The sequence below is a fragment of the Pinus tabuliformis genome, chromosome 2_1, assembly GCF_031772625.1.
Source record: "Pinus tabuliformis cultivar Carrire ecotype Pingquan chromosome 2_1, CPIR1, whole genome shotgun sequence".
Classification (NCBI taxonomy): Eukaryota; Viridiplantae; Streptophyta; class Pinopsida; order Pinales; family Pinaceae; genus Pinus; species Pinus tabuliformis.
In genome coordinates this window covers 47,658,449-47,946,806 of record NC_142299.1, presented here as the reverse complement: position 1 = coordinate 47,946,806, position 288,358 = coordinate 47,658,449, and the positions used below count along the sequence as shown (strand labels likewise).

Genomic DNA, 288,358 nt, shown 5'->3' with positions numbered 1-288,358 from the left:
ATAAAGATATAATGTTTAAATTGATTAACGGGTCTATTATTAATATAAATGATGTAGAATTTATAGAAATTCTTTTTTTTCAAGATAGTTAATTTTAATTAAAATTTGGCAAAGATTTTTAAAAACTTGAGTTTAAGTTGTTTAATCTATAGAATTTTAGTGCCCCAAAAGTTTTCCAATGTGTTGAATCCATTTATGCATTCAAAAATGTATTTAAACATCAAAAATGACATTCTTGCTTGAAATTGTATTGCAAGGTTTGGATGAAAAATAAATGTTATCTCGCCATCCCATGGTGGTAACACAATTGGCAAAAAGCATTTTGGAAAGCCCTTGTGAATCCAAGTGATTGGAAATTCAATCACCAACCAAACCTAAAAATAAAGTTATTGAATATATAAATTAGATTTCACCAATATAAATTAAAAATATATTCAATAAATAACAAGCCAATAAAATTATTAGAGACAATGAATCATTTATATATATAAAGAATGATGATAAACTCTTAATTCTCAAACAATAAAAATGAGACAAATTTAATTTTTATTAAATATTTAATTTATTAAAAAGCATATATAATACATTCAATAGCGACATCAAATTAAAAATTTGGCCAAGGACAGCGGAGCTCTGGAGATCTGGTAATCGGGGTTTCCAATACTATTATAGGGTTCTGCCCCCAAGGATGCCGGAGGGGGCCCTCCCCCTCCTTTACCTCCTGAGATCGACACCTTCAAGCGGTTGGTTGCCTTCTGCAGCAAGAGGAAAGCTAATCCAAACCTGCAAAAGTTTGTAAAGAGAGTCGAATCCATCCCCTCTATTGAACTGCCTGCGGAACGCACGTGCCGAACTACACTGAACCTAGCAGAACGCAGGCTCATTGGACAATTTACGGGCCTCTGGCCCTCTCCCAAAGCTAGTGATGGTTGGGTCCAGCGAAATTGGAGGCCCCTCGTCTCTGAAGGAATCAGAAAGCATCTGGTAGGCAAAGGCTATTATGTTTTTGTTTTCGACTCAGCTGAAGATTGAGATCTCATTTTCTGAAGCGGTCCATATTATATGGGCCCTCTATCTGAATAAATGGACGCCAGACTTTGATCCCTCGCCAGATATTCCTTCAGTAGTTCCTGTCTGGGTAATGTTACCCCACCTCCCTCTTTATTGTTGGAACCTAGAATCTATGGAAACCATCGGGAACAAACTAGGCAAATACATCAATAGGGCTGAAAGGAGAGAACAATATTTGTGTGCCAGAATTTGCGTTGAAGTCGAATTGGAGATAGGGTTGCCCGAGGCGATCAAGCTAACTGTAGCTGGTTGGTCTCACATACAGGAACTCGACTATGAACAGCTCCCCTTGAAGTGCCAACATTGCCACGTCTATGACCATTTTGCTTGAAACTATAAGAAGAAATCTGAGGAAGAATCTAAAAAAAAAAAAAAAAAAAAAACAAAACAAAAAACAAAAAAACAAAAAAAAAAACAAACAAAAACAAAAAACAAAAAAAAAAAAAAAACAAACAAAAAAAAAAAAAAACAAACAACAAAACAAAAAAAACAAAAAAGAAAACAAAAAAACAAAACAACAAAACAAAACAAAACAACAAAACAAAAAAACAAAACAAAACAAAAAACAAACCAAAACAAAACAAAACAAAAAAAACAAAAAACAAAGCAAAACAAAAAAGAAGAAGAAGAAGAAGAAGGGTGAACAGTGGACACAAGCCCAAAAAACAGGCACATCCAAGCAGGCCAACAGAGCGAAAGGGAAAGTAGGGAATACAAGGATCAGAGGACCAACTGCTAGGAAGAGACTACCTAAAGCTCATGCCACAGCAAATGCCATTGCTTCAACAAATCCTTTTGTTGTTCTAAACCCTCTAGAAGATCAGACCCCACCTGTTCATGAAGAGGGCGAGGTGTAGTAGCATATTGAGCAGATTGCAGATGCTAAAATAAACTCAGGATCACAGGAACAAACTGGAACAACCACTTCATAATCCCTTGTGTAGATGCAACCCCGCAAGAAATCTATGGCTCTCCAACAGGCGCCATATCTCCACCCTCTTATGCAGAAATGATCAAAAATAAAAATCCGATAGACAACTCTGGTTCTTCTGAAGAAGACACTTTTGAGCAATTCACCAAAAAGGCAGGAAGGAAGTCTCGTAAGGAGATCAAAGAAGAAGAGGCGGAGAGATTAAAGATGCAGGGCAGTCAGTCTACAATCGAATGTCATTAGGCAGGAACACGAGGGCTAGACCCCCAAATGGAGGCCATACTCCTTCTTACTCCAGTAAATAATGCAGATTGTCTCTTGGAATTGCAAGGGTTTGGGGAACCCATTGAAAGCAGAAGCAATTAAAGATCTATCAAGAATGGAACTCTCAGATATCCTCCTACTCCAAGAGACAGAGATAGAAGAGGATGATCTTCTATCCGTAAGTTGAATCAAGTGGAAGAAGAACGTAGGAAAAGTGGTCAGCGCTCAAGTTACTTTAGGGGGTCCTGCAACCTTATGGTTAGAGGATACGTTTTAGCTGAAAATCTCTTTCGCAACCCAACACTAGATATACACAGAACTTCAACATCTTTCAAGTAAGATTTATTTGGCTCTTTTCAATATTTATGTCCCAGTTAATTTCTTGGAAAAGAAGGACTGCTGGAATTCTCTCTCTTAGATTTGCTAGAAATCTACACTCCCCCAAACATCATACTGGCAGGGGATCTTAACATCACTTTATATCCGAAAGAGAAAAAGGGTGGATTTAGAGGTAAAGATCCCTTTCATGATTCAGTGGAGTCTCTGATTCTTGCTTGGGACCTCCTTGACTTCAAACCTAAGAAAGGTCATTATACCTGGACCAACAATAGAGTAGGTAATGCCAACATTGCTGCTCGTCTAGACCGGTTTCTAGTTCAAAGTTCATTGATGGAGGGGAAGCATTTAATCTCTTCAAAAATATTGCCCAAGGTAACATCAAACCATAACCCCATCTCTTTACTCCTAGAAAAAGAGGAAGATTTAGGCCCTATTCCATTTAGATTTCGTCCTCTTTGGGTAGTGAGAGAGGGCTTTATGGACATAGTGGCTCAAGCTTGGTTGCAACCAGTTGAAGGATCCCCCAGCTTTGTGTGGGAGCAGAAACTTAAGTACACTAAGTATGCCTTAAAAAGTTAGGCAAAAAAACCCCTCACCACTCCAACGAGCAATAGACAAAAGACTGTGTAGACTTTAGCCGAGATCCAGTTAGGCATGGAAGAAGCTGAAACCACCAAAGCTTAGTTGGTCATCAAACAGAATGCCCAGTTCAACTCTTTTCTCTCCTTTCGTCAGGAAGAGGAGTACTGGTGCCTCAAGTCTCGCAGACTCTAGCTGCAAGTTGGAGATAGAAACACTTCATTCTTTCACAGACAATGCATAGCTTGTCTCTCTCAGAATCACATCTTGTAAATATCCACCAGGGAGGGGGAAGTCATCAAAGCTCACCCTCTTTTAAAACAGGCTACCACATCTCATTTTCAGCAATTGTTTCAAGAGGATGGTACTTCTGATGATGTTTTGGCTGCTAATTTTTTGTCAAACATCCCTTCACTTGTCACTGCAGATTTAAATGTTGGTGTATTGAAGCCTTTTACTGAAAAAGAGATAGTGGAAGTCACTGGTCAATGGAGCCGGATAAAGCCCTTGGGTCGGATGGCTTCTCCATCAATTTTTATAGAGTTTGCTGGAATGTAATAAAAATTGATCTTCTCTGAATGATAAAAGCCTTCCAAAAGAAAGCCAAAGTGGGAGGGTGTACCAACTCCACCTTCCTCGCTTTAATCCCGAAAGAAGTTAACCCATAGACTTTTGATGGGTTCCAACCTATCTCATCTGCAATGCCTCATACAAGATTCTCGCCAAATTCATAGCCAATAGACTCAAGCCTCTGTTAGGGAAGTTGATTTCCCCTCTCCAGGGCAGGTTTGTCAAAGGAAGGCACCTCATAGACAATTTGATCCAAGTGCAAGAAGCCCTCCACTCTGGTCACATTCGAAGGAAAAAGGCATGTTCATCAAGTTGGATATGTCCAATGCTTTCGACTGGGTTAAACTCTCATTCCTCTACAAAATCCTTCTCTCCTTTGGTTTTAGTGTTGAGTTTGTCAACTTGATAAAAGCCTACACATGTAGGCCTTGGATAGCGCCCCTGGTCAATGGCAAACCTGTTGATTTTTTCCAAGCTACAAAGAGGGCTCTGACAAGGGTGCCCTTTGTCACCCTTTCTTTATATCATGTTGGCAGAATCCCTAAGCAGAAAGCTAACAATTGAAAATGAAGCAGGCTCTATCCCAGGAATTAAGGCAGCAAGAGGTGTGGATCCTATAAATCATGCCCTCTTTTCGGATGACTCTCTCCTCCTGGGAGGGGCCTCAATTAAGATAGCAAGGGCTTTCAATGAAATTCTTCAACATTTCTGCTTAATTTTAGGGGCCTTGATCAACAAAAGAAAAAGTGTTGTCTACAATTGGAATGTAGATCATCCGTCTATCCTTCGAATAGCTTGCTCCTTGGGATTCTCTGGGTATGACAAATGGAAAAATATCAAATATCTAGGCATTCCCTTAACATTGGGACCAAGCCCTCCTTCCCTTTAGCTCGAAGTAATAAGCAAGATAAAAGCAAAAATAGTATCTTGGGGAGGCCATTGGCTAACAAAGATTGGGAAGATGGTTTTAATAAAGGTAGTCCTTTCCACCCTTCCCATCTTCCAGTCTTCCCTCCTACTAGAACCCAAGTCTATCACAGAACAGATCTCCAAGCTCCTACAGGACTTTCTATGGAACGGGGGTAAGGGCAAACAGAGCAAGTTACATCTGGTAAGATGGGATATCCTTAAAAGACCATTTCAGGAAGGTGGGTTATAGATTCGGGATCCAGGCCTGGAAAATTTGGCTTTAGGTGGAAAAATCATTTGGCAGTTGTATGCAGACAAAAAGCATCCTATCAGCAAGCTTCTTTGGATGAAATACCTAAAGGGAGGCTCCTTGAGAAACCTCACAACAAAATATACTCCTTCAGGAATAGAAATTTGGAACATAAGCAGAAGAGGCATTGATCACTTACAACAACATTTATACACATCCCCGGGCAATGGCCTGAGAATCTTATTGTGGGAGGATACTATTCAAGGGAATGCCTGTTTTGCCTCCTTAAATTCCTTAAACGAGATAAAGATTTGGTTAGTGAACAAAGGTCTCCTTCGGCTTGCAAACATCTGCTCTTGGGATAGCAAAGGGAATTGGGCAGGATGGACTTTTCCGAAGGTCCCAAAACCTCTTCTCGCTCAAAAAAACTTGTTGCTTACAACTCTCTCCGGCCTCACCCCAATACACCGCTCATCCAAGGACAAATGGGGGTGGGGAAGAATAGGAAATTACATAGCAGCTCAAGGATTCTCCTCTTTACAATCTCCTCATGCCCCTTCTCTGACATCGACGCTCTGGAAATCAGTTTGGTCCCCCTTTAGCCTACCAAAGGTGAATTTCTTCACTTGGTTACTCCTGCATAAAAATGCATTAACAGGTGAAAATCTGAATAAAATAGGGTTCAACAGCCCTTTTAGATGCTGCTTGTGCAACTCTGCTGCTGAAACTTCCGATAACTTATTAGTTGACTGTGATTTCACTCAAGCAATATGGAATTTGGTCCTTCATGGCCTCCGTGCTTCTTCCCCCTCTCAAACATTTGTTATTTCTCTATACATCTCCTGGAGAGACCGAAATCCTGAGGAAAAAGCCAAAAATGCAGCCTGGAACAACATCTGGCAAGCTATTCCAAAATGCCTTTGGTGGAAAGTGTGGTTGGCTAGAAATGACTGCGTCTTCAACAACATGCTTGCGAATCCAGTGGTGGTGGTGGTCAAAGTGAAAGCCCTCTTGCTAGAATCTGCAGGTAAATCTGCTTTCGCCTCCTCTTTACCTCCTGAAGCTTCTGCATGGTTGGGAACTTGCTCGACCAGTGAGAGGAAAGAATCAGTCAGCAAATCGTTGAACGCTCCTACTTGGCGCTTGCGACTCACAGAAGGTGGCTTTCACACGTGGTGGAAGGGGACCTCAAAAGCCACGATTTTTTTTGATGGAGTGTCCTAGGGGAATCCAGGGATTGCAGGTGCAGGGGGCTTGATTCTTTCCCCTGAACAGATCGAGTGAAACCGGTTTTAGTTGGGGCCTAGGCACTAGCTCGAACAACCAAGCAGAGAGTTACAGTATTTTAAAACTTTCCCAGATTGCGAAGGAGCTCGGATATAAAATAATACAAATTTTCGGAGACTTGGAGCTTTTGATTAAACTTTTAAACTTCGAAGACCATTTTTATAATCCGTCATTAAACAAAACTCTGCAGCAAATCCGAAACACTTTGAAAGATTTTGACAGAGTTGACTCTTACCACATTCTGTGGGATTTAAACAAGCAAGCTGACTCTTTGGCAAACAAAGGTTGTCCACTGCCTCAAGGAAACTTTAGTCTCAATGGAGGACCCTGCTCACTTCATCATCTGCTTAACCAAGTTACAACAGGCAGATCTGCGTTCATTGGCCTCACCACTTTGTATGAAATTTGGTTCTCTTACAGAATATACTCAGCTCATCACGTAATTGGTTGCACTTTTCTAAATGAAAAATCTACCAATTTGAGTAAAAATATATATATAATAATAAATTATCTATAAAAACTAATATTTTAGTCATTTAATTTAATTTAATAAATTTTAATTAATTAATAAAAAAATAAATCTAAATTATTTAATTGTTCTATTATATATATATTATATATATATTATAAATGTTCATATATATAATTTGAGTTCAAATTTTATATAGATGTGGTTCTATTTATGAGTTGCCAACGCATTATTTAAATATTTAAATAAAATATTAGTTAACTTTTCTGTTGGTTTTTTTTAATACTTGAATAAAATATTAGTTAATTCCTATGTTCAAATTACTGTGATTCATAATGAATTAAATAGAGTTTTTTGATAGAAATCATATACTAGAATTTTTTTTTAAACCAATAAGTGTGGTTCATCATCAAAACTATGACAAAAATTTAAATAAAAAATAAGTTACTCATAATTTAAACCATACTTGCATAGAATATTTAAATAAGATTTATCCTGAGCAATGGCTGAGGCGGGGTCTGATCGATGAAACTGATTGATTGATGTATTTAGCAATACCATATACGAATCGTAAAACAGCCATTTGACAGACGAAAGCGACCCGTTGATACGCATTTAATGAGTCATCTAAAGAATCAATATCGATAGCTATAGGAGTGATAAGTGAATTATTATCGCTGTCGATTGCCAAAGGAGTGATAATCACATGAACCAATGCCATGGATGAGGTGAATGGAGAAAGGGGTGATTTATTGAGGTGGAGGAATTGTTCGAAGTTAAAAGTGGTGGAAAATTGTGTAAAAATATTTCAAAAATTTTTATACAGTAAAAGTTTGAATTATGTTTTTGATATTAAAAATGGATCTAGTATCATAAAAATGGGATTGTTTTTAGTGTGATTTTTTGAAAGTTTTTATGGTGGATTTTTTCGGTCAAATTAGTGCCCTAGGGATTTTCTAGGGTGTTGAATCCATATATACAGTCAAAAAACTGGTTTAAATAACACAAATCAAGATTTCACCTCAAATTTTTCCACCGAAGGCACCAGAAAGTCCAAAAAATCTCACTAAAAACAATTCCATAAAAAACTTCAAAGCACTTAAAATTATAAAATTTGACAACTTTTATTTGGATTTACAAAAATCCTAAATTTTTTTCAAACTATGACCAAAATTTTTATAATTTCGAGAAAAAAACAATCTTATTAAACTACGACCATAGAGAAATACCAAACCATAACAAACCAGCTAGGTTGTGTAAAATTTGGCATACTGCAAACGATCCGCTTAGCAGCAGCTACATTATTGCTGAATAAGATCAAATTCCTTTAACGGAGTACATTTAACCCCAAAAAAATATTTAATATAATTTAAAAAATAATTTAATTTTTTTTTAAAGTTAAAATTACAATTTTACGTTTGAATTTTTGGTCAAAACACTATTGTTTCAAATTCAACACATTATCGTAATACCTATCTTGCTACAGGGATAATACTAATTCACTTTGGCCCTTTAATATTAGAATTATATATTCTTTTCTCTTTAAAATACATAAATTTAGATTTTATTTGTAAATAATTAATTTAAATTTTATTTATAAATAATTAATTTAATATATAAATTTAGATTTTATTTATAAATAATTAATTTAATTTATAAAATAAAGAAAAATTAATAATATGATAATTATGTTTAATTTTTTTTATTAATAACATAATAAAAATTGTTTAAATAAATTAAAATAATTTATTCAAAATTCATTTTAATTAAATAAAAATCTTTAAAAACTATTTCCCTCGAAAAGTCACACAACTTTATTAAGGTGAAATATACAAATACAAGAAAAGAATATCAGTGCATCAAACCTCATTTAAAGAAATTTACGAGATTGACTTTAAAGTTACAAACACATTAAAAGAAGATATATAAATATAAGAAAAGAATAAATATAATTATTTAAATTTTGGTAATAAATATAGCAAAAATTTGGTGTATAAAAAAAAAAGAATTATTATTATTTTTTTGTGTTTTTTTTTTCAGTTTAATCAGATTGTCTAGTCAATTTTAATTGTTTTTTAGTCAAATTACCCAGTTCAATATAGTCGTTTCCTAGTCAAATTCAGTGTTGGAAGATTTGTTCTCTTTATTTAACATACATCCATGATCTGATTCTTCAACTTGTCCTGATGATAAACCACACTCTTGGTTCGAAAAGCGTCCACAAAAGTATTATAATGTGATCTCCGGGGAAAAAATCTTCTAAAAAAGTAAGAAAAGAATATTACTATAATGAGCCTTTCATTTAAAGAAGTTTATTAAATTTCTACATACATAAAGTAGAATTATTATATTATTTATATTTTAATGAAGAGATATAATTTTTAAAAATATATGTGTGAATTTATATTTATATTAAATTAAGTAATTAACTGTATTGGGAGTAATACCAATACAATTAATTACTGTAAGGTCCGATAGACCAAAGTTTGGTCTCAGTGGACGTTAACCACCACCATCATCATCAATAAGATGCTTTATATGTAAATATAAGAAATATCGTCATAAATAAATATATATTAAAAATATATATATATATATATATATATATATATATATATATATATGATGATGATGATGATGGTGGTGGTGGTTAACGTCTGAGACTAAACATTGGTCTATCGGACCTAAAGAAACAAATTATTTATTTTGATTTAAGATTTTATTCCTATCCTCAAAAAGCTTGGAGAGAAGCCTCCCGAGCTCACTATAATTTTGACATTTTGACATTGTAAAAGGCTAGGAAGGTCAGTATTGCAACAAATATTGTGAAACTGAGATCTAATGTGGTTGTACTTGGGGCATTCTAAGAGGAATTGGTTTTCATCCTCGATGTTCCTATTCTCACATATATGGCAGATCCTTTCCATCCATGGCATTTTAAGAACTGCCCAACGACCTGTTTCACTATGGAGCTCATGAGAATTCGTTCTAATCTTTGCTATATTAATTTTCTTCTTTGAGCTAGTTAAAATAGAGAGATACTTTTGATATTCTAGGGTGGGGTTGATGACCTTCTTATAATAACTTAATTTTCTTTTAGCACCTAAATCTTTCTCACACCACATTTTTTCTTTGAACTTAGAAGTAACAATATCTTTAATGTTATTTATGTTTTGCAATGCATCATTCTCGTTGATCTCCCAATAGTTTAACCAGGCCCTTATGTCTTTATGCCACCCCCGATTGAGTCTTAGGTGGTTTTGGCTGGAATTTAAAGCTAGCTTAGGAAGTCTATGATCATCTATGTTATTGAGTTTGTGGAATTTAAATTTAATTTAGATTTAAAAATAAATAAATAAATTAATAAAAATTAATAAATTAATAAATAAATCATCACTTTTTAAGTAATTAACTAGAAAAAATTAAAAAATAGCATAGAATTAAACGATAAATTAACACAGAATGAAATGATAAATTTAAAAAGGAAAAAAATTAGGCATTAATTTTCCTTCATCTATGATATAAATTAGTTTTTATAATTATAATTAATTATTTAAATTTAATTAAAATAATTAAATTTTAAATTTTAAAATATTATAAATTTTATATTAAATTAATTTATTTTATATATATATATATATATATATATATATATTTATTGAATTTTATCTTTTAATTTATATAATTTTATATACAAATAAATAAAAGAGATTTTTTATTTCACAAATAATAGAATTTAATATATTAATTAAATATAAATATGTATTTCTCATCATTTATGAAAGGAAAAATTGGGTGTTGCGTGCCCATGGCTTCTTGTTGAGGGCCTTTTCCCCCTTCCTCCAATTCTTGTTCCCCCTCTTGCTCCTCTCCCCTCCCATGCTTGGAGTTTTCGTTACCTTGGCCAGACAACCCCGATGGTTGCACCAGCCTAGGATGTCTCTTTGGCTGAAGAAATCGCGGCCTTCAACTCCCTGGTTACTGTTGCGCCCAAGTTCTAGAAACAAGGCCCTTCTCGCTTTGTGAAAATAACGAAGGAGATTCCAAAGATTGAGATTCAGCCCCTCAAGCTCGTTGACTACGACCTTATTGGCTCGTTCATGGGCCTTTGGCCCTCTCCGCGCTCAATTTGATCTTGGTCAAAGAAGAACTAGAAGTCGCTCATCAAGGGAGAGGTCATCTCATCTTTTTGTGGTAAAGGATTCTACACTTTCTACTTTGAGAACAAGAAGCATCATGACTTGGTCTTCAGGAGTGGTCCTTATTTCATGGGAACCCAAGGTCTCTATTTAGATAGGTGGAGCCCCAACTTCAATGATCTAAAAATGGGGCACTTAGGGTTCTCATCCAACTTACAAGAACCTCTCCCACTTCCAAAGCTTTAAATATTCCCAAGTCTTATTGATTAACCAATGTGGAATTAAAAATATGCTTGAATTAAGAATTGTTTACTGTCTATGGACTCCTTCTCTTGTCTTCAACTCAAACAACACCAGTGACAGCTCGATTATTCAGTCTCTTTGTTGTCTGATACTTCACTGAAGCATTTATGCGCTGCCTCCAACCTCTAGTGGCTTTGCTCTATTAAGCGCTCTGACTCTGCCTTTCCAACCTCTGGTGGCTATCTCCTATCAAGCGCTCTGGCACACCAAGCTTCCCAATGGGTTCCTCAACGCTCCAACTCTGCCCACGCATTCACTTCACGCTGTGGACTGCCCTCTTGGCAAATTCTCAGCGTCCAAGCCTCTCTGAGCTTCTAGAGCTTCCTCTGCACCTTCCTCTGTCTCGGCCTTCGAGAATCCACTTCTCTCTGTGCTTTCTGTGTATAATAATGATAATAATAATAATAATAAAATTAAAAATTAAAATTAAAAAAATTAAAAATTAAAATTAAAATTAAAAAAAAAAAACCCTGTCAATTTTGTTCTCTGTGAAGAGTGGAATCGACTGTTTCATGTCAAGAATCAGTTCACAAATGAAAATGAACCAATGGGCACAGGAAACTCGGTCGTTTGGCCTCCCTCTGCATAAAATCCGAAAATAGCCATATAACGGCAATACACAGGCAAACGCGTGAAAACACATCGTGAGCCATTCAGCTAGACTTCAAAATACATATAATCGCATCTATAAACTTATCGGGTCCGCCTTTGATCGCATATCGCAATAACTCCTTCATCCGTAGTCCGTTTTGGTCCATTCAAATTGCGTCAAATTCAGAATGAATAGATCTATCCAATGGGACTATTTCCAAGAGCAGCCCTGGGACTTTCATTTTCCTCTGTGAGGAACACTTAGACTTAGAAGTATATCCAAAATCCATTTTGAATCATGCCTTCCCACTAGAAGAAATTTTGGTCTCCAAAATATTGATATACTGATCTGAACAATAAATGAGAGTAACGGCACCCTCTTCTTTCAGCCTCCCTACACTTGCTTTGCATAGTGCCTTCAAACCAAAGCCTTTGACCACTCTCCTTTCTGGATGTGTTGGTCCTCCTAGGAAGAGCTGTCTTCCTCCTTGCCTTCCTGCAAAACTCCTGCTGAGATGGTCACAGAAGGTAGTTTTAACTTATCTGCCTTGATCATTGATCCAAGGTGGCTCAAACAAATGTGAAGTACATCTACTCCACAAAATTTTCATTTGTACCTGTTTGAAAAGCTGTCAACAAGAACTGTTAACACCAACAGAAATACAGACAACAACTGGATGGCCTACACTCCTGCTTCAACAAAGAAACGGAATTCACATCTTGTGAACACCTACCTCCATGTCTTACATCTGCATACAAATGATGGACTAGACAACAAGCCCACAAAACATGCCTTTTAAAACAAATGACTCTTCAGTCAAGCATGTAGAAAAAGACCATCAGGACTCTTTTTCAAAAGATGAAACACTTCATCATTATCTCCATCTTGGAGACCAAGTTAACTTCTCCCAAGTCAACATCACATGCATGTCAAAGCAATCAACCCTGCAAGTTAATTACACATACATGTTCAACTACAAGGAAATCATCAACATCCCTGTGTTCATGCATATCATGCTCATGCATGCATTTCATCCTTCAACTTTTGCTTAAGCACACTGTACTTTCGAAGCTGAAATGAAATATAATGTTGCAGCAACAAAGTGAGTCTCCTACTTAACTTTTTCCATTCACCTTCTTGGTAAAAACCTGCAACTTGCATCTCATTAACAAAGAAATGCAAACAGATGCATTAATAGACATGCAATCTTTAATTGGATAAGAATTCTAACCATTTCTTACCAATCCATTTCAAAGGTCTTTCCTTTGTCTGCACATCAGCATCAACATGTGAATCATCCTGAGACACATCATTCATGGAATCTTCCCTTCCCTTTCTGCCATCTTCTCTTTCCACCTTCTTCTTCAGCTTTTGTGGAAGCATTGCTGGATTCAGAGTCCAACACCTTTCAGCAAGATGACCTTGCTTATGGCAGTAAGTGCAACATCTATGCATCCTCATGACAGCATGATTTTCCTTGTCCAATGGACCTTTGGCTGCGTACTTCTTTTCCTTCAAAATTTTCCTGTATGTTTCCATTCTCTTCCAACATCTAGAAACATTATGGTTATCCAAACCATAAAAGGAACAAGCAATTCTTTTCCCATATCTATGTGGAAATTTACCATGCTTTGCAAAATCAAAAGGAATATGATTGGAACCAGATTTATACCTACCTCTTTTACCTTTATTGCAGTCATGAGGAGGTGAAGTAAATGAAGGAGTGGCTCCCTTTGGAACGCCATCAATATCTTCAAGGCTGCTAGAGTTGCCACAACTCCCTGGTTCAAGTGTGTACTTTTGTACACCTGCATCCTGCAAATGATGTTTCAAGCAATTGCATTCTCCACGAATACAATCCTCACACTTCTAAGGTAAAGGACCTGTAATGAAACTCCTTCTTGGGACTGTTTCAATGGCCTTCATGGCAGCTTTGGAACTCTCTCCACATGACTGTCCATAGCCAAGACCAAATACTTAGGCCTTTCCTCAACCATTATTGGTTCAACAATACCTTGTGCATGCTTGCCCAAGCCTTTTCCTTCATAGCCCATCTTAGACATTAGCTTGGAGCCTATGCCTTTGGTATGTTTTTCAAAAGAACCAATATAAGCATTCTTAGAAGAATTTGAAGACAGACTGGAATGGTTTACCTCTTATTCAAGTTGATACTTGACCAATGCTTCTTTGACAACAAAGAGATGTGACTCCAACTCAGGCATCCTTTTCAGGTTCATATTTGCAATATGAAGTTGCCTCTCCATTTCCTGCAATTTGTTAGAAAGCAACTACTTCTCTTCCTCCACGGAATTCAACTACTCTCTAAGTATGATGTTCTTCCTTCCATCCTCATACATTTCCCTCACCATATCTATCATGGTGAACAAGTCTTGCTTCATGTCTTCATCAAAGGATCTTGTGATGAAGGGGGAATTTGAGGACTCACTTGTAGAAGTTGTAAATGAACAAAGAACTTCAAACAAGATTAATAAAGAGCTTATTCAGCAACCTTTTGCAACAAACCTCTTGTGCTCCAAGGATTTCTTTGAGGTCCTTTGGGATAGAAGAATCCCTTCATCCCTTCTTCCTTCTTTCTCTTCCTGGACTGAGCTATCAATAGCTTTCCCTTCACCTCTGCAAACTCAAATAATAGTCAGTCTGCAAATAAGCATACAATCAATCAGACAATCAATCCTTCACTGCCCAAACACCTTTCAGACAAGCAATCTTTGCTCTGTCAATCAAGCATTCTGAGCTAATAGCACTTGCTCCGGCATAACCAGCTTTGATGTCACTTTCTTGAAGGTGGGGTTAACCAATCTTAAGCTCTGATGCCACCTGATCTAAAAAAGGGGCACTTTGGCTTCTCATCCAACTTACAAGAACCTCTCCCTCTTCCAAAGCTTTAAATATTCCCAAGTCTTATTGATTAACCAATGCGGAATTAAAAATATGCTTGAAAATATAGGTGTATGCTTATGTTTGTTTTAAAATTGTTTAGTGTTGTAAATTTTGTTGTTTATGTTGAGACGTAAATACATGTAACAGTAAAACAGTAGCAATAAGACACACACACATAACAACAATGTAATATGGAGTTCACCCAAAACTCTTGGGCTACATCTCCTTGAGCTCTAATCAACTCGATTAGGCTCTTTGGGATTATGGTTGAATTCTTTTACAAGTCCTTGACTCAACCCCATATGATTTACAAATGAACCAATGGGCTCAGAATACCATATTACCCCTGGCTTTCCTTTAGCTGCAAACAAATCTAGTCTTCTCTGGACTAATTCTTTCAATCAGTGCTCTATGCTCCTTTGAGCTTCTGGCTTCTCTGACTCCCTTAGAATTGTTTACTGTCTCTGGACTCCTTCTTCTGTCTTCAACTCAAACAACACCAGCAACAGCTTGATCATTCGGTCTCTTTGTTGTTTGATACTTCACTGAAGCATTTATGTGCTACCTCCAACCTCTGGTGGCTTCACTCTATTAAGCGCTCTAACTCTGCCTTTCCAACCTCTGGTGGCTATCTCCTATCAAGCGCTCTAGCACACCAAGCTTCCCAATGGGTTCCTTAGCGCTCCAACTCTGCCCATGCATTCACTTCACGCTATGGACTGCCCTCTTGGCAAATTCTCAGCGTCCAAGCCTCTCTGAGCTTCTGGAGCTTCCTCTGCGCCTTCCTCTGTCTCGACCTTCGAGAATCCACTGCTCTCTGTGCTTTTTGTGTTTTTCTCGATCTCTGCGCTCATCTGTGTTTCGCTCGACCTCGGAGCGAGAAAATAATAATAATAATAATAATAATAAATAAATAATAATAATAATAATAAAATAAAATAAAAATTAAAAAAAAAAAAAATCCCCTGTCAATTATGTTCTCTGTGTATTTAATACACAACAGTTATAGTTCCTCTGAAGCATGGAATCGACTGTTTCATGTCAAGAATCAGTTCACAAATGAAAATGAACCAGCGGGCACAAGAAACCCGGTCGTTTGGCCTCCCTCTGCATAAAATCCGAAAATAGCCATATAACGGCAATACACAGGCAAACACGCGAAAAACACATCGTGAGCCATTCAGCCGGACTTCAAAATACATACAATCGCATCTATAAACTTATCGGGTCCGCCTTTGATCGCATATCGCAATCGCAATAGGCAGGAGCCCCAGTCCATGGTCTTAACACAAATAGCGATGCGATATTCCCCGTTAAATCTCCACCGTCCGATCAGACTCGTGATCCAACGGTCCAGATGCGATCGCATTATCGCTCATCACAACATCGGCAAGTCGCTTTATCAGTAGGTCGCGAGTTGCTTGTGCATATGGCTCTTTGTATCGGGGGTTCTCCGATCGCCAATCACCGATCACCCCGATCGAATCCTGACCGTTGATCTGCGCACCCGATCCAATGGTCCATGCGCAATCGCACATCGGCCCATCACTTTATCGCATATCGCAATATCGCTGTGCTACGGCCCGGGGGTCTTCCCTTATGGCATACGCCGACGCCGATCCGCCGATGATTGCATGTCGCATTGGCCTCGACCTTTTGTTAAGTCCTCCCTTTGGCTTTTTGCGATGCGATAAAGCGGTAATCGCATATCGCAATGCTTTAAGGCCTATGGTTAAGTCCTTCCCTTTGGCACATTTGCGATGCGATATTTCCTCTTTGACCAATCAAACAGGGCCACGTGGCCCAATCCCGGCCTGCCATGTGTCAGCTGTGGATTGGCCCGTGAGCCTATACTAAAAATCAAAATTTTCAATATAGTTCAAAATTTAATGAAATTGCCTCCTTTTCTAAGGACATTGGGAAATTTTCATTTTACAATAACTCCTTCATCCAGAGTCTGTTTTGGTCCATTAAAATTGTGTTAGATTCAAAATGAACAGATCTATGCAATGGGACTATTTCCACGAGCAGCCCTGGGACTTTCATTTTCATCTATGAGGAACACTTAGACTTTGAAGTATATCCAAAATCCATTTTGGATCATTCAACCTGAACAGTGATGTTACTTCTTTCGTCCATGTCTGGGTGAACCTCCCATATCTCACCCTTCATTGCTGGAAGGATGCAACCTTTCATCTAATCAAGAACTCTCTGGGGAAGTATATCAATTGTGCGGAGCCTAAGGATGGTCTCTTTGCTTGTGCAAGTATTTTTGTGGAATACAACCTGGAAAAAGGGCTCCCTGTCACGGTTAATATCTATATGGATAGATGTGCACATGTCCAGGAAGTGGACTATGACCAACTGCCATTTAAATGCAAACTTTTCCATGAATATGGGAATTTTCCAAATTTTTCCCAAAGCACCAAGACACAACGGAGAATCAACAAGGAGAAATGAATGAGAAATGGTAGCAAGTTAAAAGGAAAAAGGGAAACTCAAAGCAACACAATGTACCCTCTACAAATTCTAAGGCTTCCCCCCAAAATGTGGGCTTGAGCCAAAGCATGCCTATCCCTCCCCTCGGCGCCTCCAATCTGGATGGAGGAGTTGGTGAGGATACCAAATATTTTGTGGCCCTAGCATTTGCCCAAGATGATGGCGGTCCTTCTCTTTCCCCATGAGATGTTGGCCTCGGTGGTCTCGAGGCTAATAATCTATCTTTGACCCCGGCAAAGCAGAAATAAATCCCCCCAAGCCAAGCAACATCCAACAACTCAGAAGATACCACGGAGGAAGAGGAAGATGAAGAAGATTTCTTATCTTCCAAGGAACTAATGGGACTAGCAATACGAGAGAGCACAATTGACAAGAAATCAAAAGGCACAAGCATTAGAGATAGGGATAGAAAGGTAAGAAGATCAAGACGAAAATCAAATAAAGAGATAAGGTTGGAAAAAACAGAAAAAGATAAAGAGTTTGGGTTTCATCACACCATCCCTCAACAGATAGCAGACTTGGGGGTCAAAGGAGGAAAAAAAGAAAGCATAGTAGGCCCAGCGAAAGGGACACCCTCTTCAAAGATCAAATAATGAATATCCTCTCCTAGAATTGTAGAGAGGTATGGGTTCTGGAAAAAGAATAATGGAAGTGAAATCACTTATCCAAAAGGAAGGACCAATAGTCACCCTCCTCCAAGAGACGAAGTTAAGCGAAGCATAAATCTCCTCCATCCACTCCAAAATTTGGGGGAAAAATAGTATCGTAGCGGAAAGCTCGAGAGGCGCTATAGGAGGCCTATGCATAATGTGGAATCATGCACAAATGCATCTGGTAATCTCTATAAAAACAACCCACTGGACTGCAACTACCTTCAAAATTTTAGAGTTTAAACATAACTATACTATAGTCAATGTATATATGCTTGCTCACTTTCGAGAGAAACCGGATTGTTGGAAGTCCTTAACAAAGTTGCAAAACTCTGATTATAGTCGTAATTTTATCCTGGGAGGTGACTTCAATACTTCTATGGGCCAAAATGAGAAACGAGGAGGATCCATAGTTCGGGATGCCTCATGGGAAAACATGAAGGATTTAATGCTCAATCTCAATCTTTTCAATGTCAAACTGTCCAAATTCCTCTATACATGGAATAATAGTAAGTGCTCTAGTCTGGGCCATATAGTTGTTAGGCTTGACCGTTTCCTTGCTTCTGATAATATCCTTACTTTGAATCTGTGTCTGAAATCCTTTATCCTCCCTTGGTGTGGCTTGGACCATCACCTTATTTGCCTCCTCCTCTCACCCTTCCATAATCTTGGGTCTATCCCCTTTTGGTTCTCCCCCCTCTGGCTGGACTCCATGGGGTTCTCTAAGATGGTCTCTCTTTCTTGGTCGGTTTGGGTAGAGGGAAACCTAATCTCTATCTGGGAATCCAAAATCAAACAGCTAAAAGGTGATATTAGAAGTTGGCTCAAGGAGAATAAAACTGAAGGAAATATGCAATAAAGGATACGAAAAAAAATATAGCATCCGTTTAGGGGAAAATTGAGGTTGCCCTGGTCACTCAGATTGAATTTCATAAAGAAGTGGAAACATTCAAGTCCCTACACACCCTTCTCAGACGAGAAGAAGAATATTGGAGGATAAAATATAGAAACACTTGGCTTTTTGCTAGGGATAGGAACACAAAGTTTTTCCATAAACAAGCAAATTCTAGGGAAAGAAAAAACAACATATCCTAGATCCAGCATGGGAGGAAAACAATCACCGATTTCGAGGACATTAAGAAAGTCGTTGTGGAACATTTCCAGAATCTTTATCAAGAAGATGTTCACATTGATTAAGAAAGTGACTATTTCCTCTTGGAGAAAGTGCCCACCCTGGTTTCTGCATAAATGAAAAATGCCTTGACCACCCCTCCGACAGCTGAAGCAATTAGATTGGTCGTGTTCTCCTTTCATCCTGACAAATCCCCTAGTTCAGATGGTTTCTTAGCTAGCTTCTATCAACACTTCCGAGATTTGATAAATAAAGACTTGTGTCGTATGATTAGATATTATTTCAAGAGATTCATAATGAGGGGTGGAATCAACACTTCCTTCTTAGTCCTAATCCCAAAGGAGTCTAACCCCTCCTCCTTTTCAAGATTCTACCCTATTTCTCTCTGCAATGTCTCCTACAAGGTCATTTCGAAGTTGCTTACCTCTAGGCTCAGAAATTCCTACCTCATTTGATCTTGGTCAACCAAGGGGGATTTGTGTCAGGTAGGCATATTTTTGACAACATAATTCTACTTCAGGAAGCTATAAAATTAAGTTGGAAAAGAGGGGATCAAGGCATGGTAATTAAACTGGATATGGAAAATGCCTTTGATAGGGTCAGGCATAACTTCTTATTGAAGGTTCTGAAGAAAATGGGGTTCGATGCAACATTTACAAAGTGGATTGCTCTTTTCATCTCTTCTCCTTGGATTGCATTGTCGGTTAATGGTCGAGTGGCAGGTTTTTTCAAATATTCTAGGGGGTTGAGACAAGGTTGCCCCCTCTCCCCATTTCTCTGCATATTAATGGCGGATTTGCTGAGTAGAAGACTAGAACATGAACGTGAAAATTGTAAACTTCCAAGCATCATATTCAAAGAGGGGATTTGAAGTATCAACCACGACAAGCTTGTGAATGACACTATACTGTTAGGTGGAGCCTCTATGGTGATTTCCAAACGATTTAAAGTAAATTTGGATAAGTTTCTTAGCGCCTCTGGAGCAGCCACAAATGACAACAAAATTCACATTTACACTTGGAACATCTCTCCTCGGAAAGCTATAAAAATCGAATAAATTCTGGGATTCAGGACTGATCGGGGTTGGAAGGACTTCAATTACCTAGGAATTCCAATCTTCCTAAGGCAAGTGGCTCCCTATGCTTGGCAGCGAGTCCTTGATAAAATAAAAAAACAAAACTATGAATTGGGGAGGTATCTAGTTAAATAATGTGGGCAAGACTATCTTAGTGAAATCGGTGCTATCAATTGGCATATATATCAAGAAATTTCTATGGGAGGGAGGGAAGCAGGATAATACAAAATTCCATATGGTAAACTGGAGGATTGTCAAAGCACCTAAACATCATGGGGGCTCCGTATCTGCAATCCCTCTCTAACCAATTTGCTTATGGGGGCCAAGCTATTTTGGCTAATGAAAACGAGACCTGAACATTGGTGGGCATAGTTAATGAGAGAAAAATACTTCCATCAGAACAATAACAGGGAAGATAACACTTCAACAAAACAATTTTCTCCTTTCTGGGAACTTCTCCAATCATCTTCAACTCTAATTTTGAGTAATATCTGCAAAATTCTAGGGCAAGTTTGTTCGATCAACATCTAGTTGGAATCGATCCTAGGACACCCTCCTTGGGTTTGGATCCATCCATCTCCCCTCTCACGGATTATTTTCTGCAGGTCAAGGTCGTCCACTTAGACCAAATATCTAATTAGGACAGGCAGGGCCTTTGGGATGGTTGGAAATTAGATAATATCTTGACTCGTTTGATCACTATTCAGGATACTTTGATTGAGAAACTGATTGGATATGCCCCTTGTGCGTAATAATTGGAGGATAGGTGGGAGTGGAATAGATCCTCATACATAATTAGGGAAGGCTACTCCCATTTGATTTTCAACGACCAAATTCCCTCAAAGTCCTCAATTTGGAGCAAAATATGGAAGACAAATGAAATTCCCAAAGTAAACTTATTTTCTTGGCTACTCTCCCATAAAAGAATTTTCACTGCTGAGAATATCCAGAAAAGGGGTTTTATTGGCCCCTCTCATTTCCCCCTTTGTGAGAACTCGGAGGAAAGCATCCCCCATCTATTCCTCTGGTGTCCATTCTCCAAATCGATTTGGTTTGTGGCCCTTGGCCTGCTTTTCATCAGAATTAGTTGGCCATCAAATATCCTCCTCTTTTTTGCCTCTTGGCCCAAATTCTATGCAGGCTCCCTTCAAGCCATAGTGGGAGGGTGTACCAACGCCACCTTCCTCGCTTTAATCCTAAAAGAAGTTAACCCAAAGACTTTTGATAGGTTCCGGCCTATCTCGATATGCAATGCCTCATACAAGATTCTCACCAAACTCTTAGCCAATAGACTCAAGCCTCTGTTAGGGAAGCTGATTTCCCCTCTCCAGGGCGGGTTTGTGAAAGGAAGGCACCTCACAGACAATGTGATCCAAGTGCAAGAAGCCCTCCACTCTAGTCACAATCGGAAGGAAAAAGGCATACTCATCAAGCTAGATATGTCAAATGCTTTCGACCGGGTTAAACTCTCGTTCCCCTACAAAATCCTTCTCTCTTTTGGTTTTAGTGTTGAGTTTGTCAACTAGATAAAAGCTTGCACATATAGGCCTTGGATAGTGCATGGCAGACCTGTTGATTTTTTCGAAGCTACAAGAGGGCTCCGGCAAGGGTGCCCTCTGTCACCCTTTCTTTATATCTTGTTGGAAGAATCCCTAAGCAGAAAGCTAACAGTTGAAAAGGAAGCGGACTCTATCCCAGGCATTAAGGTAGCAAGAGGTGTGGATCCTATAAATCATGCCCTCTTTGCGGATGACTCTCTCCTCCTGGGAGGGACCTTGATTAAGATAGCAAGGGATTTCAATGAAATTATTAAACATTTCTGCTTAATTTCAAGAGCCTTGATCGACAAAAGAAAAAGTGTTGTCTACGGTTGGAATGTAGATCATCTGTCTATCCTTCGAATAACTTACTCCTTGGGATTCTCTGGGTATGACAAATGGGAAAAGATCAAATATCTAGGCCTTCCCTTAACCTTGGGACCAAGCCCTCCTTCCCTCTAGCTCGAAGTAATAAGCAAGATAAAAGCAAAAATAGTATCTTGGGAAGGCCATTGGCTAACAAAGGTTGGGAAGCTAGTTTTGATAAAGGCAGTGCTCTTCGCCCTTCCCATCTTCCAGTCTTCCCTCCTGCTAGCGCCCAAGTCTATCACGAAACAGATCTCCAAGCTCCTCTGGGACTTTCTATGGAATGAGGGTAAGGGAAATCAAAGCAAGTTACATCTGGTAAGATGGGATATCCTTAAAAGACCATTTCAGGAAGGTGGGTTACAGATTCGGGATCCGGGCCTGGAAAATTTGGCTTTAGATGGAAAAATCATTTGGTAGCTGTATGCAGACAAAAAGCATCCTATTAGCAAGCTTCTTTGGATGAAATACCTAAAGGGAGGCTCCTTGAGAAACCTCACAACAACATCTACTCCTTTAGGAACATAAATTTGGAACTTAAGCAAAAGAGGCATTGATCACTTACAATAGCATTTATACAGAAACTCGGGCAATGGCCTGAGAACCTTACTGTGAGAGGATACTATTCAAGGGAATGCCCCTTTGGCCTCCTTAAATTCCTTAAACGAGATAAAGATTTGGTTAGTGAACAAAGGTATCCTTCGGCTTGCAGACATTTGCTCTTGGGATAGCAAAGGGAATTGGGCAGGATGGACTTTTCCGGAGGTCCCAGAACCTCTTCTCACTCAAAAAACCTTGTTTCTTACAGCTCTCTTCAGCCTCACCCAAGTACACCGCTCATCCAAGGACAAATGGGGGTGGGGAAGAATAGGAAATTACACAGCAACTCAAGGATTCTCCTCTTTACAATCTCCTCATGCCCCTTATTTGACACCAACGCTCTGGAAATCAGTTTGGTCCCCCTTTAGCCTACCAAGGGTGAATTTCTTCACTTGGTTACTCATGCATAAAAAGGCATTAACAGGTGAAAATCTAAATAAAAGAGGGTTCCACAGCCCCTTTAGATGTTGCTTATGCAACTCTGCTGTTGAAACTTCCGATCACTTATTGGTTAACTGTGATTTCACTCAAGCAATATGGAATTTGGTCCTTCATGGTCTCTGTGCTCCTCCCCCCTCTCATACATCTGTTGTTTCTATGTACATCTCCTGGACAGAACGAAATCTTGAGAAAAAAACAAAAAATGCAGCCTAGAACAACATCTAGCAAGCTATTCCAAAATGCCTTTGGTGGAAAGTGTGGTTGGCTAGAAATGATTGTGTCTTCAACAACATGCTTTTGAATCCAGTCGTAGTGGCGGCCAAAGTGAAAGCTCTCTTGCTGGAATCTGCAGGTAAATCTTCTTCCACCTCGTCTTTACCTCCGGAAGCTTCTACGTGGTTGGGATCCTGCTCGATCGGTGAGAGGAAAGAATCAGTCAGCGAACCATTGAATGCTCCAACTTGGCGTTTGCGATTCACAGAAGGTGACTTTCACACGTGGTGGCAGGGGACCTCAAAAGCCACGATTTTCTTCGATGTAGCGTCCTAGCGGAATCCAGGAATTGCAGGTGCAGGGGGCTTGATTCTTTCCTTGGACAGATCGAGTGAAACCGGTTTCAGTTGGGGCCTAGGCACTAGCTCGAACAACCACGCAGAGAGTTACAGTCTTTTAAAAGCTTGCCAAATTGCGAAGGAGCTCGGATATAAAATAATACAAATTTTCGAAGGCTCGGAGCTTTTGATTAAACTTTTAAACTCCGAAGACCATTTTTGTGATCCTTCATTAAACAAAACTCTGCAGCGAATCCGAAACACTTTGAAAGATTTTGACAGAGTTGACTCTTACCACATTCTGCGGGATTTAAACAAGTTGACTCTTTGGCAACAAAAGTTGTCTACTGCCTCAAGGAAACTTTAGTCTCAATGGAAGACCCTGCTCGCCTCATCCTCTGCTTTAACCAAGCTACAACAGGAAAATCTACATTCATTGACCTCACCACTCTATATGAAGTTTGGTTCTCTCACAAAATATGCTCAGCTCATCATGTAATTGATTACACTTTTCTAAATAAAAATCTATCAATTTGAATTTATATATATATATATATATAAAATAAATTATCTATAAAAACTAATATTTCAGTAATTTAATTTAACAAATTTTAATTAATTAATAAAAGAATAAATCTAAATTATTTAATTGTTATATTATATATCCGGTTTTTTTTTTATAAATGTTCATATATATATTTTGAGTTCAAATTTTATACAGATGTAGTTCTATTTATAAGTTGCCAACACATTATTTAAATATTTAAATAAAATGTTAGTTAACTTCTTTGTTCGCCTTTTTTTGAATACTTGAATAAAATATTAGTTAATCTCTTTATTTATTTTTTTGAATTGAATAACTTGCTCATGATTTAGACCATGCTTGCATGGAATATTTAAACAAGAATTGTCCTGAGCAATGGCCGAGGTGGGGTTCGATCGATGAAATTAATTGATCGATGTGTTTAGCAATAATATACGAATCGTACAACAGCGATTGGACAGACGATAGCGACCCGTCGATACTGAGTTATCCAAACGGTCAATATCGATAGCTATAGGGTATTAAACTAGTGCCAAACCAACCAACTAATTACGAGTCGCCTAAAGTGAATTATTGCCAAACGAGTGATAAATACATGAACCAATCACATGGATGAATCATGTTTTTAATAATAAAAATAAATTTAGCACTATCAAAAATGTCTAAAACACTTAAAATTGTTTAGATAATCTTCGGCAAAATCACATGTGATTTTGTCGAAGATTATCTAAACAATGTTATAGATCACAGAAATCTAAACTCAACACTTAAAATTATAAAATTTGACAATTTTTATTTGGATTTACAAAAATCCTTACGACATATAAAATATCAAATCATAAATTGTGTAAGATTTAACATACTGCAAACGATCCGCTAACAACAACAACATTATTGCTAAATAAAATCAAATTCCTTTAACAAGTACATTTAACAAAAAAAAATATTTAATATAATTTAAAAAATAAATTTTTTTATTACAATTTAACGTTTGATTTTTTGGTCAAACAACTATTGTTTAAAATCAACACATTATCCTAATACCTATCTTGCTACAGGGATAATAATAAGCCATTTTGGCCCTTTAATATTGAATTATATTTTTTTTCCTTTTTAAGATATATAAATTTAGATTTTATTTATAATTAATTAATTTAAAATATATAAATTTAAATTAATAATATTTTTTGCGCTAAAAAATATTTTAATATAATTTATATCCAAAAAAATTTAAAAAAAATTAATAATATAACAATTACGTTTAAAATTTTAATTGATGTTTATTAATACTATAGTAAAAATTATTTAAATAAAATAAAATAATTTATTCAAAATTCATTTTAATTAAATAAAAATCTTTAAAAACTATTTACCTGGAAAACTCACACAACTTTTTTAAATTGAAATATACAAATACAAGAAAAGAATATTGCTGCATCGAACCTCATTTAAAGAAATTTACGAGATTGACTCTAAAGTTACAACCTCATTAAAAAATAATATACAAACATAAGAAAAGAATATTACTATAATGAGCTTTCATCTAAAAGGAGTTTACTAATTTTTACATATGTAAAGTAGAATTATTATATTATTTATATTTAGGAGATATGATATTTAAAAATATATATGTAAAAATATTTATATTAAATTAAATAATTAATTGTATGGGAGTAATAAGGTGTTTTATAATGAAGAATAAGAAATATCATCATAAATAAATATATATTAAAAAAATTAAAATAAATAAATAAGTATATAAATATGTAAATTAATTTAGATTTATTGATAATGATAATGGTGGTGGTTAATGTTCACTGAGACCAAAGTTTGGTTTATCTGACTTAAAGAAACCAATTATTTAGTTTGATTTAAGATTTTATTCCTATACTCAAAAAGCTTGGAGAGAAGCCTTTTGAGCTCACTATAATTTTGACATGGTAAAAGGCTAGGAAGGTCAGTATTGCAATAGAGATTTTGAAACTAAGATCTAATGTGGTTGTGCCTGGGGCACTCTAAGAGAAAGTGATTTTCATCCTCGATAGGATTCTCTTAATCTATTATATTTTAAGTATTTAACCTGAAGAAATTAAATGATAAATTAAAAGGGAAAAAATTACACATTAATTTTCCTTCCTCTATCATATAAATTAGTATTTATAATTATAATTAATTATTTAAATTTAATTAAAATAATTAAATTTTAAATTTTAAAATATTATAAATTTAATATTAAATTAATCTATTTTTTTAATTTAATTTAAAGAATATATATATATATATATATATATATATATATATAAAATGAATTTTGATCTTTAATTTATATAACTTTGTATACAAATAAAGGAAATTTTAAATATGTACTTCTCATAATTTATGAAAGGAAAATTTGGAGGTTGTGCGTCCATGGCTTTTTGCTGAGGGCCTCTTTCCCTTCCTCCCCTTCTCATTCCCCTCTTGCTCCTCTCCCTTCCTGGGCTTGGAGTTTTCATTATTTTTGATCGAACAACCCTGATGGTTGTACTAGCCCAGGATGTCTCTTTGGCTGAAGAAATCATAGCCTTCAACTCCCTTGTTGTTGTTGCGCCAAAATTCTTGAAGCAAGGCCCTTCTCGCTTTGTGAAAAAAGCGGAGGAGATTCCAAAGTTTGAAATTTGGGCCACTCAAGCTCACTCTCGTGCCCTGTAGCTCATTGACTACGGCCTTATTGGCCAGTTCATGGGTCTCTGGCCCTCTCCGCGCTCGGTTCGGTCTTGGTTAGAGAAGAACTAGAAACCTCTCATTAAGGGAGAGCTCATCTCATCTTTTTGTGGTAAAGGTTTCTACACTTTCTACTTTGAGAACAGGCAGGATCATGACTTGGTCTTCAGGAGTGGTCCTTATTTCATGGGAGCCCAAGGTCTCTATCTAGATAGCTGGAGCCCCAACTTCAACCCGGAAAGTGATGTTCCTTCTTCCGTCCCTGTTTGGGTGAAGCTCCCATATCTCCCCCTTCATTACTGGAAGGATGCAACCTTTCATCTAATCGAGAACTCTCTCGGGAAGTATATCAATTGTGTGGAGCCTAAGGATGGTCTCTTTGCTTGTGCAAGGATTTGCGTGGAATACAACCTGGAAAAAGGGGTCCTTGACATGGTTAATCTCTATATGGATAGTTGGGCACATGTCCAGGAAGTGGACTATGACCAACTACCCTTTAAATGCAAACTTTGCCATGAATATGGGAATTTTGCCAAAAGTTTCCCAAAGCACCAAGACAAAACGGAGAATCAACAAGGAGAAGCGAATGACAAATGGCAGCTAGTTAAAAGGGAAAAGGGAAACTCAAAGCAACAGAATGTGCGCTCTGCAAATTCTAAGTCTTACCCCCAAAATGTGGGCTCGAGCCAAAGCATGCCTATCCCTCCCCTGGGGGCCTCTGGTCTAGAGGGAGGAGTTGGATAGGATGCCAAACATTTTGTGGTCCTGACATCTGCCCAAGATGATGGCAGTCCGTCTCTTTCCCCAAGAGATGTTGGCCTCGACGGTCTCGAGGTTGATAATCTCTCGTTGACCCCTGCAAAGCAAAAATAAAGCCCCCCAAGCCAAGCAACATCCAGTAACTCAGAAGATACCACGGAGGAAGAGGAAGACGAAGAAGAGTTCTTATCTTCCAAGGAAATGATGGGACTAGAAATACCAGCGAGCTCAATCGATGAGAAATCATAAGGTGCAAGGGTTAGAGATAGGGATAGAAAGGTAAGAAGATTAAGAAGGAAATCAAATAAAGAGATAAGGCTGGAAAAAATAGAAAAAGATAAAGAATTGGGGTTTCAGCACACCATCCCTCGACAGCTAGCAGAGATGGGGGTCAAAGGAGGAAAAAAAGGAGGCATAGTAGGCCCAACAAAAAGGACACCCTCTTCAAGGGTAAATAATGAATATCATCTCCTGGAATTGTAGAGCTATGGGTTCTGGAAAAAGAATAATGGCAGCGAAATCACTTATCCAAAAGGAAATACCAGTAGTCACCCTTCTCCAGGAGACTAAGTTAAGCGAAGCATAAATCTCCTCCGTCCACTCCAAAATTTGGGTGAAAAGTAGTATGGTAGCGAAGAGCTCAAGGGGCGCTTCGGAAGGCCTCTGCACGATGTGGAATCCCGCATAAATGCATCTGGTAAGCTCTATAAAAAAAACCCACTGGATTGTAAATACCTTTAAAATTTTAGAGTTGCAACAGAACTGCACTATAGTCAATGTATATATGCTTGTTCACTTTCGAGAGAAATAGGATTTTTGGGAGTCCTTAACAAAGTTGCAAAACTTCGATTATGGTCATAATTGTATCCTGGGAAGTGACTTCAATATCTCTATGGGCGAAAATGATAAACGAGGAGGATCCATAGTGCGATATGCCTCATAGGAAAACATGGAGGATTGAATGCTCAATCTCAATCTTTTCAATGTCAAACCGTCTAAATTCCTCTATACATGGAATAATAAGCGCTCTGGTCTGGGCCATATAGTTATTAGGCTTGACCATTTCCTTTCTTGTGATAATATCCTTACTTTGGATCTGCGTCTGAAATATTGTATCCTCCCTTGGTGTGGCTCGGACCATCACCTTATTTTCCTCCTCCTCTAGCACTCCCATAATCTTGGGCCTATCCCTTTGTAGTTCTCCCCCCTCCGGTTGGACTCCATGGGGCTCTCTAAGGTAGTCTCTCTTTCTTGGTTATTTTGGGTAGAGGGCAACCCAATCTCTATCTGGGAATCGAAAATCAAATGGTTAAAAGGTGATATTAGAAGTTGGCTCAAGGAGAATGAAACTAAAAGGAAATATCCAATAAAGGATACAAAACAAAATATAGTATCCATTGAAGGGAAAATTGAGGTTTCCCCAATCACTTAGAATGAATTTCAAAAAGAAGTGGAAACATTCAAGGCCTTGCATGCCCTTCTCAGACGAGAAGAAGAATATTGGAGGATAAAATCTAGAAACGCTTGGCTTTTTGCTAGGGATAGGGACACAAAGTTTTTCCATAAACATGCAAATTCCAAGGAAAGAAAAAACAACATATCCTAGATCTAGCATGGGGGGCAAACAATCACCAATTTCAAGGACATTAAGATAGTCGTTGTGGAAAATTTCCAAAATCTTTGTCAAGAAGACTTTCAGATTGATTAAGAAAGTGAGAATTTCCTCTTGGAGAAAGTCCCCACCCTAGTTTCTGCCTAAATGAATAATGACTTGACCACCCTTTTGATAGATGAAGAGATTAGATTGGTCATGTTCTCTTTTCAGCCTAACAAATCCCCTAGTTTGGATGGTTTCTCAGCTAAATTCTATCAGCACTTCTGGGATTTGATAAGTAAAGACTTGTCTCGTATGATTAGATATTATTTCAAGAGATTCATAATGGGGGGTGGAATCAACACTTCCTTCTTAGCCCTAATCCCAAAGGAGTCTAAGCCCTCCTCCTTTTCAGGATTATGTGATACTTCTCTCTGCAATGTCTCCTTCAAGGTCATTTCGAAGTTGTTTACCTCTAGGCTCAAAAATTTCCTACCTCACTTGATCTTGGTCAATCAAGGGGGATTTGTGTCGGGTAGGCAGATTTTTTACAACATCATTCTACTTCAGGAATCTATAGAATCAAGTTGGAAAATAGTGGATCAAGGAATGGTAATTAAACTAGATATGGAAAATGCCTTTCGTAGGGTTAGGCATAACTTCTTGTTGAAGGTTCTGAAGAAAATGGGGTTCGATGCAACATTTACAAAGTGGATTACTCTTTGCATCTCTTCTACTTGGATTTCTCTGCTATTTAATGGTCGAGTGGCGGGTTTTTTCAAATCTTCTAGGGGCCTGAAGCAAGGTTTCCCCCTCTCCCCATTTCTTTGCATATTAATGGCGGATTTGCTGAGTAGAAGAGTAGAACATGAACGTGAAAATTGTAAAATTCTAGAAATCATATTCAAAGAGGGGATTAGAAGTACTAACCACGAAAAGTTTGTGAACGACACTATATTTTTAGGTGGAGCCTCTGTGGTTATTGCCAAATGATTTAAAGTAAATTTGGATAAGTTTCTCAACGCCTTTGGAGGAGCCAGAAATGAAAACAAAAATCACATTTACACTTGGAACATCTCTCCTCAGAAAGCTAAAAAAATTGAATAAATTATGGGATTCAAGACTGATCGGGATCAGAAGGACTTCAATTACCTAGGAATTCCAATCTTCCTAAGGCAAGCGGCTCCCTATGCTTGGTAGCGAGTCCTTGATAAAATCAAAACCAAAATTGTGAATTGGGGAGGTGTCTGGTTAAATAATGTGGGCAATACTATCTTAGTGAAATCAATGCTATCAACCATTCCTCTGTACTAATTCTCAGCTCTTCCGAAACCTAAGTATGTTTTGCACCAAATTGGCATATATATTAGGAAATTTCTATGGGAGGGAGGGAAGAAAGATAATAAAAAATTCTACCTGGTAAATTGGAGAACTATTAGAGCGCCTAAACAACATGGGGGGTTTCGTATCCGCGATCCATCTCTAACCAATCTGGTTATGGGGGCAAGCTATTTTGGCTAATGAAAACGAGGCCCAACAATTGGTGGGCATAGGTAATGAGAGAAAAATACTTCCTTTGACACAACAACAGGGAAGAGCAAACGGCAACAACCCAAGGCTCTCCTACTTGGGAACTTCTCCAGTCATCTTCAACCTAATTTTTAGTAATCTCTGCAAAATTCCAGGGCATGATTGTTCGATCAACACCTGTTTGGACTCGGTCCTGGTACACCCTCCCTTGGGTTTGGATCCCTCTATCTCCCCTCTCATGGATCATTTTCTGCAAGTCGGGGTTGTCCACTTAGACCAAATATCTAATTAGGATAGGCAGGGCCTTTGGGATGGTTGGAAATTAGATAATAACCTGACTCATTTGATCCCTATTCGGGATACTCTAATTGAGAAACTGATTGGATGTGCCCCTTGTTAGAGTCGGTCTAGTAGCCCTCTACCAGAGATCAAAGCTCTTTGCATTTCATGATTAGGTGTCCCATCAGTGTGATCATGTTGCATTCCGTTAGGCATGCCATAATCCTGGTGGAGGGAGTTTGTGTCTTTTATTCCCCTCTTGTTTGGCACTGCTGGTTCAGGTTTGTTTAAGTAAATAAAATCCTCAAAGGGTCATTCATCTTGCTTTAAGTTTTGAGGTCTTAGGTCTAGGGTTGAGTCCATTTTTGTCTTGAGATGTCATAAAGGACCAGCAGGCCAGAGGGATGTCCTTCATTAAACATCATTTCAATAATTCTCACTATTGTACAGCTAAACTTTCACCTTGTTTTCAAAAACTCTGTTTTTGAAAAACAAGGGTCATTATCTCATTTTTTGTAAAAATTCTCAAAATTTCAAATTCTTCAAATGTCGAAGTGCAGCCTTGGTCTCCTTTGCCAAAGCACCTTAGAATCTATCCCTGCAAATATTTTCAGAAGAAATCATCATTTCAACCAATTTTTCAAAGAAAAGAAACCAAAAGTCAGAGCCAATTAATTCAGAAAGTGTCAACACTCAAAACATTATAAAGTGGGTTTTGGGCAAATGAAAATCTAAAGGAAGCCTATAAAAGCACATCACTCTTCATTAGCAACTCATTTGCCTCTCAAAGCTAAGTGAATCCTTGCAAAGGCGATTTTAGGAGTTCTTGAGCAAATTGGGCAGTTTCAGGGGCGCGCTACGCGTCAGGGAGGGCGCGCTACGCGTCAGGGAGCCTTTCTCAGTGTTATTTTTCACGTGCGCTACGCGTCAGAGGGGCGCTACGCTTTGGGCAAGGCGCGCTACGCGTTGGGTTTTCTACTCAACAAACTGCCAGCAAGCCATCAAATCGATTTTTCTCTCAAGCACATTGTAGGTAGGCCTCTCCTTCATGGTTAGATTTGGTTTTGCAAGATGAAAGAGAAAATTAATATGTTCAAATGCTATGAAAATGTTAAATCAAAACCCTACATTGTTGTGGAAGATTTAAAGTCTCAATGGTGCTAGGGTTTCAAGTTTTTTTTTGCTGTCCAAGGCTGCCCATTTGTAATCCCTCTTTTCCCTCATTTTCATCACCATTCTCCTTCAAATTTACCCATGAAATTTCATAATTCTCTTCTCTAAAATTCCTAAAACCTACTTAATTCCCAAACCTTTCTTCACTTTAAAATCCCACAATTTTGTGATTTCCCATGTTGCCTTCCCTAAATTCCTTCTTTATGTTTATTGTCCCTAATTCCCTCATGTTCCCCTATCCCTAACAATTCCCTTGTATTTATGTCCCCTTGGTGACAGCATTTGAAAGGGTCAAACAACAGTTAATTGAGTGCAAAGTCAGCATTTCATTTCAGCCATCTTGCCTTCAAAACCATGTCAGAAACCGAATCAAATTATCAGCAGAGTTATGACAGTGAATCAACAACGGAGGTAGAAGTGCCAAGGAGGCATCACAAGGGTGGTAAGGGTGGTCGGCATGTCAGGGAGGAGCCCACTTCTCTGGCTCATTTGCAAGCTTGTCCACTTGCAATGACATGTTTTCAGTATCAATCATGCTTTGGATATTGTGAGAGGATCTCACAAATTCAACACCATAGAGAACTAGTCTGCTTGTTTGTCCTACATTTGCACAATGGCCATGTGAACCTTGCAGGAGTGGATTTCACCCTATCACCTGAAATTGTTGCTCAAGCCACCGGGATACCAAATGTTGGGGAAGAGTGGACCAAGCGCAAGCAGCTAGACAAATTTCATTATCAACCATACATCAAACCCGGATGCATGAGGCACCTTACTGCTGTTTTTCCTTTCAGATTCCTAAGGGATGAGTATGCACCCTTGATGAGGTTCATTATGCGCTATTTCACTTGTGAGGGCAGATTTTCACGTTTATATTCGTACCATATCCGTTTGTTGATGCATTTTACCTGGGTACGAATGATGAACATTCCATTTTTCATGTGCCGAAATATAGAGAAGATGGTGCCCGTAGTGCAAAGGAAGAACCCCGCACAACAACTCAAAAGTATATAGCATTATGCACTGATCAAGATCATAGTGATGCATCAGTTGGCACAACAGGGTATTGCTTGGGAGGATTTCATTTCTCGCGACTTCTTCATGGTGCCACAGCCACCTCCTGAGATTTTCCATGATGAGGGGGGGCCTTCACAGCAGTATCACATTCCAGAGCCCGAGCATGTCAGCACTCCAGCATGTGTTACATATCAGAGAGGCCATAGGGTCTTATTTGCATCTGCACGGCGAGTATTATCTCCACACCAGGTGGAAGGGGTCTCGCCTTCTTTGCCAGCACAGCGAGTGTTATCTCCACATCAGGTGGAAGGGGCCTCGCTTTCGACAGCAGCACAGGTACAGGAGAGAGACAAACAGCCCATGATTGATGAGGGGCCATCAGGAGATCCGGACATAGATATTGTTGACCTTGATATCAGCTCTCCTAGCTTAGAGCCAAAGGAGATCATTCAGCAACTAAAGGCTGAAAATGACTTGTTGCAACAAAAGTTGGAAATGGCAAATTGGACAATCACATACTTAGAGCAGCGCAACAAGGAATTAGAGGATGAACACACTCTTGATGAGTTGCGGAGGATCCGAGAAGACAGGAACTTGGCTCGCAAGAGACCCGGTGATTTGACACCTATTGAGCAAGGGTCTATGCTCATTCAGGTGAACACTCATTTAGAGAAGTTGATAGCCAAGGAAAACAGGGACAAAGATATGCTCCGCCACATGAAGAATCATTATTGGGCCCGCATGCATGTGTGCAAAGCAAAAATGAAGGTACTTAAAGCACGCTTGGCCAAGGCACTAAAACGGAGGAAAAGGCCCGATCCACTCCAAATTTTGGCTGAAGCCACCTTGAAGGAGCATGGTGCTCAATGACATACCCCCAGCTCAAAATTCAGAAAATTTGGAGCAATTTTGGTCAATTTTGAATTTTTTGTGTTAAAAACAGGTTTTTGCCCTCAACGCGTAGCGCGCCGCGCGCTACCCTTAAGTTGGGGAGGTCCATTTCACAAAAACTCAGCATTTTTGGATTTTTCATGACAAATTACACTTGCTCAGCCACTGCCAAGACATTTCATGGAGATTTGAGCCCCCAAAAGGTCAAAAAACAAGCAAAAAATGACCTTCTGCCCCTTTTTGGACACACAGGAAGCAGTCTTGGGAGATTGCATTTTTGGAGGGGCAAATGGCCACCAAATTGAGAAATTCCACTTGGGCTGGAGAGTAGACATCTAGACCTTTCCAACAAGCCCACTTGTGCCCCATTTGGATGCCGGGAAGTGCCCCAAAAGTGGGCTGAAAGGCGCGCTACGTGTTGAGAAATGGCGCGCTACGCATTAGGGAAATTTGCCAGTTTTGCACCTTCAGCTCAGGAAAACGCAGCATTTTACTAGTTTTGACTTTTTGGTGGGATTTTTCATCCTCCTTGATGTAGTTGATGTAATTTCATGTTGACATGACACTTTTTTACCTATTCTAGAAGATTCATTCATAAAATGGCAAAAAATTAATGAATGAATTGGTTTCCTAGCTTATAGAGGCAAGTTGTTTTGATTGCCTAGTTTGTAGTGCTCAGTTTAGAATTGGTTGAAACAGCTCCTAGGATGATGAGCTCGACCCCTAGAAGCAAGGGAATGTGTTGGCTTGCCTATATTATGTATTTTCTTAGTCATTTTCATGGTTGGACTCTTGAGGGATAAGCTTAGACTGTATTACTCTTTGTATCTCTGCAATTTTGGCAAAGGAAAGACCAGGTTTTTGCAGCACTATTTGGGATTCCTGTGGTGATTTGTGTTGATGGTGTGTTTCTCTCATGTACTTGTAAGTTTGTTATGTGTATCATTTTCCTACTCTTCTCTTCTGCAAATTAAGTAAATGAAGTGTTAAGGTAGAATTCATGGTTTCTATGCTTTGCCTTTAAGTTTGCTTAATATCTATGTTTTCATCTGTTTAAGGAGAACTATCGATGGTTTCTTGCTCTCCTTAGCTCCTCACCGGTCATTTCTATCCATTCACTTATTTCAAAGGCATCAAGACAATCTCCTACCTTGCCCCAAAAAGACCTTTGCAAAAACTGTGTCTCATCCCCGCACCCAAAATTGTTGTGCTCAGTTTTTCCAACAAAACTCTAAAAATTTAAAATCAAACTTTCCCTATCAGTTTACTAGCCTAAAATCAGTGTTGTTTATTGGTCACCTCAGCCCTTTGAAAACCTTTTGCCGAGATAGGCCCGGAGAGAGCCCTCTCCTGTCCCCGTAGGGCTAGCTACGAGGCTAAGTGGTTTGATGTTGCCTTGGATTTTGTCTTTTTCAGCCTGAGGCCAAATTCAAGCGCTAACACCCCTCTTGCACAATCATTGGAAGATAGGTGGGGGTGGAACAAATCCTCATACATAGTTAGGGAAGGCTACTCCCATTTGCTTTTCAATGACCAAATTCCCTCAAAGTCCTCAATGTGGAGTAAAATATGAAGACACATGAAATTCCCAAAGTAAAATTCTTTTGTTGTATGCTCTCCCATAAAATAATTATCACTTCTGAGAATCTCCAAAAAGGGGTTTTATTGGCCCCTCTCATTGCCCCCTTTGTGAGAACTCAGAGGAAAGCATTCCCCATCTATTCCTCTGGTGTCCATTTTCCAGATCGGTTTGCTTTGTGGCCCTTTGATCCGATTGAGAAATTTAGTTTTCTTGTGCTAAAATTCCTTTTCAAATTATATTAAATATGCTCGAGGATTTATGAAATTATTTGCAAGTTTAAACACAGGTTTTTGAGTGATTTTATGTAATTTTTATGTGCAAATTAACACAAACAAATGAATAAACAACAGGATATAATAGAGATAACATCACCATAAAAAATATCACAACAGAACATGATGAGGGAGTTCACCCTTCATGGGCTACATCTCCTTGGTCCAGCTTCCAATGGCTTGGCCCTCTCTATTATGCTAAAAAATGTGAATACATCAGTTTACAATGCTCAAAAAGTTTTGAAACATGTTCCAATGGCTCCAAAATGCCCAAAAATGCCCGTGTAGCATATATCTACTCCTGATTTGTTAAAAAACTGAATAAGTTATGGCCTTTCCCAATCTTCTACTAATCACATTGCAAACTCCACAAAATCTAGCACCATCCTACAATTTTGCCCCAAAACGCCCTAACAGAGTGACAATTTCACCGAAAATTGGGTGAAATTGTCGGACACTTTAAATGTCCGCTAACGCCTGAATTCTAGAAATCGTGGCCACGTGGGGGACCACGTGCCTGGGGCTAAGGCCAACGGTCCACCCCTGACGGTCAGGCCCCCGCACTGTTCTCTGTCGGTGGTCATATGTAGGTAGTGCGACTAAGGGCCAACCCCCATGGGTTGGCCCTACCCCCAAATGACGCACAAGTGTAATTCAAATGAAACCCGCGACAATAATGGTTAAGAAACACCTACGATTGTGTATTAGCAGAGACTTTGGACTGGTGCTGGGAGGTCGCAGGTTCGACCCTCGATTCCTCTGCTCAGTCTTTGAACAATAATTTTGGTGGCCCCCGGGCTACCATGTGGTAGCCTCCAACTGGGCCACGTGTCAACCCATGGTTGGACACCATTTCGACTAATAAAAAATGCAGAATTTCGTCCAATAAAAAAATGCCAATTTTCACAATACCATTCGCCGGAAGAACCCATTGACCAATCAACTACCACATACCCTGGCCAGTCAACGCCATGTCAGCAGTACGGACTGTTGACTGGGCTATCATTTTTTTTTAAAATTCGCTTGTTTGAGAAAGTGAGCAGAACATGATTTTGGGTGCATACGGTGTCTGTTTCATGTGAAACAAGTTGTGTTGGATCCAGGATGACAAGTACTCCGTGGTCGTCTAGGTTCCACACCGATCCAACAACTTTGAATTATGAGCTATTTTTTTAGCACCTGATCATTCCCCCCCACTGGAAGCCTTTTGGACCCCAAAAGATCACTTTCAGTTGTCCAGCAGGTGAGGGTACAATTCCCTCACCTTTCCAATTTTGATCCATTCATCATTGACTTGGAACTTGTGATCTACACAATGCTTTTCGTGCCTTGCTTTGTACTTGCCTTTGCTCTTTTCAAGCTGATCTTGCACTGTTTGATGTACCATTTGGAGTCGTTCAATGAAATCTTTGGCTTTGTCCATGTTACTATTAATAGAAACATCCTTCTTACCAAAATGATACAACACATTATGATGCAAATGGTAAACAAATTCCTCTACTTCATTTCTTTGACTCAAGCTTGAATATATATCTTGAAAGTATGCATTTTGTTGATCATAACTTTCATGCAAAACAAAATGATGCTTGAGGAAAGTATTTACATAAAAAATAGGTCTATAAAGTACATCAACAAACTTGTCGCTTATAAATTTCTTATTCCTTTTGACCAAGTGGAATCGTAGAAGAAAACCCATCCAATGAAGGTGCCTTTGTCGTTGCAATTTAATTACTGCACCATTGAAAATTTCTGAATGAAATGAAATGGGCTTACCATGATGCATAAAGACTTCGCCCATGACATAGTTGCATACATCAACCTGAAAGTCAAATGAATTTTTCAAGTATAGAAGAGCAAGTATAAAGGTTGAATTGATCTTTTGTTTCAAAGCATCAAATGCCTCTTGTTGTTTGCCTCCCCACTAGAAGACCTTTTGCACAACTGCCAAAGAATGAAAATGAGCTACAATAGAATAAAAATTAACAAAATATTTCCTGCAACATTGGGTTTCTCCAAAAAAACCTCTTATCTAGATGACTATCTTGGGCTTCGACCAATCCAAAATGGCATCAATCTTGGCGACGTCTAACTTCAGTTCACCTTCTCCAATATTATGGCCCAAGTACATCAAAGAAGTTTTACTCAACACATACTTTGACATATTCAATAACAAATGTTCTTGACATAAGACATCAAGTATTTTTTTCTCACACATGACATGTTCATAATGAAATTTTCTGAAAATGAAAATGTCATCTAAGTAGACTATCATGTCTAGAAATGGCTTCAATACATCTTTGCATCTTAATGGCACTCACATATGCCTGGTATCCTAGGTTTTCTCACGTGTACATGCGGTGTCACTGGTATGGAAGGTATCTTTTCTTCTTTAATAATTACATTGAAGTCATTTTTGTTATTTGTCTTCATATGCATGAAAGTAGTAGGAGCATGGAAAAGACCAAAAAACATAACAAGCCATTCAAACAAACATTGCTTGGTTTTTAATGTCATCTTCCATATGTTTCCTTCAACAACTCTACGTTGATGATAGTCTTGAGTCCCATTTAATGAAATGCTCTCCATTCTCCTTGGGCACCAAAACAATAGGTGCACCACATGGTGAAATAGATGGTCAAATGATACTTTTGTTCAACAACCATGGATTTTCTTTGTTATTTCTGCACTTTCCCTTCTTGACATCTAGTGCATGTCAATGTTAGGAAGAAGACATTTTTCTGCAAGGGTATTTCATGTTGGATTATCCTTTTAGAAGGAAATCCCTTTTCTTTCTGAAACATCTCATCATCATGGTTAACTACATCAACCAAATCAGTTTTCAATTTTGAATTACAACCATCAAACACTTCATAATCAACATTAATAATGGGTTTGATCATAAGTAGCACTAAATTCTTGCTAGAATTCACGAATCTTTTCATTTTCCCTGCATTAACTAATGAAATATTTAGTTTCTTGCGATGAGCTCTCACAATATACTCCACACCATCTTTGAACAAGTGGTACTTGTTTTCATGACGATAGAAGATTGCTTTTATATCATAAAGGTAAGGACTGCCCAAAACAATTCTTGAAATATCAAGTTGTACAACATCTAATTCAACTTCGTCAATGAAGTTTGTTATGATTGCAAACCGAATAATACATTTTCTTGTAACCTGTAAGTTTGTGTCCTTGCATATCCAACCCAATGGATATGGTTTGGGATGTAAAATGGTTTAGAGATTATGTTTCTTGACTAAATCATCAGATATGAAGTTAGTTGAGACCCACTATCAAATAGTGTCGATTTTTGTATGTTTTGAGATTGCCCTCACAAGAAATAATTCAATCCTTATTTCTTCATTTGGAGTGGTAGTGTGACAATTTGATATACTAGTGCTAGCAATGGATTCTTTTCCTTTTATACCCATGGTTGTAGTTTTAGTTTCATCACTCGAATTGGATCCCAAATCCTCTTGAATAATGGCACTTGTCTTTTCTTTCCCTTTATTGTTGAATTTATTATGCCTCATCTCAGGATGAAGCTTCTAAAAATTAGCTTCATAGTGACCCTCTTTGGAACAATGTTTACATATTGTTTTCTTTCCTTCCTTCTTAATGGATGAATTTTTCTTTCCTTTGAAACCCTTTTCTTTTTCTTTACCCTTAAATGGATTTTTACTACCCTCTTCTAGAGTGTTTTTCCCTCTTGCCTCAAGATGAGTGGCTTGAACACACACCTCATCTAGATTATTGGGATTAAACATAAGGATAGTATGCCTAAGGTAATTGTGTAAACCCGTTATTTACTTCAGCAACGTGTCTTGTGAATGAAAATCTACACTTAACATTAGAGACCTTTTTCTAAATTCTTGGGTGTAATCTTGCAGATTTAGACCTTTAAGTTGTCTAAATTTATACCAATTCATGATGGCTTTCTGCATATAAGCTAGAGGGTAGAATTGTCTTTTAATTGTATCAATGAAACCAGACCAAGAAATTGAGATCTTACTATGTTTTTTATCTCTTCTTGTGTCTTTTATTCCCACCATACTAATGTTGCACCCTCCATTCTCAAAGAAACTAATTGGATCTTTATTTCATCCTCTTGAAGGTTTTGAATTCTGCAATAGACCTCCAACTAACGAACCCAATTATCAAGCTTCTCTGCATTCACTTCACCATTATACACGAGCAGTTCAAATTTAACATCAAGTTTTAATAAGGGTGATTTACCAGTTCCTTTTGAGGTATGTTGATGAGTATGAGTAAGGGTTTTGTTAGTGGAAGAGGGTGAATATGCTTGTGAATAATAAGATCAAGAAGAGGGTGGAGATGGTGGAGGTTTACCTCCATTTACATTACCTCCTCCTGAAGAACCTTCTCCTTTGGGAGGTTTGGAGCTTTCACCCTGCAGTTTGGTATTCCTCTCTTCATAGAGGACCTTCACCATCTTTGTCATATTGAAGAAAGCCTTACTGAAGACCTTCTCATCCTCTGTCATGTTTGTAGACTCTCCTTCATGAGACATGCTCACTGGAGTCTCAACTGAAACTTAAGGAAGAACTGGTGATGGAGATTGTGGCAACCTTTCCATCCTTTACTTTGACCCAACTTCAGGGCTTTCAACCAACTTCCCTTCTCCTCTCTTGAGTTTTAACCTCGTGAGCATGAAATTCACTTGCAAACAGTTAAATCCTTGTTGCATAAATAAAACCAAGAGCTCTGATACCAAACTTGTTATTATTGAGAAAATTAGTTTTGTTGTGCTAAAATTCCTTTTCAGATTATATTGAATATGCTTGAGGATTTATGAAATTATTTGCAAGTTTAAATACGGATTTTTGAGTTTTTTTTTAATGTAATTTTTATGTGCAAAATAATATAAACAAATGACTGAAAAACAACATATAACATACATAAACATCACCATAAATAGTATCACAAAAAAACATGATGAAGGAGTTCACCCCTCCTGGGCTACATCTCCATGGTCCAGCTTCCAACGACTTGGATCTCTCTATTATGCTAAAAAAATGTGAATACATAAGTTTACAATGCTCATAAAGCTCTGAAACCTGTTCCAATGGCTCCAAAATGCCCAAAAATGCCTGTGTAGCCTCTTTCTGCTCCTGATTTGGTCAAAAATTGAAGTTATGGCCTTTCCTAATATCTATTAATCGCACTAAAAATTCCCCAAAATCTGGCACCATCCTACAATTTTCCCCAAAACATGCTAACAAAGTGACAATTTAGCCAAAAATTGGGCAAAATTGTCAGACACTTTAAATGTTCGCTAACGCCTGAATTCCAAAAATCTTGACCACGTGCACGGGGCTAAGGCCAATGACTCGCCCCCGCCAGTTGGGCCCCCGCATTTCTCTCCATCGGTGGTCATGTGTTGGTAGTGGCCCTACCCCCAAATGGCGCGCAAGTGTAATTCAAATGAAACCCGCGACTGTAATGGTTAAGCAACACCTATGATGGCGTATTGGTGGAGACTTTGGACTTGTATTGGGAAGTCGCGGTTTGACCCCTGCTGCCTTTAACCAGACTTTGAACAATAATTTTGGTGGCCCCCACGATACCACGTGGTGGCCTCTAGCTGGGCCACATGTTATCCTGTGGTTGGCCAGCATTATAACCAATCAAAAACACAGAATTTAATCCAATAACAAAATGCCACTTGTCATAATACCATTCACCAGAGGAACCTGTTGACCAGTCAACTTCCACATATCCTACCCAGTCAGTGCCACGCCAACAATACGGACTATTGACAGGGCTGTCAATTTTTTTGAAAAACTCGCCTGTTTGGGATAGTGAATAGAACATGATTATGGAAGCATAAGGTGTTCGTTTCCTGTGAAATGAGTTGCACCAAACTCAGGATGACGATAACTACGTTGTCATCCAAGTTCCACACTGATCCGACAACTTTGAATTTTGAGCTATTTTTTGAGCACTTGATCACCCTTGGCCCGCATTTCCTCAGAACTAGTTGGTCATCCGATCTCCTCCTCATTTATGCATCTTGGCCCAAATTTTACTTAGGATCCCTTCAGGCCAAAAGGTCCTTTAAAGACCTCTAGATCGCCCTCCCCAATTATGTTTGTTGGCACACATAGTTATCTCAAAACAAGGCAATATTTAGTTCTTCTTACCCTACTGTCAGGTCCACCACCCTCAAAGTTCTTTCATCTTGTTTCGAATTCCACTAGCCTAAAGTGGAACCTTCACTCAACTATGAAGAATTGGTTTGGCTTTCTCCTTGGGCTAGGCCCTCTTCCTCCCAGTCTCCATTGAAATTCTCTTCCCTTCGCCCTTCTTGGATCCTTCGTTTGTCCCGCGATGAGCTTGATGAATGGAAGAAAACCTCTAATTCATGGATTCTCCAATTTGATGGTACCTCAAAAAGAAATCATAGGGTGGAAGTAGGAGGAGGGATTATCATCAATCCCAAAGGAGTAATTGTTTATCGATATGCCTAGGGCTTGGCAAGGAAGACCAACAACCAAGCAAAAGCTTATGGTTTATATCTTGGCCTCATTTTAGCATATAAAAAGGGAATTAAGGAAATGAAAATTCTAGGAGATTCATTCTTGGTAATAATGAGCATGAGCTCCAACTCTCCAACCCGGAATAAAAAGCTCAATCAGATCCTCAAAATATCCCTTGGCGTGCTCCCTCCCTTTGAGAAACTATACTTTTTTCACGTTCTAAGAGGCATTAATAAGGAAGCAGATACACAAGCCAATATGGCATGCCAAATGAAATAAGGTCATAACATGGTCAACAAAATTGAAGGTTATTTACCCATCCCTTAAGTCTTTGAATGAATGTCTCAAATTTGATGTTAAAATTCCACTCCTCCTCCAAGAATCTTTTCCTAAAGTCTCAAAGCATGGTAACAAGGGAATTTATAATTTCAATAGTCTCACCCTCCCTCCCCGTTTGCTCTTCACCCTCCCCCCCAACCTCCACATCATCCTCCACTTCACCCCCCTCCGACCTCCCTCTCTAGGCCTCCCTCGGGCCTCCTCGTCATCCTCCCCCCCCGCCCCTCCTGACCTCTTCACCTCCATCTCATCCTTCCACCCCACCCCCTTGTGTGTCCCCTCTCTCCCCTCCCATCTGACATCATTTGATTTATACCCTCCCTCACCCCTCAACACGAGGTTGTAATCCATCCATCATATCTAGGTCCATTGGTTGAAGAATCAAGAAAGCTCCATGCGAAACCGCTAAGAGAGTGAGCCTCATTTACTTGGCCTAGTTTAGATCAGATAGTTCGCTTGCTTGAAGGTTCAAATGCATGAGGTGAAAGTTTTTTTAGCTAACAAGGTAATCATGGAAGGTTAGTGGGATCCCGGAGGTAAGCAGGTCACCTCTCAATGCCACATGAAGCTCTTGTCAAGATCCCTCTATAAATTGCTGTATAACTATTTGAAACTCTACATTCTGAATATGTTCGACTCACTCTAGTGGGTCATGGGAGATAGGTTTCTTTGGAAGGGTTCAAGTTGACCATGGATGGTCTCCGTGGTTGGGGGAAGCCCAACCCCCGAGTTTGGTGAGAGTCACTCACATGTAATTTTGGTTGGGTCAGGAGAGAAAAAATGGAATGGGAATATTGTTTCGTTGTGTCTACTGTCCCACTACATCAAGTGTCTCACTATGAAAGGTTCCACACTCTCACTATGTCAATTGTATCTCTGCATCATCTTACTCTCTACATGAAAGGTCTCACTATGTCAATTGTCATGGATGTTGGCTCCTAGGGGTGTTGCCACCCTCACTCGGGCAGGGTGGTTGGCTGCATTGAACTTAATTGGGCAATTTTCCCTCCTCTAGCCTCTTTCTCCCCTCCCGCTTGTGGAATATGTGAAAGGGAACACATTGAATTGCGAGCAGGTATGTCCAAATTGTAGGAACTTCTCCAACATCAGAGGATCGAGGCATGTGAAATGCAGGTGATGAATGTTGAGAAAAGCAAGAAAAATCGACAGCTGGAGGACGAAGTCGATGCACTTAGAAACAAGATTAAACATCTCCAAATTCAGTTGGGTATGTAGTACTCTCATCTAGCAGAAGAAAGTATTGGCTTCGATCTCAACCATCCAGTTAACCCAAAGGATTAGTCTGCCTCAACATGTCTGTTAAAAACATCTAGTTTTAAATGAATTTTGCTACTATTGCAATATTGTAAAGTCTACACTAGTACATTAGTAGTCACTCAGTCATTTTTTATAATTTTGAAGGAAAATCAGGCTTAGATAGTTAGTCTGCAGCTTATGAAGCCTATCAATGGCAATGTACTGAAATTGTGAATCTCCCATTTTTAGCTGTGACCAGACATTGATTAATATATATACAACACTCTTTCCTATTAAAATATATATATGTGTGTGTGTGTGTGTGTGCGTATGTACTTTAAATTTAATTCATATTTTATTTCATTATTAGTATTTAATTAATATGTTCCCCGAATCCAGGTGTTTCCATTAATGACGCCACCTACCCAAAGACAGAATGATGACACCCTCCATTTGGTATCCTCAACTTTGATGTGTCATACAATGCCAACCTTGACCTTTATTAATTTACTTCTACAGAGCCTCCACATGCTCGATTTCAATGAATGTCCAATTCTCCCTCTCGGCATATTAACTCCTCTCACCATGGCCTCGATTTGGTATCTTCCTTCCACTACCCCTCTCAAAGTTTGGCTTCTCTCGCCTACTTTCTCTGCTTCTACAACTATTGTCACTCTCTTGCTTCCTGCACATTCCACACATCCACCATTGACCAATCCTTGATCTCGCGGTAAAGGAATCTCTAGGTGTCACTTGTCTGTGAATGGAGGGAAGATTCCAGAAAGCTAAGGTACATGTAACCTCGGCCAATTTAATGTTCTCTCACGTTGGACATTAAACCATTCCATTAAGCATGCATATATTTACATTTCGAATATGAATCTATGCCCATATTAAACTGTGATAATTGGGGAAATGATTTTACAATGTCACACATTATGTCTAATTTAATTTAAATAAAATAAATTGATTTATTAAAAAAAATTACCTTTAATTTCCTATAATACCTTTATAAAAGTATTAAAACTTCGTTTGGAGCTTTGAGAAGCATAAAACCTTAATAAGTAGACCAACATTACCAAAAAAAAAAGAAGACTATGACAAACAATAGTAACTAATTCATAGAGTCAGTTATAAAAATTTAGAATAGAAACGTATTAGCATAAAATTGACAAACTACAGACAAACAAAAAAAGTGTAGTTCTGAGCAGTGACTGTGCATTAAACAAAAGAACAGGAACAATCACTCTCCTTTAATGCCATCTTACCATTAATCTAAGAAGAGTAAAGAATAGATAGTATTTATTAAGCTAAGCCAATATTTGATGAAACCCTCGAAAGGGGTAAACCTATCTGTGGCAATCTTAAGTGATAAAGCCCATCTTTCTATAGCTAATTTATAGGTGGAAAATAAAGGAAATTGAAAACTCGTAGCATCTGTAATCAAAGAGAAATTACCATGCACTGTAATTAAAAAATACCAAATGCTTTATAAACTATCAAACAAAAAGGAACAACAGTAAAAAGTCCATACGCTTTTGGGGAAACTAGAAACGACATTACAATCTACATCATATGAAGAACATCATAAAGTTGGATTGTGGAAACCCTATTTCTTGTGACTACTTAAACATCTGATAGTAAATTTAATACAATGTTCCAAACACATTGAATGATTACAACTGCAAGAAGGATTCACATTAAGGTAGGTCGTAGCCATTGCCTCTTTGCGAATAACTATTGTAATACTAAAACCCTAGCGTACCCGGAAATAGAAGTTCGATTAATGCCTAACTAAGATAGAAACCCTCTTAAGAGTTGATGATTCTCCACCAGGATTGAAAAAGCAGGTGCACTTCAAAACAAGTGACGTTCTCAACTAGTTTAGAATCCAACCTAGAGGAAAAGGAGTTGGCATGCTGACATATTCTCCTATATTTATCATAAGGCCTGCCGCTAAGCAATTCGCTCAACTTGCAAGGAAAAGAAACAAAAATTGTGAGGAACATTTCAATGTAATCCATTTAATCATAAATAAACTGGCTAAAATTGCATATACAAGGAAGTTAACTTATTGACTATGTTGAACCTGGGAGTTCTAATCAGAATCGAACCACACCCTCGTCTAGGAACATGGCAGGAACCCCAAACTACTCCAGAAAATGGTGGGTTTCTCATAATAGATGTTGAACTAAAGATGACGAGGGATTAAAGCCACACTTGGAAAATGTAAACCAAGTAAGGAATACAACTCTGGAAAATATAACAATAAAAAGTCCATATGTTTCTGGGGAAACTAGAAAGGACATTACAATCTACAACATATGAAGAACATCAGAAAGTTGGATTTTGGAAACCATGTTTCTTGTGACTACTTAAACATCCGATAGTAAATTTAATACAATGTTCCAAACACATTGAATGATTACAACTGTAAGAATGACTCAGATTCAGGTAGGTCGTAGCTATTGCCTCTATGGGCATAACTATTGTAAGACTAAAACCCTAGCGTACCTAGAACTAGAAGTTCGATTAATGCTTAACTAAGATAGAAACCCTCTTAAGAGTTGATGATTCTCTAGTAGGCCCGAAAGGGCAGGTGCATCCCAAAAAAAGTGAGGTTCTCAACCAGTTTAGAATCCAACCTAGAGAAAAAGGAGGAGGTATTCTGGCATATTCTCCTATATTGCTAGTAAGGCTTGTCGCTAAGCAATTTGCTCAGCTTGCAAGGAAAAAAATAGAAATTATGAGGAACATTTCGATGTAATCCATTTAATCATAAATAAGCAAGCTAAAATTTCATATACAAGGAAGGTAACTTACCGGCTATGTTGAACCTGAGAGTTCTGAGCAGATTCGAACCATGCCCTCGTCGAGGAAGATGGTAGGAACCCCAAACTACTCTAGAAACTAGCGGGTTTCTCACCATAGATGTTGAACTGAAGACGACGAGGGATAAAAACCATACTTTGAAAATGTAAACCAAATAAGGAATACAACTCTAGAAAATATAAGGTGGTTCCTTTGTTTGAAGAATGATACCCAAAACTTAGTTGCAAAGTAACCTCCTTCATTCTTCAGCGGACGCAAATGACCTTTTTCGACAACCCTCCAAGCAAAATGTTTACCCTAGGCAGTGGTGGAAGGGAATCAATCATTGGATCAAGCCCATGCATGATGACCGTAGGATATTTTCCAGGTGTTTAGAGGAGGGCGACCGCACCTGGAGAGTCTCGAGATTGAGAGCCATCCAAATCAAAATTAAAACAATTCCAAAATTATATGTATAAATGACAGTTAGAGTAATTAAAATGCCTGTCAACCACATTAATGAGCATTAGTATTGCAACAAGAATGCTGCAACTCCTGGGGCTACCAACTTTACTTCATCAACCCAGGGTTCGTACAAACTTAGAAGTGACAGTGTTGTATACACAAATAGATGCAATGGGTCCGCTCTTTTGCACTGCTGAGCTGAGTGATATACCACTAGGGTTTCTCAAACTGACATTTTATTGATTTAGAAGAAGTTTGATTACCAACTAAGAAAGGAAAATTTTACCCTAATTGAAAGGATTGAAATGCTACCCACTGCAGTAATGAAACACTGAAATAGATGCCTAAAACACCCAACTCATCTAGCTATTTGTTAAGATACCTTGCTTAAGAGGAATTCTAATCTAACACCTGTGAATTCCTAACTAACCTAAGCATGAAATTTGATCTAATCAAACACTTAACTGATGTGTAAATGAATAAGCATAACAACTTTTTCTTTTTGTCTTTTTGTGAAAACATGAATGCTAAACCCTCTTGATTGCATGGCAGGTGGGACAGGTGTAAAGAGATGGTTGTGATGGGTCAAATGGCTTAGGAGGCAAGCAGGGGTCTTCTCCTATCTTTCATGATGCATTTCTCACAAATCGGGCTCAAAACAGGCCACTACAAGTTGTCCTACAGGATGTCCTAATTCACCTACAAGATCCCCTGTTTTCCTACAGGAATAAGCCGAAAGCATAAGGAGTGATTTGGACAGTGGTATGGAGCTTAGGGAAGGTGAGTGATGGAATAAATAAGGAAAGGAAGTGGTTAGGACTCACTCAGAACTCAAACTGAAGTTGTATGATGGTTGGATTTACTCAACAAGCATGGCAAGTTGTCCTTGTGAATGAAACTCAGATTGTGAACTTAGTGGCCTTTGGCGATCATGGGTAGGTATGGTTTGGCCAAGACTGATGACATGAGGTCTTCCTGCAATATTGAAACTCCTGCAACATACACATCGTTGTTGACATTTATCCATAAATCATTTCTGAACAAGAAAGGTTTACAACAACATAGGAAAACCAAATTTCATCATTTATTTGCCTAGTTCATGCATGGAAATGCTTGAAGCCTATTATGGAAGCACCATGAAATCTAATACAAAGCTTAAGAGATCAAAAATGAAAACTGCAACCTACCTTCTAAACTGAAAAATGCTGACCTAATTAGCAAAAAAACCCTAAATTCCATAAGAAACCAGAATTCTATCTTTTTGGGTTGAATGGGAATTTTTCCTCAAACCATGGTCCCTAAAGGGAAGAAAGAGGTAAGATCCACCTATTATTAGCCTTTTTTGATATTTCCTTATCTCTCTAAAGCTATTTTGAAAGCTATGCACAAATGGAAGCAAACTAATCAAATTCACCAATACTTGCAATGTAATAATGCTAAAATCAATTCAACAAGTAATCTATGAAATAACCTAAGCATACAAGTACAGTAAGAGGAACCTATGTTGTTAGGGTTGGGCCCTAACCCTAGAGCTTCAACCCTCTGAGTCAAATCAATGTTGGATCAAGCGAATGCTCATTTTCATCAACATATCAAAAAATACATAACAGTGTTTTGTCACAATCCTTCAACTTGAAAGTGCTTAGCTATCTTGCATAAAAAATCTGAATCCTAATGAGGCTCTAGGCCTCCTTATTTATACAACTAAATTTTCCAACAAGTTCCTTAAATCTAGGGAGGCTTGGCTTCCAATATCAATATTAAATGGTTCTTAACTATCACTGGCTTGGCTGCCAATGATCCTAATGATTCGGTTGCCTGAAACTACAAGCTAGTGTGATTTGATTGAGGGATCTTTGAATGAGTGAGGATTTAATGAGGGAGATCCATCTCCTATAATCTCTCCAAATTTTCTTCATTCGAGTTCCTGCACCTTAATTAGCCATAATTTTCTCCCAAAAACCTTCAATCAATGCACATTAGACCACTAGACATAACATCTTACTTTTACTTATCTCATTAAGAAAAATATAATAAAAACATGTAAATAATTATGAGAAGAGTTGATTTTAGTAAGTTTGGAGGTGTATTAAGGTCCATATATTTTACCCAATGATGAGCCTCATCATCACCCCCTACTGAAAGTGTTTCTTATCCTCTGAGAAACTCAATCTATGTCCATGTCCTTCATTACTCTTGTGGCTTCCTTGACATCCCATGCTTCTGTTGTAGTCTCTTCCTCCTGTGAATAAAACCCTGCCTTCTTCTCTATCTCTTCCCACTACTTTCTTTCTTCTTCTTATTTTCTTCCTTCCAACACTCCCAAAAGCAATGGTGGATTGAGCCTCAAGCCAATCTAATTGACTTTGAATCTTTGTAGTGCCTGCTTATACATTGGGGTTAAGTTTAGTGCTTCTATCATTCTGTCAGGAGAATGATATTCTCTGATTTTTAGGTTGTAAGGCAAGGTGTTCCATCTCCTTTGGCAGGCTTGCTAGCTGTCATTTCCTAGCAATTTGAGCATGTCTTCAAGTGTGTGATTTCATGTTCTTGTACAACAAGGTAATTTGGTGCAAGTTTGTGATCATTTGCAATGAGGTTGTGGATGCTGATGACAACCATTGGGTTAGATTGTTCTGCTCTGATCATAAGGGGTTCTCCTTCTTCTTTTGCCATTACCTTTTTCATCTCTAGAGCTCTTGCCTCCTCATGATTCGTCCATGATGCTAAGGCCATCAACTGCAAGTCCCCTAGATTTCTACACCAAATGGTCTGAGGTCTAATTGGGACTTCTTACTGAGGAGATCCCCTAACATGTTGGCAGGTCCAACATCGTCAACAGGGCACTAAACAAAATCACTGTTAGGAACAAGTATCCAATCTCACTGATTGATGACCTTCTGAGCAAACTCAAGGGGACAAGTATTTTAGCAAGATCGATCTGATATCTAACCGTCACCGGGTTCCAATAGAGCCCATAGATGTATGGAAGACCACATTCAAATCCAAGGAAGGCATTTTTGAAAGGTTGGTTATGTTGTTTGGGTTGACAAATGCCCCTCCTACTTTTATGAGGCTAATGGATGACATATTGCGGCCCTTCACCAACTCATTCATGGTTGTTTATTTGGATGACATCCTCATCTTCAACAAGAATTGGGAAGAACACTTCGAACGCATTTGACAGGTCCTTGAAACCCTTTGGCAGAACAAACTATGTGCCAACTTGGAGAAATGAACCTTTGGCATGAGCCAGGTCCAATATTTCGGTTACATCATAGATGAGTGTGGCGTGCATGTGGATCCGACTAAGATCCAAGTCATTCGGGATTGGCCAGCCCTGGCCACTCTAACGGAGCTTCATAACTTTTTGGTCCTTGCAATTTTTTAACAACGGTTCGTGTTGGGATTCTCCAATATCATTTGGCCTTTAAGTCAAATTACAAAGGGTGGGGAAAAAGCAAAGTTTTCCTAGTCTGAGTCCCAATAAAAGGCATTCGTTTATTTGAAGCATCGACTTTGATTTGCACCAATACTCACATTGCCAAACCTACAACAACCATTTGAAATCGAGACAGACACCTTAGACTATGTTATTGGTGCATTCCTCACACAGTACAGGCATCCAGTGGCCTATCATAGTGAGACACTTTCTAATACAATTCGGAAGTACCCCACCTATGATAAAGAAATGTATTCCATCATGTAGGTTTGTCGATAATGGAAGCATTACATTCTAGGGAAAGAGACGATCATCCACATCGATCATCAACCTCTTTAGTTTATACAGACACAAGGGAAGTTGCAGAACGATCACCATTAGAAGTGGTCTACATACCTACAACAATTCCCCTTTAACATTAATTACAAAAAGGGAAACACCAATAATGTTGTAGACTGCCTCATTCATCCTCATTTAGCCCCCAGTTTCACCTCTTACTATTGTTCTCAACTTTTATGGCCAATGATACCTCTGAATGGCCGCAACGGTACAAAAATTATCCAGAGTTCACCTCCACATACCAGATGCTAGTAGATGGAAAGCAAGTTCTTGATTTCCACCTCTAGGACACATTATTATGTTACCTGGGCCACATTTGTGTTCCTTCAAGCGAACGTGCCAAGCTGATTTATGAGGCACACTACAGTCAGGTTGCAGGACACTTTGGTGTGGAGAAAATTGTGGTTGTACTACATAAGTACTTTTATTGGCCCAAACTCTGATTGGATGTTGGGAAATATATCATATCCTGTACTACCTGCACCATCGCCAAGCCAACCATCAAGAAGCAAGGCCTGTACACTCCTCTTCCTAATCCAAACCAACCGTGGGAATCCATCTCCATGGACTATATGCATGGTCTCCCTTCTACCAAGCATGGTAATGACTGTGTATTTGTGGTCATGGATAGATTTTGTAAGATGGCTATATTGGCGGCCTACAAGAAGAGTATCACAACAGAGCACACTACCAAACTCTTCTATGAACAAGTGTGGGTGCATTTTGGGATCCCGTAGACCATTATATCATATTGGGATAGCAGGTTCTTGAGCACATTCTGGTCAAGCCTCTGGACATGATTGGACACCAAGTCGACTGCCTTCCATCCCCAAACCGATGGCTAGACGGAGGTCTTCAATAGGATGCTAATGCACATACTCTGCATGTACAACTCTAAGTATCCACGAACCTAGGATGAGAGTCTTCCCTATGTGCAACAAAGCTCTCCATAGCTCGACTTATCGCAATCCCTTTCAAGTGGGTGTAGGATTTAAACCATTGTGTCTTATTGATGTTGGCATGCCTCATGCGACTACAAAGACATAATCCACATATGTATTGTCCGCGGTTGATAAAGAAACCATATTTATTGAACGAATCTAACACATCTTCCAACAGGTTCACGACATCTTGGAGAAGTCAAATGCCAAGTACAAGCAACGACATGATCAACATTGGGTGCCACACAAGTTTCAGGTGGGCAATAATGTTTGGTTGCATTTGCAGAAAGAACGCCTTACCGGATCCCATTGGAAGCTTAGACCACTCTGATATGGTCCTTACACAATTACCAAGGTTGTGGGAGACAATGATTTAGATCTCAACATTCCCTTGTTCCTTGGCCTACACCGAGTGTTCAATGTGGACCACCTTCGACCATACTTCCCACCAATATTGGATACATCAGACATTGCAAAACAACTCACACCAACAAATTTAAACCCAAACTACATGGAATAGGCCACAATTTATTGGATTATGGACACACAAGTCCAGAACAATCTCCAGTAGAAGATCCAACTATATCGGGTTGTCAAAGCTGGCCAACCCTTGCACCAAGGCAAGTGGTTCACTAGGGGCCAAGTTTAGTAGAAGTTTCCCCATCTCATGGAGGAATTCAACGCAATGGGGACCATTGCTTATTAAGGGGGAAGGACTGATCTAGGTGGGTGTTGGTGGACACCCACCTATTCGAATGGGACCCCCACCACTATCTCTTTTAGTTTTTCAGTTTCCTTAATTTTAGCAAAGTTTACTATTTCTTGTAGTTTTTCGGGTCCTGAACTTCTAGAGTCGTTTTGAGGTCCTAAATGACGCTTTTTTTTCTTCAAAAACTAGGGCCAACAAGAATTTCTTAGTAGTGTTGGTCAATCGGAATTTGTATTCCTCGGATAGATCTTTCTAACGAGGTATTGTGCACGTCAAATGAAGATTGTATGCCAAAGTTACGACCCCGAGAAGTTGATGTACCAATTTACCCAAACAGGGCCCAAAGTTTTGGCGCTTCATCTACTAGGGTTAGGGTTTTGGATTTTTAGGGTTTTCCATTTTTTCTCAATAATAAACAGCCCTTCGAACCTCATTGTAACACAGTTCAGAGGCATGTAAGTGTCACATCTCTTCTCAGAGATAAGCTACCATCACCCAAGCTAGTCTTATTTCCATTCTGTTTGTAGGCATGTTTCAGTATTTGATATTAATGAAATGAAGTGTTATTTCTGTTGCATATCTGTATTTATGGTTATATCTATAATTTGTTGCGTTATTGTTTAAGTTCAGATCACGTTTCTTGGTAGCAACTATATTGTTAATATAGCTACCCCTCCTGAATTTGTATGTAATGTGTTTGTTGGAACAATGTAGGGAGTTCATTTTTTTTTTCTTTTGCATTTTCGTTTCTTCTACATCTAAACTTTTTACTGTTCTTTTTTTCCTCGTATTGTTTTTTCAGAACAATGTCAAAATCAATAGTAACTTACAAATAGATTCAGAAGCAATCAAACATTTATTTCTTCCTGAATGCAAGGGTCGACGACTAACTTGTCAAACTTCAAGAAATGATGAAATGTACAATAACACTAAGTGCAAGTTTAGAAACTTTCATCTATACGTAGGAGAACATTTTGTTTTCATTTTTGTTTGGTTTGTTGTTGATTCTATAAAAATTTTGGTCTTCTTCCATAAATCTTCTCAGATGTTTTATGTTTTCAAATATTATGTTTACATAGGCACCCTTGATATAGATGAGAACCTTGGGGGCTGTGGAAATGGTGCAACATATGTTCTAATGGAAGATATGGAATCTGATTCCAGGGAAGAAGTTGTCGTGTGTGATGTTTTTGGTGATAGTAATATGCTTGCTAGAATGGTTGATGATTTGGGTCAGTCTGTGGGAAATGTTGGAACCAATATTTGTCAACGTAGCTCTACAGAGAATATTGTTGAAGCCAAAGAATGTGAGAATAATTTTCCTCTTGGTGGAGCACAGGTGCTTAATGCATATTTATTTTGAAAGGTTTAGTGGTTGTCAATGTTAAATTTATATTTTTTTACGAATGTCTTTGTTGATGTTTTTTCGCAGAATTCTGTTGAGGTGAATAGTGGTCGACAAACAAATTTGCAAGCAATATCAGTTCGACCACTTGCACATGGACAATGCAACAATGAAGAAAATGTAAATTGTTTTTTGTTTCATTAACAAATTTGATTTTTTTTGTAGATATTTCGTTCTTATAAACGTTATTTTCTTTCTTCCAAGTAGAATTTGGCGAGGTGTAATGAATATAGAAGAATGATTTCCCATTCTGTTATAGAAAGAAATGATATAACCATTACTCCAGTTCCATGAGTTATTTCGCATGATCACCAAGATAGAATGGTGTTTCGTAGAGAAAATGAAAGTGTTTGCTATCATTTTAACGAAAAAATGGTTGATGTGCGTAAAACGTTTCAGTCGAGGATTGATAGTTTGGCTTATGTGCATATGTGCCATGTATGTAATGAATGTTATCCTGGTATACAAGTTGTCAGATTGCACGAGGGGCCAATTTGTAAAAGATGTAAGTCTGAGAAAGGTGCTCATCACTTTTCTCACTTTAACAACATGGATCCAGGTGAGAAGCCTGAGGTTCTAAGAGTTTTGACACAAGTTGAGGAGATGCTAATAGCAAGTATAAATCCAATGTTGCAAGTAACACATGCTCGTGGTGGTTAATATAAATATAGCAACCACACGATATGTTTTCCACAAGATATTTCTTCAATTGCAAAGAAGCTTCCATGACGTGTTGAAGAACTAGATTTTTTTTATTGTAAGAAGGCAAGGTGTTCAATCTAAATACTATGAATGCTATGTGAAGAGACAACGTGTGATGGATGCATTGTGTTATAAAATTGAAATGGAAAAGTACTACAAGGATGTGGAAATTGACATGGATTCAATTGCTTCTCTCCTGGAAAGACCTACTGATGTTTCTAACAGGTTACAATATGTTGATAGTCATGTTGATGATATACCTAGGATGGATGTAGACATTGAAACATATGGGGCTATTTGTTTGCAATATCGCCAATCCTCCTTTATTTCTCGCTTGCCTAATGAATCCCGGGAAGTTGATTGAATCAAAAGATTTACTAAAAATTGAAATAACACATCCGTTGAACCAATATATAGGCCAAATATTGGTACATCTCCCATTAATGGATATAATACTGAAGGACTGCTAGATATGGTGTTCCCCACTTTATTCCCTACAAGTGACGCTGATTGGTTGCATCCTTGAATTTGCAATGTTCATATGCATGAATATGGTTTGCATCTATTGAGATTTTATGATCAAAGATTTGGAAGCCATCCTCGCTTTCGATATTTCTTGTTGAATATGATTATGCGACATTGTAGTCAGGGAACAACTTCATTTTTTTGAAGAAAAATATTCATGAAAATTTTCCTGCATTTGTTTAGGAGTTGCGTCAACAACTTTCTGATTTTCCAAATAATATATTGGTTGAGAAATTAATGTATTTTGGATCTTTTCTTAGGGGTACAAGAGCTTATTGGACAAAGTGTCATTCTGAATTAACTGATATGATCAACCAGTTGGATTGCCCTACTTTGTTTTTTACATTGAGTGAGGCTGACATAAAGTGGCCTGATTTGCATAGTGTTATGCCTTCAAGAAGATATTGTGATTGACAAAGTGAGCATGCCAGAGAGATTCAAAATGTTATTCGATACCTACATATAGTTTCTATGTACATGCACCAAATATTCAATTTCTGCCGTGACATAGTCTTACAGAGATATCTTGGTGCTAGAGACTTTTGGTATAGGTTTGTTGTTCTTCCTTTTCAACAATTTTATAATGATTTGAAGGAAAATGTATGTTGTTATGATTGCTTATTATATTTTAACTACATGTTTTCAATCTTTTCAGGTACGAGTGGTAGCATAGAGGTTCCACCCTTATCCATGGTTTTTTGTGGTTTCTTGAAGTACCATATATGGAAACATTGGATTGGTCCAATGAGATTATTGTTGGTGTAGCAAAGTGGTACTTTGACAAATATGTTACAACATGGAATTCGCGTGACATACATTGTCGAAATGTCATGATCCCTCGAACTTTAAATCATGATCCATGTCTTTTGAATACTGAATAATTCTTTTCTTGCAATGCCGAAGAAGATTATGAGGATTTAGTTAATCATGTGAAAAGGCATACAAAATGCAATGTCGATTCTTGTTTATGTAAGCCAGGGTTTGTTCTTTCATGTCGTTATCATGCTCCATGGGATGTTTGTGCAGAGTCAACATTGTTGATAGATGAAAAAGGGAGAAAGAAGTATGAATCAATAAGAAGTGATGATCGTTTAAATGTTCACAATGTTGACGTTTTAACAATGTGGTAAGAAAATGTTGATTGACAGCCAATTCTTTCTCGACATCAGGTTTTAAAGTGTATTGCAAAATATGATTCAAAGGTAGAGAGAATATTTGAAAGTTATCATGAAATGTTGACTAGATTTGCAGGTCAAAGTGGGTCTGAGGCTCTTGTATTATTGGTGTATAGAAGGTTCCTTGCTCAGACGCTTGTTGAGCATGACGTTGGAGCTCAAGAGACGTGCTGTTTGTTGCTAAAGCTACCTCTTATTGTATGTAGTCAGAATTTATTCTCCTTGAATGTTGGCAATAAAGTGTACTAAAGGGTTTTGCTCCATTCTGATGAAGTTTTGTGCGAAAACAATTTCTTTCAGGTTTATCAAAGCCGACCTGTTTTTTGGAACATGTATGCTTGATAGAAATAACAAGATCACAAAGTTTTGAGGAGAAGCGTAGGCAGGGAAAATGGAGGCCACGTGATAAGCAGGCTATCATTTGTGTTTGGCCACGATTTTATGTTTTTCCTAATGAGGGGTCATAAGAGTTTGAAACGTTTTGTTGGAGTGAGTTGCTTTTATACAAGCCATTTCGTGACATTGGTTCAGATATTGGATTGTCTACTGAAAATATTGTTTAGAGTTGGAGAAATTGGAGATATCGTGTGTGGCATGTTGATCGAGGCCCTTTGCCAAATTAAGGTGATGAAGAGGATGTAGAGCTGCTTCTACATGAAGAAAATGTTGATCAAGATTTTGAAGAGTGGCAAGTTTTTTCATGGTTAGTTCCTCCAAGTTGTGTAAAAATTTCAGACCTTGATAATCTTGGTAGAAGGGACATTGATGCTGATTATAATTGGAAGGAAATCATAGTGTCAAATGATTTTTTAGAAGAAGGGGTCAATTTGTAAAACATGTGCAGTCTACAGGTGTTTTGAATTCTGGGTTCGTTAGGGACACATATTTGTCGCCTTCTTCTCTATCAGAAAACCAACTAGTTTCTTTTGAAATGATTTTTGACACTTTACTAATGGTGAAAATGATGGTGCTTTGAAAATGATTATTCCAGGTATTGTTGGAACAAGGAAGTCTTCTCTCATTAGGTGTATTTCTCATGCTCTTTCTAGTGCAACAACGAATGGAAAAAGTCCATTGTTATTGCTTGCTCCAACTAGTATTGTTGCTTTTAACATACGTGGGAAAATAATACATTTTGCTTTAAAAATTCCTATAAAATATATGAAGCCACTATGTGGGCAAGCTTTGGTAGTGTTCCAAGAGGAAATGAGACATGTTCGATATATATTGATTGATGAGATGAGCTTTATAGGTCCAAGGCTATTCATACAAATAGATTCTCGTTTGCGAGAAGCCTTTCCTAAAAATAAGGACTGTCCTTTTGGTGGTAGGTCCATCATTCTTGTGGGTGACCTTGCCCAGCTACCTCTTGTTAAGGATAAACCCTTGTATGCAGGTAGAACAACTGGGAAAGTTTTGTGGGAAATCTTCAACATTGTAGTGGATCTGGACAAAATTTATAGGCAACAAGGAGATGATCTGAGACAAGCATCTTTTCACAATATTTTAACCAATATTAGAAATGCAGAGCCTTCTCTTGCTGATTGGGATTTTCTTATGACCCATGTTGATAATTGCTTAGATTGACAACAAATGATTTTGTTTGATTCTTTTATTCACTTATTTGCGACGAATAATCTCGTCAATTTGCACAATCAAAAAATGCTTAAAGCGTTAAATTCTCCTATTGCGAGATGTGTTGCAAAAAGTAGTAGAAGAACATAAATAAGTGATAGTGATGATGATATATTGGAGCGTGAAGTACTACTATGTCATGGAGAGCGTGTGCTGTTAACGTGCAATTTTTTGGTTGGAGCTGGTCTCGTTAATGGTGAACTTGGATATATTAAAAAAATTTATTTGCACCTGGTTGAAAGCCACCACAACTTCCATAATTTATTACAATTATGTTTGAAAAGTATTGTGGTGTTCCATTTGATAAGGATTTTCCAATTCTTGTACCCATTCCACCTGTTCTTAGGGGGAATATAAGGTAAATTCCTTTGAAAATGGCATTGGCGTTGACAATACACAAATCACATGGGATGACTTTGCAACGAGCCACTGTAGATATTGGAGACAAAGAAAGATAGGGTCTAACATTTATAGCTATATCGAGAGTGAAATCAATAGATGGTTTACAAATTTCACCGCCCTTTTCTTTTCAACGCTATGCAAAAATGAAAGATAGTGCATATGTTACACTTAGAAAGAAAGAGGAGGAGCGATTAAAGTCAATATCATTTTTGGGGTATTTATCTTCAATATAGTTTACTGTTTATGAATTGTTTTTAAAGTAAATTGGCTATTTCAGAGCAATTTTTGTTTGACTTATTGAATTGTAGTTGCTTGCGTTTTTTCTCTCCTTCTTTTGAATCTTTTTATATTTATGTTTGAATATGAAATAAGAAAAATAAAAAATGAAAAGGTTTTGTTTTCGTTAATTTGTTTTCTTTCAATGTACTGATTTTAATTGTATGTTATGCCAATGATTCACAGATATGGATAACAATGATGGTAAATATTACATCAGAGCAATTAATTCTATTATGAAAACCATTAGTTTTGTTACTTTTATTCATGCAAAGTTTTGATAGAAGACATGACTTCCATCCTGATTTTGTCGATGAGCACATCCATGTTTTGAGTGGAATGAAATCATATGTTCAAACTTTATATCATTTGCACCAAAGAGAATAAGGGAGGAAGACGATAAGGGACTAGTTTGAAAGTGTGAAGTATCGTGATCATTATCCTATTGATTTGAATTGGTGTTTCTTTTGACACCGCTTTGGGTGTGTTTTGGAAGAGGCTGCTATGAAATAATTGTGTTGTGGTCGAGTGCTGAGAGTTGAATTTTGTTGTCGAATGTGTTGTTATTGTTATTATTATTTCTTTCAATGTTAGTAAAATTTGCATTGTTGTCATTGGTCCTATAATGTTTAAAATTTCATCTCATTTCTTTGTTGCATTGCGACCAAGATTGTCAGAATCGTCATTTCTTAACTATCGTCAATGCTTGTTAGTGATTGCCAACAATAGTTGTTGATGTCAAAATATATGTTCTCTTCAATGTATTTAGTTTTTCCTATGCTTATACTTACTCTTCAGTAATTATATTTATATTATTTTTTAAAAAAAATTCAGAGATCATTTTCGTGTAATTATATTAAATTTTCACTTCTTTAATTTATATTGTTTTATCTTTTATTATATTAACTTTATTTATATCGTTTTATCTTCTATTATATTAATGGTATTCTGAATAATAATATTAATATAAACGTTGTCAATTAGGAACATTACTTTAGATTTTTAATTAGCGACATTATTTTAAGTTTTTAATTAGCAACATTTCACATTCGTTAATGTTATGGTTTTGTATTTCTATTTCGGTTGTTAATTTTTATTATTAATATTTCATTGTTTGTTTTATCATATTTTTCTATCATATATATATATATATATATATATATATATATATATGTGTGTGTGGTTCACAGACACCCTGGTCATTGGGTGGCTACTACGTCCATAGAAATATCTGGGCTGATCAACCCTGAAGGGAATCAAGCCCCGCAGCCAATAACTAGGCCTAATCCCAAGGGCTTCAGGGAGAATTGACACTGTAACCTCTCGATAGGCGAGGCATTGATTTTACCGGTTGAGCTAACCTTGGGGCTATCATAAATAATGTTATATATTTAGGTTATTAATTTTTATTAATATTTTTTATTTAATTTCAAGCTTTGTTTTATTAAATTGTGTTCAATTATTTTTTATAATATTTGCTTATATGTGCTATTATTAATTTCTAAAATTATTTTAACTTCTTATTATTATTATTAATATTAATATTGTATCATATGCCTATGGGCGTTTATCAACAACATTTATATTAATATAAATGTGGTTGTGCTAGTTGTTATGAGATTTCAAAATTGAATCAATAATTGTAAAATATTTTTAATTTTGGAAGGATTTCTTAATGAAATGAAATTATTTTTAATTTTCAAAAGATTCTTTGATATAATGAGATGAAATTCAATATTATATAGATATTTAGAGTACATAATAAGTTTTAACTTCCTCTTTTTTGTTTTTGTTTTTAATGTTTAAAAATTTAAATTTATGTTAAATTTGAAAATATATATATATAATGCAATAAAATAAGAATCTATTTTATATTTGAAAATTTTAAAGAAGGAGAAGGAATGCTAACCCATGGTTTTGCACATGGGACTCTCATAATGTAGCATATTTAAAAGCATGATGAATTCATTGTAATTTGCTTTTGACCAAGGAATAATTAGGAGCTACAAGGTTGTTAAGGTAATTATGATATATTTGACCTAGTTATAGAGTTAAATTACTTGGTTGGGTTCTAGGTTTTTGTAACCCATGATTGCACATGAGATTCTCATAATGTAGCATATTTAAAAGCATGATGAATCCATTGTAAATTGCCTTTGAACATGGAATAATTAGGAGCTCAAGGGTTTTAGGATATTTTATGATGTCCATGTATTATTGTTGTAATGTGTTTTATCATGTACTTATTTCTCTCTCCTTTTTATTAATAACTAATATTAGAGCTATGCCAAGAAAATTGTGTAGATTTGTTTAACCTTGTGGTAGCACAACCTGTGGTAGGTTAAAGTGAACTCTTTCTTGAGAACTTGAAATGTGCCATCAGAGCGGCGTAGCAAAAATATGGTGTACCTTTAACCTAATGAGAATAAGAGTGGTTTTCAAAGATTTATGGTTATATTTTCTATAAGTGAAAGAGAGCCCTTCATGTCTTTAGGATGTTCCTGCTAAGAATTTGAGAGTTGGTTGCTGCGATAGATCTGTGTAAGATCAAATTTAAGAGTTGGGTCGATGAGCGATCACATGGATTTGGGAAGTGCGAATGATGTTGGAAGGGTAGGTCAAGGTGAGATGAGCACAATAGATGATTGTTGAGTGGAGGTCAAGGAATAGATGAAAATTATGGGTTGGCATGGGCTAGATATATAGTGAGAGAAAATTTTTGTAGCTACTTGGGCGAAAGAATATAGATGGAGTCAATGTTTCTTGAGGCTTGGTGAAGGAGTTGGCATGTTATGGAGAGCTAGAGTAATGTGCGAACACCCTAGAGTGTTTCTTCCAAGTTATAAAGATTAGTTATAAGCAAGATGTATTTCCCAAGGTTGTTATAAGACCTATTATTCATACATACATGTTGTAGCATGGTAGCACATAAAGTCATAAAGGATCAAGTTGTGGAATGAACCACTTGAATAGGTACACGAGTGACAAGTGTACTCATATGCTAGCTTAAGGTTAGTTTGTTGTAGGACCTATTATTTGGTTATACATGGTGTAGTGCAGTTACACATGGATTTATGTATGATCAAGCTTAACATGGACCACTTGAATAGTTATGAGCGTGGTGGGTGTACTCACATGCTAGCTTGAGGGGGGAATGTGAGATGTCAAGATGCGAGATGGTTGATGAACCATGCATGAGAAAGAGTGTCTTAGAAAACTGGTAGATACAAGGGCTAGTTACCCATGTATTGTGGTGGACGACAACATTTTAAAGGACTTCAACAAATAGATTGGGATCCAATTGATCTCCCCAAATCAAATTTAAGGGAGGGATTGTTAGGGTAGTTAGGGAAAATCTAACTTAATCATAAAGTCAATTTATTGTTCTTCGTTTATGGGCTTGAGGTTTTTGTAGCCCATAATTTTGCCCATGGTACTCTCATAATGTAGCCTATCTAAAGACACATTCAATCCTTTGTAATGTGCCTTTGGGCCAAGGAATAATAGATCTATTATTCAGAGTTGGTTATCCCACAAGAGTTTCCAGGATATTTTATGTTGTCCATGTATTATTATTGTGATGCATTTATCATGTATTTATTTCTATCTCCTTTTTATCAACAAGGTAATGTTAACTAGCCATTGAATTGATGTAAACTTGTCTATCTTCCTTACAATCTATCTATATATATTCCAATGGGCTAGCTCAATTACTTTGAATTAACTAGTTTCAAGGTAGGCTCAATTAGTTTGAATTAGCTAGTTTCAAGGTAGAGATCACTAAGAGATCGTGGTTTTAAGTTAGTTAAAATTCATTCATATTAGGAGTACATATTAAACTCCAACAACATTTAATTTAGATGGTAATCACGAAATGTTAAAAAGTGTTATAAAACTTCCCAAAAATCATTTTCACACAAAATAAATATTTTAAAGTATATTGTTCTTGGTAAAACCAACCAGTAACCCTATTCTTTTTTTTTGACAAATTCGGTTGCTTTTATAAATTTGAAAAAAAGAGGGAGACTGAGCTCCTGAGATACATGTTGAGGTGTCAAGAAGAGCTAGGGAAGAAGGAGTTACAGCTTAAACAAAATTCCTCCTTAATCCTGCCTTTTGGGCTTCTAAAAACCAAAGACCAAAGGTAAGTCCTAACAAATTGCAGTAATAAATAATAGCATTTACAAAGCATATCAATCTATATTACTGTGGTTGATGTGTCGAGCAATGGACTCTTCAGGTTTGTCGTCAGCGCCGAATTGCTTCAAGCTTGACGAACTTGTTGGAGCTACGTTTTTCTTTTCTGCTGTTCCTTTTCTGTTGTTCCGTTTTTTCTGCTATATTTTTTGTTGTTCATTTTCTGCTGTTCCTTTGGGAAAAAGGAACAGTAGGAACCAAATGTGTTGTTCCTTTAGATCTTTGCGGATCTTAGTCACAAGCGGAATGAGGACAATCTTTGACCAGGCTATCATATCGGATGAGCTGAGATGTTGTTCAGATCCAGGAGGTCTCTTGATTATGGTATATGCTTAAATGATTCCACGCCATTGCAGATAAGGCAGCCCAGTGATCTGGCACAAGATTTGTTGGCTTGACTGTCAGTAACTTTATTGAGCGATCGCAAAACATGATAGTAGCGCACATCTTTCATGTCGTGTCCTAAGGTTTGGCACCGTCTGATAATCTGCTGAAGGAGAGCATTGGGAAGATCCCTGTTCTGAACCATTGCACTGACGACTATTGTCGAGTCTCCCAATATCGTGATTGTGTCTATACCAAGCGTCCCAAGTTGGATAAGACCTTGGTAAAGGGCCAGGGCTTCTGCTCTGTTATTGGAAGTGTGGCCAAGACCCCACTCGTATGAGAGTATGTTATCCCCATTAGCATTAAAAATAACTCCTCCCACCCCTGCTGCCCCGGGATTCGACTTTGAGGCCCCATCGAAACAGAGATAATGCCTATTGTTGTTTTTAAGCCAACCTGCAAATTCTTCCTCTTTTAGCCTGATCTTCTAGTTAGGGGAAACATTGTTGTTTCTGTTGCTAGCAGCGTTTCCCTTCTGATTGCTGGTGTTTTGGTCTAACAGGTGTCCAATGAAAATGCGTTCTTCTATGCTGAGTTCACTGACATTTATACTTCTTGGATTCTTAATTGAGATGATCTCAAGGGCAAGACTCCTTGCCTTGGTGCAAAGGCTTCTAACAGTCGAGTCCTTATCCTTAAAAACCTTTTGATTTCATGCCAGCCAAATATTCCATAGCATATTGTGGGGAAGAATATCCCAGACTCTCTTCACTGTGTTATTTTTCCTGTGCTACCAGGGGTAGTTTTTTTTCCATTTGTAAAGAATTTCTCCTATGGTGTTTTGGGTGTTCCATGGGATTTGATTGTTATGAGACAAGTTCCTCCAGCAGTTGATGGCAAAAGGGCATTCAATAAAGAGGTGATGCATTGATTCTTCAGCAGCTAAGCAGTTAGGACAACGAGAGGGGCCATTAATTTCCCTCTTTTGCAAATTTTCAGCTGTGAGGACTTTCCCTTTGAGGAGGGTCCAGAGAAAAAACTTGATTTTTGGAATTGCCTCGGATTTCCAAACCACATTACAGTGGTGCCAACTTGGCATGGGGTAGCTGATGTTGCAAATATAATGGTGAGTAGCTTGGATGGTGTAAGAGGATCCAGATGGGTCCCAACGAAACCCATCAAGATCGTTCTTTTTGACAGGGGCTATACTGTGCAAATGGGATTGAAGGACATAAAGACTTGTGTTAAGACTATTGGGTATGGCTGGGAAGGCCCAACCTGGCCAAAGAAGGGTGTGAGGATCCCATTGGGAGATCTGGTCCAGGTAATGAATGTATGTTCTTTCAAAAAAGGAAAGGATAGGGTGGACTCCCCCATGTCTATTTATTGGTTGCTGACCCATGATTCTGTCTACTCCAATATTGATGCTTGCACCTCCCTTGGGGATTTTTGAAGTATTTTGAGCGATTAGTGGAATTGCTCTCTTGCATAATCGCCAAATTTTGGAGGATTCTCTATTGGGAATATCTCGATCAAGAAGCTGTTGTCTAGGAAAATTGAGGTATTTAATTTCCAGAACTTTTTTCCACCATGCTGGGAGTCCAGTAATGAGTCTCTAAACAATTTTGCCTCCAAAGGTTAAATTGAGAAATTTAGGAGATCTAATTCCAAGACCTCCTCGGTCTTGGGGCTGGATCACCTGCTTCCAATTAATCAAGTTGAATTTCTTTTTATCATTTCCCCCCCCCCTGCCATAGGAATTGGCGAAGGACAATTTCCATTTTGTTGTGGAAGGAGGCCGGAGCTTGAAGAAGAGAAAAAAGATATAGGGGGAGAGAAGATATACCTGACTTAAGAAGAGTGAGGCGACCAGCTGGGTTGAGCCAAATAGATCCCCACTATTGCACTTTTCTTTTCATTTTGTTGATCACTGTGTCCCAGACTTCTGCTCTCAAAGGTCCAGCACTTACAGGCATGCCCAAGTAAGAGAAGTGAGTCCAATCATACTTGCATGTGACTCCAAAGATGTTGGCGATATTGTGAAGCACTTGTACTATTGTGTTCTAGCCATATATGCACCTTTTCAAATTATTTACCATTCCGCCAGAGTAGCTCATGTATTTGTCAAGGAGAGATTTGAAGCACTTGGCTATTGTGGTGGAGGCCCCTCCAATCAGCAGGGTGTCATCAACAAACTGTGAATGATTTATGTTCTTGACCCCGTCCCCAAATTTTATTCCTGTGATTAAGCCAACCCTCCAGCTGAAGTCCAACGCCCTGCTAAAGGATTCAGCCATTAGAATGAAGAGATAAGGTGAGAGGGGGCAACCTTGTTGGAGGCCTCTGGAGGATTGGAAAGATTCTCTAGGTCTACCATTTACAAGAGGGGAGATCCATGGCCCCGAAATGTAGGCTCAAATGAGGTTGAGAAAGCGGTCATCAAATCCCATCTTCTTCAAAGCTGCCAAGAGGAAGGAGTGTCTCACTCTGTCAAATGCATTGGCCAGATCAAGCTTGAGGATAAACCCTTTCTCATTTCTGGTTTGACTCGAATGGATGGCTTCTTGCACAAGTAAAATGGAATCAGTTATTTGTCTGTTGGCTAAGAATCCCCCTTGATTTTCGGAAATGAGAGAAGGGAGCAAAGGCTTTAGGCGAGTAGCAATGATTTTTGTCAAGATTTTATAGGAGGAGTTACAGAGTGATATGGGCCTGAAACGAGCAAAGGAAGATGGCCTGTTTTCTTTGGGGATGAGTGCTAGATGAGTAGCATTGGTATATCCTCCTATTTTTCCTTTTCGTTGGATCCAATTGAGCATTTTTGTCAAGTCCTTTTTAATAATTCCCCATAATGCTCGATAAAAGTAGATGGGAAAGCCATCCGGTCCCGGGGCTTTATTAGGTTGAAGAGTCCAAATTGATCTCCTGATTTCCTCCTCATCTATCTCCTTGCTTAAAATGTCATTTCCCTGCTTATCCCTGTTGGGAGATGCTGCAATAAATCTGTATAATCCTCTGCTTCCTTTGTTTCAGTTAGTAGGTCCCGATAGTGATCTGTAGCATCTCTTTGAATAGCTTCCTGAGTGCTTTGTCTATCACCTTCTGCATCTAGGATGGAGCTAACATTATTCCTTATCTTTCTGGCTATCGTTTGCTTGTGAAAAAAAGCTGAGTTCTTGTCACCCCCTTGTAACCATAATTGTCTCGACTTGAGCCTCCATTTTGTTTCCTCTTCTCTGTTAACTCGGTATAGCTGTAAGTAGAGTTCATTTTCCTGCTGTTTGTTCTCTTGGGAAAGGCCATTTTCCTCTATTGCTCTTTGGATACTCTCCAGATTGTTCTTAATTTCTTTTTTTACCTTCTCTGGTTCTTGATACTTTGTTTTAGCCCATTCTTTGATGGCTTGTTTTGTTTTCCGTAGTTTTGTTTCCCAAATGAAACCGGGAGAGCCTTCCACGTGTTGGATCCAAGAGCTATAAACAATTCCTGCAACTGTTGGTATATCATTCCAGAGAGAACTGTATCTGAATCGGATGGGACCAAGTGGCCTATGATTTTCCAGCGTAGAGTTATTGGGAAGTGGTCGGAGTTAGAGCACGTTAGAATGTTAGCATATCCGACAGAGAAAGTAGAGAGAAGTGTAATATTGATGAGAATTCTATCCAACTGCTCCATGATGTTACCAGCACCCATCCTTCGATTGTTCCAGGTGTATCTACGGTTTTTTGGAGGGACATCCATAAGATCATGCTCTTGCATGATATTTTCCAACTGTATTCTATATGGATCAGGTGTAAAACTGCCTCCCCTTTTCTCATTGGCGTGGAGGATTAAATTAAAGTCACCTCCTAGAATAATGTTAGTGTTCTCTTCTGCATCCAGACTGTCTTTTAGATCATGCCAACAACTATCCTTATCTCTGCAGTGATTTGGCACATAGATGTTGTAGATGATAATGGCTTGCTGATCTGCTTTATTTTCCAGAGTTGTTTTGATCCAGTGTTGATTTATTGTTTCCGAAATACAGTTCCATATACCTTGATTCCAAATTGTTGCTATTCCTCCTGAGGCTCCTCTTGCCTCACTAATGCTTCCTCTATACTGTCTCTGCTGCTCAATGACTTTACTCATTTCCTTGTGGTTTTGTTTTGTTTCTTGTAACATAATAATTCCTGGCTTCTCAGAGATGATAAGATCCCTTAGGGCTGCTACCTTAGAGGGGTGCCCAAGTCCCCTGATGTTCCAAGATAATATTTTCATCATTGGATATGCAGTGTGCGGGGAGGTGCTCGCCCCCCTTGGTCCTTGTTGATTGCTTCTTTGTCATGTTGTCCCAGGATATAAGTTTCTATGGGTGTCTGCGTTCCCATTGCTATGTCCTTTTGCGCATTCTCATCCCTGTGCTGCTTAGCAGATTTCTTGCCTGGGCCAGGTTTCTTGGAGGGTTCACTAGAACCCCCGTGATCTTTAGATGAGCTTCTGGTAATTCTGTTGAGGGGAGGATCAAGAAGAGGCTGAGAGGAAATAGTAAGAGGCAATGAGGATTCGATAGTGTCTTGGCGTTGGCTTTCAGGGAGAGGGGGCTCCTGGGGATCAGGGGTGGAGAGGACAGAGAAGGGGTTGGATGAGGGAAGGGTCTGAGGACGGGAGAGGGGAGGTGGTTTGGAGGGAGCAGGGGAGGAAGGGGTGGGATGGGCTGCAGAAGAGGTCGAAGGGCCTAAATCAAGGGGAGATTTTACTGAAGAGACCGTTTTCTTTTTTTTTTTAACCATTTCCCATTGTTCTTCTTGTGATCCATTTTCTACATCAATAAGCTTAGTGCATCTATTGGCAAAGTGGCCATATTCGTGACATACCTTACACTTAAAGGGGATCTGCTCATAATCCAGTTGCTGTATGTGGCTCCAGTCGTCCACTTTAAGCTTGATGGCTTTCGAGAGGCCTTTGCCGAGGTCCACTTCAACACAGATCCATGCACAGGCTTGCATATTTTCTTTTGGTTCACTGCGATCAATATATTTGCCGACTGCATTCCTGATGGCGCGAACCGATTCATCTCCCCAGCAATGAAGAGGGAGGTGAGGGAGCCGGACCCAAACCGGGACTGCACTAGGAACATCCAGCTCTGGATCGAAATCTGGGGTCCATTTGTTGAGATACAGGCCCCTTGAGTCCATGAAATAGGGCCCATTTCTGAAGATTAAATCCTTATCTTCTTTAGTTTCAAAGTGGAAGGTGAAGTACCCTTTCCCGCAGAATCTGATGGAGATTTTCCCTTGTATTTTGTCGGACCAGTTCCTTTCAACCCATCTTTGAACAGTTTTTGGAGATGGCCAGAGGCCTGTGAATTGACCTATAAGTCCTCTTTCTGCCAGGGACAGGGCAGCCATGCGTGGGAGAACTGGGGGCAGGCTGACCTCCTGAAGAACATCCAGCTTTTTGATAAATTTCGAGACTGCTGGTCGGGGGCACTGTGGGGGCAACGATTTAATCAGTGTTGAAAAAGCCAGCTGAGGATCGATCCCCTCCGGTGGAGCTTCCGGAGGGGCCATGATGGAGGGCCGAAGCTCAGTTCTTGCGCTGTGATTGCCTAGGTCAGTCGTGCGGCTGCAGCTCGGGCGCTCTGCAACAAAATAAACTTGATGTGTGGAGGAAAAGGTAGTGTGCTTGGCCCAGTTTGGTTACTACTCGCACGACGAGCTACGACCTTGCTCGGGATCGAACACAAGGGTGGTCCGTCATGACGAAGTCGACTTTACCACTACGCCGCCTCCATGACCTTACCAATAACCCTATTCTTAATGGTACTAAATGTACGCTAAAAATTATCATTGTGTATATAAAATTAAGACAAATTTATCTTAAGTTTAAATTTATTGAGTACAACCTATTAACTAGTACAACCACATTAAAAATATTAATGTGGTTGATATAGTCGAAGACTTCATTTGTATCTACCATTGATAAATATGTAACAAAAAAAACTATTGCAACAAAAATATTATTATTAACTATTGCAACAAAAATATTATTATTACCTTTGATTTTACTTAACCATCACAAAAGTGTTGAAGAGTTTCTATCCTTCACAACGAATATATAAGACAATTTTTATAAAATTAGGTATGCTTTGAAAATCCCTAAGAAATTGGTGGGCATTCACATCAAATTTTTTAAATTTATTAAAATTCAATGCAACCAAACAAACTCTCTAACACACTACAACCATTGATAAGCATTTAGATGAAGCATACGCTGAACATATTCCCTTGAGAACCAATCTAGGTCGTCAATAGAAAAAAGTCAATAAATCCTCATCCACCTTAAATTGAAATAGGAAGCCTTATGCTAAAAATGAACATTTCATAATATTTTAGAATAACATGGCTCTATGAAGTAAATAAACAAAATTATGCTTACGTAAACTCTCTCTCATAAACACCTTGTCAAAAGTTTCTCTCAACATTTTTTTCATTATTAGGATGTGCTTACATTGAGGCCAAATTACAGGTTGAATGAAAAAATTGTTGGCCTAAACAATGAGATGTCCACATGTTAGATGGAAAAACAATTTGCTCAAATAAGATGATGTTGTCATCAAAATTATGCAAAACTTCCACAAATTTAAACACCCTTAAAAACTATATAACCCAGAATTCACTCCTACCCTCCATGTCACGCCCCCAAGCCGGCGGTAGTCTTTCAACCGCTCTTAGCGAGGTGCGGCACCACCGAACACTTTCTTTTCACCAATACTTATGTTCGTGGACTACGCCTAACCACTTACTCCTACTTAGTTTGTGTTTCGCAACCAAGTATTATTATGTTATCCTTTATACCAATGAACACCCATACACATTCATTATCAACAACAATTATAAATGAGAACACAATTGCACAGTATAAAGGGAGGGGCAACTCCCTGAACAATGAGTCTACCCGAATAATATATTATACAACAGTTACAAAGTTTTACAAGTATACTTGGAAACCCCAAGTTTCATACTTAGCCAAATTTACAATCCAAGGCAAAACTCGGTTGCCTAGCTCGTCGGCACCTCGGCACGGTCGCCGCACAACTTGCCAATCCTTCGTTCACCTTGTCTCCGTGCACACTTGCACGATGGGCGGGCGCTCACCCGAGTCACCAAGACACCAACGCCAAGTCATTGCACAAACGGGCGCTCCTTCGTTTCACCATCGGGCACCTTTGTATAAACCGGGTGCCACACCCGTGCACGCCCCAACCTTTCGTCAGGCGCCACACGCCACCGTGCACGCCTTCCACCCAACCACTGGGCGCACCTTCACCCACAACTGCGCTTCACCATGCACACTTGCCCAAGAATGGGCGCATGTATAAACTGCGCCTTTCCTCCTTGAATCTGCGCACAAGACTGCGCCTTCTCCTCCTTAGAGCGAAGATGTTTGAGCGTTGGATGATGCTCCAAATGAGCTCAACGCATCTGCAATTTATACACATGGCAGGGCGTAGTCTAGCTACCCAGCCGACTCGCCCGAAGTCCCTTTCTCCATCGCAAATGCTTCATTTTACATGTCGGCTTCCTCCTAAACGTAGGTCGGCCTCCACAAGTCTTAACGCATGCCATCATGCGTATAAACACTCGCCCTCTCCTCCATACATGCGCATTATACCATCACACTTCCAAGAGAACTTGCATATCATCGAACCGCAGCTTCGCACTTCGCCAAACGCTCGCCCATTTAGCTCTACCCGCGCGCTCACCCACGGTCGCACTTCGGGCGGACGTGCCTAGGACAGCAGGTCCTTACATCCTCCTCCACCTGAAGTCGTTGTCGTCCTCGACAACATACCATCCTGGTAGCCATCCACCAAGATCATCATCAATGTTTGTCTCATCCTCGGTCCATGATGTCAACTCCTCCACATACTACAAACATCCCTGCAACATATGTAGAACTCCATCTCCACCATGTGTCGTCCTCATCCTGTGAACTGTCCTCCTCTTCTGCCTGATTCCAACATCTCTTTGTGCACTTCCGGACCCCATGTCTGAACTAGTTGGGTAGCTAATCCAACTATCACGCTCAAGCCATGAGAGTGAACATCCTTATGCCTTCACCAACCTATCTCGAATTTCTGCCACATCCTGGACTCACCAAGAATCCCTCTACCATGCTCAGGTCCATCGAAACTCCATCCCATCTGCAACATGTCATGATGCTTGATGCCAAGCCATCCCTGCACCATCTGTCATACCTGCTCAACCTGTTTTTAAGGACTCACTGCCATGAGCAGCTAACAATGAGCCCCATCTTCTTGTCCATCTAAGAAGATGTAGAGGGAGTAGAGCCTGAAGGCTCACCCTCACTAATCATCTCAATCCATTTGTTAGGATCTTCTATCTCCATTCTCTGTAGATAAGTGACCCGATCCTTCCCCCGGACATTCGGCCTCACATATGCCTCATCATCATCATCATCATCCTCGACCACTTCTAGCCTTCTTGACAAATCCAAGATACTATCTGAAAGTGTCCTGATGACCAATGACTGTTCGGTAAGCTTTGTCTCAACCGTAGACAACCGCTTACTCATGTCTTCCATCCGCTTCTCATCCTCCATTTGCATCACTGCCAACTTACAATCAGGTCTTGTCACTCCAATGGTTGGTACACCAATGGGTACATCCTCCCTTCCATCGTAAATGTACAACTTCCTCAAATGTGGAACAATCATGGCATCGAATTGTTTCATGAATTCCATCCCCAGCACAGCTTCGTAGTCATCTATCTGCACTATAGTGAAGTCGACCTTCCCTGTCTACTCACCAAGTGTTGTGTCCACTTTCTCAGCTACACCAAGAACATTATCAGGAGGAGAATTGACTGTCTTCATCTGTGCCTTCACCGGTACAAATTTCAGCCCAATTCTTCTCGCAGTATCTTCACCCATGAAGTTGTGAGAGGCCCCACTATCCACCATAGTGAGTATATCAGCACCTCCAACCTTCATCTGAACATACTCCAACCTGTTCCTCTCAGGATCCCTCCGAGAGATCACCTCTGTAGCAGCACCACCACCAAGTATCTGCATCATCCCCACAGAAGCTTCTTCATTCTTCATATTAGACTGTGTAATCGCAGCCACTTTCGGTCTAGAAGGACAATTCTTCACCGTATGTGGTCCAGCACATATCCAACACTTCAAGGCCTTCTTCGTCTTCGAATTATCATCCGATTTCGAAGCATCATCCTTCTTCTTCTCTTTCGGCTTATCGGACTTCTTCTTCCTATCATCAGAAGTCTCATCATAATGCTCCACCAACCTGTCAACAGCAGCAAAAGCTTCCTCAAGTGTTCTAATCCTCTGCCTCTTCACTTCATTGTGTGCCCAAGGCTTCAACCCAATAATGAAATTGAACACCTTGTCCCTCTCTGCCATGTCAGGAAGTTCCAGAACCGCACTTGCAAACTCCCGCTGATATGTTTGAAGGTTCCCGGTCTGCTTTATGAACTTAATTTTCATCCTTGCTTCCCACGTTTCATCCTGAGGACTGAAATGGGTCTGCAAAGCTTTCTTCATCTCGTCCCACGAAGTAATGTCACCAGCACTGCCATTGGCAATCTGATCCATCCTCCTTCGCCACCACATCTTAGCATCCTTTGTCAAGAACTGAGCAACTACCTTGACCTTCGTCTCATCATCAGATAGACCCAATCATTCCAAGTACTGCTCCATGTCCCATAGAAAGTTGCCAAGAGTCTTTGCACTCCTTGTACCATTGTAAGATTCCGGTTCCTTGACTTTCACATGAGGCACTCCTCCACCTGAGTTATGCCTCACGGCCTTCTTCAACACCGCGATCTCATCTCTGGCTTCGTCAAGAGATTTTCGCAAGCCCACGATCTCTGCAAGACCTTGGTCTCTTGCCTCTTCAACCTCCTTGACCCTTACTTCAAGTTGTGTACACATAAGATCAGTGTACTCATGTTGAGTCCGAAGTTCATCGAGCTCTTCCTTCATCTTCGAATTGGCCTCTTGCTCCTTATCGAACAAGTCCATCTTCTTATTCCAGAAAGTCTCTAAGTCCTCCATCCTTTCCAACACTTTTTCCATAAGTGTTATAGTAGCATCTTGCACACCGTGACTAGACCCAGCCTGAGATTCAGCTGCCATTGCTAACAACTTCCTTCTTCTTTGTGATCTAGTTTCGACCATCCAACAACTTCACCAAGTTGCCTGCAACCTGAACCAGCTCTTGTTCCACTTGTATGTGAAACAACTTCCTTCACCTGCAAGTACCTGCTTCACTGTCACCAATTGTCAAGCTTCTTCAACCCTGAATCAGCTTCAATCACCAGCTCCAACCGAGCTCTGATACCAATTGTCACGATAGTGCAGTGGGATCAGCACTTCATCGTCAACCCGGTCATCAGCCTGCTCTGATACCAACTGTCACGCCCCCAAGCTGGCGGTAGTCTTTCAACCGCTCTTAGCGAGGTGCGGCACCACCGAACACTTTCTTTTCACCAATACTTATGTTCGTGGACTACGCCTAACCACTTACTCCTACTTAGTTTGTGTTTCACAACCAAGTATTATTATGTTATCCTTTATACCAATGAACACCCATACACATTCATTATCAACAGCAATTATAAACGAGAACACAATTGCACAGTATAAAGGGAGGGGCAACTCCCTGAACAATATATTATACAACAGTTACAAAGTTTTACAAGTATACTTGGAAACCCCAAGTTTCATACTTAGCCAAATTTACAATCCAAGGCAAAACTCGGTTGCCTAGCTTGTCGGCACCTCGGCACGGTCGCCGCACGACTTGCCAATCCTCCGTTCACCTTGTCTCCGTGCACACTTGCACGATGGGCGGGCACTCACCCGAGTCGCCAAGACACCCATGCCAAGTCGTTGCACAAACGGGCGCTCCTTCGTTTCACCGTCGGGCACCTTTGTATAAACCGGGCGCCACACCCGTGCATGCCTCAACCTTCCGTCGGGCGCCACACGCCACCGTGCACGCCTTCCACCCAACCATCGGGCACACCTTCACCCACAACCGCGCTTCACCGTGCACACTTGCCCAAGAATGGGCGCATGTATAAATTGCGCCTTTCCTCCTTGAATCTGCGCACAAGATTGCGCCTTCTCCTCCTTAGAGCGAAGATGTTTGAGCGTTGGATGATGCTCCAAATGAACTCAACGCATCTGCAATTTATACACATGGCAGGGCGTAGTCTAGCTGCCCAGCCGACTCGCCCGAAGCCCCTTTCTCCATCGCAAATGCTTCATTTTACATGTCGGCTTCCTCCTAAACATAGGTCCGCCTCCACAAGTCTTAACGCATGCCATCACGTGTATAAACACTCGCCCTCTCCTCCATACATGCGCATTATACCATCGCACTTCCAAGAGAGCTCGCATATCATCGACCCGCAGCTTCGCACTTCGCCAAACGCTCGCCCGTTTAGCTCTACCCCACGCTCACCCACGGTCGCACTTCGGGCGGACGTGCCTAGGACAGCGGGTCCTTACACTCCAACTCCTTTCTTTAAAAATTATGCTCAAGTTAATTAAACTCAAAGTCCACACAAACTACCCTCATGGATAAAAGTTTTTATCGACCATATTTACCATAAACATCTAATCATACTTTTGTAAATGGCACCTTCTAATCAAACACCCTTGAAATACACGTTGCCATACGTAAATAAATAAGCATATATTCGTACTTTTGTGAGACCCTCCAATGGGAAAAAACAATACGGAAAGCAGATTTGTGGCATCCACCCACATTGAATAGTAGTCAGTGGCATAATCAAGACATAATCAAGGGAATTGGCTTTACACTTTCAATGTCACGGCCTTCGCCTGACTGATCGGCCTGGCTTTATATTCTAAGTTCACAGTAAAAAAATATGGGATTTGTGTACAGAAACTGGAGACCAAATCCATATTTCGTGATTAGCCTTCCTTTTATCTCTAGTTCTCTGAAAAATGCTAGAAATTTATGGTCAGTTTATCTGAATTCAGGCCAACTCATTTACAAAGAGTGAAATCTCATGAAACTGTATGCGAAATCTGTAACTTAATGAATGAGATGGAGAAGAATTTCAATTTGGTGGCCGTTGTGTTGTTGGGTTTCTGCATACTCATCAGTTCCAACTCTTGTAATTGTGCACATGATAATGAAAATGGGTCGAGAAGCAGCATTCCCATGAGTCGTCCTGCTCCTCCTGCTACTGTGAATGTGGGTGTTCTTGTGGCATTCAATACCACAATAGGAAGAGTAGCTAGAAAGGCCATTCAGTTGGCATTGGACGACGTTAATAACAACACTTCTGTGCTCAATGGAACTCGGCTGGTGCTTAACATAATGGACACCAATTGCAGTGCCTTCATCGGCACTTCAGCAGGTACTGTGCTGTGCTCAAAGAATTTGGTTTGATGTTGTTCACATGGACTTTCTAACCACCAAACTGGAAACATAAAGTTACAGGTGTTTGTGAAATTGTGTAGGCCATCCAGAGCTGAAAATTTTATAAAATTGAGTAGTTGCTGATCATCTTTCTGGAACTCAAGCTTGATTTTCACAATGATTAACTATTTTGTCGAGTTTTTTTGGTTTGTGCAAACATGAATAGTGAAGTGTTTCCTTGAATTTGAAGAGAAGCACTACAAATGGCCCAAAAATGTTGGGTACTATAAGTTGCCTCAGCCGGCTTGTGCAGTTAACAGTACTCAACGGGTGAGCCACTAAACATAAGTGTTTTCATGGTTCTCAAGGGCTAAACCATTAGACATAAGCACGTTCTTACTAAGTTGCAGGAGTACTCTTTAATAGCAGTCACCCAAGGGCCAAAACTTCACCGAATGCTAATGCCAGTCACTTGTTTGCGACTCTACACAAATTGAACCTTTATGAGTGGCGGACATGCCAACTCTTTCATTGCTTGACCATAAGTTAATCATCTGGATTCCAAAAAATGGCCAAAAAAAATCGAGAAAAGCCCGCAAACCATGTTACTTGATTTTATTCAGATGAAGATGGAAGTTAGTACTAATGTAATGATAGACTAGAAAGTTCTCGGAAATTTGGCCAAAGCTTAACATGTTTTTTGTTATTGTCTTTTTGTTTTTTTTGTTTTCTCGCAGGAAAAAAACCAGTAATTTTCATTCATAGAAATAAGTGAAAATTACATTCCTTAGATAAACATGGTGTATATTCATATATCAAAGAAGATCAAAAAGGAAATGCAACTGTGAGAGCTCATACATGGGCTGAGCTCCTGTTACTAAGTGTCAATTTATTAAAAAAAAAAAGAACAATAATCAGAAATTTTTGAAGCCACTTTAAGGGCTTCCCAAAGACTAACTGTCCTAGAAGTGAAATATTATAAGAGGTGCCATCCATAGAAACGGTAGAGTAGGGAGAGAAAATATGAGATGATGCTCAGATTATGCTGCTGCTGGTCCCTGTAAAAAAATCCCTGTAAGGCTGGTGATGAAACACATAGACCTGCCCATTTCTGTGCTCTATAATACTCCACAGACCCTGTTGCATATTGAAAAAGCTGAACATGGACATGGATGTGGATTTAAATATTCCAGTCACACACTGAGCCCTTCTTCTCTTTTAACCTAAAGAGAAAAAACCTTAGGTCAAACTGCACCTCAAACTCACAGCCTCTCACATCTCTCTGAAGGAGAGTCCCTTTCACATGAAATTGTATAGCTAACTTATCAAAGAGACGTTCTTTAAAGCCAAAGATGGATAACAGAGAGTCGATAAAAATAGCCTCAAATTGGAGTTTCGCCAAAGTAAATAATGTGACAACACTCATACGATGCAATACACCTTGAAGGTATAAAGAACCAATGGAGTCGGCATTGCTTCGTAGGGCAACTTGCCAGAAAAGCCTGCTGTAGATGAGATGATGCCAAATCTTCCATACAAGGTCCTCACACTCCCGAGCCCATTTTCATCCCCCCCAAAAAATGTGGTGTATGGGTTCAAATCCCCCAAAATGTGGGAAGAATAATCCAGCGTGGTCAATCCTATGTGAGATAAGTACAACCACTTCTTGAAGTGCAATGTCTAGTCGATCAACAACCATGAAAACACCCTCAATCTTAAAAGCGAGTCTGAAAGCCCACACAATTCATAGTCGATTCACCCACTTAGCCTTAGAGTGAGAATGTTCAACTTGTATAGCTCACTGTCTGCAATGCATTGTTGAAAGAGACTATGCCAAGTCTTCCACGTTCTTGTTCCCTCATCCCTTTGGTCTCTCCAATAACAAAGTCCTTTCCAAGAGAGTCTCGTGGAAAGGTATCCTTCTAGACGAGATAGTATTGAATTTTGAGTTTCCAAAACCATGTCGAGTGGCAAGCAATGCCAAAGCCTCTGCTGTAGCCATCCCTTTGCAATGAGAAAGGCGGTGCAATTCTCTTTCAAGCTTCCTAAATCCTATGCAGCTACATTTGAACCACCGAGTTTGAAATCATTATGCGTACCAATCACACCACTAACTAGAAAGGGTCCCTTAATCCTAAGTTTATGTGTTCCATTAAGAATTATGTGCCTAAGCAGCAATTTCCATAGCTCTTCATTGAATAAACGTCTCACAATCCATGTAGTAGATAAGATGGCTCACCGTATGCAAATATCAATCAAACTCAAACCAGCCAAATATTTTGGCAAATTACATATATGCCAAGAGACGATAGGAAGAGATTTGTCACCTCTAAATTTGAATCACAAGCAGCCCCTCAGCAACTTCTTGAGATGCCTATACTATGTCACTAGTGGAAGGGAATTGAGATGAGACAAAGTACGTATGACTTGCCTAGAGGAATTTTCCAAGAACTGTCATCTTACCAGCCCAGGGAGGATCTTTGTACATTCAACACTGTATTTTACACTAAAGATTTTGGAGCCATTGGTACGTCATCGAGCTAAGGGAAACATTAACCCCAAATGGCACCCAAGATGGTGAACAATATTACTATTTTGCATTCGCTGCTAAGGGTGATTTGACCATTCTGGTTTGTCTTCAATGCCAATCAGGTTAGACTTATGATCACTCAATACCACCCTAGTTGCAATACAGAAACAGCCAAACGCTCATGTTTGCCATCCATCGACTGCTGAGACAACTAATTGGAGAGGAGAGACTCAGCAAAATGGTTATTTAACACCATCTCCTCTACCCAGAATGACAATGCTCCTCCTTCATCCTTGTGCTCTAGCAACTTCCAAGAAGTAGCCTAGAGCATCAGTGACTAAAATATAAAGGAATGGTGCAAGAGGACAACTCTGTTAGATAGAATTATGTAGAACGATCTTATCCAATAATATAACATCGACTAAGATAGACGTTGAAGCACTGGAAAACATGGTCTCAACCATTGACACAAACCTTCTACCAAACCATGAAAGTATATTTTTGATGAAAGGCCAATCAACTTTGTCATAGACCTAATCAAAGTCGATTTTCAGCAACATAACCTATTGTGTAGTCTTCTTTGTTAGCATTGCCTAGTTGCTTAGAAGGTATCTCTCCACGGCTTGATGCACTCAGGAAGACTCACATCAATTTTTGTGGACAGGTTGATGGTGCAGCAGAAGAAATCTCTTTTGGCAATAATGTGACAATGGTAGAGGGCACTTGGCTATTTTCTATGTTGCACTGGTGTTGGGGATGGGGGAACAGTGGGGATGGGGGGACGAGTCCTCGGAATAGCTAGAGTGCACCCCCAAATTTCTAGGGGATGGTGGGTTGGGGACGACAATTATATATATATATATATATATATATATATCTATAAACATTTGTGGTTGTTTCAAGCTTGCAAGCATAACAAGCTATATTTTATAATATTATGCACAACCCTTAAACTCGCCAATTAAAATCTCAAACAATTTAAAAAAGGGTTGAATGACATTCCATTATTGGCCACTAGACATGATATTTAGCTTTAGGAAACTTAAGTGTAACTACATTAAATTTGAAATAAAGTCCATGAAATATCTATCACATAGAACTGCCTTTATAGCTGTTCTTTTTCCTCATATCTCTTGTTAATGATGACTATATTAAACATAAAAGGCATTCCCTTTTCAATAGGTTTTGCAAACTTTACAGCTGTATTGAAAACCACTATAAAATATTTTGGTTTTCTAAAGATATTAAATCCATATTTTAGATTAAGGGATTGAATACGAATTTATTTAAACATTTAGTACCCAATCCAATTCACTACTATCTGATTGTTTTCACAATGTTTGGCATTGGGATGATGGAAGCACTGAACTTGAATGAGTCCTCAAAGCCCACATACAATATATAAAAGTTGAGATGATCCAAAAAGTGAAAAGACAAGAAAAATAACCACAAGGATCAACCTTTTAAAACATTGTATTTTCTGTTTTCTTGACATGGAGGCTGCTTTTTGTACTTTTACCATTGAAAATACAATATCTAAATCACTAGAATCCAAAATGAAACCCATCATATTACCCATGTTTTGAGCTGCAACTTGTACAAAAAATTTAGATTCAATGCATTAAAAAAATGGATGGGAAAAATGATCATATTGTTCAACAATCAATGTCCACGATTGTCAAAACTGAAGCTATATGCTTGGATTATCCCTAAAACCTTCCCAAAACATCCCTGAAATCTTCCTAAAAAACCCTTGAAATCTGCGAAAGACAGTCCTGAAATTTGTCCGGAACATTCCTAAAATTTCTTTGGAACACCTTGGGGATGACCAGCAAGTCCATAAGTCCCCGATGGAGTCCCTAACAGTTTGGGGACGTTTCCTGAGTGCCCAAAAGTCCTTGGAACGCGGGGACGTAGGGTACGTGAGTATTCTTGGGGGGGGATCCCCGTGCAATGGGGGGATTTCCTATTCTTGCTGTGAGGTTTTATCAGTGGTGTGGAAAAAGTCGGGAAAAAATAGGGGTTAAATCCCCAAAACACGATTTTTTTGGCTGGCCGATTAAATCGGCCGATTTTTTGCCGATTTTTTCTTAGTTGAAAAAGTCGAGATTAAATCGAAAAAGTTGGGATTAAATCGAGACTTTTTCCAAAAAATCATGAATGAGGTAGTTTCTTTAACGATTTTTTAATTTTTTTTGAAAAAATCGGGATTTTATTGAAAAAGTCGAGATTTTATTGAAAAAATTGGGATTTTTTAAAAAATGAATATATATATATATATATATATATATATTGTTGACTTTTTGCCAATTTTTTCAAAAAACTCCCGACTTTAACGACTTTTTCAATTTCTGGACCCTTGCCGATTTAATCCCGACTTCGACTTTTTCCACATTGGTTTTATGACACACACATGCTTGGACAGTGTTAATTTTGTAGCCTCGAATGGTGTTCTTGTCTCAACAGTTGTCAAAGAGGTTAAGCAACACTAGGACTTCAGAACCCATAAAAAATTTCGGGAAAATCAACCTAGAGATGCCTTAATTAAGTTAGTTAATTGATAATTAAATTTTTCCTACTAACTTAGGGAAAATATTAATTAACAACAATTAATTGAGGAAGGTGAGATTTCTCTGGAAACTCACACGAATCGATTAGGAAATGATTTCAGCCATTGATTAAGTTTTAATCTTGGCCGTTGGAGTCCCAACTGAGGATTATAAGAAGAGGTCGATGGGTAGATGGACAAACACTTGAGGTCGAGTTTTCTTGGGCAGTTTGATTTTCCAGAGAGCAACATTCCACGAGAAGAGTTCGATCCAGAGAGGGGACGCAGAGACAGAGAGGGGCAAAGATAGTGAGTTTGGAGGAAGTCTTCCAGTTTCGGAGAGTAGCTTGCAGAGAGGCAGGGATAGCCATAGAGGGGTTGTGCTATGGTTGCGCAGTAGCCTCTAGAGGGCAATTCGATTAAGCTGGAGGAAGGTTTGTTTCAGGTGCTAGTGGCGGGAAGAAATTCCAGAGGGTCAAGCCAGAGGCTTCCAGACCAACGACCGTCAGTTAGAAGTTGATTCTAGGCAGTTCTGAGCTAGCGAGTTTCAGGTCTGCGCTGAAGTGACGCAAGGCCTGCGCAGAGGCAGTTGGAGAGCCAGTTTGATTGGGTTTCAGGATTGCTTATGGGGGTGAGGAAAAGTCACAAAATTTTTGCCAATATTTTCTCCATAGGATTGCCAGTTTTCGACATTCAGCTGTACTCGAAATTTTCTCACTGCTGCTTAATAATAAAAACCCTCAGCTATTGCAACCAATTTTCCCAAATTCGGTTTTTTCGGGGACTTTTGTCCAAAAACAACAGTGTTATATTTGTGTGTGTGTGCCACTATTTTCTCAGTTTCCAGTTTATCTTAAGTAGTATTTTATTTTGGTGAAAATTGCAGTTGTGAATTATTCGTTGTTTGTCTTAGCAAATAAATTGTAAAATTAATTTACAATTACAAGAATAATTTCTAGTTGCTGCAATAGTTAAAAATTTCACATGGTATTAGAGAAAATTTGATCAAATAGGAAGCTCAGAAGCGGAAGAAAGAAATCTTCCCAATTTGAACTGTTGGGCAGAGGGTTCAACGTTTCTAGTGTAGGTGTCAAGAAAAAATCGCAGAGCCCAGTAGCAGTTCCAGATGGCAGTAGTGAAGCTGGGAAGTAATTTTGGTGAAACAAATCAATATTTTCACTGAGTAGATTTTCTTGTCTGGGCACAAAGGTTCTTTGCAGCAGTTTGCTAGAGCAAGATCCATGCCGGGTGGAAGAGAAAGCAGTGTTCCACGGGGACTCGCCCCCCCCCCCCCCCCAAGGGGTCTATTTTCCTAGCTCCCCCACGCTCCGGGGACTTGGGGACGAGAAGGGGTCATTTCCCCAAGCTCCCAAAAACAGGGTACGCAAGGGGACGTGCCAAGGGGTCGTTTCCTTGTGCTGAGGGGTCGTTTTTGAAAAGGGGTCGTGAGGGGTCGTGGGGGTTCGAGGGGGGATGTGGTGGGTTGAGGGGGGTCAAGGGGGGACGGGGGGGTCAAGGGGCACGATTTTTTTAAATAAACTTTTGTTTATAATTAAAATTTAACATTAGTTTTAATACTTTAGGGTTTCAATTCGTTTTTTTATAAATTTAATTCATTATTTGCCCTGGCCCCTCACTCCATTCGCAAGACGTCAAACCTGCCGAGCAACACTCCTTCAACACACGTGGTGCTCGGGCAGATTGCATAGATCTAGCCCAAGATGACCCGATTGGTTGGTGGAGGATGCATGGGGATGGTGCTCCAGAGTTCAAATATCTAGCTATGCGTTTGTTGTCTCAGATTGCTAGTTCCTCTGCAGCAGAGAGGAATTGGTCCACATATAGCTTCATCCACTCTTTCAAGAGGAACAAGCTTACCTCTAAAAGAGCGGAGAAGTTAGTTTCTGTGCACAGTGCCCTACGTCTTGAGCATAGGAAGACACCTGAGTATTTGAAGGCAACACGATGGGATGTTGATCCAGAGGATGATGCACAAGTAGATATGGAGGAGAGATTTGATTCAGATTCAGATGGTGATATGGTTGATCCTGATTTATTCATGCAGTAGCTGGATGCAGAGACTAGCGGGGCATTACCTTGAGGCTTGAGCAAAATTATGCTCATTTATCTTTTGATATGTTGATGTTCTTATGTTATTCTGACTCTATAAAATTTTGACTCTTGATGTATCAGACTTGACTTTAGTCTTTTATAATTCTATAAAATTTTGACTCTTGATGTATGATGTATCAGACTTGACTTTTATAATTTTATGTCAATATTCACTGTTCAATATTCAATGTTCATAGTAGGAAGTGGAACATCAATATGGTTTAAACTTTAATCATAATGTATGATGTATGATTATAAATTAGAATTTTAAATTTATATGATATTCATATCAATGATCATGCTTTGCAGCTTTTCAATTCAAACCCAATTGTCATAGTGGACTCAATTTATAAATTATATTTTATATTTATAAGTTTTTAAGACCCTGACGTCCCCTCACGTTTCCTAAAAATTTATGGGGAGCTTTTGCATAGGCCGCTCCCACATATCCTCGCTCCCTCGCCCCCTCATCCTGGAACCTTGGTGGAACATTGAGAGAAAGTGAACACACAGAGGGAGGAATTTCCAGATTTTCCTAGAGGGTTTCTAGTTCCAGTTTTCTAGAAAAGATCCATATTTTTCCAGTTGCGGAAGGTCGTGCGAGTTTGCCTGACTAGCCAGTTCGAGTTGTTGGGGTCACTATTTGAGTGCCAGTTTTCGGAAAAGGACATTCGAAAAGGCTGTGTGAATAGTTTCAAGAAGTAGCTGAAGGTAGAGCAAGGTAGACAGAGTAGTTCTACGCATTCTAGAAGGGAGTGTGAGTTTCAAAATAGACATCCAAGCAGGGAAACAGGGGGAGATTCTAGTTTTTGAGTTTTTGTAGAAATGGCCATAATCAGGCTGAGAGAACAAGACAGATTGGACGGTGCCTCCAACTATGTCATTTGGAAGGCCATGATGTCCTTTCTCCTTGATGAGCATGGTTTGAAGACCGATGCAGAGAACATTGTGGTAGAACCTACTGATGCAGATCAACTGAAGGAATTCAAGAAGAAGATGGCCAAGGCGAAGCGGATGATCCTAGATGGATTTTGGGACCATATAGTCTCACATATATCGGCCAAGAATATAGCCAAGGAGATGTTGGATGCTCTTACACAGCTATACTAGAATCCTTCCTAGCAATGGAAGATGTTCTTGAAAGAAAAAGTGAGAAACATTAGAATCCATAAGGGTGAAGGCATTGATCCCTTTCTCACCAGAATCCAGGAAATTCGGGATCAACTTGCAATCGTTGGGGAAATGCCTCAAGATATAGAGCTTGTGCGTTTAGCCCTGAACATTGTATCAGAGAATTGGGAAATCTTCGTCCAAGGCATTTTGGGATGAGATACTCTACCTAGGTGGGACTGGATGTGGTCATACCTGTAGCAGGAGGAGATGAGGCAAGCATTAGTAAAGACCTCCATCAGTGGCAACAGTAGCAAGGGTTCGAAAGTTGTGAAGGAGTAAAATAATGTGACACTTGCATCAAAGGGTCCCAATTAGGGACAAGGTTTGCAGGGGGAGAAGAAGAAAAAGAAGGATCTATATAAGGTCAAGTGCTTCAGGTGTGGAGAGTTTGTCCACTATAGTACTTAGTGTCCTCAAAGGAAGAAGGAAAAGCAAGAGAAGCAGGACCAGGAGGCAACATCCATAGAGGTAGACAAGTAGTACTCCAGGTTGGAGGAAGATTTTGCCATGTTTGCAGCTATACCCCTAGGAGTAAGGTGGGGCGACATGGAGCTATAGTCCTAGAGTTGCAGAGATTTGGGTAGGGTCCCTTGAGGAATGCGTCAGATTGTGTTTCCTCATGAATAATTACCTCGATACAGGGGCCCACAATATTCAATAGTAGGAGGATCAATGTTAGTTGATGCAGTCAGTTCTAGAGTGACAGTTGCAGACTAGTAGCAGTCAGATACTGAGGAGCATAGAGCAGTGTTGAAAACAAAGCAGGAGGTTCAGTGCAGAGTCAGCAACAACACAGATTTCTCAATGGATAGTGTAGAGGCTAGTAGCAGTCAGATGGTCAGGAGACAGATGCAACACAAAGACACAATTGATTTAGTATTTTGGATGCTTCTTAGTTGCAGTAGTTGCAGTAGCAACAACAACAGTTGAGAGGGAGTTGCAGTGCAGATGCAGAGTTGGCGGCAGTATAGATTGTACAACAATGTCAACAACAACATTGATGTAGTGTTAGAGTTGCGCAGTGGTTGGTGGGCAGTGGCAGGTAGTCATAGTGGCTAGATATCAACAGCGTGTATGGAGGATGATGCAGAGATAGGGTGTTGTAGCAGTTCAACACTAGAACACCTTCCTCACGAAGAGGGAGTGTTAGTTTTTGTAGCATCAGATGGTGTTCTAGTCTCGACAATTGTCAGAGAGGCTAAGCAATACTAGGACTCTTGAACCCAAAAAAAGATTAAGGAAAATCCACCTAGAGATGCCTTAATTAAGTTAATTAATCAATAATTAAATTTTTCCTAGGTCTAACTTAGGGAAAATGATTAATTAATAACAATTAATTGAGGAAGGTGATATTTCTCTAGAAACACACATGGATCGACTAGGAAATGATCTCAGCCATTGATTAAGTTTTAATCTTGGTTGTTGGAGTCCCAAGTGGAGAGTATAAGAAGTGGAAAAACCTAATGTGGGAAAACCAACAACAACATCATCTAGTGCTCCATCTCATTAGCTTTGTCTTACCTAACACCTCTCTTGCCTAGGCATTATGCCAAAGTTTTCAATAAAATTACAACCATTTTTTGGCTGTGTTGCCTCAAAATCTAGCGGTCTTGTGAGGGGTCTCACAAGACAAGGACTAGACCAAGCGACAACACTATGAGGTGAAGGCCCACCGTCACCACAACTCACCACCACTTGCTCTTTAGTGGACTTTCACCACAAGTGAGGCTTCCCTATGTAGGTCACCTAATAGATATTCAAAGTCTATGGCTTAGAGGTGACAAGGATAGGTTAAGGAATCAACTTAAGGATGGGGCTCAATCCAGGAAAAACAAGGCAAAGCATGCCCTCCGAAATGCCTATCAAGTGCAATTGTGACCTAGGGTTGAATGAATAGGCAAGGATAAAGGATTACCAAGGTGCACAAGGCTAAGAAAGGCTTGCTAAAGATAGGTATGATCAAATATTGGAGCAACAAGTCTTCAATAAGCCCCCAGGTAAAGCCTAGGATTAGGTTAAGGTTTTCCATAGGGTAGAATTACCTAGGGCTTGTGAGGTTAACCCTAAAATGGAAGCATTTACCATGGGAAAGAGTTGATTTTGAGGCATTGAGGCACAAACCACGTGTAGAACCCTTACACAAGCCAATGCGCTCCTAGTTGAATTCGACCCTAGCCTTAACCTAACTGTTTGCCTTGAAGGGTCAAAAATATGAGAAAGAGAAAGAAAGATAAGTTTTAAGAGATTTTTTATGGTTTCTAAGGGATACCTACTCATGGAAAATCAAACCCTAATATGGAGTAAGGGCAAGGAAAACCCTAGTTATCATTTTATGAGGGGATAAAGTCATTGAATAGAGATTAACATGAAGATTCGTTCAAGGGATTGTCCTGCATTCTTAAGGATAATGCAAAAAATATTTTTCCAAGATTTCATAGAAAAATATTCAATAAGACTAGCACATAGAAACCATATCAACAACCATTCGATGCAATAACCATAAAAAGATATTCAACATATAGAAAACTTACAAGAAATGCATGAACCAATCCTTTATTATCCCAAAATGATGTCTCCACAACAAGATAAAGCCTCCAAAAGCAAAATCTCCACAGTAGATTACATCTCCACAAGTATGCATGACCATTTCAACTAGGCCGAAACCTTCTAAGGAGGCCAAATTCTCCACAAGTGATGATGAAAAATGAAAGTGAGTTGACCTCTATTTATATGAGGTCTACCTCAATAAATTTTAACTAATGAAAGTCCCTAAGACAAGTTTGGCATGGATTAGACCTTGGGTTACAAACCAACCCACTAGCTTAATGATAAAACAAGCCATAAATGCCCACATGCGTGATTTGTAGCCTCAAAATTCTGATGTCATGCCCTTTTAGGGCTCCAAATGACATGCCATGGTGAAGTGAGGCTTGAAAAAGTGTTATAGTTCCATGATCATCCAAGATTTGAAGACTGTCCCTCAAATCCACCTCAAATCTTCCTTTGGGGTCCCAAATCTAGCTAGGGTGTCTCCATGTCATCTCCATGGGTCTCCAATAGTCAAAATAGGGCCTCCTCTCTCCAGCGTTAGGGCTTCTCCAATTGCAACAAGCCCTCCTTAGTCTCTCAATGGAAGACCATCCTCATCTGGGCTTTGAATCATGGCCTACTCATCTGGTAGTGTCAAGGCTAACTTGGGGGCAAGCTGGGTACAATGGTACCATCATGAAGAATCCTCTATACTGGGTAAAAGTAGACCAATGTGTAGGGTCTTGAGGGTGCTCTAGGACATGTAACATCTGCTCAAGTCATTAGGAGGCCCAACTCTCTCAATGCTGCTTCTGCTAAGCCATCTATGTCTTTGAATAGGCTTGGGTACTTATGGAGTGGGTGCCTTCAACGCTTGGAATGCTGTTGACCACTTGACAAAACCAAAATTAACTCAAGTGCAAGCAACCATCCATTAGAGACTAAGATCATATGGGCATCTAAGTGGACCAAACTTAAATGTTAAGGGTGTTGAAAATATAGGGCATCCTCTATACATATAATTACTTCGTATGATATTTATTTGTTGAATCTTCTTGTTATCTTTTCCATCATAAAGAAATTACACAGGGAGCTCAACAATAAAAAAATATCATAAGGATCATAAAGAGACAACCACAGAAGAGCACAACATTTTACCTTGGGAAAACCCACACAGGGAAAAAACCCAACAATCCTTTCCTTTTAGAATCAATTCAACAAAAGAGACATCAAAGTCATACATAGAATGACCAGAAAAATGACAAGACCAACAAGTCGTCAAGGTGCCAAGTCAACCCTCCACAAAACTTTGTCAAATGTCCGCTATAAGGTCTACAACAAGGTTATGAAATTCGGCCTAACTTCCATAGAAGTTCTGACTTGATCACAAGGAGAAACCACAGAAAATTTGGCCGACCTCAGAAATTTCACCCTTATCACAAAGAAAAATACTTCAAAAATTTTGGCCTTTTTACTCACATAATTATTTTTCTCCTTGGACACTTCGTTTTGCTCCTTTTTCTCTCCAACTTTCTCCTTGGATCTCTTTGTATGGCTAGGCAGATGATATTCTTTCTTGCTAATCCGAATTGCCCTTTGGATGGAGGTCGAATGACCTATTTATATTCATTTGAATGGGTCTAAATAGGTGTCTCTTGGGGCAGAGCCGACTTGAACATATGAGGGTCGACTTGGTCATCTTGTGGAGCCAAAAATAGAATTCCAAAATTCAAATTTTTCTTTTTGACGAAATACAACAATATGAATATATCAATGATGAAAATATACATTATGAAGACCGACCATAGTTACAAAATTCAACAAAGGGCATACTAATACTTCAAACAAGGATCACTTTATGATATCTAACTAGACCAAGTCCCGTAAACGTGTTCCTTACCTTGATAGAGGTGGCTAATGGTCAACCCTATTAGGTGCTTGCAACTCTCAAGAGGAAGTGGCATTGCCAAGGTCAACCCCTCAATCAATAGGTGTTAGTGTGAGTGTATGACAATGGACAGGAAAAGGCTTCATGGCCAAGTGCCATGGTCAAAGGGATTAGCTGATGGGGAGTCCACATCTTGAGTGTATGAAATTTGAATGTAAATGAGGGAGCAATCGTGGAAGGCATGCATTACTCTGCCTAGCTTCCTTCTTCCATCCCTCTAGTGTTCCTCTTACTTTTTCTTGATAATGCTTTGTATTATGGTGCATAGCTCAAGGGTTAGAGCTTTCTCTTTATGTTGTAGCATTTATGTTACCCCTTAAGATGAGACAAATCATTGCTCATTAGGGTTGGGACATGCAGGGGTTCCATTTTATGTGAAGGATATACTTAGAAATTAGGTGATGGCTAATAAGGAGGGTAGAGCTCATGCTAGGTTTTTTCTCACATGCTAATATCCATGTTTTTCATTTTGATTGTCTTCTTTCTCTTTTGCTGTGGCCATGATATGCTTTTCCATTCTTTTAGATGCATCAACCTCCAAGGCATATTTTTCTGGCCCTACTCAAGGAGTGTGGACATGTGGGTGCCAAATTCCAAAGAATCATTGACAAGTTAGATTTGAAGAATGGATGTGGTATATGGGGCTTGTAATGTGAGATGGAATCTGTCAAGCGTGGTGTGGGGGATAATGAACACACCATCTTAGTCCATGTTTTCCAAGTAGTTCTTGTTGACCACCTTTGTGTCAACTACCCCAAGAAGCAGAGCACATGTCAGTGGATACAATTTTACCAAAGTCACCATCATCATACAACTTCCAATGTATCATTATAATCCCAAATTCTGCAGCCTTGTGGGCCTTTATTGTAAAAATTATTCTAGTATGACTATGAAGCCATGTAAAAACATCTAGGTAAGCTTTTGATTCTTAGCAAAGAGTTTCACTCCAGGGAGTTTTTTTTTTTTCTTTGTCAATTGTTAGCATTTCCTGACCCTTATAATTGATTGAGTTTTTCTCCCACATACCCCCCAAAGCTAGAGTGGGGCTCGATGGTAAGGTCTTAGGTGTATTCCTAGTGTTATCGAGTCTATGTATTTTTATCATATTAGATCATCTGTCTTGTGTTGCAGAATTTGGTTGAGTCTAAGAGGTCACGTGTCTATTGTAAAATTCCCCTTCTAATGGGATGTCTATGTAATATTTTGATGTAAAAAGTGTTGTCTAGGAATAGGTGGATGACTACTCATAATTAGACATCATCACCAAAATATTTTTTAAACCCACTTTGAGGGTGGAAAATATGTGTAATCCTCTCTTGAGTCATTTTATGGCAAAAAATCAAAAAATGAAAAGAAAATTAATTAGCCAGAAATTAATCAGAAAAAAATAAAATGAGAGAAAAAAATGAAATTCTCTACAAGGGGGAAAATCATAAAAAAATTATTGAGGTCCTTTTTCAAAGTAAAAAATTAGAAAGGACTCATTTCCAAGGTAGAAAGTCCCAGCCCAAAATTTTGTTGGGGCCAAAAAGAATATTTTCTCAAGGAAATCAAATTTCTGGGTCAAGGTGGTTGTTTGAATGCGAGAATTATGATAATTCTATTTTTTGAAGATTCTCCAATGGTCCAAAACCACCTAGAAGTCAATTATTGGTCCATACAACCCAACAATCAAGGAAGTCAATTCTTGGTCCATATAACCCAACAATCAAGGAAGTAAAATTCTTTTGGAGATCTGCGCACTAGTTATGAGGGGATCAAATTAATTTGACAAGGATTAAGCCATGGATCAAGGAAACTAGTCGTTATTTCCACTTGGAGGGGTTTGATCATTGATGCTCTCATTTTTTGTATAAGGAAGCTATTTTTCTCCTCATTGTATCATGTACTCATCAGAAAAATATTAGCAAGCTCTGCTGGATGTAATATTTCTTTTGGAATATTAAATCAAAAGTCTTTGGGGGTTTATTCGTGATGGTGTTCCTCTTCTGATTTTTGGTAATTTTTTTCTGAATCATGTTCCTAATGCTCTACTGAGGTAAAATGACTATTTGCACATGTATCTTGCATTAGTTACTAGTTTAGAGTAACACATTAAATTTGATTAATCTAGCAGGTATCTCTAGATTTTGAGGGGTTATTGTGTGATCTAGATTTTATTGATTTAATAACTTGACCTTAAGTGTGTAGAGATCTCATCTATATTCAAATCTTGGGCGTGAGTGGAAGTCTCCTGTTGGACCAACCAACTCCCAAGACCAGAAGCTAAAGAACCCATTGTGTTAAACTTTTAGGACTTATCTAATGATTGTTTTGTAGTGATTTTGGCCATGGATCTAATATAAAAATCTTAGCTCACCCATTTATCCTCAATCTATTTGTGCGATAAAAGATAGATTTTCTAATTAGAGCTAAAAATCTATTGTGAATATTGTACATAATTTGTATATTATTTTCTAACCCTTGTAGCTTATTTGTCCTTGTGTATATACCCACTTGGGGTTTTTGTTTTCCATTTTCTTGTAAATCTAGAGGGACGGCTAGGGTTTCTTCTTGAAATTATTTTGTAGGTGGATATTCAAGAGATCAAAGAAGAGATTGATTCCTAGAGGGTTTCAACCCTCACCTAGCCTAGATGGCTAGGCTTTGGGCCTAACATTACCATTTCTTGAGGGTCGCCTATCATTTTTGTCAGAGCCATGAGGGGTTTAAGGCCTAACCAGGCATATCAAGGGTTCGATCTTCAATATTGTGGCTCTTTTCTCCTTCAATGATTTTTTCTAAAGAGGCCACAAGCCCTAAGAGCCCTAATTTCATTATAAAGTCAGATTTTTCACAAAAAATTATCATTAAAAGAAATTGCAAATAATTTTTGTGGCTATTTTCTTGCCAAAATCTGACCTGGTTGCTTGTTGTAGGCTCGTAGATAAATTTTTTGTGTTCAAGGTCTGATTACTAGCCTTTTTTGGGGGAGCCACAAGGGTTATTGAGCCATTTTGGCTTGGTCATGTTACCCACCACGAGTGGGTGACACCCATAGGAGAAATTTTCTCCTAGATTTGTCTTTAGCTGGCAGCTAAAAACCTCTTGTAGCCACCAGATAGCTTGATGTCCCACTATTCTCCGCCACTTGAGCTAGACGTTATGTGCCCTCTCCCATCTATTATGATCGTATGTTTGAAGGTGGGCCTTCTAAACCTAAAGGTATGGATTTTCATTATGTAATTGGGTAATTTTTCTTACTTACCATGGATACATCTGGACATGGATTAGTGGGGGGATTCGGTGAAAAGAATGGGCTTGGTCTGTACTTTTGTCCCCTTTTGCAACTTGGTGGTTAGTTTTGTATCCTAGTCCAGTAGGATCTCCGCTAGTGGATACTAGCTTTAGGAGTGGCACTACATGGGAAACCCTGATTTTGGTTGCGTGGTTCTGCTTCCTAACACTACATACATCACTCCCCTCCGCTCATTATAAACCCTTTTCACATATTTCCCATCTGGGTCCACATTTGTCTAGTGGGTCCACAAGAAGTTAGCTTCTCCCTCCCCTTGTGCACACTTTGGGTAGGGCTTGGAACGATGCCCTAGAGGTTAATGTAGCTAAAAAGAAAGTTAAAAGCATAATTTGGCTACTCTCAACAATAAATGTACCATAAAATGCAAAAGATGGCCGAGACATAAAAATTTAGTGCGTGGGCAAAAGCCAAACTTGAGCTCTACCCCTTATCATCATGGTCGTCAACTTGGTTCCTAGGGCCCCTATATGATGCCCCTGCATCATTAAGGAACCCATGATTGTCCCAACCCCTGGTGGGTGATGAACTGCCCAGCCTTAAGGGGGTATTTACTATTTACTGCTATATCATTCACATCATGCTCTCATTCCCTTGAGCCTTGAGCAATTATAGAAAAAAAAATCAATAAAAGACAAAAGACATATGAAGAAGGGTGGAAAAACAAAAGCCGGGGTAACTCATGTACCACAATTACTCCCTGCTACATCTATACACCCATGTATGGGCTTCCCTCATTATAGATAGCCTTGTACCATGGCATGTGGCTTCGAGCCTTCCCTTGCTACTCCACTCCATTCCACCATTATTTCACATGACACCTTCCATTTGATGGGTGTACCATGGACCTGTCACTCCCTTAGAAGTTGAAACCACCTAAAAGGGTCCTTTATTAACCTCCTTCTTGAACCTGGGGACACCTGTACATTCTAAAGCTCGTTATGGAAGGGCATGCCACTATGAAGTGTCCACTTGGTTCCCTGATTCGTAAGCTCATTTACTCAACTGCACTAATGAAATTGTTGTACTGGAAGGTGAGGAGACGTATTGGATCTTATACAGGATTGCAGGTGGGTCTTCACCTTGGGTTTTGCCTCCCTATACATGATCCAAGTCGTCTAGAGGGTCATGATGGCACTTGTAGGGTGAGCGTTGAGAGCCATGGGCCTACTCCACAACAGGGCATTGATTGCCACACCATGGGATCCTTCAGCACCACATTTGTCTTATTCGTGCCCCACTCGTGCAAAAATGATGATGCACTTGGACTGCATTGTCCAACCGACTACATATTTGCACCAGCCACTTGGCACATGATCCAGAGCCTAGATGGGGTTTTATCTCACCTAGGGAGACATGGAAGGGCTTGTATCATCATTCCGACCTTCATGGATGGAGTATCGACATATTGATCCAGTTGGAGACCCATGAGACAATTCACTGTGCCCCCACAGCCACTTTGGAGCACCACAGATGTTTTTCTTGGAAACCGAGAGGCCACCCTCTTGGTCGTCATCATGAGAGTCCTCCTCTTTGATTTGGCACATGGAGGACTAGTCTAGGCCTTTCAATGACCCTTTGCACCACTATTTCATCATTTTGGCCTCATTAGGAAGGCTTATTTTGTAATTATGAGCTATTTGGTGGGTTTGTCACCAATTTAGTTGTTATTTGCACATTAAAATATTAATTAGGGGCTAATTAGGCTAAGTTAGACCATTTGAACTTGTGAGCATTTGTAGTTCCTCATCACACTTGAGATTTTCGCTAGCCTCTTTAGAGGATTTCAGCTTGGAATTTTTGGAGAGAATTTGGGTGTTTTTGGGATGCGCTTTGATGTATGCATATATTGCTATCTTTTTGGAGCTTCTAAATGCGTTATTGATGGATGGATATACTTCATATTGTCTAGAAAGTTCCTTTTCTTGTTAATTCCTTTATGGAAATGTCTAATGCATGGAATTCTTTCTCATAGTGAAAGTTTATGCCCTAATTTACTTGGTACGGTTTGAAATTGTGATCTTGGGAAGTTTTGCATGTGGTACACATTGATGATATGAAATGAATGTTCCTAGTGGAAAAATGTTATAATTTTTCCATGAAACTCCATTAATTAATGTAATGAAGGTAATTGTTGAAAGGGGTAGTTAGGGCTTCCTCTTTTAGCCTCCTTGAAGGTCAATTTAACCTACTATTAGCACCCATGACTCCATTCTCCCAATGGTATAGGCACTAGTCGAATTCCTTGGTGGTCACCCTTCCTTAAAACCTTTTTCTTCCTCTTTTTCTATTTTCGGCCCTAACCCTAGAAGGCCAACTAGGGCCTAGTGCGAATTGCATTAGAGACATCTCCTTGGGGTGAAAATTGGTACACTATTGCACTGTCCTTCTCTTTAGGCGTCCTCAAAGTTTCAAGCAATTCTCGTGGCTAGTTTGAGAGAAATCTCAAGCCCTAGCTCCAAAACCGTTTTTATTCTTCACCTTCCTTGGTTAGTGGCATTTCTAGGGTCATTTGCTCTGGAAAACTCATTGAAAGTTCAACTTTGTTTGACCTTTCCTTCTCATCCTTGCTTGACCTATTCATATTGTTGATGATCACCCCAAACCCTAGTCTCACTTGGATTTCCCCTAGGTCTCTCTTGTGGTTCCAAACCTTTGCAAGATCATTATTTTACAAAACCCTAAGAGAGATCCTTTTTTATTTGGGAATCCTTGATCTAGGTATACTTCTTCCATTGAGTATCCCTTTCACCTAGGTCCAGGCATCTTACCCATAGGCATTTCTTGGAAAGCCCTTCTTTTGCTTCTAAAGCAAGCAAGCCATTATTTGAGCCTCTCCTTTGAATGGGATTTTAGGAAATTACACTATGTCTAATCATTCTAGTGATTTCCTTAATACTGGGGCTCCTCCCATCGGTTAAAGGCCGTAAAAAGTAGGGGACATTGACTAAGGTGACAGTGGGTCCTTGTTCCGTTGTTGCCATTTGGTCTAGTAGTTGTCCTTTAGGTACCCGTCCTAGGATCCCTGCTAGATTGTGTGGTAACAGGTCGCAAACCTAACTAGGCCTAATTAGCCTAGCTGCAGGCCTTGAAAGGCTTGTAGACTCGTTGCATTTGATCCAAGACTGATCTATTCTTGTCTGCAGGCCTAATCTCAATCTTTTGCAAAGGGTTATTGTCATTTTGATTGAAAATATTACTATTACAAATTTTGATCTATTGAAAGACTTATTATATTTTATTTATGGACTAACTGTGGTTGATTGCAAGCCTAGCATTCTCTTGGGAAAGGGTTTTAAATTTTATTTTGGGCTTGGGTATTCGTGGATCCATCAAACCTTCTTTCTAGCCCTGGCCGCAAGGCCTAGAGACCTTTCTAGCCTTGGATGCAAGCATTTTGGAGGTCTGCTTTTTACTCTTTATCATATCTAAGGCTAACATTCAGTGGTTGCAGGAGTAGCATTGCCTTTTGGAAGGATCACACTTCTTGTTTGAAGCCAAAATATTGCTATTTGGTCATTGCATTTGATACATCATTTTTTGAAGTAGGGGGCGCAAGGCCTTGTGGTGATCCTCCTCTACAGTGACCTATTGCAGACTGTTAAATTACATCAGATATGAAGGTTTACATACAGAGGCTAATCACACAAGAAGTCTAATAATAATAAGCCTAAAACACTTAAAAAAATTGACCACACAATGCACATTAATTACAAAAGCTTTAATTATATTCTGGCTCCTGTTCTTGCTTTTTGGTGACTGATCTTGATCACTGTGGACTGATATTTCTTGACAGTGGTATCTTTTGAGGTCTGGTGCATTCTTTCCATCTCTGAAGTTGATCATTGTGCATTATTGTGGGATTTGGATAACTAGAAGGATAGTGGATAAGAAATTACTATGGCTTTTTCTCTTTTAATCTCATCAAAGTGTCAAGGATAACTTCTTATCTTCTAGTTAGATTACTAACCACCTTGCTTTTGTTTCTCTCTTGTTAGAAGTTGCATTTCATGGTTAAGTTATTGTTGCATTTCCTCATTCAAAATCACTGTTAGCAATCTCATGTCATTGTGCTTATAATTATCTTTGCTTGTCCTAATTGATACATTACATAAGTGGAAGAGAATCCTAATAAGCACATCTAATTGAGTTGATATTATTGCTATCATTGTTTCATTAAGCTAATCTTTAAATGCTTTACTAATTGCTATTAGCATCTTGTGGCCTGGTTAGTAAGTGATATTTGATAATCTTGGTTACAAGTGGTTTAAAATTGTTCATATTGGAGCATTTGCATAATTTTTATCTCATTGAAGCAAATATAATGTTGTCATCATTTGCATCTTCATCTTAGACTAGTGTTGCATTTCTAAAATTTACCTCCAAGCATAAGCTTAGTTGATAGAAATTTAGGGCCACCTTCTTTATCCAATTTGCAAAGCTTGACCCTTGCTCAATGGTTAAAAGTTAAAACATGTGACCTTGCAGTTCTCTTGTGGGTAATCCCTTGTAGGAACATAATTACTTGGGTGGTTAGACTTCCTAGGGAGGTATTGTTAAAGAGGCTTTAGCCTCCTTCCCCAGTAGTTCTCTCTACAACCTTGTTTGTGACTAGCTTCAAAACAATTGAGGAGAAGGCTTCATCTAGACTAGGCATATAACTAAAATCAACCAAGATCTTGCATCACACCTAGTTTAGTTTCCGCACCCTTGAGATGTCTGAGGGGTCGATTTAGTCAAACTGTGCCTACCTTCGTGCAGGTCACTTCACGCACTATTTTGACCTGCGAGGCCTTCGCGATCTATTATAATCACCTGTGCGTAGCCCTAACCAGGGGTTGAGATGCCTTCTATTTCCCCAAATTACACCGTGTCTCTGCAATCTGTGCTATTTCCCCAAATTACACTGTGTCTCTTACTTATCTTCTTAAAGATGTTAGTTAACTTCGTGTAAACAGATACTTTATCTCGCATTCACTTAATTAACACAATCATATATGTTTTCGCATCATATAAACAGTAGATATGCAATTCATACCCGATACATTCAATGCAGAAAACAGGAAATAAATACACAAGAATGATATAAAACTTCTCTTTATTAATGCTTCCAACTGTTACAGACTTGACTCGCCCTGCGCACTCAGCTACAAGGGTCTGCACACTTAGTTGCGGACTACTAGGGCTCTGTGCACTCAGCTACAGAGCCTTCTCCTACTCTACGACCCAAAGACTCGATTTTACCCTTAGATCTTCCACTATGCTTCTATTCCATGATCATTAATTCTATTGATTCCATGATCAATTTACACTTAGAGCCTTGCTCTATTTATACAATCCCATGGTCTGTGGACCATGGGTAGATCTCTACAGCCGACATTACATTACAAAATTAAGGGCGGACAACCTTATGACTCATTTACAAGCTATGCACTCCGCGCCCACAAAATGTGGAGTCTTTACATCGAAGTTACAATTTGTGACCAAAATCTGGGCTCTAAGCCCCAAAACTTTCCTTGGGGGATCTCGTGCCCAATAGCATCCCAACACAAACATCGTGACTTGCCCTCGAGTCACTCTATCGGTGCGGAGATCTTTGCGCGAAGACCTCGCAACTCTGCCTGGACTGCTGCAAGATCGACAACGCATTGAGTGGCTAGCTACTGCACTTCCTGGACGCGCTGTTCAGAAACCGCTGTAGCTGAACTGCTTCCTTAAACCTGTTCCTGTGTACCTTGCATCTGCGCAAGCTTTGCTTCAATAGAGGCTGTAATGACAAAAGCCTCATCAATGCACGGTTGTACACGCGCCTTCAAAACGGTTTCCTTGTGTCGAGCAACATCCACTTGCTCCTTGAGCGCTTTCGCCTGCTGCATCCGCGTGAGCCTTTGTGTAAGGGAAATTGTCTGTGCAGTCCCTTTTATCTCATCATATTTCTGCTGCAGCTCGCGCGCCTCTGTTTCTAAGCGCTGTATGTTTGGGTCCTCCTGTAGAGTGGTGAGAACCTTGAACGACTCTTCAAATAGCTTGGTGCAGTCTTTCACTGCGCTGTTGACCTTTGCCATGGCCGCTGTAATCGCGCTGGTGCGCTGTTCCTTAACCTCCGGAATTAGTGAAGGCTGCACCTTCAATTGTAGCTCGGCTATCTGAAGGTTTAGCTCTAGTTGAACCTTGGCCATCTCTTCCTTCGCCTCGCGCACCCCTGCTGCTAGTTTCCAGATGCGTGCCTCCGCTGGTTCCTCTGCTTGGATGGCCAGCTCCGGGACCATCTGGCAGGCTTCGTCGACCACCTGCACAATCTATCGGTTCTGCGCCACTACCTCGTCACACTGCAGGCTCAATTGTTCGATGTTGATGCACTGCTCGCTCATGACCTGGAGCGTGCGACCCTCCCTAGCTTGCAGTTTTGCAGTAACTCCGTCCTGCAAAACATAGAGTGTCTCTCAAGGGAGTGCAACCATATTTATCCCAACTCCCTTCAGTGCACTGACCATAGGCCTGTTGCCCTCATTTTATGTAACCAGTGCTCCCTCTGGTAGCACTACAGTGTTGGTCATTCGGGCACGCAACATTTCCTCAGTGCGACCGTGCCTACTATGAGGCTAGTTGATAAAATACCAGCCTGTGGAGTGCGCATCTGCAACTCTTGTATCTGTGCCCGGAGGGCCCCCAATACCATCTGGTGTTCCTCCGCAAACTGTTGGAGGGCCTCCGCGGTGACGTCCCTTACCGTCTCCCCAATATCATGTAGATCCTCCTCAGTGAGGGTGATTGGGTCGAAAGAAGTCTTTGAGGCCTTCGACTTCTTCCGCGGCCCTACCTTCTCTCTTGGGCGCTGCCGTTTCAACTGTGTGGACGCTGTCTGCGGGTTCGCGCCACCTTCCTCTGGATCTGTTTCCTGTTCGGGCGAAGGCAACTTTTGGCCTTCGCACTCCTTCTCTGCTACCTTTTGTTGCTCTTTTGCTACCTTCGCAGTGTCGCGCGCTTCCTGCACCTTTGCTGCTGCTGCTGTTGCTTCGTTCCTTCTCTTCTCTGCCAATTGTGCCATCCGCAGTTTTGCCTCCTCCTTCTTCCTCTGTGCAGCAAACTTCTCTACTTCCACCGTGGAGCTGGCTGGAGCGCGCCACTCCGGCGGCCACGACTCAAGCACGACGAATATGATATCGTCCGTCGCTAGGTAAGGTAGCTTGTGCCATGTCTTTGCGGGGTCCTTGCGCACCTTGATGTACACGTGGTGGAAGTCCGCTTTGAACTCCGCGAACCTCTACAGATTGTTATAGACAGTGGGAGATAACCGTGGCTTGCGGTTAATCCCCATTTTGATGTTCATCTCCATGAACACCCAGAGTATTTTGCTATCTTTGATTCGCTGCGCATCTCTAGTTGCCCACAATGAAGCGTACTTCGCTGTCTCCTGAAGATCATGCGCAATCGTTGGGAACTGGCTGTCCTCGAGCAATTCCCAAGCCACCAGCGCTATGGATAGCAGAAGCCATGCATAGTGGAAAGTCTTCCCCTGCTCTTGTGCCTCGCAGTAGTTCTCTAGGAACTCTCTGCACAAGTAGTCTGCCCAGTTAAACTAGATCCCTTCTGCGCATTGTGCGGCAAGTGCAACCACCGACGCGGGCACCTCATTCGCCCAGCACTTCCGCATAACTTTCCCGGCCAATATCTGTGTCGCGAATTTGACCACAACGTTTTTGATGCTGGAAATCGCGTACCCTCTCTTCTTCTTCTCCAGCTTGAATTTTTTCTTCATGGCCTCCGCAATGGCCAAATTGTCACTCTTACCCTCCGCGATATTCGCTGGGTCCTCCCCTTTGCAAGGGAGATAGGTAATTCTGTGGATTAAGTGGTCTGTGATGGGGATGGGCTCCTCCAGCCACAAGCACACATCATACACCAAGCAAAGCAGCTGCCTGATGACGAAAATAGTCACTGGGGTGTGATGGTAATGCGACACCCAAAGCAGGTTTAACAATGCTGCCTTTTCTACACTTCGCAACCACTGGTGCGGCTCCAACTCTATAAATCTTGGCGGTGTGTTTTTCTTCTGGTGCATGAGTTGCGCGATTGCCAAATGTGGGAATTTCTCGTGGTCCGTGAGATCCTAGTCTTCAAATTTTAATATCGGCACTCGCCCCAAGTGCGCTCCATCAAAAATGATGTCGTCGGGGAGCAGCGGGGTCTGCAGAGAGCTCTTGCTCTCATCTAGGTCCTTGGGCACCCTTGCTTTCCCCTTCCGCAGAGGAACATACACGGGCAGCCTGGTCAGAGGGTCCGCACCTTGGGTTTCCACCTCCATCTCTACGTCCTCCTCCTCTTCTACCAGGATTTCTTCAAAGTCTTCCTCCTCCTCATCAGCTTCCAAGTTGATAGCCTTCCCCTTTTCTTCCATAGTAAGCCTCATTCTCAGCGGGTTTCTAGGGGACACATGCACTGGTACCATATGCTGCTTGTCTTTCTTGGGTCTCGGTGTGCGCGGCGATTTAGGGATTTCTGCAACTATCCCGACACTTTTTGGGGCTTCTCCTACCATTATGGCCTGCGCGGCCTCCTCAACGGTCATTGCTCCGGTATCCATGGCTTCCTCAGGTGCTGCCATACTGCTATTCCACAATTCTCTCAACGACTCGGGTAAGTGCTCAAACAACGACTTTGACTTCAAAAGATCAAACAAATCTGGGTTCATGAATCTCTAGGCGCGCAACAACTTAATTCTCAAATTGCCAAGTGTTGATTGCTGGGCAGCCCTTTGCAATTTATAGCGCCTTTTGAATTCGAATTCGACCGTTCCCCCCATTTTCGATCCATTAATGCTCCCTTGGCGGTAGATTTTTCCTAATCTAGCCCATAAAGTTCGCCTTAAATGCTTACCGCCCACTCCATTTAGTCTCAAGACAAGCATCATATCGTGAATAGTGACTACAACGGTCACTTTCCAGCTAACTTGTGCGGTAGCGCAGCTGCCCTCGCGCTGTCGTAGACCCTGTGACACTTCGCTACTGCGCGCAGTGCTGACATCGCGCAGCTCCCGGGCAGAGTAGTTTATAGTTCCTCGCCTCCTTTCAGCTACCTGGAGCGTTAAGACTGTGCTTCTTGCGGCTAGGCAGATGGTCGGGCCACCTGTGTACGGCTTCAAACGACTACCATTTACTTTTCTTGGGAAGAGTTCTCCATTTAATTTCACCAATTGCACCGCTCCACCATCTGTGATCTCCTTAATAACATATGGTCCCAACCAATGCATTCTAAGCTTCCCTGGGAATTGATCAAATTTACTATCATATAGCAACACCAAATCATTCCCCTTGAAGGTGTGCAACTTAATATGTCGATTATGCCAGGCCTTTTCATGCCGCTTTTGCACTTGCTGGTGGAATCCAGCCAAAAACCGTTTTTCTTCGAGCTCCTCCAACTGCGCGAGCCTCTCCTCTAGGGCTCCGCGATTTGTCATACCTATGAGCGCTGCTATGTGCAACGTAACCATTTGTTGGCTTGATGGGGCCTGACCCAGGTTCGGAGTTATTTAGCCAAACAAATCCCTACACTACTGGCCCTTTCGACATTAGCCCGCAAAGCACGGACTAAAGTCTCACCTGAAGCAGTATGGGGGGATGCTAGAACCAAGTTTCTGCACTCTTGAGATGTCTGAGGGGTCGATTTAGTCCACGTGTGCCTACCTTCACGCATGTCACTTCGCGCACTGTTCTGACCTGCGAGGCCTTCGCGATCTGTTATAATCGCCTGCGCGCAGCTCTAACCAGGGGTTGAGATGCTTTCATGCTGCTATGGCAACGATCTGTGCTATTTCCCCAAATTACACCGTGTCTCTTACTTATCTTCTTAAAGATGTTAGTTAACTTCGCGTAAACGTATACTTTCTCTCGCATTCACTTAATTAACACAATCATATATGTTTGCGCATCATATAAACAGTAGAAATGCAATTCATACCCAATACATTTAATGCAGAAAACATGAAATAAATACACATGAATGATATAAAACTTCTCTTTATTAATGCTTCCAACTGTTATAGACTCGACTCGCCCTGCGCACTCAGCTGTAGGGGTCCGCGCACTCAATTGGAGAGCCTTCTCCTCCTCTACGACTCAAAGACTCGACTTTACCTTTAGATCTTCCGCTATGCTTCTATTCCATGATCATTAATTTTATTGATTCCATGATCGATTTACGCATAGAGCCTCGCTCTATTTATATAAATCCATGGTCTGCGGACCATGGGTAGATCTCTATAGCCAACATTACATTACAAAATTAAGGGAGGACAACCCTATGACTCATTTACAAGCTACGCGCTCCGCGCCCACAAAATGTGGGGTCTTTACATCAAAGTTTACAATTTGTGACCAAAATCTGGGCTCTAAGCCCCAAAACTTTCCTTGGGGGATCCCGCGCCCAACATTTCGCAACATTGTTTTTATTGTGATTTGAGATATCTATTTGCAAGCTTCCTAATTCTCATTGAGCATTATTAAGGCACTAGTCTGTCATATTTATCTTATATTTGCCTCATTGATCCTAATTGAATCCATCTTAAAACATATTGGTCATAAAATTTCACACTTGTTCTAATCATAATCAAGTTGCATTGATAGAAATTGCCTTACCCTTAGATCTCCTAGACTTGTTGCTTCAACAAGTTTTCCATCATCATACAGTGATATGGGGTTTAACGGTGAGTCTCGCTGGGTGAAACCCATGAGATGAGGGTTCAAATTTCATTGAGTATATATATGACCTGTTGTGTCTTGGCTAGAAGAGTAGGCGACCCCATAGAGGACATCTCAGCTCTTGTTGAGGCATAAGTTTCCTGTTATTGTGTAGCTTGTAGGTTGTTGCACGTAGCCTAGGTTTATAGTGGCAGCCAGTTAGATTTGATCCTGGGTCTGTTCAGGATAACTCTCACCAGTTACCGATTATCCTAGATTCAAAAAAAAAAAAAAACAAGTTTTCCATCATCAATCATCCTTAGGGACTACCCCCCTTGACTTAGCTAGGAGAGAGTCTAAATGGAGTGAGCAAGGATCAGAGTGACAACCCCTACTCTAAGCATTGCGCCTTAGGTGTACACTTCAGGTGACAACAATGCCCTTTCTACGACCTGAAGGCCTCAAGGGAGATCCCATTGGACTAGGGCAAAATATTAACTCTCTTGGAAAGGAGAGAAAACAAATTTACAATTAAGATTGATCAATCTTTTAGATCACCCCTTTATCCATACTAAATGCCCAAAACAAACAAGTATAAGCACTCAATTGCAAAATGATCAAAGTACCTTTTGAATAGTAGCCACCTTTACCCAAGTGGTAATGCCAGATGGTGAGAGGTATGTGGTTGATGCAGATGGCAACGGTGTTGAAATTGTAGTGTCAGTGTTCATAATGTAATGTACAACTATCATTGATGTGTTAGTATATTTATTTTTGGTCAAAGCATGTTATTCATGCTTATAGAGTCAAAAGAGTCAGAAAAATGTACATGAGTCATGTCCCATTTGGACATTTGTAAGAAAATAGTTTTGAATTTTATGTTGAGTCAATAAGTCCACAAAATTTCAAGTCATCCCTCCTTGGAATGAGTTGGCCTGGGCCTCCAAGAGACACCTGTTCGACCTCCTAGACGACTATATATAAGAAGCAAGTTCGGCCATCTTGGATATCATCCATTCACACACAAGAAGTTCATTTGAACCATGTGAAGGAGGACAAGAATTAGAAGTCAAAGGAGAGAGAAATGAAGTCAAAGAAGAGAAATTTTGCTTGACCGAATTTTGGACTTAAAGGTCGAATTTTTATGTGCTATTGCAAGCCTGAAATTTCAAGGGCCAAAATTTCAAGAGTTGACCAAATCTGGGACAGTTTGACCATCATTGACTTTGATATTGGAGGTGACTTAGAGGAGAGTTTGAATTGGCATTTTAGGTGGCAGTTTTGGTCTTGGTCTTGGGTCTTGGATTGGATATCTCATTGTGATCTGATTTTTTAAGAAAAGGATTGTTGGGTTTTCACCCTAGTGGGGTTTTGCCCTGGCTTGGAGCCTAATTTTTGTGTCTCTTGTCTTTTTTTATTTTATTCTTGAAAGACTGAACATTTGTATAATTGCTTGATGAAGAACACCTAAGTAATAATAAGACATTAAACATTCACAAGTAATTATCAAGTTAAGAGGAATCAAGTTTAATGTACCCTAGTCTTGGTTTCTCAATAAGAGGTACATGGAATATCATCATCAAACAATGGTTGTTAGGGATTGTTGGCTGGCTAGCTATTCGGCTAACTGTCAAATGTAGAAGAAAAGTTTTTTCCTTTAGGGTCACCCATTTTGATGGGTAACAGGCTAAACCAATCCTATATTCTCAACTTCTAGCAATCAAAATAAGCCATGTTCTTCCACCCCCATAGAAACCATTTTTTTTCTCTTCTTATCAACAATAAAACACTTATTATCGCTTAAATTTATATGCAAGTGTGGGCTATGCTTTGTCATACTTCTTATCGATGGTAGATTTTTCTTCAAACAAGGAACATAATAGACATCTTTAATCATTATATTTTTACATCTTAGTTAGAGCAAGACATTTTCCTATCCTCTAACCCTGTACTTTTCTCTGTCACTCAACACAACGTCATAAAGCTGAAGCTTATCCACTATAAAATAAGCACACCAGTCAAAACTACTAGTAAAATGTCAAGATGCTCCTTGATCAACATCAACCTCACCACTATGTGAATCCTTGTTTCTAGCCATGAGCACATATAACTCTTCGAACTACTTGTGCTTAACCCCAATAACATGTTTCTTACTAGATTGATCATTGGAAGAATGCCCTTGGCCGTGCTATTCATCCCACCTCCATTTCTTGCAAACTCTACTTATATGCCCTAATTTTCCACAACAAAGCATTTAATTAGTTTTCTACTTTTACCTTGCTCAAAACTTTCATCTCTATCATTCTCTTCCCTTTGTTTTCTACTTGTTACCCACCAAAATATGGGTAACCCATAGGAGAAAAATTTTCTCCTCCTTTGACAACCAACCAACCAACAACCTTATATGATTAGTACATGACATGATACCAGGATCCTCCACTTCTGACTCTAGTAATATTTCTTTATCCCATCCAACATTCATTGAAGGAAGGTAGGTCACCCATCGACAAGTATTTTAACCATTTTGTAAGCATGTGCTTTCATTGAATGTTTTAGGAATACTAATAAGAATCAAAGGGCGATTTGGATGGTTAACCTATTTTGATTGTATTCTTGTTCCCTCACTTCACCTAGGAGGTTAGTCTTTGACTCTAGTCTAGTGGGACCTCCACATAGGCCTGAGGGTTTTAAGAAGGACACTATTGGGAAGGCTTTGATTTAAGTAGCTTGTCCATGGTATTCCTTATTTACCACTTTCCTTTACTCCCATTATTCTATCTCCATTCTTTAGGCTGTGGTCATTGTTAATAGGGATTGACACCCTCTCAACCTCATCCTTGAGTATGGGTTGGAAAAATTTGCACTAGAGGTTGAAGTGGCTAAAATAAAGTTAAAGGCATAAGAAAGCTACAATAAAAGATAAAGATAAAATGCAAACACTGGTTGGGACATTTGACTAGTGTGTGGACAAAAGCCTAACATGAGCTCTATCTCCCTCATTAGTCCTCATTTGGTTTTTTTGCCGCAAAATCTAGAAGGCCTTAGAGAGGGAAACCTTACAAGGCATAAACTAGACCAAGAAGCAACAATGGGGTAGTGGCCCACTATCACCACAACCAAAACCCCCTGCTCTTTGTGAATTTTTGAAATTGCAGCAACCGGAATTTATCCTCCTAACTGATTAGCAATTTAATTGTTTATGAAAATTAATGAATAAATCACATTGCAATTCTTCACAAAATAAATATGTTGCGAAAGTAAAATCAAGAACTGAGAAATAGATGCACACACATAAAAATTTGACACAATTATTTTGGACTGAAAAGTCCTCGAAAAAACCCCGAAGGGAAAACCAGTGCAACAAAGGAGGGTTTATTTTATTATGCAACAAAATGGAGATTACAACTATTGGCCTCCTTGGCTCAGATCCAAAAATGATATCTCAACTGGGAAAATTATTTTTCCCCCAATCCAACTCAATCTAGCCCTCCCTAAGCAATTCACACTTCCTTGGCAGTTCACACTGCCAGACTGGGAGCATGCACTACTGCCTTTGGATAAATCGATCTACCCTGGAAACCCCTCCAGGTGAGCTATCCTGCCCGTCTCTGCCTCTGGAAACAATTCGTTAGGCCTCCCGATGCTAAATTCAGGCTCTAGCAACTGAATCAAACCTCTCTGGGCAACTTGCTCTAGAAACTAGGCAACTCGCACTGCAAAACTTAGCCTCTCTGCTGGGTAATTCGGCTTCCCCTCCTTGACGTTGGAAACTGGAAAACCACTAGAGAATTTCTTTGGAAATTTTATCGTGCTGCAATCCCTGATACTCTTAGGCTCGAATTATTCCCTCGCTGAATATTGCACACTAGGAAACTCACATTGACTTAGCTAACTCGCTCTCCCTCTTGTGTCTTTCTCCATCCCATAGAATTGCTCTTATAATCTCTCTCTGGAGCATCAATGACCAAGATCATCTTAGACTTGATCCAAGTCACTTTCTGGAAGTCTATAGAGCATAAGTCGATCTCCTCAATAAATTCCCTTTAATCAATCAGTTTTCTTAAGTTAGACTTAGGCATTTTTAATTATTGATTAATAAACTTAATTGAGTGTTCTCTAGGTGTTTTCTCGTGAAACATTTTCTAGGTCTTGGATATCTTGTGTTGCTTAGCCTCTTAGACACAAATTGAGGCTAGAACACTTGTCCGATGCTACCATAAATTAAAAAACTAACACTCCCTCTTAGCGAAGAAGGTGTTCTCTCTCCATCATCTTTCCACTAATGTATGACATCTGTTTCACCTCCTTTCTTCACATCTCACTTTGATTTGACTCCTTGTGACTGGAAATCATTGTGAACAAGTCAATCTGGCGAACATTGTCCACCAACAACTACGTATACAGATATACTCTATTCTACCTCACACTGCTGCTGTTGCAACTACTGCAATAGTGATTTTCAATTGATCTCCCTCTGAAACAGGATTGGTAAGTCTCTCCTAGATGGAAACTCTCTCTAGGAGTCTAACTCTGGCTGGAACTGCTGCTACAATTCGTAATTGGGAAATTCGCATTACCTCCTACAATCACATAAATTTCCAGCAACTATAACTAGAAACTTGATCTTTATAGATCTACTGTGTCCCTACAACTAGCCCTGTAATTGTCCCTTGAGTCTCTGACTGCAATTAGCTCTGCTCTATTTACTGAGTATTTGATTGCGCCCAACTGTCTCTTTGCCTCTCTAGTATCTGACTACAACTAGCTCTGCACTGTCCATGAAGATCTAACTGCGCCTACTGAACACTGGTCCTCCTGCTACTGAATACTGTGGGCCCCTGTAGCAAAGGTAATGATCCATGTGAAGAGTACGCCGCAACAATTGTTGCTCTTCCATGGACCCTACCTGATCCTACAACTCTGAAGCATCACGTTCCTCCTCTTTCTAGAGGTATAATTGCTATCAATGCAAACTCCTCCAACCTAGAGGTCAACTCATCTATCTCTGCTGAAGCTGCCATCTTCTCCAACCCCTTCTTGTCCTTCTTGATCTTAGGGCACTAAGTGATGTAGTGACCAAACTTACCACATCCGAAGCATTTGACTTTCAACAAGTCCTTTTTATTTTTCTCCCCTCCCTTTGAGTTTTGTCCCTGACTAGGACCCTTCTTTGCATTCCCTTTACTAGCAAGGGCTACGTTCTCCTCTTCCTCCTTCTCCACTTTTAGTTCTTTGTTACTGTTGCTGCTGATGGTACCTTCTGCGAGGCTAAGTCTCAGCCCCTCCTGAGTGAAGTCACTCCATAGGCGATCCCATCCTGGAAGTGTGTCTCGTCCAGAGATAACTTGGACGAATGTATGTCACTCTTTGGAAAACCCATTTAGAGTTGTATGCACCAGCTCATCCTAAGAAGGTTTCTCCCCAACCACTGCAAGCTCATCTCATACATTCGAAAGTCTGGTGAGATAAGGAGTAACGCCTGTTGTCGCACAGATTGTCACGACAACGCTCAGACCGGGGGCTGTCACTTTGATCCCCGATCTCTTTGTTTAAGCCTGTCTCCCGTGGCTAAGGGGGGTAGACCCTATAGGAAAAAGGATGACCAACTGTGAATCAGTTGGTTTGGGAGACACGAAAGGAAACCAACACTAACTTGATTTTATTGAGTTAACAGACTAGTGCCTTATGGAGTTAATGTTTAAAGTTTAAACGATTAATTATCAGATGCTGCAGAAATATAAACCATGTAGAGCAATCATTTATCATCAAAAAACTCAAACAAAGATTAATTTTTATCAAATGCGAGAAAATGCTTAAATGATACTCCAACAATTCAAAACTTCGAAAGATAAAGTGCTTTTAAATAACCATGCAAATTTTAAACGCTAACCAGATATCACATTCATGATCATTCAAGCATGTTAAATCGCATAAAAATGATAAACATTAGTTTCACATCAAAATTTTAGCCTCAGCAGAAAAGATAAAACATGATAAATCCCAGAGCTAATACTGAATTTGGCACAAAATTTCTACAATATTTTTATTTTTTTTATATTTTTTTTTAGATAAAAATTTAAACTAAATGAAACCCTAAAAAATCTAAATATTAAAACTACACCTAAAAGAAAAGAAATTTTTTGTTTTTTGTTTTGTTTTTGTTTTTTTTATATGTTCTTTATGATTCTTAAAAATAAACTTTAAACTAAAATATAAAATTAAAATCCTATTTTTTTTTTTATGATTAAAAAAAAAGCTTTAAACTTAAAAACTAAAAAAATGAAAAATAAAATTTAATCTAAAAAAACATTAAATCTAAATCTAAAGTCTAAAGCTAACGAATTTTTTTTTATGATTTTTTTTATGAATATAGATCTAGAAATAATGTAACTCTAAAATAATCAACTGCATGAAGACTAAAAACCTAAATAAAAATGAAAATCGAATTTAATTTTTATAAGCCTAAACAAATAAAAGAAAAAGACTTACCCTAAACCCTAAACGATTTCTTCATACGCAGGCAAAAAAAAACTTACGCATAATAGTTCATGTATTATCTGGCCCGTAAAAATAAAACGTGATTTCTTACAGTGCGTTTGCAGGTTCCTTCGACGGCGGACGGAGAATGCTCACGGGTTTGTAGCTTCCAGCAATGCTTAATGGCGGAATGCTCTTCGACACAGCACGCAGGTTGTCCAACGGATGAGTGCTTTCGATGGTGGACGGGAAAAGAAGACTTTCGAACGCTTGAAGACTTATTTCTCTCAGCACGCAGGTCTGGCCTGTGTATACCCCAAAAAACGTGTTCTCTCTGCAGTTTGGTGTCGGATGCAAGCAACATAGGCAATGGTTTTGGTTGTAGGTTGAGGGACGCAGATGAGTGTGGCAGCGGGAGGATGGAAGACTGTACGCAAAGATTCTGGTAGCGTGAGATAGATAGCGTGAGGGGCGTTTGAAAAACCAACGCTGCAAATAAACCAAGAATTTGATGTATGCTGTAGGGATGATTGCGAGTAGGTGAAGATAGAGGTTTGCTGGCAGATTTGGCACGTTTGTAGAACAACAACTGATGATGGCGTACAGTGAGGAGGGTGAGGGGTATAGTAAACACCGCAAGGACACTCGAAATTTTTCAGAGACTTTAAAAATTTCTCCAGATCTGAGACAAACACCTCTACAAAAGCTATTTTCTGGGGCCAGATCTGGCTTCACACAAAAGAAATTTTTATCAGACCTGCAACCTGCAATGGGAAAACAAGCACCCAAAGAATATATGCAAATATTAAAACTAAAACCCTGCAAACTGGTCCAAAATTACAAAATTATAGCTCTACAACAGCCAGATTTGTCAGTTATCATCAATAATATTTTCAGAACTTCAGATTTGCTATGAAATGCTTTAGAAATCTCCCATGCAAATCAGAAAACAAACTTAAATAATAAACCCAGGATCGAAACTGGTTGGTCTTTGCAAGAGAATGCTTGCGGGAGTTGGCTGGTTCAGCCGAGAACTTCCCCAAACGCCCACTGATTTTCTTCAATAAGGGTTTCCTGCACAGCTCACTTCAACCATCAATAAAGAGAGAAAAACAGTACTAGATCTCAAAAGAAATGGAGATACCTGCCATTACTTCAGAAATTCTAATACCATTCAAACCCTAGCAAGTGAACAAGATACGTGTGCTCAACAATACTCTTTAATAAGCTGTTACTAATGGCTAAGAATTAAAATATGCAGAAAATAAAATAGCTCACAGCACTTCCAGAGAGTAACACCAGCAAGATTTCAACCCCAAAGTCTTTCTTTATTAGCACCAGAAAAGTTTACAAGAGAGCTTCTTCAGCACAAGACTCCAAGATCGAATGATCTCAAATGACCCCTAGCACCCTATTTAAAGGAAAAATTTCCAACAACTAGTTCGAGTGATCCATGTCAAAATGATCTCGACTGTCGATGAGGATCAAGGATTCAAGATATCTCTTAATCTCATCCGTCGAATTTTTAATGCATTAAAAAATTGAAATTCTGCATTTATTTACTCAAAATATTATTATTTTATTATTATTATTTTATTAATTACTATTTTATTTTTCATTTATTATTATTATTATTATTTTTTAATTTATTTTTTAAATGGATCCTCGAACTTAGCCTTTGGAAAAATCACCTAGGACCTAGGACTTAGGACTAATGAGGGGATTAAAACATTTTTAAACCCTTAAGACACTTTACATCATGACTTTTACAACTTTACATCTCAAGGGGGAAAACCCATTTGACATAGACCCTCATAAACCACCCAGTTCTGCGACACAACTATAATCTAGCAGATTAACACACTAGGATTCTCCTAAGATTCTAATGACAAAATCCATTTCGGCTTTGGGGTTAGGCTGAAGGAAAACTCTGCCAATCATGGATTGGTGAGACGAAAAACCTTCTGGAACGTAGATTATCACTAGAAAGTTAGGTCCACCTAGGCAACATACATGACTCATATCTGCTAAGATTATTTACAATTCACACATGCAGACTGGGTTTACAACATAGTATGATCAAGTCGACGATGACTTTCGAATGGCATGGACCTGTCGATCAAGCGCTATCCCTTTTTGCGAAGAAAAGGGGGTGTACTGCCATGGGTAGTTAACACGTAGTGGTCAACATCTGGCTCTACTTGGGGACACGTTGCTGCACTGTAGGAATGTGAGAATCCAGAATCTGCTTCCACGCAACACACAACAGAAATAAGTAGCGTCCATTCAAAAACCATCACATAACATTTAAGCACATAAAAAGATAGAAGCTCTTCATTTATTGACAAGGAAAGTAAATCTAATCCTAAATCAAAAATAAAATGTTGAAATAACAAGGAGTAGGGATAGAAATACAATACAAAGGATGCCCTATGGCATCAGATATCATCTTTGAAGAACAGCTTGAGCATTTGGCCATTTGCAGGTAGATCAAGTGGTTCGCCATCCAATCTGCTCAAGTGGAATGAGTTTGGTCCAGCTACGTCTCGAATGATGTACGGTCCCAGCCACAAACTGTCGAACTTCTTATGTTTTCCTGGTTTTTCATTCTTGCGGTCCCAAAGCAGTACCATATCTCCCACCTGCAAAGATCTAGATCGAGAGAATTTATCAAAGCTTTTCTTAATGTTAGATTGATTTTTACATATAGCATCAAAAGCTGTCCTACGAGCTTCATCTAACTCCACAATCTGATCTATTCTATTCTGAACAACATCTTTATTAGTAGAAAAATTCTGAAGGAGCTGATAAGCTGGCAATTTCAGGTGCACAGGTAAAGTTACATCCAAGCCATAAACTAATTCAAAGGGAGATTTACCGCTAGCTTTCTTCTTAGTGATTCTATCTGCCCATAAAGCATACTTGATTTTGCTGTCCCATGATCTCTTATTATCTCCTACTATCTTCTTGATAATGGTTATGAGATTCTTGTTACTTGATTCAGCCAAACCATTACCCTGAGGATAGTAATTTGACGAATGAGATAAGACAATGCCATATTTGAAACAAAAAGATGAAAACTCTGAGGAACTAAAAGCTTTGGCATTGTCAGTAGTGATCTTAGCAGGGACACCAAATCTAGTAATGATATTATTTTCAATGAAATCCATAATAACCTTTTCAGTGGCATTCTTAGCAGGAATAGCTTCAACCCATTTAGTGAAATAATCCGTAGCAATCAAAATCCATGAGTAGCCATTGCTAGAATTTTCATGAAACTTCCCTATGAAGTCCAAACCCCAATGCTGAAAAGGTGCCTCTACAATGACAGGTTGTAGGGGCAGGGCAGCAAGCTTCTGTTTCCCAGTGAATAGTTGACAGGCTTGACAAGCTCTAACAAACTTGTGCACATCAGAAAAAATTGAAGGCCAATAATAACCAGCTCTCAGGATTTTGTGGGCGGTAGTTCTAGCAGCATAATGACCACCACAAAATCCTGAATGAAACTCAGAGATTAATTTATTGGACTCAATGTCATCAACACACCTAAGCACTATGCCCTCAGGATTTCTCCACCCAAGGCCATCCTTCATAAGGCAATACCTAGTGGCTTTTAGTCTAAGAGCCCTTCTCTTATGAGCAACTAAATGGTTAGGACATGCAAGATTCATCAAGTAATAAACTATGTCCTTGTACAACTCATGCTCTCCTAATCTTTGCAACTCAGGCGAAGATAGATCGCTAATACAAAACAAACCAAGAGTCTTTTCGTTACTTTCAGTCAACATTTGAGCCAAACCTTGGCCTTTAACTAGCTTGGTGGGTCTGATCTCTAAATCATATTATTGTATTTTAGTAACCCACCTAGCGCGAGTCCCTAAGCAATCAGTTTGAGTTAATATATCTTTAACAGCAGAATGTGGGACGAAAGCAATGATTTTAGAATAACCCACATAAGTTTTGAAGTGCTTAAGAGACTTGACCAAGGCATAAGCCTGCTTTTCCATGGTATTGTACTTCAATTCGGAATTTTGAAGTGCTTTACTCATGAAAGCAATAGGCTGCTCGTGGCCATCTTTGTTCTTTTGAAGCAGGACACTAGAATGGTATCTTCGGAAGCGAAAGAAAAAATCATGAAATCCTTGGAATAATCGGGACTAACTAAGACAGAAGCTCTTGCAATAGCACATTTGATTTCTTGAAAAGCCTTTTTGCCTTCTTCTTGACAAACAAATTTTGCATCTTTCTTTAGAAGACTTTGAATAGGCTTAGCTATTTTTGCGTAATTTGGAATAAACCTTCTGATAAAATTTGTCTTTCCAAGGAAAGATTGAAGGGATTTGAGATTATGAGGAAGGGGAATCTTTTGGATTGCTTCAATTCTTTCAGGATCGATCTTGATTCCATCCTTAGAGATGATATGGCCCAGTAATTTCCCTTCAGTTACTCCAAAAACAGACTTAGCTGGATTCAAAGAAATCCCGATTCTCTACATCTATCGAAAACCTGCCTAAGATGATTTACATGACTGATACCATCTTTAGAGAAAATAGTAAGATCATCTTGGTAAATTTCAATAAATTTCCCGATCAACCCTTTGAAGGCATAATCCATAGCCCTTTGGAATGTAGCCCCAGCTTTTGTTAATCCAAACGGCATTCTGATGTATCCGAATGTACCCCATGGCGTGGTGAATGTGGTTTTATGACGATCTTCCTTTTTAACACATACCTGATTGTACCCAGAAAAACCATCTAGCAACGACATCATTCCAGAACCGGTTACTCTTTGCAACAAAGTTTCCATGTTTGGCAAAGGGTAATTATCTTTCTTGCATGCTAGATTAAGGTTTCGGAAATTGACACAAAGCCTTATTGTACTGTTCTTTTTCCTAACAATCACCAGATTTGAACACCATGTCGAATGCCTGGTTTGAGCGATAATTCCTGCTGCAAGCATTTTCGCAAGCTCTTTCTGAACTAAAGGGGCTAATTTAGGAATAATTTGCCTAAGTTTCTGGCGAAAGGATTCAACATTTTCATCTTTTAAGGGGATAGTATGTTCCATGACATCTTCCCTATAGCCCTTTAATTCATCATAAGAAAAAGCTAAAACATCTCGATATTCGCGAAGTAAATTAGTTAACTTTTTTCTTTCCTCCACACTAGTACCTCTACCAATTTTAACAATCTTTGGGTTTTCAGAAGTACCAATGTTTATCTCGAGATATTCACCTGGGTCCATCTTATTTTCTTCTCTCAACTTTGTGGCATCATGCCGATCAAAATGTTGCTCTAAGGCAACCACATTCCTAGGAGTAGGATTTATGATATGCTCATAATTTAAAGATCCATCCTCCTGAGAATCTATTCGGAAATCCTTAAACTCATCCAAACTATTAAGAAAACGAATGACTTGCTTTTCATCATTGAAGACCTGCAAATGCTCTGAGTTATCTGGAACAGATGGTCTGAATATTACTTCCATTTTGATCTTATCATTAATTAACTCATCATATAACTGGAAAGTAGTAGTGGCTACGGCAAGTTCATCTGCCAAACTGTTTTGCTCTCTTGGGATAGCTTTGAGGTCAAGAGCATGAAAGTGCTCCATAGTATCCCACACAGCGTTTCGATAATTCCTTAGTCTTTGATTTTTGCATGTAAATTTATTTTTAAGCTGCATGATAACTAAATCAGAATCCCCCTTAATGCTAAGCAACTTAACCTTCAAAGATTTTGCCAATTCAAGCCCCAACAATATAGCCTCATATTCAACGACATTGTTGGTTGCCTCAAATTCTAATCGATAGGCAAACTTGAAAATGTGATCAAGGGGAGATTTAAGCACTATTCCAGCACCTTTACCATGCCTAGACGATGCACCATTGAAGTACATATACCAAACTTTATCCTTGAGATCCTTAATCTTATCATCGGGAGGAATTATGAAATTAGACATGATGGCATAGTTCCCAATGTCAGATTGCTCTTTGATTATCTCGTTGTGAGGTCTCTTAGGATCTTCGACATGAAATTTTCTTTTGGGCTCTCTATTTGGTCTTACAAAACCATCACCCCTAGGAGAAGGAATCATAGCATATGACCAATTCATTTGAATACTTCCTCCTAGATCATAGGTCCACTTTCTGGATAACAGCATACCCCAGGCATCAGGCACATCCACAACAACAATATCCATGACAATCATGATGTCTGGGTAAACTGATAGATGAACTTGCAAATCTTTGATTAAACCATGCACTTCAGTTTTCTTAGAATCCATGGCACATATGTTATAGTAAGGTCTAGAAACTCTTAAGTTGTTCCATGACCCTTTTAGTCATTACACAAGCTGATGCACCAGAATCCAACATGCAATTATTCAATTTATATCCATTAACTAATAAGGTGATAAAGAAAGGCTGGTGATCTTTGTTATCAGCATCTAAGCTTTGCAGATATATGGGAGCATCGTGATAGTCCACTTCTCGAGTCTTCTGTTGAGAAGTATTCGCTTGAGAACCTTGAATAGCTTTTAGTAACCTGTCTCTTTGGGACGGGATTTTAGCAATCTCGGAGATAGGAACCCAGATTTTTGCATTGTTAAACCAACTTCCCAAATCGACATCTAATCCAGAGTTCATACCAGGGTTAAAAGTTCGAGGGAGAATTTGATTCCCGCTTTGATCTTTATCCCTTCTCTGATAGGTCAAACCCTTATCTCTATAAATTTCCAAGATTTGCTCGAGAGAGGGCTTTTCACCATATAACCTAGCCAAAATGTCATCTTCATTTTCAAGGTTATTTATACTAAAAACTGATGAAGGATTCATAACGTCACGACTCTTTTCCTTGACCTCTATCCAATCATCCATAGACAAAGGGAACTTGCTACTTACTACATTTATTTGATCACCTGTTCCAAACATTCCATTGTCTAAAATTCTTCTAACGATGGGACAAGTGGCCTCTTCATGAAGAGCATCACAAACCCGACAGTAAGGAGGAGCATTATCAACCAAATTAGTTAGCGGATTAGGAGGTCTCTGCTCACTAGATTGAACCTTCCTTTGCCAATTGTTATTTCTATTATTATTATTTCGAGGTTGAAAATTCTGCGTTTGCGCTCTTTCCATTTGGATCAACCTATTCTGCAAAGTGGTTATCTCCTTATTATGATTAATTTCCATGGTTTCAATCTTTTGAAGCAATTTGAGAACAAGTTCGCTTTCAGGTTCTTGAACTGCTTTTCCTTTAGTTTCCTTTAGTTTCGTAGCAGCCCTATCAAAACCTGGGATCTCAGACTTCCTAGATGCTGCCTTGTCCTTTTCAAGCTCTATAGCTAAGGCTTGGCAATCTCTATAATCACTAAGTTTAGCACGCCTTAATTCATAAGATGGCTCAGGACTAAAAGCATCAATGTAAAAATCTTGGAGAGATTTGTCTGTAGGTTTATAGTCTTGAGGTAATTCTCTAATAATACTATTAAACCTTTTATTAAATTCTTCAACAGTTTCATTCTCTCTCTTTATGTCTTCCTTCTCTCTTATCTCCATATTTTTCTTTAAATGCATTAATGATCGATTCTAAGGAATCAAATGAATTCTGAGGCTTTTCAGTAAACCATTCATGAGCATCGCCCCCCAAGGTTAAAATGAAAAGAGTCATTCTAACATCTTCATGATCGAAATCAGGAGACTTTGCGTACTTAGCCATCCATATGCTAAAATCCCTCAGATGCGAATTTGCACTAATCGCATTATCTCCCTGAAAGTTAGGCAACTTATCTATTCCAACTAATGGAAGAGCATTGGGATACCCTGGAATGTTAGAAAAATTGCAAGGGGCATACATATCCATGATGTTGTGCCTAACTTGACTAGTAAAAAGCAAATGGATATCAGAGAGGGCTTCTTGTCCGAGGTTAACAAGAAGTGTATGAGAAGAGAGTTTGTGTAATCGTACCTTGAGGACCCTTTCAGGATCAGGAGTAGGATTGCACAGACTGCTTGGATGTCTTTTAGTATACACTCTTGAAGATAATATATGAAGTGGAGTCGCCACCTGGACAAGAAGTGAAACACGGAAAAGCTCGAAATGAAAGAACCAAGGACAAAAAAACTCTATCCTCGGCAACGGCGCCAAAAAATGTTGTCGCACAGATTGTCACGACAACGCTCAGACGGGGGCTGTCACTCTAATCCCCGATCTCTCTGTTTAAGCCTGTCTCCCGCGGCTAAGGGGGGTAGACCCTATAGGAAAAAGGATGACCAACTGTGAATCAGTTGGTTTGGGAGACACGAAAGGAAACCAACACTAAATTGATTTTATTGAGTTAACAGACCAGTGCCTTGTGGAGTTAATGTTTAAACGATTAATTATCAGATGCTGCAGAAATATAAAACATGTAGAGCAATCATTTATCATCAAATAACTCAAACAAAGATTAATTTTTATCAAATGCGAGAAAATGCTTAAATGATACTCTAGCAATTCAAAATTTCGAAAGATAAAGTGCTTTTAAATAACCACACAAATTTTAAACGCTAATCAAATATCACATTCATGATCATTCAAGCATGTTAAACCGCATAAAAAGGATAAACATTAGTTTCACATCAAAATTTTAGCCTCAGCAGAAAAGACAAAACGTGATAAATCCCAGAGCTAATATTGAATCTGGCACAAAATTTCCACAATATTTTTATTTTATTTTTTATATTTTTTTTAGATAAAAATTTAAACTAAATGAAACCCTAAAAAATATAAATATTAAATCTACACCTAAAAGAAAAGATTTTTTTTTTTTGATTCTTAAAAATAAACTTTAAACTAAAATATAAAATTAAAATCCTAAAAAAAAAGTTTTTATGATTTAAAAAAAAAAGCTTTAAACTTAAAAACTAAAAAAATGAAAAAATAAAATTTAATCTAAAAAAAAAATTAAATCTAAATCTAAAGTCTAAAGCTAACGAATTTTCTTTTATGATTTTTTTTATGAATATAGATCTAGAAATAATGTAACTCTAAAATAATCAAATGCATGAAGACTAAAAACCTAAATAAAAATGAAAATCGAATTTAATTTTTATAAAGCCTAAACAAATAAAAGAAAAAGACTTACCCTAAACCCTAAACGATTTCTTCATACAAAGGCAAAAAAAAACTTACGCATAACAGTTCACGTATTATCTGGCCCGTAAAAATAAAACGTGATTTCTTATAGTGCATTTGCAGGTTCCTTCGACGGCAGACAGAGAATGCTCACGGGTTTGTAGCTTCCAACAATGCTTAATGGCGGAATGCTCTTCAACGCAGCACGCAGGTTGTCCAACGGATGAGTGCTTTCGATGGTGGATGGAACGCCTGAAGACTTATTTCTCTCAGCACGCAGGTCTGGCCCGTGTATACCCCAAAAAATGCGTTCTCTCTGCAGTTTGGTGTCTGATGCAAGCAGCGTAGGCAATGGTTTTGGTTGCAGGTTGAGGGACGTAGATGAGTGTGGTAGCGGGAGGATGGAATACTGTATGCAGAGATTCTGGTAGCGTGAGATAGATAGCATGAGGGGCGTTTGAAAAACCAATGCTGCAAATAAACCAAGAATTTGATGTATGCTGTAGGGATGACTGCGTGCAGGTGAAGATAGAGGTTTGCTGGCAGATTTGGCATGTTTGTAGAACAACAACTGATGATGGCGTACAGTGAGGAGGGTGAGGGGTATAGTAAACACCTCAAGGACACTCGAAATTTTTCAGAGACTTTAAAAATTTCTCCAGATCTGAGACAAACACCTCTGCAAAAGCTATTTTCTGGGGCCAGATCTGGCTTCACACAAAAGAAATTTTTATCAGACCTGCAACCTGCAATGGGAAAACAAGCACCTGGAGAATATATGCAAATATTAAAACTAAAACCCTGCAAACTGGTCCAAAATTACAAAATTATAGCTCTACAACAGCCAGATTTGTCAGTTATCATCAATAATATTTTCAGAACTTCAGATTTGCTATGAAATGCTTTAGAAATCTCCCATGCAAATCAGAAAACAAACTTAAATAATAAACCCAGGATCGAAACTGGCTGGGCTCTGCAAGAGAATGCTTGCGGGAGTTGGCTGGTTCAGCCGAGAACTTCCCCAAACGCCCACTGATCTTCTTCAATAAGGGTTTCCTGCACAGCTCACTTCAACCATCAATAAAGAGAGAAAAAACAATACTAGATCTCAAAAGCAATGGAGATACCTGCCATTACTTCAGAAATTCTAATACCATTCAAACCCTAGCAAGGGAACAAGATACCTGTGCTCAACGATACTCTTTAATAAGCTGTTACTAATGGCTAAGAATTAAAATATGCAGAAAATAAAATAGCTCACAGCACTTCCAGAGAGTAACACTAGCAAGATTTCAACCCCAAAGTCTTTCTTTATTAGCCCCAGAAAAGTTTACAAGAGAGCTTCTTCAGCACAAGACTCCAAGATCGAATGATCTCAAATGACCCTAGCACCCTATTTAAAGGAAAAATTTCCAACAGCTAGTTCGAGTGATCAATGTCAAAATGATCTCGACCTTCGATGAGGATCAAGGATTCAAGATATCTCTTAATCTCATCCGTCGAATTTTTAATGCATTAAAAAATTGAAATTTTGCATTTATTTACTCAAAATATTATTATTTTATTATTATTTTTTTATTAATTATTTTTTTTATTTTTATTATTATTATTATTTTAAATTTATTTTTTAAATGGATCTTCGAACTTAGCCTTTGGAAAAATCACCTAGGACCTAGGACTTAGGACTAATGAGGGGATTAAAACATTTTTTAACCCTCAAGACACTTTACATCATGACTTTTACAACTTTACATCTCAAGGGGGAAAACCCATTTGACATAGACCCTCATAAACCACCCAGTTCTGCGACACAACTATAATCTAGCAGATTAACACACTAGGATTCTCCTAAGATTCTAATGACAAAATCCATTCCGGCTTTGGGGTTAGGCTGAAGGAAAAATCTGCCGATCATGGATCGGTGAGACGAAAAACCTTCCGGAACGTAGATTATCACTAGAAAGTTAGGTCCACCTAGGCAACATACATGACTCATATCTGCTAAGATTATTTACAATTCACACATGCAGACTGGGTTTACAACATAGTATGATCAAGTCGACGATGACTGTCGAATGGCATGGACATGTCGATCAAGCGCTATCCCTTTTTGCGAAGAAAAGGGGGTGTACTGCTATGGGTAGTTGACACGTAGTGGTCAACAACGCCTTCACCCTTCTGCATCCTAGTGGTCCTCAACTTCTCTCTAAGAATCATTTTACGATTCTTCGATGGATTCTCATACAACTTTACGACGACATCCTACATATCCTAGGTTGTATTTTTATCTGCAACATGTGGGACGATATGATCGTGAACACCATCCAAGACTATTCTGTTAGCTTTGGCCATCTCTTTCTTGGAGGTAGCCAACTGTTGTGGATCTGCTGGCTATGCCATGCCATTTGTCACAAACTCCTTTACACCATGTTCATCCAACAAGAATTGCATTCTGGCCTTTCATACACCACAATTAGATGCTCCGTCAAGTCTGTCTTGTTCCCCGAGTCTTGTTGTGGCCATCTCTGCAAAACTCAAATAAACTAGAGACTATATCTCTCAAAATCTCCTTCTCCTTCCTGCTTGAGCCTTCCTTCCTTGTGACCAAGGGATGTATCTTGCCCATTTTTATAATGTTTGGGGGCTTATAGGTTAAATTCGACCTAGTAAGACTCATATAAATATAACTCAACTTCATTTGTATTGGATCATCAACAAACTTGGGAATTTCGACCTTTTTGGCAAATTCACACTTTTTTTGATTGGCTATTCAATGTTCTTGGATGAATTTCGATATTCAGTGCTGAAATTCAATCTTCTTTGGAGCTATCTCTTGAATCATGGATGGATATATCATATTGTCATCTTGTAAGTGCTTTTTTATTGAAGTTTTTCTCTTGAAATATGCCTAATGTATGGAATTGTTGCAACTAGGTTAATGCTATTGTGCCCTAATTTATTGAAGATCATTTTGCAAGCTATTTGGTTGACAATTGCATATGTTATTCATTGTAGGGAAAATGATGAATATTCCTAGGATATGAAATATTTCTTTTCCTCAAAAAAACTCCATAATTCTTGAGTAGGTAAATGTTGAGGGTTGGTACCTAAGGCATCAATTCTTGACCTCAAGGAAAAATTTCACTGATCTGAAGCATCTAATACTCCATATGCCCAAAGGAAAAGGCACTGGTCCAAGCCTTTGGTGGTCAAACTCCTTTATCTTGCATAATTTCTTCTTCTAAAATTTCGGTCCCCTCTTCTTGGATGGACAGGCTAGGGCATAGAGCAAAATTCTTTAGAGAGAGGATTGGTGGATTCGGGAGCATAGGCTTCAAGCCTAGGGGCTTATTTACAAGAACTCAGGGTTTGGCAAGCATCCCATTGGTTTTCATCCATAAAATACATTGCCCTAGGTGTGCCCTAGAAGGGAAACCCTAGCTTGCATTTCCTTGACTTGGGGACTTCTTTGAGGGTTGTATGAGCTTAGTACTTGGTGGAGTAAATCATAAGAAGCCCTTTCTCCTCCTTGCCTTGGTCTTGGGAGCGCCTTTCTCCATGATAATTCACAGAACCCTAGATCTCATGCAAGTTTGTTCTAGGTCTCTTGGAGGGAACAAAGATCCTTTGAAGTGCCCTATTATCACGTAGAGTTTCCCTTGAGAGGTTCTATCTTATCACCTGGCACCCATAAGCCTTAGAATATCCATCAAAAGGTGATAATTATTCCACTGGGATTCCTCCCATTAGTGAAAGTCTGTAAAGAGTAGGACATTGGCTGAGGTGACAATGGGCCATTATCCCATTGTTTTCCCTCCTTATGGCTTGCTAGATTGTGTAGTAACAGGACTGAGGCATGTGTCATAGATAATAAAGAATAATGGGGGTAAATGATAAAAGTGATTGACAATGAGGCTTCTAGTTTTCAAGCCCTATCAATCAAGCATGTAAAAGCGAGTTTGAGTCATAGCTATAAACAAAGTATCAAACCTCAATCTAGAGTCATATTTGTAGCCAAAATCAGAGCCATGGGCATGATTGAGTTTATGATCGTCTTTAAATCAATATTAGTTTGTGGTGATCTTCAAATCGCCATTTGGGAGCACTTCTAGTTAGTAGAAGACATCAACTTTAAGCTAAATTAGGAAATGTTCCAGGAATTTCTAAGCCTGAGAGCCAAGTTCCAATAGTTTGTGGTCATCATCAAATTGCCACTTGTGAGCACTTTTAATCGGTAGAAGTCATCAACTCTTGGCCAAATTTAGAAATGTTTCGGGAAGTGTTGATTGTTAGTGCTTAGTTTCAGAGTTGGTGGTTAGCCGTGAACTACCATTTAGTAGAAGACTTAAGCTTCTGCCACCCATTTGGTTTGTGGTCTTCCTTAAACCAATGAATTTAGAGAGAACATTCAACCATTAATAGCATCTGCTTGGATTCACGTACACCCCTTTGGATTAAGGGGTGAATGTTAGAAACCTAATTCGAAAGGGTTATGGTGTGGAATATGAACAGTCACGAGGAGTCCAAGAGACCTTGGAAGAGGAATCCATTGGTCATAAACATTGTATTTATATCTATATCATTTTAATGAAATGCAATCAACACGTATTATCTATTTTTGGTCTGCAGCCCAACAAACTTAATACCCACAATAATGTTCAAACCTAGCTAGGAGTGGTCCCTTCAATGTGGCATCTTTGGTCTTCAGATCAAGTGTGAGATGAATGCGAAACCATACAAATTTAGAAGATCCCTCTTGGAATAGTTAGGTCGCTTGGATTTATCCACCCGCAAAACAAGAAGGCCAAGTGGAATTGTTCCCTTGTTTTCCCTTTTCACATGACTTTATAGCACCTCCATGGAATGACCTGTTAACCTTTGTGTATTTTTACTTATTATTAAGTTTATTATATTAAAGTTTAAACCCCAATAGAGCGACAAAGAAAAAAAATTGTAAATAAAAACCTATCCACACAATGTTATAAATTAGAGATAATGGTTTGAAAAGTAAGCCCTTTTATTAACAGATTGATCATTGTACTAATCTCATATGACAACAACAACCATACAAGGAGGGGAGGCTAGTCTTTTATAAAAAAATTTGCAATAACTAGATAATGGTTAGCTAATGGCTAGTTTTGATGACTACTCAAAATAGTAATTTGTTAGTTATCCACAAGCTAGAGACTTAGTGATTGATTTTTTCATAAAATATTACAATACAATTTTTTTATTTCCCACAATAGGGTCAACTTAGACAACTTTCCTCAATTCTCATGTTTCCTTTGTTAATGGCCCAATATGGTCAATAGTAAAAAATAATACACTTGGTTGGTTCAACATTCCACTTGAATGGTCCATGAAGAATTTGACATGGTCCTTTGAGTGGTGTGACTTGGGAGAGAAGCTCGATTTCGTCATTGGCAGAAGATTCCATCTTTTAAAAGCTACTTTCTTGGTCCATTACTCAACAAATTGGTCCACTAGGTCTCCAACAGCTAGTTGACTTTACCATCAACTATATTTGACTTGAATTTTCCCTTTGGTAAACCAAATTAGCCACTTGGAAGTAAGATCTCGAACACCCTTGCCCTTCTGGAAATTATGGAACTTGTTCTTACTTTGATGGCTTGAATCTGTACTGGATTCTCTTGGAATTTCCATGTCTTCAAGGCATTGCCACATCATCACTTACTCTGCCATGTCATCTACTCGGTGTGTTGGTTCTCTAATGCCCTTTTGGATCTCTGAAATTTGGCACCTAGGATTTGTTCTCCTCATTTTGTTGATCACTTTGGACATAATACATGTGTGATTCTACCCAACACTCCAATGCAAGTTTGACCAAGCTATAACTAGCCATTGCCTTTTCTAATTGGAAAAATTCTTCTCATCAAAATTACACAATCTGAGACCAAGTTGACTTTTTTACCACTAGGAACACTTTGCTTTGGGAACTGTTGACCACTACGTGTCAACTACCCATAGCAGTACACCCCCGTTTTCGCAAAAGGGATAGCACTTGATCGATATGTCCGTGCCATTCGACTGTCATCATCATCCCGATCATTATATGTTGTAAACCCAGTCTACATGTGTAAATTGTAAATAATATTAGCAGATCTGTGTCATGTATGTAAATTGCCTAGGTAAACCTAATTTTTTAGTGATAATCTACGTTTCGGAAGGTTTTTTGTTTCACCGATCCATGATCGGCAGAGTTTTCCTTCAACTTAACCCCAACGCTGGAATGGATTTTGTCATTAGAATCTTAGGGGAATCCTAGTGTTCTAGGTCCAGTCTATGTAAAAGTAATCTGGAAATAATTCTGACTACTTGGTTAGGTTTTACAAATTGCTTGATCTGCTAGATTATATTTGTGTCGCAGAATTGGGTGGTCTATGAGGGTCTATGTCAAATGGGTTTTCCCCCTTAAGATGTAAAAATGTAAAAATCATGATGTAAAGTGTCTTGAGGGTTAGAAAATGTTTTAGTCCCCTCAGAAGTCCTAGGTCCTAGGTGTTTTTTCCCAAAGGCTAAGTTCGAGGGTCCAGTAAAAATAATTAAAAAATAAAATAAAATAAAAATTAAAAATAAATAAAAAATTTGAAAACATAAAATAAAATAAATTAATAAATTAATAATAAGTCAAAGTTTTGAGGAAATAAATGCAAGATTTTAATTTTTTAATATATTAAAATGCATTTAAAATTTCGACAGATGAGATTAAAAGAGATTTTGATCCTCATTGACGGTCAAGATTACTTTGACATGGATCACTCAGACTAGCCGTTGGGAAGTTTTCCTTTAAATAGGGTGTCAGGGGTCATTTGAGATCATTCGATCTAGAGTCTTGTGCTAAAGAAAGCTCTCTTGTAGTCATTTTTTTGTGCAATAAAGAAAGACTTTGGGGTTGAAATCTTGCTGGTGTTACTCTTCTGGAAGTGTTGTAAGATGTTTTATTTTTCTGCATAAATTTATTTTCAGCCATTGATGATAGCTTGAGGAAGAGTGATTTTAAGCACAGGTATCTTGTTTAGTCGCCAGGGTTTGAATGGTAGTTAAATTTCTGAATATGATGGCAGGTATCTCCATTAGATCTGGATTTTAGTATCGTTTTCTCCCTCTTTGTTAATGGTTGATTTAAGCTGTGCAGGAAATCCTTTTTTTTTAGATTACCGGGCGTTCGGGGAAATTCTCGGCTGAACTAGCCAACTCCCGAATTGCATTTCTTGAAGAGCCCGCCAGTTTTGATCCCGGGCTTATCATTTGAAATTTTCTGGTGAATGCATGAAGGGTTTTCTGAATCACGTCATCTTATATTCAAAATCTTAAAAAATATTTCTGTGGCATACTGACAAATCTGGCTATTTAGAGCCTTTAAACTATGATAGTGTACTTATTTAGCAGTTTTTAGGGTTTTTAGTTTTGTTTCTTGCGCATGTTGTTTCTGGGTATTCTGTTTTGCCATTGCAGGTTACAGGTCTGAGAAGAATTTTTTTGTTTGAAGGCAGATCTAGGCCCTGGAGGGTAAGATTTGAGACGGTAAGATCTGGCCTCAGGATCAGTTCTTGCAGGGTTTTTCTGGAAAAATTCGAGGTTCTCCAAGCTATCTGTCTGCTGGGATTTCATTTTCGCAGGAAAAATTTGCGAATTTTTTTTTAGGCAGGCTCCTGGATTGTTGCCAAGCCTCCGCGCTGCCATCCCTCTGGCGTCCTCAGCTTCATCGCATTCATCATCTATGGCTATCTATGTCCCTCTCATTCTGCCCACAGCTCAGTCCCTCATCTAGCTCCACACAGCTATTTCCGCTCAACCCTCACTCTCCTGCAGCTCCCTCTGGAAACTCGAGTCTCATTCTCTTCCCCACAGTCATCATCCTTTTGCATGCTATCCCTTTCCGCATACCTGCAAGGAAACTCACCATGCCGTCCATTCCTTTGCAGCCAAACTTGCACTCCTGCGTTATTCCTCTACTGCTCTCACGTCCATCCTAGAAAATTGTAGTCACACCCTTCCTTACGCTGCCATATTACGTCCCTCTTCTTTCCCGCAGCCTGCTCTCTCATCACCTTCATCATCTGCGTATTTTCTCCATAAACCCTCACGTCCTTGGATCTCTCTCTCGGCTTCATCGAGGCCTCAGTCTTCCACCCACAGCTCCTTCCATGCTGCTCCAGCCCCTGCAAAAAAAAAAAAAAAACTCACGCTGCTCCTCACGCTACCGCTGTCTCTTCCTTCTACCATCCGGACCTACACATGCACAACCTCAAACTGTCTCCTCGCTGCTCTTTGTCTGCCCGTCGTACTCACGCAAACCTACAGAGGAACAACACAAGATTTCGATTTTTTTTTTTTAATGAGTGGGTGAAGCTTAGTGTTAGCATAATTAGAATGCATTTGATTTCTAGATTAATTGTATCTTCTTTTTTTTATGAAATGTGTGTTAATATAAAAAATATATTTAAAAAAAAAAGAATTTGATTTTCATTTTTGTATTAGATTTTTTTTTTTATATATTTTTTAATTATTATTTACTTTTTTGATTTTATTTACTTAGGTTTTAGTTTTAGATACATTAGATTTTAGTTTTGTTTGATTTTGACTTTAAATCTAGAATTTTATTTAAGCTTTGTTTAGTTTAGGATTTAGATCTAATAAATTTTCTTTGTTATATAGTCTTAGATTTAGAATTTTTTTTTAATTAGCTTTTTTTTTTTGGAGTTTCATTTAAATTTTAATTAGATTTAGATTTGATTTTACTTTTTTTATAGTTTAGAATTTAATTAAAAAAAAAAACATAAAAAGCTTTAAGTTTTAACGTTTTTTTTTAGATTTATTTAAGTTTAGTTTAATTTTGTTTAGATTTTGATAAAAAAAAATATAAAAAATAAAAAATCCCAAAAAACATAAAAAGTTAGTCCTTAAGCTTTTATTTAAAATTTTGTTTTATAGTTTAGATTTTTAGACTTTAGTTTAGTTTTATTTTAAACTTAGAATTTTTTTTTAAAAAATTGAAAATTCATTTTTGTGTGTTTTGTGGTATTTATGTTCCACTTCTCTATAGTTAAATACGCTTAAATGTTTATTTAAAGATTAACTATTGAAAAGTGGTGAATCATTGTGTGAATTGGTCAGCGTTTAAATTTTATGGTCATTTAAAGCATTTGATTTTTTGAAGTTTAATTGCTGGAACATTGTTAAAGCATTGTGCATTTACTGAATATCTTGCATTGCTTGGGTTATTTGATAGTAAATGATTGTTAATCTTGGAATTACAAATTTCATATTTTTTGCAGCATTTGATAAACAATTATTTAATCATTAACTCCATAAGGCGCTGGTACATTAATTTTTAAAATCAATCGGGTGCTAATCTTCCTTGCTGTGTCTCCCAAGCCAACTAAGTGACAGTTGGTCTTCTTTTATCCCAAAGGATCTACCCCCTTAGCCTAGGGAGACGGCTTAAACGGAGAGATTGGGGATCAGGGTGACAGCCCCCGGTCTGAGCATTGTCGCGGTGCTTAGACATTCTGTGCAACAACATTTTTTGGCGCTGTTGCCGGGGATAGACTTTTTCTGTCCCTGGCGTTTCAACGACATTCATCCTTCTCATTTCTCATCTTTTCATTTGGCCCGACAACGACAACATCTTTTGGCGCCGTTTTCAACGATATTTCATCCTCATTCTTCTCTCTCATCTGGAATCTTTTCATTTGAGCCGGCAGGGTCAACATTTTTTGGCATCATCTCATCTTTTTCGCCATTCATTAGCCTGTCAAACGACCAACATTCTTTGGTGTCATTTGATCTTTTTATCACCTTATATTTCGTCATATCAACAACTACCCTTCAGTTCGTTTCTTGTTTGGGTGGCGACTCCATTTTTTTTATTTTTCCTAGACAAGAAGCCTCCCTCATATCTGCTTGTTTGGTGCTCTATGGATCCTAGAATTAGATTCATTGTTCAAGTGGCGACTCCACTTCTTTCATCTCTTGATTTTCTTAAGAAGAGATCTCTTTCTATCATCCATTTGGTCCCTCATTATTCATCATGGATTATTCGTTTACCCCATGTCATTTTACTGATGTTCTCCACGATGTTTCGGAAGTGTCCATTTCTAAATTACCTTTGTTCTCGGGTGGTGATTCAGTCACTGTTAGAAAGCATCTAGGCAAGTTTACTCGTATAATGATCATATATTGTAGATCTCCTCGGTATGATCATTAAGATGTCAAAATGCGTCTATTTGTTCTTTCTTTAGAGGGTGATGCTTTGAATTGGTTTAATAATTACCCTGGAGATTCTTTCACTTCTTTACAAGACATTGTCAATGCTTTTAAAGATAGATATGGTTATCTAGATAGCTTGCTTTGTGCCCCTAAAATTGTGCAACAGAATGAAAGGAATCTTATGAAAGGTCGAGCTGTCGATGAAAGATTTCAAGACAATTTTTCAAATCAGAATGTGCCATCCACCTGTACCATTGCAGATCAACTCCATGATAGTGGAAAAGCAGGGACAAATTGTAAAATCAGTGTCAACAATGAAAGGGAAAATCAGAAGCAAATTATAGAAGAAATAATGCGGCTGGTAAAAAATATGGAGGTCAATCAAACTAATTACACCAATGATATGAGAACTTTATGCACCCACCTGGAAAAATGTGATAAGAAGATGGAAATCATGAAAATTAAACACTCTGATCACGTAACCGACATGCAAAGTCAGCATGCTAAGGAAATTGAGACCATGAAAGCTAATCATGATAGGGAAATTAATTCTATGCAAAACAAGTTATTAACTATGGATGAAGAAATGACTATCATGACATTCGATCATAATAATCAGTTGGCTACCATGCAAGAAAATCATAAGAAAGAGATAAACTCTATGCAGCATTGCTTGGGGAACGTCAATAGATGAAAAGCCTCCTTATCTGCTGTAACAAGCTCCATCTTATTATGAGGTCCTTTGTTCCACTGAAAAGTGGCTAATTGAAGGTGACCTAGATAAAAGGGAAATTAATAATCAGGTTGATGCTCACACGATTAATCCACTAGTCATCAAAGATCAAGTTATAACTCATGGCACTCGTGAGATTGATCCATCATCCTTGACAGGGAAGATGCAGAATGAAGAAAGACATGTCACGCATATTTTACATACTTCATCTGAGAGCTTTGAAGCAGAAAGTTCCACGTCATCAGTGATACATTCTGCCACAAAGAAAAAACGCAAAAGAAAGAGAATGAAAAGAAGATTTGATGCATCAGATGGCTGCGAGCAACTTGATTTTCGGATAGGAAAAAGTCCTACCGTATGCAGAATTGGACATGGCACACCTGAGAAACAACCGACAGATTTGCTTGAAAGCAGGCAAATGCTCAGTATACACTATATTGAACGCATCTGATGCCATGGGGCATCCTCTGTATTTCTAACCCTACTCCTTGTTTTTTCAGCGTTTTTCATTTCTGTTTTAGGATTAGGTTTACTTTTCATGTCGATAGATAGTTAATAAATGAAGAGCTTATATCTTTCCTGTGCTTAATGTTATATGATGATTTTTGGATGGACGCTACTTATCTTTTGTTGTGTGTTGCGTGGATGCAGATTTTGGATTCTTACAGTGCAGCAACGTATCCCCAAGTAGAGCCAGATGTTGACCACTACGTGTCAACTACCCATATCAATACACCCCCTTTTTCGCAAAAGGGATAGCGCTTGATCGATATGTCTGTGCCATTTGACTGTCATCATCAGCCCGATCATGTTATGTTGTAAACCTAGTCTGCATGTGTAAATTGTAAATAATCTTAGCAGATCTGTGTCATGTATGTAAATTGCCTAGGCAAACTTAATTTTTTAGTGATAATCTACGTTTTGGAAGGTTTTTTGTCTCACTGATCCATGAACAATAGAGTTTTCCTTCAACCTAACCCCAAAGCCGGAATGGATTTTGTCATTAGAATTTTAGGGGAATCCTAGTGTGTTAGGTCGAGTCTATGTAAAAGTAATTTGGAAATAATTTTGACTACTTGGTTAGGTTATTACAAATTGCTTGATCTGTTAGATTATATTTGTGTCGCAGAACTGGGTGGTCTATGAGGGTTTATGTCAAATGGGTTTTCCCCCTTAAGATGTAAAAATGTAAAAATCATGATGTAAAGTGTCTTGAGGGTTAGAAAATGTTTTAGTCCCCTCATAAGTCCTAGGTCCTAGGTGTTTTTTCCCAAAGGTTAAGTTCGAGGGTCCAATAAAAATAATGAAAAAATAAAATAAAATAAAAATTACAAATAAATTAAAAAATAAATAAAAAATTTGAAAAAATAAAATAAAATAATAAAATAATAAGTCAAAGTTTTGAGGAAATAAATGCAAGATTTTAATTTTTTAATATATTAAAATGCATTTAAAATTTCGACGGATGAGATTAAAAGAGATTTTGATCCTCATCGACGGTCGAGATCACTTTGACATGGATCACTCGAATTAGCGGTTGGGAAGTTTTCCTTTAAATAGGGTGTTAGGGGTAATTTGAGATCATTCGATTTGGAGTCTTGTGCTAAAGAAAGCTCTCTTGTAGTCATTTTTTTTGTGCAATAAAGAAAGACTTTGGGGTTGAAATCTTGCGGTGTTACTCTTTTGGAAGTGCTGTAAGATGTTTTATTTTTCTGCATAAATTTATTTTCAGCCATTGATGATAGCTTGATGAAGAGTGATTTTAAATACAAATATCTTGTTTAGTTGCTAGGGTTTGAATGGTAGTTAAATTTTTGAATATGATGGCAGGTATCTCCATTAGATCTGGATTTTAGTATCTTTTTCTCCCTCTTTGTTAATGGTTGATTTAAGCTGTGCAGGAAATCCTTTTATTTTAGATTACCGGGCGTTCGGGGAAATTCTCGGCTGAACCAGCCAACTCCTGAATTGCATTTCCTGAAGAGCCCTGCCAGTTTTGATCCCGAGCTTATCATTTGAAATTTTCTGGTGAATGCATGGAAGGTTTTCTGAAGCATGTCATCTTATATTCAAAGTCTTAAAAAATATTTCTGTGGCATACTGACAAATCTAGCTGTTTAGAGCCTTTAAACTATGAATAGTGTAATTATTTAGCAGGTTTTAGTGTTTTTAGTTTTGTTTCTTGCACATGTTGTTTCTGGGTATTCTGTTTTGCCATTACAGGTTACAGGTCTGAGAAGAAATTTTTTGTTTGAAGCCAAATCTAGGCCCTGGAGGGTAAGATCTGAGGCGGTAAGATTTGGCATCAGGATCAGTTCTTGCAGGGTTTTTCTGGAAAAATTCGAGGCTCTCCAAGCTATTTGTCTGCTGGGGTTTCATTTTCGCAGGAAAATTTTTCGAATTTTTTTTTTTAGGCAGGCTCCTGGATTGTTGCCAAGCCTCCGCGTTGCCATCCCTCTGGCGTCCTCAGCTTCCTCGCATTCATCATCTATGGCTATCTATGCCCCTCTCATTCTGCCCACAGCGTAGTCCCTCGTCCAACTCCACGCAGCTATTTCCGCTCCACCCTCACTCTCCTGCGCCTCCCTCTGGCAACCCGAGTCTCATTCTCTTCCCCAGTCATCATCCTTTTGTGTGCTTTCCCTTTTCGCATACCTGCAAGGAAACTCACCACGCCGTCCATTCCTTTGCAGCCAAACCTGCACCCTTGCGTTATTCCTCTACTGCTCTCACTTCCATCCCTGCAAACTACAGTCACACCCTTCATTACGCTGCCATATTACGTCCCTCTTCTTTCCTGCAGCCTGCTCTCTCATCACCTTCATCATCTATGTATTTTCTCCATAAACCCTCACGTCCTTGGCTCTCTCTCTCGGCTTCATCGAGGCCTCAGTCTTCCACCCGCAGCTCCTTCCACGCTGCTCCAACACCTGCAAAAAAAAAAACCCCACGCTGCTACTCACGCTACCACTATCTCTTCCTTCTACCATCCGGACCTGCACATGCACAACCTAAAACCCTCTCCTCGCTCCTCTTTGTCTGCCTATCGTACTCACGCAAACCTGCAGAGAAACAACACAAGATTTCGATTTTTTTTTTTTTTTTAATTTATGAGTGGGTGAAGCTTAGTGTTAGCATATATAGAAAGCATTTGATTTCTAGATTAATCGTATCTTCTTCTTTTTTTAATGAAATGTGTGTTAATATAAAAAAATTATTTAAAAAAAAGGGATTTGATTTTCATTTTTGTATTAGATTTTTTTTTATTATTACTTACTTTTTGATTTTATTTACTTAGGTTTTAGTTTTATACATTAGATTTTATTTTTGCTCGATTTTGATTTTAAATTTAGAATTTTAGTTAAGCTTTGTTTAGTTTAGGATTTAGATCTAATAAATTTTCTTTGTTATATAGTCTTAGCTTTAGATTTTTTTTATTAGGTTTTTTTTTTTTTCATTTAAATTTTAATTAGATTTAGATTTGATTTTACTTTTTCTATAGTTAGAATTTAAATTTAAAAAAAATAATAATAAAAAGCTTTAAGTTTTAATGTTTTGGTTTCATTTTTTTTTTTAGATTTATTTAAGTTTAGTTTAATTTTGTTTAGATTTTGATTAAAAAAAAATATAAAAAATAAAAAATCCCAAAAGCATAAAAAGTTATTCCTTAGGATTTTATTTAGAATTTTGTTTTATAGTTTAGATTTTTAGACTTTAGTTTTGTTTTATTTTAAACTTAGATTTTTTTAAAATTCTTTTGAAAAAGATTAACTAAAAAATTGAAAATTCATTTTTTTGTGTTTTGTGGTATTTATGTTCCACTTCTCTATAGTTAAATACGCTTAAATATTTATTTAAAGATTAACTATTGAAAAGTGGTGAATCATTGTGTGAACTGGTTAGCATTTAAATTTTATGGTCATTTAAAGCATTTGATTTTTTTGAAGTTTAATTGCTGGAACATTGTTAAAGCATTGTGCATTTATTGAAATATCTTGCATTGCTTGGGGTATTTAATGGTAAATGATTGTTAATCTTGGAATTACAAATTTCATATTTTTTGTAGCATTTGATAAACAATTATTTAATCATTAACTACATAAGGCACTGGTACATTAATTTTTAAAATCAATCGGGTGCTAATCTTCCTTCTTGTGTCTCCCAAGCCAACTAACTGACAATTGGTCTTCTTTTATCCCAAAGGATATACCCCCCTTAGCCTAGGGAGACGGCTTAAACAGAGAGATCGGGGATTAGGGTGATAGCTCCCGGGCTGAGCGTTGCCGCGGTGCTTAGACATTCTGTGCGACAACAGGAACCATGAATTGCTTCGGTAAATGTGAAAAGATATCAGCATGAGACTGCCATGCATGAGAGTTGTTTGAGGAATACAGTAACAAATCCAAGGCCATCTACAGACTCTCTAAACCAAAACTATGTGGTAAGACATAGGTACACCTTGACGTGGGCTAGATTGGTCCACATTTTGGTGATCACCCCTACAAATTAAGGCTCCCATAAAACCATGAGTCCTCAAGAAATCTCACCTAAGGCCTGTTGAATGGTGTTGTCATTGATGTTAAAGTCAGTTGTTGGTGAACAATGTTACCCATCACCAATGGGTGACCCTATAGGAGAATTTTTCTCCTAGATTTGTCTTCAGTTGGTAGCCACCAGCGCCTGATAGCCACTAGTGTAGCTGATATTGTGCTAATTAATCTCCGCTCCCTGAGCTAGTCATATGTCCCCTTGCCCATTTGTCGAGAGCATATGTTCGAAGGTGGGTCATCCAATCCTAAACGTATGTCTTTCATTGTGCAATTGGGTGTTTATGCTTTCTTTTCTTTGGGTACACTTGGGTATGAATTATTGGGTGATTTGTAAGGAGGAAGAGTTTTGACTGTAGTCTTGTTCCCTCACCTTAAATGGGGGTTATTCCTCAAAGCTAGTTTTGTGGGATCTTCCCTATTGGCTTATAGCTTTAGGGTGGGCACTACTGTGAAAAATCGGTGACCCGATTCCCTATTGCATCAACTAATTAAATTTTTCCTACTTGTTAACTTATGAATCAAGTTATTTATAGTGTTACGCAGTAAACATCGAAATAAAATCTACTGCAACCTTCACAACATAAAATACTGCGGAAACAAAATACTGCACAGGAGGGAAATAAACACACCCACAAATACACCGTTGTTTTTGGACAAATGTACCTGGAAAAACCCAATGTGGGAAAACCGTTGCTGCAGCTGAGTGTTTTATTGTTATGCAGTATTAATATGAGTACACATCTTTAGATGCCCAAACTGACAATCTGTTATAGAGAATAAACTGGCAAAGAGGTAGTTAGAAATATTCTCACACTATCACTGGCGATCCGACTCTGATCTAGGCTTTGGATGGCTAGCCCCATGCTGCCTCTGCGCAGTCTTTGCATTAACCTACGCAGATTTGCATCACAACTTCTAGGAACTACGTCACCCTTCCAGCTGATCGATTTGCTGGCTGGAATTCGACTCTCTGGCCCTCCAGTCTCACGCCTCGGCTTCCGGCACTAGATCTAGACTGCTCCCAACAAAATTACGGACTCCCTCTGAAGCATTGCATTGCCTCTGCGTGGCACTGCGTTGCCTCTCTAAACCTCTCTTTGCCTTCTCTGCCTTGCACTCTTTAGAACTGGAAAAATCCCCTTTGGTCCCTGCCCCTCACTGCAAGAAGATCGATCGATCTCTCTTCAGCAATTCAGCGCTGCTATTCTTGAGAAATTCAATCTCTAGATCTCACTATCTCGGTGTGTTCTCCAAGTGCCCATAAAGCTCCTTCTTATAATCTCTTGTTGGAGCACCAATGGCCAAGATTAAAACATAATCAAAGATGAAGATTAACAAGGAGTTGATCCTTGTCTTATTCTAGAAGATTCACACCAGATTTAATTAACATCCTTTAATTAATCACATTTCCTAAGTTTAGACTTAGGAATACGTTAAAAATGATTAATTATTTTAACTAAACCATCTCTAGGTCGAATTTTCCCAAACGATTTCTGGGTCTTAGAGAATGCATGTGTCTTAGCCTCTCTACAAAATCTTGAGGCTAGAGCACATTTGATGCGACAAAAATCAACACTCCCTCTTAGCGAGAAATTTTCTCTAGTGATGCAACCCATTGAAGCATCACTCTGTCTCTGCACCATCGCCTGCTACGCTGCTGATGTCTGGCTTTGTTGACCATCAACTATTGCGCAACTTTGATTGCTGCATTTGTGCTGCTGCTGACTCTGCTGAACTGCTCCCAACACTGCATCTGCACTGCAACCCTCTCCAACTGCTGCTGCTGCAACTGCAATGGAAAAACATCCAAAATACTAAACCAACTGTGGTCAGTATGATGCATCCATCATTCGAGTTCTGACTGCTGCTAGCCTTTGCATTGTCATTGAAGCCTTTGCATTGTTGCTGACTCTGCACTGCTACTAACTTTGCTCTGTGCTGCTCAGTCTAAGACCGCTTCTAGCTACTGCATTTGTCACTCTGGCACCTGACTGCACCAACTGCCACTGGTCCATCCTACTACTGCTAACTATGGGCTCCCGTAGCAAGGTACTGATTCAAGAGGTGGACCTCCTTGTAAGGCTCTACGTCATTTAACCAGAAATGTAAAAGCTCTAAAACATAATATGTGTTTTCTTCAAATCTGCTTGCAGCTTAAATGACTTAACCAACATTCATATAACTAAATTACTCAGTTTGGTATGGAATACCTACCTGTATTCCTGTGGTTGATGATGCTTCAAGCTGCTCCCGCTTCTGTTACCAAAAGACCGAAACCACCCAGCCAAACTGAGCATAACCTCGATACTCAGTCCAGTAAGCTTCTCAATTGAAGCAGACTGTTCGCCTGTGCCTAGAAACCTCAGAACAACAAGGCTCTCCTTCTGTTGGCAACTTTGGTTTATAAATTTCGCCCCTCTTCAGTATGTCTCTTCCTTTAGTTCTTTCTTCTGCTCTCGATACCTCTCCAAAACTGTTCCCTGCCCCTATATGTTATTTCTTGGCGGTGTCCACCCCCTCTAACAGCAACCCACCGCTTCTCCTTATGGTGACACCCTTCCCATGTCATGTGATATGTATTTCTTTTTAAAGGTATATTGATACGTATTATAAGTTTTGGTTTAATATTATTTTTTGTTTCTTTTTAATATAAAGGTCCTAGGTTCATACTAGGTACCTTATCTTTAATTTATTTTTTATCATTTTATTAATTTATTAATATTCTAACATATAATTATATAACCATCTTTTAAGATAGCTTAATTTTTAACATCTATCTCTTTATAATTATTTTTACGTTATATATTTTAAATTTATATCATTGGTATTTGCCCATTAATCATGATGCATTAAGCAATATGGGTGTTGATGGGTGAATATAACTTCTATTTGAACGAGTATCATGATATTTAATACTTATAGTTAATTTAGTATATAAATACTAGTGTGGTGCATGCGATACATGCATATGTAGCTATCATATGCATGCATCGTATGCATGCTAATATTCTTGTGTTCTTTATATTATAGATAGGTCATTATATACACCCCCCTTCAGAAAACTTCGTCCCGAAGTTAGAGTTTTTATCTTATATGAATACTTATGATAGCAATTAGTACATTCTTCTTAGGATTGTGTATCGAGGTTAAATTATTACTTAATGTGAGGACACTATAAAATTGGTGTTTTGAATACTTCTAGGTTTGTAACTTTAATGATCATGCTTTACTTCAATCAAGTTCCCAAGCTATTACAAAATCATCATATCCTTCCTAATCTCTTCCACTCCCATCCTATCTGTCCTCTACTGGAGTATGCCATGGCGTCAGTTATACTGACCTAACCATTCATAAACTCTAAGGATAGCAGTGTCGATTATATCGACCTGATTCCCAGTAGGCATCCGGTAGTCATCATCACACGTCTATGGGAGCGTGACTCACACAGTCCTCCCATGACTCCAGGTTTCGAAGGATAAACGGTGGGTAACACCTCCACCTCTCCTAGTAGAATTAGGGTTAATACCCTATCATGGAATATCTTTGAGCCTTAATTATTCCAAAGTTTCTGTCATCACGTGGTCATTTTGGTAACGGATATTATCTGCAATCATAAACACTTGTCCATGCATTTATAAAATGTGCATTAACATATTCAAAACAAATAGTTTATGTATAATTCATACATGTTAATTACAGTATAATATTCTTGGCCATGTCTTACTCATATCATTAGCTTTCATATTAAAATGTAAGCATTCTTTGATTTCTATCTCATCAATCATATTGATATGCATAAATGAAACAAAATTATAATATCTTAATTCGCATCAGAAGCAAAATAACTCAAATATTTAGGCTTTATTCTGATGACTATAATTCAGTGAGATCAATAACATATTCCATCTTAGTATCCATGTACTAGTGGAATAAAACAGATAACATGTCATAAAATTTCATGTTTATATATGATCATTCCAAAATGGTTCCGAGTCTCTGATTTTTAAGTCTACTTTGATAGGTATGAGGGAGAATATTCGTGGTCTTCTGCTTAAAGCATCTACTACTACATTTTTTCTTCTTTTTATATATGATATTCCAAAGTCATATTCACTTAGGAATTCACTCCATTGTCTTTGTCTAGCATTCAAGTCTCTTTGGGTGAACAAATATTGTAGACTTTGATGGTCACTTTTAAGCGTAAAACTTCGCCCCACTAGATAGTGTCTCCACATTTTTAAAGCTAGTACTACAACGGTTAACTCTAAATCGTGAGTAGCGTAAAGTTATTTATGAGGCTTTAACTTTCTTGAGACATATGCTATTACTCCTCTATCCTGCATTAATACTGCACCTAGCCCATGTTTGGATGCATCAGTACATACCGTAAAATCTTTGTCCATATCAGGGACTCTTAAGATTGGTGCATTGGTCATTAGTCTTTTGAATTCAGAGAATGCTTTATTACATTCCTCAATCCATTCATACTTAATACCTTTACACTGAAGGGTTGTAATCGGCTTTGCAATTTTGGAGAATCCTTCCACAAATCTTCAGTAGTGACCGGCGAAACCCATATAGCTTCGTATTTCATGTGCGTTTTTCGGTATTGGCCATTCCATGATTGCTTTTACCTTCTTAGGGTCTACTGAGATCCCTTCACCTAATATGATATGACCTAAGTAATGAATCTTTTCCTGAAAAAACGAACACTTGGATAACTTTCCATATAATTGGTGTTTTCTGAGGCAGGATAATACTATCCGTAAAAGGTCTTCATGCTCTTTCTCATTCTTGGAATATATGAGTATACTATCTAAAAATACTTGTACAAATTGATCAAGATATTTGCGGAAAACACTGTTCATAAGATTCATAAATACTGCTGGTGCATTTGTTAATCCAAATGGTACCACAGTAAATTCATAATGTCCAAAGCGTGTTTGGAATGCAGTGTTAGAAATATCCCTTTCAGAAATCCTTAGCTGATGATAGCCTGATCGAAGATCAATTTTTGAAAAGACAGCAACTCCTTTCATTTGATCGAAGAGATTATCAATTCGAGGCATAGGATATCGATTCTTTACTGTAGCTTGATTCAAGTTTCGATAATCTATGCATAATCTTAAGGATCTATTTTTTTTCTTGACAAAAATTATAGGAGCACCCCAAGGTGATATACTGTGTCGAATATGTCCTATATCCAATAGTTCCTTCAATTGAATTTGTAATTCTTGAAGTTCCGGAGCTGTCATTCTATAAGGTGTTTTAGAGATTGGTTGAGTACTAGGTTTCAATTCTATGGTGAGGTCTAGCTCTCTTTCCGGGGGTAATCCTGGTAGTTCCTTTGGAAATACATTTGGAAATTCGGCTAACATCGGATATTGTTCTAAGGATGGTCCTTTTTCTTTACTTCTTGAATTACATATGCCTGACAACCTTTCCTTAAGCAACGCTTCATTTTCATTACTGATATGTAGCGTAAAGATACTTTTCTCTTGATACCTTGAATTTGGATCGCCTCTCCTTCATTATTTATACCAAGAATTATTTTCCCATAACAGTCTACCCAAGCTTGATGAGCTTCTAACCAATCCATACCTATGACAAGATCATAAGTTTTTAGGGTTGTGACATAAACTTTCAATTTAGTCGAACAGACCCCTAGATCAATTTTGCTTTGATCCACACTTAAGTCTACAGATTGGAGTTCTCCTGAGGCCATTTCTACCTGTCTGAAATCATTTTGTCTGCGAGCTGCCAACCCACATTTGTTTAATGCATATGACGAAACGAAACTATCTATGGCACCAGTATCAAATAATATTTTGAGTTTTATACCATTAAGAATACCTGAAGATTCTACTACATTGGATTGATGTGCTGCTTGATTGTTGTTGACTAATGCATGAATTCTGTGATTGCCTTGGGTATTTGGTATTGGTTCCTTTCCAGTCCTTTGCAATATACTTGATGAAGTTTATGGACAATCACATTGAAAATGCGGTCCTCCACATCCCCAACAATTAACCTGGGTTGGTTCTCTTGAATCATATTGTAAATTTCTAGATAAAGAGCTTCATCCTCTCATGTTGCTTCCTCTATTAGTAGTTCCACAGGATTTCTATGGACTTGTGCTTGATGATTCAGCGGCTATAGTATTAACTGCCATGGAAGCTCTTGTTCCTACATTTCTTGGGATAAATCTATTACCATAAGGTGGTCTTGAACTACCTCCCTTGAAGAAATTTCAGGGAGTCTTTCCTGAAAACCTGATTGTAAAGGTTCAGCTGGCCCGACATCCTTTTTGATTCCTAGATGTTCTTCTGCATAACGGCCACATTCTACTGCCTCAGCGATTGATGATGGTTTCCACATCCTCACCAAGGCCTTGATGCGAGGATTTAACCCAAATATGAAGTGTTTAGCTTGACGTTCATCAGAATCTAAGTAGTGAATGTATTTCACAAGCTCCATAAACCTTATCTCGTATTCCTCCACTGTTTTATTACCTTGAACTAATGTATGAAAGGCTCCAGCTTGTTGTTTTTGAAAATATGGAGGTAAATACTTCGCATGGAATCTTTCCTCGAACAATTCCCAAGGAATATTATCCTTTGTGAGGTGTAGTTGTTTTTCCAGATTTCCCCACCAAATCAAGGCACTTTCCTTTAATTGAAATACAACAATTTTCATTTTTGAAGAAGAAGAGTACCCTCTTAATTTAAAACATCTATTCTTTCCTTCTAACCATGCCTCAGCGCGTTCTCCAGCTCGTCCTCTTGAAAATTGTGGGAGTTTAATTTTCTGTAGCTCCCTAGAAATATATTCCTTTGATCTTTTATACTCAAAATTCTTTGGTTCTGCTGAATTGGTTGCGAAGGGTTGAGGTTCTTCTTTGGTCTTAGCCATTGTTGACCCTTTTAATGTTTCCAATAAGGCTTCTAATGAGTGCATTATCACGGTCAACTCTGGTGCTGGAGCAATTGGTGTTGGTGATGGTCTCGATGGAGGCGATGATGATGGTGGTGGGAATGGAGATGCTGATGATGACGGTGATGCTGCCTGATCACGTCGTCGTTGCTCATATGTCCTTACCATCATAATGTTTCCTGTATACATAATAAAATTTATAAAAATTTGAGGTATACATTCGGATTTAACATATAGTTTTTTTTTTTGCAATTTCACATTTATAAACGGGTATAGTTTTTTTTGCTATTTTTACCTGCTAGGCAGGTCTTATTGGTAACGAGGTCAAGGAGGGTGGTCTCGCGACCTCCTTGTCCTAATGCAGGATATTCTATCCTGATATGTAATAATGCATTTTTTTTTTACTAAGATGTTCTACCTTGGGATTCAATAACCATACGCTTCTTTCAAAATATAACCTTGATATTATCATATATGTTTTCATAAATAAAAACAGACTATAATATTTAAATAAATAAAAAAGTCAAAATTAATTACTAAATAACATTCACATAATTAAAATATTAAATGCCTCGTTACAATGAACATCATCAACATACCCATCACAACTCAAACTAACCATTACCTTTAAAGAAGGACACACAGTTACAATGTTGAATATGTTGCTTAGATGTATATTATCGGGATATCAATTACAACTAGAACATATTCATGGCAATTTCATAAAAGAAATTCAAAATATTTACATAAAAATTATGGTAGGCTGGAAATTTTTATATTTCTATAAAATAAAGCTTACAATCTTTGTAAAATTGCTCTGGAAAAATTAAACATAAAACTATTTTAAAATAGCATGTTTATTATGCTAAATAAATATATAATATTATAAAATAAAAAAACAAAAAAAAGTTTATGTTATCTATTATTATAATTATAATTATAATTCAAAACGAGTACTCTTTAAGTGCACCTTATTTTAGTCAGATTTTAACACAACTATGTAACTGTCAACAAATTTAACACAAAAGGGGTGCAAATACACAGTTGGATGTCAAGTCAAAAGGCTTGTTTGTCATTTCACTTCACTAATGCAAAGTGTCTCTGGCGGTGGACAAATGTTTGTTACCAACAATTACATGGCGACAAACACAAAGATAGTATTGACACGATAGTATAGATGATTCATATTATGACTTATGTTCTTCAATGCTAGAGCCCATGGGGCATGCAATCCATTACGCATCAAATAAACTATCAATGTTGCGCCATACCCTCTCCACAGTAAATAATACTTTTGGTGTATAGTTATATCCTATTTGTAATTAGTCGAGGTGCTGTGGTGTAGTCGGTTATCATGGGATGTTCGAACGGTGAGGTGATAAGATTGACGGCTAAGGCACCACGATGATGAGACTGACAGGCTCACACATTTATTTTCGCAAGTTGTAGGAGGTTTTCCGCTGCTTTCTCTCTGCTTAAGGTCTTACATTGCAAGCGAAAAATAATGCCTACGAAGATTTTAGTGGAGTATGCAAAGTCGGGAAGGGCAGCGTTCAAAGGATGCAGAAATACAATAGCCAAGGGTTGCATGAGACTCGGGATTGTGAGCAAAGCAGCAGGGAGAGAGTCACTTATTTCAGTTGTGTCGCAACATCTTGTATCTTAGAAATGCACACTTACAGAAGAGAAGTAAGAATCTGTATTGGAAAAGGCCACTTTTGTGGGAGAAAGTGGTAAGCCGTCGAGCTCTAACGAGCAATTTCTTCCGGAAACCTGTGGAAGAGGATAAAGTCGCAAACAACGATGAAAGAAATGGAGGACTGGAACCTGAGCGACCACCTTTCAACTTAAATATGGTCGTAGTTTTTACTGGTTACTACTTAGGGTTTATGAGAAAATAACAGCCAATGAAATGCCAACCAAAATCCAAAAGTTTCAGCAATTACCTTCAACCTCAGTGAACTCTTATTTGAGGAAGGGAGCTAGACAAGTTTGGCCACTCCACTACAAATATTCAAGATTTTCATTACCAATCAGTTTTAAAAGCCAAAATCTGCCAGTTCATAGTGAATTACTTGTTTAAATACAATGAAGTTGCTTCTAACTTAAAGGGTTCTCCAGAAAGAAAAAAAAATGAATCCTAAATTACTTATTTGATAAAAATTTCACGTAGCAGTTCAACAGAAAATTCAACAGAATGTAAGGACTGATATTAAAATTCAACAGAAAATTACACGATGCTTAGGGCCTATGAGGTTGAAGGGGTTTAAACTTGGCTTTGATACCAAAATGTAAGGCTATGCATCATTTAACCAGAAATGTAAAGCTCTAAAATGTAATATGTGTTTTCTTCAAATCTGCTTGCAGCTTAAATGACTTAACCAACATTCATATAACTAAATTACTCAGTTTGGTATGGAGTACCTACTTGTATTCCTGCGGTTGATGATGCCTCAAGCTGCTCCCGCTTCTGTTACCAAAAGACCGAAACTACCCAGCCAAACTGAGCATAACCTCGATACTCAGTCTAGTAAGCTTCTCAATTGAAGCAGACTCTTCCCTCATGCCCAGAAACCTCAGAACAACAAGGCTCTCCTTCTGTTGGTAACTCCGGTTTATAAATTTCACCCCTCTTTAGTATGTCTCTTCCTTTGGTTCTTTCCTCTGCTCCCGATGCCCCTCCAAACTGTTCCCTGCCCCCTATATGCTGTTTCTTCGCAGTGGCCGCCCCCTCCACTAGCAACCCACCGCTTCTCCTTATGGTGACACCCTTCCCATGTCACGTGATATGTATTTCTTTTTAAAGGTATATTAATACGTATTATGAGTTTTGGTTTAACATTCTTTTTTGTTTCTTTTTAATATAAAGGTCCTAGGTTCATACTAGGTACCTTATCTTTAATTTATTTTTTATCATTTTATTAATTTATTAATATTCTAAGATATCTAATTATATAACCATATTTTAGTATTAGCTTAATTTTTAACATCTATCTCTTTATAATTATTTTTACATTATACATTTTAAATTTATATCATTGGTATTTGCCCATTAATCATGATGCATTAAGCAATATGGGTGTTGATGGGTGAATATAACTTCTATTTGAAGGAGTGTTATGATATTTAATACTTATAGTTAATTTAGTACATAAATATTAGTGCGGTGCATGCGATACATGCATATGTAGCTATCATATGCATGCATCGTATGCATGCTAATATTCTTGTGTTCTCTATATTGTAGATAGGTCGTTACATTCCTCAAGAATCCTACCCATTATGTAGCTCTCTGGGGCTACAAATCCAAATCACCCCACCTCACTCTTGGAGGTAACTCGGTGATCATGGCAAACTCTTCCTCCAGTTTGGAGGATAGCCTGTCGATTTCTGAGGATGCATCGTGTTGATCCTGCTTCTCCTACTTGTCGTTCTTTCTGAGAGGACATTGAGTGCCGTAGTGGCCAAGCTCACCACATCTAAAGCATTTCACCTTGGAAATGTCCTTCTTCCTCTTGCGCTGCTCCTGTTGCCCCTTTGATGCGAGAGCCACATCTTCCTTTTCCTTTACTTGCTTTGTCCCATTGCTACTGCTAGGACCACTGATGGTGCTCTTCATCAAATCTCGCCTCATCGCCTCCTGCTGTAGATCAACCCACATACGTTCCCAATCTGGCAATTTCTCTTTCCCTAGGATACTCTGAACGAAAACTTGCCATTCTTCGGAAACGTTGTTCAGAGCTAATTGTACAAAGTTCAAACTCCGTAGGCTGGGGTGTTGACCCTACTGAAGCCAGCTAATCTCGAACATCCTGAAGTTTAGTAAGGAAGGGGTCTATACACTCCCCTTTCTGCGTCCTAGTGCATCTCATCTTCTCCACAAGATACATCTTCTGTTGCTCGGAAGGTCCTTCGTACAACATAGCTAGTGCCTCCCACATCTGTCGGGCAGTACCTTTGCCAGCTAGGTGAGAAACCATGTGATCTCGAACCCCATCGAGAATCAACCTCTTAGCTTTCGTAATCTCCTTGTATTTCTTAAGCAGATTTGCATTTGCGGGTACAACTACCACACTATCGATGTAGGTCTTGAGATAATGTTCATTTAGAAGGAAAGAAATTCTAGCCTTCTAGATCACATAGTTGGAGGCTCCCTCCAACTGATCTTGATCTCTTAACCCAATTGATACCATCTCTCTGAAAATGTCGAACTCCTCCTGTTCTCCTTTGCACAACTGCTGCTCAGCTATTCGCACTCCCTTCTGGAGTGAGAAATCCTGCAGACAACTACTACTGCTCTGCTAGGAAAATTCAAACTTCTTGGCTATAAGCTTCCTAAGGAAGGAATTCCCTTAGTGTGTGCTCTTCTTCCCTTTTGACGCTACTTTGCCAGCCACTGATGCAAAATGACTGTGTCCCAGCTAAAGATCTGCTCTACGTGGAAACCGTTGCACTGCTCCCTCTGCGTTTGCAAATCTTCGATCCGGAAAAATTTACTCTTTGTCGACTAACTTAGAGAAGTATTTTTCCACGAAAATTAGTCCTTTTGGCCAAAGCACTGTGCAACCACTCAAGGGTTTCAAATTGCTGCATATGCAATGTTTTTGAACTCCTTCTTCCGCCTGCAACTGAGCTCTTCTCTGCTTCGCCTACGCTCTGATACCATGTGGAAAATCGGTGACCTAATTCCCTACTGCAACAACTGATTAAATTTCTCTTACTTGTTAATTTCTGAATCAAGTTATTTATAGTGTTACACAGTAAACATCGAAACAAAATCTGATGCAGCCTTCACAACATAAAATATTGCGGAAACAAAATACGGCATTGGAGAGAAATAAACACACACACAAATGCACTGTTATTTTTGGATAAACGTCCCTGGAAAAACCCAATGTGGGAAAACCAGTGCTAAGGGTTTTATTATTATGCAGTAGTAATCTCAGGACAAATCTTTAGATTCCCAAATTGGCAATTTGATACAGAGAATAAACTAGAAAAGAGGCAGTGAGAAATATTCTCACACTGTCACTGGCTATTCGACTCTGATCCAGGGTCGGATGGCTAGCCCCACGCTGCCTTTGCATAGTCTCTACGTTAGCCTACGCAGATCTGCATCACAGCGTCTAGGAACTGTGTCACCCTTCCAGCTAATTGATTTGCTGGTTGGAACTCAACTCTCTAGACCTCTAGTCTCACACCTCGGCTTCCAATGCTAGATCTCGACTACTCCCAGCAAAATTATGGACTTCCTCTGAAGCACTGCACTGCCTCTGCGTGGCATTGCACTGCCTCTCTGAACCTCTCATTGCCTTCTCTGCCTTTGCACTCTCCGGAATTGAAAAAATCCCCTCCGGTCTACTATCCCTACCCCTCACTGCAAAAAGATCACTCGATCTCTCTCCGGCAACTCAACATTGCTACTTTTGAGAAATCCGATCTCTAGATCTCACTATCTCGTTGTGTTCTCCAAGTGCCCATCAAGTTCCTTCATATAATCTCTCGTTGGAGCACCAACAACTAAGATTAAAACATAATCAAAGGCTAAGAGTAATTGGGAGTTGATCCTTGTTTTCTTCTAGAATATTTACACTAGATTTAATCAATACTCTTTAATTAATCACATTTCCTAAGTATAGAATTAGGAATACATTAAAAATGATTAATTATTTTAATTAAACCATCTCTAGGTGGAATTTTCCCAAACGATTTATGGGTCTTAGAGAATGCATGTGTCTTAGCCTCTTTGCAAAATCTAGAGGCTAGAGCACATCCGATGTTGTAGGAATCAAAAACTACCCGGGAAACCTCGATTTTGGTAGTGCGTCCCATTTTCCCATTTCACATTTTTCACTCCCCTCTGCACATTACATGCCCTATTTCATCATCTTCCCTCTTTGGGTTCACAAGGCTTTGGTAGTCCCCCTCCCAATGTCCACATGTCTGGGTTAGGTCTGAAACGATGCCCCAATGGTTGATGCAGCTAAAAAAAAGATTAAGAGCATATCATGGCCACATATAGAAGGAAATAATACCACAAAATGCAAACGATGGCTAAGAAAATACATTAGCACGTGGGAAAAAGCCAAATATGAGCTCTACCCCTTATCCTTATGGCCATCACTTTGGTTCCTAGGGCCCCTATGAGCACCCTCTGCATCATTATGGAACCCATGCATGTCCCAACACTTGGTGGGCGATGAACTGCCCCACTTAAAGGGGGTATTCACTGCTTATATCGTACGCAACATGCTCTCATTCCCTGGAGCCCCAAGTAGTATAATAAAAGAAACATCAAGAAAAGGCAAAAGGCAAATGAAAAAGGGTGGAAAAACAAAGGCCTAGGTAACTCATGTACCACGATTGCTCCCTCCTACATATATACACCCAAATATGTGGACATCCCTCATCATTACTTCCCTTGAGCCCATGGCATTTGGCCTTGAGACCCTTGTGTCCTTATCCACCTCATCATGATTCATATGACCCCTACCATTTGAAGGATGTACCTTGGACATGTCTTTCCCTTTAGGGGTTGGGAACACCTAATAGGGTGTTTTATTAGCCACTCCTACCTAGGGAAGTAACACTATTACATGCTCAAAGCCCCAAATTTCGAAGGAAAACCCATTATGAAGTTTCATTTGTTCCCTGGATTAACAAGCTTGGTTCACTTAGATGCGCTAATGAATTATTGTACCTAATGGTGAGCAGATGCATTGGAACATATGCGTAATTGGCAGGTGGTTCATCATGGGCTGGGAAACTTAACTGGAGCCTAAGCCCACCAAAGGATCATATTGAAATTTGACACCTATAAGGGATACATCGAGAGCCATATTTTTCCATCATGTGACAGCGCATTATCTCACGCCATGGGTAACCTCAACATGTTTAGTGGTTTGTTCATTGCCCCACATTATCAACAAGATGATGCACTTGGACCAACATTGTCCCCAACCGGCTTAGCAGTGATTACAACATTTGGCAATTGATCTAAGGACCAAAGGAGGTTTTTTTCATTCTTGAGACATGGGAGGGAAGGAACCATCTTTAGAGCCCTTATTTGGAGTAGTCTACAAACTTATCTTTCATTAGGAGACCCATGAGACCACTACTTATCCCCCGAAGCCACTTTGGAGCACTACATGATGATTTACATAGAGATTAAGGGGCCACCCCCTTGTCCATCATTCATGGAGCCCTCTCTCTCATCATGGCACCTTGAGGACTCAATGAGGTCCTCCAACAACCCTTCTATATCACGATTTCACCATTTTGGCTCACTTATGGATGGCTTCTTCATCACTTTATTAGCTACTTGGTGGGATTGTCACTAAGATTTGTAATTTGCACATTATTTTATAATTCTTAGGGGCTAATTAAGCTAAATCGAATTAGTAGAGTAGACATGACTCTCATTTGTGAGATATGATCATCATCACTTGGATCTCTCTTGTAAAAGAAGACTTAGCACTTTTTCTTGGATGCTATTGGACACTTCTATTGATGCATTTTGATACCTTTGGAGGTTGAATTTCATTCTTTCTTGGAGATACTTGTTTTCCATGGTTGGATATATCTCTTATCATCTTTTAAGTGCTATTTTGTTGAAGATATTTCTTGGAATAATGTCTGATGTGTGGAATTATGGCAACTAGCTAAATCTCTTGTGCCCTAATTTATTGAATATCATTGTGAAAGATTTTTTGGTTGTAAATTGCACATGTTACTCATTGAATGACAATAGATGAATGTTCCTAGTGGATGGGATTTTGTTCTTTTTCCATGAAAAGCCATATATATTGAGTAATTAATTGTTGAAGAGTGGTTGCTAGGGCATCATTCTTTGACCTCCTTGAAGACAAATTTGGCAAATCTTTAATCATCATAGACTCCATAGGCCACGGATTAGGCACTGGTCTGAGCAAAATTAGTGTTCAACCTCTTTTTCCTTCTCTTTTCTCTTCTCCAAAAACATCTGCCCCTTTTCCTAGATGGCTAGCTAGGGCATCTTCCGAAATTATTTAGGGGATGAATTTGTTGGATCTACTTGGATAGGAAACTGCGCTAATGTTTCCTCTAGAGAATCTCAAAATTTGGTAGAATTCCCACAGTTACTTCTCCGAAAATTCTTGTGCCTTAGTTGTGCCCTTGGAGGGAAACCTAGTTGGTTTTCCCTGGATAAGGTGGTCTTCTCAAGGGTCTTATGAACATAGTATTTAGAGGAATAAATATTACTATGCCCTTTCTTTCGTCTTTCCTTGACCTAGAGAGCACTTTGGAGGAATTTCTTCCCATTTTTTGCCTAGAAGCCCTAGGTCTAACATGAGCCCTAATTAGGTCTCGCAAGGGAAGAAGAGCCCATTTGAAGTGATAAATCATCTTGCAAAGCTTCTTGAGAGGTCCTATTTCATCTTGAAAGTCTTGATTCTAGGCATACCTATCCTTGTTGCAAAAACCTCAAGCCTTAGGTCTTGATTTCAATCCTAGGTCTTTCTTGGAGAGCTTTTCTTTCATTAAGCCTTAATTGAGCCTCTCCTTTAATGGGCTTAGTGGAATCACTTCACATATATCATTGATCCTCCCTTTTTCAAGTGATTCCTATCCTACCAAGACTCCTCCCATCGGTGAAACTCTGTAAAGAACAGGGGACACTGACTAAGGTGACAGTGGGTCTTTGTCCCATTGGTGTCATTTGGTCTAGTAGTTGTCCCATAGGTTTGTGAAAATTCGGTAACGTGAATCCTACTGCAGCAACTGATAATGTTTCTCCTACTTGTTAAATTAATCAAACAAATTACTGTAGTTTCCTACGATAAATATCGAAACATATACATTGCAGCCTTCAGAAATACAATACTGCAGAAGAAATAAAAACACTGGAAGAATAGATGCACACACAATAAACACCGTTATTTTTGGACCAAAGTCTCCAGAAAAACCCAACTTGGGAAAACTGGTGCAACAGCAGAGGGTTTTATTATTATGCAGTAGTAAATCTGAGTACAAATCTATGGAAGCTCAAATCTAGCTTTCCATACAGAGAAAATCACTGACAAAAGTCTAGTGATAAAAATCTCACTTTCACTTGTGATCTGACATTGACCTTAGCTCGAGATGAGTTGCTCCTTTCTGCCTCTGCGTCATCCTACGTAGATGTGCGTCAGCCTTCCTTGGACCAATGTCTCTCTCAATTTGCTGATCAACTACTACTCTAGAAACTCGATCTTCTGGCCTTCGGACCCCACTCCCGCTTTTGCCACTGAATCTCGACTTCTCCTCAGCAAAATACAGATCTCCCTCTGAAGCTATGTGTTGCCTCTCTGCACTACGTTAGCCTCTCTGTGGAGTACACTGTCTCTCTGCTATGCACTCATCGGACTGGAAAATTTTCCTTCCGACCTTACTATCCCTGCCCCTCTCTCACTGCTTCGAAACTACTGAATCACCTTTGGAAACACACAACTGCTACTCTGGAGTTCGATTTCTCAGCAATATCGAATTCCTTTGTGTCTCAAGTGTGTTCTCCAACCCCCATTGAATTTCTTCTTATAATCTCTTGTTCAGGTTTCAACGGGCAAGATTAAAACATAATCAATGGCTATGATTAACTAGAACTCGATCTGTGTCTTCTTCTTGAAATTTCACCATGCCTTAATTAATACCCTTTAATTAATTAGTTTTCCTAAGTTTAGACTTAGGTACCACTAAAAAAAGATTAATTATTTTAATTAAGTCGTCTCTAGGTGGAATTTCCATAAACGATTCTAGGTTTTGGAGAATACATGTATTCTAGCCTCTCCACCAAATTTTGTGGCTAGAACACATCTGATGCTAGAAAAATCAACACTCCCTCTTAGCGAGGAATGTGTTTTAGTGCTGCAACCCACTGAAGCAACACCCTATCTTTGCACCACCTCCTGTTACACTCCTGATGTCTGGCTGCTGCTGCCCACCAACTGCTGCGCAACTCTGATAAACTCTGCATTTGTGTTGTTGTTGGCCCTGTTGAACTGCTGCCAACACTGCATCTGCACTGCAACTCTTCTCCATTTGTCGCTGCTGCAACTACAACAACTGCAATAGAAAAGCATCCAAAATACTGAACAAATTGTGGTCAGTATGATGCATCTGTCACCTGAGTCCTAACTATTGCTAGAATTTGTGCTATTACTAAAGCCTTTACGCTGCCGTTGACTCTGCTCTGTGCCAACTGCACTGCTGCCAACTCTACACTGTGCTGCCCAGCATCTAACTTGCTACTAGCTACTGCATATGTCACTCTGGCATCTGACTGCACCATCTGCCACTAATCCATCCTGCTACTACATGTTTTGGGCTCCTGTAGCAAGGTATTGATTCATGAGGTGGACCTCTTCAATAATCTTGCCCATCCTGTAGCTCTTTGGGGCTACAAAACCAAATCACCCCACCCCTCTCTTGGAGGTATCTTCGTGATCATGGCAAACTCCTCCTCCAATTCGGAGGACAACCTTTCGATCTTAGCAAATGCAGCCTGCTGATCCAGCTTCTCCTCCTTGTCCTTATTTTTGAGAGGACATTGAGTGCTGTAGTGGCCGAGCTCACCACATCTGAAGCATTTCACCTTGGAAATGTCCTTCTTCCTCCTGCGCTACCCCTGTTGTCCCTTTGATGCAAGGGCCAAATCTTCCTCTTCATTTACTTACTTTGTCCCACTACTGCTGCTACCACCATTGATGGTGCTCTTCACTAGATCTCGCCTCATCTCCTATTGCTGCAGATCAACCCACATACGATCCCAATTTGGCAGTTTTTCTCTGCCGAGCATACTCTTGATGAAAACTTGCCATTCTTTGGAAACGTTGTTCAAAGCTAACCATACTAATTCTGTAGGTTAGGGTGATGACCCTACTGAAGACAGTTGGTCCCAGACATCTTGAAGCCTAGTAAGGAAAGGGTCTATATGCTCCCCTTTTTGCATCCTTGTGCATCTCAGCTTCTCTTCAAGATACATCTTTCATTGCTCGGAAGATCTTTCGTACAACGTAGCAAGTTCCTCCCACATCTGCCGGTAGTATCTTTGCCAGCTATGTGAGACACCACATGATCTTGAACCCCATCGAGCATCAGCCTCTTTGCCTTCACAATCTCCTTCTTGTACTTCTTAAACAGATTTTCATCTGCGGGTACAACTACCTCACTATTGATATAAGTCTTGAGATCATGTTCATCAAGAAGGCAGAAAATTCTAGCCTTCCAGATCACATAGTTGGAGGCTCCCTCCAACTGATCTTGATCTCTCAACCCTATTGATGCCATCTCTCTAAAAATGTCGAACTCCTCTTCTTCTCCTCTGCGTAGCTGCTGCCCAATGATTCACACACCCTTTTGGAGTGAGAAACTTTGCACACAACTACTGTTGCTCTGCTAGAAAAAATCGAACTTCTGTGCTAGAAGTCCCCTGAGGAAAAAAATCCCTCAATGTGTGCTGTTTCTTCCTCCCGACGCTATTCTACACTAGCATACTGCTGCAAAATCTACATCCCAACGGAACATCTGCTCTGCAAGGAAAAATACAGCATCTCCCTTTGCCTCTGATATGGAAAATCTAATTTCTCTATCGACTCTCTCAGAGAAAAAGATCTTTCCTCGAAAACTCGACCCTCCTGGCCCAAGGATTGCGCTGCCTCTAGGGTTACTAATTGTTGCCTATGCAAAAATCTGAACCTCCTTCTCCTCTTCTGCTACTGAGGTCTCCGGCTTATGATTTGTGCTCTGATACCATGTGAAAATTTGGTGACCCCGAATCCTACTGTAGCAATTGATAATGTTTCTCCTCTTTGTTAAATTAATCAAACAAATTACTTGCAGTTTCCTACGGTAAATATTGAAACATATACTCTGCAACCTTCACAAATACAATACTATGGAAGAAATAAAAACACTGGAAGAATAGATGCACACACACAATAAACACCTTTATTTTTGGACCAATGACCCCAAAAAAACCCAACTTGGGAAAAACAGTGAAACAACTAAAGGTTTTATTATTATGTAGTTCTAAATCTGAATACAAATCTAAGGAAGCTCAAATCTAGCTTTCCATACAGAGAAAATCATTGACAGAAGTGTAGTGAGAAAAACCTCACTTCCACTGGTGATCCGACACTAACCTTAGCTCAAAATGAGTTGTTCCTTGCCGCCTCTGCATCACCCTACCTAGATTTGTGTCAGCCTTGCTTGGACCAGCGTCTTGTTGAAATTTCTGAGTCTAACATGTTAGAAATTCTTCCTGCATTATCTGGTTTATTTCACCTACTTGTTTCTTACTCAACAAGTTATTTAACCATATAAATACTAGAAATAAACACAAATGTAGTCTCAACTCATATACAGATCATCAACTGAAATAATAGACAAACACACAAGGGACACCATTATTTTTGGACAATCGTCCCTGGAAAATCCCAATGCGGGAAAACCGGTGCAGTAGCTTTGAGGGTTTTATTATTAAGCAGCTTTCTTGAGTACAACTAGGGTGCCAAACTGGTTCACCCAACAGAGATTTCTATCTGACAGTAATACCTCCCTTCGGAAGCAGATATTCACCAAGTCTGCCCCACGAAAATCCTTCCAACACTTTTCCAAGGCACTGCGCCAACCCTGCTAGCCTCTGCATAGCTCTGGAACTCCTTGCGTTAGCTCTCTGCCTCTCTGCGTCAATTCTCTGGCCTTCTGCGTCACCCACGTGTTGGTTTGGGGTAGCGTCGAATGTGCTCTAGCCAAGAAATTTGGTGGAGAGGTTGGGGCACATGATATCTCCAATACCTAGAAAGGGTTTGGGCAGATTCTAAACAGTGCAGGAGATATTAAAATAATTAATATTTTTAACCGAGTCCCTAAGTCTAAACTTAGGGAAATTAAAATATTAATGTGGATTAATATAAAACTGTGTTAGAATGGTCCAAAAGACATGGATCAAGCCAGATCTAATCTTACACATTGATTAGGGAGTTAATCTTGGCTATTGATATGTCAACGAGAAAAGTATAAGAGGAGGCTTGAGGGTCACTTGGAGAGTACACCAAAAAGATTAGTCATTCTATTCTCTAGAGCGGGGTTTGCTAAGAGAGATAGAATCAATGATCAGAGTTGCAGCTGAGGGGCATTGAGTACAGAGAGACAAAGAGGCAGAGATAGTGCTGGGAGAGCAACGTAGGAGCCAGAGAGAGTGATGCAGTGGCAGCCAGGGTTCACGCAGGGCCACGCAGAGGCAGCCGAGAGTTGCGCAGTGCTTCAGAGAAGCCAGCGTTGCTGACGCAGGCCCATTCAGGGTGACACAGGGCCAACGTTGGGCAGAGAGAGGCTTATGCAGTTCAGAAAGGCAGACGCTGGGGTTTTTGGGGCAGATTGGAGCTGAGGAGCTGCAGGAAGGTTTATCTGGGGTTTTTGGGGCAGATTGGAGCTGAGGAGCTGCCGGAAGGTTTATCTGGGGTTTCAGCTGGGACATTTGTCTGGGACTGAGAGGTACTACTGCTAAGGAAATTCTTTGTTGGGTAAGCCGGATTTGGCACCCAAATTGTACTTTGAAATTGCTTAATAATAAAACCCTCAGATAGTTGCACCGGTTTTCCCACATTGGGTTTTTTCGGGGACATTTGTCCAAAAATAACGGTGTCATTTGGTGTGATTGTTTCTGTTTCCTTCAGTTGTTGATCTGTAATATGTTGAGCATGCACTAGTGTTTATTTTAAGTATTTACATTGTAAATAACTTGTTAAGTAATAGAACAAGTAGGTAGGAATAAATCAGTAAAGTGCATGGAGGGTTTCTAACTGGTAGACTTAGAAACTTCAACACCACGCAGGCCCTGCTAGCCTCTGCGCAGTCTCTCTGGCCCTCTATGTGGCTCCTGCTGTCTTTGCGTAGCCTCCTCAATCACTGCGCTGGCCCTCTGGTACTAGCTCTACCTCTCTGCTATGTACTCACTGCCCCTCGCTGCAACTCAGATCACTTGTTCAAATTTTCTCAACAAACCCTGCTCTAGAAAATCGAACTGACTGATCAATCTTGGTGTATCTCCAACTTACCATCAAGCTTCCTCTTATACTTTTCCTGTTGAGTCTTCAACGACCGAGATTAGGTCTCTAAACAACGGCTAAGATTAATTTGGCTTGATCCATGTCATTTAGAACATTCTCATCCAGTTTTATATTAATACCCATTAATATTTTATTTTTTCCTAAGTTTAGACTTAGGAACTCCATTAAAAATATTAATTATTTTAATATCTCTCTAACCAGGTGGAATTTCCCCAAACCATTTCTGGGTCTTGGATATCTCATGTGCTTTAGCCTCCACCAATTTTCATGGCTAAAGTACATTCGATGCTACCCCAAATCAACACTCCCTCTTAGCGAGGAATGTGCTCTAGTAATGCTCCAACACTGAACATCACTCTGATCATCCGACATTGGTACCTGTGCTGATGTTTGGCCTTGTTGACCAACATCCTCTGCACTGTTGCTTCCTGTATTGCTGCCCATGGCTCTTCCACTGCCACTACTACATCTGTATGGTAGTTCCCTTTGCATTCGTGCTGCTGCTGGTTCTTTCTCCCAACACTGCATCTGCACTGCAGCCCTCTCTCCTTATGCTGCATTGTGCTTCCTATAGCACTACCACTGCTATTACTGCACTGCAACTTAGTTATTGAGACGATGGTAACTGATCTTCCCAACTACTAACATCCTTGTCAGGCTAGAAACCCTCCTGATGTTGAAGCTCTCTCTGCTGCTATCTTGTGCTCCCTCTGCTATCTTTGCACTGTTGCAACAACTCTGTGCTTCTCGCACTGCTACAAACACCTCTGTGCCTTCCTACATTGTTGCAACCTCCTATGTGCTTCTCACACTGCTGCAACCCTCTCTGCGCCGCTACAGAACCCTGCACTCTAGCACTATTCTGCCGCTCCATCCGCATCTGGCTTCTACCGACATTAGTCATCCCGCTACTATCTCTTGGGGCTCCCATAGCTGGATATGATCCAAGAGTTTGGTTACCTCAAGGATCCTACCCTTCATCTTCTGTAGTCCTCCTGACTACAACTCGATGTCACCCCACCTCTTCTCTAGAGGTGCATGAGCACTCATGGCACAATCGTCATCCGTCTCGACTTCTTTCTCCGCCTTAGTCGGAGCTGCCTTGGAGTCAAAAGCCTCTCCCTTATTCTTCTTCCTGGAACACTGGGTTGCATAATGACCCAACTCCCCACAATTGAAGCACTTTACCTTGGATATGTCCTTCTTCTTCCTCTTCCCTTGCTGTCGCGCAGATGCTAGAGCCGCATCCTCCTCCTCCTCTTTCTTGATTCAACCTCCTTTGCTGCTACTTCCCGCCTTGTTCAGTCGTTTGATCTCTTCTTGGTGAAGAGCTGCCCACATTTCTTCCCATCCTGGAAGAGTCGCTCTGCCCAAAATGCTTTGGACAAATGTCTCCCAATCCTTGGAGACTGCATTCAGGGCCGTCCTCACCATGAACTCCTGATCCGGCCTAGCCCTTGTGGAAGTAAGTTGGTCCTGAATCTCCTGCAACTTACTAAGGTATAGATCTATTTGCTCCCTCTTCTGCATTTGATACGACCGTAGCTTATTCTCAAGTAGCATCTTCCTCTGCACGAAAGTGCCCTGATACAATGTTGTCAAAGTGTCCCACATCTCCTTTGTCGTATTCTTCTTGGCAATATGATGTACTACATGATCCTTGACCCCATCAAGGATTATGCACTTTGCCTTCGCCATTGCATTCTCATACCTTTCATTATCAGTTGGGTCGACTGGGATGGCCACGGTTCTCAAGGCGAAGCCCTTGATGCGATGTCTATCCAAAACAGACAGGTTCCTGGCCTTCTAGATGACAAAGTTGGATGCCCCGTCCAACCTGTCCTAATCCCTCAGTCCATTCATTGCCATCTCCGCTCTTCTCCTCAACTCCCTTGAGTCTCTACTTCCCTCCTAGACTCCCTCTGAGTCTCGATTTCCCTCCTGGAAATCCTTCTGCCAACTGTCGAACTGCTCCTCTCTGATCCTCTATGCACCTGCAACATGGATTTGGATTTCTTCGCTAGAAATCCGTCAAGGCAGCGGCTCCCTCTACCTTGGTTTTGTCCTGTTAAGTACTGTTCTGTTTCGACAACAATAGCACCCACTAGCGTCCCAATCCACAATCTACCCACAGCTCCCTAGGCCCTAGAAGTTGAAGAAACTGAGCCTCTTGGCTCTACGCAATCCCGGCAAGGCTGAATCGCTCTTCTTGCCAACTGCATCAAGCCTACCTCACTGAGTAGGATGACGTGGATCTTCGTGAGCCTCTTTTGCCTTCCTCTGCCTCTGCGCTGGCCCTCTCTCTGGCTCGAAATGGTGACGCAGGCCCTCTGTGTCACTCCTTCTCTGCTGCTTTTTGCTTAGGAACAACTTTTGTCTCTCGGGACAACTGTTTCTGTTGCAAATTTTTTGATTTAGCTAGTGCTTTCAGTTCTCCTGTGATCTGCAATGCTCTGATACCATGTTGAAATTTCTAAGTCTAACACGTTATAAATTCTTCCTGCATTATCTGGTTTATTTCACCTACTTGTTTCTTACTCAACAAGCTATTTAACCATATAAATACTGAAAATAAACACAAATGCAGTCTCAACTCATATACAAATCATCAACTAAAATAATAGACAAACACACAAGGGACACCGTTATTTTTGGACAATCGTCCCTAGAAAAATCTAATGTGGGAAAAGCAGTGCAACAGTTTTGAGGGTTTCATTATTAAGCAACTTTCTTGAGTACAACTAGGGTGCCAAACTGGTTCACCCAATAGAGATTTCTATCTGGCAGTAATACCTCTCTTTAGAAGCAGATATTCAGCAAGTCTGCCCCACGAAAATCCTTCCAACACTTCTCCAAGGCTCTGCGTCAGCCTTGCTAGCCTCTGCGTAGCTCTGGAACCCACTGTGTCAGCCCTCTGCCTCTCTACGTCAGCTCTCTGGCCTTCTGCGTCACCCACGTAGGCCCTGCTAGCCTTTGCGTAGTCTCTCTGGCCCTCTACATGGCTCCTGCTGGCTTTGCGTAGCCTCCTCAATCACTGTGTTGGCCCTCTGTTACTAGCTCTGCCTCTCTACTATGTACTCGCTGCCCCTCGCTGCAGCTCAGATCACTTGTTCGAATTTTCTCAGCAAACCTTGCTCCAGAGAATTGAACTGACTAATCAATCGTGGTATATCTCCAACTGACCCTCAAGGCTCCTCTTATACTTTTCCGCTTGAGTCTTCAATGATCGAGATTAAGTCTCTAAACAGCGGCTAAGATTAGATTTGGCTTGATCCATGTCATTTAGAACATTCTCACCCAGTTTTATATTAATACCCATTAATATTTTAATTTTCCTAAGTTTAGACTTAGGAACTCCATTAAAAATATTAATTATTTTAATATCTCTCTAACTGGGTGGAATTTCCCCAAACCATTTCCGGGTCTTGGAGATCTCATGTGCTTTAGCCTCTCCACCAATTTTCATGGCTAGAGCACATCCAATGCTACCCCAAATAAACATGTCTCTCTCACTATGATGAATAGCCGCTACTCTGGAAACTCGATCTTCTGGCCTCCGGGCTCCCAATCCAGCTCCTGCCACTGAATCTCGACTTCTCCTCAGCAAAATACAGATCTCCTGCTGAAGCTCTGCGCTGCCTCTCTGCGTTGCGTCAACCTCTCTGTGGAGTAAACTATCTCTCTGCTATGCACTCACTGGATTGGAAAAAATTCTTTTCGACCTTACTATCCCTACCCCTCTCTCACTGCTTTGAAAATACTGAATCACCTCCGACAACAAACAACTGCTACTATAGAGTTTGATTTCCCAGTAATATCGAATTCCTTGGTGTCTCAAGTGTGTTCCCCAACCCCCATCAAATTTCTTCTTATAATCTCTCGTTGAGGCTTCAACGACCAAGATTAAAACATAATTGATGGCTAAGATTAACTAGAACTCAATCTATGTCTTCTTCATAATATTTCACCACGACTTAATTAATACCCTTTAATTAATCAATTTTCCTAAGTTTAGACTTACACACCATTAAAAAAAAATTAATTATTTTAATTAAGTCATCTCTAGGTAGAATTTCCAGAAACAATTTTTGGGTTTTGGAGAATACATGTATTCTAGCCTCTCCACCAAATTTCGTGGCTAGAACACATCCGATGCTACAAAAATCAACAGCCTCTTAGGGTTGATCCGTAAACTGCCAAGGATATTCCACTGGACAGTTTGTCACAACAGATTTGATAATACTATATTAAAAATCTGAGATTCTACACTATTATAGTTTTATTTAATATCTAGATCTGTATATTTTACTGTAAATAGTGCATGCATGTGAATGGAAATTATGTAGAAAAGTAAAGAATGACAAAATAAGCAGACACACACACAAGACACAAGGTATGCACTCTGGGAAACCCTTTCGGGAGAACCCAGCTAGAAGGTGAGGTTGCTTTGCTCTCTTTCTCTGTCTGGAAATATGGCTGCAGGTACAAAGAAGTAATGCCTGTGGCCTGTGGGCTGCTACAGTGCATAGATCCTCTCTGTGTGATCTAACTCCTATCTCTCCTGGCTATATTTGCTTCGCCGTGGAACAAAATGCTCGCGAAAGAATATAATGCCTCTTCCTCCTAGTGGCTCAGTTATAACACAACTCGATAGCCTACTAGTGGTTAAGTTTGACTATGACAACTCTTGACTAGAGTTACAAAATAGACTTTTCTAGAGTCTTTTACATAAAAAACATGTGGCTAGCCCTTTTTCCATGAATAATGGGGGCTGACACGATATCCTCCCGAACTATAGGTCTGAAAACAGGTAGGTCAACTTCTTAGTGGCATAACTTTTTCATATGGACTTTGATTGACGCGTTTCTTGCGTTGTTGGAAAGGTCGCTGTGTGTAGAATAACATGAAAAAATGCTTTTATAAAGCAACAAAGTTTTACCTCCAAAAAATGTCGTTTGATGCCTCAAAATGCTCCCGGAAGGTTTTGGACCCGGTTTTGCCAAACTGGGTCCCGTCAGTGAAAACAGTCTCATGAGTTGATTCCTCCACTTTTTCCACTCCAAATGCATAGAGATGGATGACAAACAATATAATGATCCAATTCGGATCACAACTCCCCATTTTGGGAGGCTTTTGGTCCCCAAAATCTTTAACTGAATTAGGTGAGTAAATTTTTCCTCCACCTTCTCTTTGGTGTACCATTTAGCTTTCCCTGGAATTTGTCCCTTCAACTCAATATGCCAAAGGTCATGTTGCCCCTACTTTGTAGTTCTGGACCTCTTTTGCAAAACTGTATCTTCTATAAACTCTGCCTGAGCGTCTAGTGCCAAATCCTCCACAGAAGGTAGGACCTGTTCCTCTTCCTGATCTAGCATGGAAGGCTCATAGAGTTTCAAATTCTCTACATTCACAATTGAGTAAATGCGTATATATGGTGGTAAACTGAGTCGATAGGCATTATCACCCACCTTTTCCAGTATCTCAAAAGGGACCATACCTTAGAGCCTTGATTTTCTTGCCAGGTCCCTACAACTTCTCCTTGTTCAACTATAGCCATACTTTGTCTCCCGCCTTGAATGATTTCTCTATTCTGTGCTGATCATGCCTAGCTTTATACTTCTCTTGCGACTTCTGCAACGTTTCCTGTACCTGTAGATGGATCTGCTTGATCTTCTTTATAAATTTTTCAGCCCTCAAAGCATCTACTGTACGATCTCCCCTCACCCCTCCTTGCTGCCCATATGCAATATCCAAAGGTGAAGATTGTGAAAATTCCTACACTCTGAAGGAACCCCTACTGCAGCAAATCTGAATCTACTACATCTACTTGATTTTTCAATTTACATTCATCAAGTTATTCTTCTGAATACTGAAGCAAATTACTTCTGTAGCCTACACTAATTAAATATTTGATCTCATTAAACAAAAAACAGAGCAAAGAACAAGATACATAGGACACTTATTTTTGGACACAACAGTCCCCGGAAAAACCCAATGCGGGAAAACCGGTGCAGCAGTTCTGAGGGTTTATTATTATGCAGGAGAAATATCTGAATACAACTCTAGGATGCTCATCTAGCAATCCTTTATAGGGAAAATATTGGCGGAAAATCTGAGTGAGTTTTACCTCACTTCACCTAGCAGAATTTGCGGCTGATCCGGCACAAGATTGGATAACCCTGACTATTTCTGTGTTGGTTCTGCGTCAACCCTGCGTCACCTTCTCTGTCTTCTGCATTAGCTTTCCTGGTGTTAATCTAGGTTGTCATTGATGTCAATATGGTAGTAGTCGGGATGGCAAATATTCTTGAGATGCTACAATGTCCTTGATGAAGATGCCAAGTCACTAATGAAAAAGTGCCAAGTGTACCTTGATGATCTAGGAGCTCTTGATGACCTATGTGATGAATGTCCTTACCTTCGATGGTCTTGATAATGGAAGACTATACGTGATGATGAAAGACTACATACTGCATATGATTGATAACACATCACTATCTTGGGGACATGATGACATTTATGAGCCTAGGAGCCTTGATGAAGAAACCAAACAAAAGTAAGCTCATCCATGAAAAATGTTGTTGTCCTATATTTCTGCACTAAATAACGACCAGTCACATTAAAAATTATTTTTCACCTCCTTAGAGGCAAAATCTTTCCATGAGACCTACACCATCTTTTAGAGCATAATTTTGCCTTTCCAATGAGCTATTACACAGCCTGAAACTCCAAGCGGTTTGAAAGTTATGAATTTAATTTATTAAATCTGGACATGGAGCCGACATGAGCAGCCTACACAAGTCGACCTCCAAACATAGGACGTGACTGTGCATTTCAAGGACGAAAAGGGTATATAAAGAGAGGCTCAAACCTCTGTTTTCCTCAAGTAATTTCGGTGAAAATACAGAGAAAAGGGACAGAACAGCTAGGAGGCCAAGGAGAGAAGCTTGAGGATGAAAAGGAAGGAGCTATTCTGAAATTCTTTGTTTGGGCTTAAATATAATACAAAACTGCACTGCAATTTCTGTGAAAGAATTAGAAAACAGTGACATATTTACACTCGGATCTGTATATCACTATTATAGTACCTTGGATTTGTGGTGATTTAAACTTGTGGGCAGTCATAACAACTCGATTAGTCTCCTATGTGCTATTTAAGAAACTCAGATTTGTTGTTACAAGGCTCAGAACTGTGGAAGGATATCTTTTAAGCTCAGAAACTCAGTGTATGTAACTGTATACACTTGTGTGAAGGCTAATGGAGCACGAACTTGTGATGGATTGCGTTGAAGTTTCTAAGTTTACTTAGTTAGAAACCCTCCATGCACTCTATCTAATTTATTCCTACCTACTTGTTATCTTCCTTAACAAGTTATTTACGATGTAAACACTGAAAATAAACACTAGTGCATGCTCAACATATTACAGATCAACAACTAAAAGAAACAAGAACAAACACACCACATGACACCATTATTTTTGGACCAATGTCCCTGGAAAAACCCAATGTGGGAAAACCGGTGCAGCTATCTGAGGGTTTTCTTATTAAGTAATATTAGAGTACAATTTGGGTGCCGAAACTAGCCTACCCAACAGAGAATTCTCTTAGCAGTAATACCTCTTTGTTTCTGACAAATCTACTGGCTGAAACCCCGGATAATCCTTTCGGCAGCTACTCAGCACCAATCTGCTCCAGAAACCCCAACATCTGCCCAATCTAGATTGCATCAGCCTCTCCTAGCCCAACGTTGTTCCCGCGTCAGCCTATCTTGGCCTGCGTCAGCCCCAGGAGTCCCTGTGTCAGCTCTTTGAGCCTTTGTGTCATCTATGCTAGCCCCTCTGGTGCTCTGCGCAGCACTTAGCTACCTCTGCGTGGCCCTGCGTGAGCACTGGTTGCTTCTGCGTCTCTCTTGTAGAAATTTCTCATTTCCCACCCCGATTTTCAGTTTCTCCTTATTTCTCCCATATAGTTAAATGCCCTTTCCCATAATCATACATTTAACAAGCTGGAAAAAAAATAAATTTGCTGAAAACACAAATTCTGGAAATTTTACAGAATGCTGGAAATTGCAGAAATAAAAATCAGCAGTAACAAACAGCCATTAAAACACATTTAAACACTGAGATTTTTGGTCAATGTGACCCTGGAAAAACCCCCTACAACTCTTGGGGAAAACCAGTTTGAGAGCTCTTCTTTATTTATGGAAAATGCCTTTTTACAGTAAGAAATATTTAGCAAAAATCAGCAAGCAAACTTTTACAACTTAACTCAGCCTTGCTGAAACTCCGCCCTGCTGAAACTCCGTTGTACAGACTTGCTGAAACTCCGCCCTGCTGAAATTCCGCTGCTGAAACTCCGCTCTGCTGAAACTCCGCTGCTGAAACTCCGCAGCTCACTGTCCATAAATCTCTTTTGCTCTCTTGCTCTCCTTCTTTCAATCTGCTCATGAAAGAATGAATGACCTTTTCCTCCTTTAATTTAATCCCAAGTGACTTTTGGGTGATCCCTAAATCCAATGGCTGAAATAGATTGAGATCTAAGGCTGAGATTAAATGCTCATTTAAATCTCACTTTTTATTTTTTAATTCACCCCACTTTAATAAAGACCCACTTAGTCATTTATTTCCAAACTCACTTTTCCTTTCTAATTTTTCATTGACTTTATAAAAGTCACTTTAAAATTAGACTTAGTAACTTTATCACTTAAAGTCACTTTTAAATTAGATTTAACTTTATAAAATTATAAAGTCACTTTTAGGAGAAAAATTAAATTCTTTTGGACACTTTTCCCTAGGCCAAAGATCAAAGCCTTAGGGAACCACCTGTCCTCTAGTACCAAATTTCAACACTCCCTCTTACCGAGGAAGGTGTTCCTCACCACACCCATCTTGTCTCTGAAGTAGACATGCTTGCCCCGTGGTAAGGCTTTGGTAAGAATATCTGCAACTTGCTCATCAGTGGAAATATACTCAAACGTCACAGCTCCCTTCTGAACATAGTCTCTGATGAAATGATATCTGATCCCGATATGCTTTGACCTGTCATGAAATACTAGATTCTCCGTGAGTTTAATGCAACTCTGATTATCACAGTAAATCACTGAAGGTCTCAACGGCCGACCAAATAAGCCAAACAACATCTTGCGAAGCCAGATAGCCTCACAACTAGCTAGACTGGCTGCCATATACTCTGCTTCCGCTGAACTCAATGCTACTGACTGCTGCTTCCGGTTGAACCATGACACTACTGCTGAGCCCAACCCAAAACAACACCCTGAATGCTCTTCCTATCAGAAGCACAACCTGCCCAATCAGAATCAGTGTATCCTGCCAATCTCACTCCATCTCCCTGCCTGTAGTCCAGACCATAATCCACTGTCCCCTGCAAGTACCGCAAAATGTGTTTTGCAGCCACCCAGTGAACCTTCCTAGGCTCACACATAAACTGACTCATCGTGTTGACTGCAAAACAGATATCTGGTCTATTGTTGACTAAATACATCAAGGAACCAATCAGCTGCCTGTACAATGTGGGATCCACCAACTCGGAATCTGAAGCATGAAGCTTCTTCCAGTTGGTGATCACCGATGTCGACATGGGTCTACAATCCTCCATGTGGAATCTGCTAAGGATGTCCACAATATACTTCCCCTGCCCCAGGAAGAAATGCCCCTCCTCCTGCCACACCTCCAAGCCCAAAAAGTAATGCATCAAGCCGATGTCCTTCGTCTCAAACTCCGTCGCAAGATCTCTCTTGCAGTGCTCTATGAGTCTCTCTGCACCTGTAATGACCAAGTCGTCCACATACAACACTAGAATGAGAGGCTCCTCACCAATCACAATAAAGTAAAGGTTCAGATCTGCCTCACTCTTTGTGAAACCCATCCCCTGCAAATATGTATCTATCCTGGAGTACCAAGCTCTGGGAGCTTGCTTTAGGCCATAAAGGGCCTTCTTCAGTCTGCACACATGGGACTTCTTCCCATGCACCTCAAAGCCCTGTGGCTGCGCATTGTACACCTCCTCCTGTATGAAGCCATTGAGAAATGCGGTCTTCACATCCATCTGGTGGATCTTCCAACCCATCTCTACTGCTATCGATATAATGGAGCAGATCGAAGTATATCGAGCCACGGGAGCGAAGGTCTCCTCATAATCAACTCCCTCTACCTGGGAGAACCTTCTAGCCACAAACCTTACTTTGAATTTCTCAATGCTGCTATCTGCAGCATGCTTTACCTTGTAAAGCCATCTGGAAGTAACCACGGATTTTCCCTCAGGCCTCGGCACCACCTCCCAAACATCATTCTTCATGATAGAAGAACACTGCTCCTGCATGGCCTCTCTCCAGACCTGCTGGCTAGTAGCCTCCTCATAGCTAAAAGGCTTAGAGTCAAGGATGCTGGAAACCATCGCCATATAGCTACAAAACCTCTCAGGTGGTCTACTCTCTCTGACCGGCCTCTTCGGCTCAGCAACAGATGAGGCATCTCTCAAGGTGTCCTAAAGCCACTTGGGCTTCCTCTTCCCTGAGCATGCTTCTCCCATAGGAGAATGAAACTCCTCCTCATCACCATCAGGAGCCTGAACTCCTGACTGTCTGTCTGCTGTCCTCCTGCCTGCACCTGAACCTGTAGAAGCTGAGGTACCGTGTGAACTGTCCATCAGTGAACTCCCTAGTGAACTGCTCTGTGAACTGCTCTGCATGTTGCCCAGAGCACCACCCCTTTGGCTCGGTGAGCCACTGCTCACTGACGGACCTGACATCCTCATAGATGTACCTCCTGATCCTCTTGATCCTCCTGATCCCTGCCCACTGTATCCCTGCGACTGACTCAACTGCTGCTGAGGGTCTGGCTGATCCAGATACTCTAACTCCCGTGACCTCCTGAAGGACCTGTCCTCCTCGAACTTCACATCCCGTCTGACAACAACTCTCCTCTGTGCAGGAATGTAAATCCGAAAGGCCTTTGAGGTCTCACTGTAGCCCACAAAGATACCCTTCTCTGCGGTGGGCTCTAGTTTGGTCCTCTTCTCCTTGGGTATATAGGAGTATGTAATGCATCCAAAGATATGAAGATGACCAATATCAAGCTTCTTCCCAGAGAAAGCCTCCTCCGGAGTCATGTGCCCCAAGGCACGATGCGGACCCCTGTTCTGCAATTAAACAGCTGTGTTGCAGGCCTCTGCCCACAAGAACAATGGCAACCCCTGATCATGTAACATGGCTTGGCAGCCCCTATGATGGATCTGTTCTTCCTCTCCGCAACCCCATTCTGCTGGGGGTTGTAAGGAACAGTGAACTCCCTCCTAATGCCTGCCTCCGCACAATAATCAACAAACTCTCCAAGGGTGTACTCTCCTCCATTGTTCGACCTCAGGGACTTGATCTTTCGACCTGTCTGTGTCTCCACAAGAGCTCTAAACTCCTGAAACCGCTTGAAGACCTCACTCTTGGTCTTCAAAAAATAAATCCAGGTCCTCCTGGAGGGATCATCAATGAATAAAACATAGTACTCATACCCACTCAAGGAAACATGAGACATCCGACCGCTCACATCGGAATGAATCAAATCAAGTATCTCGGTCGCTCTGCTGTCACTGCTGGGAAAATGGGATTTGGCAAACTTGCCCATCGCACAACCTCTGCAAGTATCAAAGTGATCAGTACTGAAATCTGGCACACCTGTAGTGATCTCCCGCAATGTCCTCAAGGCTCCATGATACATATGTCCCATCCTGCGGTGCCAAATCTCACACAGCTCAGAACTGCTAGCTCTGCTGTCGGTACTACTGCTCAATGCCAAAAGGGGTTGGAATGCAAACTTGTACACCTTTGCATGGCGTACACCTATCACTCTAGCTGAATCAGCTGGAGTGCCCCTGGGATACATCAACACCTGTCTTCCCCTGAACAGTACCTCATATCCTCTGTCCTCCAAAGCTGAGACGGATATGAGGTTCTTCCTCATCCCTGGCACATAAAGAACATCTGACACTTTCAAGGGAGGTTTGGACTCCCTCTGAAATGTCAGTGTCCCCACCCCGACTGCTCTAACAACTCTGTCATCACTGAGTACTACCTCTATATCAGTGCCACTCTTTGAAAGCTCTGAGAAGTACTCACGGACTCCTGTCATGTGACGTGAAGCCCCACTGTCCACATACCAGATACCTGAAGATGCTCCGCTAATCGAGGGAAAAGCATGCTCCCTCTGAACCTGTGTGGCAGGTGATCCTACACTAGAGGACTCACACGTAGTGAACGCAAACTCCCGGTCAAAACGATCTGCAAAATCCTCAGTCTCTGCTGAAGCTGCCACGTTCTGGTTCTTCCCCTTCTTCTTCTTCTTCTTCTCCGGACACACAACTGCATAGTGTCCCATCTTTTGACAATTCCAACACTTCACTTTGGAATAGTTCTTCTGTGTGTTCCCCTGTTTACCTTTACCTTTGCCTTTGCCTCCGCCACTGCTTGTGGAAGCCTGCTTCTTCCCTTTGCCTTTCTTGCCTCCTGCCACCAGTGCTACATCCTCATCCTGCTCAACTGGCTTGGCTGCCCCAAGCTGACATTTCCTGATCTCTGTCTGAATGCAATCATCCCAAAACCTCTCCCATGTGGGAAGGGTCTCACGTGCACAAACCCCATCAGCAAAGTTCAACCATGAACGGGGGAGGCCATTCACTGTAATCCGCACCAACTCAGTGGGTGGAATGGCCTCTCCAATCGCTGCCAACTCATCTCTCACATTAGTAATCTTTGTGAGATATCCAGCTGCATTATCATTACCCATCTTAGTGTTTTTCAGCTTCTCCTTCAGGACCATCTTCCGGTTCTCATTGGTACTCTGGTAGAGATTGGACAATGTTGTCCACATCTCGTGGGCACTGCTCTTTCCTCTCACATGAGGAATGCAATGGTCTTTGATTCCGTCTAGAATCAGCCTCTTACCCTTGTTGTTCTTTTTATTATAAGCTGTCAACTGAGTAGCATCAGTAGGCACAACAACAGGGTTCTGTGTGGTATGCACCATGATATCCCAGACTTCTGCCTCCTCAAAGATACTCTGCATTCTCTATTTCCAAACGCTGTAATTTGTATGCCCATCCAGCCTATCCTCCACCTTCAATCCCAATGACATCCTGCTGTCCTAAAACTGAAAAATAACACTGCTGTAGTAAAGATAAAACTGTTGTTTATGAAAAAAATCAGTGTGCTGGAATTTTCTGAGTGAAAAATCAGCAGCTGTAATTTTTCCTTTTGTTGTCCCAAACTGTCCTTCAGCACTCAAGCTCCGATACCATGTAGAAATTTCTCATTTCCCACCCCGGTTTTCAGTTTCTCCTTATTTCTCCCATATAGTTAAATGCCCTTTCCCATAACCATAAATTTAACAAGCTGGAAAAAAAAAAATTGCTAAAAACACAAATTCTGGAAATTTTACAAAATGCTGGAAATTGCAGAAATAAAAATCAACAGTGATAAACAGCCATTAAAATACATTTAAACACTGAGATTTTTGGTCAATGTGACCCTAGAAAAACCCCCTACAACTCTTGGGGAAAACCAGTTTGAGAGCTCTTCTTTATTTCTGGAAAATGCCTTTTTACAGTAAGAAATATTTAGCAAAAATCAACAAGCAAACTTTTACAACTTAACTCAGCCTTGCTGAAACTCCGCACTGCTAAAACTCCGCTGTACAGACTTGCTGAAACTCCACTGCTGAAACTCCGCTCTGCTGAAACTCCACTTGCTGCTGAAACTCCGCAACTCACTATCCAGAAATCTCCCTTGCTCTCTTGCTCTCCTTCTTTCAATCTGCTCATGAAAGAATGAATGACCTTTTCCTCTTTTTCCTCCTTTAATCTAACCCCAAGTGACTTTTGGGTGATCCCTAAATCCAATGGCTGAAATAGATTGAGATCTAAGGCTGAATGCTCATTTAAATCTCACTTTTTATTTTTTAATTCACCCCACTTTAATAAAGACCCACTTAGTCATTTATTTCCAAAGTCACTTTTCCTTTCTAATTTTTCATTGACTTTATAAAAGTCACTTTAAAATTAGACTTAGTAACTTTATCACTTAAAGTCACTTTTAAATTAGATTTAACTTTATAAAATTATAAAGTCACTTTTAGGAGAAAAATTAAATTCTTTTGGACACTTTTCCCTAGGCCAAAGATCAAAGCCTTAGGGAACCACCTGTCCTCTGGTACCAAATTTCAACATCTCTCTCTAGCTGCTCTGCTGCTATCCCGACACTATCTCTGCCTCTCTGTCTCTCTGTACTCAATGCCGCTTAGCTTCTCTCTCGATCACTGATTCTATCTCTCTTAGCAAACCCTGCTCTAGAGAATAGAATGACTCATCACTCTAGTGTATTCTCCAAGTGACCTTCAAGCCTCCTCTTATACTTTTCCTGTTGACATCTCAACGGCCGATATTAAGTCTCTAATCAACGGTTAAGATTAGATCTGGCTTGATCCATGTCTTTTGGACCACTCTAACACAGATTCATATTAATACACATTAATATTTTATTTTCCCTAAGTTTAGACTTAGGGATTCCATTAAAAATATTAATTATTTTAATATCTCCTGATCTGTTTAGAATTTGCCCAAACTCTTTCTGGGTATTGGAGATCTCATGTGCCCCAACCTCTCCACCAAATTTCGTGGCTAGGGCACATATGATGCTACCCCAAATCAACACTCCCTCTTAGTGAGGATTGTGCTCTAGGAATACTCCTCATTGAGTATTACTCTGATCATCCGGCATCGGTACCTGTGCTGATGCTAGGTCTTACTGCCCAACATCCTCTGCACTGCTGCCTCCTGTACTGCTGCCCATGGTTCTGCCACTGCCATTGCTACATCTGTATGACAGCTCCCTCTGCATCCGTGTTGTTGCTTGTCCTTTCTCCCAGCACTGCACCTCCTCTCATTATGCTGCATCGTGCTGCCCACTGCTGCACTGCAACTCGGTTATTGAGAAGTAAGTAACTAATCTCCCAATCTGACCCCCTTGTTGGGCTAGAGACACCTACTAATGCTGAAGCTCCCCTTGCCGCTGACAAATGCTCCCTCTCTGACCTCTGCGCTGCTGCAACAACTCCCTGCATCGCGCACTGTTGCACACCTCTCTATGCCATCCTGCACTGGTGCAACACTCCTCTGCCTCTCGCACTGCTATAGCCTGTTAGCCCCGTGCTGTCTCGGGACTCCTGCACTGTAGCTTCCTCTGCTGCTCCATCCGCATTCGTCTCTACCCGACCTAGCTAGTCCTGCTACTCCTCGATGGGGCTCCCGTAGCAAGGTCTAATCCAAGAGGCTGGGTACTTGAGGATCCTGCCCCTCATCGCCTGTAGTCCACCTGACTATAGCTCAATGTCTCCCCACTTACGCTCAAGTGGCGTGTGTAAACTCATGGCACAGTCATCGTCTGTCAAAACTTCCTTCTCTGCCTGTGCTGGCGTTGCCTTAGTCTCGGAAGACTCTCCCTTACTCTTCTTCCTTGGACACTGGGTCGCATAATAACCCAGCTCCCCACAGTGGAAGCACTTGATCTTGGAGAGATCTTTCTTCTTTCGCTTTTCCTGCTTCCCCTAAGATGCTAGGGCCACATCTTCCTCCTCCTGTTGACTTTAATCCCCTTGCTGCTGCTACTTTTCTTTGACTGCCGTCTGATCTCTTCCTGGCGAAGAGCTGCCCACATCTCGTCCCAAGGTGGAAGTGTCCCTCTACCCTGTATACTCTGGACAAATACTTCCCAGTCTTCTGAGGCAGCATTCAGGGCTGTTCTCACCATCAGCTCCTGATCCGATGTCGCTGCTATAGCAGTGAACTGATCTCAGATCTCATTCAGTCCTCTGAGGAAGGTGTCTATCGATTGCCCCTGCTTCATCTAATACGACCTCATCTGATTCTCGAGCAACATTCTTCTCTGCACAGAAGTATGCTGATACAACTTCTTGAGAGCCTCCCACATCTCAAATGCCGTTCCTTCTCGGCTATATGTGGTACCACATGATCCTTGACCCTGTCAAGGATAATGTACTTGGCCCTCGCCATCGCCTCTTCGTACCTGTAATTATCATTGGGGTCGAATGGGACAACTATTACCTTCAAGGCGAAGTTCTTGACACGATTCCTGTTAAGCACTGATAAGATTTTGGCCTTCCAGACTGTGAAGTTCGATGCTCCGTCCAGTCTATCCTGGTCTCTTACCCTGTGTAGTGCCATGATGCTCCTCTACTTTCCTCCTTGAAGTTCTCTGTTCGACTCCTCTGAGTCTCTACTTCCCTCCTGGAAGTTCTCTACTGGACTCCCTCTGAGTCCTGATTTCCCTCCTGGAAATCCTTCTGCCGCTTGTCGAGGTGCCCTCTACTCTAATCGTCTTGTGCAACTGCACTGCTGATCCGGGTTCCTTGGCTAGAAACCCTTGGTAACAACTCCTCTGGTCCTTCTCTGTTAGGTACTATTTTGACTACAGTACCTCACCAGCTCCACTCTGCAATATTCCTGCAGCCTTCTAGGCCCCAGCAACTGCCTCTCTGTGAATTGCGTCAGCCCCTCTCCACCTCACGCTGGTTCTGCGTTTGCCCTGGGATGCCCTGCGTCAGCCCTCTGGCCCTCTGTGTTAGCAATGCTGGTCTTTCTGGGGCTTTGCGCAACTTCCGGCTTCCTCTACGTCGCCCTGGCTGGCTCTACATCACACTCCTTGGCTTCTGCGTTGCTAGAAACAACTTCTATCACCTCGAGACAACTGTTTTTTGCTGCTATTGCTCTGCTCGGCTGATGTCTTTTAGTCCTCCTGTGATCTGAAATCACGCTGATACCATGTTGAAGTTTCTAAGTTTACTTAGTTAGAAACCCTCCATGCACTTTATCTGATTTATTCCTACCTACTTGTTATCTTCCTTAACAAGTTATTTATGATGTAAATACTGAAAATAAACACTAATGCATGCTCAACATATTACAGATCAGCAACTAAAAGAAACAAGAACAAACACACCATATGACACCATTATTTTTGGACTAATGTCCCCAGAAAAACCCAATGTGGGAAAACCGGTGCAGCTATCTGAGGGTTTTCTTACTAAGCAATATTAGAGTACAATCTAGGTGCCGAAACTAGCCTACCAAACAAAGAATTTCCTTAGCAGTAATACCTCTCTATTTCTGACAAATCTACTGGCTGAAACCCCGGATAATCATTCCGACAGCTACTCAACACCAGTCTACCCCAGAAACCCCGACATCTGCCCAATCTAGATTGCGTCAACCTCTCCTAGCCCAGCGTTGGCCCTGCGTCAGCCTATCTTGGCCTGTGTCAGCCATAGGAGGCCCTGCGTCAGCTCTTTGAGCCTTTGCGTCATCTACGCTAGCCCCTCTAGTGCTCTGCGCAACACTCAGTTGCCTCTGCGTGGCCCTACGTGAGCACTGGCTGCTTCTGCATCTCTCTCTCTGGCTGCTTTGCTGCTATCTCGACACTATCTCTGCCTCTCTGTCTCTTTGTACTCAATGCCCCTCAGCTGCTCTCTCGATCACTGATTCTATCTCTCTTAGCAAAGCCCGCTCTAGAGAATATAATGACTGATCACTCTGGTGTATTCTCCAAGTGACCCTCAAGCCTCCTCTTATACTTTCCTGTTGACATCTCAACGGCCGAGATTAAGCCCCTAATCAACGGCTAAGATTAGATCTGGCTTGATCCATGTTTTTTGGACCACTCTAACACAGATTCATATTAATACACATTAATATTTTATTTTCCCTAAGTTTAGACTTAGAGATTCTATTAAAAATATTAATTATTTTAATATCTCCTTATCTGTTTAAAATCTGCCCAAACCCTTTCTGAGTATTGGAGATCTCATGTGCCCCAACCTCTCCACCAAATTTCGTGGCTAGGGCACATCCGATGCTACCCCAAATCAACAGGCTGTCAACTTTAGAAGCTTGGACAACAAACATTCACCTGGAAGCTCCTACACCTGTGCATCTATAGTTTCACTTTCTCAGACCTGTGATAAAAGGCTCAATTTGCAGATCCTCGACTAGTGAACAAATAATTTTTTGAGGCTTGGATTGCAGCCCTTGTTGAAGATTAGAATCTCGGTCTTGTTGAAGAAGCGCTGGCTTCAGAGTTGGTTGTGAAGAAGTATTTGAAGCAATCGGATTGCAGAAGGATAGTTCTGGGGAGAAAATAAGAGGCCCAGGTTTAGGATTCAGACCTGTTGGATATTCTTTGCTACCTTACCTAACCAAAGAGACTTCAGACTTAGCACCTATACATCAGATGCCCACCTGTGGAGAAGCTGCAACCTTAAGGACAGTCACTTTAATGAGCTCAATCCTATAGCAATGTAGTGGCTCAGTGATTTGTGATATTGGAAAGTGAATACCACTGTCATGAGGCTGCTAAGTGTGTCCTAAAATAGTCATTTTGAAGAACGCTAAGGGACTATGTGAGGACTTGGTGGAGAAGAATCATTGTGTAAAGGCAGTATTATTGAAGTGTTCCTAGAATATTTCTAGAACAGTCTTGAAGTCGCTTTTTAAGCAGACATTGGACCAAACCTAGAAGTGTTTTTAAAGAGATTTTGGATCATCTTCAAAAGTTTTCTCTTGGAGCACCGTTGAAGACACTTTGTGAAGATATCCTTGAGCATACCTTGGAGAGTACTTTGGAGCAGACATTTGAAGTCAGTTTGGGCTTTGCTTGGCACATCACCAAAGCATTATTGAAGGATCTTTGAAGTCTTGGTAAAACAACATATTGAAGATTCATAGAGATTCTTGGAGACCAAGATGCATTAGCCATCATGAGGTGACCTTGAATATTTTGTTTGGTGACATGAAGAGCAGTGGTGACACCTTATATAAGACAAGGTTGTCATTGATGATATGACATGGAGACTATGGTAAAGCTAAAGATTGATAGGGCTTGGTGAAGAAGATTGTGGGAGCTGTAAAGAACAACCAAACATACCTTGACAAAGTGAAGCTATAGTGTTGGAGCCCTTGGGGTTGGTGCCTTAGAATTGATAAGGTTGGTGCCTTGGAAAGTCCAAGTTGGTGCTTGGCAAATATAAGATTGGTGTCCTTGGAGTTGGTGCTCCTAAACTCAAGGCTGGTGCCTTCGATAAGATAAGGTTGGAGACCTAGAGGATCAGAGTCCTCAAGAAACTAGATGGGAGTCTGTACCAGAGAAGGGTTGGTGCCCTAGGGGTTGGAGCCTCTAAACGCAAGTTCGGTGTCTTGAGAAAATAGGGTCGGTGCCCTAGAGGTTGGAGCCTCACAAAAGTTCAAGTAGGTACTTGGCACATCCCAGGTTGGAGCTTGGGTGTCTTCATTAAGGGTTGGAGCCCTACCCGTATTGTACTTGATTCATTATAAATATTTTATTAATAAAAGCATTTACTTCTATTGTTCATTTTGTGTTCTAAATATAAGTGATCTAATTGGTAAAAATAACAATTGAAAAGAAATATTGATTCACCCCCCTCTTAGTGTTTCCAACAATTGGTATCAAAGCAAGTACCTTCACTCAAAGCCCAACAGCTTGAAGGTTGATCATTAGAACACAAATGGCGAAGCCAAGGAAGAAAGTCTCCAATCCTCCTAAAGATGTATCTCCCTCAACCACCGAAATTGAAGTCAATCAATTTGTGAAGGCTCCATTGTTCAATGGAAACTTTGATATATGGGAGGCAAGAATGAGGAATTTCTTAAAGACTCTAGGCATTGAAGTTTGGAAAACAGTGATTGCTGATAGCATGATGGATGGAGAATCCAAGGAACATAATACAAGAGCAATGAAAGTAATCTTGAATGGGCTACCTGATTCTATGAAGGCCAATTTTGAAAAGTGTTCGTCAGCAAAAGGCATATGGGATAAACTTCATGATCTTCACTCAAAAGGACCGTTGAGAATGATCTCTAGTAAAAAAATGATGGAAAACAAGAAGGAGATCTAGAGCCCATCAAGGAAGGTGAAGATAAGAGTGATAACATCAAGGCTAAAGAAGACCTGGAAGATGAAGAGAATGAAAATAATTTTGAAGAAGACCTCCTCACTAAACTTATGGCTACCATGGAAGAGATTAACAATTGAAAAAGGAAAATGAGGAACTTAAGAAGAAAGTGCAAGTTGGTGACCAGGACGAGACAAGGAAGGAAGTTGACCTTGTCAAGCTTCAAGTACAGGAAAGAGATGAGGAGCTTGCCAAGATTAAGGAAGAATTTCATCAAAACAAAAGAAAGCATCATGAAGATGTCATATCCATGACAAATCAATTGGATAAGGCAAAGAAACGAGAAGATACCTTGTCAAGCCACCTTTAACAAAGGCATAAGAGCTTGAATAAACTTGAAGAAGAGATTGGTCAGTACAAGGTAGAGGTCTCCTCCCTTAGATCTCAACTAGAAGAAGCAAGGAAACAAGCACAAGGAGTTGAGAAGGAAATGGAAGCTTTGGCATTCATAGAAGGGCAAGTTGATGAAGTAGAAAAAGAAAGAAATGCTATGACATGTCAACTAAAAGAAAAAGATGAAGAGATTTTCCTAGTAAAATCAAATGTCATCTCTCTAAAAATCGAAACACATGAAGTAACAAGGATGATGGAAGAAATGAAGAAGCAACTAGTTATGAAAGATGAAGATTGTGAAAAGTTGAAAGGAGAAATTGTCTTTCTTAAAAAGGAAGTTGACTTGCTGAATAAGAACTTGAAAAGCTCTCAAACCCTAGATGACATCCTAAGTCATCAAAGGTCTCCCCTTGATAAATCAGGCCTTGGCTATGCAAGTGAATCCTCAAGCAAGAAGGAAAACGCTTCAAACAACAAGGATGTGAGGAAGCCAAGCCAGGAAGAAATGTTGATGCTCCCAGCAAAGGCAAGAGTCAAGTTGACATTCGAAGAAATCCTACTCTAAGAAGAAATGTAGATAGTGTCAAGGATGCAAGAAGCAACGGTTATCATCAAAGGATCCCAAGGCAAAAATACTTCAGAAGTACATCAAGGAAACCTTTTTCTCCCAGGTACCAAAACATATTTCTTGGTTATTGCTATTATTGTACAAACTTTGGGCACATGGCAAAAGATTGTAGGGAATATCACAAAGACCATTATAATAGTCCTCGTCAATATCCGAGAAGCAATTTTGCAAGAAGAAGTCATGAATTCGTATTCATGAACAACATAGAGTGCTTAAAGTGTCATAGCATTGGTCATATGGCACACAATTGTAACTTGTAATATCCCGTTTCCGGGATATCCCTCAAACTCGAGCAAACTCCAACCAAACACGTCCAAATGATATAGTGACCGGGAAACTCAAATTGATAAAAATAACAGTGGTGCAACATATAATAATGTGAACATGAAATATAAGCAAATACTCAAGAAATGTAGAGAGAAATGCTAAGCCATTTTATTATACTGAGTAATGGAATGAGTACAGGAGGTGATCAGAAAGATGGTACCTCGACTTACACAAGGCAAGTGAAGAAATACACTCAGAATAGCAAGGAATGGCCTCTCTTTGAACTGCGTTCAAGCTGCTGGAGAACTACCGTGCTGCTGCTACTGCTGGAAATCAAGTGAAGATTTGGGATTGTTCCCCTCCTCAGAAAATGCTGAAACTCTGGAATCAGACTCTACTCAAGAAACCCAAAAAAACCCAAAAAGCTTTTCTGAAATAGCCGATCCTCGAAAATCACCCCCTTGGGGATCTACGTTGTCCCTCAAGGCTCTGTGCTGCCACTGAATAGAATCGACCAAAACTCGGCCCGAAACTCTGCCAAAATCCTCCAATATGCAAGAGCTGATCCCTTGCTCAATCTCCCAGCTCTAATCCTCCACCAAACCCCCTATCCGGAACTCCCACCAAAAGCACTACGTCCCTCTCTCTCAAGATTGCGCAGTCCTCAAATGCTCAACTCCTCCACAATGCCAAAAATCAATCCTACTACCAAAGACTGCTGGAAACTACCTTGTCTGAGTAGGCACTCGAAGTCCCTTGGGGCTAGGGGTGAGATCTCGGAATGGAGACACTCAATGCACTAAACAGTGCTGCAGACAGGCTAAACAACCAGTGTGCTCCAAGTCGAAGTGACTAGCTCAAATGCACATAATCGAATGACAAAATGAGGAGGCTCCCCTCTCCTTTATAGCGTTGGCCTCTCTCAATTCCAAGGCCCACTTCCTCCAATGTAGTCCCTCTCTTGCCACGTGTTCCTTCCCATCTGCGCAGTCCTTCCAAGTGTCTGCGTGGGCCCCATCTCTGCGTGGTCCTTTGGCCCCCTTGGCTCCCCCTTTAAGTCACAACGTTGTGCTACTAGGGAGTGACTTTATTCTAAAGGTGAGTTATGTCCCCCTTTCCCTCACCTTTTTATTTATAAATAACTATAGAAGGCAAAATTGAGCAAAATCGAATATTCCAATTAGCCATGGCTAATTAGGAATATTACAGTCTCCCCCGGCAAAATGTTGCTTGTCCTCAAGCAACTGAAGTGATGGATGCTGCAAAATTTTCTCACTCCCCCAAGTGGCATTCTCATTAGGTAAATTCTTCCACCTCACCAAGAATTCCCGGACTATCCTGCTTTGTCGCTGCCTCTCCCTGGTATCAATAATAGCCTCTGGCTGCAACATCAAATGCCCCTCATCATCTGTGGGTGGTAGCTCATCTGTCACTCTCACATGTTGTCCCAATGCCTTTTTCAGGCATGATACATGAAAGACGTTATGAATCTTGCTGCCTTGGGGCAGCTCTAACTCATACGCAACCTGTCCAATCCTGCGTATCACCCTATATGGCCCATAAAAGCGGGGCTTGAGTTTATCAGCCCCCTTCCGCTTCAGTGACGACTGTTGGTATGGCTGTAACTGTAGGTAGACCAAGTCTCCTACCTCAAACTGTCTCTCCACCTGACCCCTGTCGGCATACAGCTTCTGCTGGTTCTGTGTTGTAGCCATATTATCCTTGAGAGCTCGGAGAATATCCCGACTCTCTTGGATCCAAATCTTGGCTCTCGGAGCCTTGCTAGTACCAGACATCACGTCAGCAAAAGATAAGGGATGATATCTGTTGTCGCGCGGATTGACACGACAACGCTCAGACCGGGGGCTGTCACTCTGATCCCCGATCCCTCCGTTTAAGCCGGTCTCCCGCGGCTAAGGGGGGTAGACCCTGCGAGATGATGTGACCAACTGTCGACCAGTTGGTTGGGAGACACGAGACACGATGTAAAAAAGCACGCGATGATTTGGTTAATTTAGCAGACCAGTGCCTTGTGGAGTTAATGTTTAAATGATTACTTTTTAAATGATATAGAAACATGGACCATGAATAGCAACCATCTATCATCAGCTAAATCATATGACCAAAACGATACCCGGCAACTGAAAATTTGAAAAGATGAATGCTTTTAATCACCACGAGAATCATAAACCATTAACCAGATATCAATTTCGCATCTCGGCTTGAAAACTTTAGATCTCAGCAATAAAGATATAACGTGAAAGCAACTGAAATCTGGCAAAAATGATTTTCCAAAAATTTTAATATTTTTTCAAAATTTTTTAAATCTTTTTTTAAAATTTTTTATTTTTATTTTTCAATATTATGGAAATTTAAAAAATCCTAAAAAGGGTTAAAATTCTAAAACTAAATTCTAATCATTAAAACTAAAAATATATTTTTTTTCATTTTTTATTTTTTATTCAAAAAATCAAAAATAAAACAAAACTTAAAGTCTAAAATAATGAAAATCTAAAAAAAACTAAATATTAAAGTCTAAAATTAAAATCTAAAATAATTAAAATCTAAAACTATAAACATAAAATCTAAAGACTAAATACTAAAGTCTAAACTAATAGAAATCAAAACATTTTATTTTTTGATTTTTATGAATCTATATATAAAAAAAATGAAACTATAAAAGAATTAAAATCTAAACTAACCAAATCAAATTAAATCTAAAACAAATAACATTATGGATTAACTTAAATTTTTAAAATCTAAAATCTAGAACGTGAAATAAAAGAAACTACATTAAACATTTCCCTAACGCTAATCCTACGCTACCAATAACAAAACGAAATGAAAGCTAAACAGTGAATCGAAACCCTACACTACAGTTAAACGATATGCATATGAAGAAAGGCGGAAACGATGAAGCTAAGACGCGGAGACTACGAAAAAATCGAAACAGAGATATGCCAATGCGGTGAGACCGAAAATGAGAACCTGAGCAAGCAAAGAAAAACGCAGGGATTTGTAATGGACACAACGATTTTCCACGCTACAGCAAAAATGAAAAACGTATATACCTGGAACGCAATTTCAAGTGGTGAAATGGAGCAGTAACTTCCAGAAAATACGATGAGAGACGGCAGTCGATTTTATTACCTGGGCCGAGGGTATACCTGCGTATAGCCAGAAATTGATTCGATTTCAAAGAAACTTCGAAATATTGACTGCGTTAAAAGTGAAATTCACGACCTGGTTGATGTCGTTCGATCACGCGGAGCTTTTGATGGCGGCTCAGAAAACCCCAGGACGTGCTTCTGATTGAACCGATTCACAACTGGATTCACAATATTATTTCATGTCAAATACATCGACCCTTGCACCGTCGTTTTCAAAGGATCTGCTCACGCAACGAGGATATCTCACGTGTATTGTTTTAGAGACTTTATTCTCTGCGTGTTTGAAACTGGAATGATAAACCTCAGCTGATGAAGCGATTTGCCCAGGAAAACCACAGCGTATGCTTTCGGTTTCGGAATGATGCATGCTACGGCTTCGATTGCTGAGGGCTTTCCACCGTTTTTGATCTCATGTAAATATTGACGATCTGGTTCCAGAAATGCTCTTCTACAGCTGACTCAAAATTGCTCTTGATGAAAACCCTGTGGCTGCAAACATAGAAATACAAAACCCTAATGAAAAAAATTGTAACCCTAGAACAGAAAAATTTGAAACCCTAAGACAGCTTAATAATTTACAGATTTGTGGCCCCTGAAATGCCAGATTTAGCAATAACAGCAGTAATATTTTCGAAATATCAGAAATTTTTGAACTTCACTGTGAACAGAAAGAAAATCTCTCAATGTAAAACAGAAAAGAAACTTTAAATGATTAACCCAGGGAACAATCAGCTGGGCTCTGCACAGAAAGTGCTTGCGGGAGTTGGCTGGTTCAGCCGAGAACTTCCCCGAACGCCCACAAAATTTCCTTCAAAAAATGTTTTCCTGCACATCTCAAGCAACCATCAGCAAAGAGAGAGAGAAAGCTGCTAGATCTCAGGAAATAATGGAGATACCTGCCATTATTTCAGAAACCCTAGCAGCCCTCAAACCCTAGCAGGTGAACAAGATACCTGTGCTCACACTACTCTAAAAACAAGATATGATTAACGGCTGAAGAACTGAAATATGCAGAAAATTAAAGATCTCACAGCAATTCCAGAGAGTAACACCAACACGATTTGAACCCCAAAGTCTTTTTATTAACCAAAAAATCAGATTACAAGAGAGCTTTTCAGTACAGACTCACAGATCAGATCATTTGAAATGACCCCCTAAGACCCTATATAAAGGAAATGATCCTAACGGCTAGTTCGAGTGATCCATGTAGAAATGATCTCGACCGTTGATGAGGATCAAGACATCTCTTGATCTCATCCGTCGATTTATTAACTTAAAATATTATTATTTTATTAGTTAGGGTTTTTGCTTCATTTTTTAATTTTTTTTTTTATTATTTTTTTTAATTTTATTAATTTTATTCATTTTTTTAATTTTTTAATTCATTTTAAAATGGATCACTGAACTAAGCCTTTCGGAAACATCACCTAGGACCTAGGACTTAGGACTCATGAGGGGATTTAAAACATTTCTCGACCCTCAGGACTCATTACATCATGACTTTTACAAAATTACATCTTAAGGGACAAGCCCATTTAATACAGACCCTCACAAAACACCCAGTTCTGCGACACAACTATAATCTAGCAGATTTAACACACTAGGATTTTCCTAAAGTTCTAATGACAAAATCCATCCCGGCTTTGGGGTCAGGTTTGAAGGAAAACTCTGCCGATCCATGGATCGGTGAGACGAAAAACCTTCCGGGACATAGATTATCATAGAAAATTAGGTCCACCTAGGCAGCTTTACATACATGACTCTGATCTGCTTAGATTATTTACAACTTATACATGCAGACTGGGTTTACAACAAAAAGATCAAGCTGCTGATGATGGCAGGATGGCACGGACATGCTGATTAGGTGCTGCTTCTTTCTGTCAAGAAAAACGGGGTGCACTGCATGGGTAGTTGACCAGTAGGGGTCAACAATATCCATACAAAGCATAGAGTGGTGACATACCAATGGACATGTGATGTATAGTGTTGTAGCAGTACTCCCGCAGATGCAGCCACTTCAACCATGCTCACTGCTGCCCACTGACATAGTTACGCAAGTAGCCCTCCAGCCACTTGTTAACTATCTCTGTCTGTCCGTCCGTCTGTGGGTGATAACTGGTACTCGGTGTCAACTCCGTTCCCACCAACCGGAAAAGCTCCTGCCAAAATCCGCCCATGAAATGGCTATCCCTGTCACTGGTGATGGTCTTGGGAAGACCATGTAACCTGAAGAACAGCTCGGCCACCTGTGCTGCTGTGTAGTGTACGGATATGGCGAAAAAGTGTGAGTACTTCGTCAGTCGATCAACGACGACAAAGATGCAATCCTTGCCCTATACCATGGGCAACCCTGTGATGAAGTCCATCGAAATACACTCCCATTTCCTCTCCGGAATGGGAAGAGGCTGCAATATTCCTGCGAGATGGCTCATCTACCCCTTGTTCCTCTGGCAAACGTCGCTCTCCCAGACATGCTGGAGTACGTTCTCCTTGAGGCCCTTCCATGAGAACCTCTCTCTAATGGCCTTGTAGGTTTTGGTAAACTCCTGATGGCCTGCCAATGGTGAATCATGTGACGCTTGAAGTATCTTCTCCTTGAGCTGAGATTTCTCAGTCAAGAAGATCCGGTCCCTATAGTAGATGATCTCATCGACCACCAAGTACCTGTCATCTGCCACCTGCCCATCCAGAACCTCACATGCAAATCTGTCCTTGGAGTACTCTACTAAAAGTCAAGCCCTCCAGTCTGCGTCCAAGCTCATAAGAGACAACATGGTTGGTCTACGTGAAAGGGCATCTGCTACCACGTTGTTCTTACCCTTGACATACTCAATGTCAAAGTCATACGCTTGGATCTTATTGATCCACTTCTGCTGCCTCTCGTGTAGCTACTTCTTCTCCAAAAAGAACCTAAGGCTGTTGTGATCAGTCCTCACCCTGAACTTGTTACCCACTAAATACTGTCGGTACTTTGCCAATGCATGCATGATGGCCAGCATCTCCTTGTCGTATATAGAATACAACCTCTCATGCGGAAGGAGCTTCCGACTCTCAAAGGCTATAGGGTGACCTCCTTGCATCAACACTGCGCCAATCCCCTTTCCCGACGCATCACACTCAAAAACAAATGGCTGCGTAAAATCCGACAATGCAAGCACTGGGCAACTGCTCATAACCTCGTTGAGCCTGTCAAAGGCTTGCTGTGTTGTATCCGACCAACTGAATGCCCCCTTCTTCGTCAGATCTGTTAGAGGTGCAACAAGCTGTGAGAAACTATTGACGAACTTCTGGTAGTAAGTACAAATGCCAATGAATCCTCAAAGTTCTGTCACGTTTCTCGGCTCCGGCCAATCTCAGATGGCCCTGATCTTCTCTTCGTGGACCCTCACTCCGTCCACCCCTATGATGTGTCCCAAGTATAACATCTTCGTCAATCCAACCTCACACTTGGAGAGTTTGGCATAGAACTGCTGCTCCTCCAAGATGCGCAATACTGTCTCAATGTGCTGGAGATGCTCCTCCCATGTCCTGCTATAAATGAGGATATCATCAAAAAATACCAACACAAACTTCCTTAAGTGACTGCGGAAGATGTGATTCATGCAAGACTGGAATGTAGCTGTGGCGTTGGTTAGCCCGAAGGGCATCACCAAAAACTCAAAGTGCCCATAGTGGCACTTGAAGGCGGTCTTGGGAATGTCGTGCTCGCTCACGCGAATTTGATGGTACCCAGATCTCAAATCAATCTTTGAGAAGAACCGTGCTCCTTTCAACTCATCCATCAACTCATCGATCCTGGGTATGGGGTACCTGTTCTTCAGTGTCTTCTTGTTCAGGGCCTTGTAGTCAATGCACATCTTCAATGTGTTGTCCTTCTTCTTCACCAACACCACGGAAGAAGCAAAAGGACTTGTGCTTGGCCGAATGTGTCCAAGAGCCAGCAACTCCTGAATGGCCCACTCAATCTCATCTCGATAGGCCTTGGGATGCCTATAGGGGGTAGTAATTACTGCCTGAATGCCCTGCTCAAGCTCAATGGTGTGCTCAAACCGCCGATCCGGTGGCTGTCCCGGCGGAATCTCCCCAAATACTGTGGCATACCGGTCAAGGATGGACTATATCTCCGGGTGCACTATCTGCCCTGTAGTCCCTGTCTCTGATGCACGCAGCTCTACTTCACACTCTATGTCTCCCTTCCGGAAGACTGCCTCCATCGATGAGCCGAAATAGTCTGAGACGGATATGTGTGCTATCCCCGTATCTTCTCATGCTTCCCTGTCTTCTCATCATCCCACTCCATCTCTAGGGCCTTCCAATCTGTGGTGACCTTCCCTAGAGTGATAAGCCACTAAACACCCAGTACTATGTTGGTGTCCGGAATATTGACCACGAAAAAGTGGTCAGTCAGTGTGTAGGTGCCCATCATCACTGATAACTCTGGGACATAACGAGCACACACCATGGTCTGATCTCCTGGGACCAAAACTGAAAATCCATCGAAGCTCTCTGTCTGTATACCTCTCTGCTCAACCATCTGTGCATCGATGAAGTTGTGGGTTGCCCCACTGTCAACCAAAACTGATACTTGTTGGCCACGTACTGTCCCCCGTATGCACAGCGTCAAATACTTGGGAACTCCTCGCAATGCTGCAAGGGCTCCTCCGGTAGGTGCAAAAGCTGCACCACCTGCTGGTGGTGGTGGAGGCGGCGAGGGACCCTGCATGACATGACTATCTCCTGCCTCCACATCATCCTCCTGATGCTCTTCCCTGCTGCTCTTGAAGAAGACCTCAATAAAGTGTGCTTTGCCAGCAGCACATTTATGTCCTGGTGCCCACGGCTCCTGACAGATAAAGCACAACCGCTTCTTCTTCAACTCCCTCCTGGTGTCATCATCAATCTGTGCTCGTCCTGGATTCCCTTTTGGAGGCAGAATCCTCACATCTTTCCCCTTAGGTTGGAAAACCTGTCTCTGGGGGTAAGGTGTCCAGGTCCTAGGTAAGGCATCCTGTAAGTCCCTGGTCCTGTTGATAGCATCCTGGAGTGTGACTGGTCTACTGGACCTGACTAGACCCCGAAGTGGCTCTGCTAACCCCTCAACAAACATGTAGATTCTCCGTGCTGTGGATAGATCTGGCACCATAACTGAAATCCTCAAGAAGTCTGCAATGTAGGTCTCTACCATCTGGGCTCCCTATCTGCTTGAGCCTCGTCAGCTCAACAAAGTGCTGTTCCGGATCCCTCCGGTCAAACCTCTCCATCAATCTCCTGGTAAACTCGGCATATGTCGTCACTGTGGAATGTCCGAGTGTAACCATCCCATGGAACCACCAATCCTGGGCCTCACCATCCAAATGTAATGTCGCCACCTTGATGGCCTCTGCCTCCGACATCTGGTTAAGCTGGAAATAGATGTCCAACTTCTCCACCCAAGACCTTGCCGAACTGTTTGATGAACCATCAAACGTAGGCAAGTGGAATCTACTAGCTGTGCGGTGGGTGTCTCCATCGTGATAATGCCGGTGTCCTCTGTGATGGTCACGGGGTCTACTATCTCGTTGGAGCTGAACAAAGTCTCTGAATGAGAGAGCGTCCCTGAACTCCTGCCCATAGGCCTGATACTTTGCAAAATAATCGCCCATGTGACCGGCTCTGCCTCCTACTAGGCTCCAGCCCCCGTGTCTGCTCCTAGAAAAGTGGGCATGGTAGAGCGTGTAGGGGCATGCCATTTGCTGAGTAGTATCACGCTGAGTGGCACCCTGCTCTGGAAAATGGTGGGATATACCCGATCCCTCACCCACCTGAAAAACCTGCGGGTTCTCACGCTGTCTAGCCTCCACTGCTGTGAATCTCTGCCCCCTCACCTCGATTTGCCTCGACAGATCCTGCACTGATTTAAGGAGCATGTCCGCAAATCTCTTCCCGTCCTCATCTACCATCGGATCTTCCTGCTCTGCATCCACCACAGGCTCCTCCTGTCCTGCGTCCACCACAGGCTCCTCTTGTTCTACGTCCACCACTGGAACACAGTCTCCCTCTCCGTAGGTGTTCTCCAACCTACGCCCAGTGTCTCTGTATCTCCTACCTCTGTAACAGATGTAGGGCTTTTCCCCCGGTGTCATAGATTGCTAGCTCCACAGGCTGAGCCAGATCTATGCTCTGATACCACTGTAATATCCCGTTTCCGGGATATCCCTCAAACCCAAGCAAACTCCAACCAAACACGTCCAAATGATATAGTGACCGGGAAACTCAAAGTGATAAAAATAACAGTGGTGCAACATATAATAATGTGAACATGAAATATAAGCAAATACTCAAGAAATGCAGAGAGAAATGCTAAGCCATTTTATTATACTGAGTAATGGAATGAGTACAGGAGGTGATCAGAAAGATGGTACCTTGACTTGCACAAGGCAAGTGAAGAAATACACTTAGAATAGCAAGGAATGGCCTCTCTCTGAACTGCATCCAAGCTGCTGGAGAACTACCATGCTGCTGGAAATCAAATGAAGATTTGGGGCTGTTCCCCTCCCAAAAAAATGCTGAAACTCTGGAATCAGACTCTACTCAAGAAACTTAGAAAAACCCAGAAAGCTTTTCTGAAATAGCCAACCCCTGAAAATCACCCCCTTGGGGATCTACGCTGTCCCTCAAGGCTCTGTGCTGCCACTGAATAGAATCGACCAAAACTTAGCCCGAAACTCTGCCAAAATCCTCCAATATGCAAGAGCTGATCCCTTGTTCAATCTCCCAGCTCTAATCCTCCACCAAACCCCCTATCTGGAACTCCCACCAAAAGAGCTACGTCCCTTTCTCTCAAGACTGCGTAGTCCTCAAATGCTCAGCTCCTCCACGATGCCAAAAATCAATCCTACTGCCAAAGACTACTGGAAACTACCTTGCCCGAGTAGGTACTCGAAGTCCCCAGGGGCTAAGGATGAGATCTCCGAACGGAGACACTCAATGCACTAAATAGTGTTGCAGCCAGGCTAAACAACCAACATGCTCCAAGTCGAAGTGACTAGCTCAAATGCACATAATCGAATGACAAAATGAGGAGGCTCCCCTCTCCTTTATAGCGTTGGCCTCTCTCAATCCCAAGGCCCACCTCCTCCAACATAGTCCCTCTCTTGCCATGTGTTCCTTCCCATCTGCGCAGTCCCTCCAAGTGTCTGCGTGGGCCCCATCTCTGCGTGGTCCTTTGGCCCCCTTGGCTCCCCCTTTAAGTCACAACGTTGTGCTACTAGGGAGTGACTTTATTCTAAAGGTGAGTTATGTCCCCATTTTCCTCACCTTTTTATTTATAAATAACTATAGAAGGCAAAATTAAGCAAAATCGAATATTCCAATTAGCCATGGCTAATTAGGAATATTACATAACTTGACTTGGACTCCTACACAAGCTAGAACCATGCAAGACAAGAAAGTTACACAAATATGGAGAAGGAAGCAAATGCAATTTGAAAATCTCTTGAACACTCCAACCAACTACACATGTTGTTGATTTGATGAAGTCATCCTTGATATTCCAAGTGTTTGATGGTGAGACCCTACCAAAATGAGACTCTGCCAAAGTTAGGGGGAGCTTGTGATTCTTGATCATTCTTGTAGAAGCTATCCGTGAAAGGGTCCTATGAAATCCTCGATGAGTAACACATCTTTTGGCAGCAACTCCATTGAAGACATATCCTTTACTCCTCTGATGGAACATTGTTGAAGATGCCTTCCACTTGATCACAAGGCAAGCAATCTTTCTTGAGATAGAGGAGCTTATACAGGCAGGGGGAGTTGGTTCATCACTTGAAGAAATACAAACACATCTATCATGGACCACATTGCTAGAAAGAAAAGCAACATGACAAGGGGAGTAACGTACCTGTGAAGATCTACTATTCATGAAGAAGAGAGGTAGCTTGACAGGGGGAGTACTTGGGCACCCCATTTTCCATTGATATCAAAGCGGGAGAGAAAGTTGGAAGAACAAGAATATTGCCATCAATGACAAAGGGGGAGATTGTTAATCTAGGTTGTCATTAATGTCAATATGGCAGTAGTCGGGATGGAAAATATTCTTGAGATGCTACAATGTCATTGATGAAGATGCCAAGTCACTAATGAAGAAGTGCCAAGTGTACCTTGATGATCTAGGAGCTCTTGATGACCTATTTGATGAATGTCCTTACCTTTGATGGTTTTGATAATGGAAGACTATACGATGATGATGAAAGACTACATGCTGCATATGATTGATAACACCTATCTTGGGGACACGATGACATCACTATTTGGTTTTGAAGGCGGTTTTCCATGTATCTTCTTCTTTGACTCGAACCTCGTGATATCTAGACTTCAAGTCCAACTTGATGAAATGCTTTGCATGCTGCAACTGATCTAGTAGATCGTCTATCCTGGGCAGGGGTATCTGTTCTTGAGCGTGATTTTATTCAACGCCCTGTAATCTATACACATCCGCCAAGTCCCATCCTTCTTTGGCACAATGATGATGGGTGACCCACATGTTGATGTACTCGGTCAAATGACACCCTGTTCCAACAACTGCTGCAACTTTTTCTTCACCTCACTTGCTTCTATAACATACTGCCTGTACAACGCAATATCTAGTAATAGCTGGATTTCATGCTCCACTTCTCTCTTATGCAACAACTCCTCCAATTGTTGTTTTTGTTTCTTAGTACACCCCTCTAGGGATGCCTTGCCTCTTATTGACTCCTCTTCAGACTAACTTTCTCTTGAAAACAGTAAAAATATACTTCTTGCTGGAATTGATCAATTTCTTGGCTTGGTTGGCACTTACTAGTGATATTTTTATGTGTGTTGATGATGAACGATCCTTGATGAGCTGATATTGGTTAGCTCTCCTCATGAATATTGCATCACGCAGTACATGTATGGACTCCCAAACACAACTCCACAAACGTTAAGGGGAACCACATCTAGATCTACTTCATCAATAAAATCAGCACTGCTAGCAAATCTAATTTTGCACTGCTTTGTTACCTTCAACTCTACATCCTTATTTACCCATCCCAGTGGATATGGGTTTGGATGGTCACAAACTTCTAGCCCCAAATACTTGACCAACTTTGCTGCAACGAGATTTGCTTGTGATCCTGAGTTAAATAGAGCATCAATCTTTGTCTTCTTGACCTGTATCTTTATATGGAAGAGTTTGGTCATTTATTTCTCTCCCTGTTGCTGAAGGCTACTCAGATTCACCTCCTTTTGCACTGATGTATAGATGATCTTCTCTTCCACGTTCGAGCTACTTTCAACTTGGTTGCTCGAATCAATGGCCATGATATTCTTCTTCTTGTTATCTTTCTTATTGTTCTTCGGGTTTAGCTCTAGATGAAACTTCCATCACTTCTCCGATGTATGGCCATCAATGTTGCAGTGGTTGCTAGGATCTTTGCACTGGTGTGCTGTGGTTCTCGTCTTTTTATCTTTCCCCCTTTTGCTTCTTCTTCCCCTCCTTAGAAGCTTCCTGTTGCTCCTTCTGCTTCGATCCACTTGATTGCGCTCTTTTCAGGCCTATGTTCTCCAGGTACTGTGCCTGTACACAAGCCTCGTCCACCGATTTGGGCTTGAATAGAATCACTCGCTCACGCAGATGGTGGTGCAAACCCCCCAAATACTTAAGGAGTACATCTGGGTTCTTTTGAGAGATAGCCAACATTATAGCCATCTTTCTGAATTTTGTGGTGTACTCCTACACGCTTTGGCTTGGCTTTTGCCTGAAGTAATGCCACCGGATCCATTAGTCCTCCACTTACCCAATGGGATAAAACTGTGACTTAATGATGGTTTTAAAATCCTCCCACTTTGTCACTGGAGGTTCTCCCTCCAACTTCAGGGTTTCCATGTGGCTCTCCCACTAAGTTAGTGCATGGCCCTCTAGTTTCAGCTGCGCGAATGAGACCTTTTGCCCTTCCTCGATCTAATGGACGCTGAAATAAACTTCCAGTTGTTACAACTAGTGGTTCAACTTCAGGGCGTTGATCTCGCCGTGGTACAACTTGATATCGACTTTTGCTTCCATTTTGAACAGGGATTGATTCACGACACTTGAACTAGGTTGATCTTTTCTGGGTTCTTTCTTCGGCTAGTTCTCCGTGTCGTCCCGATCTCCCGATCCCCCTTTGGATTTGTCCTTTGCATTCGAACCCCATCTTCTCCAAATATCCCTTGCGTATTTCTTAGGGCCGCCATGAGGAGTTTTACATTGCGGTTTATATTTGCGACTTGTTGTTCAAGCCATGAAAACCTCATGTTTACAGGGTCACGAGGCTCATTTATAGATTCATCGACCATGATTAGGGTTTTATGATTTTCGACCCTGCTGACCTAGATCCCTTGCAAATATCCACAAACACCCAAATAAACCTTCTCTGATACCAAATGATCCATAAATTTCTGTGGATATTCCACTGGACAGTTCATCACAACATATCTGATAATACTATACTAAATATCTGAGATTCTACACTATCAGAGTTTTATTTAATTCCTAGATCTGTAGATTTCACTGTAAATAATGCATGCATGTGAATGGAAATTATGCAGAAAAGTAGAGAACGACAAAATAAGCAGACACACACGACACAAGATATGCTTTCTGGGAAACCCTTTCGGGAGAAAACCCAAATGGAAGGTGAGGCTCTTCGCTCTCTTTCTCTGTCTGGAAATATGGTTGTAGGTACAAAGAAGTAATGCCTGTGGCCCGTGGGCTGCTGCAGTGCACAAATCCTCTATGTGTGCTCTACCTCCTATCCCTCCTGACTATCTTTGCTCAACTATGGAACAAAATGCTCTCGAAAGAATGGAATGCCTCTTCCTCCTAGTGGCCCGGTTATAACACAACGCGATAGCCTACTAGTGGTTAAGTTTGACTACATCAACTCTTAACTAGAGTTACAAAATAGAATCGTCTAGAGTCATTTACATTACAAACACGTGGCTCGCCCCTTTTCCATGAATAATGGAGCCGACACGGCATCCTCCCGAACTATAGGTGTGAAAACAAAGAGGTCAACTTCTGAGTGGCATAACTTTTTCATACGGACTCAGATTGACGCGCTTATTGCACCGTTGGAAAGGTTTCTGTGTGTAGAAATGCATGAGAAGGTGTTATGCTAATGTGGCAAAGTTTTACCCCTCAAAAAACATCATTTGATGCCTCAAAACGCTCCCGGAAGGTTTCTGACCCAGTTTCGCCAAATTGGTTCTTGTTGGTAAAAACGGTCTCGTGAGCTGATTCCTCCACTTTTTTCACTCCAAATGCATTGAGATGGATGAAAAACGATATAATGATCCAATTCAGATCAAGGTCCCTGCTATATTGTGTGGCAACAAGTGACATGGAGAGCGCATCCTCTTTGGAAGCAGCAAAGAAGAGAAGACAAGTATTGACAATTCTTTGAAGAAGGTTTGACCTCAATGCCTTTAATATACATCAAATTGCAATAATGAGAAGTACCAGCCAAGAAACCCCACACTTGCCCACACTTGTTGAGGCAGTTGAATGTGAAGATGCATACTAAACTATCATCATCAAATAGTATTCATTGTACCATTTCCAACAGTAGGTGGCATGCCACATTGTTCATCATGGTTGACGAGAAATGCCCTCCTAAAGTTAATGCCCTGAAGTCATGGCCAAGGTGACCCATGAATGGTAGAGGAAGCACTATGCTTGGTCCAAAAATGTGGCATAAAACTTAATGTCAATAGATCATGCATGGGATAGACCTTGTGTAAATAATCAAGGTTCTAGCAGTTACAAAGAAGTTCTCCCATTCAATTGAAGCATGTCTGAAATGTTAACCAAGTCGACTCTTAAAAGGAAAATTTCTCATCTTGAAAATTGTCTTAAAAGAGTGTTAAGGTCGGCCCCATTATTTGGGTATTTTTTAATTAAATTTAATTTAAAATAGGGCACGTTGGCCCTCCCTTTAGACCCTCTTGCAAAACTATAAATAGGGCACCATGGGCCCTTGTGGAGATCATCTTTTATTATCAATCAATGTGAAATTGTCTTTGAAGCTGAAGTTGAGGACTGTACTGAAGAGTTGAAGCAGAGTAATCAATGTGCACTGTTTTTTTTTGTCTTTAATTTCTATGATGATACTTTACGATAACTCAAGTTCTCTGAGGATATTAAGGGCCATTTCTGAAGTTATTAAGGGTTGTTTTTGAGGCATATTAAAGGCTAAGTTTTGAGATGAATAGGTCGGGTTTATGAGGCTAATGAAGATGTGCTTTGAGGGTGAATTAAGGTTGATCATGCTGAGGATTTGAAGTCAAAGTTTTGGTGATAGTTAAAGGGCAGTCCAGACTGAAAACTGAAGTGTTATAGGTTGAGTTCTATAGCTGACTCTATAATGTTCCAAATTGAAATTTACAGCAAATAGCAGAGACATTTTACAAGGAAGCGAAAACAATAAACAAATTCTAAGCATGTGCAAAAATTATTGTGTAGATTTGAAACCACTCATGAAAATTACTAAATCACAAGACTCAAAGCTACTCTACTGATATGAGGAAGTTAATTCACAATCTAGAACACAAATCATAGACATGCAAAATGAAACATCACACATGAACAAAGATTTATTTAGGGGAAAACAATTTCTCAAAACCCCTTCCTATCTGTATTGCATTAATCAAATAATGTAGATGAAATACATATGTTTTCTCAAGCCTGAGCACAACCTGCAAGTGTATAGTCTATCCCTCTACCTAATTGATTGACTCTAGCCAACACTTAGCCAATTTCAAGCCCTCCAAGCTCCTATTTCCTTGTGTTGTTCGTTGAGGAAATTAGCCCCTATTATTTAGGAAATTCCCTCAATTGGATTGCTCAAATCCTCTAGGTTCTTCCTCTAACTGCATGCACCACATGTACACATTGGAATAGTCTACAAATGATAGTATACTGCCTTAGAATCTTTGTCTCAATTGGGTAACTCGAATTCTCTACATGTATTAATTATTTTGGGTTGATTGATTAGTTAATTGGTTGATCACTGAGTGTGGTTGAAGTTCCACTTCCACAGCTTGACCTCCACTAGTTCTTCTAACAATTAGAACTATTTTAACTGACCATAACTCAATTTAACTAAAATAGATTGCTACAAATTAGCAATCAATCATACTGAACTGAACTCAAGCTTCCACAACTCGAATTAACTGAGTTAACTGAGTGACAAGTGCCATGTGACCTCAGTTAACTATCTCCAAGATTTCTGCTGAAATAGAAATTCGAATTTTCTCTAGTTTGACCAACACAAAGTCAAACTAAGATTTTCTCGCTGCGTTTTCAACACTCCCTCTCAGCAAGAAAGGGATTATCAACCACCCCTATCCTACACTTGTGGAACTCAAACTTCCCTCTTGACAAGGCCTTTGTCAGAATGTTAGCATCTTGTTCCTTTGTCAGAATGTAATGCAACAACATTATCCGTCTTTGCACACAATCATGCAGATGGTGATATCAGATATCTATTTGCTTGGATCTATCATGAAAAACAAGATTTTCAGAGAGCTTTATGCAACTCTGATTATCACAGTAGATCACAGTTGGATCCATCATCTGACCAAACAATCTAGCAAGTATCTTTCTCATCCAGATTGCCTTACATGCTGCTTGACTTGCAACCATGTATTCTGCTTCTGCCGAGTTGAGTGCCACAGATCTTTGCTTCCTGTTGTACCAAGAAACTGTTGCACACACAACATTGAAAATTCCATTTGATGTACTCTTTCGGTCTGATGGACTCCCCCCACCCAATCTGCATTTGTGAAGCCACATAGCTTCACTCCCTCTGTCCCTTTGTACCATAATCCAAACTGGGTAGTGCCTCTGAGGTACCGAAGAACATGCTTAGCTGCCCTCCAAAATAGTTTGGTTGTGTGAAAATTCCGAAAACCGGAATCCTATTGCAGCAACTGGAAATTATTCTCCTAATTGTTAATTTAATTTACTTTATTTGCTATTTGCTATGATAAATACTGAATAAATCACACTGCAACCTACACATAGAACTGCGGAAGAATAAACATTGGAAGAAACGCTAGCACACACAAAAATAACACAGTTATTTTTGGATAAAAGTCCCTGGAAAAACCCAACTTGGGAAAACCAATGCAACAGTTGAGGGTTTTATTATTAAGCGATAGTGAAATAATATGAGTACAACTGGATGCCGAAACTGGCAATCCTATAGAGAAATACTGGCAAAAATCTAGTGAGTAGTTTTCCTCACTCCATAGGCGAATCCGTGTTTTGACCTCAACTCCAGGTAAGCCGTCCAAACTAGCTTTGTGCAGCTACTACGTCACACTAATCTAGTGTCTTCTGCACTCAGTTTGAACCAGCTTCTCCTCAAGCCGCCTGGTTTGCTACTGTCTGCGAAATTGTCTCTCCTGGCCTCCGGAATCTCTGTTAAACTTTTGGTACTGAAACTCGTCTTTCCCCAGCATAATCGAAACTACCTCGAGAGGTTACTGCGTTGCCCTAGTGTCAACATCTCTGTGGCTCTTCTGCCTCTCTGCAAATGCACTCACTGGATTTGGAAATCTTTCTCCGGTTTCACTGTCTCTGCCCCTCTCATTGCTTCGATCTCACTATCTCTCTCTCGGTCAACTGACTGCTGCTACTTTGGAAATCTATTTGCTCAAAGATCAAATCTCTAAAGTGTCTTCTCCATCACCACATCGACCTCCTCTTATAATACTCTGTTGGGGCACCAAGGACCAAGATTAAAACTTAATCAATGGCTAGGATCATCTCTCGATTGATCCATGTGAGTTTCTAGATGATTCTCACCTTGACTTAATTAATTATGATTAATTAACCACATTCCCTAAGTTTAGACTTAGGAAATATTTAAAAACTGGGTAATAATCTAATTAAGTCATTTCTAGGCGGAATTTTTAGAAATGATTTCTGGGTTTTGGAGATCTCATGTATTCTAGCATCTCCAAAAAATTTTAAAGGCTAGAACACATATGATGCTACAAAAACTAACACTCCCTCTTAGCGAGGAATGTGTTCTAGTGCTACTTCACACCCTCTAGCAACACCCTGTCTATGCAAAATCTCCGGTCATGCTGTTGCCCACCAACCACTACGCAACTCTGGTATACACTTCATCTGTGTTGCTGTTGACATTGCCATATTGCTGCCAACACTGCAACTCCCTCTCATCTGTTGCTGCCGCTAACACTGCCATATTGCCGCTAACACTGCAACTCCCTCTCATCTGTTGTTGTTGCAACTACTACATCTGCAACCGAAAAGCATCCAAAATACTGAATCAATTATGGTAAGTATGATGCATCTGTCACCTGAGTCTCTGACTGCTGCTAGTATCTGAACTGTCACTAAGGAATCTGCGTTGCTGTCGACTTTGCATTGTGCCAATTGCACTGTTGCCAACTCTGCAATGCGCTCCCCAACATTTGACTGCTACTAGTCTCTGCAACTGTCACTCTAGCATCTAACTGCATCAACTGTCACTGATCCATCCTGCTATTCAATACTGTGGGCCCCTGTAGCCAAGTAATGATCCATGAGGTGGACTCCTCAAGGACCCTGCCCAATATGGCACACTGGATTCTCATACTCCTCTTGGGTCTAGTGTTCCACTATCTCCTTTCAAGCCTAGTCCCTGGTTGGGATCCTTCCTTTCTTTGCAACTTGCACTTCCTTCGACACCTATCTCTGATAATTGGAAGTCGATTTGCTGCCCATATCTGCATTCTGGCTAACTCTCACGACCACCTCTGGCAATTTCGTATGACCATTTCTACAAAGCTACAAAATCTGCGAAACTCAAAAGCTAGGAAAGTAAACCCGAAAATCTCTCTCTTTCTTGCTGCCCGATTGCTGTATCTGCTACTCGCACTCCCTTCGAGAGTGAGAAGATATGCTCCCAACTACTGCCGATCTGCAAGGAAAATCGAACTTCTTGAGACTAGAAGTTCCCTAAGGAAACTTTTCCCTCTGTTGTGTGTGATTTTCTCTTCCACCCGACGCTGGCTTCCCTCTGTTGGGTGTGATTTTCTCTTCCACCCGACGCTGGCTTTGCTCTAGCATACTGCTGCAAAACCTTAGCGTACCATTGCAAAACCTCTGCGTCCAGCTATAGATTTGCTCAATGAAAAATCTGAGCTGCTTCCTTTGCCTCTGGAATCACTCGATCTAGTAGGATTGAATTTTTCTGCCCTACTCAGAAAAATCAAACCTCCACAAGTTACTCAGCCTCTTGGGAGAATGACTGTGTTGCCCTTGGGAATTTTGGCCTGCTGCCCATAACGAGCAACGAAGTTCCTTCTCTCTTTGCCTCTGAGCTCTCTGGTTGATCAAATGCGCTCCGATAACATGTGAAAATTTCAAAAACCGGAATCCTATTGCAGCAACTGGAAATTATTCTCCTAATTGTTAATTTAATTTAACAATTTATTTGTTGTTTGCTACGACAAATACTAAATAAATCACACTGCAACCTGCACAAATAAAAAAGTGGAAGAATAAACGATGGAAGAAATGTTAGCACACGCATAAAATAGCACAACTATTTTTGGACAAAAGTCCCCGGAAAACCCCAACTTGGGAAAACCGATGCAACAACAGAGGGTTTTATTATTAAGCAGTAGTGAAATAATCTGAGTACAATTGGATGCTGAAACTGGAATCCTATAGAAAGACACTAACAAAAATCTTATGAGGAATTTTTCTCACTCCACAGGAAAATCCGGGCTCTGACCTTAGCTCCGGGTGAGCCGTCCAAATTGGCTCCGTGCAGCTACTGCGTCAAACTAGCACAATCCCTTCTGCAATCATTTCGAACCAACTTCTCCTCAAGCCGGTTGGTCTGCCACTGTCTGGGAAAATGTCTCTCCTGGCCTCTGGAACCTCTGTCTAGCTTCTGGCATTGAAATATGTCTTTCCCAAATAGAATCAAAACTGCTTCTAGAGGCTATTGTGTTGCCCCAACGTCAGCGTTTCTTGTTGAAATTTTTAATTCTGACACATTAGAAATCCCTACCGCGTTATTTGGTTTATTATCTCCTACTTGTTCTTTCTATTAACAAGTTATTTATAAATATGAATACCGAAATAAACACAAATGCAACCTTAACACATATACAGATCAACAACTGAAATAAATGAGACAATCACACAAGGGACACTGTTATTTTTGGACAAACGTCCCCGGAAAAACCCAATGCGGGAAAACCAGTGCAGTAGATATGAGGGTTTTATTATTATGCAGTTTCTGAATAGGACTAGGGTGCCAGAAATGGCTCACCCTTCGAGAATTTCCTTAGCAGAAGTACCTCTCGTCAGAGAGATATTTCGGTTGATCAGCAACTGGATGATTGATCCCACAACAACTTTGACAATTCCTTAGCTGGACAGTGAAAGCTGATCCAAGCTTCTCTCTGGAACCGCGTCACTGTCCAGGGACTACATCACCCTTTTCTGCTCTGCGTCTGCCTCTCAGCTCCCAGTGTGCCCCACGAAAATCCCTCAGTGCTACCTCTTCAGCCCAGCGTCAACTCGGCGAGCCTCTGTTGCCTCTGTGTCAGCCTCTTGGCCTTCTGCGTCTTCTTCTCTGTCCCACTCAACGTCTGAGTTAGTCTTGGCTGTCTCTACGTCAGCCTTCCAAGGCTCTGCGTCGTCTCTCCGACACATTCTCTGCTTCCCTGATATGTATTCTCGGCCTTCTGCCGAACTTCCCCTCGCTGCAATAGATCACTAACTCGATTTCTCAGCAAACCCAAACCTAGGAAATCGAATTCTTGATCAACTTGGTGTATCTCCAACTAACCCTCAAGCCTCCTCTTATACTTTTCCTGTTGACGATTCAATGGCTAAGATTAAGTCTCTAATCAACAACTAAGATTACATTTGGCTTGATCCTTGTTATTTAGAACTTTCTCACCCATTTTATATTAATAAAGATTAATATTTTAATTTTCCTAAGTTTAGACTTAGGAACCCCTTTAAAAATATTAATTATTTTAATATCTCTCCATCCGGGTGGAATTTCCCCAAACGACTTCTGGGTCTTGGAGATCTTATGTTCCTTAGCCTCTCCACCAATTTTCATGGTTAGAGCACATCCGATGCTACCACAAATCAACACTCCCTCTTAGCGAGGAATGTGCTCTACTAATGCTCCACCACTAAAACATCACACTGATCCTTCGCACCGGTACCTGTACTGATGCTTGGCCTGTTGCCTCACATCCTCTGCACTGCTATTCCCTGTACTGCTGCCTATGACACTGCTACTGACACTGCTACATCTGTACTGCAACTCCCTCTCAATATGCTGCCCATGCTGCCCCTAGCATTGCCACTGCTAACTATTGCACTGCAACCCAATTACCGAGAAGTAGGTAACTGACTTCTCCAAATACTGACATCCCAGTCAGTCTGGAAGCCTTTGATGCTGAAACTGCCTCTGTTTCTAACCCGTGCTCCCTCTGCTGCAACTGCGCTGCTGCAAACACCTCTCTGCCTCTCACATTGTTGCAACCTCTGCTGCGCTGCTACAGACTTCTGCACTCTAGCCTTACCTTGCTGCTCCATCACACTTCATCTGTCATCATGCTACTGTTGTTAGGGGCTCCCGTAGTCAGATGTGATCCAAGAGTTTAAGCACCTCAAGGATCCTGCCCCTAGTGTGTATTCCTCCTGAATCAACTTGATGTCACCCCACCTCTTCTCTAGAGGTGCATGAGTACTCATGGCACAATCGTCATCAATCTTGATCTCTTTCTCCGCCTTAGCTGGAGCTACCTTTGAATCGAAAGCATCTCCCTTGTTTTCTTCCTGGGACACTAGGATGCATAATGTCCCAGCTCCCCACAATGTAAGCACTTAACCTTGGAGATGTCCTTCTTCTTCCTCTTCCCTTATTGTCCTGTAGATGATAGAGCCGCGTCCTCCTCCTCCTCTTTCTTGATTCGACCTCCCTTGCTACTACTCCCCACCTTGGTCATCCTCCTGATCTCTTCCTGGCGAAGAGCTGCCCACATCTCCTTCCAACCAGGAAGAGTAGTCCCACCCAAAACACTTTGGACAAATGTCTCCCATTTCTCGGAGACTGCATTCAGGGCAGTCTTGACCATAAATTCTGGATCTGGTGTAGACCCCACGAAAGTACGCTGGTCGCGAATCTCCTGCAACCTGAGAAGGAATGGATCTATATGCCTCCCTTCTGCATCTGATATGACTGTAGTAGATTCTCCAATAGCATCTTCTGCTGCACGGAATAGCCCTTGTATAAGGTGGTCAGGGTGTCCCACATCTCCTTTGTTGTATTCTTCTCTGCAATATGTAAGATGACATGATCTTTGACCCTGTCTAGGATCATACACTTTGTCCTTGCCACTGCATCCTCATACTTCTCATTCTCAGCTGGGTCAACTAGGATAACCACGGTTTTCAAGGCAAAGTCCTTGATGGGATGTCGATCCAGGACTGCCAGGATCCTATCTTTCCAGATGACAAAGTTGGAAGCTCCGTCCAACCTGTCCTGATCCCTTAGTCCGTTCACTACCATTTCAGCTCCTCTTCTGGACTCCCTCTGAGTCTTGATTCCCCTCCTAGAAATCTCCTTCTAAGTCCTGATTTCCCTTCCAGAAATCCTCTGGACAACTGTTGAACCACTTCTCTCCAATCCTCCGTGCAACTGCAACTCGGATCTGGACTCCTTGGCTAGAAATCTGTCAAGGTAGTGACTCCCTCTACCTTGGTCCTGCCTCCTTAGACACTATTCTTCTTTGACAGAAACAACGTCCCACTAGCTCCACAAACCATAGTCTTCCTACAGCTCCCCAAGCCCCGACAACCAAAGAAACTGAGCCTTTCAAGCTCTTGGCTATCCCGGCAAAGGCTAAATCTGTTCCTCCTGGCCACAACGTCGATCCTTCCTAGCTGAGAAAGATGACCAGGCACTGTGTAGGTCTGATCTGCCCCTCTTTGCCTCTGTGATGACCCTCCTCCTGGCTCGAAATGATGACTTAGGCTCTGCGTCACTTCCTCTGTTGCTGCCTCAACTCTAGAACAACATTGTTTCTCGGGACAGCTGCTACTGCTACAAATTTTAGATTTCTGCTGGTGCCTTAGAAATTCCTATTGCATTATCTGATTTATTATCTCCTACTTGTTCTTTCCATTAACAAGCCATTTATAAATAGAAATACCGAAATAAACACAAATGTAGCCTTAACACATATACAAATCAGCAACTGAAATAACTGAGACAATCGCACAAGGGACACCATTATTTTTGGACAAACGTCCCGGAAAAACCCAATGTGGGAAAACCGATGCAACAGATATGAGGGTATTATTATTATGCAGTTTCTTAATACAACTAAGGTGCCAGAAATGGCTCACCCTTCAGATAATTTCCTTGGTAGAAGTACTTCTTCTCGGAGACAGATATTCCGGCTGATCAGCAATTGGATGATTGATCCCACAACAACTTAGACAGTTCCTTAGCTGGACAACGAATGTTGTTCCAAGCTTCTCTCTGGAATTGCGTCACCCTCCAGGTACTGCGTCACCCTTTTCTGCTCTGTGTCTGCCTCTCAGCTCCCAGTCTGCCCCACGAAATCCCTCAGTGTTGCCTCTTCAACCTAGCATCAGCTCTGCTAACCTCTGCTGCCTCTGCGTCAGCCTCTTGGCCTTTTGTGTTAGCCTCTTGGGCCTCTGGTTTTTCTACGTTGGCCTACTCAGCATCTGCGCCAGTCCTGGCTGCCTCTGTGTCAGCCTTCCAAGGCTCTGCGCTGTCTCTCCGACACTTTCTCTGCCTCTTTGATATGTATTCTCAACCTTCTGTCGAATTGCCCCTCGCTGCAAAATATCACTAACTCGATTTTTCAGCAAACCTTGCCCCAGAAAATCGAATTCTTGATCAACTTGGTGTATCTCCAACCGACCCTCAAGACTCCTCTTATACTTTCCCTGTTGACGATTCAACGGTCGAGATTAAGTCCCTAATCAATGACTAAGATTGGATTTGGCTTGATCATCATCATTTAGAACTTTCTCACCCATTTTATATTAATAGTAAATACACATTAATATTTTAATTTTCTTAAGTTTAGACTTAGGAACCCCATTAAAATTATTAATTATTTTAATATCTCTCCATCTGGGTGGAATTTCCCCAAACGATTTTTGGGTCTTGGAGATATTATGTGCTTTAGCCTCTCCACCAATTTTCATGGCTAGAGCACATCCGATGCTACCACAAATCAACATCTTTGTGGCTCTTCTGCCTCTTTGCAAATGCACTCATAGGATTTGGAAATCTTCCTCTGGTTTCACTGTCTCTGCCCCTCTCATTGCTTTGATCTCACTAGCTTTCTCTTCGGCAACTGACTGCTGCTACTTTGGAAATCAATTTGCTCAGAAATCGAATCTCTAAAGTGTCTTCTCCATCACCACATCGACTTCCTCTTATAATCCTCTGTTGGGGCACCAATGACCAAGATTAAAACTTAATCAATGGCTAGGATCATCTCTGGATCGATCCGTGTGAGTTTCTAGATGAATCTCACCTTGACTTATTGATTATGAGTAACTAACCATATTCCCTAAGTTTATACTTAGGAAATCTTTAAAAACTGGTTAATAATCTAATTAAGTCATTTCTATGCGGAATTTCCAGAAACTATTTCTGGGTTTTGGAGATCTCATGTATTATAGCCTCTCCACAAAATTTCAAGGCTAGAACACATCTAAGGCTACAAAAACTAATAGGTTGGCCTAACCATAGCTTGACTCAGCTGGTTGACTGCATATAGCACATATCTAGTTGTGTGCTCACAAGATACATTAGTGAACCCACCAATTGCCAGTAAACAGTAGCATCCACTTCCTCACTTGAAGTGGCATCCTTTTTCCTCTAGTTGGTCGCTAGAGGTGTCTCCATGGGTTTGCATCTGTCCATGAGGAATGTTTGAAGTATCTCGTTGGCATACTTGCCCTGAGAGACAAACAATTCCCCATCACCTTGCCATAATTCCAAACCGAGAAAGTAGTGCATGGGACCCATGTCCTTCATTTCAAACTCTCTTGCAAGGTCCTTGCAAGATCTTATCAACTACTCATCACTAGTCAAAATCAATTCATCACCATATAAGACAATAATCAACAATTTGCCTTCTACCAAGATATCATAGAGGTTTGCATCTGCTTCACTTTTAATGAAGCTCAAACTAGTGAGATAGCTATCGATCATGGTGTCCCAAGCACGGGGTGCTTGCTTGAGACCGTATAATGCTCGTTTGAGTCTGCACACATAACACTCTCGATCAAAAGTCTCGAAGCCTTATGGATGTTCGATATACACCTCCTCCTCAATAACACCATTGAGGAATGTTGTTTTCACATCCATCTAGTGGATCTTCCACCCCATCTGTGCAGCCAAAGCAAGGATTGATCTGATGGATGAGTACCTTGCTATAGGAGCAAAGGTCTCTTCATAGTCAATCCCCTCAACCTGAGAGTACCCCTTGGCCACAAATCTGGTCTTGTACTTTTCTATGCTTCCGTCTAATGCATGATTCACCTTGAAGATCCATCTCGAACCCACAACTGATTTGTCTACTGGTCTTGGGACCACTTCCCAAACACTGTTGTTTACAATGGATTCGTACTCCTCCACCATTGCATCAACCTATACAGGTTGCTCTACTGCTTCCTCGAAAGAGGATGGCTTAGTCTCTACAAACTCAGTCATTAGAGCCATGTAGTTAGTCAACCGATTTGGTGACCTTCTCCTTCACATCCTGCTCAAGTCTCTTAACTTCCCTGGTCCTTTTACTGCCTTCTCTAGATGGTTCTGCTTGAGTGGCTGTCTCCACTCTCTGCTCCTCAATTTGTGGCTGCTCCAAAACTTCTTGAGGTTCCTCCTTTGGAGCTAAAAGCTCCTCTTCTGGTGGGATATGAAGCTCCCTCTCAAGAGAGCAGCACATGGCTTTGTCTTTATCAAATTTTACATCCTTTCGCACAACTGTTATTTTAAGGGATGGCAAGTACACATGGTAGTTATGGGGAGTTCTGTGTAACTCACAAATACCCCCAATTCTGTTGTTGGCTCTAGCTTCTTCCTTGATTCTTTGGACACATGGCAGTAAACAGAGGCTCCAAAAATCTTGGAGTGCGACACATCTAGCTTTTTACTCGAGGAAGCCTCCTCCAGTGTAATCATGCCAAGAATCTGATGAAGACTCCTATTTTGCAAATAGACCGTTGTGTTGCATGCTTCAACCCACAAGTGCAGAGGTAGGCCTTGGTCATGCAACATTGCCCTTGCTGCTCTCACAATGCTACGGTTCTTCCTCTCAGCCACCCCATTCTGCTGTGGGTTGTGGGGTGCTGTCAACTCTCATCGAATGCCTTCTTTTGCACAATTTTTTTTAAATTCATTCAACACATACTCACCTCCATTATCGCTCTCGAGGGTCCTCACCTTCTTGCCCATTTCTTTCTCAACCAGTGCCTTGAATTCTACGAACTTGGAGAAAGTCTCATCATTCTTCCGCATGAAGAAGATCCAACACTTTCGTGAGAAGTCATCAATAAAAATGACAAAATATTTGTGCCTGGCAATGGAGGCTATCGAGAAAGGTCCACATACATCAGAGTGGATCCTTTCAAGGACTGCATGTGCTTCGCTGTCTCGATCATGGAAAGTGGCTTTTGTGTACTACCCCAAGGTACACCCTTTGCATCTATCCTGTTGCTGTCACAATGCTACGGTTCTTCCTCTCAGCCACCCCATTCTGCTGTGGGTTGTGGGGTGCTGTCAACTCTCATCGAATGCCTTCTTTTGCACAATTTTTTTTAAATTCATTCAACACATACTCACCTCCATTATCGCTCTCGAGGGTCCTCACCTTCTTGCCCATTTCTTTCTCAACCAGTGCCTTGAATTCTACGAACTTGGAGAAAGTCTCATCATTCTTCCGCATGAAGAAGATCCAACACTTTCGTGAGAAGTCATCAATAAAAATGACAAAATATTTGTGCCTGGCAATGGAGGCTATCGAGAAAGGTCCACATACATCAGAGTGGATCCTTTCAAGGACTGCATGTGCTTCGCTGTCTCGATCATGGAAAGTGGCTTTTGTGTACTACCCCAAGGTACACCCTTTGCATCTATCCTGCTGCTCTAGGGCTCCTTTGAGGAGGCTTGTGGTTATCTGTTGCATAATATTCAAAGCGCCATGATGCAAATGGCCAACTCTTCTATGCCAAAGTTCACTGACATTGCGGCTTTGCACCTTCTCCACCTTTGTGCTCAATGCAACACAATCCTCCACATCTAGCTTGTTCAGGTCGTTCACACAAACCTCGATCTACTTCACTTGTCCCATCGCTGTGTGTCTCTGGAATGCTTTCCCTATGCTGAAGATCACATCATAACCACAGACTTCCAAAACTGCAACGAAGACAAGATTTTTCTTTAGACCCGGAACAAACATCACATCCTTGACTCTGAGAGGGGAGCCTGACTCCCTCTGAAAGGTGACTGTACCAATCCTGGTCGCATTGTACCTTCCATCATTTCCCATCTTGATGTGCATTTGGAGATCTTTCTCCTCCAAATCACTGAAAAATTCTCTATTCCCATCATGTGGAACGAGGCACCACTGTCCAAGTACCACATGCTCCCCATCACTGTGTTGGCCATGCATGAAATGAGAGTAAAGTCAAGCTCAAACTGTGAAGCCAAAGCTTCACCTGCTACTCCTCCTGAGGTCTTCTTGCTTGTCTTCTTGTGTGGACACTTCGTGGCATAGTGCCTGAATTCATGACAGTGAAAGCACTTGATTATGGACAAGTATTTTTTCTTGCCCCCTTGACTAGATTCTGCTTTGGATTGGGATTTCTTCTCTTTTCCCTTCTTTGCCTTTCCAGCCAAGGCACAATTTTCTTCATCCTCTCCCTTTTATGAAGTCTTGTCTTTGGTATTTCGCCTTATTTCCTCCTGTACCAAATCAGACCATAGGCGTTCCCAATTTGGTAGTTTCTCCCTCCCATTCATTGAATCTTGGTAGTTGTGCCAGCTCTTGGGAAGGCATAGAAGGGCTAGGCTTACCAAATCATCTTCTGCAACAGTAACATCAACTTCACCAAGTTCATCACGACATTGTGTGAACCTGCTCAGGTACTGCAGAATAGTCTAGTTCTCCGCATCTTGATATTTCGAAGTTTATCCCTGAGCGCCAAATTCTTGTGGTCACTACTATTTTGGAACAAATCTGTCAGTGCTTGCCACATTGCATACAGAGTCTCTTTCCCGTGGAGATTTGAGACAATATGGTCTCATACTCCCTCTAATATGATTCTCCTCTCCTTGGCTACACACTTCATCCATTTTGCTAGATCCTGAGCATTAGATGCTGCTAGTTCCAGGATGTCATTATCAATGAATTCCTTCAATCCATTATCTGCTAGCTCTGCCTCCATGTGGTCATAATTTGAGCTTACCTCAAGGCATACTTGAGTCTTAGTCCATAGAAAACCATCCTTCTAGCTCTAAAGAATTGATCTTCCAAATCCGGTCCTCTTGCAATAACAACTTCGAAATTTCCGCTCTACTGTGAATCTTGCCTGATACCATGTAGAAATTATTGTGTAGATTCGAAACTGCTTATGAAATTTACTAAATCACAAGATTCGAAGCTACTCTATTGATCTGCGGAAGTTAATTCACAATCTAGAACACAAATCATACACATTCAAAAGGAAACATCACACGGTAACAAAGATTTATCTAGGGGAAAGCAACTGCTCAAAACCCCTTCCTATTTGTATTGCATTAATCAAAGAATAAAGATGAAATACATATGTTTTCTCAAGCCTGAGCACAACCTGCAAGTGTACAGTCTATCCCTCTGCTTGACTGATTGCCCCTATTATTTAGGAAATTTCCTCAATTGGATTGCATACTTCCTCTAGGTCCTTGCTTTCACTGCATGCACCAACTGTACACATTGGAGTAGTCTACAACTGATAGTACATTGCCTTGGAATCTCCATCTCAACTGGGTAACTCGAATTCTCTGTATGCATCAACTATTTTGGGTTGATTGATTAGTTAATTGGTTGATCACTGAGTGTGGTTGAAGTTCCACTTCCATAACTTGACCTCCACTGTTCTTCTAACCGTTAGAACTATTTTAACTGACCATAACTCAATTTAAGTGAAATAGATTGCTACAAATTAGCAATCAATCATACTGAACTGAACTTAAGCTTCCCCAACTCGAATTAACTGAGTTAACGGAGTGAAAAGTGCCATGCCACCTTAGTTAACTACCTACAAGATTTATGCTGAAATAGAAATTCAAATTTTCTCTAGTTTGACCAAGGCAAAGTCAAACTGAGATTTTCTCGCCGCATTTTCAACAACATGCACATCAAAATGCACAAACAATTGAGCCAAACAATCGAGCCATTTTATTAATATAGAAATATGAGTACATACATGGCAAGGAATGATAGAACCGAGGCCTGCTAGGCAAGCTAGGCAAACCCTAGGTGAAATCTCGCTAATCCAACTGCTGAAATGGCTCCAAACTTATAATGCGCACTACCCAAAAAATCTGCTACAAGCTGCTAAGTGGAAATTGACGTTTTGCTCATAATAATGTTTGTAATGCTTTGAAATTGCAACCACACGATCCTCTCCTCAAACCCAGAAATACCCAAAAAGGTTTTGGCTCAATTCCAAGACAAAATTGAACCCACAAAGTGATGCGAACTTCCTAGCTAACCAACAATACACCCTATTATGAGAATGTAGGTTTCTGGCCCAAATATTGCCCAAAAAATTCCGTAAAATTAACTAGATCCTCCTCTTAATAAACTCACAAAAACCCATAAAGGGTTTGGGATGAATTCCACAAGCCTCACTGACCTCAAGAAATGCGAGTGGCTCTAACTCAGTTGCAAAACACACTGCAAGAGAATTTTGCTGTAGAATACCCAAATCAATCCTCTGGAAAATCTCCTCGAGCACCTGCAAATCACTCCTCGAAGTCTCCCTATTTCTCCTTAGCTCAAACTACTGACTTTCCCTGTCAAAATCACTGCGCAGTAATGACCCTGTAAACCCTTGTGCAAGGCCAAGAAATAACTACTCGACCCTCCAAAGTTTGAATATTCTCAATCTATCACAACAATTGGAAATTATTCGCTTAATTGTTAATTTATTTAACAATTTATTTGATGCTTGCTATGATAAATACCAAATAACTCAAACTGTGATTTTCACAAATAAACTGCAGAAGAAAATAGCATTGGAAACTGAGAAATTTCTAGCACACACAAAATAAAAATGACAATTATTTTTGGACAAATGTCCCCTGAAAAACCTATTTGATAAAATCGGTGCAGCAGATGAGGGTTTTATTATTATGCAACAGTGAAATCCGAGTACAATCTATGGATGCCCAACTTGCAATCCAAACAACAAGAAAATCTGGCCAAAATTATGTAAGGGAATTACCTTTCTTCCACAAGCAACCCCGACACAACTTTCCTTCAGAAAAATCATCCTCCTGGACCCTCTGCGTCAGTGTTTGCGTAGGCCCTATGACGTCTAGCCTCTGAATTGCCTCTGATGAAGTCGTTATACCAATTTCTGCTGAGGAAATTGATTCTCTAACACTTTGGAACCTCTGTCTAGCCTCTGGAACTGAAAACGATTTTTCCTCCAGCTAAATCGAGTTGCTCTTCTAAAGCAACTATGCAGTCCTCTGCGTTGCCTGACTGGGAATAACTCGGCTTCCTTGCTGCTGCCTCTTCGGATTTGGAAAAAATCCTTCGAATCATTGTCTCTGCCCCTCATTGTCTCTGCTTCGATCTCTGGCTCTCGGGCAACCGCTGCTACTCTCTGGAAATCGAACTGCACAAGTGTATTCTCCATCACCACGTTGATCCCTTCTTATATCTTCATTTTGGGACTCCAACGACCAAGATTGAATCTTAATTAATGGATCATATCATTTTTGGATCGATCTGTGTGAGTTTATAGAGAAGTCTCACTTTGACTTAATTAATTCTGATTAATTAACCAATTTTCCTAAGTTTAGACTTAAGAAACATTAAAAAAATGGGTTAATAATCTAATTAGGTCATTTCTGGTGGAATTTCCAGAAAGGATTTATGGGTTTTGGAGATCTCATGGATTCTAGCTTCTCCACCAAATTTCTTGGCTAGAACACATCTGATGCTACAAAAGCTAACTCTCCCTCTTAGCGAGAACTGTGTTCTCTCTAGTGCTAGACATCTTGCCACAACACCCTATCTCTGTATCACCTCTTGTCACGCTGCTGATGTCTGGCCATACTACGCACTAATCACTGCGCAACTCTGATGTTGCATTTGTGCTGTTGCTGACACTGCCATATTGTTGCCAACTCTACATCTGCATTGCAACTACCTCTCATTTGTTGGTGCTGCAATTGCAACTACTGCAATTGAGAAGCATTCAAAATACTGAATCATCTGTGTTCAGTATGATGCATCTGTCTCCCGAGTCTTTGACTTCTACTAGCATCTGCACTATTACTGAAGACTCTACGCTACTGCCAACTCTTCACTGAGCCACCTACTTCCTTGTTAACACTGCACTGCGCTCGTCAACATCTGACTCCTACTAGTTTGCAACTATCATTCTGGTACTGACTGCGTCAACTGCCACTGATCCATCCTACTATTGAATACGGTGGGCCCCTGTAGCTAAGTAATGATCCATGAAGTGAACTCCTCAAGGACCCTGCTCAATCTTTGTAGCTCTCTGGGGCTACAACACCAAATCACCCCACCTCACTCCTAGAGGTATATTTGCAAACATCACAAAATATTCCTTCAACCTGAAGGACAACCTATCTATCTCAGCATGTGCTATTGCCTGGTCCTGCTTCTCTTGCTTGTCTTTCTTCCTGAGAGGACACTGGGTATTGTAGTGGCTATACTCGCCACACCTAAAGCACTTGACCTTAGATAGTCCTTCTTCTTTTGCTCCCCTTTCCCCTGTCTGGGAGCCTTCGATGTAAGGGCCACATTCTTCTCCTCCTTCACACTCTTCAATCCACTGCTACTGCTACCACTAATGGAGCTCTTTAACAAAGCTCGCCTCAACTCTTCCTTTTGCAAATCGGCCCACATTTTGTCCCATCTTGGCAAAGTGTCCTTGCCCAATATACTTTGGACAAACACTTGCTAATCCTTCGAGATACTGTTTATTGCCAATCACACTAGCTCTGATTGTTGAGGCGCTGCCCCAACAACTGCAAGATGTTCCCAGACCTCCTGAATCCTGGTGAGGAAGGGATCTATGCCTGCTCCCTTCTACATCCTTATACTTCTCAATTTTTCTTCCAGGAACATCTTCCGTTGCTTGGAAGTACCTTGATATCGTGTGGAGAGAGCTACCCACATCTCTCTGCTATACCTTTATCTGCTAGATGTGAGACTATATGGTCTTGGATTCCATCCAAAATCAATCGCTTTGCCCTTTCCATCTCCTTCCTATATTCTTTGAGCTGATCTGCATCCTGGGGAACTGCCACCAGATTATCTATGTAGGATTTCATGCCATATTCATCTAGAAGCAAGGATATCCTAGCCTTCCAGATGACATAGTTGGAAGGTCCATCCAACCTATCCTGATCTCTAAGCCCTGTTGTGGCCATTTCTGAATCTATTGAAAACTCCCTTTTTCCCTCTGCTTGGTTGCTGCTCTGCTACTCGCACTCCCTCTTGGAATGCGTAGATTTGCTAGCTGCTACTTCTAATCTTGCTAGAAAAATCGAACTTTTGAGACTCGAAGTTCCCTGAGAAAAATTTTCCCTCTGTTGTGTGTGTTTTTCGACGTTGGTTCTGCTGTTGCAAAATCCTCTATGTCCAACCGAGGAATCTACTCAGTGAAAATCAGAGTTGTTGCTGCTCCTTCTGAATGCTGGAATCACTATACCGGGCAACACGACTTTTTTGCAACCTTGCAACTGAAAATCGAACTAGTGCCCCAGTTATTTGTCCTACCTGTCTAAGCACTGCATAGCCTTTGAAAATTTCAGCCTTCTGCTCCTTCTGAGTAGCGAAATTTTCCCCTCTGCTTTTGAGCTTCCCTGCTGATCACTCACGCTCTGATACCATGTGAAAATTCTCAATCTATCACAACTAGAAATTATTTTCCTAGTTGTAAATTTATTTAATAATTTACCTGCTATTTGCTACGAAAAATACCAAATAATGAAAATTGTGATTTTCACAAGTAAATTGCGGAAGAAAATAACGTTGGAAACTGAGAAAGTTCTAGCACACACACACAATAAAAATGACACAATTATTTTTGGACAAATGTCTCCGGAAAAACCCAACTTGGGAAAACAGATGCAACATATGAGGGTTTTATTATTATGCAGCAGTGAAATCCGAGTACAATCTATGGATGCCCAACTGGCAATCCAAACAACAAGAAAATTTGGCCAAAATTATCTAAGGGAATTACCCTTCTTCCACAAGCAACCCTGACACAACTTTCCTTCAGAAAACTCATCCTCCTGGAGTCTGGACCCTCTGCGTCAGCGTTTGCGCAGTTCTTCCGCAGGGCCTATGATGTCTAGCCTCTGAACTACCTCTGATGAAGTTGTTCTGCCTATCTTTGCTGAGGAAATTGCTTTTCTGACACTTTGGAACCACTGTTTGGCCTTTAGAACTGAAAACGATTTTTCCTCCAGCTAAATCAAGTTGCTCTTCTAAAGCAACTGTGTAGTCCTCTGCGTTGCCTCACTGGGAATAACTTGGCTTCCTTGTTGCTGCCTCTCTAAATTTGGAAAACTTCCTGCAAATCACTGTCTTTGCCCCTCATTGTCTCTGCTTCGATCTCTGGCTCTTGAGCAACTGCTGCTACTCTCTGGAAATCGATTTGCCAAGGAAATCGAACTACACAAGTATATTCTCCATCACCACATCGATCCCTTCTTATATCTTCATGTTGGGACTCCAACGACCAATATAGAATCTTAATTGATGGATCATATCATTTTTGAATCGATCCGTGTGAGTTGATAGAGAATTCTCACTTTGACTTAATTAATTCTGATTAATTAACCAATTTTCCTAAGTTTAGACTTAAGAAACATTAAAAAATGGGTTAATAATCTAATTAGGTCATTTCTAGGTGGAATTTCCAGAAAGGATTTATGGGTTTTGGAGATCTCATGGACTCTAGTCTCTCCACCAAATTTCGTGGCTAGAACACATCCGATGCTACAGAAACTAACACAAAGAACTACACCTTCAGTGCTACAATTTTCCAAGGGAAGTCTGCTCTTCTTGTGGATAAATTCCCTGCAAATTCTCTGGCCATGAAACTCCTTTTTGCTGGCTCTACTCAGCCCCACAAATTTCTTTCTACGCCCTTGAGAAAATACGCACCAGCTGGAAATAGTCTGCAATGAAGCTCTTAGAGAAGCCTTGGGATAAACTCTTTTTTACTCTCGTAGGGTGACACTCGAAGTTTATCGAAGGTAGAGGTGGAATTCCCGCTTGGATATTCCTTGTGTTGAACAACACAGTTGTCTTAGCTAAACAATGCAAGAGAACTAAGGTTGAATTGTAAAATGACCAAAGATACAAAAGTGAGGCCCTCAAGTTCTATTTATAATTTGCTGGCCTTTTCTCTCCTTGTGGTCCCCACTCTCTCTCTCTCTCTCCTAATTCGCACCCGTTTTCTCTTGGTGGCTCCTCTCTCTCCAACTTCGCACCCCTTCTCTCTCCTCCTCTTCTCACTAGTGCGAGTTTCTTCCTTTGGCTCAAATTCTCTCTCCTTGTGGCCCCACATTCCACTAAAGTTGTAATTTTCCTTTTTCATAAGTCCCAATGCCGAAATTGTCTCCTCTTTCCAAAATTGTCTCTAATGCGGAAAATCAAAATTGGGGGCATTACACACTCAGGTTGAGTTTGTGGGCCAACTCACGCTGAGTTTTTAGGACGCAGTCAAGGGCAGAATAAGGCCTGTTCGAGCTAAGGTGTAAGGGTTGTTTGAGGGTTTGTTAATGATAGTGTTTAGAGCCCTGCTTAGGCTGAGTTTTTTTTATATAGGATTGTTTAAACCAGTGTGCACTAATTGGGAAAAATCGTGATTAAATCGTTTAATCACGATTTAAAAAAAAAAAACGATAAAATCGGGCGATTTAATGGGAATTTTTTTAAGCCGATTTTTTGGGGAAAAATCGTGGAAAAATATATATATATATATGTGTGTGTGTGTGTGTGTGTATTTTTTATGAGGAGGAGGAGGTGACCCAAGCTACCCCTATCACAAGTAGAGGACGTGGTCTACCTCCTGTAGCTTCTAGTTCTTCAGCGTCTAGAGCACAGTAGAGTCTACTGCCAACTCCACTGACATCTACATCTAGAGGGGCAAAGGAAATCAGTGGTATTAGACTTTAGTTATTTGGTTCATTTCATTGTATATGACATTATGACTTATAATATGAGATACATTATTATATTTTTTTGTTGATATTTTGAGGTTGAGTTGGGACTCAGGAGTCAGGACTTACTATTTAGGACATGAGTCACTGTTATGTGTGATTTTAGCACTAGAAATGATATTAAACATCTTATATGTTAGTTCTTTTATCATATTTATGTGTCAATGTATTTATTTTATGTTGTAGATGGTTTAGATATTAAAAAAATTGAGAAAAAATGAATATTTTTGTACCAAATGATTTTTTCCCGATTATTACCGTTTTTTCCCGATTATTATGATTTTTTCCGATTTTTTCCCCGCACCAAATTAATCCCGATAATGATTAGTGCAACATTGGTTTAAACTCCCGTTTAGGCCCGTTCCAAGGGCATATTGAGGGTTTGCTTAGACAAAAAATCTTGTGGGTAAGCCAAGCCCCAAGGCCGAATTCTGATGTTGTCAAGGACCGATTTTGATGTTGTTCTTAGGGCGAATACAATGGCATCTTTGTGTAAGAAAGAGACCAAACTGTGATCTAATTGAAGGCATTTTTCAAGTGATTGAGTCCAAAGATCACCGTGTCATTCTTATGCACTTGTTGTGGTACAGACCTATCCCATGCTTTGTTGTGATATTACATATGTTGTACTTTTGTATTCACTGTGGTGTTATCTCTTTATTGTAACTCCTTGTGTAACCCTAGTCTGAAGACATACTCTTTGTCACCCTTATGTTTGTTGTACCTTTATGTGGTGGGTAATCCTAGATTAAAGACAAATTTCTGTGTGTCATCCATGTACATTTGCTGTGGTACATTCCATGGAGTATTTGATGTAATCTCATGAGCCTTGTAACCGAATAATCCTGTAGTCAAACCTTGGCCTCTTTCTTATAAACTAGCCACTTGTGGGAAGGCTAACTTGTGAACAATCTTATGATTTCCAAGACAAGTGGGCAGTAATTAGACAGGGACACAATGACATAAAAAAAGTGGAAAACTAAATGACAAGTTCAAGATCAAAACAAGGCCAGTTTGGACAAAAATTGTTGACGACATCTACAGCCTTCATGTACTGCAACAACGTTGGCAGATCATTTGAGTAGTAATCCAAGGTTGATGATCTTGTGTTTCCTAAGGCAGCAAATGAGACAACTTAAGGCTAGGTATAGGAGAAACCTGCTGCACATTGGATTGCACATGTGGGCAAGAGTTAGCAGTGACATGATTTGCTTCTGTGAAAAGGGCAATGTTGAGGAGAGCTATTTTGTTGGTGATAGCTGTAACAAGTGGCATTGACAGGAGGATTGTGATAGTGTTAAGACAACATACCAGTAATTGACTATTGAACAGAAGCAGAGGTAGAGGCAGTTTAGTGACAACATAACAGTGGTATTGATAGCAGTGACACTAGGGTTATTGACTATGTTGCCAGGAAATGTGGGTTCAGGGATAGGGACGGGTACGGGTGCGGGGACGGGGACGGGTACGTCATTTTTCGAAACAAGGTGCGTGGGTTGGTCGGGGGTATATTATAATTTATATATTTATATAATATAAATATTATATTTTATAAATTATAATATATATGAATTTGTATATTTTTCAACTTTAAACAAGAAAACTAAAATATTTATGATTTAAACTTTAAATATTTAAACATGCACATCATTGAACATTCAACATTCACAATGAAATTTCAAAATTTCTAGTTAGATATCAAGTGCAAATTGGAGTTTAGATATTAACAAGAATCATGATATATGTCCATCGTCATACTACATTCAAAATTTGTCGTAAGGCATCTCCAAACAAGAATTGGGAAATTTTAAAATACTAAAATAAAAGTATCTAATAGTAAACAATGGCTTCCTCAAGCGATGTCATCAACATCACTTAGATCTTCAGTTAGCATGCTCTCCAGCTAGGGATCACTCTCATCTTGAGGCTCTTGCTCATCCATAGCAATTGGAGGTAGCTCAATAAGGCCATTTGGTTGTATCTCCTCATCCACACACATAGCATCGTTTGTGTATTGGTCCCATCTCTTGAAAGGACCCTCGTATCCAGGGTCTTTTTGAGATATGAGACGAAGTGTGCTATGAACGTACACTAAGTTCTCTGCCTTCTTTGAACCCAACATATTTCTCTTTACTAAATGGATAAAGGCATAAGTACTCCAATTCCTCTCACAAGATGAAGAACTAGCTACCTAGAATATTAGGGGAAGCCCATTAAATTAATTAAAAAATAAAATATAAAAACTAAAATGAACCCCAAAGAACCCAAAAGAACCTGATTTTGGGGTTCCAAGTACCCATCATCAGGGTTCTCCGTACCTGTCAAGACAAAAGAACCCAATTTTTTTTAATGAAGAACCCGGTTCTTCATAGAAGAACCCGGTTCTTATGGGTTCTTCTCAGAAGCACTCGAACCCGAATCCGGTACTTGGGGACAGAACCTAGGACGGCTTCGAGAACCCCACCCCCGGGTTCGGGAACCCATGCAACATAGGTTATTGATAATAATGTTTGAACAGTGATCAGAGCAGTGGATGGGTAGTGCAGTGATCAAGAGTAGTGGCTAAACAACGTAATCTATCTCATTCAATTATCTTGTCTTAAGGGTGGTAGGGTGGTGCAATGTGGAGATTGAAGTCTCCTTCAGGTTGGTGCTAGAACACTTTAAGGTGGCAGGTTGGTGCTTGTGTAGCAAGTTGGTGCTTGCAAGGTGTTGGTGCATCCTTTTAGTTGGAGCTAATAAAACTATGGGGTTGGTGCCTCCTTCCAGTTGGTGCTGGAGAATCTTGGAAGTTGGTGCTTCCTATTGATGTAATATTTAAGATATATATTAAAAGTGTTCCGTGGTTTTATCCCATTTGGGTTTCCACGTAAAAATCTCTTATGCACTGTCTATGATGTTATGGAATCTTGAATGGCATTGTTAATTTCCAATGTTTACATGATATGATTAAATTGATAAAGAAAGCTCAACACTGATTCCCCCCGCCCCCCCGCAAAGTATTGGTGAATATTCCAACAAGGCCCTCCAACCCTGTAGAGGACAAAATGAACCTGGAGTAAACCTCACCTATGCTGTGATCAAAACAACAAGATACAAATTCAAAGACAAGAGGCTGAGGATACCTAATACAGGGCTTCACATGGTTTTTTTATTGCTTTTGACTGATGACCTTGGAATTATAATGGTGGTGATAAATACTATAAAAGTGTTCATATGTACCCCTGCTGAAATGAGGGGTAACAAGCCCCAAAATTAAAGATGTAACTTTGAAAATCAGATATGAAGCTAAAACAAGGTGTGGTTAAAAAACTTGAAAGAACACCCTGTTTAGTAAGAAATCTGCATAAAATGATGTGCTATAGTCGTGACTTACTGCAAAGTTGCACAAATAACTTAATACACGTATGAAATATATGTGTAAAATAGACCCAAAAGTGATGGGTTACTTGGCTTAGATATAGAAATAATTGTTCTTTTGCAATTAAATTTACTAGTTATATATGACAAAACTTATGCAACAATCTAGTTAATAAAACAAATAGGAAAATTTTAGATTTTATGAATGAGGTGGTTGATGAAGTGAGGCTTACCTTGGCATTTTACTTACCACTTTGTAGGGTTGCGATTACAACCCTCTTTGTTAGCTTTTCCTTAAGGACTTGGACTAAATGAGGAGTCGGGGTGAGACTATCCCACTCAAGCTAGTCTAGAACACTAGCAGGAAAACCTATCCCACTAGAAGCATTTCGTCATTCGAGATGCCTCAACTGCTATATCAACAATCACACAAATATCCCACATTCTTGTTGAAGATACCCCCTAGAGTGTTTGTCCAACACTAGAACATGTCTTCTTGATGTAGCTAAGGGTAAGGTTAAGGCTTTGGGCCTAGATTTCCTCTTCCACGTGACCATCTATCCCTCAATGGATCACCATACCAGCACTATGGTAACCAAATAATACCTGCAAATTATTCTATGAAGTACAAATTAAAGGTGAAAGCTAAGAAGAACAGGAATAGAATAATCAACCCAATAACACAAGAAATTTGCAAAATGGTTTCTTTATTATGGTATAAATAATCTCACAATTCAACGACCTCATCTAAAGGAGAGACTAGCCTTTATAGTTATTTCTTTAGCAGCTAGTTAACAGCTAATTTGACCTTTCTCGATGAAAATAGTTTACTGATCATCCACATGTTAGAGACTAAGTAAGGCCTTAGATAAAAATATTTTATTACATTAAATTTGCCCACTTAAAGGTTCGACTTGACTAACAAATCCCTAAGAATTCCAACATTTCCTGTAGTGTCCTTGGAATACCAAGAAATGAAGAATAATAATCTTTGGAAACCCAACGTTCCACTTGGAAGATTAACACTGAACCCAATGACCAGCTTGAAGTTCGACTTGGTCCTCTTGGAATTCAACTCGGTTGAAGATGATCTCCCTTAGACTTGCAATGGCTAGAAAATGTCCACATGCTAACTCCTTGGTCCAAGATGCCCAACTTTTCACATTTGACTCTCCACGGCTACTTTAGCCACTTAATGGCTAGTTGACTTGACTTTTTGTGGATAATACAATTGACTTCACCGCCATTTGCCTCATCTTTAACACTTTGATGAATTGGCCAAGTGTTCCACATATTTTAGTTGCTATTTGCCTTGATCAAACCTGTGATGAGCCCCATTGAATCCCAAAGTCCACTACATTGACACATCATCACATCCCTGTGATAGATTCTCTAACACCCTGAGGTAACACCCTGAGGAACCTGGAAAATCTGAGACATGGGTTTTTTGTTACTTTCTTCTTGTAGACCACCTTTGACATAATGCATGTGATAAAATGCCCAATGCTGCCCCTATCCTGCCACCTAGAAACCTGTAGTACGTGTTGACCATCTTTGACCAGTTGTAATTTGACAATGCCATCACTGTTTGGAAAAGTTCAATGTGGTACGTCATCCTTTCATCCAACTGAACAAATTGGGACCAAGTTGACTTTTTGACTTCCATGACCACTTGCATTAGGTAACATGAACTGCCTTGATAAACTTGAAAAGTTGACTGTGTGAGACTGCCATGTTGAGAAACATGAAAATGATTCTATGCCATGGTAAAAAAGATGTGTATAGACTCTATGGCACATGACAATGCAGATAGACATAGGTGCACCCGACATGGGCTGGACTGGCCCCTACAACAATGTTACCGCTACATAAAAATAGATGACTCCTGAAAATCACGTGTCCAAGTAAATCCATCCTAAGCTCCCCAGTTCTATCCAAGAAGAAAAAACCTTTTTAATGAGATCTAAGCAGATTGGGCATGGCCAACTAACAATCGCGTAGGATACCATAATACATAAATCAACACATGGCCTACAAGGATTTTGACTCGAATATTTTTGGACTTAGAATGGTGAGTCCAAAATGAAGTATGTCTATGTACCCCTGCTGAAATGGGGTATAACAATTACAATCCGATGTTGACGAACTGTGGGAGAGTCAAAGTAACTTCTAGAAGCTAAAAGGTAAAGTTGGGTGTAAATACGCAAGATTGAACAAAACTCGTTAAGTGATTTTGAATTTGGTTTTCTTAGCTGATTTTTTGGGCTTCAATTATACTTAAAGTATTCTTCATTTCGTGGCATGCTTTGAATGTATGTATGATTCTTCATTTTACAAGATCCATCCTATTGGTTGATTTCTGGCTCATTTCTTATTAGCGTTTGTGTGCATGGGAGGTAATTTTTGAAAGTAAATTGAGGTCATATAGATTTTTCTTTCGTTATATTTTTTATTTCCGGCGTCATCAACTTCATTTCCTTGTTAAGCTTTCTTAGAAAATTAGATGATCTTTTCGTCATAAAACCTAAAGCAAACAAGGTCATGGCTGATGTTTCTATATGTTGTGCTTTATAATTGCAGCTTTGCAGCTAATAAAAAGGAACAATGTGGCAATACTAGGGCCACAGTACTCTGTTCTTGCTCATGTCATTTCGTATGTAACAAGTGAACTCCACATACCAACTCTGTCATTTGGAGCAACAGACCCAACTCTCGCCTCATATCAATACCCTTATTTTATTTTTATTTTTTCGCATAGCACACAGTGATTTCTATGAAATGGCAGCAGTTGCTGCCGTGATTGGCTCTTATGAGTGGAGGAATGTTGTCGCTGTGTATATAGATGATGACTATGGGAGAAATGGAATATCTGCCCTCAGTGATGCACCTAGAGATGTAAGATCTAAAATTTATCGTAAAGAAGCATTGCCTCTGGAGCCAGTGAAAGTGACATCGGTAGTGTCTTGGTACAGTTAGCATTGATGGAGTCACGAATCTTTGTGGTACATATGAATCCTGATGCAGGTCTGAATCTTTTCTCTGAAGCACTGTACCTTGGAATGTTGAACAGTGGCTATGTTTGGATAGCTACAGATTGGCTGTTTTCTGCTTTGGATTCTAGCATTCTTGATTATGATACCATGAACTCACTCCAAGGAGTCATCAGTTTACGTCGGCATATTCCAGTTTCAGATAAGGAGCATGATTTCACTATTAGATGGAACAATCTACATAAAGCTGGGAGTGTTGATGCTCGCTTAAATGCATTTGGATACTATGCTTACGATGCTGTCTGGGCAATTGCTCACTCTTTACATACTTTCATAAGTGAAGGGGGAATTGTGTCTTTTACAGAGTATCCTCAGGTATCCAGCGCAAGTGGAAACAAAACAGAGCTAGCAAAACTCAAGGCCTTTGACGAAGGTCCAAAACTGCTGAAGATAGTGTCACAAACTAATTTTACAGAATTAACCGGTCCAGTGAGTTTGATAACAGAGGGGACTTAAATGGTTCTAGTTTTGAGATCATCAATATTGTTGGAACAGGGTATCGCAAGGTGGGTTATTGGGTAAATCAATCAGGTCTATCTGTTACGCCTCCAGAAATAAAGGGTTCCAACTCACACGCCATACATAGTGTAGGTCAGAAACTGTATGATGTAATATGGCCGGGTGAAAACAAACTTGTGCCACGAGGATGGGCCCTCCCAAACAATGGTAAAAATCTTGTCATAGGTGTGCCCAGAAAGGTTGGATTTCAAGAGTTTGTGAAAGTAGAAGATAACAACGTGTTCGATGGCTTCTGCATTAATGTATTTATTGCTGCAGCGAGCTTATTATATTATGCTCTTCCCTACACGATTGTAGCTTTTGGAAATGGCCATAAAAATCCCAATTACGACGAGCTTGTGCAACAGGTTGCCTTAAAGGTTCGTATATGATAAACCTTTTACTAATACAATAAGTTATAATATAGTTGAAGATCATAACTCCCTGACTAAGTCCTTGCATGCACTACTTGCACAACTTGGGTTATTGCATCATAGTCATATTACATATGCATATTTATTGCTGGACTTCTGTAGAAATTTGATGCAGTAGTTGGGGACATTACGATTGTGACAAATCGGTCAAGGTTTGTGGACTTCACGCAACCTTACATAGAAGCTGGCCTTGCTGTGGTGGCTCCGCTGCGAGAGAAAAATTCCAGTGACGCTTGGGCTTTTCTGCAACCATTCACGGTAGAGATGTGGTCTATGACTGGTGGATTTTTCCTTGTCATAGCAGCTGTTGTTTGGATTTTGGAGCATAGAACTAACCCCGAATTTCAAGGACAGAGAAGGAAGCAAGCCTTGACCGTTCTCTGGTAAATGAAATTTGAATGCTTGTTTTCCCAACCACAATTTTTTTTCATTTTTTACCTGATCTTCTTATTTAATCTGGGGCTTTTTCTGTGTGCTTGAATGCGTTAAGTTCTTTGTTTATAGGATCAAAACATTTCACAGCTTTTAATTCTGTCTGAACTGTGCTTCTTGAAGTTGGCATTGCATCCATGTTGTTTAAAATTAACAATGACTTTTATGTCTATTCTGTGGATCCTTTCTACACTTTTCTGAGGTGTCCGAAGAGTTGGTTTTTATACTGCAAGTCCATAAATAACAACCTTTTAAACCATACTACATTTGAGCTGTTGGATCTTAATATGTTAGTGTTATATTACTAAGAAGACAAACCTATACAAAAATCTATTGCCAATGGATCAGAAGAGTAAGAGGCAGAGGACATTTTCATATGAGCTAATAATTCAATGTATTTGATAGGTCAACGGTGGATTCCAAACTGGTGATTACATTAGATCAGATTTCTCCTATATGTTACTCATAGAATTTCCAGATGTACTAGAAACACTTCATCTTTAGACAACATTTATATCATTAGTTATAAGTCAGATAAAATGATTGAAATAACTGATCTTGTATTAAACAAATATATGATGAATTCATGATGCCTATTTCAAAAATCAAGAAGGCGTGGATTCTCAAATAAATAATGTCTTTTAATATCTTTTAATTATGGATAGAATCATATTAGTAAGATAAGATCAACACAGCTAATCATGTTTGAGTTAAAAGAGTCTTTGCATTGGTGGCCTTTTGGAAAGTCATGGTAATCCAGTGTAACGTCTAGAGGATTGATGCTATGTGATTCATTTCACTAGTTTCATTTCCACATCTTCTGATTCATCTAAGTAAAATCGATCCCACTTTCTCAGTTATACATATCATCTGATACAATAAGTGTTATATTAGATTAACTGTTCAAGATACACATCACTAATGCAGTGAGTGCCATATTAAATAAACTAATCAATATCATGAAAATTTTAGTTTTTCTAACTAATACACACAGAATATGAATCATGCATTAATAACTTAACAAAAAACAGCGTCTACCAATCCACTACCATATCACCAATAATGAAACTGGCTTGGTATGAAATCTTCAAAATCAAATACTATCTATGTGAAGTAGTTTGTAACTTAGGCCCTATGAAAAGTCCCAAACTGGAATCCCTACTGCAACAACTGATGATATTTCTCCTACTTGTTAGATTTACATGAACAAGTTATTTGCACTTTCCTACGACAAACATTGAAATACATACGCTGCAGCCTACACCATTTAAAATAATATGTCAAAACAAGAAATTGAACAATAGAGAGATACAACACAAATGACACAGTTGTTTTTGGACAAATGTCCCTGGAAAAACCCAATGCGGGAAAACCGGTGCAACAGATCAAGGGCTTTATTATTAAGCAGAAGTTATTTCTGAATACAATCTCTGGATTCCTTGCAGGCAATCCAGTACAAAGAATATCACTCAGCAAAAGAAATTAGTGAGATTACCTCACTCTACATTGCAAGTCCCGGCTGATCTGGTCGCTGAACCAATGAGCCCCTGACTACTTCTACGTTGCCCCTATGCAGACACTGCGTGGGCCTGCATCACAGCTTCTAAGGCACTGCGTCACCTCTTTGTTGAATCAATTTGCTATCAGGAGCTGACTGTAGCCTTCCCGACTCAAAACGTCAATCCCTCCAACAAATTTTGGACTTCTGCGTGGAAGGCTCTATGCTGCTTTGCGTGAGCCCTTATTGTCTCTGCGTCACCCTCTTTGGGCACTGTGCTACCTCCTCTGTATGTCTCTCTGCCTCTCTGTTGAATATTCTTGGCTTTGGAGAAGGTACTCCAGCGAAAACTCTCTTCCCTTCTCTACGTGATCACTGCGAAATCACTGCGCTGCTCTAGTTTCAGCGATTCGATCTGACTGATCAACTCTATGTGTCTTCCAAATGACCCTCAAGCCTCCTTAAATAATCTTCTCGTTGACATTCAACGGCCCAGATTAGAAGCTAATCAATGGCTAAGATCATTTCTGCTTGATCCTTGTCTTCTTCTAGAAGTTACACCCACAGTTAGATTAATACCCATTAATTATTTTAATTTCCTAAGTTTAGACTTATGAACCCATTAAAAATAATTAATTATTTTAATAAAACTATCTCTGGGTGGAATTGCCCAAAACGCTTTCTGGTTTCTTTGGAAAACATGTGCCCAAGTCTCCCTGCAAAATTGGAGGCTTAGATCACATCTGATGCTACCAGAAATCAACACTCCCTCTTAGCGACGAATGTACTCTAGCAATGCCTCCCACTGATGCATTACCCCGACTTCATAACATTGTCCACTACGTTGCTGATGTTTGACATGCTACCCACCAACTACTGCGTTGTTGCTGCAACTGTACTGCTGCTGACATTGCCACTGTCAACACTACATCCGTACTACATCTCCCTCTGAATTTCTGCATCCGTGCTGCTGCTGGCACTGGTACTGCCAACTGTCCTTGCACTGCAAACTGTCGCTGCTACTGCATCAGCGATGGAAAAACATCCCAAAATATGAACAAGTGTTCAGAATAGATGCATCTTGATGTTGAAGCTTTGATTGTTGATTGTCCTACGCTATCCCTCTGAAGCCATTGTGTTGTTGTTGCTACTGCACTATGCCTCCCTACACTACTGCAACTCTGCACTACACTGCTTAGACTTGGCATTCTAGCCACTGCATCTGTCGCTCCAACACTCCTCTGCACCAACTGACGCTGATCCATCCTGCTACTTTTGATTTGGGCTCTCATAGCAAGGAATTGATTTGAGAGGTGGGCTCCTCAAGGATCCTACCCATCTATAGCTCTTTCGAACAACAACTCTAAATTGGCCCACCTCCCTCCTGGAGATATCTCGACTGTCATGGAAAACTCCTCCTCGATCTTCGCGGATGTAGCCTTCAGATCGTGCTTCTCATCTTTGTCCTTCCTGAGAGGACACTGTGTGCGTAGTGACCCATTTCACCACATGTAATGACCCATCTACCAGTACAAACAAAATGTGAATTATTAGCATGCATACAATGTATGCATATGATAGCTACATACGCATACGTTGCTTGCACTGTACTAGTAGTATTAAATTATGAAGAAATTCCAAATATAGGATAAAAGATATAATTGTTGAAGATATTAAATAAATATCGAACTTGCAAAACATATTGGAATATGTATTTTAGTATGAGTCGTCATTCATAATAGGTAACCATAGAACATTATCCAAAAGTTCTAAATTAAATTAGAAAAGTTTAAAGGGAGTTATATTATTATAAAAATAGTAACTCTTAATTAAAGGTTTAATATTAAATGAGGTATAATATAATAAAATATTAAATAAAACTTATTAACAAAAGGACTATGTAATATAGTTGGTATCACCTACAACCTTATAAAGTGATGAGTGTCAATAGTAAGTGTGACTACCTCTTTAATTCACTATGAGGACCCACGTATTAGACAAGGGGCATACAACTAAGGCCATGAAGGATGAATGAGCGGTGGTCATAAGAAATAAAAGGAGAAGGAAGGAGAAGTAAATGGGGGGAAAAATCTTTTGGCTCTTGGAGGCAGCACAGTTGAGAGGTGGAAAAATTTGTAATATGAGGTTATCGACAGTAAGTACTGAGCCTTGTTTGTTTTGAAGTTTTTGAGCACGGGGGAATAGATTGCAGCAATTGAGAAGTATTATGGACTGAGTACCTAGGTTGTACTTAGTTTCGCTGGGAGGTTATGGTGTTTTGATAACGGGAGCGAGAGCGAGAGCAATTCTGAAGCTGAAGCATCTTTATCCGCAGGAACCAGAGAGGTACTCCACATCAAATTAATTAATTTTGATATATGAATTTTGGTTAAACTTTAAAGCAGGTTTCATGTAGATTTCATATTTTATTTAGACTAAATCTCTAGTTAAATTATTTAGAGCATTACATTTGGTATCACCGCTGAATTCAAACTCTCAGACCTGTTAAGTCTGTTACAGTTGAATTCAAAAAAAAAAAAAAATATTATGCTCCAAGAACGTCTCTTTATATCGTCTGAACAGTCCTTTCTTGCAGCATAAACCAGCCAAGTTCTCCTTCAATTTCAATACAGAAAAATGTTTCCCGTCCATGAAAGTTGTCTGCCCAGTGGCTCCATGCCAAACTCAGGCTGGCTCCATGCCAAACTCAGGCGCCAACCCCTGAAATTAGTATATAAATGAAACCAATTAAATATCCAGTCTACTATTTTTTTCTGAACTGTATTCAAAACATAACTAACATATAATCAAAAGTTCAAAAAAAAAGACGTTTCCAAGGAGGAAGAGATATATACCAGGCTTTAAATCTCTTTGAATAATCCCATTTGCACGAAGGCAATCCATGGCTTGAGCAATGTCAAGTGCAAAACCTATTGTGACACGGAGTTCTTGAAATTTGGGATGTAAATTCAACATATACTTCTGGAGTGACGTAGCTGGAAGGAGTTCAGTAGCTATCACCATTACTGGATCCTTACAAGCTCCGATAAACTTGACAAGGTTCTTGTACTGTACTTTTGACATCATAGTAACTTCTCTTACAAATTTGGCTTCAATTTTCTGCTTGCATACCCAAATCCTTAGGTCTGTTTGATTGCAATTCAACGCTGCTCTGTAATTGTTGGTCAAAAAGAACTCATCTTCATCTTTTTCCAAATTTATCTCTGATTTCAGCCAAACAAATAAAACACAGTAACTGCAATGCCTTTGGCCAATTTAAAGGCATCAGTTACTTCAGATTGCAAGGCAGTTTCTGAGGGGTCTTTAAATCAAATTAAAAGCTTGAAACGGTCGATTCTGTGATCTTCAGAACAAGTCTGAAAGGGGCAGAGCCATACATCTCAATTAAAATTCGACCACCACACATCTTTCTACATAAAGAACAGTAAACCAAGCACAAAGTACTCAGAAAGTTCAACACAACCATCGCTATGGCCGTCATAGTAATCACCATAAAAAAATCCAAATCAGAACATATAAATAAAATGAAAAGATTAGGATAAATACAGCAAGGTAAGGTATTAGTCGTGTCCAGTTAAAGTTTTAAATCCATACCTATATACAATGCCACGCAACGCATCCCACTTATTTTTATATTATCACGGAGACAGCGGTCTAGATTATTAGTTATCCACGAAGTAGGATATGTTATGTAATAGGCCTGAGTGGGTAATTAAATATGTAAAAATATTTAATATATGACATGACTTCAGCCAATGGTTTACTATGTTCAAATACATCTAACCCAAAGTTGTTGTTGTTGTTTATTTATTTATTTATAAAGTTGGTAGACCCATGTCATATATTATTTAACGAATCTTTTGATGGACGGAATATATTATGAACAAATTCCAGCAGATACAATTTATTAATATGTCATGAACTAATATATATATATATGTATGGGTATAAATAAATTTCATTATAATAAGCTTTTATGTTTGTTTTATTATTTTGAGTATTTTATTTATTTGTCGTTTGTTGGAACTTATTTTGAATTATAAGTTTCATTTAAATTTATTAAATATTTTTACATATTTTAATTATTGATTTAATAAAGTTTAAAATGGAATTATTAAATTCATCAATTAAATGTATTCTAAAATAATAATTATGTCTGGTTATGATGTTAAATATCCATTTATGTTACATTAAATTATTATTATTATATTAGTTATATAAAGCAGTGTGTAGTAGTAATATTTCTCCATATATATATATATATATGTTTTAAAAAGTTGATGTTTGGTGAGGTCATAAATTTCTATAGTCATAATTTTGTGAAAATTTTAAAGGTTATATATTTTGAAATCATAATATTTGGGATTATCGTAATAATAATCTAAAGAAAAAAAAGAAAGAGGAAAGTTTATAGAGACTCATGCATTAGAATAAGTATTATTACACATTAGGATAGAATTCCTTGCATTAGGATAATGAGGTCACGAGACCACCCTCCTTGACCTCGGTACCAGTAAGATCTGCCTAACAGGTAAAAATAGCAAAAAAAAAACTATACCCATTTGTAAATTTGAAATTGCAAAACTATGTGTTAAATCTGAAAGTATACCTCAAATTTTTACAATTTTATTATGTATACAGGAAACACTACGATGGTAAAGACATATCAGCGATGACGACGTGATCGGGCAGCATCACTATCATTAATGCCACCATTGTTGTCATCACCATCTCCATCACCGCCACCGTCGAGACCATCATCAACACCAATCACTCTAGCACCGGAGTTGACCATTATAATGCACTCATTGAAAGCCATAATGGAAACATTAAAAGGGTCGACAATGGATAAAACCAAAGAAGAGCAACCTCAACCCGAAGAAATAAGTCAAGCGAAACCCAAAAGTTCTAAGAATAGACAATCAAAGGAAGATATTTCTAGAGAGCTTCAGAAAATTAAACTCCCAGAATTTTCAGGAGGACGAGCTGGAGAACGTGCTGAAGCATGGTTAGAAGGAATGAATAGATGTTTTAAACTAAGAGAGTATTCTTCTTCTTCAAAAACAAAAATTGTTGTATTTCAATTAAAGGAAAGTGCCTTGATTTGGTGGGGAAATCTGGAAAAACAACTACACCTCACAATGGATAATGTCCCTTGGGAATTGTTCGAGGAAAGATTCCGTGCTAAGTATTTACCTCCATATTTTCAAGAACAACAAGCCGGAGCCTTTCATACATTAATTCAAGGTAATAAATCAGTGGAAGAATATGAAATAAGGTTTATGGAGCTTGTGAAATACATTCACTACTTAGATTCTGATGAACGTCAAGCTGAACGCTTCATATTTGGGTTAAACCCTCGCATCAGGGCCTTGGTTAGGATGTGGAAACCATCATCAGTAGCTGAGGCGGTAGAATGTGGCCGCTATGCAGAAGAACATCTAGGAATCAAAAAGGATGTCGGGCCAGCAGAACCTCTACAATCAGGATTTCCAGGAAAGACTCCCCGAAATTTCTTCAAGGGAAGTAGCTCAAGACCACCTTATGGTAATAGATTTACCCCAAGAAGTGTAGGAGCAAGAGCTCCCATGGCAGTTAATACTATAGCCGCTGAATCATCAAACACAAGTCCATGGAAATCTCGTGGAACTGCTAATAGAGGAAGAAATATGAGGGGAATTGGTATGAGAAGGTGATTTGAAAGTCACTCGTGAGTGATCTCAGTTAAATAATTAATGAAGGAAGAGATTACAGAGTCGTGCTGGTGTGTGTCTATGTTATTTTAGGCAACGGATCGATCAGATTACAAAATACACAGACACTGGAAAATGGAAAACAATAAGGGAAACACAGTAAGCAAATACAAGAACACAACACATTAATAAGGAGTTCATCCTATTCTCTAGGGCTACATCTCCAGTCCAGCTTCAGTGGTGGCGTTCTTTCATTATGTCTTTAAAGCAGAGATTTATAGTGAGGAGCTCAATTTGAGTCTTCTGAAACAGATAATGCTTGGTAGGGTGGTTCTTGGATTCCCCAAGGCACTAGAGTGCACAGACTCTTTCCTTACCAAGTCTCGACCTCTCTGGTCTTTAATGGGATGAGTCCATTGTGGTGCTCAATTCCCGACAGATATCCTCACAGGGATCGCTTGAACCTCTCAAGCCTTCTCTCTGCTCGATGCTGCCTGACGCTGCAGGTCAACTCGACTCTCTGTTTTTTTCTGCCTCTTGCTTCACTGTCTCTTTCGTTTTTTTTCACTGTTCCCTTCTCTGGTTCTTCCTTTTGTCTGTCCATGGCTTAAAGCCAATCTGTCCTCGACTGTTCGCTTCCTCTTCCGCCCCTTCAAATCGTTTGCTGCTGTTCACTTGGAGTTCCCTGCCTCTGCATCATCGCCAACGTCTCACAGGGAAGTGGCCACTTGTCCTCTCACGAATTGCGCCAGTTCTTCCTCAACGATTCGGTATTTCGATTACGTTGTGAAATGATTCATCCGCCAACTCAACAGTCAAATCGGACTTTAGACTTTTATATGCCGCAACTTCATTCTCCCTCTAGATCCGGTTTTCCATTGGGTGCAATCCTTGCCGTTAGATTTGGAGCCCCCAGATCCTACAGTGTTCGCTCTTATCGCGTGGTTGACTTGCTTGACCGTTACCTACGATGAGAGGTGGTTTTCTCTCTCATCCGCCGGACACGCGTCGTGCAATGTATGGAATCGCTCGTTCTCTGCCAAATCTGCTTACCGCCCAATATGCGTCCGATATTCTGCCAGTTTTGGAGCGTGGGGCCCGCCTTTCGCTTTAGCGCTTTTCCCTATGGTTTCCCGGCTTCCCATGCGACCGAGCGCTCGAGGCTTTTCCTTTTCAATTGGTTTTACCCAGCGATTGAGCTAATCGCGCATCAGAAACGGCCTCCGTTTTCCGATCCGGACTTCCCAACTGCCAGTTTGCGTCTTGCGCGGTCTCCATGGGCCTCGGTCAGTGCGCTTTGGCCGAGGTCCTTGTCGTTCCTTGCTAGCTACAAACTGCCACTATCCAGAGGTCTTCCTGATAGCTCTTTGTTTATAAATTTTTTAAGTCTGTCCTGGTTTGATACAGTCACAACACCTTTTTAGTTTTCATGGATCCAATTCGGATCACGGCCTTCCCACTGAAAAAGCTTTTGGACCACCAAAAGTTGGTTTTCAAGCATCAACTAAGTGAGGGTACAATTGTCTCACTTGTCCAATCTCTATTCACTTTGCACTGCTCGGCTTTGAACCCTTGAGCCCAATTCTGAGGTACTCAACATCTCCCCTGTGCGTCGTCCTCACCTTCCTATCCAGAACCGTGTCTTCCTACAATTCATTAAGATATTCAGGTAACAGGTCATCAATAGAAGGCAATTGACTTTGCTCTTCGGGATCTTCAATTAGTGAAGGTTCAAACAATCTCAAGCAATTTGCATTTACGACTGAGTAGATGTGCAAGTAAGCTGATAGATCAAGGCGAAAAGCATTCTCACCAATCTTCTCAAGTATCTTGAAGGGTCCATACTTGATAGGTTTTAGCTTTTTACCTTCACCTTGCATCCTGTCCTTACTGATATATAGTCAGACTTGGTCACCAACTTGGAAACTATCCTCCATCCGATGCTTGTCATGCCTTGCCTTGTATTTGGCTTGGCTCTTTTCCAGCTTTTTCTGTACTGCCTGGTGGACCTCTTGGATTTGTTCAATGAACCTAGTTGCCATGTCCACATTACTGTGTCCCTCAACTGTGGTGTCTTTACCAAAGACAAAATCCAAGGAGACCTTCGTGTGAAACCAAAACAGGTCGCAAAAGGAGATATTTGTGTAGAAGAATGTTTTGCTCTGTTGTAAGCATGCTGCACATAACATAAATGTTCATCCCAAAGCTTAGGATGCTTGTTGCAATATCCTCTGAGTAACTGGATCACTGTCCTGTTAACTACTTCTGTCTGGCCATCAGTTTGTGGTTGAAAAGTTGTGCTTTTCGTCAGTTTGATGTCCATCAGTTCCCACAGACTTGACCAAAACTTCCCCACAAATCGGGTGTCTCGATCCGATACAATGGAAGTGGGTAATCCAAAATGAACCCATACATGTTCAAAAAATAGTTTTGCAGTTTGTTCCGCTGTAATCTGTTTATTACAAGGTATCAAAATACACATTTTGCTGAACCTATCCACAACAACATACAGATAATCATGGCCTTTCCTAGATTTAGGCAGTCTTCCAACAAAATCCATGGAAACACTTTCCCAAGGGTGAGAAGGAATTGGTAAAGGGGTGTACAAGCCTAGTTTTCTATTGCTGGGCTTGCTTTTAGCACACATAGTACACCCTCTTACATATCTAGAAACTGTCTCGTTCATTTTTGGCCAATAACAAAATCTTTGCAGCTGTGCAACTATTTTACTTATCCCAAAGTGACCTAATATTAGAGAAGTGTGTGCTTCTCGAATTATTTTTACTCTTTCAGTTTGTGGAATGCATAACTTCCCACAATGATATAAGAGTCGATCCTTTACATGATAATCCATTTCTTCTATTCGTTTGCCTTGACTTAAAGTTGCATATACATCTTTAAAGTCTATATCTTGAGCATATTGTTCAATGTAACTCTCGTGTAACACAGAATTATGCTTAAGTATAGTAGATGCATTTATAATGGGTCTAGATAACATATTTGCAACTTTATTATGTATGCCCTTTTTATATCTGATGACTAAATGAAACTGTTGTAGAAAACCCATCCATTTATAGTGTCTTGATTGCTGCAACTTAGTTTGGGAGTGTAGATATTGAAGTGGTTGATGATCAGAATGTATTACTGTCTCTTTTCCCATTAAATAATGTTCCACTTCTTCACACTCTGTACTAATGCATACAATTTTTTATCATATGTCGGATAGTTAACTACTGCAGAATTAAATGTCTCAGAATGATAACATATGGGTTTATCGCGCTGTGTCAACACCGCTCCCATGACATAGTCATTGGCATCTGTTTGGATCTCAAATGGTTTTTGAAGATCAGACAGTGCTAGTACAGGTGCTGTACTAATATTTTCTTTCAAGGTGTCGAAGGCTTTCTGTTGTTTGCCTCCCCACTGAAACACCTTGTTCAATCTTGTTAAAGCATGTAAGGGAGCTGCAATTAAGGAAAAGTTAGAAATGAACTTTCTCCAATATTGTGTTGCTCCTAAGAAGCTTCTAACTTCTGTAGCAGATTTGGGTTTAGGCTAGTTTACAATGACTGCCACCTTAGAGGGATCTATCTTCAATTCAACACCCCCTACTATATGACCCAAATAATTCAGAGATGTTTTGCCAAATTCACATTTTGAGAGTTTAACATAAAGGTTTTCTCTTTTCAAAACATCTGGTGTCTGCTTAACATGCTTTAAGTGTTCTTTCCATGTTTTGCGAAATATCAGAATGTCATCCAGATACACAATAACAAAATCATCAAGAAAAGGTCTGAGTACATCATTCATTAATCTCATGAAAGTAACAGGAGCATTAGTTAAGCCAAAAGGCATAACCAGCCACTCATAAATCCCTGCTTTATTTTGAAAGTAGTCTTCCATGCATCTTGTTCTGCAACTCTGACCTGATGGTATCCACTATGCAAGTCTAATTTGGAAAAATAAACAGCTTCTTTCAGTTGATCTAAAAGATCATCTATGCGGGGAAGGGGATAACGATTTTTGATTGTTATTTTATTCAGTGCTCGGTAATCAATGCACATTCTCCCCAAGCCATCTTTCTTTCTCACCAAAACATTTGGTGACCCACATGGTGATGTGTTAGGTCTGATGAACCCCTTCTCGAGCAACTCTTGCACCTGCTTCTTGATTTCAACATTCTCTAAAGCAGACAACCTGTACATTCCAATGTTAGGCAAAGGAGCATCTTGTTGCAAAATAATATCATGCACTATTTCTTTTTGGGGTGGCAGACCTTTAGGTTCTTGAAACAAGATATCATACTCTGAAACAACCTTTTCTAAATCAGCGTGCTATTTAGCATTACAGCCCTCAAATACATTGGTTTTTTCAGGTTTCTTTTCCTTTACAACCACCAGCGAGAATTGTTTGCATGAATTTATCATTCGTTTCATCTGCCCTGAGTTTATGAGAGTATAATTATTCTTGAGCTTATGAGCTCTTACAAAGTATTGGATTCCATCTTTAACAAGTAAATACTTGTTCTCAGCTCTATAGAAAATAGCTTTTCTGTCATACAAGTAAGGACTTCCTAAAACAATTCCACATATATTCAAAGGAATTATGTCTAACTCAGCTTCATCTACAAATGCTGACCCAAAGGAAAACTTGAGTTTGCATTGTCTAGTCACTTGTAATTGTGCTTTATAATTTAACCATCCTAATGGGTATGGTTTTTTGTGAGGTGTAGTTACTAATCCCAAATCCTTTACAATTGCTTCATAAATTAAATTTACTTGTGAGCCACTATCAAACAAAGTATCAATCTTTTGATGTTTGGAAATAACTCGAATATGGAAAGCTCATGTCTTTTTCTCTCATTTTCTTCATCAATAGTAGATTGTGTAGAATTACTAGTAGATGCTTCAGAATTCGTACCTTTTATACTTGTGGCTGCAATGGTTGTTTCATCTCCTGAGTCTGACCCCAAATCTTTCTGAATAGCTGCAACAATCTTCTTTTTTTTGCTCTTGAACTTCTTAGGTCTCAGCTCTGGATGCAAAATCCAACAATGGTCATCATCATGCCCATCCTTTTTACAGTGGGTGCATGAAAACTTGCTCTTCTGTGCAGTGTTAGCCTTCCTTGCTTTCCATTTTTGCTTTCTTTTCTCCTTATTCTTGCTTGCAGTGGGTTGAGATGATCCCCCAACTTCTGGACTTCTATTCTTTCCTTTAGTTTCTAGATGAGTAGCTTGTACAGATACCTCATCTATACTAGTGGGATTAAACATGAGGATAGTGTGCCTCATGTAGCTGTGTAGACCACCAATGTACTTCAACAGAGTCTCAGGTGAGTCTAATGAGATTCCTAGAATCAATGCTCTCTTTCTAAATTCTTGAGTGTACCCTTGCACATTTTTCCCTTTCAACTGTCGAAGAGTTTTCCAGCTCATCATGGCTTGCTGCATGTAGGCCAATGGATAGAACTGTTTTTTTATTTCAGAGACAAATTCAATCCAGACAGAGATAGTCTTACCATGTCTTTTCATGTCAGCTTGGGTCCTGCCTTCCCACCAAACCAAGGCAGTGGCTCCAAGGCGTAGGCTTGCTAGCTGAATCTTGCTCTTGTCTGATTCAATATTATGCACTCTGCAATAAACATCAATTTGTTTAATCCAATTGTCCATTTTTTCTGCATTTAACTCTCCATCATATATAGGTAAATCAAATTTAACATCTAGTTTAATCAAAGATGCCCTCTTGTTATGTTCAGGGCTATTAGGAGGTGTGAGAAAGCTTTCCTCTTTCCCTTTTCCTTTTGAGTGGTCATGGAAGTGAGACTCTTCTTCTCCCTTATCTTGTTTGGAGCCTGATGAGTCTTCATCTTTGTGTTTTCTAAAGTCCTTATACATTTCCTCTACCATGGACTTTATGGTTAGGAAACTATCTATGAATTGAGGGTCTGGCCCCATAAAACCTTCCTCTGACATTGTCTTTCGAGGATAGACAGGATTAGTTTCGACCAACTCTCCTTCTCCTAATTTGAGCTTTGATCTAGTTAGCATTCAACAACTAAATCCAACACAAGCTTGTCTAACCTTAACAACCTTTTGCTCTGATACCACTTGATCTGAAAGTCACTCGTGAGTGATCTCAGTTAAATAATTAATGAAGGAATGTATTACAGACTCATGTGCTGGTGTGTGTCTATGTTATTTTAGGCAACGGATCGATCAGATTGCAAAATATACAGACACTGGAAAATGGAAAACAGTAAGGGAAACACAGTAAGCAAATACAAGAACACAACACATTAATAAGGAGTTCACCCTATTCTCCAAGGCTACGTCTCCGGTCCAACTTCAATGGTGGCCTTCTTTCATTGTGTCTTTAAAGCAGAGATTTACAGTGAGGAGCTCAATTTGAGTCTCCTGAAACAGATAATGCTTGGTAGGGTGGTTCTTGGATTCCCCAAGGCACTAGAGTGCACAGACTCTTTCCTTACCAAGTCTCGACCTCTCTGGTCTTTAATGGGATGAGTCCAATGTGGTGTTCAATTCCCGACAGATATCCTCATAGGGATCGCTTGAACCTCTCAAGCCTTCTCTCTGCTCGATGCTGCCTGACGCTGCAAGTCAACTCGGCTCTCTGTTTTTTTCTGCCTCTTGCTTCACTGTCTCTTTCGTTTTTTTTTCACTGTTCCCTTCTCTGGTTCTTCCTTTTGTCTGTCCATGGCTTAAAGCCAATATGTCTTCAAATGTTCGCTTCCTCTTCCGTCCCTTCGGATTGCTTGCTGCTGTTCGCTTGGAGTTCCCTGCCTCTGCGTCATCGCCAATGTCTCACAGGGAGGTGGCCACTTGTCCTCTCACGAACTGCGCCAGCTCTTCCTCAACAGTTCGGTATTTCGGTTACGTTGTGAAATTCATCCGCCAACTCAGCGGTCAAATTGGACTTCAAACTTTTATATGCTGTAGCTTCCCTCCATATTCGGTTTTCCATCGGGTGCAATCTCCGCCGTTAGATCTGGAGCCCCCAGATCCTACGGTGTTCGATCTTATTGCACGGTTGGCTTGCTCGACTGTTAGCCCACAATGAGAGGCGTTTTTTTCTCTCATTCGCCGGACACGTGTCGTGCAATGTGTGGAATCGCTCGTTCTCTGCCAAATCGCTTACCGCCTAATATGCGTCCGATATTCTGCCAGTTTTGGGGCGCGAAGCCCGCCTTTCGCTTTAGCTCTTTTCCCTACGGTTTCCCGGCTTCCCATGCGATTAAGCGCTCGGGGCTTTTCCTTCTCGAGGGGTTTTGCCCAGCGATCGCTAATCGCGCATCAGAAATGGCCTCCGTTTTCTGATCCAGACTTCCCAACTGCCAGTTTGTGTCCTGCGCGGTCTCCATGGGCCTCGGTCAGCGCGCTTTGGCTGAGGTCCTTGTTGTTCCTTGCTGGCTACAAACTGCCACTGTCCAGAGGTCTTCTTGATAGCTCTTTGTTCATAAATTTTTGAAGTCTGTCCTAATTTGATACAGTCATAGCACTTTGCTAGTTTTCATGGATCCAATTCAGATCAGAGGGCGAAACTCTTTATCTAGAAACTCACAATATGATTCAAGAGGACTGACCCAGGTTAATTGTTGGGGATGTGGAGGACCACATTTTCAACATGATTGTCTAGAAGCTTCATCAAGTCTATTACAAAGGGCAGGAAAAGAACCAATACCAAATACCCAAGGTAATTATAGAACCCATGTAGTAGTTAACAACAATCAAGCAGCACACCAGTCCACTATAGTGGAATCCTCAGGTATTATTAATGGTATAAAATTCAAAATGTTATTTGATATTGGTGCCACAGATAGTTTCATTTCGTCATATGCATTAAACAAATGTGGGTTGGCAGCTTGCAAACAAAATAACTTCAGATAGGTAGAAATGGCTTTAAGAGAACTCCAATCTATAGAGTTAAGTGTGGATCAATGCAAAATTGATCTAGGGGTTTGTTCGACTAAATTGAAAGTTTATGTCACAACCCTAGGAACTTATGATTTTGTCATAGGTATGGATTGGTTAGAAGCTCATCAAGCTTGGGTAGACTGTTATGGGAAAATAATTATCTGTATAAATGATGAAGGAGAGGCAATCCAAATTCAAGGTATCAAGAGAAAAATATCTTTACGCTACATATCAGCAATGAAAATAAAGCGTTGTTTAAGGAAAGGTTGTCAGGTATATATAATTCAAGAAATAAGTAAAGAAAAAGGACCATCCTTGGAACAATATCTGGTGTTAGCCGAATTTCCAGATGTATTTACAAAGGAACTACCAGGATTACCCCCCGAAAGAGAGCTAGATCTCACAATAGAATTGAAACCCGGTACTCAACCAATCTCTAAAACACCTTATAGAATGACAGCTCCAGAATTTCAAGAATTACAAATTCAATTGAAGGAACTATTGGATATAGGACACATTCGACCCAGTATATCACCTTGTGGTGCTCCTGTAATTTTTGTCAAGAAGAAAGATGGATCCTTAAGATTATGCATAGATTATCGAGACTTGAATCGAGCTACAATAAAGAATCGAGATCCTATGCCTTGAATTGATGATCTCTTCGATCAAATGAAAGGCGCTGTTGTCTTTTAAAAAATTGATCTACGATCAGGCTATCATCAACTAAGGATGTCTGAAAGCGATATTTCTAAGACTGCATTCCGAACACGCTTTGGGTATTATGAATTTGCTGTGGTACCATTTGGATTAACTAATGCACCAGCAGTATTCATGAACCTTATGAACAATGTTTTCCATAAATATCTTGATCAATTTGTACAAGTCTTTTTAGACAATATTATCATCTTCTCCAAGAATGAGAAAGAGCATGAAGACCATTTATGGATAGTATTATCCTGCCTCAGAAAACACTAGTTATATGGAAAGTTATCCAAGTGTTCGTTCTTTCAGGAAAATATTCATTACTTAGGTCATATCATATCTGGTAAAGGAATTTCAGTAGATCTTGAGAAGGTAAGAGCAATCATGGAATGGCCAATACCGAAAAATGCACATGAAGTACGAAGCTTTATGGGTTTAGCCGGTTACTACCAAAGATTTGTGGAAGGATTTTCCAAAATTGCAAAGCCAATTACAACTCTTCAACATAAAGCTGTTAAGTATGAATGGATTGAAGAATGCAATAAAGCATTCTCTGAACTCAAAAGACTACTGACCAGCGCACCAATCTTAAGAGTCCCTAATATGGACAAAGATTTTACTGTATGTACTGATGCATCCAAGCAAGGGTTAGGTGCAGTATTAATGCAGGATAGAGGAGTAATAGCGTATGCCTCAAGAAAGTTAAAGCCTCGTGAAGAACTCTATGCCACTCACAATTTAGAATTAGCCGCTGTAGTACTAGCTTTAAAGATATAGAGACCAGTGTTGCGGGGGAGCGCCCCCCCCCCCCCCTCGCTCCCGCTCCCGATCCGCGCTCCGGGCGGGAGCGACTCGGGAGTGCGCTCCCTAAAAAAAATTTCACTCCCTGCCTTTTCGGGAGCGTTTTGTCTTTTTTGCATTTTTTTTTTGTAGTAATGTTCGAAATGCAATTTTTTTTGAAAGAAACAAATAGTTTTTGAGTGGGGCAACTTAATGATCAAGTCTAGGCCCTAGTATTGATATGCTATTCATGGTAATGTTAAATTCTTAAAGTAAAAGTGACATTTTCTTTAATTTTCATTTTCATCCTTTTACTTAAATTTTTAACATTACCATGAAATGACTCAGGATGTTTGAGAGTGGTTTCGTCCTCATTGGATTTCATATGGAGAAAGTGGAATTTTAGATTTCATTCAAAATCCGGCAGACTTATCAGTTTTTCAGGATTTCAGGATTGGGGGATTGCAATGTTTCCATTGAATTTTGTCATGTATTAGGGTATGGAACTCATATTTAATCAAGAGTACCAATCCCTCTATGTACCTTGATGTTAGTGACATTGGTTGTCGAACTCCTCTATCATGACCCTTCTAAAAATGTACGCATCACTCAAACAAAATCTTGACTTGACATGCTATGCTTTTTCTATCTTATGTTAATGCTTAGAGGGTGATATTAATGACAAAGATCCCTATACAGATACAAAGGTAATGACAAAGATACCTCTGGATATTAATGCTTGGAGGGTGATATTAATGACAAAGATCCTGATTTTGCAACAAGACTAAAAAATTAGATATTTCTCGTGGTGGCAAGAGGCCCAAGCATAAGAAATAGATAATAGATTTACTTCTCTTTTCTAGTTTCTAGTAGCTTTTATAACTATTGACTCTTTCATATTTATTATGATATTTTTTTAAACAATATATGACAATTTAAGTTTGAAGTTGGCAATTATAACTCATTAGTAATGAATTATGAATATGATGCTTCATGAAAGTTGAAAGTTGTTTCATTTCATTTCATTTTATAACATTTCATTTCATGTTAGATATTATTTGTTGTAATGGTTACACTTAGCTTACAAGTACAACTTTGGTGATCAATGATGATAAATGTTATATATTGAATTTTAAAAGCTTGAAACTTTAAGATTGATGAATCATGAGACTCAATATGTTGTATGTTACTATGTTACTAACTTGCGGACGTGGTTGATGAAGATTATAACTTCTAGATGATTGTTGTTATATGGTTCAATCTATGTTTTTTTATGTTTTTTATGTCTATTTCATCATTCTACATGTTTTTGTTGACATATATGTATCAAAAATTAAAAAATATAAAAAATATATATATTTTTAAAAAATCGCTCCCCGATTCGCTCCCAAACCGGGAGCTTCTGAAAATGGTCGCTCCCGCTCTCGCTTCCGCTCCCGCTCCCCGCTCCCGCTCCCGCTCCCAAGTAACATTGATAGAGACACTATCTAGTAGGGCGAAGCTTTATGCTTAAAAGCGACCATCAAAGTCTACAATATTTATTCACCCAAAGAGACTTGAATACTAGACAAAGACGATGGAGTGAATTCCTAAGTGAATATGACTTTGAAATATCATATATTAAAGGAAAAGAAAATGTAGTGGTAGATGCTTTGAGCAGAAGACCCCGAATATTCTCTCTCATACCTATCAAAGTAGACATAAGGCAACGAGTACTAGAACATCTCATAAAAGATAGCTAGTATTTAAAGGTAAGATCTAGTCTTGATAGTAAAAAGCCAAAAGAATCTAAGTTTGAAGGATATGAACTAGAAGATGATGGAATTTTACGATTACATGGAAATATGTATATTCCTGATAATATGGATCTCGAGACACCATCCTTAAGGAAGCCCATAGAGCAGTATATTGTGCACATCCCGGAGTAAAAAAAATGTATACTGATACTAAGAAACTCTTCTTCTGGTCGGGCATAAAACTGATATCGTTCAATTCGTTGGAAGATGTTTGGAATGTCAACAAGTAAAAGCTGATCATTGTCATCTAGCGGGTCTCCTAAAACCTCATGACATTTCTATGACCAAATGGGAGATCATTTCTATGGATTTTATCATTGGGCTACCTCTTACTTCTCAAAGACATAATGCTATTCTGGTGGTAGTGGATAAATTAACGAAAAACGCCCATTTCATTCCCGTAAGAGATACTTACGAAGTTGCTGACGTAGCTCGAGTTTCAATAATTGAAATTATTAGATTTCATGGAGTACCTAGGAAGATAATATCGGATAGAGATTCACGATTCACTTCAAGATTCTGGACTTGCATGCAGTCAGTCTTAGGAACTCAACTAAATTTGAGTACAACTTATCATCCTGAAATTGATGGGAAAACAGAAAGGGTAAATCAAGTACTTGAAGATATGTTGAGGATGTATGTTATGGATCAGCAATCGCACTAGGAAAAGTATTTATCTTTAGTCGAATTTGCATACAATAACAGTTACCACAGTTCAATCAGAATGCCTCCTTTTGAAGCATTATACGACAAACCTTGCAGAACACTGTTAAGTTGCGACATGTTAGAAGATCAAATGATAGTAGGGCCATAATTAATCCAAGAAATGGAGGAGCAGGTAAAACAAATTAGACAACGGTTAAAAGAAGCACATGATAGACAAAAGAGTTATGTTGATGCTCACAAAATTGATAGGAAATATGAAGTAGGGGATCAGGTTTTCATCCGCATCAAACCAAATAAAAGCACTATTCAATTCGGAAAAGGGACAAAGTTGTCACCCTGATTTATTGGACCATTTAAAGTCATGGAAACAGTTGGATCTGTTGCCTATCATCTTGCACTGCCACCTCACTTGCATAAAGTTCATAATGTATTTCATGTATCTGTATTAAAGCATTACAAAGCTGACAAATCTCATAACCTTCAATGGAATGAACTGTAGGTATCAGATGAAGAAATCATATTGGTCGAACCATTACGTATACTGGAACGTAGGGTTCGACAACTCAGGAATCGTTTGGTAGACCAAGTTAAGGTCCAGTGGGACAAGTATAGCCCTGGATTGGCTACTTGGGAAGATACAAAAATCATATGTCAAAAATACCCCAACTTATGTCAATTTTGAAGAACTTTAAGTCATATTTTGTATATATTTACCTTACGTTAAATCAGATACTCAAAATCATTTTGGAATGATCACATATAAATGTAATTTTTTTATGATATGTTATATGCTTAATTCCACTGGTACGTGGATATCAAGACGAAATATGTTATTCAAATTGATCTTACTAAATGATAGTTATCAAAGTAAAGTTTAATATTTGAGTAATCTTTCTTCTGATGGGAATTAAGATATTATAAATTTTGCTTCATTTTTTTCTTTGCATATCATTGAGATACAAATAAAAGAATGATTACAATATCAATATGAAAATCAATAACATGAGCAGGACATGACGAAAAAACGTTATACTATAGATAACATGTATGAATTATACATACACTGTTTATTTTGAATATATTGATGCATATTTTATAAATGTATGGATAAGTGTTTATGTTGTAAATAACATTGTTACCAAGATGACCACATGATGACAAAAACTTCAAAACAATTAAGACTCAAAGAGATTCCATGATAGGGTGTTGACCTTGGTTCCACTAGGAGGGGTGGAGGTATTACCCACCGTTTATCCTCCAAAACCTGGAGTCATGGGAGGACTGTGCGAATCACGCTCCCCTAGACGTGTGATGATGACTGCCAGATGCCTACTGGGTAATCAGGTTGATATAATCAACGTTCATTCCCTTAAGAGCCTATGAATGTTTAGTCAGTATAGCTGACGCCATGGTATGCTCTAGTAGAGGCGGATATGATGAAAGCGAAGAGATTATGAAGGATAGGATGATTCTAGAATAGCTTGGGAGCCTGGTCAGAGTCAGGTTTAACTATTAAAATTATAAACCTATCAACGTTCAAAATCACAAATTTTAAAATGTCCCCACATTAAACAAGTATGTAATCACAGAACATAGTCCTCATATAACTGCACTAATTACTAAAATAATAATACACTATAATTACTAGTATACTATATAAACCTTAACTTTGGGACGAAGTTTACTGAAGGAGGGGTGTATGTAATGACCCATCTACCAGCACAAACAAAATGTGAATTATTAGCTTGCATACAATGCATGCATATGATAGCTACATATGCATATGTTGCCTGCACTGTACTAGTAGTATTAAATTATGAAGAAATTCCAAATATAGGATAAAAGATATAACTGTTAAAGATATTAAATAAATATCTAACTTGCAAAACATATTGGAATATGTATTTTAGTATGAGTCGTCATTGATAATAGGTAACCTTGGAACATTATCCAAAAGTTCTAAATTAAATTATAAAAGTTTAAAGGGAGTTATATTATTATAAAAATAGTAACTCTTAATTAAAGGTTTAATATTAAATGAGGTATAATATAATAAAATATTAAATAAAACTTATTAAAAAAAGGACTACGTAATATAGTTGGTATCACCTACAACCTTATAAAGTGATGAGTGTCAATAGTAACTGTGACTACCTCTTTAATTCACTATGAGGACCCACGTATTAGATAGGGGGCATACAACTAAGGCAATGAAGGATGAATGAGCGGTGGTCATAAGAAATAAAAGGAGAAGGAAGGAGAACTAGATGGGGGGGGGAAATCTTTTCGCTGTTGGAGGAAGCACAGTTGAGAGGTGGAAAAATTTGTAATACAAGGTTATCAACAGGAAGGACTGAGCCTTGTTTGTTCTGAAGTTTTTGGGCACAGGGGAATAGATTGCAGCAATTGAGAAGCATTCTGGACTGAGTACCTAGGTTGTACTCAGTTTGGCTAGGAGGTTATGGTCTTTTGGTAACAGGAGCAAGAGCGGGAGCAATTCTGAAGCTGAAGCATCTTCATCTGCAGGAACAAGGTAGGTACTCCACATCAAATTAATTAATTTTGATATATGAATTTTGGTTAAACTTTGAAGCAGGTTTCATGTAGATTTCATATTCTGTTTAGACTAAATATCTGGTTAAATTATTTAGAGCATTACACCACACCTGAAGCATTTGATCTTCAAGATGTCCTTCTTTGGCCATCGCTGCTCCTACTGCCCCTTGGATGCAAGGGCCGCATTCTCTTCCTCTTCCTTGGGCTTCGACCCATTGCTGTTGCTTCCATCAAGCTTACACTTGACTAGATATCTCCTCAGCTCTTCCTGCTTGAGAGTTGCCCACATACTATCCTAGTCTGCCAAAGTTGCCCTGCCCAGGATGCTCTGGACAAAAACTTGCCACTCTTCTAAGACTGAATTTAGGGCTAGTCTCACCATCTCGGAACCTTGAGGTGTAGACCCCATAGCTGCTAACTCATCCCGAGTCTCCTGAAGCTTCGTGAGGAACGAATCTATGCACTCCCCCTTCTGCATTTGTGCAAATCTCAGTTTTTGCTCTAGTACATCTTCCACTGATCAGAAGATCCTTGATACAATGTTGCCAAGGCATTCCACGTCTCCTTAGCAGTCCTTCTGCTAGTGATGTGACAGAATACATGATCCTTTACTCCATCAATGATCATCCTCTTGGCCTTTGCTATTTCTCCATTGTACTTTTTCAGCTGATTTGGATCTGCGGGCTCAACCACCACGCTGTTGACATAGACCTTGAGAAAATGCTCATCTAGAAGGCACGACATCTTTGCCTTCCAGATCACATAGTTGGATGCCCCATCCAAACTGTCCTGATCTCTCAGTTCACTAGCTGCCATTTTTGCCACGAAAATGTCGAACTGCTCTGCTCTGTTTCTTACTGTTGTTGCTCAGGCAATAAGAAAACGAACTTCTTAGCGGGAAGTCTATTGAGGAAAAATTCCCTCACTGTGCTTCTTCTCTCTTCTAATGATTTTCTGCCTAGCAAAACTGTGTCCCACCAGTGCTTTCCTCTCGTTGAGGCTCTGCGATGCTCTCTTTGGCACGATAAAATTTCGATCTGGAAGCCCTTCCTCTATGTCAACTCACTCAGAGAGAGACTATCCTTGAAAATTCAGCCCTCTTGGCTTGGACTGCGCAATCCCTTTGGGGATTCGAACTGCTGCCTCCTGTAACTATTCAACCTCCTTCTCTGCTCAACGCTGGGTTCTCTTACTCTTCTTGTTTCACCTGCATTGCTTTGATACCACGTGAAAATTCCCAAACCGGAATCCCTATTGCAACAACTGATGATATTTCTCCTTCTTGTTAGATTTACATGAACCACTTTTTTACAGTTTCCTACGACAAACATTGAAATATATACATTGTAGCCTAGACAATTTAAAATAATATACTGTTAAATTGGCAACTAGGGCCAAACTCCATGTGGGTCGGATTATTTATGGCCGCTGATATTTTTATTGGATCTCTCTCGTCGAGAGGTGTAGAATTGATCCAAAGATCATCCGATTCCGATAAGTATTTATGGAGATATGAATTTATTTTGTTTATGTAATTATTATCAAGCCGACCAGCTCTTATGTAGGCTCTAGAAGCCCAAACGTCATGTCTATTGAGCCTATGCGTTTTGGTATAATAGAAGAGGATTTGAAGTCATTTAGACACTCTTCACGTGATCTCTTCTCCACGTTTGGGTTTTTGGAGAAGGAGAAAACACCAAGAGTATTCGCTATGATGCCCTAGCCGCAGTAGCATAATGATCTAGATCTAAACACTACTATGGAAGAAACCGTAGAAGCTGTCACTAAATACGCAGCAACAGGAAGGCTCGAGATCTCATAACGCAGTCCAAGAAGAAACAGCGTAGAACAACAGGTAGCGTGTAATTTGGGCAGCGGTGGCATTATGGTGAAACGCAGTCATATTGAATGTTGTGGCATTATGATAAAATGCAGTCCTAGCTATGTCTAGATTGAAGCAGCAGTCAATGTGATGAAAATGCCGCAGATAGCATGGTAAGACCTATACGCTGTGCATGGAACATATGTATGCAAATGTTGTTCATGTTATATATCAAATGCTGTTCATATAAGTTGTTCACGTTCATTTATACACAGTGATATGAATATGGAACCACGTTATATGAAACCAAGTATGTATATGGAACCACGCTATACCCAGTCCATTCAGCGCACAGCACTACCACGCAGTCTCAATGTTCATGCTGGATAGTTGTACGCAGTCATCACGCTGTCCGCAGTCAACGCTGTTTGCAGCCCTAGCTTATACACTATAGTGGAGCCTAACCGCAGGAATATATATGCCATCAAGCCGTAGTATGGAAGGAATAGATGCAGTCTCCGCATGCAATGGAGACACATATGCAGGACATAAAGATCCGTAGGCAAATGAAGACAGTGGCATCTTCACGCTGTCATGGGAGACAGATCAACATAGTCATAGAAGGAAGCCGCAGTCATGAGAGACCTGTAACTGCCAATCTCAGTGTGAAGATGACATCATTACGTAACCCTAAACTACAGCCACGTGATGCCCTTAACACTATAAAGGAGTAGACTTATGCACAGGGCATTGAGAAACATATACGCAGCCATGGAATTTATATATAGGCCATGGAAATTATATATAGGACATGGAATCTTTTATATGCAAGCCATGGCAACATTTATATGCAGGTCATGGATACATTTATACACTGTCATGTTGACACCTTATGCACAGTCATGGAGATACGCTATACTTGTGAAGACAAGAATCTTGAAGGGACACTCCTTGTCTCGGTCTACTCTCTAGATACATATCTGTAAGGACAACATCATGATGATGATGCATATTAGTATGGGCAGCATGATGATTATCATGTCTAGTGCAGCATGGTGCAGTATGCAATGGTGCAACTAGAGGATGCAGCACGATGATAGGTATTAGTTGAAGCAGAATGTCTTCAACTGATCTCATCGTTATAGGAGATGATCTATGCTTAGATCTAGACAAGTCAAAGTGTTGACATCTGTTGTAAATGTACTCTCTCTCTCTTTTTCTGCTGAACTTTGAAGATAAAAGAAGATTTGATCAAAGGGTTTCCCCACACATTGTGGGGTTTGTCCCTGGCTAGTGCCACATCTTGTGTCCTCTTCTCTTGGCTTGTCTTCTGCGATTTATATTTATGTTCTATTTGCAGTTTACTTTATGTTGATGTGATTGCTAATATGGAAAAGAAATTAAATAAATTGCTCCAACATAGAACATATCCAAAATTAACATGGGATCAGAGCTGAGGTGAAGACAATGCCCAAGCAAGAGTGAAAGAACAATCACCGAAGACAGTTGGAACAAGACAGAAGGATCAATGGGTTCCGCATAATTCACCTAGAGTGAAGTTGAAGCAGAGAATGTTATCAGAATGAAGCAGCGGGAGTTTCTGATGACATACCTAAAGATCACTTCATTGGGAAGTTCAAATCTAAGCGTGGATGGAAAGGTAGATGTCTTGGTTATGAGTTTGGCCCTTATGCAAAGGAGTGTCCGAATAGCAGAGATGCAAGTCATCAAAGACACGACCGACTCTTCAAGGAAGAAAGGAACCCCAGGTAAGAAGAATCAAATATTGTTTCTGATAAAGAAGTGTTATCTTGTATTGGCCCTCTCCTTCAGATTCTTTGGGAGTCTAGCATATTGATTGTAGTGCTTCAAGGCACTTCATCGGATAGAAGGGTGCACTCTCTAATTTGGTAGAGATGGAAACAATCATGGGATTACACTTGGATCCAATGCCACCTGTCCCGAAAGGGGAATGGAAGTCAAAGGTTTTATGGTGGCATTCGTCAATGGAAAGGTACGTGTTTGAAAATTGAATTTTCGAAGATGTTTTTGAGTTTAGGGTTGTATCAAGTTGCAAGAAGTCCACTGGGGACCATGTCCATTGACACAACACCGGAGGTCTGTGAGTCAAATGGTGACAGAGATGCTTGAATTCAAAAGGAGCATGAAGGTACATGTCTGAGATGTACTGAAGGAAAATCTTACAAGGGGATCATTCCCCCTCATGTAGCAGGTCCACAGGTTTGGAACAACCCGGGGAGTTTGAGATTCATGAACATGAATCTCATGTATACAGGTGGAAGAAAGCCCTATATGGCTTGAAGCAAAACACCCCGGGCATAGTATGAGAGGATTGATAGCTGTCTGATGAAGCTGAGATTCACTAGGACTGAAATCGATCCAAACCATTACAGCAAGGTTGTGGATGATAAAACTCTTATACCGACACCTATTTCTGACAGGTGCAGACCCTCTCATTTGTAGGAGACAGAGGGAGTTGGATTCTGTATGTGGAATGATAAACTGCAAGCCTGTGACTACCTCAAGGATATTAACTTTCAGAAACTATATGGTAGTGATGTCGGACCAGATTTGGGAAATGCCTCCGAGTTTCACGTTGATGTTCTTGGTGAACTTCTGTTCAGACATGTTTTGCAGTTAGCAAGCTCATATTTGGTTGAGCCTCACTGGATTGGTGCCAAGAATCCTGTGAGATATCTTCGGGGCACAATCTCTCATGGATTGAGATACATTGCCGGAAATATGAAAACTGCATGATTATTCGAATGCTGACTGGGCAGGCATTGTGGAGGATCACTAGAGCACTTCTCATTGTTGGTTCTCTTTGGATTTTGCTTCGATATCATGGATGTGAGCAGGAAGCAGAAATCGGTTGTTATAAGTACCATTGAGACCGGATACATAACTATGAGTATGACCTCGTATGAAGTTGCCTGGTTGTGGAAACTCTTTAGTGAGTACACATGATGAATACCACTGTGATTCTCTGTGACAACCATAGGTGGGATTCGACTATTGAGGAATCTCGTGTTCAATGATTGCTCCAGGAGATGGAAATCAAACACTGCCTTATCTGGGATATGGTAAGTCGATGAGCAAGGAGGCTCCATCGCACTGAGATGATGTACAGGTCAGAGCCCCAGGAAAGATCAAATTTGTGATCTTCCTGAACGACTTGGATTCGTCGAGAGACCTTTGTAAAAGGGTCCTGCATGTTGAATACATTGAGCTCTAGGAGCTCTGGGGGCTTGCGGTTCTTACTGGAGCAACATACGACCACAAGGTGACTCACCCTCTCTTGGTGGTGCGCACTGGAACAAGATGATTCGCTCTCTTGTGGGACAAGATGATTTGCTCTCTTGTGGAACAAGATGATTCACTCTCCTATGTAGCAGGATGATTAGTTCTCCTGTGAGGCCTGGATTGATGTGTTCTCCATGGTGATTGTATCAGAATTGATGTGTTCTCTTGTGAGGCCTGGATTGATGTGTTCTCCATGGCGGCCTGGATTGATGTGTTCTCCATGGTGATTGTTGCAGGATTGATGTGTTCTCCTGTGAGGACAAGATTGATTAGTTCTCTTGTCGAGGCATCCTACCCATGTAGTCTGGGACTCATGGGAAGTACCTCTCATCTGATCAATGAGCAGCGAAATGAAGTTAGGGACCATAGTAGTATCGATGGACGCATCGTTGTATCTACTGTACTCCCTACGCTAGGGTGACCTCCATTGATCTGGGATCAAGGATACTGGTCTGGGACCAGTGATAGGAGTTGTACCATACTATGACACTGACTTCGGGTCGGTTGAGACTGGTCTGGGATCAGTGGTACATACTCTGAGACTGACTTCGTGTCAGTGCAGTACTGGTCTGGGACCAGTGAGAGTGGTACATACTATGACGTCGACTTCGGGTCGGTTGAGACTGGTTTGGGACTAGTGGTACACTCTCTGAGCCTGCGATACTGGTCTGGGACCAGTGGTAGGAGTTGTACCATACTATGACACTGACTTCGGGTCGGTTGAGACTGGTCTGGGACCAGTGGTACATACTCTGAGACTGACTTCGTGTTAGTGCAGTATTGGTCTAGGACCAGTGAGAGTGGTACATACTATGACGTTGACTTCCGGTCGGTTGAGACTGGTCTGGGACCAGTGGTACACTCTCTGAGACTGATACTGGTTTGGGACCAGTGGTAGGAGTTGTACCATACTATGACACTGACTTCAGGTCGGTTGAGACTGGTCTGGGACCAGTGGTACATACTCTGAGACTGACTTCGTGTCAGTGCAGTACTGGTCTGGGACCAGTGAGAGTAGTACATACTATGACGCTGACTTCGGGTCAGTTGAGACTGGTCTGGGACCAGTGGTACACTCTATGAGCCTGCGATGTTGGTCTGGGACCAATGGTTAGAGTGGTACCCACTATGACACTGACTTTGGGTTGGTTGTGACTGGTCTGGGACCAGTGGTATGCACTCTGAGACTGACTTCGGGTCAGTGGAGAATGGTATAAGACATTCTCGATCAATTCTTCTTCTTCATAGTTCAACAGAGTAGAGCTAGCAGAGCTTAGTAGAGCAAAGTAGAGCTAGCAGAGCAGAGCAGAGTCAGCAGAGCTGAGTAGAGCAAAGCAAAGCCAGCAGAGCTGAGCAGAGTAGAGCAGAGCCAGCAGAACCAACAGAGTAGAGCCAGCAAAGCTGAGCAGAGCCAACAGAGCTGAGTAGAGCCAGTAGAGCTGAGCAGAGCAGAGCTGAGCTGAGAAGAGCAGATCAGAGCAGAGCAGAGCTGAAGAGCATAGCAGAGTTAGCAGAGCTGAGCAGAACAGAGCCAGTAGAGCTGGGCAGAGCAGTGCAGGGCACTGATGGCAGAGATAGTACAATCAGACTTATGGATCACCGGATGGAGTTCTCCCTAGTTGAGAGGGAGTGTTAAATTGGCAACTAGGGCCAAACTCCATGTGGGTCGGCTTATTTATGGCAGCTGATATTTTTATTGGATTCCTCTCGTCGAGAGGTGTAGAATTGATCCAAAGATCATCTGATTCCAATAAGTATTTATGGAGATATGAATTTATTTTGTTTATGTAATTATTATCAAGCCGACCAGCTCTTATGTAGGCTCTAGAAGCCCAAACGTCATGTCTATTGAACCTATATGTTTTGGTATAAATAGAAGAGGATTTGAAGTCATTTAGACACTCTTCACGTGATCTCTTCTCCACGTCTGGGTTTTTGGAGAAGGAGAAAACGCCAAGAGCATTTGCTATGATGCCCTAGCCGTAGTAGCATAATGATCTAGATCTAAACACTACTATGGAAGAAACCCTAGAAGCTGTCACTAAATACGCAGCAACAGGAAGGCTCAAGATCTCATAACGCAGTCCAAGAAGAAACAACGTAGAACAACACGCAGCGTGTAATCTGGGCAGCGGTGGCATTATGGTGAAACGCAATCATATTGAACGCTATGGCATTATGATAAAACGCAGTCCTGGCTATGTCTAGATTGAAGCAGCAGTCAACGTGATGAAAATGCCGCAGATAGCATGGTAAGACTTATACGCTGTGCATGGAACATATGTATGCAAACGATGTTCATGTTATATATCAAACGTTGTTCATATAAGCTGTTCACGTTCATTTATACACAATCATATGAATATGGAACCACGTTATGTGAAACCAAGTATATATATGGAACCATGCTATACCTAGTCCATTCAGCGCATAGCACTACCACGCAGTCTCAATGTTCACGCTGGATAGCTGTACACAGTCATCACGCTGTCCGCAGTCAATGCTGTACGCAGCCCTAGCTTATACACTATAGTGGAGCCTAACCGCAGGAATATATATGCCATCAAGCCGCAGTAAGGAAGGAATAGATGCAGTCTCCGCATGCAATGGAGACACATATGCAGGACATAAAGATCCGCAGGCAAACGAAGACAGTGGCATCTTCACGCTGTCATGGGAGACAGATCAACATAGTCATAGAAGGAAGCCGCAGTCACGAGAGACCTATAACTGCCAATCTCAGTTTGAAGATGACATCATTACGTAACCCTAAACTACAGCCACGTGATGCCCTTAACACTGTAAAGGAGTAGACTTATGCGCAAGGCATTGAGAAACATATACACAGCCATGGAATTTATATATAGGCCATGGAAATTATATACAGGACATGGAATCTTTTATATGCAGGCCATGGCAACATTTATATGCAAGTCATGGATACATCTATACACTGTCATGTTGACACCTTATGCACAGTCATGGAGATACGCTATACTTGTGAAGACAAGAATCTTGAAGGGACACTCCTTGTCTCGGTCTACTCTCTAGATACATATCTGTAAGGACAGCAGCATGATGATGATGCATATTAGTATGGGCAGCATGATGATTATCATGCCTAGTGCAGCATGGTGCAGTATGCAGTGGTGCAACTAGAGGATGCAACACGATGATAGGTATTAGTTGAAGCAGAATGTCTTCAACTGATCTCATCGTTATAGGAGATGATCTATGCTTAGATCTAGACAAGTCAAAGTGTTGACATCTATTGTAAATGTACTATCTCGCTCTCTCTCTTTTTCTGCTGAACTTTGAAGATAAAAGAAGATTTGATCAAAGGGTTTCCCCACACATTGTGGGGTTTGTCCCTGGCTGGTGCCACATCTTGTGTCCTCTTCTCTTGGCTTGTCTTCTGCGATTTATATTTATGTTCTATCTGCAGTTTGCTTTATGCTGATGTGATTGCTAATATGGAAAAGAAATTAAATAAATTGCTCCAGCATAGAACATACCCAAAATTAACATATACTGAAACAAGAAATTGAACAATAGAGAGATACAACACAAATGACACAGTGGTTTTTGGACAAATGTCCCTGGAAAAACCTAATGTGGGAAAACCGATGTAGCAAATCTGAGGGTTTTTATTATTAAGCAGAAGTTATCTGTGAATACAATCTCTGGATGCCTTGCAGACAATCCAGTACATAGAATATCACTCGGCAAAAGAAATTAGTGAGATTACCTCACTCTACACTGCAAGTCCCCGCTGATCCAGTATTTGAACCAACACATCTCTAACTACTTCTGCGCTGCCCCTACATAGACACTGCATGGGCCTGAATCACAACCTCTAAGGTACTGCGTCACCTCTTTGCTAAATCGATTTGCTCTCAGGAGCTCCCTCCTGGCTCAGAACGTCAAGCCCTCCAGCAACTTTCGAACCTCTGCATGGAAGGCTCTGTGCTACTGCGTGTGAGCCCTTCCTGGCTCTGCATCAGCCTCTCTAGGCACTGTGCTGCCTCTTTTGTGTGCCTCTTTGTCTCTCTGTTGAGTATTCTTGGCTCTGGAGAAGATACTCTAGCGAAAACTCTTTCTGCCCATCTGTGCGTGATCACTACGAAATCATTGCGGTGCCTCTAGCTTCAACAATTTGATCTCACTGATCAACCCTCTGTGTGTCTTCCAAATGACTCTCAAGCCTCCTTAAATAATCTTCTCGTTGACATTCAACGACCCAGATTAGAAGCTAATCAATTGTTAAGAGAATTTCTGCTTGATCCTCGTCTTCTTTTAGAAGTTACACCCATAGTTAGATTAATACCATTAATTATTTTAATTTCCTAAGTTTAGACTTAGGGACCCATTAAAAATAATTAATTATTTTAATAAAACTGTCTTCGGGTGGAATTTCCCAAAACGCTTTCTGGGTTCTTTGGAATACATGTGCCCAATCCTCCCTGCAAAATTTGAGACTTAGAGCACATCTGATGCTACCAGCAATCAACAAGCCCTTCATCCAAGTTCCATTATAATGATATATTTTATCACGCCACTGTTTTCTTCTATCAGGCCTTAAAAAAGAATTCCCTCAATGTGTCCCTCTAATTTATTTTATTGGAAAAAATTTCCATGTTCAAGTAGGTATTATAATTTATAATGATATATTTTATCACCCTGCTGTTTTCTTCTCTCAGAGATTAAGAGGAATTACCTGAATGTTTCCCTCTCATTTTTATTTTTTTTTGGAAAAAACTAAATCCATGTTGAAGTAGGTATTGGATAACTTAGTTCTTACTTGAAACATCATTGACCATATGATATTTGGTGATATTTCTTACCAAACGAATATTGTATTATATCAGTCATTAACAAATATTGATTCAACGGATTCCTCTAATTTATTTTCTGTTAAAGCATGTTTCTAAGGTGGGAGTACACATCCAATAGGTTTTTATAAGGTTTTTTTAAGAATAGATGTTTATGTTGATAGGCATGGTCTATTTTGGAATTGGGCTTCTAGAATTTTTATTTTTTAAAAAACAAAAATGTATAGATATTCTTCTAATTTAATAATCTGAGAATATTCTCAATTCTTTGTTGTATAGACAAATCGATGAAATCAAAGGTTTTCAAAATGTTTTTCCACTTCAAAACATATGCAGTGTGTTTGTGAACTTCCATTGCAATTTATCAGCATTACATAGATTTAATGACACAGCATTACATAGATTTAATGAGACATAAATGTTTTGATGCCTATCCGTGTTTATCAGCCATATAAATTAAAATATAAATTAAAAGGCTATGCTATTATACTGTTTTTCTTTAGGTAATTGGTTCAGTGGTGTAGCGAGATAAATGAAAGCTGAATTTTCAACATAAATGCTGACACGCCTTATGGGCTTTCATTATGTTTCCATGCAGGTTCAGCTTCTCGACTTTATTTAATTCCCATAGTAAGTAAACTAAATCCCTTTGTATTTCAGTACTGTAAAGTGTAACCCATACTGTGTATGTATTTCTGGTTTTCTTAATATCATACCTTTTCAACTGGTTAACAATTCTCTGGAAGTTACTCCGCCAAACATTGAGGTGGTAATATACACTAGTGGTATATAGTTGTCTAGCGTTTATAAGGAGCTTCATGTCAGTATGTAGTTATATCTTGGTGGGGGCAAACCTAATGCAAAATAAACTGGGGCTAATGCAGGAGAAAATGTGGAGAGCCATCTTGGACGAACCGTGCTTATCGTATGGCTATTTGTTGTTTTAATCATCACATCGAGTTATACTGCAAGTCTGACTTCGATTCTCACAGTACAAGAGCTTTCACCAACAATTAATGGAATCGACAGTTTGACAGGAAGCAACGCACCAATAGGATATCCAGCAGGATCGTTTATTAAAAATTATCTTATGGAGGAGTTCAATATAGATGAATCTAGGCTCATTTCCGTGGATTCATCAGAAAGTTATGCTAAAGCACTGTCTCGAGGCCCAAGCAAAGGAGGTGTAGCAGCAATTGTGGATACATTACCAGTTATCCAACTTTTTCTATCAACCCAATGCAGTTTTTCAATGGTGGGTCCAGAATTTACAAAAGGAGGATGGGGATTTGTAAGCACTCTTTCTCTTAGCCATAGCCTTTTGCATCTTGCGACTCAAAATGATAATGTGGCTTTTCGAATTCTTCTTAATCTGTCCGACTAGTTAATTTTTTTCTGGGTCATTGGCACTGCAACAGGGTTTCCCAAAAGGCTCCCAGCTAGCAATTGACATGTCAACAGCAATCCTAACCCTGTCAGAAACTGGTGACCTTCAGAGAATTCATGATAAATGGTTGAGCCAAAATGCTTGTAGTTCACAAGCTAATGAAGTTGACGCCACTCAGCTTCGGCTGAGAAGCTTTCGGGGTCTTTTCTTGATATGTGGTGTGGCATCAATTGCTGCCCTCGTTGCATTTCTAGGTCGTACAATCTGGCAATTTATTCGCATTGGAGAGCGTTCTGATTCCTTTCCACAAAGAGTGTCTTCATTTTTAAATTTTATTGATCAGAAAGAAACGAAAAAAGATCCAAAAGACATTTCTGAAACAAGTCCACGGAGAACTTGACTCGAAGCTCGTTTCTGGTCCTTGCTACCAAGCAACCATGGACCTCATATAGTGTTGTACTTCTGTCGTGTGTTTGAGCAGAGATGTAGCACTATTCATTCTGTGTATCACTGTGAATCTTGCAATTATTTTACATAGGGTCAAGTAAAATCTGGGAACGAATACATTAGTCCATATGATCCAAGGGGGCTGAGACATTAACGTCAGCTGCCAAAGGCTTTTGTATTTAGATGTGTTTCTGCTTTAAAAAAAAAGGTTCAAAGAAGCCACCTAAACATGTTAGTTTCTCTGCAGGTGGCTTTGAGTCTTGGCTTCTTAACACTATTTTCTCTATAAACCAGAGCTGGAACTATATTTCATATCTCTCTCCATTTAAAATTTTGAAAACTGTGCGAGCTAAAATTACCCACCCAGATGATAACCAATTTAGCTCTTCCTATAATGGTAAAAAGCGAAAAGCAGGAAGGAAACTGAAACTAATGGTTCCATAGGTTAAAATTGGAATAAATAATTCTAGTTTTTCACATAATTTTATCAAACATTTTTCATCTATAGAAAAGGAAAAAAAAATAATTATTTCACACATTTTGTACTGCATATAAATATATATTGGTACAACATCAGCAGCATCATAACAATAATAAAGAAGTAAATAACCATAGATTTATAATATTTTGTCTTTGTAGTTGACAATGCATATTTATATGTCATGTCATTTTTTGTAAAATAAATTTACTAAATTTGAAAGAAGAAAAATAAGATATAGGTAATAATTTTTTGATATTGTATTTAAAAGCCAGGATGAATTAAAATAACACCCAAGTTGGAGGCCTTTGGTTTTTAAGAATGATGGCCATTTTCTTCAAAGGAGTAGTCCACTATTTTTTATTAAAGTGGTCGCCTCTGGTCTTCAGCAATTATGACCTTTCTCTTCAAAGAAGTTCCCCACTTTCCTTCTTAAACGGTGGGAGCCATTTGAAGGTTCCAATCTGGATAAGGGTAGCCATTTTAAGGTAACTTATCTCCCTGATGAATTAAAAACGTTTCCCACTTTTTTCCCAAATGGTTTTAGCCAGCTCAAGGCTCCAATCTTGAGAAGACTACCTTATTTCCCTGATAAATAAAAGAGTTCAAGAACTCCTAGTTAATGTGCTCAATATTTGGCAGAGCATTAAAACGAGACCTGGCTGCATTGATGTAATGCTCCTAGCGAAGCGGTAATATTAAGTAAAACAGTAATTTAATTGTGAACCAAAAACCCTGGTGGGTAAATTATAATAACTTTGTTGTTATTACTATTAATTACTATGATAATTGATTGTGCTATCACTGTTTAATTAAGTATGTGATTAATTGTTGATTAAAAACTATTGAGGTAGTTGAAACAAGAGAAAACCTAACTACCTCCATGAGACAGTTGAGACCCCAGAGGAAAAGGGGAATGCCAAGTCTGGTTAGGATCAGATGGCAAAAGGATGATGATGAGCTATGTCTGGTAGAGACCAGATAGCCAGTGCCTGGAAGTGAAAGTCTTCCTGAATCCGCTACGTCTGGTTAGGACCAGATAGCGTGACTCTGGTATAACCAGGGAGTTTGCAGTCAGTAAAAGATCTGCAAGAGTGCTTGGGGGTGGAAGATCGAGGAGGATCTTCCTACGGTCGGGAGGTTGACAAGTGCTACAAACAGGTTTGTTGTTGATCAGGTACGGTTTGCTAACAGCATTTAAGAATTTCTTTAAAACCTGTGTAATTCTTCTAAGGTCATTTGATATGCAAGTAAAGGCGATGAGGAAATATTTAAACAATCTTAAAAGAAAGAACCTAATCTCTGCGTTAACAGTGCAAACATGTCGATTAAAGACCTCTGTAACATAAGTATAGAAGAATACAAAACAGGAAAGTATTACTGTGTTATCATATTCTATAATTTCCAGATGAGATAGAACAAGAAACCAGCACTGTGCGTAAACGACCTGTGAATATATGTAAAGTATTACTGTGAAACCATCTTCTATAATTCTAGATGAAATAGAGCAATAACAATATCATTGTGCGTGAGTGATATGTAAATGCATGTATAAAACCGAGAACAATAGTGAACATCCATATCTCATATCAATATAAAGAAAGAACATTCGACCATTAACGGAGCAGAGCGAATAACTCGCAGTAGAAAATCATTTACATTGTAAGTTTCCAGTTTTAAATGTATAAACATATACAGAAAGAAAAACAAGACAGTCGGCCAGATATGCCCAAGCCCCGAAGAATGGAGGAAGGGCCGAGGCCGACATGCATGCACAGTAGCTATTAACAGATGCCCCGGCTCTTACAGGAAGCGCCGAGAACGGCTATAATATTGATAGCCAGCGGGGTTAACTGATAGAACACATTTACATAGAAAGATTAACCGCGGAAAGACAAGTATACATTAACTTTTGGAAATGAAATGAACAGAGACAAGCATTCAAAAAAACTTATATTCATATTAACAGTTGCAGAGAGGGCAGCAAGCCCGGTAGACAACGTTTATACAGCATCGGAACCAAATGAAGTTTAAGTTAAGCTTAAAACCGAGAACGGAGTCATTTAAACAAACATTGATTAATCTGAGGAAACTTGTCCAATATATTAACAACAGATCACTATGAGGTATCAAGTGAATAATACAGGGCATTCCGCGCCTCTTAATGGAGGTTTCCGCCTGAGGGCTGGCGGGGAGACCCAACATTTAAATAAAACAACTGAATCCGAAGGTAAGTATGGGTTTTCCCATGGGAGTAACCCGGTGTATGGCGGAAGAGTTCGTAGCTTGAGCAGACCAACATCCTGTTTCAGACGGTCAGTGGCTCAGCCGTTACCATAGAAACGCCAACAAGCCACGACTCTGATATATAACAATTAAACAACAAAAAAACCCTTACCTGGACGGGTTGGCAGAAAGTCGGAAGGGTCTTCCACGGCTGCGGAAGCAACAACCGGCCTTGCCGCTGGATTAATAGCCGGATTTGCCTCCTGCAAAAATCACATAAACTGAGACACATTAAACAGTATCATCATAACTATAAACTCGTAAAAAAAAACTAAGAAGAGACTGTAAACAAGGCTGGCAGAATCATAACAGAGAAACTAAAAATGTTAAGCTCGAAAAACCTGTGAGAGCATGAGTATTGAAACAGAAGAGCGGAGAGCTTGAACCAAGATTATGCCAATACCTGTTCCGGAGCTGGAGGGCGAATTCGTTCTGCAGAACACCCGATTGCTTGGAGGTGAGAAACTCTGTGTGAGTCTGGGCGCCATGGAACTATGAGTGACAGAGGCGCTCGGCAGTAAAAAGAGTAACAAAACTGAGCAGTGACCTCGCAGGAGATATTTAAAGTACTCACCATCCTAAGGTTTGATCGCAGCCCTCGATTTGGGTGGGCTCTCTCCCACCGTTCGATCGCCAAGGTATGAACCAGGATTAGGCGGTGCGTTGGTAAGTTCGAGACCGCCAGACTGTACAGTGTACCGAGCACGCGGAGATCACATGGCAAGCTGGAGGCCGGCCGTTCATCAAGCCAGATGGACGACGCCACGCAGGCTAGCTGGTGAGGCAGCAGAGCTGGACGGGACTTGCGGCTTCGGCCTACCTCGGTGAAGCAACCAGCACGCATATAGTCGGAAACTGCCATAATCATTTAAGACTGAAATGCCACCTAAAACCCTTACGTACTTACCATTTATTTCCGAGATTTATATAAGTCAATTTTGAAATAAACGCCTATGAACCATGGCAGGAATAAGGTTAGAACCATAATCTTATGTGACTTGTCTGAGCGGATTAATGAACCAATCATAACATAGGAACAGATAAATATATATAAAGTTTCCACATAGAAATGTTGCAAATGATGAGGTTATAATATGAGTATAATATGCAGATCTAACGAATGTTTATTTATTCATATGCTCATATATTTGTACGATGGTTTTGTTTTAAGGAAAAAAAAATTACATGTGTATTGGTATGTGACAAGTGGTATCAGAGCCCAGGTTACAACTCTGGACCTCGGGCTAATTTTAATAGAGACAGTAATGTAAAGTAGCCTCCTAACAAGCCAGTAAGGAGTATATCGAGATATAGAAAAATTACATCTGTTAAAGTGAGTTAATTCTGTTCAGGTGACAGCAAAATGAGGAGAACCAGTAGCGCTCCTCACGGAAGTTTGAATCGACCAGATCATGTTGCCCACCCTCAGGGAAATCCTGAGATATGGGTACAACTGGGGGAGGAAGGTCGCAACACTGATTTGGCAATATTAAAGACAGTCCAGGAGCTGAAGGACGAAATGGCTCGTTTGCGTGAGGACAACGCAAGATTAAACATGGAACAAGAGAGGATTCTGAAAAGTTTATCCGATAAGCAGCAACATCAACAAAGGTCTCATCCTAGACCTGAACAGACCCGAGTATCAGATGAACAAAGCTATCACACTGAACAGGAGGAAGCAGAGGAAAGGGCGGAAGCACGAGGAGAAAAGTCTGTTAACGCTTCTGAATATCAAACTCCAAAGAAACCACGGATAGAACTACAAGGGGAGTTCCGGAAGATTAAACCACCTCATTTCGATGGGGAATCAGAAGAAGCTGCAGAGGCCTGGTTAATCAACATGAATAAGTATTTTCAAGTCTACGAGTATGATCACCATCTTAAGGCACGATTGGCCATCTTCCAGCTACAGGCCAAGGCTACATTATGGTGGGAAGAAGTCAAGATGGTGTGGGGAGTGAGTGAGCAAGATGTGACTTGGGAGACTTTTCAAAGATATTTCAAAGAAAAGTACCTGACGGAACGTTTCTATGATGAGAAAGCACGAGAGTTTCATGATCTGCGGCTGGGACAGCAGACCATAGATGAGTTCATAACTAAATTCACATCTCTGCTTCGCTATGTACCATATATTAGAGAGGAAAAAGCTAAGGTGCAGCGGTTTGTTAGTAGCCTACCTCAGGCTATGCGAGAAAGAATCGAATTTGATAATCCGAAAACGATGGACGAAGCAATTCGGAAGGCTAGAATATGTTATCAGCAGAACAAACAGAAAGGAGAAAATTCTGGAAGACGCTGGACAGATAAAAAGGGCAGTAGGGTGACCATAGGAGTTAAGGGAACTCGCAGCAATCTTCACAAGGGATTCTCGAAAGGGAACAGCAATAGAAATCCATCCAGAAATCAGATCAGATTTAAGCCACCTGCTGAATCTAAATACAGTGAACAGCTGGTTAGAGCTGATAATGAGGGCACAGTTAGGCCACCAGTTCAGTGCTGGGGTTGTGGCGGACCTCATTATATTAAAAATTGCCCTCACCGGAAGGAAAGCGATCAGGTGTCTCAGGTTTACGAAGCTTCCACAGTGGGAGACGTGGCTCGGTCCATACCCAGAATAAATGCCGCACTCGAGGATCGACAAGCAGATTACCAGCCAACGATGATAGAATTTGAAGGTAAGATCCTTGATCGAACTGTTTCCATTTTAGTAGACCCAGGAGCTACTTTAAGCTACGTAAGTCCCAAAGTTGTGGAAAGCTGTAGTTTGCAAACTGTTAAGTTTAAGAATCCCTGGTTGGTACAGCTTGCCACTGGGGCCAAAAGACGGGTGCTGGCTAAGGTCAGCAACTGTCCATTAAAGTTAGCCGGTCAGACAATAATAACAGAATTGAATGTACTCCCTCTTGGTTCATATGATGTGCTAATAGGAATGGATTGGCTGGAAAAGCGGTGGTCTGTAATAAACTGCAAGACAAAAACAATCTCTTATCGAGATGAACTGGGAAAAGAAAAAGAAATTCAAGGTATCCAAAAACCAGTCCAGGTCCGACCAATCACGGCTTCACAGCTGGTTAAAAGTGTCAGGAAGAAATGTCAAATATATGCAGTACAAGTGGGGTATGCTAGATCTGAAGACAAAATTACGACCGTGGAAAGTATACCAGTTGTGCGAGATTTTGCAGATGTGTTTCCAGAAGAAATACCAGGGCTGCCACCCAAAAGAGATTTGGATTTCACCATAGAATTGATACCCGGTGCAGCCCCAGTATCCCGAGCACCATACCGGATGAGTGTGCCGGAATTAACTGAGTTAAAGATGCAGCTGCAAGAATTATTGGACAAAAAGTATATTCGTCCCAGCGTATCCCCTTGGGGAGCCCCTGTGTTGTTTGTTAGGAAAAAAGATGGAACTCTCCGTATGTGCATAGATTACAGACAGCTGAATAAATTGACAGTTAAAAACAAATATCCACTACCCCGCATTGATGAACTGTTTGATCAGGTGAAGGGGGCGACAATCTTCTCAAAGATCGACTTGAGGTCGGGCTATCATCAGGTCAGAATTAAGGATGAGGACATAGCCAAAACAGCTTTTCGAACTCGTTATGGGCACTATGAGTTCGTGGTACTGCCATTTGGGTTGACCAATGCACCTGCAACATTTATGTGCTTGATGAACAAGGTATTTCATCAGTACCTAGACAAATTCGTGTTAATCTTTATTGATGATATACTTATATACTCCCGGAATATTAAAGAGCATGAGGAGCATCTCAGAGTAGTGTTGCAAACACTACGGGAGCATCAGCTATATGGTAAATTTAGCAAATGTGAATTTTATAAAGAACAGATCCAGTATTTGGGACATATCATTACAAAAGAAGGCATAGCTGTGGACCCCGAAAAGATCAAAACTATAATGGAATGGCCAATACCCAAGGACGTGGCAGATATCAGATCTTTTATGGGGCTGGCTGGATATTACCGGCGGTTTGTGGAAGGCTTTTCCAGGGTTGCATATCCCATCACCTCTTTGCAAAAGAAGGGAAAGATATTCAAGTGGACAGCAGATTGTCAACGAAGCTTTGAACAGCTCAAAAACTTACTCACCACCGCACCTGTGCTGAGTGTTGCAGACCCAGAAAAGGAATATGTTGTTTGCACAGATGCAAGCAAAGAGGGTGTAGGAGGGGTGCTAATGCAAGAGGGGAAAGTGATTGCATACGAATCCAGAAAATTGAAGGAGCATGAGCAGAAGTATTCTGCCTATGATCTGGAATTAACTGCAGTGATTCATGCGTTGAAGATGTGGCGCCATTACTTGTTGGGAAGAAAATTCTTGCTAATGACCGATCACCACAGTTTAACTAGCTACTTTAGTCAACCAACCTTAAACGCTAGGCAAGCAAGGTGGGTGGACTTTTTGGGGAATTTCGATTTTGAAATTAAGCACCTGAAAGGAAAAGAGAACCGGGTAGCTGATGCACTGAGTCGAAAAGTGCATTGTATTTATGAAATTGGTATTAGTGAAGGACGGTCCACCCTTGACAAAGAAATTAAAGAGGCCGCTGCACAAGATCGAATTTACTTACAAAAGAAACAGCTGGTGCAGAATTTAAATACTCATATAATACAACAAGGGTACAATTTGAATGCAGCTGGAATTCTGTGTTACCAGAACAGAATTTACGTACCCAATCAGAGCAGTATCAAGGAAAAGATTCTGGATGAATATCACAAAAGCCCTTATGCGGGACATCCGGGCTATCAAAAATTAATTACTTCGCTTCGGAAGGAGTATCATTGGCCGGGCATGAAAAGAGACGTGGTAGAATATCTGGCGCGATGCTTAGAATGTCAACAGGTTAAGGCTGAACATCAACACCCTGCGGGTTTACTACAGCCTTTACCCATACCAGAATGGAAGTGGGAGACTATTACCATGGACTTTATTACGGGGTTGCCAAAGTCCAAAAAGAACAATGACTCTATAATGGTTGTGGTAGACAAGCTCAGCAAATCAGCGCACTTCATACCGGTTCAATCTACATATCGTGCAGCTCAAATCGCAAATGTTTTCATGCAGAACGTATTCAAACTCCACGGGCTGCCAAAAACTATAGTATCCGACCGCGATGTCAAATTCACATCGGTCTTTTGGAAGACCTTGTTTGAAGGTCTGGGAACTCAATTGAATTTCAGCACCGCCTATCATCCGCAAACTGATGGGCAGACTGAACGGGTGAATCAGGTAGTGGAGGACATGCTGAGGACATATGTGATGCAACAACCTACCCGATGGGAGGAGTACTTACACCTTGTGGAATTTGCCTATAACAATGGATATCATGCATCCTTGCGGATGAGTCCATTCGAGGCACTTTACGGCCGGAAGTGCCGTACGCCATCCAGTTGGAGTGGACCAGAAGATAAACTCATGCTGGGCCCAGAAATGTTGGAAGAGATGGAAGCCATGGTCAAGAGAGTCCGAGCTAATTTAAAAACAGCTCAGGACAGGCAAAAAAATTTTGCAGATCGGAAAAGAACCTTTAAAGAATATGAGGTGGGCGAGCATGTATATGTCAGAATCCGAGCAAGGAGAAGTACTCTCCAATGGAATACTTGTGCCAAGCTGGCACCTCGCTTTTGTGGGCCCTTCCAGATTTTAGCACGAGTGGGGCCGGTAGCTTATCAGCTAGCCCTACCCAGCCATATCCGGGTCCATAATGTTTTCCATGTATCTGTTTTAAAGAAATATGTTTATGACCCTAGACACATAATAAGTTGGCAGGACATTCAGGTAAGAAGATGCTGTGAAAATAAACATAAAATAAAAATGAAATGTTGGAAAACAGCTAACCTGAATATTATGTGTTTCAGGTGGAACCGGAAGGAGAGTTCCTGGTCGAGCCAGTGAACATATTAGATCGGAGAAGAGTCGAGCTGCGGAAAAGGGTCATCTACCAGGTTAAAGTGCAGTGGCAACACTTTGGCCTGGAGGAGGCCACCTGGGAGGATGAGCAGAGTATGAAAGAAGCTTACCCCGGATTGTTTCTGGGTGAACCGCAACATCGGGACGATGTTGAGCTTTAGGAGGGGGAGATGTAATGCTCCTAGCGAAGCGGTAATATTAAGTAAAACAGTAATTTAATTGTGAACCAAAAACCCTGTTGGGTAAATTATAATAACTCTGTTGTTATTACTATTAATTACTATGATAATTGATTGTGCTATCACTGTTTAATTAAGTATGTGATTAATTGTTGATTAGCAACTGTTGAGGTAGTTGAAACAAGAGAAAACCTAACTACCTCCATGAGACAGTTGAGACCCCAGAGGAAAAGGGGAATGCCAAGTCTGGTTAGGATCAGATGGCAAAGTATGATGATGAGCTATGTCTGGTAGAGACCAGATAGCCAGTGCCTGGAAGTGAAAGGCTTCCTGAATCCGCTACGTCTGGTTAGGACCAGATAGCGTGACTCTGGTATAACCAGGGAGTTTGCAGTCAGTAAAAGATCTGCAAGAGTGCTTGGGGGTGGAAGATCGAGGAGGATCTTCTTACGATCGGGAGGTTGACAAGTGCTACAAACAGGTTTGTTGTTGATCAAGTACGGTTGCTAACAGCATTTAAGAATTTCTTTAAAACCTGTGTAATTCTTCTAAGGTCATTTGATATGCAAGTAAAGGCGATGAAGAAATAATTAAACAATCTTAAAAGAAAGAACCTAATCTTTGCGTTAACAGTGCAAACATGTCGATTAAAGACCTCTGTAACATAAGTATAGAAGAATACAAAACAGGAAAGTATTACTGTATTATCATGTTCTATAATTTCCAGATGAGATAGAACAAGAAACCAGCACTGTGCGTAAACGACCTGTGAATATATGTAAAGTATTACTGTGAAACCATCTTCTATAATTCTAGATGAAATAGAGCAATAACAATATCATTGTGCGTGTGTGATATGTAAATGCATGTATAAAACCGAGAACAATAGTGAACATCCATATCTCATATCAATATAAAGAAATAACATTCGACCATTAACGGAGCAGAGCGAATAACTCGCAGTAGAAAATCATTTACACTGTAAGTTTCCAGTTTTAAATGTATAAACATATACAGAAAGAAAAACAAGACAGTCGGCCAGATATGCCCAAGCCCCGAAGAATGGAGGAAGGGCCGAGGCCGACATGCATGCACAGTAGCTATTAACAGATGCCCCGGCTCTTACAGGAAGCGCCGAGAACGGGCTATAATATTGATAGCCGGCGGGGTTAACTGATAGAACACATTTACATAGAAAGATTAACCGTGGAAAGACAAGTATACATAAACTTTTGGAAATGAAATGAACAGAGACAAGCATTCAAAACTTATATTCATAATAAAAATTGCAGAGAGGGCAGCAAGCCCGGTAGACAACGTTTATACAGCATCGGAACCAAATGAAGTTTAAGTTAAGCTTAAAACCGAGAACGGAGTCATTTAAACAAACATTGATTAATCTGAGGAAACTTGTCCAATACATTAACAACAGATCACTATGAGGTATCAAGTGAATAATACAGGGCATTCCGTGCCTCTTAATGGAGGTTTCCGCCTGAGGGCTGGCGGGGAGACCCAGCATTTAAATAAAACAACTGAATCCGAAGATAAGTATGGGTTTTTCCATGGGAGTAACCCAGTGTATGGCAGAAGAGTTCGTAGCTTGAGCAGACCGACATCCTGTTCCAGACGGTCAGTGGCTCAGCCGCTACCATAGAAACGCCAACAAGCCACGACTCTGATATATATAACAATTAAACAACAAAAAAACCCTTACCTGGATGGGTTGGCAGAAAGTCGGAAGGGTCTTCCACGGCTGCGGAAGCAACAACCGGCCTTGCCGCTGGATTAATAGCCGGATTTGCCTCCTGCAAAAATCACATAAACTGAGACACATTAAACAGTATCATCATAACTATAAACTCGTAAAAAAAAACTAAGAAGAGACTGTAAACAAGGCTGGCAGAATCATAACAGAGAAACTAAAAATGTTAAGCTCGAAAAACCTGTGAGAGCATGAGTATTGAAACAGAAGAGCGGAGAGCTTGAACCAAGATTATGCCGATACCTGTTCTGGAGCTGGAGGGCGAATTCGTTCTGCAAAACACCCGATTGCTTGGAGGTGAGCAACTCTGTGTGAGTCTGGGCGCCATGGAACTATGAGTGACAGAGGCGCTCGGCAGTAAAAAGAGTAACAAAACTGAGCAGTGACCTCGCAGGAGATATTTAAAGTACTCACCATCCTAAGGTTCGATCGCAGCCCTCGATTTGGGCGGGCTCTCTCCCACCGTTCGATCGCCAAGGTATGAACCGGGAATAGGCGGTGAGTTGGTAAGTTCGAGACCGCCAGACTGTGCAGTGTACCGAGCACGCGGAGATCACATGGCAAGCTGGAGGCCGGCCGTTCATCAAGCCAGATGGACGACGCCACGCAGGCCAGCTGGTGAGGCAGCAGAGCCGGACGGGACTTGCGGCTTCGGCCTACCTCGGTGAAGCAACCAGCACGCATATAGACGGAAACTGCCATAATCATTTAAGACTGAAATGCCACCTAAAACCCTTACGTACTTACCATTTATTTCCGAGATTTATATAAGTCAATTTTGAAATAAACGCCTATGAACCATGGCGGGGATAAGGTTAGAACCATAATCTTATGTGACTTGTCTGAGCGGATTAATGAACCAATCATAACATAGAAACAGATAAATATATACAAAGTTTCCACGTAGAAATGTTGCAAATGATGAGGTTACAATATGAGTATAATATGCAGATCTAACGAATGTTTATTTATTCATATGCTCATATATTGGTACGATGGTTTTGTTTTAAGGAAAAAAAATTTTACATGTGTATTGGTATGTGACAATTGAACAGGTAGGCAAGGGGTGGTTAGGGTGGTCAGAGTTTGTGTTGAAATGAATATTTGTTACAAGAGACTAAGGGCGATATTTTCCTTAACACTGGAAACCATATGGGGAAAAATGTGCAAATTGTGAGAGTATTGTTTGGATGTGTTCATTACCATGCTAGAAAACACCTGAGGAAATTTGGTTCTCTAATGAAAGTAAGGTTGTGGAGCACAAAGAGCAAGAAGCGGGATTGAAGGAGATTGCACCTGTTTCTGCTATAGAAATGATGGTGCTCCACCTTCAGAGCACTGACAGGCCCTCAAAGATGACGAGTCAGTTGGGGTCCAGATATGAGGTAGCAAGAATAGAGAGATATTTTCATACATATGTAGCGCACATGAAAATCTGTAACATGAGGTTCAGTCTTTGGTCATCATCCAGTAATCATAATGGCTAGCCCGGTTAATACAGAAGGTTTTAGAGATACAATTCTTTTCCAGAACATAGCTTTGAGAAAATGTGGAATTCATTTTTAAACTAGAATTTTTGAGGAAGTTTGTTTGGATGTTTTAAATGAGAGTAAATATTTTAAGATTTTTTTGTTTTTGTTCTTGTCTTGAGAAGGTCTGGAGTTAAGATGGATTTAGATTGTTTAATTCCCTTTTTTAAATAGATTATATTTCACAAGAATACCATAGGCAATACATAGGTTCTCATAAACTTGGAGCTAAAAAACCACTGATAGCTTGACCAAATCAAGTTTACTACATAGGTTCTCATAAACTTGGAGCTAAAAAACCACTGATAACTTGACCAAATCAAGTTTACTTTATTATTTTAGTTTAAAGTTACTTTTGTTTTAATATAGAGTTATTTCTATTTTTTTCTTTATTTTATTTTTGACGGAATAAAAATGTTTGACATAATGTTATTTTTTATTTTATTTTTATTAATAAACATAGCTACTACTTTATTTATTTATTTTGTTATTTAACCAAGTAAAATGCTTACATAATATGACAAGGCAACATTTTTTCCATACTTGGTTGGAGAGTCTCTCTAGACCCAATAAATAGACTTTGCGCTGGAGAGCCCCTCTCGACCCAATAAATAGACTTTGGGGTGGAGAGCGCTTCTCGACCTAATGGTTAAGAGCACGTGTTTCCTCCTAAGAAGTCACAGGTTCAAAACTAGAGGGGGGTAGAGTATGTATGCTTTCATAGACTTAGCAGTCAAATCGCTGCGCGGAGGTGGGTCCCTTGTCCCATAAACAAGGGGGTCTCATACACCAATTTGGTGTCTGGCTTGGCCCTGACCTTAAAAATGGAATTATTATTATTATTAATAGTCTGGGCCCCTTGTCCCATAAACAAGGGGGTCTCATACACCAATTTGGTGTCTGGCTTGGCCGTGACCTTAAAAATGGAATTATTATTATTATTAATAGTCTGGGCCGATACCATGACTTGCCAATACCACATGCCCAAAAAACCACAACTCATCTTTATATGGCACATGACCTTAAAAATGGAATTATTATTATTATTATTATTATTAAAACCATAACTCATCTTTATATGGCACATGACCTTAAAAATGGAATTATTATTATTATTATTAATAGTCTGGCCGATACCATGACTTGCCAATACCACATGCCCAAAAAACCATAACTCATCTTTATATGGCACATGTTAAGAATTTCCACGGTGAAGGGGGGTGGATCTTATTAGAATCTTGTTACATATTATTAGTCATTGCCAAGGCATGACTCTAGCAATGGATTTGCTTGTTGACCACTATTAATTTAGCATTGACCAATGCAAGTTATAATGTTTAACTTTGAAAAACATATATTTATTTTATCAAGAATATTTCCACGGTCAATAAACTATTGATGTTGAGGACTTCTAGAGAACTCTGTGTCACAAACCTATGTTTTCCCAACGTCAGCTATGTTTGCCCAACGTCAGGGGCTTGAAGCTTACTATTGATGTGAAGAGTGTTAGGCCCCTATATATAAGGCTGTCAAAATATAGATGTTAGAGAATGATAAAATATAACTTTTAGAGATGGAGAGGAGATTAAATGAACTAGATGGCAAGGAGTTGATGATTAAATTTAATTCTAATATAGCTTGAGTGGGCCTAATAGTTAAAAGCATGTGTTTCCTCTTACTATTGACATGGAGAGTGTTAGGCCCCTATATATAAGGATGTCAAAATATATACGTTAGATAATGATAAAATATAACCCTTAGAGATGGAGAGGAGATTAAATGAACTAGATGGCAAGGAGTTAATGATTAAATTTAATTTTAATACAACTTGAGTGAGCCTAATGGTTAAGAGCATGTGTTTCCTCCGAAGAGGTCATAGGTTCAAAACCAGAAGGGGTTAAGTAGAGTATGTATACCTTTGTAGACTAGTCAAATCACTGCCCCAATGGGGTTATACACCAATTTGGTGTCTGGCAAACAAGGGGGTTAAGAGATCGTCTTCGTCTTCCTCAGACGTAAGGAAATGGCTAAGAGCTCATATTCCTCGGAAGTAAGGAAACCGATTAAAGGACCCAAGGAAATAGGTTAACGAACCAAGACCCAGAGGCATCTAGCAAGAGTAAAAACTTGCCCCCTTAGGGACCACCAACGAGTTAAGAGCTTGTATTCCTCGGATGGTGTCTGGCAAACAAGGGGGTTAAGAGCTCGTCTTCGTCTTCCTCGAATGTAAGAAAATGGATCTTGGCTAAGAGCTCGTCTTCGTCTTCCTCGGACGTAAGGAAATGGCTAAGAGCTCGTATTCCTCGGAAGTAAGGAAACCGGTTAAAGAACCAAGACCTAAGGAAATAGGTTAACGAACCAAGACCCAGAGGCATCTGGCAAGAGTAAAAGCCTGCCCCCTTAGGGACCACCAATGAGTTAAGAACTTGTATTCCTCGGATGGTGTTTGGCAAACAAGGGGGTTAAGAGCTCGTCTTCGTCTTCCTCGAACGTAAGAAAATGGCTCTTGGCTAAGAGCTCGTCTTCGTCTTCCTCGGACGTAAGGAAATGGCTAAGAGCTCGTATTCCTCGGAGCTCGTATTCCTCGGAAGTAAGGAAACCGGTTAAAGAACCAAGACCTAAGGAAATAGGTTAACGAACCAAGACCCAGAGGCATCTGGCAAGAGTAAAAGCCTGCCCCCTTAGGAAGTAAGGAAACCGGTTAAAGAACCAAGACCCAAGGAAATAGGTTAACGAACCAAGACCCAAGGAAATAGGTTAACAAACCAAGACCCAGAGGCATTTGGCAGGATTAAAAGCCTGGCCCCTTAGGGACCACCAACGAGTTAAGAGCTCGTATTCCAACAAACTAAGACCAAGGAAACAGGTTAACGAACCAAGACCGAGAGGCATCTGACAAGAGTAAAAGCCTGCCCCCTTAGGGACCACCAACGAGTTATTCCAAGTGTGAGTGGTTTTCCTTGAATAAAGGTGATGAGTCAACATGCATTCAGGGATAGCATCCAAAGATAGTTGTCCTCACTGTTGGTTTGACAACTCAGTTATGATAGGTTTTCCCACCCCAAGAAAAAATAATAAGAAAGTAAAATTTCTAAATATATGAAAAGGTCATTTCAAGAAGAATGTAAAAGTATCTAAAATTATAAATAAATAAATAGGTTATTAAAAAATTAAATATATCCAAAAATAGAAATATTTGTTATTTTAAGGGATAACAAATTATATATTTGACTTGAATAATTGTCATAGAATTTTTATTATATTAGAAAAAACCAATTCAAAGAGGAATATAAATTCTATTTTAAATTATTTTAGAGGATTGTCAAAATTAAATGGGTAAAGATAAAGATAGGAAAACAAATTATTAGCTTAAAAAAAAATTTTAGATTATCAAAATAAATATTAAAATAAATTTGCTTATGTGAATTAAAGTGTTAAATGATTTTTTAAACTTGGTAAAAATAATTTAGTTAAATTAATCATTAAAACTTGGTCAAGTCGAATATAATGATAAGAATTGAAAACCAAAAAATTAAAAGGACTCTTAATGCAAATAGAGATTTTAATTTATCATTTTGATATTAATAAGAAACCAATATGAAAAGAGAGTTGAAATAAAAGGAAAAAAGAAATAGAGGTTATATATCTATATATATATAGATATTGTTGATATTAATTTAATTACTATTTCTTGCCATTGACTTTTATATATATATATACACATATACATATATATATATATAAGTCAATGGCAAGAAATAGTAATTAAATTAATATCAACAAAATATTTATTTTTCAATATCATTGAAAATATTATTTTTTAAACATTTGATTGGACCCTAATTTGAAGGTCTTATTGTAGTCTTTGCATAAGACAATGCCATGTGGATAATTGTGTCATATTTTTCTGCAATAATTTCTTGCAATATTTTTGCCATTATTTTGATATATTTGTGCAGTGATTTTTCATTGTTAAACTTTATAAGAAAACCACTTAAATAATATATTTATGATTAACTCATACTCACGTAAATAACATATTTACTATTGGTTATTGCACACCATAATTTAAGTAGATGTTTGCATAAAAAATGGATATGAATGAAATGTAAATAAATATACTTATTTTTTAGTACTTTTAAGAGCAAAAATGCAAATGTGTACCCATCAAAATTTATGCAAGTCTTTGCTCCATAGTAGACAATTAATTCCTCCACTTCCTACATCAATTAATTTTTTTTAGAAGCATAATTGTAATTTATGTGGCAAGGGATCTAAGTTGCCTTGCAACACTTGTTTTAAATGTATCATATAATAGCACACCCATATGAATTAAATGGCTAATAAATGTTGATACACATTAATGTTTAATTAATATGAAAATAATTATTTTCTCATACATTTCAAATTGCTAAAATAAAAAATAAAAACATAATAATTAACTAAATTATAACTTTCTTTAAAATTATTATTATTATTATTGATTAGTCTAGATCCATCTTAACTCCTGATCTATCAAAAGTCCAGAAGGATCAAAGCTTGGTAGATTAGAAGTTAAGATGGATCTAAGTTGGTTTAGTGTATATATATATATATATATATATATATATATATATATATATCTGTGTGTGTGTGTGTTGGGGGTCTAACTTATAGACAAAATGACCTTTTTCATGACTATTTTTTTGGTTAATTTTAATCAAATCCTATAGATTTTTTAAGCACTTGAGTTTAAATTGTTTAATCTGCATAATTGTGCATTATTTTATAGTTTCAAACAAAATTTTAAAAGATATATTTTAATGTTGGGTATGTGTTATATTTTGCATGATTAACTCCACACTTTATATGTTGTGCAAGGCTTAACAAAGGTAAGACAACACCATTGAAAAAACAAATCGGGCAGTTTTTTGCATTTATTTTTGGCGGTTTTCAACATGGTTTTTGCTAAAAGTAGTTTGTGGTACATGGTTGTTTCCCATGGTTTTGCATTCTAATATAGGATAAATGGATTGATCATTCATGGATGCCACACAAAATATATTATAATGTAATATTGTATCTATATATATATATATATATATATATATATATATATCTTATTTAATTATTTTTTTTGGTTTTGGGTTTTTGGATAAAATATGTGTTAATGTGTGTTTGTCATTACATTTTTTTTTTTTTTTTTTTTTAAATTAAGAATTTGTTTGCAATTTTAAAATTATACAAGGTTAAACTTACACTTATATTATTTATAAAAGAAAAAATTACATTATGGATCTAAAATAGAAAGGAATTTACACTTTCATTGAAAGTAGATTTTTTTTACTTAAAATTTTGTGTATATATATATATAAATTTTACATGAGATTTTTTTTTTTTTAATGAAAACTTGAAGGTGTATTTCATTTTTTTATTCTTAAAATAATTATTAGGGCATGTATGTAAGATTAATTTAGCTCAATTTGTAAATGTACTAATTTTGATAGTGGATAATGGAATTAAGTTGGAATTACAATATCATTTTGCCATAAGTTATTAGAGAGTATGTACAATTCATTATAAATATTTTACTTGGGCAAATAAATATTAGTAAGATAAATTATAGAGTTGCACTAAATTAATTGAAGTTAAAGTTTTTAATTTAATATAAAGGTCATGCTTATGGATAACATTGCTCATTTGTTGAAATGACCCAAATGATAGTACAACATAAGTAACAAGAGCGGGAACGGCGGAGGAGTTGCAAGCAGGGAAAAACACGTCGCCAGAGTTTGAAGAGATTCAGGGCTTGCTACTAATGGAGAAATGCAGGGGAGGGAGCTTCCCTCCCTCCTACAAATCTGTTGTCGCTAATAAAGGTAAGTCCCCTCTGGGAAAAGTCAGAGATTTGGAGGAAGAGGCACAGAGTAATAATGAAAAGGAAATAGAGGGGGCCATACCCAAGGATAATGCCAGCACTAAAGACAAAGAAGAAGAAGACAAAAGTCAGGGTACTAAGAACAATAAACAAAAAGGACCTTGCAGACCCAAAATGGAGGTCACTCCCAGAGTGGTGTTAAACGATCCTGCACTTCAGGAACACAAAGAACATATCGGGACCTACGCTATAATATGCAAGTTTATGGGAATATGGCCCACAGAAAAGGCTTTATAGTCATGGATCAAATATCACTGGAAACCCAAAGGAAGTATAGATCTGCATCTAGGGTCCAAGGGATTTTTCACGGTGGTGTTCACAAACATCAAAGACAAAGACAGAATATTCGAAGGAGGACCCTATTTTTATGTAGCAACTAGCCTCTATATGCGGCCCTGGAAGATGAACTTTGTGCCAGAGCGGGAGACTTTCACTTCGGTACCAGTCTGGGTAAGACTTTATTCTCTTCCTCTTGATTATTGGCAAACTCAATCGCTTGCTGCTATAGGTAACAAACTAGGACGTTTTGTCAAAGCTTCGAAAACCAAAAGAAGAGGCAAATACACTTCCTATGCAAGGATTTGTGTGGAAATGGATCTATTAGGAGCTCTTTCGGATGAAGTCATCCTGGAAGTTTTTGATGAGGAATGGGTTCAAACAGTAGACTACGAGCATATCCCTTTCAGATGTCGTAAATGCCATGAACATGGACACTTGTTCAGAGATTGCCCTCTTAGTCAAGCAGAAAACAAAGGCAAAACTAAGGAAATGAAGGATCCAGACAGCTTCCAAAAAGTTATAAGCAGAGAAAAAGGCGGAAAAAAAGGATCAAGGCAACCACGTAATGAGGGGCAAAAGGTTAGCGAAAATAGGTATCATGTACTGGAGGAAAATGCAGAAATGGAAAATGAAGACCAATCTATGGAGGATGGCCCTAAGGGAATGGAAACGGAAATGAAAGAAGACTGCAACCCATCACAAGAGACGGATAATAAGAAAGAAAACATACTGAGTGAAACAGAACCAGAGATGGATCAGGAAATGACCCAAAGTGAAACAGATCTGGAAGATCATGAGCTTCAGGAAATTCTAGATAAGGAGCATCTAGATCTGGAAGGGTTCTTGAGGCAGGGGTCCATGGGAGGGATAGATTCACTACCCCAAGAAGACTGCAACAAAATTCAACAGCTATTCTTATGGAAAACTTAGGATAAAGATTTAGTGAATGAAAAAACCATTGACAGTGAGGAACACAGAGGAGTTAAGGTAATGAAAACTACTCCAGGGTTAGCAACAAGAAGTGCAGGAAAAAAGAGAGGTAGGAAAAAGCATAAGGACCTCTTGATGGAGTGTGGAAAGTTAATGATAGACTCAGGTAAGATGAAAGACCTAACTAGTTATTCATTTACAAATCTTTAAATATGAAGCTTACATCATGGAATATTAGAGGTCTAGGTAGTAAAAGAAAACAAAGAATACTCAGTCATAGAATGAAACTGGAAATGCCAGATGTTATCTTCATCCAAGAAACTAAATGTTCCATCCAGAAAATAAAACAAATCCACAGCAAATGGCTTAATAGATTTGATTTCGTAGAGGTTAAAGCTGAAAACACAGCTGGGGGCATTGTAACTCTGTGGAATCCTAAGAAAATCAGTATAACAGATGCAGAAGCATCTAGAAACTATTTATCAGTGGTCCTTCAACCAGTGGGGGAGCCAAAAACCTTCCAGGTCACAAATTTGTATGGTCCTCAAAGAATAGATGAGAAACTTAAATTATTAGACTCCCTTATTGATCTCAGGCATAGACAGACTGAGATTCCTTGGATCATGGGAGGGGACTTTAATATGATAAAATCACTCTCGGAAAAAAAAGGGAGGTACCAGAGCGCTCAACAAAGACTCCTTAGCGTTTCAAACTTTCACAGAGGAGATGAAACTGGTGGATGCAGCCCTAAACAATGGATTTTTCACTTGGAACAACAAAAGAGGAGGTAAGGCACAGGTAGCCTCTAAGTTGGATAGGTTCATGATTTCAGAGGCGCTATTGCTTACAGATAAAGAAATAACAAAAACGGTTCTTCCCTTTGGAGGTTCCGACCACTAGCCGATTCAAATGGAAATCAAGGGTTTAATCTCTCCCAGGAACAGGCCATTCAGATTCGAGAACATTTGGCTCTCTCACCTGGATTTCATCAACAAAATTGAAAAGTGGTGGTCAGAGGATTTGCAATTCCAGGGCTCAAAAATGTACCTCCTTCATAAAAGACTTAAGCATGTCAAGTTAAGACTAAAAGAATGGAACAAAAAGGATTTTGGCAATATTTTTGAGAACAAAAGATTATTGGAAATCAAATTACAAGAACTCAACCAGGCCCTAATCAAATATGGCTTTGACAAAATCAAAAGTGATTAGGCTGATAAACATCACCAAGAATGGGATAATTTACGCAAACAAGAGGAAACATTCTAGAGGCAGAATTCTAGAGTACTATGGCTCAAGGAAGGAGAGCGAAATACAAGATTCTTTCACAGATCCACGATGGCCAACAAAACACACAATAGAATCTCAACGATAAAGGATGAGAGTGGACAACTACAGAATACCCATAAGAGTATTGAAGTCGTGCTAGTCCAGTATTTCCAGGATATCACTCGAGAAATCAATCCCGATAGAGAACATTCCATCAAAGAAATCACAAGGCATATTCCTAAGTTAGTGTCTAAAGAGGATAATTTTAATCTCAACAGGCCTGTTACCGGTGAAGAAATTAGTGAGGTTCTTAAAGATATGAAGAACTGCAAAGCACCAGGTCTGGATGGGTTTAATGTGGATTTCTTTAAAGCTTGTTGGCACATTGTTAAACAGGACATTCTGGATGTTGTGGAGGACTCCAGATCCAGAAAAATGATCCGGAAAGCCCTCAATACTTCCTTCATCACCCTGATCCCCAAACAGGAATCGACCCAAACTGCAGACAAATACAGACCCATTGCTTTATGCAATGTGGTTTACAAGATAATCTCTAAGGTAGTGGCAAATAGACTTAAACCTCTCCTTCCTTCTTTAGTTTCAGAGGAACAATCAGGGTATGTGGAAGGCAGACAAATATTAAATAATATCATTCAAGCCCATGAGGTGGTCCATATGCTTAACAACAAAAAACAGGTAGGGATGATAATGCAATTAGATATAGCAAAATCCTATGAAAAGGTCAATTGGAGCTACATCAAAAAGATTCTCATGGCTTTTGGGTTCGACCACAACTGGATCCGTTGGGTCATGGCTCTGGTGACCTCTTCCAGTTTTTCAATTTTGGTGAACGGCTCCCCCCTCAGAGATTTTCGTTCCTTCTAGAGGCCTCCGGTAGGGTGACCCACTCTCTCCCTTTCTTTTCATTCTCATGATGGAGGGATTGGGCAGATCTATTAAGCATGCCAAAGAAACGGGCAAAATCAAAGGTCCGCAATTATCGGAAAATGGTCAAGCTTTGACTCACCAACAATTTTTTGATGATACCATGCTGCAAGGGCTCCCCACAGTCAAAGAAGCTTCAGCCTACAATCTAATCCTGAAGGATTTTGCTCTGGCCACAGGTATGGAAGTCAATCTTTCCAAGTCAATTTTTTTTTTTCTTAAATACTAATATTGCTATTCAGAAAAACATTTTAAGAATTATGGGCTTCCAAAGGGATTCCCTCCCCACAAAGTATCTGGGAATTCCTCTCACAGACAGACCAATGCACAAAAGTATCTGGGAACAGACAATTAGTAAATTACAAGACAAAGTCAAAAATTGGACTTTCCGGGTCTTGAATCTAGGAATCAGGCTAGTTTTAACAAAGGTGGTCCTACAATCAATCCCGGTTTTCATGTTATCGGCCCTCCCAGCTCCCAAAGGCGTTTTAGAGAAATTCAGAAACATTCAAAGAGATTTCCTCTGGGGTAAAGAAGAAACTAAGAAGAAATGGGCCTTGGTCTCTTGGGACAAAATCTGTAAACCCAAGGGACAAGGAGGGCTAGGCTTGGATGATCAGGAGATTCTCAATAAAGCTCTAGGAGCCAAGCTTTGGTGGCGCTGGGTGCAAGAGCCACAAGCTCAGTGGGAAAAAATCTGGAAAGAAAAATATGCAAGCTCTTAGCACACTAAGGATATAATAAGAATGTCTGGCAATGTGAAAGGGTCTCACATCTGGAATAGAGCCTGGGACAACAGAAGCCTTGTTCAAAATAATAGCTTCTGGGAAATCAGAGCTGGAGATCTTGCACTCTTTTGGGAAGATAAGTGGCAGCAAGAACCAATACTGTTAACAGAGGATTTTATAAGTCTCAAGCAGGAAATAGAAAATCAAGGATTAAATAAAGTTAAGGATTTATGGGATCAGGCTCAGACCTCAGGAAAATGGAGAAGCTGGAGTAAACTTGACTATGGAGATGATAGCCCCATGAAAATTAAGGCAGAAGCTCTTGGAAGCTTACTTAAACAAAGAATGATTTTAGCTATAAAGGGGCAGGATCAATTGAGATGGGGCAATAACAATAAAGGTAACTTTGATCTTAAGGAAGCCAAAAGCATTCTTCTTGGGCTAGATTACAGGGCTCCAGACAAGACTTGGCAGCGCCTCTGGAAGCACCAAGGCTGGATGAAAATCAAGATTTTTATGTGGTTGGTTCATCACAATTTTTTTTTAACTTGGGACACCATACGGAAAAGCGGTGTTATGAGGCCCTCCAGATGTCAGTTTTGTGAAGAGAAGGAGGAAAGTATGGAGCACATTCTCAACAGCTGCTCTTATACTACCTGGTTATGGGATTCCTTCTCTTCCATTTTCCAGTAGTCAGACAAGGATAGTAGTAGTATCACTAATACCCTGAACAATGGAGAATTAACTTTTCAGAGAATGAGTTCACTAATCTGGCCTGGACTTTTACGCCAAGCTTCATAATCTGGAACATTTGGAAGGAAAGGAATAAAAGGATTTTCAAAAGTGAAAAGTCCACCCCACGGGGTCTTTTTAATCTTATCCTGAAACAGCTTCGGGAGATTGTTAGTACCATGGTTCAAAATCTCCCCAACAAGCCTCCGTCGGTATCTGAGCTGAAAATTCTCAGACAATTGGGAATGAAAGGGATTATTCCTCAAGGTCTAAGCAGAAAGGACATGGCTACGGATATAGGGATGGAGTTCTGGCAACCTCCACCGAAAGGCTATCTAAAATACAACATTGATGGGGCTTCAAAAGGCAACCCGGGAACAGCTGGTTTTGGAGGAGTTTTAAGAGATGAAGAGGGAAAAATCATATTTATCTTCCATTATCATCTTGGCAGAGCCACTAATAATATGGCAGAATTAATGGCGCTGGAACAATGCCTGGAGTTTTTGATCCAGCACCGTTGCTCTAATGTCATTGTTGAAGCGGACTCGGAGATTACTATTAACTCTGTGAAAATAATTAATTGTGGTACTCGGCCGGAGAAAGTTTCTAATCACTGGAAACTACTCCTGGTTTACCAAAGAATCCAGGTTCACCTCCAAGAGCTGCGAACGGTGAGTTTCAACCATGTTCGACGTTCGGCCAATAAACTAGCAGACCTTCTTGCCAACCAAGGGGTGAACAATGATGAAAGCGGGATATCATACAAATGGCGGGAAATCCTTCAAAACCGTTTAAAGGATCTATGCGAGGAGCAAGCTATAGAAGACAAGGAAATGTTTGGTTATCGGTCCCGAATAACAGGGATAAATTAATTCATCTGACAAGTTGTTTCTCTTCCTTTTGAAATGCATTTGATAGAAATACAAGCAGGGATCTGTCTTATACTCTACCGGAATCAGGTGAAAGGAAGTCTCAGGGTCTCGGAGGAAATTTTAAGTGGTCACTTCTTAAAGAAACTTAGTATCGGGGACAAGTACAGTGTACAGAACAGTCGGAATATGGGAAACAGTTTGTTGTCTACAGTTATTTCCCCTCTTCCCACCTTCATTTCTGAAAACCACACTTGGGCCGGAAGTCCGGTGATCGCACGTCCCATAAGCGGTATGTGGTTTTCGTGTTGGGGCAGCGATCCCATAGAACGGGTGACACATGGGCAAGGGATGGTTTTAAATACCGCTGTCGATCGCACACTATTCTTCAGACAGGTTGGTGAGTGCGATATGATCCCTGGCCGTTGGATCCAACAGCCAGGATCAACGGTTGAGAATGCGGATGCAGTTTTGTGGGTCTGACAGATGCGTCTCGTCATACCTTTTTGGCGCGTCCTCTCGCATGTTTTGTGGGTCCGATGGATGTGTACGGGGTGTGATTTTCTCGCGGCGAGTCAGTGTTTAGTACTATTGGCGGGCAACAAATTTCTTTGTGGGAAGCACCTACCCTTTACCTTCCTCAGTTACACGAGTGGTGTGTTAAGTGGATTGGAATTCTTTTTGAATGACACACTTGTTCTGCTCCGTGTCCGAGTCTATTCTTTGGTCTGTCGGTTTCCGAAATGTATTTTTTGAGAGTGTTTTGAGGTTTGGTTGTGGTGTTCGGGGCTTGTACCGCTCGCCCGTTAACAGTGATTGTAGGTTGTTATCCTTGGTCTACAAATCACCGAGGACTGTTGTATTCTATGTATTTTAATTGTTGTTTAATGAAATAGAAGGTCCGACTCTTGCTTTAGCAAAAAAAAACATTGCTTATTTGTTAGTCCATGGAGTTTTGAATTAATAGTGAATGGTTGCACTATAAGGCACTCCTTGCAATAGGTCACCAGTTCCAATCCCCCATGCCTTAGCTTATAAAAAAATACAATTTCTTATTTGCTACACAATTTCACTTCACTTTTTGTATTATTAACTACCATCCAGCTCAAAAGAGGTTTCAATCTATGACAAAAAGAAATTAAGGTGGAGGTTTCACGCTATGACAACAAGATGGATGCCTTGCAACTACAATGATGAGATAATTAGACTCATTTGAGGCAATTAGGTTCATTTTACAAAGTACAACTTTCACAAATAAAGACAAATTTGTCTTCCCAAAGATACATATAAATGAAGCTTTACTAATGTGAGATAATTTATGTGAGTGTAGGAGGTCTCGTTGGACTATTATCACAAAATATTGCACCTTAATGTCCAACATTCACAATGTACAAAAACTAGAGGAACATTAAAAATATTGCACTATCACCTAGACAACAACTTCCCTCATTTTAGTGAAGGACAAGTCCAACATAAGGAATTCTTCCCTCATAGCACTTAAGTTTCCCAAGGAAACACACAATCAAGTCTAAGGTCCCATTTGTAGCTATCCAATTTATCACCAATTAAATATAATAAGAAAGTCATAGATTCGATGGTTACTCAAAGTAAATCCCAGATTTGGATTTTATTTGCTTTAATGTTGATTTAGGGGGTCTATCAAGTCATCATCTAATGCAAAAGTCTAAACAATGCAAATTCTAAAAATAACTAGTTGTTATATAACTTGTATAAAAGATAAAAATTACAATAATAAACAAGTCACAACAAAAATACACTTTACGTCATTAAATAGGTTATAAACAAATAGAAATGAAGGCTTAAAAATAGACAAATCTAGGGTTGCATCAATTGTAAAATTTGAACATTAACATGCATATAACAATCAATAAAGAGAATATGTCTAGCCCTAGTTTAGTAGCTTTATGAACAAGGCTAATTTATGCAATACAATATTCTTTTTCAGGTTAAATACATGCAAAAAAACCAAGATATATAGCATTTAATATTGTTTGAAATTAATACAAGTTGTTAAAAAGCCCTAAATTTACTCTCAAACATGAATAAAATTGAGATTTTGAAAATATGATAACTAGATGGAAGAATAGTAGTGTCTACTATTTTATTTTTTTATGACACATGGAGTCAATTGAGGACTCACTTGAAAAGTGTAAGTAGAACTAGGGTAACTAAAAACCCTAACAAATTAACCTAACACCTCACAAGCTTCACGATAGTTGAAGGGACAATACTCCACTAGTAATCTTCTAAGAATTTTGAAAAAGGAAATTGTTTAAGAAAAACAAAAAGAGAGTGCACCACCACCACTAGAGAAGTATAACTCCACTTGAAATCATTCATAAATGACATCTATAATATTAAACTAGACCACTTACTCCAGAAATTAATTCATCTTCAAAACCCTAGTCAACTGATATAAAATTTGAAAAGAAATCCACAAGACATCCTCGCTAGGAAGTTGCTTTAATTATCCATCCATAACCAATATAGAAAAAAAGTAGACACATATTTCTCTCTAAAAGTTCTAGCAATGCATACGATTGAGAAGTGTTTCTTTTATTTATATGAGAGACCTATCACACCTCTCATTAAAATAAATGTCTTCTTGGCATTAGCCCTAAGAAAATATAAAAATGTCTTTATCCCTTTACAAACCTTAGATGTAAGGCTACAATGCACAAAATATCCAATATATAAAATTTGATGAGTCAAAATACCCCTAACAATGCTCTAAAAGTGAAGTAATAATGCTCAAATGCTAAGATGTCTTCCATAAATGCATGCTAGAGTCATATGCATGGAATGTGAGGTCTCCCAAGGGTGGTTGTCTCACTCAAATGATGTCAAAAGCCATGTATAAAGGCTTCAAGGTGAAACATTCCCTATAAAGGGTGTAATGTATCATCCAAAATATGTTAAATAATCTCCAAAAGGTGCAGCGCCCCTCAAAAGGTGTCGTGTCATCTCCAAAAGATGTTAGGTCACCTCTAGAAGGGTACAATGCCCTCAAGAATCCAAATGTTTGAAAAAAGAAGTGGAATGGTTGCCAAAATGCATGTGCGTGGCCTCCTTGATGTGATTCAAAGACAAAGGTTTAATCCAAGTCATATCCATATCATGTAGATCATCTAAGTAAGGGCTGAACTGACCTAATGTAGCCATCAATCTAGAGGCATGTACACTAGTCCAATGCAACATAAAAGTAAGTTGTGTCAAATGTAAATTCTGTTGGGTGGATCGCATCAACAATTATATTTGAACTTCACAAGTCATAGAATTCATGCAATTTTCCAAGTTCAAGCATGGTGGGGGTATCATCAACCCCTATTACATGTGTCAAGAGCCAAGAAGAGAAGTTCTCGAGAAAGCCTATCAAGGAGTAAGTGTAGTGATAGGTGGTATGGTTTTCAAGAAGTGACTTAATCAATTGTATCCCATATACCTGTGAGTTTGTTTAAGATATCCATCTACATGAGAACCTTTGATGAGGGAGTTATTATGCAATGAGTCACCCTTGAATCCTCATCATTGTTTTTTTTACTACCCTTTTACTTGTGTTATTTCTCTTTATTATCTTTATTTTTGTATTTTGTTTCATTAGGTCCCCTACTTTTATATGTAATTTATCACATGGGACTTGGGATAATTTCATTTAGTCTTTTTAGGCATGTGTTTCATTGCATAAGACTTGGGGCAATGACCTCATAGCAAGGGGGCGTTTCTCAAGCTTTGCTTTTTGCTTTGCATTTTGACCTTTACATTTTGCTCATTCTATGTTTTTTTAATCAACTACATTAACATCAACCTTATAGATCCTCCTTCTCATGGAACTATGAAGCATGAGCCTTTTTGTGACATATGACAACCAATCATGAGTGGGGTAATGGCTATTAGGAAAGATGGAAAGTTAAAGTATGGATTGAGATATGAGTATGCTACACCTTTCAAATCCTCTTAGTAGCACAACCTAACCCAAGAGTGACAATATTTATCTAGAAAATGATGATGACCACCGAGATGTAAAAAAGGAAAAAGGTAAAATTTTAAAGCATCATGATCCATTATTTGACTCAACCAATGATCACCACTTTCATGATAAGTACATAAAGCATTAACACTTAATACGATGTAAGGAAAAAATGTACCTCATGTATGTTGAGCATTTTAATCATCATTGTGAGTGAGTTGAGAAACATGTGGGAAGCATCATATCAGTCAACTACCTATGGAGAACCATGGATGTCATTTGTGGAACTATTGTTTGTGATTAGGATCATAGGAGGACAAATCCCCTCTAGTTACCCATAGATATTAGGGGTAACATTTACATATAGCATGGGGACATGAGATCATCATAGAGTGCATGAGAACCTCAACAAACTCTAGAACTCACAGACCTACATTCTACATCAACTCCAAAAATCGTACTAGATCTCACCATAAAACCATAAGTTAAAAAAAATGGACAGGGTGATACAATCCCCTTGGTATATGAAAAATTTAAAGGATATAAGACAAAATTTCTATCACATTTAAATTTCCCTTTTCCCTTAAAAAAATAAAGTGGCTATATCAAATATAGATTAACTAAGAATGTATGAAGTCAAGAATTAATATAAAATTAAGAAAGCAAACAAGACACTCTCAAGATGCAAAAGGAAACACATGAAATGGCCTACAACTATGCTACTCAATGCAAATAAAGTGTTGGTTACCAAGTAAACCTTAAGAAGCTAAACCATAAGAAGCTATTCATTAACCATCAAAGGTATATTTTTTTTTATTAAGGCTAGCTAAGTAGAAAGAAATAATTCTAGATTTTCTTTTAATCTTGTAAGGACCAGGCCAAATACCATCAAAATTATCATGCATACCTAACTTTTCCTTTCTTTTTATACCATATGATTACTATATCACTGATCTAGATGGCTCCAAAAAGGCTTAAAAATAAAAGTCTCTGATTTCCTCAAAACTAGGACCAAATCGAAGAGCTCATCATCCTGATTGCAACGATGCATGCGACACTCAAATCTGACTTAGTACATGCAAGTTATTAGAAGTTAAAGTTCAAGTCAAAGGGGGCAGTACTTTTGTCGCTAGATAAATTTGGAGGACTCGCTAATTTTGGTAGACTAACTAAATTTGGTAGAATCTGCTAACTTTGGCGGCCACTAATTTAGCAACATTTTGACACTTCGCGGTGGATAAAAATGATGAAATTGTCACCTGTATAATTTGTCTAGTAACCCTTAAAAATTAGCCAATGCTTTTTGAATTCGATGTTTAAAAAAAATATAGATAGGGGTGGCAGGCCACCACTCTCACCAACCCTACACCACTATATATATATATATATATATATATATATATATATACGCCCTAAGGGTTGACTACATATGGGGCTGGCGAGAGTCAAACCCGCTTGGTCGGTCCACTGGTAGCCCCTCCAACAACCACCAATTTTAAAACAGACGACACCCGTGTATAACCATACCACTAATTGCCCACAAAACAAACAAGCAGTTGGTTAAAATAGTGGGTACATGAGGGAGGCCTATAGGCTTGACCCCGGGACCTCCACCCACCAAATATGGCGCCTTTACCAAATGGCCAAGAGGCTAATCTTTGTAATATCCACCCATTATTTTATATATAAATCCAAACTTTCTCATTCGATGGTATGATCAGAGAGGATACACGAGCAGGAGGCGCAAAACCCAACTATTGTAGCGGCTGCAACACCCTCCAAAATTTTGGCCTGCATCCAATTTTAGAGCCTTCCTTTCGTTTTTCCTTGATGTTTGCAAGCACTGGGGCTCATCCCATGAACTCATGTTAAGTCTTTGCACCCTCCTCGCTTGACCATTCACTAGACATCTTTTAGCATGTTGGTCACAATGTCATGCTTGTAGCCATGTTCTGGCTATGCATAAAGTCCGTCTTTTTGTGTACAAATTGTATTCACTATTTAAGCATCTGTCGCACTCACGCACGAAGTTGTATGCAATGTCGCACAAGTTTTGTCGCGATCGTTCAACGATCTATCACAAGTGTTGCACTTGTCACCGACACTCGTTGGTCAGTCACAATGAGTGTATGTTGTCTTGATGGTTCGAGGTGTCTTGTCATCGAGTCATGTTGAGTGTGTGTTCACAAGGTCATGTATGCACAAGTCCACTCGCTCACACACTTATTCATTTTTCTAAAAATCTGATGACCAGACCACCCTCCAACAACTGGAGCTCCGCTCAACTACACTAAGCAGTCTCAGCCCTTAGTGATCATGTACTGCTGCCCATAATTGCACAGAGCTTGAAGCTGCCTCCCAAGCAGTATGCACTGTGCAACCCTGGAGTTGACCCGACTGACTGTCACCTAGAACAACGCAAAAGTTTCTCAACAAGTCATCTCAATTCGCGTTTCCCGCAAGAAAATCTATCAAGCCTCCATTTCGTCAAATAGAGAGGTTGAATGGGCAGTGACCCCAGGCTTCACTCCTCCAAACAATTGCACAGAAGCTGCCAGCATGCTCGCCTCCACTGAATGAAAAAATTGTGCAGACATGAAGGACAAGCACCCACTCCATGTGGTCCCTTACATGATATGGGTTAACCACCTTATTTATTACTATGACCCATCCCATTATTACATTATTACCTTGGGTACCTCCCTTGGTACCCCATATTATCCCCCCTAGGTATATAACATTCCACCCCCCTAAGCATGTTTCGTCCCCGAAACATGGGAAGAACACAAATAATAAGATCTACTCAAAAGAGTAGTCCACTGGTACCATGCACGTGCATCTAGCCATCCAAGAGAAAGGTGAACCGTCGATCTCGCTGGTGCCTCGCTCGCTTGAGATGGAAGTTGACCGTGGCAGCTCTTCTGTGTTGATGTGTAGTGGGTGGATCTTCTCTCCTCGCTATCCGTCATGTGACTACATGGTTTCCATCTTGATGGTTGTCTTGCGGGGCGATGTGGGTGATGATATGTTGAAGTTTTAACCCACGATGTCTTTTTCTTTAATTCACCCTGCTGTGGTGCCTGTTGTGGTGTCTTCTTTTCCAATATGACTTCAACCACTGAACCCTCATCAGATGTGTCAGTACCTGTAACCTGTTCTGCTTCAGCCTCTGTTTGTGTTTGATTGTCGACCATCAACTGCTCATCATCTGATATGTCAGTCCCTGGAACATCTTCTGCGTCAACCTCCTTGGACTCTACCTGCTTATTAATGGAAATATCCTGTAATGTAATTTTCTTCTTTTTATACCAGAGCTTTAGGAATTTCTTCTGCACATTAATATTGAGAGTACCCGCAGATTCCATCCAAGGATATCCCAAAACAACATCCATATTATCCATCTCTGAAGTATAAAAATCACCATGCAACACATACTTATCCATAGAAAGCTTCAAATCCTTATAAATTTGAACATCCTCATCATCAACCTGTGTATTTTTAATTTGTTTAGCTGGAACTTGCAATTTGTTTGCCAAATTAACATTGATGAAATTATGCTTGCAACTAGGATTTATAGAAACAATGATTTTCTCTTTCTGAATCAATCCATGAACCTGCAATAAAGATATACCAGTAGGAAATAACCCCACATGTTTCCCCTTATCTTGTTTTCTAGTCTGAGACCATTTGTCCATAAGGAGTTTTTCCATTTCTTCATTCGAGAATTTGGACAAGGCTATATGGCCCAGTGAGTTCCACCATATGGTGGCCTCTTCTTTCAAAAAAAGTGGTACCATAAACTTCCATCTCTCCTCAAATATTTTCTTTAGGTTTTGTATGAATTCTTCAATAGTAGGGCTATCATCTTTTCCAGTAAAAGTTTCCATGAAGAGGGTTTGAAAAAAATTCACTTACTTTGGCGAAAATTTGAAATTGTCACAGTTTCGTCAATATTGCTCAGAATCTCTATTATAACCTGTTTTTAGAAATGGAACAATCATTCTGCATCTGCCCATGTGGTAGAAATCTTGATCCAGGCACTTGAAATTTCAGAGTTGTGCTGCTATTCTCCCGCCGTCACCAAAATTTCTGCAAAAAGAGCTGATTTTAAATCACCGATATCTCCCTCATCCGGACTCCGATTCGACTGATTTTTTTTTTGAAATTGGGTATTTTTGCCTAAAGAATCCAGATTTACAATTAGATTTTGCAAATCTTGTACCAGGATGTCTATATCTGCGCCGCAAAATCGCTGCCCTGAAAATTGTCTGCAACCCCACTGATTTTTAGATCAGTGATATCTCCTTCATCCGGACTCCGATTCAACTGATTTTTTTTTTGAATTAGATTATTTTTGCACAAAAAATCCAGATCTGTAATTATATTTTACAGATCTTGCACCAAAATGTACAGATCTGACCTGCAAAGTCGCCGCCCCCGAAACCCTGCAAAAAAAAAAAAATCTCCACTTTTGTGCCCAAGAAAGTGCTCTGATACCAATTGTTGTAGATCTAACCCAGAAATACTATAGATCTGATATGAAAATATAAGATAATGCAAAGAAACCCAGAAATGGAAATGCTTCTTTATTATCAAACCCTTATGGTAGGGCAACACCATACATTCACTCCTTAAGGAAGGAGAACACTCCACAAGCCATATGCCTGTTCATACCATAATCCTTCCCTATCTCCATGTGGAGTCTCTAGCCTCTATATAGGCCTCATACATACAATACCATGGGTCATTACCATGGTTCCCTCATACCATCAACTAATACCATGGGCCCATTACATTATTATTAACTACTTGTGGTCCCTTACATGATATGGGTTAACCACCTTATTTATTACTATGGCCCATCCCATTATTACATTATTACCTTGGGTACCTCCCTTGGTACCCCATATTATCCCCCCTAGGTATATAACACACTATCCTCGAAATTTGTGTAGTTCTGTCAGCCAGTCACCCTATCAGTCAGTGTGTTGCCCCTCCTGAAAATTGCGCAGTTTTCATGGGTTGTCTCCCAGCTTCCCAACATCCCCCTCAGCCCAAAAAATGCGCAGGCAGAAATTTAAATGATTAAACCTGTTTTATTGCCTTGAACAAGGAATTGACCACATTCTGATTTGTTGATAGGTTGAACCATAGGGGGACAATTCGAAATACCTGGGATCTATTTGCTTCTTCCCTGTCCATTGTATGTTTTTCCTCTGGAAAAATCCGTAATTTTTCATTATATTGGAAAAATTACAAAAAATCTTTCCTCAGGCCGCCCACCGTGGGGTGTCCATTGTATGTTGTTTTTGCAATTTAACAATTCTTCCAGCATAGTCTGTTTTCTCTCCCTTGGTCAAATTTTTAATTCTTTTCATAAGAGTGTCCAATTCTATAGCCTTCTATTGCTTAAGACAAAGTGCAGCTTGCCATTCACTCAGAAGTTTGGTTAGAGATATCAACTTGCCACAATTGTCCAAATACAAGTGTTCAAGCTGTAACAAGTTCTTGAACAAATTTGGAAGCATCTACAAATTTATTCATTGGGACAAATCAATATGCCAAAGTTTGCTTGAGAAAACCTTCTACAATTTAGCTCTGCAAGATTTTGCTACCAACACATTCAAACACTCCATTATTTCTCAGCTAGAACATGACATGCAGCCAAAATATTGGCTCTTTTCCATAAGACACTTCTTTTCTCCAAGGAGCTAGAACATCATAATGGAAATAAAGAATAATTAAATGAACCCCAAACAACCAAAAATATAAACCAAAACCAAAAGGTCTAGCATCTCTAGCTATAGTCTCCTATAACCGTGTACTTGTCTGTCTGTATTCAGTAATAATTTTATTATTAATATTCAAAACCATTACATAGCTAAGCTTGCTAGGCTTTCCCACCTTTCATCATGTACAAATATACATTATTAATCTGGGATTGAAATCAGAGTATTACATTCCACTTAATGTAATTTGGATCTCATGATATGATCAACTCTTCTTTTAGAATACAATATGATCAACTCCTTTTTGCAGATCTGTTAGCTGTTAAATCTATTGATAAATTTAATCTCAAAAGATCTTAATATTACCCCTTTATTAGGGAATTTTTTACCACCAAGATAAATGTTGCATCTATAAACAAAGGTAAAACATGTTATATTTGCACAATTTTAATTGATGTATCTTTCTTAGATTATTTCCTCTTGCTCTTTTAGCCTTTTCCTTCTAGTGACAACTTGAGTCTAGACATCAATAATTAAACAACAAAACTAATTCCAATTAGTATAAACATCATAAAAACATATTGAATTAATATCAAGTGCTACTCATTCTAAGGAATTCTGAGGCAAATTGCATGTTCTAATGAATTCTAAGAAAATTGCATGTTGTAATTGAAGAGGAATGATTCAAAAGGATTGGTAACATATTAGAGTTTAACAAGGTTTGTTGATAGAAAGAATGGTGTTATTTCTCCCCTACACCCTATGTCATCATAATTCAAAAGCGAAAACATAGTTTGAAAGAATATCTGATCATGTTAACCTTTGTTATGAAACATCTTGTGAAAATTTTAATGAAAGCCAAGTGTTTGAAATATTTCAACTAATATGTGTCAAAAATTCAAGAGAATTTTCATAAAAACCCACAAAAGAAACCTACCTATGAGATTGTACAAGTTCATTCCATTTATTATTATTAATTCGAATGCAATGCATTCATTGGCAAAATTTGAAACAGAATCAGAATTGCAAGTGGGTAGTGATGATAATTGAATGCCTATCTCTAAGTACATGATTCACATAACTGGAAACTCACTCAATCACCCTAAAATCTAGAGTACACAAGCTATGATGATCTTAAGTCGAAGTTGAAGTCCACCATTTCATGCACAATCATGAGAAAGAATTGTTGATGAGAGCATGCGTAAATTGGTAGATTTATCAAGCGTGTGGCAGATCTGGGTACTTTGCGCCATAATTGTGAGTTCTCCATGAGCTAGTTTTGAGACTTGAGCTGTGAATATTTGAACAGACATCTAAAGCACTGTGGAATGATCTTTAAAACATGGAGCGGTAACCTATTTAAGACCCTCCCAGGTGCCAAAAAAGTCTCTTCCGAATGAAGCTTCAGATGAGTTTCAAAGTAAAGAAGGATGGGAAACCTTCAAAATAATTGTTTTAATGATGTGTCGATGGTCTACCATAGGTTTTAAAAACGCAAGTGCATGTTTGTTTTTAAAGTCACTCAATACGCTGGCTAGGAGTAGTTTAAACTTGAGCCATTACGAGTTTTAATAAGTCGCTGGTTCCCAGGAGAGAGTTGCAAGTTGACTAAATCGAGTTTTCATAGTCATATGGTATGTTACCACATGTGATTTTGAACTCCATTTTATTTTATTAGAAGAAAATTTTGATAGATCCAAAATTTAAATTAAAGTGATAATATTAGATAACCAATTAATTTTTTTAGAGTAAATTTTGAATATGAAAGAATTTATTACTTTCGAGATTTCCAATCATCAAAGACACCAAGCAAAGTAGGGAAGTATCAAACCTAAAGAGCTTAACAAAAATTGGTTTTTAAATCCAACATTTATCTTTCCAATAACGAACTAAGTTCAAGAAATAAAAGCAAAATAATGATGAAAAATTCAGAAAGGGGTCTCC

General features: G+C 39.8%; 1 pseudogene across 1 annotated transcript; it reads left to right on the top strand.

Moving 5' to 3' along the window:
* The first annotated feature begins 75,027 nt into the window (after positions 1 to 75,027).
* LOC149198720 (glutamate receptor 3.6-like) lies at positions 75,028 to 253,176 on the top strand (annotated as a pseudogene). Its single transcript, XR_016253731.1, has 6 exons — positions 75,028 to 75,672; positions 217,572 to 218,919; positions 219,076 to 219,356; positions 251,627 to 251,658; positions 251,913 to 252,319; positions 252,447 to 253,176. The product of XR_016253731.1 is annotated as a glutamate receptor 3.6-like (transcript).
* Positions 253,177 to 288,358: the final 35,182 nt, after the last annotated feature.